The following is a 258,284-nucleotide window of genomic DNA, read 5'->3' on the forward strand; positions in this document are numbered from 1 at the left end:
TTTTGTGTTTTTAGAATTGAAATAAAGCGATCTGGGTATAGCCACAGTCTACTTCTATGCATGGCGGAAGGGGGGAAGGGAGGGGCGGGCGAGCAGGTAGAAGGCGTGGGCGAGTGTTATCTCCACCCTTCCCTTCCGATGGAGCTTTTGCCTTTTTGAGGGTGAAATTTCGGAATATAAGTGCTAAGTCTTGTGCACTCAGAATTATTCATAATTTTGTGTAAATCTAAAAAGTGTACTAAGCCAGGGAAAGAGGCACAGAGGGGGAGGGTTTGGGAGGGGTTATCCTTCTCCCACTGGGAGCACGAGAGATTTTGCATATTTTGAATTGAAATTCAACGATCTGGTGCACACTTTGAGTGAAATATTCAAAAACATATCTTATTTGATGAAAGGTTGCAAAGGAGACCCGCTTCATGTGCATGCATACAGTATACACGCATTTTTTTTTCCGCCTCCCAAATCCCCAGTCCAAATCTTGGGTGGGGGGGGGGGGGGGGGGCGACCGCCCCCATCACCCCCCCCCCCGGCTACGCCAGTGTGAAAGGGTGATCAAGAAATAAGATATTTTTCTATGATTTCTTTTAACCATAATTAAATAGGTATATTATAGTGTGAAACATTGTTCAATAAGCCCGGAGCCGACAAAAGATTGTGATTCAGCGTGATTCCTGGTTGGCACGCTGCACATAAGCAGGATGTGCGCAGTGTACTGAGGACATCCGAACGGCAAAAAGAGTCGCTACAATGTGCGCAATGTGATGTAGAATGTACACCTTTGTACCTTACGCTTCGTTATATCAAAGCTAGATCACTGATTTTGCAGTGTTGCTTTAAATACTATAGTCTATATAAAAATGTCTTGCATTGACAATAAAAAGACTTGACCTGCACTCCTAACTTTTCCATGTATATAATACACACACACAAACAAACACGCACACATCTTTCCCCCGCTTGGTCACTTCGACGCCACCTCGATGGTCATACCTCCCCCAGTCATGAACATAAACCGACACCCTTGACTACCAGTGGCGGATCCAGGGGGAGGGGCGCACTGGGCGTCCCCCCCCCACCCTCCCCTCTTAATTTCCAAAGCGAAAATGTATCGTATCAGGACAACTCCCCCGGAGGACTACTCCCCCGGGGACTACTCCCACCTGACAGCTCCCCCGGAGGACCACTTCCCCAGAGGACGTCTCCCCCGGAGGACTACTCCCCCGGAGGACGTTTCCCCCGGGGGACAACTCCCCCGGGGGACAACTCCCCCGGGGGACAACTTCCCCGGGGGACTACTCCCCCGGGGGACAACTCCCCCGGGGGTCAACTCCCCCGGAGGACCACTCCCCCGGAGGACCACTCCCCCGGAGGACCACTCCCCCGGAGGACCACTCCCCCAGAGGACCACTCCCCCGGGGGGCAACTCCCCCGGGAGGACAACTCCCCCGGGGGACAACTCCCCCGGAGGACAACTCCCCCGGAGGACAACTCCCACCTGACAACTGCCCCGGGGACGTCTCCTGGGGGACAATCCCATAACTGAACAGAGATGTTTCTTTTTCATGTCCTAGAAATTAAAATTAAATTCATCTGTGTAAAAACAGTATTCTTTTTATATAAAATTTAAATTAAAGTTAGCGTTACCTAAGACACGTCCATCTTTATAACAAAGTTTTTGAAATCTCAGCACAAAGTTTTTACCATTGTACACACTACATGTAATGTCGAAAAAAAGTAAAAACGCAGGTCCATTTTATCACTGAAAGTTGGTCAAGAGATAAACACATTGACGGAAACACGCTTTTGAGGGGAGAGTTCATTCCTTAGCATGTACCTGTTTTTCTTCATTATTTTATAATATTTTAAGAAGTCCATTCTTTGATGATTTTCTTTTTCTTTTTGCAATTCATGATTATGATAAGGAATATGTTAAATGAAAGAAATATATTATTCAGACGGGTGAAGGCTCAAGTTTTTGAGTTTCTTCAGTTTGTCTCCCTCTACAAAGGAATATGTTGTTAGAAATACCCTTTTAATGGGGTTATGATTTTTATCTTACATTCTTATGATAGTTACTATCCTTTATGTCACTGTCAGTAATACTTTATTGTGCAATTTTCGTTTGTTATGTTGACTGAGAATTTATCTGAACATCATTACAATTCTTAATGTCGGAGAAATAATTGACAGAAAAAAAACATGAATATTCTGTGCCTGAAAAGACTTGAACGTGTAAAAAGGTAATATCTTCCAACAACCCTGGGAAAGCACACCCGCACGACCAACACAAATCCCTCAACCACAAAGATGGGATGATTCGAGTTTCATTTAATTGAAAATTGAGTTTTGTTTCACACAATTTTATTTGATAACGTTTGAACATGGAAAAAAAAATGTCTAGCGTATGAGTACTTGAAGTATGCAAACAACACTTTTGCACGTAATGGTATACCGGAGATTGTGGTATCAGATAACGGTACACAGTTTACAAGTGACCAGTTCAAAGAGTTTGCTTGTCAGTACCAATTCAAGCATGTCACGTCTTCATCACTTTCTACATAGCAATGGGAAAGCTGAAAAGACAGTACAAATCGCAATGTCTAATGGAAAAGGCAATGAGAGATGGAACAGATCCAGATTTGGCATTTCTTGACTATCGGAACACACCGATCGATGGGCTAGATGCTAGTCCTGCACAATTGTTGATGCAGAGGAGGACAAGGACCACCCTGCCAACAGCTAGCCAGATGCTGAAACCAAAATTAATAAAAAAAATGTGCAAACAAAGCTGACCAAGAAACAAAAGTGCAGTAAAATTAGTTTGATCGAAGCGAAAAAAAGCTCTCTCCACTCAAAGAAGGAGAACAAGTGAAGATGCGAATGTAAAACAATCTCTGGAAAGATGCTGTTGTTGTTTAAAAGACAAAGTTTCCAAGAAGTTGCATAGTGGAATGTGAAGGAAAAATGCTCCTGTCAAAACAGAATTGACATCAGAAGAGGTACAGCTGAAAACAATCCTTAATGCAACAAAGCTAGATGACTCAACATAATATCGTATCACAAGATCAGGTCAAAAATATGGACCAGTGTACAAACTGATCTGTTTTATAGGATAGATACCGGAATTTGACGGGAAATGAAATGACAATGATCACGGGATTGTGATAATGTTCTAGATGTTGAACTATGGAGAGTAGAGTTGGTTACATTTTGAGTCCAATAAAAGTGTTTCATCTAACTTATCCAAAGTAACAGCTCTGTTGATTATTATAAGAGAAACAATGATTAACGTTTCTTCAAAGACAAAAATAACACATTTCTAAAAGTGAACAAAAGTACAGTTTACAAAACAATCACTAGTATTCCTCCAAGTGTGAAGAACGAGATTAAACTTACGTCGTTACAAGAGTGCGTTGTAATGTGTCATGCAAAGCCGTGATATCTCAACATTGAAGTGAAGTGTTACTCACTTTACAAGTAGTAATGTTTGTGTTTATAAGATGTGTTGCTATGATTACACATGTAGTAAAGTTGAATGTAAGATATAAGATATGGCAAGTCAAACACGCCCATACATGTAAAGTATTTCCATTATTACTCAAATAGGACAAGTATATTGTGTGAACAACGTATCAAATAATTGCCATGATAATCCTAAAAAGACAATGCCTTATTAATTCAGTTTCAGTGGTAGTTGATAAATGAAAAAATCTGTGTGAAAAAGAGAAACTTTACTTTTCTAAAGAAAGGGAGATGCCAAATGTTTGAAATTAGTACAGTTTGAACGCACAGACTAGTGCCTAGCTGTGCAGCACCAACCAATCCCCATAGAGATGATGCTGTTGCTATGCTCTATAGTTACCCCTCTCGAGAAACCCCGGAGGTAGATGTACTACCTCAGCAAACTTCCTTACTTGCACCCAAGACCTAGAAGAATAAAAACATACCAACCTACCACCTGCGTGTTAACAAAGTGTGCACATATACTTTTTGACCAGTGTCCGTTTCTTCCCTTGGGCATCCGATGCAATCGATATCGCAAAAGCATTTGCATTGTTCAAACTCGTCATGATTGTAATACAACAAATTACTGCCAAGATCGTGTGCTTATTCTGACTGATTAAAGGAACAACTAACTCTCTAAATAACAGCCTAGATATTACAGTCGTCATCCTTTGATATCTCTTAGAGATGGGCTAAAGAGGGTGAAATTTTCAGAACATGCTCATCACACCTTAGTTTGATGACTTTGTGCCTACTGACACCATTTTTGAAAAAAAGAACGAAAAATGCGAAATCCAGGGTGCCCCGGCCAAAATCGTAAAAAATCCAAGCTGGTCGCCGTTTCGGCTTTAAAAAGACATTTCTGGTTATAACTCGGCTATTTTTTGGTCAATTGTGATGGTTTTGGTGTCTAACCCTAAGTTTTTGTGGTCAAGGAAATGGATTATAATGATAATTTTAGTGTAAAACCTAATCTTCCACATGATACTAACCTTTTGCCCATATTTAGGCATAAATTTCCTTGCCCTTTACCCCTTCCCCAACTGCCATTTTTTGCACTTTTTTTCTGTATTTTTTCAAGTAGTATTGACTACCATACTCTTAATAACAAGTTCTATCTATCAATCTGGTGTTTTCTGCCAACAATAGTACAGCAAGGGTTGTGTCATGCAGATACCGGTATGGGGCTGGTGCATTCAGGATGCATGGTAACTGTGCAACCAGTGCTAAGACCAAGAAATTTGGTTGGTAGGATTAAGATATAATGAAGACTTCATGGACCAAATTTGGCCTTCATATCTTAATCCTTTGTATGTTAGGCTCAAAACTTTTCAGTCGCCCCTCGTACTGTTTCTGCATTTTAGTGCCCAATGCCTGTTGGAAGATATTACCTTTTTACATGTTCAAGTCTTTTCATTAACAGAATATTCATATTTTTTTTCTGTCAATTATTTCTCCGACTTTAAGAATTGTAATGATGTTCAGATAAATTCTCAGTCAACATAACAAACGAAAATTGCACAATAAAGTATTACTGACAGTGACATACAGGATAATAACTATCATAAGAATCTAAGATAAAAATCATAACCCCCATTAAAAGGGTATTTCTAACAACATATTCCTTTGTAGAGGGAGACAAACTGAAGAAACTCAAAAACTTGAGCCTTCACCCCTCTGAATGATATCTTTCTTTCATTTAACATATTCCTTATCATAATCATGAATTGCAAAAAGAAAAAGAAAATCATCAAAGAATGGACTTCTTAAAATATTATAAAATAATGAAGAATAACAGGTACATGCTAAGGAATGAACTCTCCCCTCAAAAGCGTGTTTCCGTCAATGTGTTTATCTCTTGACCAATTTTCAGTAATAAAATGGACCATGCGTTTCTACTTTTTTCGACATTACATGTAGCGTGTACAATGGTAAAAACTTTGTGCTGAGATTTCAAAAACTTTGTTATAAAGATGGACGTGTCTTAGGTAACGCCAACTTTAATTTAAATTTTATATAAAAAGAATACTGTTTTTACACAGATGAATTTAATTTTAATTTCTAGGACACACACACACAAAAAAAAAACCATCTCTGTTCAGTATGGGATTGTCCCCCAGGGGACGTCCCCGGGGCAGTTGTCAGGTGGGAGTTGTCCTCCGGGGGAGTTGTCCTCCGGGGGAGTTGTCCTCCGGGGGAGTGGTCCTCCGGGGGAGTGGTCCCCCGGGGGAGTGGTCCCCCGGGGCAGTGGTCCCCCGGGGGAGTGGTCCCCCGGGGGAGTTGCCCCCCGGGGCAGTTGTCCCCGGGGGAGTTGCCCCCCGGGGCAGTTGTCCCCCGGGGCAGTCGTCCTCTGGGGGAGACATCCCCCGGGGCAGTCGTCCTCTGGGGGAGACATCCTCCGGGGGAGTAGTCCTCCGGAGGAGACGTCCTCCGGGGGAGTTGTCAGGTGGGAGTAGTCCCCGGGGGAGTTGTCCTCCGGGGGACAAGTCCTAGACCCAAAATGTATAGTTTCAAATGGCAGTTTTTGGACTGTAAAGTGTCAAAATTTTCAAGCTCGCTCGCTCCGCTCGCTCGCATTTAGTCGTAATGCCATTCTCCTGAAATTGCTGCCAGTAATTGCCAGCAGTTGCGCCCGGTGCGCCCCCCTTAATTTCCAAAGCGAAAAAATATAGCTACAAACGGCAGTTTTTGGACTGTAAAATGGCAATTTTCAAGCTCGCTCGCATTTAATCTTTATGCAATTCTCCTGATGTTACTGCCAGTAATACTTGTCAGCAGTTGCGCCCGGTGCGCCCCCCTCCCTTAATTTCCAAAGCGAAAAAATATAGCTACAAACGGCAGTTTTTTTTACTGTAAAATGTCAAAATTTTCAAGCTCGCTCGCATTTAATCTTTGTGCAATTCTCCTGATGTTACTGCCAGTAATTGTCAGCAGTTGCGCCCGGTGCGCCCCCCTTAATTTCCAAAGCGAAAAAATATAGCTACAAACGGCAATTTTTTTACTGTAATAGTCAAAATTTTCAAGCTCGCTCTCTTCGCTCGCTCGCATTGAATCGTTATGCAATTCATTTTACTGCCAGTAATTGCCAGCAGTTGCTCCCGGTGCGCGCCCCCGCCCTTAATTTCCAAAGCGAAAAAATATGGCTAAGAACGGCAGTTTTTGGACTGTAAAATGTAAAATTGTCAAGCTCGCTCTCTTCGCTCGCTCGCATTTAATCGTTATGCAATTTACCTGATGTTGCTGCCAGTAATTGCCAGCAGTTGCCCCCGGAGCGCCCCCTTAATTTCCAAAGCAAAAAAATACGGCTGTATACAAACGGCAGTTTTGGGACTGTAAAATGACAAAATTTTCAAGCTCGCTCGCTCCGCTCGCTTGCATGTAATTGTTATGCCATTCTCCTGATATTGCTGCAAGTAATTTGTCGTTTCACACCGTCATTCCTTAATCCATTCATAGGGGGGACAACCCCCTCCCACAACCTCCCCCCCCCCCCTTGCTCGTTCCGCTTGCTCGGGCTCGGTCGCGTTCATGACATCAGTGTGAGAATTATTACTAGAAGTTTATTTGAATTATACCATTTATAGGCAAATTGTTAAATAACAATTTACTTCAAAATGTACTGATACCTTAAACAAGTGGGACTGTTTCAAGTCGATAAAACACGCAAAAAACCTGCATCAAATTGCACCATTTAAAACATCAAAATGCAAAAAATGCTCACCGTGGGAGGGGGACACTCCCTCCCACATCCTCCCCCTCGCTCACCTTTCTCGCTCTTACTTGGCCGCGTTCATGATATTCAGTGAAAAGAATTGATACAAGAAGTGTATTTAACTTATACCATTATAGGCAAATTGTTCAATAATAATCTACACTAAAATATACTGCTATACCTTTTACGTCGATAAAACGCGCAAAAACATGCATCAAATTGCACCATTTACAACATCAAAATGCAAAAAGTTCTAATACCGTGGGAGTGGGGTGTCCTACCGTAGGAGGGGGACACCCCACTCCCACACCCTCCCCTCCCCCCCTCGCACGCTCCGCTCGCTCGGGTTCAGTCGCGTTCATGATATTCAGTGAAAAGAATTGATACAAGAAGTGTATTTAACTTATACCATTTTATAGGCACATTGTTCAATAATAATCTACATCAAAATAGACTGCTATACGTTAAACAAGCGGGACTGTTTCACGTCGATAAAACGCGCAAAAACATGCATCAAATTGCACCATTTACAACATCAAAATGCAAAAAGTTCTTACCGTGGGAGGGGGGACACCCCCTCCCACAACCCCCCCCCTAAGATGGAATCCTGGCTACGCCGTTGCCCTTTCATTCAAAAGCAGTTTACTAACCCTTGAATTACTATTTTGGTAAGTCTTCTTTTCTTTTACCAGCGGATGGGGGGGGGGGGGGGGGGGCACCCCCCCTCCGTAGTTACGCCACTGCTTTTGGGTGAAATAGTTGGACAGATTTCTATCAAAAAAGCAAGAAAATCTTTTCATCGCGGGAATAATGATTATGTGGGGTGGGGCAAATGGTGCGCTTGCCTTCCAATATTTTTATGGAGTCATTTTTGTTTTCTTTCAAAAACAAGAAAATCTTCTCGTCTCTGGAATTATGGAGGGGGGGGGGGTGTGCAAAATGATGTGCTTGCCCCTCCATTTTTTTTCTTTTTTTTAATGAGGCTGAGGCTCGCACTTGGGCTGGCAATATGGATTGGTCCGAAGTAACGTACATAGACCTTACATACTTGTAAGTAGCACACGTACATGCAAACGTGTGCGTGCTCCGTACCGTACGGATGTACAGTACGGTCGATGAATAGTAAACACTGCATAGAATACTAGTAGATATGTATAAAATCAGTGCTGCCAGAACTAGGGGTACAAATTGTTTCTGCCCACGATTTTTTTTTTTTGTCCCTGGTGCAAAATAAAAAAAAAAGAATGAAAAGAATAATTATTTAGCGTCCGGCGTTGAGGTCGCTCGCAGACTGAAGTTTTTTTGTTTTTTTTTTTCAAGGATCTGAAGGGGGGTGCGTTCGCACCAAACGCACCCCCCCCCCCCCCCCCCCCCCCCTGGTGACGCCCATGAATCATCGCGTGGCAGCCTCCGGCGGTTCGCCCGAGGGTACCCCGCGTCTACCCTGGTCGATCGAAGGGTAAGGTTTCGCCCGAGGTTACCCCGCTGCTACCCCGAGGCTGTCCACTGTGTTGCGTCTTAACAGACACAGGGGAAGATTCTTCACCCGAGGCTACCCCGAGGCTTCCCTGTGTTTTTAAGACTTCGCCCGAGGCTACACCGCGGCTACCCCAAGCCTGTCCACTGTGTTGCGTCTTAACAGGCACAATCTTCCCAGGGGAAGATTCTTCACTCGAGGCTACCCCAAGGCTACCCTGCGTTTTGTGGCCTGTTAACGGGGTATTAGTTGATCTGTCACTTTACACATGTATACAATTGTGACGGACTGAATGATTGATTGATTGATTAAATGAATGATTAATTGATTGATTTGATTTGATTGATTTGATTGATTGGATTGATTGAATGATCTGAGGATACATTAATTTTCTACTTTTCTTCTTGACTGAGTGACTGGCATGTGGGTTCGATATGTCTGTGCATGATTTCTGATAACTGTGCTTAAAAGATCTTGATATTGTTAATCAACCTTCCATAACACAATGGAATCATTTAAAACGTGACAGAAAATCGCCAGAAAATTCCTAAACAATCATAACACAATCAATTGAAACTGTGAGCAAAAGAGCAATTTGTTTGAATGAGAACACTTATTTGGACTGCTGGCTGAATTTTCCATCTTCTTTCAATTTGGTGCAAGCCATTTTTCACACTCTCGACAAAGAGTGTCAGTGTTCAGCCAAGCGTGAACAAAATTTGTTTTGTTGATTGCACTTGATAGATGAGACTATTGGGTATCTACAAATATGAAAAAATCTTCCAAATATTTTGAAATGTAATTTAGACAATTTTTTCATCGAAGTGTAACGTTTTTTTGATACGCCCTGTACCAAGCATTGTGCATCTTCTTGGGTGAACACAGACTGGAAGTAGGCATTTAATGCCTCTGCCTTGTCAGGGGCTGTTGCACATAAATTTGTAGCAGACATAATAGGGATGGTATGCCTATGTGTTCTGAACAACGACAGCTCTTGATGTACGACCAGAATGTTTGGGGTCATCCCACTAGACCGACACCCACGAGTCATACAGCCCACGCGTTCGACATTGAAAACAGGTCCATGAGTCATACAGCTCACGAGTCATACAGCCCATGAGTTCAACACTAGGCAAATAAGGCCCATGAGTTCGACACTAGGTAAAAACGGTCCACGAGTTCGACAGGTACAACATGGCGCGCAATGTGTCAGTCTCGTGGGCCTTGTTGGCTTAGTGTCGAACTCATGGGCTGTATGACTTGTGAGCTGTATGACTCGTGGGCTGTATGACTTGTTGTGAACTGTACGACTCGTGGGCTGTATGACTTGTGAACTGTATGACTTGTGGGCTGTATGACTCGTGGGTGTCGGTCTCGTGACGTGCACCCGAATGTTTATGGGTTTTTGGTAATGTTTGGTCCCATGTTGTTGATGTATGTATCATGGGTCTTATGTACGACTTTAGCAACTTGATTATGAAAGCGTTTGTAGGTGTCCCAAGCAGATGTGGTGGCTTGGCGACGTGCTTTCTTGAAAAGGCGATCTCGCTTTCTCATCTGCCACTTGATATCTCGAGTAATCCATGGAAGGTATCTCCTTCCCTTGCTCAGTTTTGAAGGAACAAGTTCACTCAAACATCTGGTCAGAAAATTAGAGATCATCCTCCAATTCGCCTCTTCAGATCGTTTTTCTGGATCAAACTTGAGGAAATCAGCAGAAAAGTCATGGGTGGCTTTCCTAAGTTGATCGACAGCAGCCTTGTTAAATAAATGTATCTTTCTCACTGGTTTGGGTTGGTGTTTTGAGTTTAGTGTTGATTTCAAAAGTCAGCAGGTAATGATCCGATATTCCTGGGTGGACATCAACTTTTTCAATCAATCCTGGATTTGATGTGCAGATCAGGTCGAGGATATTCCCAGATGAAAGACGGGTTACTCCTTGGACCTTCTGTATCAAGGAATTTTGTCGTAGTATGTCCAAAAGCTTTTGGTGGGTGGGTGCACTTGAGCTAGTAGTTGACTGACTATTCCAGTTGATATCCGGATGGTTGAAGTCACCAGCAAGGATAACATTTCGATGGTTCCTTCGGTTCCCCATCAATGAATTTAGTGACTCCTCAAGACTGGATAAACTTGCTTGGCGGTTGTTTGGAGGACAGTAGTATGACCCAAGGAAGATTGGTTTACTGTGAATTGTTGTTATTTTGTTAATTGTGTTTTTGTGTAATACAGGTGTTTGTAAGACTTTTTGCCATCTGTTTCCAATATAGTATTAGGTACTGTACAATGTGTAAATGTCCAACATTGTACGTGTCATGAAACAGATACATTGTATCTCTAAGTTCACATGTATATTGTACCTACATGTACGTGCAATTGCATCAAACCTGTGTCTGGGTACGTTAGGCCTCCACAGTTCGTTTTTGTAAGTTTATAAGATAAAATTGCCAGTTTAGATTTTGAACACATGCATTTGTCGGTGCATCTTTTAGATATCTGTGTAAAGAGGGAAAAAGAAAAAGGCAGCCACGCCAGTATATATATATATATATATATATATATATATATATACATTATTGAATGTTGTATCTGTTGATGTTAACGCCATCTAACGGTAGTGGTCATTGAGCTGACTTGAGCTCGGTAATAAAAACCTCACCACTAAAGGGGCGATCACACATTGCCGGTTTAGATGGCGATTCATGACGGTTCTCAAACCACCGTGAATGGTGTCCCAACGATGGCGGAAAGCACTTAAACGTGACGTGACTACGTTCTCAACACATTATGAACACGTCGCTAACGCGGATTGGCACGGTAGTAACACGGATCTCCCCGAAAGGTGGAGGAGTCCATACCAAGTCCCTATAGTTGGATGCAATCAGAGTCCTTTCACTCGTCTTCAATGGGTTACAACAAGGAGCGTATTGCTTTCTTATGTATTTATAAACACAATCTAAAAGAAATGGCGAAACATTGTAACCCCCTGTGTATTTACATATTGATATTAGTGATGCAATAAGCAATTGTCTTCAAGTTTCAACATGCTTTTTTTCTCTCTCTCTTTTAACTTTTAAAATATCTGCATTAACTGTCATAAAAAAAGACATGTCAAAGCAGAATCCATCATAGTTTACAAACTTTCCTTTTCATTTGCAGGTTTACATATCAAGTGATGTACAAGTAGGGCCTACTTGTTTGTTTCAACATCTCTTTATTTTTCTCTTTATTAGTTAAGTTTACATACACTTGTATATCTCTAATAACAGTCAATGAAAATACTAGGTGTTTCAAAAAACATTTCCCACTTTTGATCATAAATATTTCAAAAACTATTCATTTGATAAAACTGTCATTGACATGAGTAACAGCTGGATAGTGTACAATTTGGTTGGAGGTGATTTGCACGTGAAAGCATAAATCAGTTTCATTAAATCTAAGATTGATTTTGAAGTAAGGTTTCAGATTTTGGTCAAATTTTAACCCTCTGTACAAAAATTGAACTTCGCACAGGAACCAATGATGTGTATGTGAGTGTGTGCTGACAATGGCCCTGAACAATGGACATGCCTGAACCATCTGTTGACTAGGCGTCAGTCTGGCGCTCCCTGGCACATGAATGCTTGATCAATAATTCATGTGGATTGCCCTGGGCACTGCTAGTCTGAATTCATGCACGGTAAAGTGCTTGCAAACACCACATTTCATTCCAGCTGGCAATCATTTTCAAATTTTGCTTCTGACATATCACCAAATTTGGGATATAGATAAGCATAAATGATCTAAAGTTCCTCATTTCAATACAACTGTCTACTAATTGGTAATAGTCTGACAAAATTTTCGCTTTTTCAATAAAAAGAGATCATTTTTGGTAAAGAGTTCAGCAGCATTTATCATTGGGGCGATTTGTTTCAGAGTAGATTTATTTAAGGCTCCATATACACAAGTCTATACTCTAATTGATTTGTTTCTTTACTTCCTGTCACCACGTTTACGATAGCACAGAAGGTATTCATTGTAATTTTGTTTTTCAGAAGTAGGGAGAGCACTGACGCGACTTAACGACAGTATCGACAGGCGTTTGACTTTACACAGATACTGCCAGAGGCTGAATAAAGACTAGCTGTGATAGTGGAATTTCTCATGAATGAATAATGAAGCATTCAAACCCTGGCCATTGTTCAGGACCATTGTCAGGGTGTTAACCACACACTCCCATACACACCCATTGACCCCTGTGCAAAGTGAAATTTTGTACAGAGGGTTGAAAATAGAGCAAAGTCTGGAACCTAACTGTGAAATTAATCATGGATTTCATGAAACTTATTTATGCTTTCATATTTAAACCACCTTCAACCAAATTGTACACTATTCAGCTATCACTCATATCAATGACAGTGTTATCCGATATATAGTTTTTGAATTATTAAGAATCAAAAGTGGGAAATGTTTTTTGAAACACCTAGTACATACATATCAAAGAAGTATACAGTATATCTACATAGTATCCTGTTTATTTACAGGTTCACGTAACATAATAATGGTGTTTTTTTCTCAGGTTTCAACACGGTTTTTCCCTCTTATACTCTCTTCAGTTTCAACATATCTGTATCAACATGCAGTCTTACAAAAAGGCATACATTAAGAAAGCAGAACCCAACATATTATTTACATATGTATTCTGTGTATAATTTACAGGTTCACGTAGCTGTTAAGCTTTAACAAAACCATGAACACACCTGTTAAAGTAACTGATGTACTATTCAAAATACCAACTTTTTGAACATTACACTTTCTTTGTTACTCCATGCGTTATATAAAAAAAAAAGAATAATGAAACTTTAGCATTTAATACATTTATCCGATCTTGTATAATGGGTTCGCTTTTTCCCCCATTTTTATTGCTCCGCCACGAAGTGTCGCCGGAGGCATTATTCTCTTTTAAGTTCAACATTTGTTTTTGCATGAAAAGTTATGGCGGTGTTAACATGGTATCATCACGGATCTTGCGATGCAAACACGGAGGATGCCGTTCTTTACACGGTGAACAGCGTTTTAAACACGGTCCATTTCAAGCCGCCAAGATCGCCACGAAAAATTAAACATGTTTAATTTCTGTGGCGGTTCCCCGCGTTTCTCGGGGTTTACGGCGGATGAGTGACGGATGACCAAATAGACTCGACAAATGCATGTTTCGTATAGATTATGATCATGCCAAATGTCATTTTATTTTCATCTCAATTGTTGCTATTTCACTTGTTTTCTTTTGCCTCTTTTTAAAATTTCTATAATGATCTTCAAACAATAGAAAGACAATGCTCTCCTTTATAAATGCCATTGGAATTGAACTGTATAAATTCCAGTTGTATACATTTTTGTAATTAGTTTCATTCCTGACAAATATTTAGAATAATTTTGATTGTTGTGTAATTGAATTGTACTGTAGTCCTTCTCAAAGTATATTTTTTTTAAAACTCTGAATTAACCTTTCAGCACCAACCCCTTGCGAGATATGTGCCACAACAGCAGCTTCTTGCCAAAGGTGTTCATGAAGACACCAACCCTACCAGCTCCTGCCCAAGCCAACAATGCCCCACCAAGCCAGCCACTGCGGGGACACCAACCCAGTCAGCTCCTGCTCTACGCCAAGAGTGCTCAAGAGACAGAACATCCAAGCGTGTGACCCTTCCGCAGGAACTGGTAAATTGAATACCAGGGGTACACGATTGCATATGTAAATTATAATTCTTGCTCTTTTCAACTTGCACTCCAGTTCCTCAAGCAGGAATTAATTGATTGAAATTTTAGTTGATACAGTTGTATTGTAAATTTTTGTTAATGATTACAGAGCAGTAGAAAAAAATGTAATGTTCCATTTTAAGATGCCACTGAACGCCTTATAAGTCAAGAAATTTAATTGTACACATTTTAAGAGTACAGTAGTCAAATGAATTATGGGCAGTATCTTGAATGACTGCAATCCTTCTCTGGCTGTCATATAATTTTAGTTCTTCTTGAAAAATATTTTTTAAACTCTGATTTACCTTTCAGCACCAACCCCTTGCCAGATATGTGCCACAAAAGTAGCTTCTTGCCAAAGGTGTATGAAGACACCAACCCTACCAGCTCCTGCCCCACCTAGCTGGCCACTGCAGGGACCCCAACCCAGTCAGCTCTTGCTCAAGTGCTCAAGAGATGGAACATGCTGGAAATGCTCCATTACAGCTTGTTTGTATGGCCCTGCCGCAGGAACTGGTAAATTGAATGCTGTACAGAATTGCATCTGTAAATTATTATTCTAGTTAAACCCATTTTGTTTGGTCAGTATAACACTCAAGGTTTATCCCCTAAGTCAATAGAATGCTCATGGAGATCAACTGATGCCCCCTCATTCTGCTCTTAGGTTTCACTGGTTGTAATCATGCTGGGTGAGAACTGTCTGGGCAAATGCCCCAGACATGTCCCACTATTCATGTATCGAGACATTACTCAATATGGCTGCTTTTCAGTTATTCAGGAAAAAGATTCTACTTTTGTTGACTTTTTTGGGATTCACAAGTGACATTGAACAAAGAAGAAGTGATGTTGCATATTTAACAAGACAATGTTGATGTAAGAAAAATAAGTGTGTGAATAAGAATTGCAAATGTAAAAAACGGGCAAATTGTGGTCTTGGTTGTACAATTGTACATGCAGGAATTTTACAAATTTAGATAACCATGTAATTATGGAAAGTGAAGGTAGTGATAGTGACAATGTAAAATCTAGACACTGCAGATTTGTCTAAAAATGGTATAGCCTTGCTTGCATTGTGATCAAAGTTGCACAGACCAAGCATATGTGCATTTATACCTGTTTACAGAAAAAATGATTATGAAGATGTGTCCGTCAGTTTTGATAAGTTATTTTGTCTAGTGCAGTGTGTGAAGAATGTGCATGAATAATGAACATGTATTCATCTATTAGAGCCGTCCTACCTCTGCATACTATACTGATTCTTTGTTTTAGTTTTCTTGTATAAAGCCTGTATTGTAGTTTAAATACATTTATGAGTTATGATATTTGCCCTAGGTTTGTGTGGCAAACTAAAGTTTTGATGGGCAGAATGTGACCAAATACCTACCCTAATCAAATTTGAAGTCCCACATACCAGTAATCATTCTCTTACAAAGCTTTTATGTATGTGAAAAGGATAGTACAAATACAGATGTATCACTGAAAGTAGCTGTGTATGACAAAGGAGGTACTTAGCCTCCTTGGTATGGTATTATATTGTATGTATAATAGAAACCAGGCATGCAGCCAAACTTTTAAAGACACTTATGAGATTGGGAGAAAACTGGAATAACGAAATGTTGACCATCAGATACCTCAGTCTATGAAAATGTGAGTTATACATTGTATACATACAGCTGACTTATTACACTTCTATCTATAAGCGTGTTGTCAGAATCATTCCTATGACTACCACTTATGTATGATACACTTACATGCATTGATGATCTGCTTGGTTACGCATATGTACATATTCATGTGGTTGTGCAATAATTACTGCTATTATTATTACATCATAATAATACAAATTGATCTTGACTGCAAGTCAGCATGCTCATACGAAACGCACAATGCCTCTACTCAGATACCTCACATGGACATTGCAATAAGCATTCCCCATGACTACCACTTATGTATTATTATAAAGTGAATATTCATTTTGTCTATTTTCATAATTGTTATTGTGGACCCTGAGGAAGACATGTGTATTCGTCGAAAATTTGGCCTGAATAAATAGCGCTGTTGGACTGAAATGCATTACTACTCTACTTCGCCATCTTTAATATACTGTGTATAATATATATATATATGTATGTATATATATATATATATGTATATATATATATATATATATATATATATGTATATATATATACATATATAGAGTGTACTAGTATATCAATCTGTTCTTGCCAAATACATGTAGTACTAGTGGTACATGTGCAACCAACCATGCCAACATAATGTTTACCTTCAATTCAGTACTTTCCCAGGGATGTCTACTCTTAACTTAAAGAAATGGCATGCCTTTCAAGTTCTTGTAAGTTTATGACACAGATGAAGACAAGTTTGAATTTATTATTTGCCTTTTAAACATTTAGGAAAGTAGACTTTGTTACATATATTATACCGTGTAAATATAATATGTACAGATGTGAAATATACAAATTGTTTGTGTGTGTGTATGTATACATATATATATATATGTATATATATATATATGTATATATATATATATATATATATGTATATACATATATATATATATATATATATATATATATATATATATATATAGATAATGTATATTGCATTTCATTGGAAATACTGCACAGAATTCTTTTTTTTTTTTTTGCATCACATGCTGTTTAACAAAAAGAAGTAATGCTTACAGTATTTTGTTAGTTTGTTATGAACTTCAGGGTAATACGTATGATAATGAAAAGTTTTTTCCTGTCATCCTATTCTGGCAAGTGCTTGAAAAGAAAATGCAGAATAACTGAAGAGCTATTGTGGAAACTGGGTAGACTAGAGGAGAGAGAAAGAAAGAGAGAAATGTCCAGTTTAAGGAGGGGAAAGCAAGCAAGAGTGTGAAAGTTGTCTCTTGTGGAATTTGAATGTGGATTTCAAATCAGCGTAAATTAATGAATGCTACACTGATAATTCTTTTTTTCTGTTTTGGTAAAAAGGCTCGAGTACACATCAATCTGTACAATCCATAGTACATTTGCAGCTTTTGTTCTGTTGTCTTGCTGGCAGCTTGCTTCCATCCACCAGAGACAAAAGATGAAATGTAAAAAAAATAAAAAAATAATAATAAATAAAACATATACAGTGTACATTTAAATATATAAGAACGTAACAGATCCGCAAAGAAGCCAGCTTGTTTTGATTATTGTCATTCTCTTGAGTCCCATCAGTGATTAGTTAGCCTATGTACCGTCTTGTCATCTGGACACTACAATGATCAATGCACCCATTCACACAAGTGTCCAGAGAAATACAAGTACACCTATGCTGGACTACGTACGGGCTGCTGCTGCTGCTATGGTATTACTAGTAGTAGTAGTACTACTACTACTAGTACTAGTACTACTACTACTACTAGTACTAGTACTACTACTACTACTAGTACTAGTACTACTACTACTACTAGTACTAGTACTACTACTACTACTACTATAGCTACTACAGTGTACTACTACTAGTTCATGACAATCTCGGAAATACCTGCTTCTGTCGTTCACCGGAGCGAGTGTTCGGTGCAGTGACCGTTTTTGCTGCAATCGCAACACTGCAAAACGAATACTTGGGACTACACTGACGGGTTCGTGTTTGCACTCTGTATATATTCACATTCTTACTATCTGTCAATTCTTTTATTTATTTTGATCGATTGGACTCATTAACAGACGAGATACATACTGAAATTTGATAATAAGTGTTCAAATCAACTTCAAAATGGTTTGATGTTAGTCTATAAACAGTTAGTTTTACGTCGGGCCCGGCAAAAGCAGAAGCCGTAAGTGGAGACTCACTATGACATCATACAGGTCAGCCTCAGCAGACAGTAATAATCGACCAATCACAGCACAAGAAAATCGGATTGTCTTCATTAGGGCTAGTTGACGGTGTATTTGCTCTAGATTTTGCTGGATCCTGACCCATCTACACGAAATGACCCATAAAGAGTTACATTTTTCTATTGATTGATACATTTCTCCCCATTTCGTGTAAATTTTTTATGGGCTCATTCTCTAGAAAAGTGAAATTTAACGGATGATTTTGAATTGAATTATTTTTTTTCAACACGTTTTTTGTCGTGAAATTAGAATATGTTATCGCAGTCTTTTCCACTTGACATTATGATTTCTGAAAAATTCAAAATTTCGCTGATCATCTGCAAAAAACCTGGTTTTAATATCATGCAAATGAAGTGAAATATCGAAGATTGAAAACCAGTTTTCGCGCACGGCACGAGACGTCATTTCAAGGTTACACTGCTGCGCTGTAGAATGATTTAGACACATTTTCGCGACGCTGCCGGCTGGCTGGTCTCACTGATGCTGTGGCTGATCTTTTCTGTGAGGTTATCTTCACGGGTGCACGTCACGAGACCGACACCCACGAGTCATACAGCCCACAAGTCATACAGCTCACAAGTCATACAGCCCCGAGTTATACAGCTCACAAGTCATACAGCCCACCAGTTATACAGCCCACGAGTTCGACACCGAGTAAATCAAGTCCATGAGTTCGACATCAAGTAAAATAAGCCCACGAGTTATACAGCCCATGAGTTCGACATTATGCACAAAAGGCTCACGAGACCAACACTAAGCAAAGAAAGCCCACGAGACCGACACTGCACTTAAAAGGCTCACGAGACCGACACTAGGCAAAAGAGGTTCACGAGACCGACACTAGGCAAAAGAGGCTCACGAGACCGACACTAGGCAAAGAAGGCCCACGAGACCGACAGGATGAACAGTGCCCCCTATAGATCAAGTAATTGTATAGGGTGTCCAGATAATGGCATAAAGGAGGTATAAGAGATGGAAAAGGAGAGTTGCTAGGGTATTACCCCGTCAATTGCCCTCCCTCACCCCCTGAACGGTTCAAGATCTTTAATTGTGTTTGCATATGTGAGCGTTTGTGAAAAAAATAAACAAAATTCAGTAAAAGTGCATGAGATGTTTCAACATTACTTTCGAAAATGAAAAAACACCCTCGTTTCCCTATCTGCAAAGAACATACCGGTACGTGTATATACCTACTTAGAAAAAAAAATAATGAAATGATATAGACATTCAAATCAAACAACTCGAAAAATACCCAGGTATGAAATGAATTTCACTACAAGAAAATTATTCACAAAATGGTCAATGTACTGCAAGGTTGTTGAAATAACGAAAAATCACAGAAGATAATGTAATTGTCAATTAAGGCAGCATTAAGAATTCGGAAAAAGAAGATGCATCCATGAAAGTAACTTTTCTATTTCATGAAAAATGTACTGTTTTCAGAAGAATAATTTTACAAACACAAGCTACTGAAATCGAGATGAATCGCTGCGGTAAAAAAAAAAAGAAAGTTTTCATCCATTGAATTTCATACATCAAAGTTAGAGAGAAACTTACAAATTGAACTCTAAGGAGGGTAAAAGCAGGCAGAAAGGTTATCTAATAAGGCCTATTGACTGGTGAAGCGAGAAAGAAAAGGGCGAAAAAAAACCCCTCAGATCCTGTCCACCGTCTAAGTAGAAATTAGGAAAGCCTACTAAATATAGCATGATGACATGGGGGCCTATGAAGAGGACAATTCTATTAAAAAAAAAGAAAAAATGGTAACAATGTCGCTCCCCGTAGGGTGACAGAACTGCCCCCTAAAAGCCACACGTGTAGAAATACATACTTAATGTCGTTGATATTTAGATGGTGCTGTTATTAGTTAGTAACAATCTCTCGCTCGACAGCGTAACAAAATTGCACCCGCCAGTATGTAATTTTCCCCTTAATTGAACGCCCTGTACAGGTACATATTTGTTATTGACATGTAGATGGCGCTGTTCATCCTGTCGGTCTTGTGAGCCTTCTTTGCCTAGTGTCGGTCTCGTGAGCCTTCTTTGCCTAGTGTCGGTCTTGTGGGCCTTCTTTGCCTAGTGTCGGTCTCGTGAGCCTCTTTTGCGTACTGTTGGTCTCGTGAGCCTTAATTGTGTAGTGTCGGTCTCGTGGGCTTTCTTTGTTTAGTGTCGGTCTCGTGAGCCTTTTGTGCCTAGTGTCGAACTCATGGGCTGTATGACTTGTGAGCCGTATAACTCACAGGCTGTATGACTCATGGACCTATTTTTGATGTCGGTCTTGTGGACTGTATGACTCGTGGGTGTCGGTCTCGTGGGATGACCGCATCTTCACTTTTGACGGCAGTTTGTGTGTGAATATTGTTGGAATGATGCCATTATTCAGTATTTTCCCGGGATTCATGCCCAACAGCCAGATACACATGTCTTCTTCAAAGTCACTTGCAACAAAGTGGTTCCTGCAAATTACGTAATTTCTGTTGAATATGGCTGCTATTTCATTACTATTGGATAGCAGCGAAACACTTTGTGCATCATGCTCATTGCTTTTCTGGCTGTGTTATGGGCTGAAAACCTTTCTCCCAAGATTTTTCAATGCTATTCCACTTCCACAACACTATGTATAGCACCACGATGAAGGCATGGGTAAGCCGAACAAGAGCTTGTTTATGTTCAAAAATATGTCATATATATGCAGGGGGCTACACCATACAGAGTAAACATGCATCTCCAATGTTTGCAAACAGTGTCACCAATTTCTATTAAATACAGACACTTCGCAAGTTCTATAGGGCTACTTAGGGGGCCAATTTTGGCCATCTATGTATCAACTGAAACTCCAGGGGAACAAAATATATATTTACTGTTGAAATTCTATTAAGTACTCTCTTGAAAACAGAATGAGCCAATACTTAGCTAAGTCATATATTAAGGAAAATGAATAGCCTACTTATTTTATGTATTGAATCAAATACAAGCCTTGGTATTCTGTCAACTGAACCCATTCATAACATATATCTTTAGCTTCGGGAAATCTGAAAAAAACAAACAAACAAACTTGTAATGTGGATATTTCTTAGATGTGCAATGACACTTAAAAACAATACACATAGACATGACTGATGTGCTCAAGGTACAGTGATAAAGAATGAATGATGAAATACAAAAATCATCACAGGCACATGTACATGTATATGAAAGTAAGTAAAAGAATGTAATAATAAGAAAATACATAATATACATATAAATCCACTGGAAAACGGTTTTAAACGAATGAGTCTAAAGGCTAACTGTAACACAGTCAACAATAAAAATGTAATGGATAACTTGATGCAACTGATTTCACAGGTAAGGGTGTGATTTCACGGAGCACGCGAACGATTTGCGAAGGACGCGAATGGAAAAATCCAATATTCGGAAAGGTTTTTCTCCGAATGTGTTGCGACAATGAAGCTGAAAACCATTCTTGCGCAATTTGTGTGAAGTTCTCACGACGTATGTGCGAATGTCGTGTGTGTCATTGCTAAAGTACAGCATGTTACGTACACAGAGAACACACGACGGAGATGCGAACGCAATCTTTTTAGTATCATGGGAGAAAATGTACCCACGGAGAGGTGGGAGCTGTCTTGAATTGAAGTTTTTTTTCTTTCCTGTATTTCTCCTTTCTTTTTCTCTCTTTTCTCTATTGTGTGCGTGCCTTGAGTTTTTCTTAGGACCTATCTCCACTAGTAAAGCATTATTATTATTATTTTTTTGCAGTTTCTCTAACACATAATCTCGAGTTTCAAATGTAACTTTGGCATACTTTAGATTCATTTTAAGTGTATTCTTGTTTTTTTTTGTACATCAAACATTTCTTTCTCTTTGCTAGTATTTAATTTGTTTTTTACTATATAGTTGTTAATAATTGTCTGATGTTTAGATGTATGCTACGATTTTGATTTGTAGAAGACGTAGGTCATACATCCCAAAACATGCGCTAAATGTTCGTGAGAATGTCTCAAAAGGTACGCGAACAGTTTGCGGTTACGTCGTAAAATGATCGGAAAAACTTCGCAGATTTCGCGAAATATACGCGAGACATTCTCCAAAGTTTGGGGATCTGTTTGGGGTTTCACGAACATTTTGTGAACATCGCGTGTGTTTTGTGAAGGTCTTGCGCATATGATGAGGCTTTAAAGACACTTTCGAGAACAAATCATGAGCAAATCACGACCAAGTGTGCAGAAAAAATTCACAGAAATTCTCGCCGAAGTAAAAACGACATTCGCGAACAATTGACGACGCTTGCGAAGCCTCACGTTCGTTTGGCGATCTTTTGCAGACTAAAATATGTATGTTGGATTTTGCCATTTGCGTCTTTCGCAAATCATTCGCGTGCTCCATGAAATCACATCTTAAGGACCAGTATGTTTGAATGACCAATCCCCCCACGATTTCCTTGGAGTTTGGAACAACAAGCAATCTACAATCGGATGATCTTAACATCTGGGAGGACTATAAAGTGTCACCAACTAAACGTCCTCATTGGCAAATCTGCATATGTAATTAAAAGCAAACAATGATGACTCCAATACTTTGTAATACTGATCAGGTAACCAATGCAGTGAGGACAGAACAGGGGTAATGTGAGTATTTCATCTGGTAAGGGTAACAATATGGGCTGATGTATTTTGCAATTTTTGTACTGTGAAAGTTGAGATTGTGGCAGCTGAAACAGAAGTGCATTACCAGTCAAGTCTATGGGATATGAGGGCATTATCATTATCATTATATAAGTTATTTTTATCTTTTTTATGAGTTTTTTTTTTTTTGCGGCTGAATGAGTTAAATACTTGCAAATAATCCCTAAATCACATAACTGACACCACATGGATTTAGAAATGGCAGAGATCTTCGGTCAATTCCATGACATGACATTCAGACATTTAAAAAAATAATAATTAAAACCATCACACAGTGGAATTGGCAGTCTCCAAAAGATCTTAATTGAGTTTATCAGCCACATTTAAGTATCAGTAATGTAAACATAAAATGTTATTGGAATCAAGTGGTTGTTGAGAAATTGCATTTTTTGCTAGCATAACAGACACGACACTAAATGGACAAGGCATTTTACTCTTCTTATGATTATGAAAATTCCTCTCAAGTTTGGGATAAAATGCACCTAGTTTTGGTCTTGATTAAACCTTTAGGTCACACTTTATGCATAAAGTCATATTTTTGAATAGTTTTACTGTTTATTCTTTTTTAACCCCTTGAGGATGAGTGCCGAGTATACTTGGGCAGGTGCCTATGGGAAATGCGTGTTGTAGCAAAATCAAATTGTCCTCGATGGGTTAATAGTTTAAAATAGTGTATAACGGACATGACACTTTCAGTGCAACTGACATAACAGTTTTGTCCACTTTTTGTAAGCTACATTGTAACAGATCTTTTTTTTTAAAATTACAAGGTATGGCGATATTTATACATTGACATAGTTAGGTTAGAATATAGGGACACACATTATAACTGCAATTATATAATATCTCAATTATATTTCTACCATTTTGCAGGGGTTGTTCTTTTTAGATATTTACAAAACAAAAAATATAAAAACAAATTTGCTCCTGCACCAGCTACCTACAGTTAATGAGAAATTTCCAGTTTATACCACCCACCATAAAAAACAGGACATATAACTATCTTATACTATGACCTTTTTTCCTCATGTGGCCTAATATTTGACGCTTAGTATTCATACACTATCATAATGGACATGACACCCTTGCAAAAAAACCTAAAAACAACCCATATTTTCTTTCTGTTGTTTCAAAATAAAAAGATTTAAACACCTGCACACTACTACTTCATTATATTCTTGGCACAAAACATAAAAACGTTCTTTTGCAGGCTTCAGAGATCAAACAGCTACTCTAAAGCACATGGAATACAATGCCCAGAGTACCACAATGGCATACAACACATAAGACCATGTCTCCATCTCTGAGGCAAAGAAAACTGAACAAACCAGATAAAACTAGAAATCTCGCTATGGCGACGGTATGCCTCCACTACAATGCATGGTTCTCCTAATAGGTGTATAGTGCATGGTCGTCACAATGTGTGATGGCAGTTTCACAGAACTGGCAAATATTAAAATGACAGGCTTGTCGCAAATGTGTTGAATGTTCCCTGAACAAGGTTTGCTATATTGTCTAAGAGTGCAGGTACATGTATTTGGGAAATTGAGGATTTTTGCTTGACTTTTGACCCACTTATAAGTTAATGCATTGAGTGATTTTCAAGGTATGAAGAAAAAGTGTAATTACAGTATAAAATAGATTTTTTTTTTTGCATTTTAGCCTGGCCTTTGACCCTTAACCTTCCACCTTTCACCTTCTGCCAGGAAATTTCCCAGAAATTCTCCATTATGTAACACACGTATATATTAAGTTTTAAGAAAAATCCTGCAAGCATTGCATCCATACATGAGGAAAATAGTGCAATTTTGAGGAGTTGACCTTGACCCACGACCCCTAAATTTCTTATATAATCCCTGTCAGTCAGTACCTGCATATGTACCAAGTTCCATGAAGATAGCTTGAACCATTTGCAAGAAAAGTGAAATTTTAACATTTTCACCTGACCTTTGGCCTCACGACATGAAACTCTCTCTGGTGAATCTCTAATATGCAGTAGTACATGTCTACACTAAGTTTCAAGAAAATACCTTTAGGCATTGCATAGATATGGGGGATATAGCAAAATTTTTAACATTTGACCTTGACCTTTGACCTCTTACCAATCTCACTAAAAAAAAAAACTTCATTAATTGCCCCATCAGACGTCATCCTTGGACCAAGTGTGGTGGAAGTTGCTTCCTCCAGTCTTGAGTTATTGTGTAAACAGATATAATTTCATGATTTGACCTTTGACCTTTGACTGATTTCACCCAAAATCTAATCAAGTAATTGCCCCGATCATACTTTATACTTGGACCATGTTTGGTAAAATTCCAGTCAATATTACCCAAGTTATCACGTAAACGAATGGGGATGGATGTACAGACAGACGTACGGATGGACAACCCGAAAACATGATGCCTCTGGCACCCTTCGGGCGGAGGCATAATAAAGAGTTTGAAAACATCACTAAAATGCACTTTTATGCAATGAAACAGGACCACAAAACTGTTTGGTATCATTATCAAATTAGTGTTATCATCTGAAGGAAAAATGGTATGTTCTTTTCATTTCCGTAAAGTTCTTTCATCTAGTATTAAAGGGACTGGACAGTACTGGTTGAGGTGGGGATTCATGTTTTGCACATTCCTAAGTGAGATAATGAGAAACCTCTTATGAAATATGAAAGAGCATGTAATTTTAAGAAGGGTTCAACGTTTATTTGATGAAAATTGGTTTTCAAATGGCTGAGATATCCAAAAAAGTGATAATAATAAAAGGCGACAGGCCACAACTTTATTAGGATCTCTTTGTTTCACCTTGTTTTTGGATATCTCAGCCATTTAAAAACCGATTTTCATCAAATAAACTTTTGATACCCCATGGAATTGCATGCTCTTTGACATTTCATAGAGTGGTTTCTGAATATCTTGCAAAACGTTAAAAGCTAAATCATCACCTCAACCAGAACTGTACACACCCTTTAATGCCATCCTTGGAGTAGAATCATCCTCTGTTATCCACTCTTGGATAGTCTAAAACTTCCACTGCTAGTAGCCTATCATTTTCAACAAATGCTTCCTTCGATTCTTATCTGGAAGTGAATAATCAAGCCCCTTGTTTTCTGAGAATTTTAACAACATATACAGTTGGCAGCAAAATTATTCACCCCCCCCACGCATTTTCGACACATTGGCGAAAAGAATAATATCGCAACTGCAGACTGTTACTAAATCATTCACGTAGTCAACAGATAGTTTATCACAATTGAATACCGAAACATAAGTCAAGATTTACTTCATAATCCATCCAAAATTGCAATTTTTACACAAAAACCATGTTGCAAAATTATTCAACCCCCTGTATAAATACACATGGATGAATACACAAATAATGACAAATTAAAAGCCATATGCACATGTTCTGAGGTGAAAGCCAGATTTTATTTATCGTCCATCCAAAATTGGAACATTTACATGCACAAACTAGAAATGTCGCTTCAGCGACTGGTTATACCCCCACCAAACAACATTTCATAAGCTTTGGTCAAAACAACATTTGATAAGCTTTGGTCAAAAAACTGAGGAAGTAGTTAAATCCGCAAGATCTTTCCTTGATCTTCTGCCATTAATATGCCGTTACCATGGCAACGTACTTTCGGGTACTGTCGAAAAATGCGTCTTGCACATCTACAACCAAAGGCACACATCTGTACCAAGTTTCACGGAAATTGGGTAAAAACTGAGGAAGTAGTTTGCAACACAAAATTTTCCATCATTTTGGCTCATAATATGTGAGCTGTTACCATGGCAACATACTTTTTGTCACTGTCAAGAAATGTGTCATGCTGACCTATATCCTAAGACAAACATTCAATATGAATTCCATGAGAATTGGAAGAACACTGATGAAGCAGTTTTGCCATGAAGCATTTTGCCCTATATTTTACCAATAACATGCCGTTACCATGGCAACGCACTTTTTGCCACTCCGGAAATATGTGTCTTGCACATTAATATATTCAGATGAACATCTGTACCTAATTTCATAAAAATTGATCAAAAACTGTGGGAGGAGTTCGCGACGCAAGATTTGTACCCATTTTTGCCCATAATATGCCGTTACCATGGCAACATACTTTTGGGTACTGTCAAAAAATACGTCTTGCACATCTACAACCCAAAGCACACATCTGTGCCAAGTTTTATGGGAATCGGTTGAAAACTGAGGAAGTAGTTCGCGACGCAAGATTTGTACCCATTTTTGCCCATAATATGCCGTTACCATGGCAACGTACTTTTGGGTACTGTCAAAAAATACGTCTTGCACATCTACAACCCAAGGCACACATCTGTGCCAAGTTTATGGGAATCGGTTGAAAAACTGAGGAAGTAGTTCGCGACGCAAGATTTGCAACCGACCGCTCCGACCGCCCCGACCGCTCCGACCGCCCGACCGCCCGACCGCCCGATCCGACCGCTCCGACCGACCCGCCCGACCGACCGTCCGCTGATTCCTATATACCCCCTTCAAACTTCGTTTGGCGGGGGTATAAAAAACAGGTTGTAACATTACTCAACCCACTAGGGTGTGTCTTTAGTACTTAGTACCTGCTGTAGATGAGAGGTACAGTCTCTCACTTCTGGTAGCGCTCCATGGGGATTTTGTCCCATCCCTCATGGGCAATGGTCTCCAGGGGGGCATTTCATGAAGCGCTTTGGCTGGATATTTTTCTGACAAACTGTTAAAAGCTGCTGAAATCCTTGCATCTGATTGGCTGAGAGCAAAATTGTCTGACAACTTTGTCGGCCCAAATGCTTCATGAAATGCCCCCCCCCCCCACGTCAGCAATGCTTGTAGGTCTACGTGCTGTAACGTTACAACCTGTTTTTTGTGCATGTAAACGTTCAAATTTTGGATGGACGATAAATAAAATACGGCATTTACGTCAGAACATGTGCATGTGGCTTTTAATTTGTCATTATTTGTGTATTCATCCATGTGTATTTACATATACATGGGCTTGAATAATTTTGCAACATGGTTTTTGTGTGAAAATTGCAATTTTGGATGGACTATGAAGAAAATCTTGATTTTTGTTTATGTATTCAATTGTGATAAACTATCTGTCGACTACGTGAATGATTTAGTAACAGTCTGCAGTTGCAATGTTATTCTTTTCGCTAAAATGTCAAAAATGCGTGGGGGGTTGAATAATTTTGCTGCCAACTGTAGAGTGGTTCCCTGGGCAACAAATAATTTCATGTTTTCTTCATGGCAAATTCAACTGGTACAAATTGTTCCCATGTTAACATGATTACGATGGAATAATAACCACATCATTGTCAACCTTTAGAGAAGACTGACCTTGTCTAGGAGAAAATATAGAGCCAATAAACAACAATTCTTACTTGTACCTGGCATGATGACGGTAGATGTTGACAACATTTAATAATTTTGCAATCTACGTAAAACTTAGAAAGATAATAACTACTCCCTCCTGGACCTAGTCCAATCCCAATGGTGGTACCGTACTGCAGAGCCAGTGCAGTGCATGCATATTAAGTAGGCACTTGAAAAAGTATCACGGGCTTAGCCAAAGTGCTGGCTTAACACAAGTTCCTTTTCTCTGCACAAATTGCAAGTGGACAACAAGCAGTAAAAGTATTGATTTTTCCCCCCAAATGAAGTATATCTCGGTTAAACAATGAAACTAGAGCAGGGGTCTGAAAAGCTACAAAGTTTACACAAAATGAAAATTGCTCAGAAATGAACACTTCAAATGTTCGATTAAATCAGGAACCATTCTGTGTGGGTTTTTTTTTTTTTCTTCATCAAGGCAAAGACTAAGGAGACAAGAATATGAGCAACTCACATTTTGTTTAATTTGTAAGCTTTTTAACATGATGGAGTAAGATAAAAAAACCCCCAAAACAAATACCCACTATTCAGGTACACTGCTTGATTTAAGAATACAGTGAAAAAAAATTGATTAGATAAGACACATATCAAAATCTTATAGAGGAACTTGATAATAATATTGGCTAAAATTTCTTCAATAACGCCATTAATATCAAAGACATGCATAAACACAAAGTGTTTGAGAAGTGCCACCAATATCCTGCAACAGCTGTCCCCCAACAAAAAAGAAAATGGAGAATCAGTATATTTATACAATGGAAATCTTAAAAAATTCTCTGAACAAAGAAATCCTGACAATGTGACCTACATATTACTATCCCAAAGTGTCAAACATGTGGTCAATTGATGTATACAGGCATCTCGCTTGCATTTGACTCTAAACTGAAGATAACTATATAGATTCATTTCAAATGATGGGATAGTATGAAAGATGAAATGGGTTTCTGGAGAATGGCACTACATCTTGATAACAGACTTCCCCTGTTCTTCTTCAGCCTTGGATATCAAGTCTGCTGCTGCCTTGTCCATGTCCTGTTTACGCACATAAGTATAAACAGCAGAACCGCCCAGAACCATGATGTTGCTGCCCCACCACAGTGATGTCTTGATTTGATGGAAGTAAGACACTGCTAGGATTGTCTGTGCACAAGCCTTGGCTGTCCCACTGATATTGTGTGTGAGTGGGCTGGTCACTTTGATCTGTAGTCCAGTAACATAACCTATGGCAAAGCCAAAGAGACCACTTATTGACATCATGATCCAGAAGTGGAGGCTGCCCAGATGTTCGAAGTGGTGTACAATGGTGAACTCACCATTAAGAAGCATTAGTGGGATGAAGAGAACAACGGCATTGAGATTGTTGTAGAACATGAGGCGCCAGATGTTGTTCTCAACTACATTGAGCATCTTCTTGGTGTAGATGGAGTTGAGGGAGACACAGAGGCTGGCCAGAACACCAAACAGGACTCCTACGTATGACAGGGTTCCTGTTATGAAAGGGACACAAAACTAAACATGACAACAAAATTTTGAGATGCATGAACATATGTACAACCCCCCAGCAAACAAACAAAAACATGCTATACCTTGCCATTTCTGGTCAGTGAATTTGCTGAAAATAAAAATAGGTGATCTGTGAAAGCTCTTTCTTTATATCTTTTTTTTTCAGTACAAAAACTAACTGCTTATCTCTACCAGCACAAGCTCTTGAAACTTGTAGCACAAAGGTCTCAGATGCCGTAACTTTGTTATCTATGCGATCGCTCAACCTTGACATAATTTTGACATTTTCTGAATCACATTAAGGGCGGTGAGTTGGCTCAGTCGGTAGCGCATCTGCCTCACGATCCTAAGGACCCACGTTCAAACTCGAGTCTGGACTGAGCAATGCTGTGTGTAATCATATCGTCCCCTCTAGCAAGAGGCAAAAAACTCTGTCCCTTGGAAAGTACATATAATGGAGGTCCCGTGTATGAGAGAGTCACAACTCATGCACGTAAAAGATCCCACCTCATTCATTCATCGCAAAGAGCAGGGTGTTTAACCTGGCGAAGTGGTCCCACCTCAAAACCAACTGGACCCCATGAAAGACCAGCTTAGTGTAGCTGAATACGGGCTATCCAGCCATCTTCTCAGATGGAAATGAACAAACAAACAAACAAATAATTATCTCTTCTCCATTTGTAAACATAATTTTGCAATGAAAATTGGCAAATATATAATATGTATGTAATGCTCTATATCTTAGTTTAAACTAGAAATGTCACTATGGCGACTGGTATGCCTCCGCCATGATGTATGATTCTCCCAATAGGTACATGTGGACAATGTGTGATGACAGTTTCACACAAGTGGCAAAATATTAAAATGACAAGTTTGTCACAAATGTGTTGAATGTTCACCTTGCTTGACCTGCAATGTAGGTTTAACTGGATGAATGGGAGAGCATGTATTTAGGGATTTGAGGACTTTTACTTGACTTTGACCCTTTTACAAGTTTATACATTTAGTACTCAGCAGCTCCAAAATTCATATTTTTCCATCAGAATTCGTATTTTTTTCAATCTCCTTATTTTCACTATTTTGAATAAAACTCGCCAACTTATGAGGCCTACAGGCTCTAAACATAACATTACGACACATGCCAAAGTACCGAGCTGCTCACCAGCACCATAAAGATTCCAAACTATGCAATGTTCAGCGTTGATTGCTTACTTGCAATGAATGTGTACTAGTGCAGCTATGTACCTCCAAAAACTTGCTGGGCTGGTTATGGAAACCTCCACTACCTAGCAGGGGTGGAGGAATGCTTTCATCTTCTCAAGAGAGCTTTTGTGTGAGCCAATGCAAAATTCTGTTAGGTGTTTCCAATTATTGTTTACTATAAAACATAATCATGCATTGTTTTCAGGCTTTTTCATTTCATTGGATTTTGAACATCATCATTTTCCCAAGTATTCCAGTTTGGAATTATTCGAATTTGAAAGGAATGCGCCATGTGCTCCTGCCTAAGAGGTTACTGCAAGTTCGATGGATCGAATGCGCCATAGCTCAGCTTAAAGGAGACCTCCGGATGATTTTCAAATTTTCACATTTGAACATGTATAAATTAGTTATACTTGGTACAGAGTTTCAGGATTTATAATGATTGGGATGAAAAATAAGAATGTTTTCGAAGTTTCTAACAAATTGCTATGAACAAGGATGATGACATGGCAGCCTCACCATGAGAATGCATGAGATGTGGCTCAAGGAAGCAGAACAAAAGAGGAAGGCATGCATAGATTACACACAGGTGAGCTTGCAAGCATGCGGTATTGTAATGGAATGACACTGCTACATTTCTGAGATATGTGAGGCTCTATGTCATCATCTTTGTTCAGTGTAATTTGTTTAAGGTTTTTGAAAGTACTGTTTCTCTGCTCAAGAACCACAATAAATTCTACAAATCTATACATGAAGCTGTTGATTTATGTACTACATGATGTGAAATTATGAAAATCGTCCGGAATGCCCCTTTAATGGCTTGGTTATAGTAAACATGCAGTTTACGCTCGATACAAAGAAATTATTACGTCTTTCACGAGGGGAAAAACACACAAAACAAACAAATAAAAAGCACCCAAGGAAGTATGTTAATAGCCAAATCTTTGAAAAGTAATAAGCAGTTTTGATGAGCGTAAAATTAATTGTCATAATTTTGCTGTCTAACCAGGTGATGACTACATATCAGAGGACCTACTCGTAGTGAATTTGTCTGGGCATACGAGACCTTTCATGTATTTCTATGATTGCATTTTTACTCAACTGAATAATCAATCTTTTTTTTTTTATTGTATAGGGAACATACAAGATATTTGATCAAGTACACTATAATTGACTGTTCGATGTTTCCTGATGCCCCAAAAGAAAGGGTATAGAATAATGATATCTTTGCAATGATTCCTTTAATTCAACTCATTGAGCTAGTTCTTTGATCGATATTTCCAGGATATTAACATGCTGTTTATTCCAGTGCGTGCATTCTTTTGTGTGGCACGCACCTGGGTCTGGCACCTGGTTTTGTGGAAATTTCCACAAGGGTAGCGGGGTGGGGTGTCAAGTTTCTTCGAGCTGAAGAGACTGCATATACAATCTCTTCACTTCTATTTACTGTCATTCATGTTTTCCCCTTATTCTTTGCTGGCAATGAACATTTAGATTTAACTTTATGAAGGTTGATAGCAAATGCTTCTTTCTGTTGTGAGGTGTATGTATTTTCTTTTTTATCATTCTTGGGAGGGGAAAGAAGAGTAAGAGGGAAAATGAAACAAAAAGAAGGGCACGTACACTCAGCATTCACAGGAAGTCATCTTTTACACCAGTATCGTTAATTATCATCACCATCAGGCATCACTCAGCTCATTTTGTCCTTTTCCTATCAACATTTAGAAACACGATCACCATCATCACTCGAGATAAACACCTAGGAAAGTAAATCACAAATACAAAGTATCAACACCTTCCGACAACAACACAACCATTACAAAAGACAACACACAGCACACCGAAGCGGCTGAGATCAAACTCGCTTCGAAATACATAGTATTGCAGCAAAGCGGAGAAATCATCATCACGAAAATGCATATACAGTGCGAGACACTTGAAAGAATTACTTTTATTAAATACTTCAAAGTATAAAGGGAACGTGATATCAAACAGAAGAAATCGTACCAAACGACGCATGAGAAACGACAGAAATAAAACGATAAGTTTAGTAGGCCCTAGCAGAAGTTTGCAGCACTGAAAACTACGCGAAAATAAATACACAGTGGAAACTTGGTATTGCGACGAGATCCTTGGGATCAAGTCAACGATACAAAACATAGGAAATCAATTCATTTGGACCGGAAAAATAGTTTGTTATAAACTTTCTGTTACATGAGATCTCCTTTAAATAGGCCTAGAAATACATCAAATTTCCACGATACACGGGAAAGAAAGTTCGAACGTTTTTCACCTGCACTACTGCAGTGCACATCAACACATGAAGAGAAACTCACCTCGTGCTTGCAGAAAAATGATGCAATAAGGTTGTAAAAAAAACCACACAACACACTATAAATCATTTCGTACTTGGGAGGCAAGGGAAAAGTGGATAAAGAAGAAGAGAAAAAGAAGCAGACAACAGAATGCCTTCGGAACGCCTTCTACCCCGCCTCAAAACAAAATAGGGTATGTGGCTGCAAGCTGGCTACAGTGTGTAGCTACTTGCGCTCTCCCAGCCGGCCACACATGGGGATACCACGCCGATCGATGTAAACATCCAGGGTCCGTGGCAGGGATTCACACGCGCGAAGTTCTGTTCGGTGTACACAGTACGCAAGCAGTGATTTGCGTGTGCGCACACTTTTCTATTCAGCGCTTTCCATATACAGTGCGTATGCATTGCATTAATATCCCAGCCGAGTACAGACAAAATGGCACATAATGCGATGCGCATTTGTCATTTTTTTACCCATTTTTTTTTTCCCACTGTGAATTCGTATTTTTTAAGGACATTTTCATATTTTCATATTCCCTTCAATTTTTCGTAACAAATACGAATTTTTCGGAAAGGATGGCAGCTCTGTAAGACCCTAAAGTTCATAAGAGATCACTGTCAGGCAGAACATGCATAAATATGTACTAAGTTTTAAGACATCTTGAGCCACTTCCAAGATGGAGGAAGAAGTAAAGTTCAGCACTTTCACTTGATCTTTGACCTGACATTTGACCTTTTTGGCAAAGACTTCCCAGAGAATCTCTATTGGGTAATACATATATACACCAAGTTCAAAGAAGAAAAGCCTGCAGGCATTGCATAACTATGAGGGAAATAGTCAAATTTTGAAGATTTGACCTTGACCTTTGACCCAATGACCCCCAAATTCCCTAAATAATCACTGCCAGTCAATACATGCATATATACTATGTTCCATGAAGTAACCTTGAACCATTTACACGATATGGAGAAAAAAGTCAAATTTTAACATTTTCACTTAACCTTTGACCTCATGATCTGAAACTCTGACCAGTGAATCTTAATTGGGTAGTACATGTATACACTACACTAAGTTCCAATACAATATCTTCAGGCATTGCATAGATATGGGGGAAATAGTGAAATTTTGACCTGTTGACCTTTGACCTTAAGCATGTGCACCCAAAAGTTGATAGGCACAACTTCACCCCCTCATACACATACATGCCAAGTTTCATTAGGATACCTTAACCCTATAAAGCCCGAGGGGGGGGGGGGGCACATTGTGCCCCCCTACCAGATTTTCATTTGCCACTCCTTCGCCCTTTATCCGATTTCAACCAAATTTGGTGACTTTTCCTAAAATCCTATTACGAACATTTTGATATATAATTTAGCTATATTTGATGTTTCTGGTTGCCATGGCAACCATAAACTGACAACCATGTCAGTCAGATTTTGCATCTTTTTTCTGTTCCCATTTCATTTAACAGCATTACAGTGTATGAAATGGGTGTTTCTTGGCTGAAATTTGTTGAAGGAGCAAAATTCGAAGTAATTATGGTCCTGGAAAGTTTTTCTTATTATTTCCCTTGTTTTTATGTGACAAAGGCATAAAACAAAAGATATAATAGAGATAATTGAAAACAATGATATTTTCTAAAGATTGCCCTTATATTTTGAGTTATTTTGATTCCTTCACCAAAGTTATGCCTCTGATATCATTAGTTTATCATATTATCAATTTGCAATCTCAAAATTCCAGTATTATGCAAATATGAAATGTCATAACTATACATGTACCCATCCCAAACATTTCATCTCAAGTCTCATAATGTATCACTATGTTGATATGAATAGCGCCCCCATGTGGTGACCTTGAGAAATTTCAACCATAACAAATAATGAAATTCCACTTGCTTATCATTTGTGGCAAATATGAAAATGACTGGTCTATAATAAGACATATATAATGGGGATAAAGAAATTATACAGAAAAATCATGTTTTCAGCATATTTCCTATGTATTTCTTCATATTTTGGTAAATAGCGCCCTCCATGGGTGACCTTGTGAAAATTCAAATGTACGGTAATGTAGAGTATGAGTTACTCTACCCACGTGCCAAATATGACGATGATACATCAAATAATAAAAAAGTTATATAGGGGGGCACAATGTGCCCCCCCTTGGGCCTGCGAGGGGTCAAAATAGCTTGGGCTTAATAGGGTTAAAAGGTTTTTTAGTTACGCTGTCCACAAAATTGATTACGGATGGACGGAAGGATGGAAGGATGGACAGACCGACGGACAACCCAAAAACATAATGCCTCCGGCACCACATCATGGCAGAGGCATAAAAAGTGCCCTTATTCCCATGTACATATGCGTTTGCGCAAAATTTGAAAATGCTCCAATCAACAAATAATTTTACATACCTTTCAAACCTTTTTGAGCATTTTCAAATTTTGTGCAGTCATTCGCGCGTATATGGAGTTGGTAAGGCAGAAATTATAATATTGCATGGAAACAGTTTTTAATTTGACAGATGTTTCTACCAAATTTCAATTCTATTCCAGTTGATATAACATCATAAGGGCCTGTCAAAATTGAAATCTCAAGCATGTGTCAATGGTAATACACAGTGTAAAAATACAAGACATGCGCCAAAATGTGTCTCACCCATTTGCGCAGAAGAAATTGTTTTTTTTTCTAAATCCTGGAAGGTCATTGACCCCGCCTATGACCTTTGACCTTGCAGTGACCTTCAACTCCCCTAGGGACATTTACTAGCCAAATTTGGTTACAAACAGACATGGATAAAAATTAATGAGCCACGATAAAAATGTGCCGTAAAAACTTAAAGTGAAAACTAAGTTTCGGTAAGTGCTTGAGAACCCGTCTAGCACCAATTCATTTTTTCTTGCAATATATCGAAAGAGTCCACTAAGAAACTTACCTGGCTGACGCGGTTTGCCGGAATGATGAGTCGGTTTGGAGTATTTTGGGAAAAATAATAATAGTAGGAAAACCGACTTTTATTCCAGAAGGCTCCAGACTAACTCGGTCTCGGGGAAAAATTCGACCCTACTTCAGACAATTCACACGCAGTTCGTGATCGCCACATTCTACTGGCCACACTGGACTGCATAATACCAAATGAGGCCTAACTGAATGGACAGGAAAGTGCGTGCTATTGTATTACGTAAATCCTGTACAAAACAAAACAAAAATGACAGCGCGCGGTCCTCAGTTGCTGAGACGCGCGGTCTTTGGAGTTTTTGTTGTTGTTTATCAAGCGCCTTCGATTGTTTTAGAGGTGCTTAATAGGCGCACACTAATTTTGCATGCGCGCAAAAGAGGTTTTTGATGCGCGCGTTGTAACAACTCGGACCATTACTGCGAGTAGCCAGAACACGAAGCGCTAGTTTATACAGGCCGCTCCCATAGGACAACACTGTACACAGAGGGACAACCATTACAACTCATCCCGCCGTCATCAAAGCGAAGCCGAGTTATCCCCGAGTCCGAGTTTAGCCTGACCCCGTTCGGGTAAGTAGGGTTGACTGAACCTTTTTGGTTAATATTTCGCATTTTCGTTGTTACCCATCGAATATTTTGTTATAACATCGTTATCCTGCACATTTCCTAAGCATACGTTCACATTTGGGAGCGAAATTTGACAACTTTTGTAGTCGTACCAGAACTTTGTTTGGGCTTTAACATTGGGTCCTAAAAGTCCATTGACCCATCTGTGACCTTTGACCTTGTGATGACCTTCATCTCCCCAAGGGACATCTACCATCCAAGTTTGGTCACAAATGGACAAAGGAGATCAAAAGTTATGAGCCGTAGTTGAAATGCACCATAAAAACTTAAAGGACAAGTTCACCTTCATAAACATAAGGATGGAGAAAATGCAACAATATTAGTAGAACACATCAGTGAAAGTTTGAGGAAAATTGGACAATCGATGCAAAAGTTATGAATTTTTTAAATTTTTGTGTTGGAACCGCTGGATGAGGAGACTACTACAGCTTGTGAGTCATATGCGTACAACAGTATAAAGAAAATATAAAAGAAAATTCAACATACTTTCACTTTTATCGCATAATAAAAGAGCAATTGACTTGCCTCTTTCTAAAGGCAGGGGGAATAATATTACCCATAACATTTATCGGTAACGAGTCAGGGGAATGTGTACTTTTTTCAAAAGATGGAATTTTGTGAAATTCTCTTTATATTTTCCTTATATTGTTGTACGCATGTGACATCTAAGTTATTCATACACTGCAGTAGTCTTCTCATCCAGCGGGTACTGCACAAAAACTTCAAAAATTCATAACTTTTGAACGGATTGTCTGATTTTCCTCAAACTTTCAATGATGTGTTCTACTAATATTGCTACATTCTCTCAATCCTTGTTTATGAAGGTGAACTTGTCCTTTAACATTGGGCCCTAAAAGTTCATTGACCCCTGTCTGTGACCTTTGACCTTGTGATGACCTTCATCTCCCCACGGGACATCTACCAAGTTTAGTCACAAACGGACATAGGGATCAAAAGTTTTGAGCCATAATGAAAACACAACTTGAAAACTTAACCTGTTCCTTACGGGAACCTGGTTTACCAGGTTCCCGTAGGACCAACTGATATACGGGAACCTGGTTTACCAGGTTCCCAAAATGAAGGCAAGGGTGCCTGCTTCAGTGGCCTAAATTCATGTTTCTTTGTGTTAAAATGCTCAGAAAAGTGGGTTTGATAAAAAGATCAGAGTTTATTCTATCAGGATTTGTTCTCCTGCTGTTTAAAAAAAGGGGGGATTTACAGTATTATGTACCTTTTCCTGATTTAGTTTTTTGCTTGTTCTGCTGTAAACTCGTAAGAACATGTACATAAAGATCAAGGCTGAGATCAGTTAGAAATGCGGGTTCGCTGACCCCAGTCACCTCATTCAGGTACCTGGTTTTTATGTAGAACAAAAGATTCTGAGAGCTCATCAGCGCATGCTCTATTCATACCTCGCACCCGATCGATATTTCCATTGTTCACGGGCACATGTAGTTGACCGTAGAAAGGGGGACACAATGAACCGCTTGACTGCCTTCACACAGCTGGATTACCAACCTGTGTGCCTCTCTGTTGACGGGCGAAAAGAATCTCGTTTGGGGGCATTAAAGGCACTCAGAGAATTGCGGAAGGAACCGGGCCTTAAAGTTCATTGACCCCTGTCTGTGTTTGTGACCTTTGCCCTTATGGTGACCTTCAACTTCTCAAGGGACATCTACTTTCCAAGTTTCGTCACAGACGGACATATACAAAAAAAGTTATGAGCCATAATCAAAATGCGACATGAAAACTAAAAACTGGGCCCTAAAGTTCATTGACCCCTGCCTGTGACCTTTCACCTTGAGGTGACTTTCATGTCTGGTAAAATGTGTAACTTTGTATAGCCACTCTTCCCTCTAAGTTTAATTGAAGTTCTTAGTAGCGAGTTATTCAAGTTTTTGTAGCGTTACGAACAGACGACAGACGGACATACGCCGCAGGCGATCCCTTAGTCTCCCGCACCTCCGGTGGGCTCAACAAAAATGGGGAAAAAAGGCATGTAAAATTATAATTGGGATGGACAATGAGTCCTATTTTTTGTTAGATTTTCTGAAAGATGATGAGTTGTAGAATGGTCGTCTGATGGGTCCTCAAGGCTACCAAATTTATTTAAAGTAATCAAATTTCTGCACAGAATTAAATATACACAATTTCATAATGACATCAGATTTAAATTTTTTTAAAGCAAATCTCATCTATCCTTGATAACTTTGTTCCCACATTTCAGTGTTGTAGCTTACTTTATTGTCTATCGAATTCATATTTACATTTTTTTTTAAAATTCAGTGATGTCATCAACATGAAAATAATGAGTGAAGTTACCCTTGTAGAATTTTACCATTGTTTGTATCATCTCTATAGCAGTCAATTTTTTTGCAATGTGACAACTGACATGACTGTGTTCATTGAGCAATAACTCTCTATCCTTCAGTGAATTTCTTCCATATTTCAATATGTTGCAGCTGACACTTTGGGTCATTGGACAATGTCTCTGATCTTTGGATTGAATGTCAAATTCATGTCTACAATTCAGCTGATTGATATGAAAAAGTGATATCCAAAAATAACATCATTAAATTCCAAAACTTGTTGAGCATATCTCACCTATTGTTGACCAATTTTTACACAGATTTTGGTATGTTGTAGCTTACAAAATTCTCCATCAACCGTATAATAAAAGTTTTCAATTTGATGACATTATCAGTGTGAAAGCATCAACTGAATTCTACCCTGTAAAATTTTACCATTTTACTTGGTGTGATCAAACATCATACTTATTTGAGCATATCTCACTTACAGTTGAACCTCTCATATCCGGACAAGTCGGGACCGGGGCTCATCCGGATAAGGGATTTGGCCGGATACGGGAGACTCAATGCTTTATACATGTACATACATACACATGTACTGATGAAGCCCATTGTAGTACCACATGTAGTAATGTGTATACTGCAACCTTTTTTTCCATTGTTACACTCAGTAACAGAACCCAAAATAGAGGTTCGTGTTTGCAAGAATGAAATCATTGTCTTTTATAAATTCTTAGGATGATTTACCTAAATAACTATTAAGAAATGTCTCAAGTAGATCTTGAAAATAAACAGTACGAGTCGACGAAACTACGCTTCAAAATTCGATCATCACGGCTCGGCAAAGTCGACTGTAGGTCGCCATTGTTAGATGGTCTCCCTCTCTCTCTTTGTGTGTGTACTGTGTGTGAACAATTTTTGAGTGTTCAATATCATTCGTTGCTCAGCCAATGACTCGAAACAATGCATGTCTATCTAGTCATATCGACGGCTGTGTGTGGACCTATATGTGGCAATGCGATATGAGAGGACTCGAGCGCATAATCTGTCCATGTTCTTGCGATGATTTGGGGATGTTTGGGGATGTAAAAATGTCTAAAGATAAACAATTTGGAAGGAAATATGTAATTCATGTGTGTTTGTGTAGGAGTTCTCGAGGAGTTGGGAGTCCCCCTTTCCTCCCGTAATTATTATCAAAAAAAAATCACGGCGAGATTGCATCCGTATAATAGAGAGATCCGGATAAAGGGAGGCCGGATAAGAGAGGTTCAACTGTATTATTGATTTAATTCAAAAGAGATTTCCATATGGTATAGCTTGTAAAATTCTCCATCCTAATTTACAATGACAGCTATTTAATTTGATGATGTCAGAGTGAGAACAACAATCAAAGTAAAGCATGTAAAATGTGACCATTGTATGTGATCATGACATCAAATGTCATACTTTTTATGCATATCTCATACATTGCAGACTAATTTTTGGCTAGATTTCAGTATGTTGTAGCTCACTCCTTTTTCTATTGAAGTGCTTTAAATGGATGTCATCACTGTAGAAAAATTGATTAAAGTTAATCATGTAAAATCTATTACAAACCATTTGACTCATCTCTGTGGCAGTCCACTTTTTGAAGTAACAATTCACATGACTTTAATCAGTGAGCAGTAACTCACTTATCCTTTGACAAATATCTTCCAGATTTTGGTGAGTTGTAGCTGATATCTAAGGCTTTTGTAACATGCCCTTTGTGTATTGATGACATGTTGGGATTATGTATAAAATTGGGATTGAAACTGAAGCTTAGGCTTCAAATTAGCAAGGTTTTGTGCAACACTTATTGTGAATAACCAAAACCTGTAGCTTATTGTCTGCAAGATGCCAAGTTTGAATACCATAAAATTCTGTGTGTATGGGGCATCTGTCCATCAGTCACGCCCACACTCTGGGACTTGTCACATGTTACTGTATGGGTATTCCCTTGTATGAAAACTGATTTGTTGGTGATCAGTTCTCAGCAAAATGCATAAAAGCAGGACGTTGTAGGAAGGGATGCTCTAGCATGGAAACTGATTCACCTGTGATCAGTTATCACTAAAGAGTACAGAACCGCACTCATCCGTGTGTTAGCATATGATGGTGTTACTAGCATGTCGATGAGCTGGTACCAGCAGCTTTGAAAGGGCAACTGACCTTCTGGTGCTGTGCTAGAAAGCAAATGCCACGTTGCACAATAACGCTGCAGACATTTAGTGAAAGCTTGAGCTATGTAGTTTTCGAGACAATTACCATTTATTAACCTGTGCAAACTCACATGCACATATTCTCAATTCAATTCAAATGAATCTATTTGGAATTTTCTGCACTGAATATATATTACAAATGAATTACAGTCATTTCTTATTGTTTCAAGACAACAGAACATACAGTGTGCACATCCAAACATAACTGAGATATACGTGTACAGATTAAAGAAAAGAATAAGAGAACACATCAATTGGAAACCACTCGGGATAAAGTGAATCATTATGATCTGACTAAATTATGACACATGTATTGGGAGAGTGAATGCCAAAGACTGTAGTCAAATAAGCATATTAAAAGCTTGAAGATACGACAGCCTTGAAAGAGAAGAAAAAAAGAAAATGGACAAACTATTCATCATGTATATTTATCAGAAAAAAAAAGAAAAGAAAAAAAATAGACACTCTGGCATTACATTGTGAAACCAGTAGTTTTGGAGTTCTGTTTTTATTGTTTAAACTGCGAAGTTAATCTGTATAAGTTGGGTGTAGCAGTATGTTATGTTGTATAAGATGAATGATAGGGTGAATTGGATCATGCCACTAAGTTATAAATCAGGTGTGTGTACAAACCTGAGTGAAAATACACAGAATCATTACTACTGATATTAATAAATTTTGCAGTTGTCTGGTTTGGTTCTCAACCAGTCAGGGCCTGCCACATACAGAATCCACAAGTACAGGATAGACACACACTCCATTGGTCAAGGACCACAAGGAACGTCTGGCCAGACTCCCACGAGTCGTTATCGTCTTGTGTCACCTGGAGACCTGAGCTGTGACAAACCAGCATTGCTCATGAGCGTGCTCAGTTTGCCAGCTCATCTCTTCAGCCTGTCTGAACAGCGTTGCCTTGGGTAATGACAGATAAGAACCCTTGCATGGGTTTAAAAGACAAGGCTTGCCCGAAAGTCAGCCGGCTTAGGGTGGACGTCCACTTGGTCGCGGACAAGCCTACAAAGGGTTGCGGAAGCAAATTCCGTCATTTTAGCATCCTGTCCGTGTCACACGCGGAATAAGTGTGTGAATTGGCTTGTCCTGGGACATTCCTAGGAATGTCCACGGAATGTCCACGGACTGACTGCGGACATTCCTAGGAATGTCCTAGGAATCACTCCGGAAGAGCGCGGAATATGCTAATCGTAGCCAGGTAGCGTGGAAACATCTAGGATTTCACCAGGAATGATTAAGTCATGAACGAGGACAACCAGGATGACTTGCGGACAACAAGAGTTAGATATGCGGACGGTATGCGGAAATAGGGCAAGGTTGTAAATCGGGAGCCGACTTTCGATTTTTCTCATTTGACTGCTAGCCGTCATGGAGGTCACACCAGCAGAAATGCCTTTACCCAACTCCCTAAAAACATGAACATCTGTTTTCTTTCAAGGTTAGTTTAAAGAAATATATTTTAACTCAATATATTTCGTAAACTAAAGTATAATAATTGATATGATTTTGTTTATGTTTTGGTCTCCATTAATTAGTATTATTGTACTGATATACATAAGAACAACACAAACATTCAACTCACCCATAGTACTCGCACAACACTCACTCACATCTTTTTTTCCCTCTAAAGCATACTATTGTAATGTAAAACAAACTAGAAATGTCGCTATGGCGACTTATATGCCTCCGACATAATGCATGATTCTCCAAATAGGAGTATAGTACAATGTCTTCACAATGTGCAATGACAGTTTCACATAACTGTTAAATCCCCATAATTATTACAAAATCCCCTTTATTTTCTCCAAATTTGCAAGAATTGCAGAAAAAGGTACCAAAAAGGAGTTAAGGTTTTAAAGTTGGGGTTTACATTCTCATTCTTGAGCAAGCAGCGCCCTCACGCGACACAAACCACCGAAATCTCTCAAATCCTTGTCAGGAACGTTTTCTGTTAGGAGTGGGATATAGGAGAAGGTTGATAATACAACTTATGCTGTACATTCAAAACCCATGTCATTTTTATGAAACTTGACCAAATTGTAGAAGAAGGATTACTAAATGCAGAAAAGTTGTAAAAACAGGTGGTTCATGTACTCGTTTCTGTGCTAGCAGCACCCCCATGCGGCAGAAATCATCGTAATACCTCAAAATTTGGTCATAAACTTAACCAGGGATACCTTAATGGGTGGGTGCAAGAATCTCATGCTATGCATTCAAAACCCATGTCATTTTCATGAAACTTTCATTAAACTGCAGGAAATGATAAAAATGGTGTTTTTTAATGCTTGTTTTTGTGCTTGCAGCACTCCCATATGTCAGAAATCATTATATGACCCCAAAATCTGGTTAATAACATTTCCTGGATGCCCTGATCAGTTGGGGTTCATGAATCTCATGCTGTACATTCAAAACCCATGTCATTTTCCCAAAACTTTACAAAAATGTAGAAGAAGGGTTACTCAATGCAGAAAAACAATGAAAATAGTTTATGTGCTAGTAGCGTCCCCATGCTACAGAAATCATCGAAAGACCACAAAATTTTTGAAGGAAGGTGTTTTCATGGTGGTGTACATAGCATGTGCTCGGTTTTTCGGTTTACCATGTGTGAGTCCTTAAAAGGACTGTTAGAATGATAGGAGGAAAGAAAAGGTAGGATAAGAGGCCAGAAATTGATTGAGAGTATTCTTTCTGGAGTGTGTGCAGTCCTGAAAAGGACTGTGAACTGGAGAAGGATAGAAGAGCTTAGGAGAAGGACTCGACGTTTCGGATAGTTGACTGTCCGTCCTCAGGAGTGAGAGAAGACAGGAGATGCAGGGGATTAAGTAGGTACGATGCGGACATGGGTGAAGCCGGCGTGGCGGTGGCGGTGTAGATGCGGACGTGGGGGTAGTACGTGTCACGGTCGACGTGTGAGTGGGTGGAGGTTGTAGCGGGAGGTAGTGATGCGTGTCGGGAGAGTTGCGGCCCAGGTCTCAGGTGAATTGGTGCTGCCCTGCCAGCTACTAAGGACACCGTCATCAACCTCAGCCAGCATCTCACCGATACCGAACGCAACGTCCTATCTCTGGGCCCGAATTTCACCGTGGCTCCGAAGAAAGTCCCTTTCTCGGAGATCACCCAACAAGTCTAACCGAAACTCCGATTCCTCACGAAGGCAGCCGCCGACAACATCCGACTCAAAGTCACCCAAGCTCTCTGCGACGCAAACCACCCAAGCCCAACATTACTAAAGAAGAACGCTCAGCCATTAAAGACCTTCGCCACAACAAGTCCATCCACATCCTACAAGCCGACAAAGGCAACGCCACTGTCGTCATGGACAAACAAGACTACGACGACAAGATCCAAGACCTACCTGATGACCTCAACACCTACTCCAAACTCATGAGGGACCCCACTGCCGCTGCCGAAAGAAGAATCAACCAGAAACTTCTCTCTCTTCACAGATTTGACGTACTACCAAAACCTCTCTACTTAACTTCGCTCTCTTCCTCCGCAACCTGCCCCATCCTCTTTGGCCAACTCAAGATCCACAAGCCTCTCACTCCACCCCGCCCCATCATTGCCACCCAAGGTTCCCCTTGCTACAATACAGCCAGACACCTCGCCACCTTACTGCAACCTCTCGTAGGACTCTCCACCCACCACATGACCAATTCCCAGCACTTCGTCGACATCATCTCCAAGACCCAAATTCAGCCATCCAACCTTCTTGTCAGCTTTGATGTAGTCTTCCTCTTCACCAGCGTTCCCGTCAACGAAGCCTGCGAGATCATCAAGCGACGACTCATCTCCGACCCAAACCTGCCAGAACCAAACTCACGATCTGCTGCTAACATGCCTGAACTCCTTCAAATGGCGCACGGACTACTACAAGCAACTACAAGGAGCAGCTATGGGATCCCCCTCTCTCCAACCATCGCCAACATCTTAATGGAATACTTCGAAACTGAAGCACTCCGATCCTCTCCCACTCATCCTTCCTTGTGGCTCCGCTACATCGACAACACCTTCGTCATCTGGCCCCACAGCAGATCCGAACTCGACCTCTTCCTGAACCACCTAAACCAACAGCACCCCAAGATCCAGTTCACCATAGAGATAGAACAAGACAGCTCAATCCTCTTCCTAGATGTCCTTGTCAAGAAGACTCCTTCCGGCTTCCCATCCCACCAAGTCTACCGCAAGCCCACACACACTGACCGTTACCTCCATTACCGCTCCCACCACCATCCATCCGTTGGCAATCAGTGCCCAACACCCTCATCAGACGAGCCTACCAACTCAGCGACCAGGAACATCTACACAAGGAACTCAAGCATGTCACCCACGCCCTCACCACCATCAACCAATACCCAAGACGGAAGATCCCCACACAACCACTAACCAAGAAGACCAATGACAGCGCCCCCATCGACCAAACTCTTGTCACCAACCTGCCAACAACTGTTGTACTACCCTACATCGGAAAGACATCTCACCAACTTCAACGCATCCTCGGAACAGCCGACATCAAAGTCAGACATCGCTCCTCCCACAAGCTGCACTCCATCCTCCACTCTCACAAAGACAAGAATCCAGCAAACAAGCAACCAGGCGTCTACAGCATACCGTGCGAGTACGGCAAAGTATACATCAGGGAAAAAGGCTGCAACTTCGACATCAGACTAAAAGAACACGAGACCTGCCAACAACTCTGTGACTGGGAGAAATTAGCCATCTTAAAGCACGCAAATCAAGAAGACCACCGCATCGACTGGAACAACAGCCAACTCATCTCTTCCATCCCACAATGGCACTTAAGAAGAATCAGAGAGCCCATAGAAATCCACAGACACAACACCGTTCCTCAAGACACTGGCCTCCACATCAACAACATCTGGTTCCCGATTCTACACAAGACCCATCTCAACACACCCGCCACCCAACATAGCTCCCAGCAGCACCAATTGACCCGAGACCTGGCCCACAACTCTCCCGACACGCATCACTACCTCCCGCTACAACCTCCACCCACTCACACGTCAACCATGACACGTACTACCCCCACGTCCCCATCTCAAATGTCCAACTCAAATGTCTATGAAGGTGAACTTGTCCTTTAAAGGACAAGTTCACCTTCATGGACATGTGGGTTGAGTGAATGCAGTAATATTAGTAGAACACATCAGTGAGAGTTTGAGGAAAATCAGACAATCTGTTTAAAAGTTATGAATTTTGAAGTTTCTGCTCAGTTACGGCTGGATGAGAAGACTACTATAGCTTGTGATGTCACATGAGTACAACCATACAAAGAAAGATTAAAGAAAATTCAACATATTTTCACTTTTCTTGCACAACAAAAGAACACTTGACTTCTCTCTTTCAGAAGGCAGGGGGTATAAATATTACCCTTAACATATGTCAGTAACAAGTCGAAGAAATGTGTACTCTTTTCAAAAAGTAAAGTTCTGTGAAATTCTCTTATTTTCTTTATGTCGTTGTACGCATATGACATCATACACTGTAGTACGGTAGTCTTCTCATCCAGCAGTGACTGTGCAGATACTTAAAATATTGTAACTTTTGAACGGATTGTCCGATCTGCCCCAAACTTTCACTAATGTGTTCTACTGATATTGCTGCATTCACTCAATCCACACGTATATGAAGGTGGACTTGTCCTTTAAATGAACGGTAGCGGCGGCGTGAACACACTCCCCGACCCGACTGCCTACGTTCCTGCGTGGTGCACAATGCATGCAGTGCCGATGTTTAAGCTCGGGCTGATGAAGACGCATTAAGGTTAGTACTCTATTTTGCATATTAGCTGGCTATTCTGCAAATAAGTCCAAGATTTCTTTGGCTTATTTTCCGATAGGAATAGTGTGCTTTTTCGGTCTTCATTGCAAAATTAGCGTGCTATTTTCTGATCGGGCAAATTCTTTGGATCAGAAATAGCAGGCTACTCTTCAAGCTCGAGCTGATGAAGACCCACCTCCTGACATATTCTTGTTTTTGTTTCCCTTTCTTGCAGTTGCAGGTGAAAGTGATAGTGGAGGAAGAAAAGTAATGAAATGGGAGTGATAGGCCCATGTACACTTGCTTGGAAAAATTGTGATTTTACTAAAATCGCGACATTTGGGTGCAAGTTGCTAAGCAACTCCACCCAAACGCCCTCGAAACATTGCAAGAAAAATCACCAGCTGGAGTGCGATTTTTTGAAACATCGCAATGTTTGAGGCGAAGTTAGTGAGTGTAAACCCAAGATGCAGAAATATCACGATTTTTCATCACGTGACTTTCGGTATCGGATTGCACCGGGAGTTTACGTGCGCTCCCAATCCCTCTTTGGAACGTGGAGAGAGGACGTCGGTCAGACGTCATTGGCCAGAGTATGAGAGTACAGGATTAAACGGCCGATTCTCGGCTCGTGGTCTCTCACCTCCCTCACTCTGATAAAACTAGTACATGTACGTGAAAACTAGTAGCAAACCTATGTTAGTTCTCCAACCACGTATCATCACCCCATGACGACTTAACAAAATAATGTTCTCCCAGAAATACGTTGATTGTGGGAGTGCCCATACTGCTCTCGGTATGATACGTTGTTTGTGGAATACAGGAGTACGTAACAAGTGTCGGTTTGTCTCACCTCCCTGGTTAAACAATGGTGAGTTCTTGCTGTCGCCTGATAAAATACCAGTCCTAACTTCCAAGTCCTACTTCTCACTTTCGTCATATCGGCGAAATTTCATGATCATCCTGAATGCTGCTTTCATCAACTTTTCCATACTTCAATGAAGTTTTACACACCTACTACGTATGTGATCTAGTATAGCAAGCTATATAGTCTTACCATAAGTAAACACTCCCGAGAAACACAAATTTATGTGTGCATTGTACTGATAAAAAGCCCTGGCTCAACGTTCCAACCAGCTAGCTGTGAACAAAATATACTGCACTGCAGTGAAAACGAACAGAATAGCCCGCGCTTCCACTCAGCTACCGTGTTGAAGAGAGGTAAATTACACAAGCGCACTACCGACCAAAAATTAGTGATGTTTCATGAAGCTCAAACTTCGCATGCTTTTGCGCAAGTGTAAATGGTGGAACCAAAATGTCGTGATTTTAAAAATCGCGATGTTAGTAGGTGTAAATGCGGCTATTGACATTAGTCTGTCCTCCATAGGAAAACTAAAATCTTGACATGATAGCATTGATTGTAGTTTGCATTTGTTGGTTGTTGCAGTGGTTGGTATGTTGTCAACTGTGGCGATGTACCTCGAGTACCCTACCCCCGAAAAAGGAAGCAAAAACAAAACACTAACTAGAGCACTCGCACAGGAGACCCGTTCGAGCACATGTATCCCCCGAACCCGTCTCCCATACCCCATCCGGATTACTTTTTAGGCCAGAATGTTGTATAATATGGCAACTTTCGCAGGATACAATAAAATCCGACGAGAAATGAGGCTAGTACATAGCACATACAAGGAATATGACATGTCATCCTATAAAAGTTTGAACAATGAGAGCAATGAAAACTTTTGTTACCTAGAATAACTCACCACAAACCTCAATAGCAAGTTCGAGTAAAATCCGACAAGAAATGTGGCTGATAGAGCATGCACAAGGAATGTGACTGGCATCCAAGTTGGAGCACTGAGGGCACCACCACCACAAACTGTTGTGTCCTACATGTACATGTAAAATGACCATCCGTTCACCGATCCTTAGCAAGACTGAATAAAATTGAACATAATACTTATTTAAGACATTGAAGTTATATAACCTAGGTGATAATTTAATCAAATGGATTAAAACCTTTTATAATGCAAGGTGCAGCTGTATTATCAATAATGATTTCATGACAAAACGTTTCTCCTTATCTAGAGGAATATTTCAAGGATGCCCAATCTCGCCATTACTTTTTCTCTTAGCTATTGAGCCTTTAGCTATCTCCATACGAAACAACCCACTGATTAAGGGTATCTCAGTAGGAGACTCGCACAAAAAACTAAGTATATTTGCAGATGATACAATATGTTTTCTAGATGGTACACTATAAAGTTTTGTGAATCTTTTTCACACATTGGAAGTTTTTTCGAAATTCTCAGGATGCTAAGTCCATATGAGTAAATGCGAAGCAATTCATGTTGGAAATAAAGAAAATGTTAAACACGAGCCATTCTGCGAGGAAGGTCTGTTTTGGCGCACTCAAACATTCAAGGCCTTGGGCGTCAACTTTTCTTCGAAACGTAAATCTCTATACGATCTTAATTTTGTGCCGAAATTACAAAAGTTGGAACAGACTTTACACTGCTGGGGTCATAGAGGTCTGTCTCTGATAGGTAAAATAGCAGTGATTAAGGCTCTGATTCTGCCTCAACTGTTACATTTATTTTCAGTCCTGTGTATCTCAATACCTAAGTCTTTTTTTCAAGAAACTCAATACGATGTTATTTAAATTTATCTGGAATAACGGTAACGATAGGGTTAAGCAGGAATTTCTGCTTAACAGTTTTGAGGATTGTGGTTTGTGTATGACCGACCAAGAAACTTATGCCTGTGCACAAAAAATGACTTGGGTTAAGCTGTTACTTGACCCAGAACATAACAGTTTTTGGAAAGCAATAGAGTTGGAATTTCTACTCTCTCTTAATAATGACCCTGGCACTCTATGGGTGGCAAACCCTCCAGAATGTGTCCTCAATAAATTATTGAACTGTCAAGTGAAGGAGTCATTAGTAACCTGGTATAAATACAGATCAAATGTTCTGATCGACCTCGGTTTGAACAGTTTCCACTTGCAAGAATTTTTATGGTGGAACAAGAAAATCCGGCTGAAACATCGACCATACTTTTATTACCCAGTCTGGTTTGAAAGAGGTGTTTGTCGTATTTCAGACTTATTTCAAGGTAGTCGTGTGAAATATTTGAAGAGCTGGTTATAGAATTCGATTTACCAATTCGTGACAGAAGAAAGTATGAAAGCCTTTTGAATGGCATTGAGTTGTGTTGGTTTGATGATAACTGTGAAGTTGATGAAAGTATTTACAATAAGATTGTTAGAGATTTATTGAAGGTTAAAAAGATTCCACGGCACTCTTACAAAATTTTGCTACAGAAGATTATACCTTCAAAAACGGAACTAAAATGGAATGAAAGATTAAATGAGAAGTTAGAAGAATCAGACTGGTCAAAGTATCATGTTGAAAATTTTAGATGTTTTATTGAAACACAAATTTGATCTTTTTATTTTAAGATCTTTCATAATGCTATTGGCATCAATGATTTTATGTTTAGAATTAAAAAGATAGAATCCCCGAACTGTTATTACTGTAAGGAGTCACCAGAGACGTTACTTCAGCTTTTCGGTACATGTCCAGAGATTCTGCCACTCTGGCAAGAACTGATATCCCTCATAAGAAAGAAAACAGGTTCTCACGACCTCTCTTTGACCAATAAGATGTTTGGAATTCATAACGACGAGATCCATGATCAGGGGATAAACTGTTTGTTTTTGTATTTGAAATTTTACATTTATAGATGTAGATTTCAGAAAAATCAACCAAATTTTCATGCCTTTATTGTGTTTATGAAATATAAAATAAAGATCGAGTATAAAAAAGCACAGAAACGAAATAAGTTAAATGCCCACTTCAAGAAGTGGTCCTTCTCAATACACGATGTAAATCAAGTCTGACCTCAACCTTCTTGTTCAGTTCTCACATGTTAAGATTTCAGAAAAATCAACCAAATTTTCATGCCTTTATTGTGTTTATGAAATATAAAATAAAGATCGAGTATAAAAAAGCACAGAAACGAAATAAGTTAAATGCCCACTTCAAGAAGTGGTCCTTCTCAATACACGATGTAAATCAAGTCTGACCTCAACCTTCTTGTTCAGTTCTCACATGTTAATACTATATAGCAACTAAACTACATATGTTTCATTTTACAATTCTCTTGTGTTACTAGTCTTGTGCTTCAATCCTTTCGTTAGAAACTGTGCACTATTTTTGTTAATATGTTACTTATCATTCTTCTCGTATCATTCTATGTTATACACTGTATATACGTTAATAAAAACAAAAAGATTAAAAAAAAAGTCAGAATAAAATCCCATGAGAAATGAGGTTACATGTAGTATAGCACATACAAGAAGTATGACATGGCATCCTTAAAAGACGGAACAATGAGGGTGCTGTCAATGGAAACTTTTGTTACCTAGAATAACCCCCCACAAACCTCCATAGCAAGTTTGAATAAAATCCGACAAGAAATGTGGCTTATAGAGCATATATACAAGAAATGTGACATGGCCTCCAAGTCGGAACACTGAGGGCGCCGTCACCACAAACTGTTGTGTCCTTCATGCATAAAGGATGGAACAAGCGAGGGCGCCACCACTAAAAACAATAGAGGCATCTTCATTTCACTATAATGCACGTTTTTGCCAAATTTGAAGAAAACGTGATAAGAAATGTGGCTGATAGAGCGCAACACTGAGGGCGCCATCACCACAAACTGCTGTCCTTCATGTAGAATGACTACCCATACACCTCCTTAGCAAGTCTGAATAAAATCCATTGAGTAACAATAAAATTATTGCATAAATAAGCACTTTTGCAAATTTTGACATGATCAGTATGACCTTTGACCCTGTAAAAGGTGGAACAGTGAAGGCAGCATTATCAATAGGTGTAGGTGTATAGATTTGACTATGATACATTTACATACCAAAGTTGAAAAAAAAATCGGTCAAGAAACAAGGCCAGTATCGCACACACAAGCAGACCCTGTTAAATTTACCTTTTCATGTATATAGACAGAACAAGTGAGGGCGCCACCACCAAAAAATATAGGCATCTCCATTTCACTATAATGCACGTTTTTGCCAAATTTGAAGAAAATCTGATATGAAATGTGGCTGATAGAGCGCAACACTGAGGGCCCCATCACCACAAACCTTTGTCCTTCATGTAGAATGACCACCCATACACCTCCTTAGCAAGTCTGAATAAAATCCATTGAGTAACAATCAAGTTATTGCATAAGCACTTTTGCAAATTTTGACATGATCGGTGTGACCTTTGACCCTGTAAACTTAGGTGGAATAGTGAGGGCAGCATTATCAATAAGCATAGGTGTATAGATTTGACTATGATACATTTACATACCAAATTTACAAAAATCAGTCAAGAAACAAGGCCAGCGTTGCACACACAAGCAGAACGTGTTAAATTTACCTTTTCATGTATAATGACGGAACAAGAGAGGGCGCCATCACCAAAAAGCGCTCACAAGAAAATCTCTGCAGCGGACGCGGACGCTGCGCAACGAGGCCAAATCCATAGTATCCTCCGAACTCTGTTCGGGGGATACAATAATGCCTCCGGCACTCTTCGGGCGGAGGCATAAAAAGAAAACCATGAAACAGCTGTTATCAACATTTGATGACAGGGTTTCAGAGTGGAGCAGAATAAGATTAATTTTTGAAAAAAAAAATCATTTGTGTCATGAACATTTGGAAAAGGATAACTAGAAATGTCGCTTTGGCGACTGGTATGCCTCCGCCATAATGCATGATTTTCCCAATAGGTCTAGATACAAATTGTAGTACATGTGGACAATGTGTGATTACATTTTCACAAAATTGGCAAAATATTGAAATGACAAGTTTGTCACAAATGTGTGGAATGTTCACCTTCCTTGACCTAGGTTTAATTGGATGAATAGGAGAGCATGTATCTAGGGATTTAAGGACTTTAACTTGACTTTGACCCATTCATACATTTAGGCATTGAGTAATTTTCAAGGTACAGGTGTGGAGAAAAAGTGCAATTTCTGAATTGAATAGTAAATTGTTACCATTTTCATCTGGCCCTTGACCCTAAAATTCATAAGATAATCACTTTCAGGTAGAACATGCATAATATGTACTAAGTTTCAAGATAACTTGAGCCACTTCCGAGATATGGAGGAAAAAGTTAGTTCAGCACTTTCACTCGATCTTTGACCTTTTGACCTTTGAGGCAAAAAAAGAAGAAAAAAAAAACTTTCCAGAGAATTTCTATTAGGTTACACATGCATACACTAAGTGTAAAAAAAAAAATAACCCTGCTGGCATTGCATAAATATGAGGGAAATAGTAAAATTTTGAAGTGTTGCACTTGACCTTTGACCCCATGAACCCTACATTCTCTAGATAATCACTTCCAGTCAGTACGTATATACTATGTTCCATGAAGATACCTTGAACAATTTTCCAAGGTACGGAGAAAAAAAAAGTTTTACCCAAAAGTTGATAGGCACAACTTCACCCCCTAATACACATACATGCCAAGTTTCATTAGGATACCTCAACAGGTTTTGATAGTTACCTTGTCCACAAAATTCATTACGGACGGACGGAAGGACGGACGGACGGACAACCCGAAAACATAATGCCTCCGGCACCACTTCGTGGCGGAGGCATAAAAACAAGAGACCCGGGGGTCATGCACTCACCTGAGCATCGAAATTTCACCTTCCATGCATTCTTGCACACTCTTACCTGAGAACATTGGAAATTTAGGTCTGCATATGGATTCCCCCCCCCCCCCAATTCCAGGGTGGGGGGCAGGCAGCCCTGGATCTGCAATGAACAAACTTGGAACTAGAGTCATCAATGTACAAACTCATGGTATTAACTTTGCTTTATCATTTCTGGTTCTAGAGTAGATTTTAAATATTCCTTAATGTGTGTGTGTGTCCCACGAGGGACATGGTGCCCATTTGAAGGAATTGAGATTCTATCCCCCTAGGGATGCTACCTGCTAAGTTTGGTCAAAATTCATCTTGAGGTTTTCAAGAAGAAGATACATGTACAATTCAGGCCCCATTACAACTGTAGGACTTCTCCCTATCCCATCTCCTGGGTTCCAAGGGAGGGGGGGGGGGGGGGGGGGAGGGGGCACCCCTCATTCCGCAAACCCAATGAACAAATTTGAAACTACAGTCATCAATGTACTAACTCATAGTATTATCTAAGCCCTATCACTTTTGGTTCTAGAGAAGATTTTTTTTTTTAAATTCCTTAATTTTAGGGGGTTTGGGCCCCCTGGGGGCCCCCAGGTGGACCATGGTGCCCATTTGAACAAATTGAGATTCTATCCCCCTAGGGATGCTACCTGCCAAGTTTGGTGAAAATCGGTCATGGGGTTCTCAAGAAGAAGATGAAAGTGTAAAAAGTTTATGCACGACGGATGAAGAGCAAAAGAACAAATTGAGATCCTATTCCCCTAGAGATGGTACCTACCAAGTTTGGTGAAAATCAGATACGGCGATCTCAAAGTGAAGATGAAAATGTACAATTTAGGCCCCATTAGGACCCCTCCCCACCCCCTGGGTCCCAAGGGGGGCACCCTTGATTCCCCCATGAACAAACTTGAAACTACAGTCATCAATGTACTTACTCATAGTATCAACTAAGCCCTATCACTTCTGGTTCTAGAGAAGAAGATTTTGAAATATTCCTTAATTTTAGGGTGTTTGGGCCCCCTTGGGGCCCCCCAGGTGGGCCATGGTGCCCATTTGAACACATTGAGATTCTATCCCCCTAGGGATGCTACCTGCCAAGTTTGGTGAAAATCGGTCATGGGGTTCTCAAGAAGAAGATGAAAGTGTAAAAAGTTTATGCACGACAGACGCCGGATGAAGAGCGATCGCAATAGCTCACTTGAGCCTTCGGCTCAGGTGAGCTAAAAACCAACATATCTTCACAATTTGTATGTATGCAAAAAATGGATCAGTTGAAGTTGTTTACTGAGTGACAAAATACTTGCTTGTAAGCGCACTTGTCATTGTTAAGTGCGTGCGGCAAATGCTTGTTTATTGTGACATCACTGACCAATTTGTGCAGCTACGATGCACACAAACATAACTGAGGAACGTCTTTAACTTGTTGTAGACAGTATGTACACACATCAGTTTTAGGATCGGAGCTCCAAGGTTAATATATAAGTCATAGGCATTTAACTAAGAGGCTGCTATTAATAAATTAAAAGAGATGTTTTTTCTCTTATAATCTGTGAATCTACGCAAATTCGCGTTTTTTCCTTTTCCATTGAGTTTGATATCAATAAATGATTGGTTGACACATGGACTGCCTGGTTAATTCTGTACCGAAGTGCCCCAGTTCTTATAGACATGTAGGTAAGCTCCATTTACAGTGGGGAATGGTGCCATTCGCACAGATATATCATATTCGACCACCCTAGCAATTATCCCTGCCAATTTGAGTGAAAATCTGACCATACCTTTTCAAGAAGATAAAAATATAAAAATTGGCCCCATTTTGGTTCCCCCTTCAGCCTATCCCCTAATCTAACACAAACAAACTTGAAAGTACAGTCACTAATCACTAAGGAATCAGTGAAAACCTGTCATGTGTTTTCAAGAAGATGAAAATGTAAAAACTTCATAGCTCACTTGAGCCTTTGGCTCAGGTGACCTAAAAAAAGAAAGAAAGAAAAAAGAGAACTCTCATAATCTGATTTGCCACTAGCCTGAAAATAGCATTTTGAGACGATTCAGCTAATTTGGGGTTTTAATTGTGTTCTGACAGAATTATCCCTTCACATCTATACCGGGTGTCCCAAAACAAGCGGAACGGTGGATTTTCAGTACCTTTCGTTCTAAAAGTGATATATTTTTTGACATCATTAGAAAGAGCATCGTCAGCAGAAGACCATGATACCAAAATCATTAAATTTGGTTCAGTACTTTTTATTCTACGCCAATTCATGTAAATGCAGTCATTTTCAATTTTTTGCGACTTATGAGATAATAATTTGGGTGCGACACGCGTTCCATACGGTGAATTGTGTGAGCTCGTTGATCCATGCGAACAAAAGATAACGCTTTCATACTGGGCGCGCACACACACACACAGACACACACAAGCACTGTTTTTTCCAGGCCCGCGCCCAATGTGAAAGTTGTATCTTTTGTTGACGTAGATCACCGAGCTTACACAATATTCACCGTATGGATCGCGTGTTGCACTCAATGTATTATCTCATAAGTCCCAACACGAGACCCGCAGGTCTAGCGCTCACCTGAGTATCGCAAGTTCACCTTTCACGCAGTCACTAATCTAAATAATTCACAGCTCTACTAAAATTTGACCAGGCATTCTCAAGTAGAAGATGAAAATGTACAATAAGGGCCCAATTTTTTAAAGATTCCTTAAGTTGGGGGGATTGGGGCCCCCTGGGGCCCTCTGGGTGTGGCATGGTGCCCATTTTGATAAACTGAGATCCTGACCCCCTAAGGATGCTACCTGCCAAGTTCGACGAAAATCCATCATGAGGTTTTCAGGAAGAAGATGAAAATGTACAATTCAGGCCCCTATTTGGACCTTCCCACCCCACCCCCTGCCCCCAAGAGGGGCACCCCTGGATCTGCTATGAACAAACTTGAAACTACAGTCATTAATGTACTCAATCATAGTATTATCTTAGCTCTATAACTTCTGATTCTAGAGAAGATTTTAAAGATTCCTTCATTTTTTTTTTTTTTTTTGGGGGGGGGGGGTTTGGGCCCCCCTGAGGGCCCCCTGGGTGGGGCATGGTGCCCATTTTAAAAATTGAGATCCTAACCCCCTAGGGATGCTACCTGTCAAGTTTGGTGAAATTGGGTCAAGGGGTTCTCAAGAAGAAGATGAAAATGTACAATTTAGGCCCCATTAGAACCCCTCCCCACCCCCCTCCCCTGGGTCCCAAGGGGGGCACCCCAGATTCTGCCATGAACAAACTTGAAACTACAGTCATCAATGTACTAACTTATAGTATTAACTTAGCTCTATCACGTCTTGTTCTAGAGAAGAAGATTTTTACAGATTCCTTAATTTTGGAGGGTTTGGGCCCCCTGGGGGCCCCCTGGGTGGGGCATGATGTCCATTTTAACAAATTGAGTTCCTAACCCCCGAGGGATGCTACCTGCCAAGTTTGATGAAAATCAGTCTTGGGGTTTTCAAGAAGAAGATGAAAATGTAAAAAGTTTACGCACGACGGACGACGCACGACGGACGACGCACGATGGACGCCGGACGAAGGGCGATCGCAATAGCTCACTTGAGCCTTTGGCTCAGGTGAGCTAAAAATCCGGCGAAATTTGAAAATGACTGCATTTTCAGAAATTGGCGTGAAAAAAAAGTACTGAACCAAATATAATGATTTTAGTATCATGGCCATTTGGCATCATTCTGCAGAAGATGCTCTTTCTAGTGATGTCAAAAAATATATCACTTTTAGAACGCAAGTTACTGAAAATCCACCGTTCCACTTTTTTTGGGACACCCGGTATTTCAAGATTAGAAGCACAAAATCCAACATGGGCAGTGTTATAAAGGCTTTTTACACTTTTTTTACAATTTTTGCTTAGTCCCGTACCAACGGTGGGGCTAAGGGGGGGTCTTAGCCCCACTGTTGGTACCGGACTTTCCTTAGCCCACTTTCTGTTTACACTCGTTTTTGCCAAAGTGGGCTAGTCCCATCAATAGTCCCGTACTATCTGGCCCTGGCTGGTTCCAAATGAATGAGTGTAAACGGAACGAAAAAATAATCTGGGGCTAAGCGACGGAGACGAAGTCCGACCCCCACTGACCAATCAGAAACGAGATAATCAAGTGCCTATCTCAGTGAATTTAAAAACCAACATGCTCTGCTGGTACGATTAACCTTTTTCTGCTCATGCTCAAAGTGGAACCCCAAACTGGCTTATTGCACCTCATCTTCTCTGATCATCCTGACAGAGGTTGCAATGGCGTTTAAAATTCCAGTTCTGTTTCACACACAATATAGGGTGACTCAGTGCACTTGAACAGACCCTGGAGCAGAATGAAAAACCTTGCATTTCTCAAAAGTAGCCTAGTGGTATGTTTATTTTCTGTCATTATTTTGGTAGATAAGGAACATCAATTAAAGCCACAAATCTGCTATTTCAGAGTTTGATGTGAACTAAGAATCCTACCTGGCATCTTTTTGAGGGCTTTGTGATGCAGGGTCACAGTTGGATAGCTCCCAGTTTTCAGAACATAACCATAAGGATGTCACCCAAATATCTCATTTCCACAACCACATAAGGCCTCTAACGTGAGAAGTGAAATATGACATTGCAATGGGGACCCCATTTCCAATAAACCTATTTTTCAATTTTGTAGCCGCGCACACTTCGTATCATCAAAGTATCATGCACACATCCTCTTTCTTTGCAGAATCTCCTCCTTTGTCAATAGATTGATACGGTAATTCTTGAAATAATTATTACTTGTAGATATGATTAAAACTAGAGTGAATCAAAAATAATTCTATGTAGTTTTACATTTTCTAATTTTCTAAGGGAGCATTTATCTATATCATGGGTTTGTAAGTCTATTTTGCAGAGGGGCAATTCTGCAAAAAATGTCACTTTTCCTAAAAATCCTAAATCTGCTATGATTTGAAAATATATGAGCTACAGGGTCAAATTTAGTATCATATGCTAGAACTTGTCAAGTCCTTTCATTTGAGTGGTACTTTGATACAATTAAAGTGCATTTAGGGAAGGGATATTTATTCTCACTAGCATTCTACCGCGGGATCCCGCAAAGTTGCGGTAGGACGATTTGCCGAACGCGTAATACACGCTGAACGTTTTTTTCCTCGCGCAGCTTCAAGGGAAAAAAATGAATTGCCATCGTGCGGAGGAACGCCGTAGGACGCTGATCGTCCTGCCGTGGTAGCAACGGGCATGATTTATTCTTTGTGTGCACGCAACTACGGACAGATACTGAAGTGGTGCGCGCACATCCTTTCCCCGTCGGCTCTGTGGAACAACGTGACGTTTGAACGACTTGCTGGCCAAGCAGGGAATGCATGCACGATACACTTGTACACTAGCGCTGAAAATCTAGTACATGTGTCATGTTGCAGTGTGTATTTGGGCGGCTCATATGTCTCAGGGATAGAAACAGTGTGCTTCAATTTCTGAGTTCTCACGATCGTGAACATACACACTTTCTTTCGATCTCAACATCAGCAAAACTGTGTTTGACTTTTTTGCACTTCACAAATTCTCTGAGCTCTGTCCAGCACGATTATGACAAAGTTTTGTCAAAACTTTCTTTCAAATCACGCTCAGCAAAACTGTGTGTGATTTGTCTACAATCTAGCAAATTCTTTGGGGTCTCTCCAGCACGATCATGACATTTTTATTTTATTTTATCTTTCTTTTTTGTTCGATCACACGTTCAGGAAAACTGCGTGTTAATTTTTTTTTCTTTGAGTTTTGTACAGCACGATCAGGACATGTGAAGTAAACTTCATTCTATCACACACTTTCTCATACTAGTAGTAAGTTGGGGAAGCGTTTTGGAACAAGGAGAAAAAAATGCTTGACCGAATCGGGCAAGCAAATTATTTTGCAGCCATCCTTTTTCCCCACATTTTCCCTTCAACAAACCCATAAAATTAAGCATACAGAAGCTCAAACTAATGACTGTTTAGTGCTGCCACGTAGTTTCAACAACTTTCTAACACTTACTTTTTGATGCAACACCAACACTTGAGAGATCGCTATCGGAAGCACAAGGAAGTTGTACTTGAATATTCCATTGCAATTTGTGTGTGAATAATACTCTGTAGTGACAAAGCCCAATATTTTGGGAGTTAAAGTACTGGCAGTAAAAGTAGCCACAGCAGAGGAAACCTCATAAACAGCCATACAGTAACTGTTTGTGCACGTGTCCGTAGAGCACGCAGTGAGGAATTCGGAGAAACAAAACAGAATGCAGTCACGTAGACAAAGTTGTGAACACCAACTTGACCAAGAAGGAAAACATGAAAAATCCCAAGGTGGCAATGTGCCAGACTTGGGGAAGGGTGGGGCGGGTAGAATATAGAGCATTCAACAAAAGGAAACTGCGCGCACTGGTGCATTCCTGGAGGTTATAAACAGTCTGGGGCCTGGGGATGGACAGGTAGGGAAAGCAAGTCGAACACCGAGGGCGAAGACCAAGGATGTCAAACATTTTATACGATTCCTTATCACAGGTTATTTTTCTTTTTCCTCTCATTTCTTATCTGTATGATCTTTCATTTATCGGTAAAAAAAATAGTAATTGATGTCAGGATTTTAATAACTTTCTGTTCGTTTCTCACAGTTTACAATCCGAAGGTTTTTTTTTTAATAAAGAAAAAAAAATGAAAGAGAGAAAAAAGTTTTGGTTTTCCAAAGGTTCGCTTTACCAAATATCAAAAAAGAAGAAGAAAAGTTTATTATGAAGGTTTGTTGATTCGAAAGCGAAACACAATGTGTAATTCTGAAGATTCCTCAATCCCGAAACCAATAGGCCCTAAGTTTCGTACCATGCAGACCTTCACATGATAATTCGTTTTAAGATCAACAAACTTTTTTTCAGATTTACAAACCCTGGGAATAATGCCACATTAATATTTGTATTAACGAACCCTTACATTTTCTTTAACATAGATCTAGAGATTTTGCGTGTTTTAGATTCGAAATAATGGGGTCATCCCACGAGACCGACATCCACGACTCATACAGCCAACGAGTTCGACATTGAAAACTGGTCCATGAGTCATACAGGTCACGAGTCATACAGCCCATGCGTTCAACGCTAGGCAAATGAAGTTCACGAGTTCGACACTCGGTTAAAACGGCTCACGCGTTTGACACAAAATAAAAACAGCCCACAAGTTCGACGGATACAACACGGGATTTAATGTGTCGGTCTTGTGGGCCTTGTTTCCTTATGTTAAATGGGTTATTCAAATACTGGTTATTGATTGGCTAAACACAGTCATGTGATGGAGGCGCATTGGTTATGTTCGCCCATGGGTAGAACATTTTTGTAATGTTCTCCCATGGGGAAAACATTTTCACGTAACAAATGATAAACGATACCAAACGATTGAACGATCATATTTTCACACAAACGATAGGATAAATTTGCCTATTCCAAAATGTGAAAAAGCAGATGACCGATAACTGTAATGCGTGCGAAAGTGTGATGATTTGACTAACCCATAGGCCTAATATAACAGATGATGACTTTTGTTGTCGGGAACATCTACCAAACATTTCACCATCAGGGTTTGAAATGCTATTTCGGGAGGCTGTAAGTTCGACTTCGTCTCGGGACTTATAACCTCCCTCAATAGCATTTCAAACCCTTCGGGTGGAGCATTCGGTATTTTCCCTCCCCCGCCAGTGGACACCATTTTATGTCAAACTCACGGGCTGTATGACTCGTGAGCTGTATGACTCCTGGACTGTATATATGACTCGTGGGTGTCGATCTCGTGACGTGCACCTGAAATAACGAAACATTAGATTTCCCTTTCAACGGAATAATGAATACCGTGCAAAGAAATCAACCATTTTAAACTAAAAGATATACTTATACTTCTTACGATTAATATTTCAACGTTTTCTATACCTCCTTGTACAAGGTATCACTCACTGCTATATGAATAATCATCGATAAAAAGTAAACAATGTCGAACCATGTGGTTAACTTGTCTTGTCTTAAAGATTTTGTCTTTTCTTGATTATCCCTAATATTCCACAGGTTCGATAATGATAAAATAAAAAATTAGAGGAAGAAAGATCAAAGATTCCTTCATTTAATAACGAAAATTGACTCGGCATACTGCAAGTTCATTTATCCGAAAAAGTTTCGTATGACGAATCTTATTTCATTGCCAGAGAAACGAACCTTCGGAATAATGCCACAAGTGGGATAAACGAACCTTGTTGATATTTTCGGATTGACAAACTTCTAGTTGGCACTGGGAATCTGGGTGTATCGGATTTGCAATAACGAACCATCAGCATAACGAACCTTCTTTTTTTTGTGATGTCGAAAAAGAATGAAACTGATTTCTTACCTCAAAGATTATTCTTTTCTGAACTTTCTCCCAATGCCCGAGTAAAAAGAATGATTAGAGCATGTTACTCTGAAAGTGCTTTATTCCAAAGGTTCGTGAATCCGAAAATGAATCATATTCACACGGCCTATTAAATTCTCCGAAGGTTTTTTCAATTTTCTGATGGTTTGATAGTTCATCAAATATATATATACACTGAATATCATAATTATAATCATACAGGCCAATTATATGGATGCTGTCCATTATTCTAAAGGTTCGTTATTCTGAAGGTTCGTTAATCCGAAACACACAAATTCCCTATACCTAGAGGTTCGTTAATCCGAAAATGAAATTGGGTTTGTACAGGGTTAAATCATAAATTCCCTATATCGAGAGGTTCGTTAATCCGAAAATGAAAAAGGGTTCGTTAATCCTAACATTTGTGGCATTATTTTGAAGGTTCGTTAATCCGAAAATGAAATCGGGTTCGTTATTCCAAAGGTTCGTTAATCCGAAAATAAAACAGGGTTCGTTATTTTGAAGGTTCGTTGATCCGAAAATGAAATACGGTCCGTAACGAACCTTCGGAATAACAAGCTTTGTTTCATTTTCGGATTAACGAACCTTCGGAATAACGAATCTTCGGACTAAAGAACCTCCGGAATAACGAATTGTAGCCATATATATAAATATATATATATACATATATATATATATATATATTTTTTTTTTTTTTTTTTGGGGGGGGGAGGTATTGTATTTCGTTTCTACTGAACTGTGTATAAATGTAGTTATGTGAGTATAATCCGAAAATGAAAAGGGTCTGCTATTCCGAAGGCTCGCGTATCTGAAAATAAAATCGGGTTCGTACCGGGTAAACGCATAAATTCCCTAAACTGAGAGGTTCGTTAATCCGAAAATGAAATAGGGTCCGTAAGGAACCTTCGGAATAACGAGCTTTGTTTCGTTTTCGGATTAATGAACCTTCGGAATGATGAATCTTCGGACTAAAGAACCTTCGGAATGACGAATCTTCGGACTAAAGAACCTTCGGAATAACGAATTGTAACCATATATATATATATATATATATATATATACATATATATATATATATATATATATATATATATATATATTTGGGGAGGTATTGTATTTCGTTTCTACTGAACTGTGTATAAATGTAGTTATGTGAGTATCCATTGGTGATGGCCGTGCTTTTTTAGTGTTATTTCATGATGTGCATGTAACTCTGTATTACGTGTTAAGTCGACAACAGTTAATTATTCCGAAGGTTATAGGTAGTCCGAAAATAAATAAAGTTTGTTGTTATGACAGTTCGTTTATCCGAAAATAAAATTGGGTCTGCTAATCCAAACACGAGTGAGGTTCGTCATTCTGAAATTTCGTTTACAATCAAAGATCCTACATAGGTATCTGTGTTAAAATCCGAAGTGAAATAAGGGTCACCATTCTAAAGGTTCGTCGATCCGAGAATAAAAGAAGGTTTATGATTCTGAAAAAGAAATAAAATTCATTTTGTTGAAAAAAAAATGGTGCTATGAAGAGTCGCATGTAAGGCGTGACAGATTTATTATCACGAGCGTTCGCCCACGTCCGGCATGCCTTCTTATCTGTTAAGTAGCCAGCTTGGCTCGAGCTTGGCATGCACCCATGCCGTCCGCATTCGGGAACGCCAGCTTATAAGTCTTTTGTTTAGTGCCTTTGTTTCGAACACAATAGCGTCAACTTCACTGCGCCCAATCGACCACGAAGCCATCGCTCCATGTAGCCAGCGTTCGGGAACGCCCGGATCAAGTCTTCCCTTTGTCTTGTGCTTAACACTTACACAGTTGATTTCACGGAAGCTTAAAAAACGGACAAACTAGCAAACAAATGAAACCACCAAAGGCATTGCACTATTACGCGTTAGTAACGCTGTGATTACCTTAATTTGCGTCGATGAGAGGCGTAATCAAAAAGTATCCGAAATAGTATCCGAAATAGTATTTATGCCCCTTACATGAGCGTGAGACCACACTTGTAAGCAGCTTCTCAGGTGAAGCAAAATGTGTGTATTGAAGTGACAAGTGTATAAGAAAAACATTCACAATAGCTAGGGAGATTGACGGAAACTTGACACCCATGGCCGTGCCAGCCAGGCAACAAGCTGGTGGAAATTTCCAGGAACTTCAAAGCAGGTTTGCCGCCAGGCAAAACTGCAGGGTAAAGGAATTTGCGTACGCGCTGAATGGGTCGTAACCATCGTGTCAATTGCATGGGGCCTGGGAACAGGGGCTATGTATAGTACATGACAGTAACCCTGTGCTGTATAATACGTGCATGCTGATGGAGACACGTGCTGTAGTTGGCGAGAGCTAGCTGATGAGAGCTCCCTGCCTGAAACCAAGGGGTACTAGGCGAGCTCGCCTAGTACCTCCTTGCTGAAACCAGGGAGGTACATACGCATCTGGCATCTGGCTCTGCTGAAACTATGGAGCTATAGTACAGTAAACCTCGCTTAAGTCGACATCGCTTAAGTAGACACGATAAAAACATGTTGAATATGGCTAGAACTGCAACATTGCTGAGCCAACCACTCTTTTTGACCTTTATAATTCAAATTAATTCGTAAAACAGAATTATTATTATTATTATTATTACTATTATTACTATTTCGTTTTATTTATACAGGGAGGCCCCATTATCAGTAATCAAGTACTGTTTTCCAGTATCAAAACAAACACACTTCATAAGCGTTTTTATAACAACATAGGACTAAGATGCATGGCATGTGTCAATTTTTTTTTCTAAATAAAAATCTGCTATGCCTATCACACTCTATTTATTGAAAATAATTTTTCAAGAGCTATCAGTTATCCTGCATCATGATGTGATTCCGATAACTTCAATTGCGTAACATGTGGCTTCATGAATACATAAAGGGTATACCGAATTAATGTTGGTGTGAAAATCACATGCGGTTTGACCATTGCATGCATCCAGACTGACGTAGAAATGAGTGAAAATGTACTTCTGATAATAATAATATAGATGATACAATGTATATGTTGTGTCTATCGCGTGTCTCCGCATATCAATTACTTTATATTTTGTTGAAAAGTATATGTTCGACCGCTGTTCTGTTTCTCTCTGTAGTAAACAAATCAATCCAGCGAGAGTAGTAAATACTTCAAGAAATTACAAGTGACATAAGCACTGCTTCTGGTTAATTTCTTCCCCTCATTAATTTTGTATGTTTGTACGTAAGGTGTGCTTTCGTTGTTTTGTGTCTTTATCTAAAATATGATCTGTGCATAATCTGACTTGACCATGAACATTCTTTGGCGACGACGGTTATGCGGATTCGGTAAAGTTTTGGGTAAAACCTAATGTCTCCTGAGAAAAGACTAACTAATTTACCCGCGCTTGGAACGGATAAGTCTACCGACTCTCACCAGGGCCCTGTTTTATGCGAAGAGTTAAAATTGATTATATCGTCGATTTCAACTGTAAGTCTATGGCAGCCTGTGTGGTAACGAAATTTAAAATCGATTTTATCTTTTGATAAAACGGGGCCCAGGAAAAATGTCTTCAGTACTACATACAGTGCCTGCTACATGTAATGGACACAATATTCTTTAGCCGTATATAGTGTATGATAGGTTATCTTATAACATGCGGGAAGGACGGTACATCTTCTACAAATGGTTTGTCTCTCGTGGAAGAAAACCCGTCTCTCTTGCGTGAATTTTAGCTTCTTTTTCAAGCTTGCGTGAAAATGGATGGACCCATCGTAATCACAAAGTGAGGAACATCGTTGTGAACATAAATACTGAAAAATATGCAAGAAACAGTAACGGTCATTTTCATCTCTCTCTGCAATTAATTATTCCGAAATTTCGTTAATCATATAGAATGCAATTAAGTTTGTTTTGATGAATGCTCAAGTTATTCCGAAAGTACGTGAACTAGAAAACGAAATGCCTTGATCTTATTATGATATCTTGCTAGGATAGTATATATATTCCACTGCTCAAAACGCAGTGAAGGGGAGGGGGGTTCATAAAGCTGTTCGTAAAGATACGACCGACTTACGAGTGACTGGTGATCAGTTCTTGTGCTGAATTATGGAAATTCTGATAAGTATAGCACATCAGAACTGATCACCAGTCGCTCGTAAGTTGTTCGTAACTTTACGAACAGCTTTATTAACCCCCCCCCCCCCCCGTAACACGAATGTGATACTATGCTTCAATGTCATGTTGAGTTAACTAACCAAGTCAGTGGTAATTTATGTTTTAAAGTGACAGAGTATGAGAAAGATATGTATCAATGTTATATTCGTGTGTATACATTAATTTTGATGGTTTATAGTACATGCAAATACCATGATCTCGGCAGACGACTGACCAGCATCAATTGGCTCAACTGGTTTTCCTATGCTTTTTTACGTCGCCTACAGAATGGGTGTCCTCTGGTCCTTTGAAGGTATTCATACTTGCTTATAAAGCACCCTCTTTAGTTTTTACAATGGGAGGGGAGTAGCAGCAAGAAACACCCTCGTTTAAAAGAGGCTTTTCGTAATAGCAGGTATGCCCTTTTTCTTCTGCTTCCCTTGTTTTGGGGCAGCAATAATTATTCAGCCATGGAGCTACAAGCAACAAAACTTGTAGCTCCTTGCTTAAGATGCACCCGACACACAAAAGCGCACCGACGCATTCATTTTGCGGCACGGACACAAACACACCGAAGTTCACATCAGGCTGCCGTATTGGTCGATGATAGATACCGTCTTATGATTGAATGATTTTCTTTGACACCTCATAGGAGAATGCTTTCGCCTTATTAAGGTGATGAGGAGCGTAAACGCCGCCGTGCGTCGCTATAAAGAACGACTGCTCTATTGTTTCGTTTAGAGAAAGAATCAGGTTGTGAGCTTGAACGGAAACAGAACCTGAATTTTAAGAGATTGTCAGGGTTTTGTTTGTTTTTTGTTTGTTGTTTGTTTACTTGTTCGTTCGTTTGTTTGGTTGTTTGTTTGTTTTTGCTTTTTAGAAAGCGAACTACCGACAATGGCGTATAAATATTCGTATTTAAGATTTAAAGGGATGTGGAATTGGGTTGTGTAAAGTTAAAAGCCGCGTTTACACCATGTTCCCGGCAACCACGGCAGTCACATTTCAGGCCATCACGGACAAAACGGGACGGACGTGAAACAACGCTGTGAGACGAGATAGGCAAATGTGACAGGCCATGATTGCCGTGGATGCCGTGTCACATTCTTAAACTGTTAAAAAAATTGCCAAGGCAGTCCCGGTGCTAATGAGGAATTTTGTATGCCGTGATAAAATGCAATGAAACACGACGGCACGTAATAGACCCTAACAAAACTTGAAGGCGGTCCGTAGCGGGACGGGACGGAAAATATTGATAGTCTATAGCCTCATCAGACGCCGTGAGAACAGCGTGTGATAGCTAGAAGTTCGCCGGGGCGAGGATTGGAACGATCCGAACAAGACTTAGAATGCGATGGAGGGGGACGAGTGGGGGGTTGGGGAACAGGAGAATGTCTCAACTGCATGTACTAGTATACCCACAGCGCACTGCATCTCAGGCAAATGTCAAATGAGGCTGCCGTGGCCGCCGGGAACATGGTGTATACAAACACAGCTTTAGAGTCTGTAGAATCCACATTTATATCTTAAGGCATAACTAAAACTTGATTTCTTGTGACTCTGACACACTTTGATAGACTGCGTCATTTCTGTGCACACCATGTACATCTAATATTCAATTCCACAAAAAAGACCTTCGACTTCCAAGACCATTCTCCCGCCCATCATTCTCTCTCTGCATCTTTTTCTGTTGTTATTTTGTTCCACCTATGGGGATGTATTCTATGTTCGGCAATAATAGCGTGTTTCATCGTGTGTTTTGTTTTGTTTTGTTTTATTTCATTTTTAGATTTAAATCGGAAAAGCAATATGGACGGGAGGTAAAATTCTTGAAGCAACTTTACAGTTTAATTTTTAGTTTGACATCGTTCTTATATTGATGTTCGTTGCACCTGTAAGGTTCTTGTAATGTGAAAGTTAAATAAGATTCGCTATATATTCTCGCAAATTCCCTCTGCCTTATTGATATTCGTTAATGTAAAAAATGAATATGATTCATTAATCCGAAACCGCACGGATTTTGTGATTCTAAACGTGAATTTATCGGGATATGAAATTAATTACGTTACTCAGAAAACAAATAACATAACGTGTTCCTTTTAATTTCTGGGATTAACAAAACATCAGAAAGCAAAGCTTATTTAATTTTTCGGATTTTTAGTCTGGCATTGGGGGTTAGTAGTTCGGAAAATAAGTATGGAAAATCTTTGAGGCAAGAAAATAAGTTGAATTTTTATTATGGCATCGTTATTTCCTTTGCCTTATGTTCATTATTCCGAAAGAAGAATAAGGTTCGTAAATCCGATGGTTCTTTTTGCTGAACCCACAAAACATGCAAATTTGATATGCCTTAACTAATGTGTTAATCCAAAATTGTATTAGGGCTCATTAATACCATTTGTGGCATTATTCTGAAGGTTCGTAAATGTGAGAATGAATTACGTGCATGGTACGAAACTTATATAATTTTTGGCTAAAAGAAAATTAAAAACGCCGAATCTTTTCCTGTGACGGGAATATATGGGTTATTTCTGAACGTGACAACGTTTACTTCTTTGCACGATATTCATCATTCCGGAAAAAAAAATATTCAGATGGTTGATTCATCCGAAAATGGAAAAAAGGTGGGTCGTTTATCTGTAAAGAAATTATCATATTCGTGGTAAGAAACTTCATTTTCGAATCAGCTATATAATGTCCGAAATTTCGAAACTTATATAAAAAAGAAAAGCGAACCTTCAGCATAATAACAAACTTTAGCAAATCGTAACAGTTTTTTTTTTTAAATCGAGCAGTGTGGAATAACAAATATCCGACATTTGTTTTAGCATGGTATGGAGCAGAATGTTACTGCTATTCACTTCCAAAAGTAAAAGCAATCATCTGACATTTATTCTGGCATCTTCTGGAGCCGAATGTTATTGCTATTTACTTTCGAAAGTAAAGCAAATATCCGACATTTATTTAATCACCGTACGGAATTGAATATTACTCTGATTCATTTCAGAACGTCAGAGGAAACATTCGACATTTATTTTAGCATCTTCCGGAGCTGAATGTTATTGCTATTTACTTTCGAACATAAAAGCAAACATCAGAAATTTATCTTATCATCATACGGAGTTGAAAATCATTATTATTCATTTCCGAACGTCAAAGCAAACATTCGACATTTATTTCAGCATCTTCCGGAGCCGAATGTTATCCTTATTCATTTCCGAATGCAAAATCAATTATCTGACATTAATTCAAGCACTGTACGGAGCTGACTCTTACCGTTATTCATTTCCAAAAGTATACGCAAACATTCGACATTCATTTTAGTATCATACGGAGTCGAATATTACCGTTATTCATTTCAAAAATTAAGAGTAAACATCTGACATTCATTTTAGCATCTTACGGAGCCGATTGTTACCGCTGTTCATTTTCGAAAGTAAAGGCAAACATCCGACTTTTTTGGTGGCCCGATCGGGCCACCAAAATCTTCATTTCTGAAATTTGGGTGGTCTGACGTGCGTTTTTGGTGGCCCCGGGCCACCGTAAGTGTCGAACCTTGACTAATGTCATCGAAAAGTAAACCAGAATGCAACTTCTTCTCGCTTGTGAATTATTGCTTGTGAATAATCGCAAAACTTTTGGAAAACCAGTCCTGTTCATGACGCTTGGAAACTGCGAGTCGTGAGAATTTTGCGAACTCGTGCAATGTTACTCCGTAGCGTATGCGACTGTACTTGACGATTAAAAATGCATGTGGGGTCGCAATCGTTTGTAAACTGTCTGAAGTGCGCGATTTCTCTCACTCGTTTTTGCCACGCGATTTATTTTTAACTGGCAAGAACGATGTGGAATTCTGGCGTCCACCATGAATTGCGCACTTGCTGGCGCAAATTGTTCTTTTCATAGGTGAAGCCGTGCGCGGAAAGCACATGGTTGGGATAATCCTTGCGTTCCTAAAAAGCGGAGAGGAACGCCATGAATGCGACTTGTGAGCAAGCCCGTTCTGTTGCGTCCAAGGAACGCCCTCATTAGGCTGATGAATAGAGGGATTAAGCCCCCCCATTCTGCACGCAGGAGGAACAGGGGCGTCCCCTAACAAAAGGAGGAACGCGAGCATTCCCCATGCGGCCGAACGCTCGCGATAGTAAATCTGTCACGCCTTATGTCAACGTTGCATAATTATTATGCGTCCCTGTGAAGTAGAAATTCATCAACGATCTGGTGCATATTTTGGGTGGACCACTCGGAAAATATAGTGAGAAGATACGAAGGTGCAAAAATAAAGGAAGCCTTTAGTATTGTTGCGTGATTTAAGTTCACATGTTGATGTGTACTGAAGGTGAAAGGCTATTGAATTTTTTTTCCCCATGTATCGTGGAAACTCAATATAGATCGTCTAGATCTGGGCCTAAGGAGATCTGATATAACAAAATACTTGATATAACAAGCTATTTTCTCAGGTCCCAATGAATTCATTTCCTTTGTTTTGTATCATTTATTGACTACTGATAAAAAGAACAAGTTGTCTTCATCACAAGGGTCTCGTCACACCAAGTTTCACTGTATTCATTTTCACGTGGCATTTGGTGCTGCGAACTTTGGCTTACTGCTTTATTTTTGTTGTTTCTCATACCCTCTCATTTGGTACGATTTCTATCCATTAATATTACTTTATTTGTTCCCTTTATATTTTGTAAGTATCTAAAATTAATTCACACTGTACACATTTTCGTAATGGCGATTTCACCGCTTTGCTGCAGTATTTTCGAAGGAAGGTTGATCCCAGTCACTTTGGTGTGCTGCGTTTCATCTTTCGTAGTGTTTGTGTTGTTGTCGAGGAGGTTGTTGGGACTTCGTGATTTGTTTGCTAGCCTTAGGTGTTTATCTTGAAGTGATGATGGTAGTCATGTTTCCAAATGTTAATAGGAATAGGACAAAATGATCCTGAGTGGTGGTGATGATAATTAGGGCCTACCAATGCTGGTATAAAAGACAGCTTGCTGTAAATGCTGAGCATACGTGTTAAGTCCTTTGTCTTATTTCATGTCTCCCTCTTTTACTCTTTTTTCCCCTGTCATGAATGATGAAAATAAAAATTACTTCATGTCTACCTAACAGCAAAAAGAACCATGTGCTAGCAACCTTCATAAAGTTTAATCTAATTGTTCATTGCCAGCAAAGAATAAGGGAGAAACAACAATAAATAGAAGCGAAGAGATTGGTATGCAGTCTGTTCAGATCGAAGACACCTGACATCCCCCCCCCTCAACCCCTCCCGGAAATTTCCATAAAACCAGGTGCCAGATGAAAAAATGGGCGCACTAGAATTGTGAATAAACAGCTCTAGTGTAAATAGTTTGGAAATATAGATCAAAGAACTAGCTCGAGTTGAGTTAAGAAATCATTGCAAGCATCATGATTCTTTAGCCTTTCTTTTGGCCCATAGTAGAAACATTGAACAGTTGATCATAGTCTGGGATTATAGTGTATACTTGATTATTCTAGCTGTTCCCTGAACTATAAAAAGGGATCGATTAATCTTTCAATTTATGGAATCACAGAAAGATATGAAAGGTTTCGTTTGGCGACACAAATTCATGAGTATGTAATGCAGCCACTACTTGGTTAGACAACAAAATCACAATTTCACGCTCATTAAAACTGTGTATTCCTTTTCAGTTTGAAGGAACTAACTTCACCTATAGATGAACTATGACGTTCCACTACATACGAAGATGATTTGGCTGTCAACATTTGTTTGTTTTTGTTTGTTTGTTTTTTGTTATGTTTTGTCTGGGTTTTTTCCCTCGTAAAAAACATGATGATTTCTTCGTACCGAATGTAAACTGTTTACCGTAGTCAACCCATTAAGCGCAGCAGCGGCGCATTCGATCCATCCAACTTGCAATAGCCCATCAAACAAGGCATCACTGGAGCACAACTTGAAAGTGAAACCATGTGTTTTGAACATCGGCACATCCACACACACACAATGTGGCATTTAGCGATCATCGTTATGGAGGACTTTCTGATTTCAGTCAGGGGAACAGAAGCTGGAAAATTTATGAAAATGATGTTTAAAATCCAATAAAATGAAAAAACCTAAAACAACACATGGCTATGTTTTATAGTAAATAATAATTGAAAATGCCGAACAAAAATATACATTCCCTCACACAAAAGCTCTCTTGAGAAGATGAAAGTATTCCCCTTCTCACTTAACTCTTAACGTGCCATGGTCGCCGAACGGCGACCTTAGTCCTAACGTGCCATGGTCGCCAATCGGCGACTAAGAACAGCGAGAAAAGCGTTGATCATTTAAGTTCTTGTGGTACCGTAATGTGTTACACCAAGCAACTGCCAATGATATGTACTGATAGCTGATAAGCATAGCCATCGTTTCCACTAAAAATATGAGCATGCTTACATTGGAAAATTTTGAGTAAATACACGATTTTTCAGCTAGATGTATTTTTTTCACATCGGGAAAATCCGTAGCGGTCGCACCCTATGCGAGATGTGTATGGATCAAAAGTCTCATAGGTAAACCACGCGTGTGTATGCTATTGACTCTGCGTGTATTGTCTATGCGGTTCCACTCGCATTGTTCCGCTTGGACGCTGTCCTGCGGGAAGCTGCTGATTTTGTCCCTCAAAGAGGGTCAGCTTTCGTTCGTCGGTCAAGTCTTTCATCCTTTTGTTTTGGTGAATGTCACTAATCGTCCCCACGCTAGCATAGGAATTGCGCGTGGACAAAGGCCTGCCGATTTCAATAGAGTACACCCGCCCGCGGTTTGCGTAGACAAAAGGAGGATTAGCAGGCCCTTCCTTCTCAGGTGGACAAAAGACACTATTCCAGGGCCCAGGACAATTACTTTAGTTTCAAATATAGGATCTGGGACTAAAGGACTCAGATTTGGGAATGAATTACTGAGGCAGAAAGAGAAATTGCTAGGACAAAATAAACTGCTAGTGTCCTTGGAATCATACAATTCTAGAAGGCAATGTTATATCATTTGAAAGAGGAAATGTTGCTCTAAAACTTTCTCACAGAGTCAAGGGAGCGTTCCATTGAAGAAAAAACAAGACTGACTCTCTTTTTCCATACTACACAAAAATTTTTGATAATTTCTTTAATGTATCAAATATTTCTGCAATAATTCAGATTCAGATAGATATTGTGGCAAACTGACTGCATGACACGAAAGAGCAAACATTTCTTGATATATGTTGTGTAGAACTTAATTCAAAACAGTCAATAGTTTCGGAGATATGGCGGTTTTAAATTTCATTGTCAGTCCAGTTTCGAAACGTTCTGGCGTTAGGTAAAAACCTCTGGCACGTTAGGGGTTTTGGGCCTGGCACATTAAGAGTTAAGGTACCAATAGTGGAAGCTTTCATAATAACCGCAGCAAGCTTTTGGAGGTTCATGTACCAGTACTTATTTATTTTTTTTTAAAGTGTAAGTATTCATCAATCAACACTGAACATTGCGTAGTTTGGAATTTTTTTTCGTGCTGGTGACCAGCTCGATACTGTCTTCGCCACATGTCATGACGTTTTTGTTTTTTGTGTTCTTTTAAGAGCCTCTTGGCCTCATATGTCGGCAAACAGCTAGAAGAAGGAGATTGAAAAATACGAATTCTGATGAAAAAAAAAAATGAATTTTAGAACTGCTGAGTAGGCCTTCTACCATAGTTTTAATTTGTGCTTCCAAAGGTTGGCAGCTTTGGCTACTGGATCACTCACACATGGCTCGCTTTGCGATCTGCTGGTCCAGGGATTGGGCGCATACAGTAACAGTGGCAACTCTCAGTGATTGGAGAGAAGTGCATGTAAAGTTTGTGTGGCGGAATCTCGGTGAAAGAGGTATAATATGGCAAGTAAAGTGGAATGGGTAACAGCCCGCGTGCGATGCAGGTACGTCGCACGCGAATGATGATCTAGCCGAAATACAGTTGCCTAAACAAGAGACCCGCGGGTCTAGCGCTCACCTGAGTATCGCAAGTTCACCTTTCACGCAGTCACTTATCTAAATTATTCACAGCTCTACCAAAATTTGACCAGGCATTCTCAAGTAGAAGATGAAAATGTACAATAAGGGCCCAAATTTTTACAGATTCCTTTATTTGGGGAAATTGGGGCCCCCTGGGGCCCTCTGGGTGGGGCATGGTGCCCATTTTGATAAATTGAGATCCTGACCCCCTAGGGATGCTACCTGCCAAGTTTGACGAAAATCCATCATGACGTTTTCATTAATGTATTCACTCATAGTATTATCTTAGCTCTATAATTTCTGATTCTAGAGAAGATTTTTAAAGATTCCTTCATTTTGGGGGTTTGGGCTCTCCTGGGGGCCCCCTGGGTGGGGCATGGTGCCCATTTTAATAAATTGAGATCCTAACCCCTTAGGGATGCTACCTGCCAAGTTTTGTGAAAATGGGTCATGGTGTTCTAAAGAAGAAGATAAAAATGTACAATTTAGGCCCCATTAGGACCCCTCCTGGCCCCCCTCCCCTGGGTCCCAAGGGGGGTACCCCTGATTCTGCCATGAACAAACTTGAAACTACAGTCCTCAATGTACTAACTCATAGTATTAACTTAGCTCTATCACTTCTGGTTCTAGAGAAGAAGATTTTTACAGATTCCTTAATTTTTGGGGGTTTGGGCCCCCCTGGGGGCCCCCTGGGTGGGGCATGGTGCCCATTTTAACAAATTGAGTTCCTAACCCCCAAGGGATGCTACCTGCCAAGTTTGATGAAAATCGGTCACGGGGTTTTCATAAAGAAGATGAAAATGTAAAAATTTTACGCACGCCGGACGCCGGACGAAGGATCGCAATAGCTCATCTGAGACTTTGGCTCAGGTGAGCTAAAAACCGCATACCTCGAGCGCCCAGCAAGCCACTGTCGATAACGCGTTCGAAGGAAGCCGCAAAAAATATTTTTTAAGGGGGAAGAAACAAAAAACTGAGGCATGGCGCAAAATTGGCAGCTACAATTTACACCCCGCCTTGAGTAAAACGCCTGGTGAGGATGGTGCTCATCGCAGAGTAATTGCACCCTAATGCTGAGTCTGATACCTGTAACATCATGGGCATGGATTGAGGGTGAGAGGTATGGCAATTTCTCCGCTAGATTTACTAGCCTGAACTATCCATCATAAGATAGTATCTGGGAAAGTTGCCCCGTAAGGAGAGCTGACACCGAGTAATAATTGGTCAGAGCTGAATAAAATAAAATATATTAAAATTGCAAAAGAAAGTTATTCGTATATGTGCAAATGCTGGTTATAATGATCACACGGATCCCCTTTTCTTCTGCTTTAAGATCTTAAAGGTGAACGACATCCACACTTTACAAAATGCACTTTTGATGTTCCGCTTTAATACTGACTTATTACCCTCTTCATTTATTGATATGTTCCAGCTGAACTCAGAAATCCATTCTTATCCTACAAGGCAAGCAATGGATGTACACTTGAGTAACCCTAAAACACTCCTAGCACACAAATCAGTAAGACATACTGGCCCAGATATCTGGAATAGACTTCCACTTGAATTACGTAACATTAAGTCTATTCATTCATTTAAAAAAGCAGTAAAGAAAATGTTGATTTCACAGTACCGGTGATACCTTCTGTAGAAACACTTGATGACTCATTCTTTGTTCATTGTTGTATCTATTATGTTTCTTTCTCTCCGAGTCTCTGCACGTGCGGATGCACCTGCAGTATACTGTCCTCCTCTGATCCACTGGGATTCATTCCCTCTCTGTTGTTCATAATTCATGTTATGTCGGGCGAATCATGGTTCACTATAACGTCATGCCCTGAAAGGGCACGTAGAAATTTATGCTGTGTATGTAGATGATTGCTTTTTGTCTTCTTCTCTTTTTCTCTCTTTCTCATTCAATGTAACTTTTACAAGACAAAAGCAACACTTATTATGTGAATACATCACTGTAATTTATTAGTATAAATACAGTATGTGCATGTATGTATGTGTCTAGGTATAGAGGTATGTCGAGTTGATCTGGCGATAGACTAGTATCCGGAGGTTTTTATCATCTCCTCCCCTTCCTTTCTTCTTCTTCTTCTCTCTCTCTCTCTCTCTCTCTCTCCCTCTCCCTAACCCGTATTCCACGAGCATCATGTTGGACCCTCTTGTTTTTCTTCACTATAATGTTATTTGTTATCGGTTGCCAAACAGTCAAGCGTTGTGCTTATTATTGGCAATCGTTCTGTATGCAAATTATTAACATGTTACTCATGTAATTATACTACAGATGTATTGCATAATTGATGAAAATGATGAAAATTGTATAAAGTATACTACCGGTATTTTGTACTTTGTTAATGAAATTGCAGAAAATTGATGTATTTGAAAAAAATGGCATACAGAGAATAAATAAATCAAATCAAATCAAATCAAAGCCTCAGATTTGTGTATGTACCATTTTAGAAATCTTACTGGACACCACAATTTGCCATACTCTACAGACAAAGAGTTTAAAGTGATGGAATAAAAACTTATCCAGCAGCTCAAACTACTATGAACTAGAAATGTCGCTATGGCGACTGGTATGCCTCCGCAATAATGCATGATTCTCCTAATAGGTCTAGATAGTACAGGTGGACAATGTGTGACTACATCTTCACAAAACTGGCAAAATATTGAAATGACAAGGTTGTCACAAATGTGTTGAATGTTCACCTTCCTTGACCTTGGTTTAATTGGATGAATAGGAGAGCATGTATTTGGGGATTTAAGGACTTTAACTTGACTTTGACCCATTCATACATTTATGCATTAAGTAATTTTCATGGTACGGGCATGGAGAAAAAGTGCAATTTCTGTACTGAATAGTAAATTGTTGCCATGTTCATCTGGCCTTTGACCCTAAAATTCATAAGATAATCACTTTCAGGTAGAACATGCATAAATATGCAGTAAGTTTCATGATAAATTGAGCCACTTCCGAGATATGGAGGAAAAAGTTGTTCAGCACTTTCACTTGATCTTTGACCTTTTGACCTTTGAGGCAAAAAAAGAAAAGGAAAAAAAGAACTCTCCAGAGAATTTCTATTAGGTTACACATGCATACACCAGGCCTCGAAATAGGATTTTGGAGGGGCAAGGCCATTTAGAAAAGGGCACTTTTTCCAAGAGGCCAGGGCACTTAAGTCAGTCAGAGGGGCACCAAGGCCACATTGGAAAGGGCATGTTTGGTGTTTATGAAAAAAGAAAGAAGAAAAACAAACCGAGAAAAACAAACACACACACACACACACACACACACACACACACACACAAAGTGCAACACACAACAAAAACCTCTTCCCTACAGCTGTAACACATTCCCTATCTCCGCGTTTCTATCAGGTGAAACGACATTTTTTAAAACAGGAATAAAACAACAGTAGGTATTGATTGAAATTCGACACCCTTTCAGGCCAGCCAGGCTGCCATGAAACTTCAAAGCACATTCTGACAGCTGGCTGGCAAAACCACAAAGGCAAAGGAATTTGCGCGCATGTAGATTGCTATGATTTATAGTCTGTGACAGACAGTTCATGACCTCCAAGAATGTGCCAGTACGCGCGGTTTCTTCTGTTGATTGGTCTCTCTCTCTCCACCCCTCCCCATTCCCCAGTCTGGCACCCTGGCATCGTGGGATTTTTCTTTTTTCTTGGTGAACTTGGAGTTCACTCTTTACTACTCTATCTGAATATGCGCTGCCTAGCTAGTACATACTCGCGGCCGCTGCGCTGCGGAGGCAGTCGGGACGGTAAAAGCTGGTCGGGCGTACATGTACGTACACGTCGTCTCGTATCTCGGAAAGATACTTGAGTTTGAATCAGATATATCGGGACGCGAGTGAACTGAAGGTATGATATTTGAGATCAGGAAAGTTGTTCAAGCTTATTAAAGAGACTTTGAGAAAGGGCATATCATACGTCATAAACAATAACTTTCATTCTAAAAGGGCACCACGGCCCCAAGAAAAAGGGCACATTTTTTTTGGCCGTAACTTTGATCAAAAAACAAAAGGCATTGCGGCCAACGAGAGGGGCACCGACGGCCATGGCCGTCGGTGGCCGTCGGTTAATTCGAGGCCTGATACACCAAGTGTAAAAAAAAAAAAAAAATCCTGCTGGCATTGCATGAACATGAGGGAAATGGTAAAATTTTGAAGTGTTGCACTTGACCTTTGACCCCATGAACCCTACATTCTCTAGATAATCACTGCCAGTCAGTACATGTATATACTATGTTCCATGAAGATACCTTGAACAATTTTCCAATTTACAGAGAAAAAAAGAAGTTTTAATACTTTTACTCGACCTTTTGACCTTTGACCTTTGACCTCATGACCCAAACTTTCACCAGAGAATCTAAATTGGGTAATACATGTATACACTAAGTTTCAAGAAAATATCTTCAGGCATTGCATAGATATGGTGGAAATAGTGAAATTTAATGTATTTGACCTTGACCTTTGACCTTGAGCACGTGCACCCAAAAGTTGATAGGCACAACTTCACCCCCTAATACACATACAAGCCAAGTTTCATTAGGATACCTCAACAGGTTTTGATAGTTACCTTGTCCACAAAATTCATTACGGACGGACGGAAGGACGGACAACAAGAAAACATAATGCCTCCGGCACCACTTTGTGGCGGAGGCATAACAAGAAAACATAATGCCTCCGGCACCACTTTGTGGCGGAGGCATAAAAAGAATTGAATCAGGTCAGGGCCTGTGGTCTCGTCTCTGGCTACGACTGTGTAGGTGGGAGTTTTGCCCTCTGCTTCATGCACTGTGGTATTCTCTTTGGACTTGGTCATTATGGATTTTGAAGTGTCGGCAGGAGCTTTACTGCTCTTCGCACTCTTTTGGGGCATGTTTTTGCCATTTTGTTGGGAAGACATTTGGATATTTCGGACTCATTCAGACTTTTCTTTCCATCCCCTTTAGCGCTAGTACTTATCTCCCACTCCAGAACGGAATGAATGGGTGAGACTTGCTTGATTTGCTATCTTGTTTAGGTGGCAGGACTACCAATCATGGAGCCTTTATATAGTGGACTCCCGTTACAACGAAGTCCTCGGGACCGGCAGTTTTCTCTCGTTATATCGAAATTTTGATATAGCTGAACAAATTAACAATAAAAACACATAAAGTGGATAATGTTACAGCCCGAATTTTTACTTCGTTATAACCGTGTTCGCTATAAAGGGAGTGCAGTGTAATTCCTAGTCAGCAAATTCGAGAAAGAATACAGACAACAGGAATTTCAAGGGTATGAATAGGCTTAATTAGACCTATTACTGAATGTGATTAATACCTCCACCTAGACCTGAGGGAGTTAGTTCATTCCTTAGTCTTTTTGTGTATGTTTTTTATTGACTGGAAAAAAAATCACTCTGCTAAAAAAATGAGAAAGCAGTTTGAGCCACAAGTTTTGCAACCGACCAACCGACCAACCGACCACCTGGCCACCTGACCTCAGAGTAATTCTTATTTTCCTCCATACACACTATGTGTGGGTGGGGGTATAATAATAATTTCAAAAGCAACAGTGTAATTGGGTCAAATAAGGATATTTATATTATGTTGTTGTTGGAGATACAAAATGCATAGCCCTTGCAGAAAAAAAAAAAAGACGAAGCATATGTACATGCATGGTCTTATACACAGTGCAGGAACAGGGCTCCCTGGGCAGTTGCCTGGTCACTAGGGTTGGTTCTGATTGGCATAAGAATGGCAAATGTTAGATGATAGTCAAGTAAAGCGATATGAAGTAGATACAAGTTGTACTTTCGGCTTGGCTTACCTAGGGATCCTTCCTCATTAACACCCACAAGGAATCCTGCTATGATGATGACACAGCACAGAATGGCACGGAATGAGGTTGTCTGCTTTAACATGAAGTACGACAGGCTCTAAAAGGGAAGAGTATGATAACAACAGGCAATAGTACATCAACAAAATGGTAGAAAAGGGTTGAACATCAGAGTCAAAACTGTTCATAAACTTTCAGATGTCACCATCTTTCTATTTCAGATGTGACAGATTTAAAAGATTTAGACAAGAAATTTCAGACCTGATGCAGATATTCCCACGTTCAGCTACTTACTAATGGGGAGCCTGAGTGAGAAATCATGACTAAGATAGGCAAAAATGTGGGTCACTGAATGGTCACCTACTTTCATCAAAATATTGGCCTGTTTTCGACGATGTCATAAGTAGCCTAATTATGCTCTCTGCCAACCAACCACAGGCACCTTGCTCCCTACACAGTTCGAGCTGTGTAGCTTGATCCCAAACTATTGCTTGATGGAAAATGGAAGACAATATTCTTAATCTGAGTTCAGAAGTGGAAACCAGTGAAGAGGAGGAAAGAGGAGACGATACTGAGTCATGATCCTCAAATTCAAACAGTGATGATGGATACTTAGGTGATTTTAGACCATGAAACAACCAAGACTCCGCTGCTGATGCCATTGTTGTGGCTGGAGAGCCGGCTGCAGTTACACGTACAGGGGCAAGCTGAGACAGCTACATGATTGTGATGACAATGATGAACAGTTTTGCAAGGAGAAATGTGACTGTCCAGCTAAAAACCCACAAAAAGTCGCAAACTTGGATCGCCGTAATACACCAAAATACAGTCAAACCTGTCTATAGCGGCCACCCAAGGGAGACGGAAAAAGTGGCCGTTATAGACAGGTGGCCGCTTTAGACAGGTAATCCAACTTCGTGTGCATTGCTTACATGTACATGTATCATCGTTGTATCCTTACATGTACATGTATGTGTGTACGTATGCACACACTGTGTGTTTCATGCATTTGACCATGCCAGTGTATATGAAATTGTTGCACAGTAGTATGTGTTTTTGTCGTGAAGAAAGCTTTACACTGGTGCATTTTTATGACTAAATGAGGGATGAATGCAGCGGTGGTGATCACTAAACGTTGCCCGCGAGGCTGCAAAGCAGAACAAGAGACCCGCGGGTCACGCGCTCACCTGAGTATCGCAATTTCCCTTTCCATGCATTCTTGCACACTCTTACCTGAGAACATTGGAAACTTAGGTCTGCATATGGACCCCCCCCCCCAACTCCAGGGCGGGGGGGGGGGGGGGGGGGGAAACAGCCCTGGATCTACAATGAACAAACTTGGAACTAAAGTCATCAATGTACAAACTCATGGTATTAACTATGCTTTATCATTTCTGGTTCTAGAGTAGAAGATTTTAAATATTCCTTAATGTGGGGGGGGGGGGATGGGAGGTGGGCCCCCTAGGGGCCCCCAAGAGGGACATGGTGCCCATTTGAAGGAATTGAGATTCTATCCCCTAGGGATGCTACCTGCTAAGTTTGGTCAAAATTCATCATGAGGTTTTCAAGAAGTAGATGAACATGTACAATTCAGGCCCTATTACAACTGTAGTGTAGGACTTCTCTCCATCCCCTCTCCTGGGTCCCAAGGGGGGGGGGGGGTACCCCTGATTCCGCCAATCCCATGAATAAACTTGAAACTACAGTCATCAATGTACTAACTCATAGTGTTATCTAAGCCCTATCACTTCTGGTTCTAGAAGATTTTTAAAGATTCCTTAATTTTAGGGGTTTGGGTCCCCCTGGGGGCCCTCCAGGTGGGCCATGGTGCCCATTTGAACAAAATTGAGATCCTATCCCCCTTGGGATGCTACCTACCAAGTTTGGTGAAAATCAGACATGGGATATCAAAGTGAAGATGAAAATGTACAATTTAGACCCCATTAGGGCCTCTTCGTTAGTGTATACGGAATTCGGTACCAAAGATGGCAGGTCTGACTCCCTTTTCTATGAGAATTCAAACATCACACGGCCAATGTCCCGTCAACACAGATGAAACCCGTATGGTCATGCCTATTTGGATCAGGACTCAAATCATTGATTTCGGAACATTTCGGAACAGATCGGATCACCTAATTTGTCAGTGTTGACAAATTCCAAGTCTAGTGTTAAACTTCCCGTTGTCACAAAAAGTTCTTTCTCCTCAAATGTTGTGTAGAGGTTAGCTCAGAAAGTCCTCTTCCTATCAATGTCAACATTATACCATACATGTATCATGTCCCAAAGACGACAGATCTAATAAAATCATAGTGATTAGTCGACCGTGACGTCACTATGACGTCATTATATGAAAACACATTCTCATTCATATCTCATTAATGGAATTGAATTTTTCAATGAAATTTACTTCACATATATTTCAAGTCAAGCACATTCTACCCATGTTCTCCAAATTCAGATCTACCCTTAGGACACGCACGTACGCGCGCGTTAAAATATTTAAATACTTCAATGGAGCTCAAATTTTTTTGCACACGTTTCAGACCATTTGGAGCATTTTTTGAAACATTGAAAAAATTGGACGGACGCGTACGCGCGCACGCATATACGCATGCACAGCTCATATGCCATAGAAATTTCCCGTTTTTTCACACAGATCGGATGTCTGAAATTTAAAGGAATATTTCTACCAAGTTTCAAGTCAATCCGACTCAATATGACGTCATACGGGCCCGTCAAAGTTGAAATTCCGCGCGCGCGCGTCAATGGCGATATACAGTGCAACTATGCCAAAAAACCGCCAATTTTTAATCCGATTTTACTCGTCAGGATGGACGGTGACCCCCTATTTTCTTTACATATTCTGAAAGCTGATGAGTTGTACATGTCATTTCATGGGTTGGCAATGCTGGAAAAGTGATTAAAAGATATCAAATTTCTTAATAAGATAAAAAAAGTAAATTTTCAAAATGACGTCATCAAATTTCAAGGTCACTCAAGCGTATCTCACTTATCCTTTGCCGATTTTCACCCAAATTTCAGTATGTTGTAGCTTATGAAATGCTCTTTCAGTCGTGTGTACCAACATTTTGATTAGATGACGGCATCACCTCGTAAAAATGGATTAAATGTAACCTTGTCAAATTTCACCAGTTTACGTGTTATCTCTATGGGAGTGCAGTTTTTCTGGAAATGAGAAATGACATGACTATCTTTATCCAGCACTAGCTCACTTATGCTTCGGTGAATTTCTCCCAGATTTTAATATGTTGTAGCTGAGCCTTTGGACTATCATATATGAGCCCTCCGTTTTTTCATGCGATGTCGGGATCACGTCAAAAAACTTGGTTGAAATTAAAGCTTATCTTCGATATATTGAGATATTTCTTTCTTTCTGCAACTTTCTTTGCAATAACTCAAGTAAAACATACCCTATCACCACCATATTTTGCAAATATTTAGTTCATGTCACGTACATTATTTCATAAAATAACAACTACTTGATCAGACGCCATCTTGGGTATGTAAATTAGGGTCAAAGGTCATAAATGTATCATGTATCTAGGTGAATACACGTCCTATCTTTCCCATATTTTGCACACGTAAAGACCATATTACAAGGATCATTTCACAAAATAACCACTTTTTGCTCAGATGCCATCTTGTCTATGCAAAATGGGGTCAAAAGTCATATGTATTTTTTCTCTATGTCTCTATGTCTGTGGAAAGCGGGGTCAAAGGTCAAATATACTTCATTCTGTATCTTCGTTAGTGTATACGGAATTGTGTACCATAGATGGCAGGTCTGACTCCCTTTTCTAAATGAGAATCCAAACATCACACGGCCAATGTCTCTAAACACAGATGAAACCTGTATGGTCATGCCTATTGCGATCAGGACTCGAATCATCGATAAAAAAAAATCGGATCACCTAATTTGTCAGTGTTGACAAATTCCAAGTCTAGTTTGTTATTTGAATTTAGTCAAGGGTACTTAGAGTAGGTTTTGACACATTTGTGTTCTCATCTTAGGGACATCAAATAGCTAAAAACAGACTCTAAGTCCTTCCGTTACCAGCTTCGGTAACAGAAGGACATTTTTCATTTATTTATAATTATTCAAAGAGGAGGGGTTTCGTGGATGGATGGGAGCCAAGTTATAGGCCTATCTAAACTTGCTTTGCACTGAAAATTTTATGGTTTTTATATCACTCTTTTTGATAAAATATTAAAAAGACCTCTTTTTTTGTGGTAACAGAAGGACAAAATACAAGGTTGCCTTTAGGAAGTCACTGAAGCGTAACAAATCATGGAAACCGTAAAAATATTAAATGAACTGTTTCTTTCATATTTACTAAGTTCTAAATATAACAATTCATAACATTTATTTCTCAAATATTGAATACAGGCCATGCTACATTTGTATTATAATTTATGCATTTTTGAAAATTAATAAGGTTAGTTAAACAATTGAAAAATTGACCCCGAAGATGTTATAAAACTAAACATTTTTACTCAAATCCATAAAATTCAAACTTTAAGCTTTCATTTGATACCAAAATTGCGTGGGGAAATATGAATTTGAAATTTTAGATGTCATGTCCACTTTGGCGTGGAATTGCCCCTAAATTCTGTTAATAAGGTCTGAGGCATATAGACAGAAGGACAACATACTGCTGCAGGCATCCTCTCAGTGCAGAGGAATAAATCAAACATGAAAGAATTCTGAATGGACACATGAAGCTGACTTGTGATCATTATAGATTACATTTAACTGACAGCATTTCAAATGGCACTAACCTTAAAGGGTATGGCTAGTAACTGATCAGTGGGAACCAGTGGGAATGCTGGGGGATGATTGTTCTACAATTCTTGTGGGATTCATTTAAGAGTACATTATACATCTACTGTTGTGTGAAAATTGTTTGCTTCAGAATGGTCTCATATTCAAGTAATGTGCAGTTTAATGCCCCGTCACTGTACAGGCATGCTAACCTGGAAACATGAAACTGCACATTACTTGAATATGAGACCATTCTGAAGCAAACAATTTTCACACAACAATAGATATATAATGTACTCTTAAATGAATCCCACAAGAATTGGAACAATCATCCCCCAGCATTCCCACTGATCAGTTGCTAGCCATCCCTTTAAAGAGAACGAAAACAAATCCAGTACACTTACCACATTGAAGACAGTTGTTAATGACCGGCCAACATTGTAGAATGCGACTCCCACATTCTTCAGACACAGGTTGTTGAAGGTGATCATACCAACAAAGACTAATGACAGTGGCAATACCTTTGTCAAGAGAATGAAGACATAAATGTATTTACCATGTGATACTATGTGTGATTGCTACCAACAAAAAGAGAACAAATGAGACAGGAAAATGCTTATATTACAAGTAACTGGAGAAATATTCTTCAGTAACAGGCACACACACACACACAGAACAGTTAAGAGTACCTAAACAACTATCTACAATCAGCAAAATCTGGTAATCCACATAATTTATACAAGGCTCAACACAAACTTTTTCTTTTGGTGGCCCGACAATGAAATCTGGTGGCCTGATCGGGACAATATATATTTCCATTAAAGATGGCCCTTCCCTTTTGCATTCCATCCCAAATAGCACAGAACATGATATATTCCACCAAAATGACAAGACTATTGTAAATCTATAACATTTCTGTGATATTTGAAGGTTGTTAGCCGTTAAAATTCAAATAATGCACCAAACGCTCACCGTAACGTATTCTGTGTACTAGGTACAGCTGCAGCACGATGTACAAAACACATGGTAGCACAGCAGCGAACACCGCAATTGATCTGAATGTAGCTACAGTTGAACCTCTCTTATCCGGCCTCCCTTTATCCGGATCTCTCTATTATACGGACGCAATCTCGCTGTGATTTTTTAAAATAATTATGGGAGGAAAGGGGGATTCCCAACTCCTTTAGAACTCATACACAAACGAACATGAATTACATATTACTTCCAACACGATTAACATTCATTACATCAAATTTCCTTCCAAATGGCTTACCTTCAGACATTTTAACATCCCCAAACTCCCCAAATCATCGCAAGAACATGGACAGATTATGCGCTCGAGCCCTCTCATATCGCATTGCCACATATAGGTCCATACACAGCCGTCGATATGACTAGATAGACATGCATTGTTTCGAGTCATTGGCTGAGCAACGAATGATATTGAACACTCAAAAATTGTTCACACACAGTACACACCCAAAGAGAGAGAGGGAGACCATCTAACAATGGCGACCTACAGTCGACTTTGCCGAGCCGTGATGATCGAATTTTGAAGCGTAGTTTCGTCGACTCATACTGTTTATTTTCAAGATCTACTTGATACATTTCTTAATAACTATTTAGGTAAATCATCCCAAGAATTTATAAAAGAAAATGATTTCATTCTTGCAAACACGGACCTCTATTTTGGGGTCTGTTACTGAGTGTAAAAATGAGAAGGTTGCAGTATACACATTACTACATGTGATACTACAATGGGCTACATCAGTACATGTGTATCAGAGCTACCGAGTCTCACGCATTCTGCGTGAGACTCAAGTATTTAGGGGCCATCTCACGATCTCACGCATGGCACCCATTTTTCTCACGCATCGGGTGAAGTCTGCAACTTGGGACTATAATAATGAGCATAGCTCAAAAGATTAAAGTGATAGTTGCAAATGAAGGTATATTTCCCTTTTGTCTTTCAAAATAAGTAAAAAATAGTCACTGAAGTATGCATCTGATTGCACCATTAAGAGCTAAAAATTGAAAAAGCTCCCTACAGTGGGAGGCCACAGAGGGAAAACCCCTCCCACACCCTCACTCGCGCGCACATTCGCACGCCGAGATGCCGAGTCATGAAAATCTCACTCATATTTTTTTTTTAACTTGGCATATATGGTGTATGTATATGTACATGTATACAGCATTGAGTCTCCCGTATCCGGCCAAATCCCTTATCCGGATGAGCCCCGGTCCCGACTTGTCCGGATACGAGAGGTTCAACTGTATCTCACAGTGACCTGTGGTTGTAATATGATACTTATTGTGATGCGCCTTGAACAAGGCTAATACCAATAAAGAGGTCCGCAGCAAGTTATCGCTCTCTGATCAAGACATGGCTTCCCAATCGTGGTCTTTTGCAACATTGTTGTGATGGTTTGGGTGCGATCTGCCAGGAATGGAGCGGAACATTTTGATTGTCATGATGTGGTGATTGGGTTGAGTCGTGACAAATTGGGACTTTGTCCGGGAAAATGAACAGACAAGCCGTTTTCTTTCGCATGTTCCATGCGGATTGTGGTGAGGACTCTCACGTCTGGTTGTACACGTGTGCTGTAAGTACGTAGTGTATAGCGTCGATGGTGTATAGGCTCATGTCGTATCGGGCCTATGTACCTGCTTGCATGTAGGTTCTGTTAGGCCTCATGCGTTTTGGTGAGGACTCTCACGTTTGGCTGTACACGTTTGTTTTTAGTATGTAGACAAGTGTATAGCGTCGATGACAGGCTTATGTATTGGGCCTGCATTGTTTGCATGTTGGTTTTGACAGGCCACATGCGTTTTGGTGAAGATTTTCACGTTTGGTTGTGCACGTTGTGTACGTATAACATTTATGCTGCGTAGGCTTTGGCAGTCATTGACTGTGTTAGTAGTTGTATAGGCTACATTTTGTGTGAAGGCCTAGTGCAGATTTTGGTGAGGATTCTCACGTTTTGAACGTTTGTCGTTTTTGCATGAAGGTCTTGTGTAGACCGATTTGGGTGAGGATTCTCACGTTCAGTTGTGTGCGTATATAGTGCATAGCGTGGGTATTGCGCATTGGGCTCGCACGTGTTTTGTAGTCGCAGACGGTCGGTCTAGCGCGTCGTGTGTAGGGCTAGTGCAGTTTGTGAGTGTGCGTATGCTGGATGTGTATGTGTGGGGGCTTGCGTACACATTGGCTACGGGTCACGCCGAATTTTCTGGAAGATTAGCCTCGGTTAAAGGCTTTAATATATTTTCCTTGGTTTGCACAATCGTGCTATGTGGTCGTTTGTAGTGAGTGTGTATACTCATTTTATGACCTTAGATCACATGCTAATGTCATGTCGTGGTGTTCTGATTGTATGCCTGATTCGAAGGCTTAGGGATTTTGATGTTTTCTGCTTATCGTAGAAAATTTTTGCCTGTTCTGCTTGTATGACTGGGTTCATGCGTACATGTGTACTCATATGCAGTGCATTTCTTTGGTTAAGGCTTTGTAGTTTTGTGAGGATTTGTGACTTCTTGCAAGTTTTGATTTTGATATTCCCACAATGGCTGATGTCGTGCAGAGCTTTGTTGATGAACCCACTCAGGAAGGTTTTAATAACCTGAGGAAGGCAGAACTGGTGGAAGTTGCTCAAATTTTAGAAATCCCGATCAAAACATCGGATCGAAAAGCAGAGATCAAGGACACAATTTCTGAGTTTTTTACCAATACTGGTATTTGGCCTGCCTCTTTGTCAGAGGATGAAGCAGGGACAGATGATAATGAAATTATCACACCTTTGGTAACCCCTGCAGAAAGTGAATTGAAGAAAATTGAGATCCAGCTTCGGATGAAGCAGCTGGAAGTCGAGGCAAAGAAAATAGAACTCGAAATCAAGTTAATCGATGCAAAATCGAATGAACCTTCTTCCGGCAGTTCAGCTAAGTCATCAAAATTTGATGCATTAAGGCAATCTCAATTGGTGCCGAAATTTCGTGAAGACCGGGTAGAAGAGTTTTTCCAGCACTTTGAAAAAGTGGCTGTGAGTTTAGAATGGCCCAAGGAAGTGTGGCCGACATTGATACAGAGCTCGCTGGTAGGGAAGGCCCAAGAGGTCTATGCGTCTCTCACTATCCAAGAGTGTTCTGACTATGAGAATTTGAAGAGTTCCGTGTTAAGGGCGTACGAGTTGGTGCCGGAAGCCCACAGGCAACTGTTTCGGAATTATAGGAGACGGGATGATCAGACATTTGTTGATTTTGTGCAACACAAGCAGACCCATTTTGAACATTGGTTAAGGTCGTCTGGTGTTGATGATTTCCACAAACTGAAAGAGTTGGTATTGTTAGAGGAGGTGAAGAGGTGTGTTCAGCCAGATCAGCGGCAGTACCTGGAGGAAAGGGAAGTGAATGGTGCCAGGAGAGCTGCTGTCCTCCTTGATGAGTATGTGCTTACCCACAAGGGTACTTTCAAACTTTCTTCAAGCAAGAAAGGAGGCCAGGGTGTGCCAAGAAAAGGAGCTGTTGCTCCGAGCATTCCCAAGCCCGATCTAGATCAAAAGCCGAACAAGGCTTGCTTCTATTGCAAGAAGGATGGACATGTGATGTCAGCTTGCTGGAAGTTGAAGAAGAAGCGAGAAAAAGAGGGGATTAGCAACCCCAAAGCATTGCCAGATGCTTTTGCTATCACTCGCACAGAACATCTGCCATCATTTGAACGGGTGGCAGAGAATTACAAACCTTTCATATCTTCAGGGTGTGTTAGTTTGACGCCTGATAGTGAGCAGGTTCAGGTTCACATTTTGAGGGATACAGGAGCATCACAGAGTCTCCTGTGTGCAAATACATTGCCATTTTCGGTTGAATCTTCTGTGGATTCAGAAGTGTTTGTGAGGGGAGTTGAAGGTGGGAGTGTCCGAGTGCCTCTTCATAATATCGAATTGAAGAGCGATCTTGTCAGTGGCTCAGTTGTAGTAGGTATTTTGCCTACATTGCCAGTCGAAGGTGTCACCTTATTGCTCGGCAATGATATCGCTGGAGAGAAGGTTTTGCCTCACTTTCTCCCAAGTAAGACACCCGTGGTTGACGAAGCCACAGAGAAATTGGTTCAGGATATGCCTGACGTGTTTCCCTCATGTGCTGTTACCAGGTCAATGGCTCGTGAATTGGAGAAAGAGGAGCAAGAGGATATCTTGGCTGATACTTTCTTCTCTAGACTTGAAGAGTCTAGCAGCAGTGATGATGCACATATGGACTATGGTCAAATGTCAGAGATTTCTCGTCAGAGTCTGGTTGAATTGCAGGGCAAAGACCCTGAAATAGTGCGTCTTGCACAGTCACTTGTACCTGAGGATGAGGAAGTGAATGAAACAGTGAAGTTTTACAAGAGGGATGGTATCTTGATGAGGAGGTGGCGCCCTCCTGATGCCACAAGTGATGAGGATTTTCGAGATGTTCATCAAGTAGTGGTACCAAAGATGTACCGGAAGGAGATTATATCTCTTGCCCATGAAGCACCATTGGCAGGTCATTTGGGGATCAACAAAACCCAAGAGAAGGTGCTTCGATATTTCTTCTGGCCAGGTTTGCGACATGACGTTGCAGAGTTTTGTCGGTCTTGCCATGTGTGTCAGGTAGTTGGCAAGCCAAACCAGAAGATTCCCCCTGCCCCTTTAAGGCCAATTCCAGCCTTCGAAGAACCGTTTAGTCGGGTCATTGTGGATTGTGTCGGTCCTCTTCCAAGGACAAAGTCGGGTAATCAGTATTTGCTGACGATGATGTGTGCATCTACCCGCTTCCCCGAGGCAATTCCATTACGGACGATTACTGCCAAGAATGTCAGTAAAGCTCTTGTGAAGTTCTTCACAATGGTAGGACTTCCAAAGTGTGTGCAGTCAGACCAAGGGTCTAATTTCACATCCAAAATCTTCCAACAGGTGATGAGTGAGTTAGGTGTAGAATGTAAGAACTCAAGTGCTTACCATCCACAGAGCCAGGGAGCTCTTGAACGCTTTCACCAAACCTTGAAGAATATGATGCGTGTGTACTGCAGTGAGCACGAGAAAGAGTGGGATGAGGGTATTCCTCTCCTCTTGTTTGCAGTTCGAGAATCGGTCCAGGAATCTCTTGGATTCAGTCCTTTCGAGCTGGTCTTTGGGCACTCAGTTCGTGGTCCCTTGAAGATCTTGCAAGAAAAGATCTTGGTTGAGCCGGAGTCCAACCTATTGGACTATGTGTGTCAGTTCAAGGATAGACTTTCTTGTACTCGTGAACTAGCTGCAGGTCATTTGAAGGCAGCTCAGTCTAACATGAAGAGACTGTTTGATCGGAAGGTGAAAGAAAGGCATTTTGAGCCTGGTTCTAAGGTTCTTGTGTTGCTCCCTCTTCAAGGAGATGCCTTGAAGGCTAGATATGCAGGGCCGTATGTGGTTGAGAAAAGGGTGAGTGATGTCAATTACATCATCCTGACACCTGATAGGAGGAAGAAGAGAAGACTCTGTCATGTCAACATGCTAAAGGAGTATGTTGAAAATGTAGAAGAGGCTAAAGAAAAGCCTGTTGCCACAGTTGGAATCGGTTGTGAAGTGGATGGTGAAGACAGTGAGAGTGATGATGTGGAAATTCCGCAGTTGATGTTGAAGAATTCTGAGGTGTTAGCAAATCTATCTGACACATTATCTCATCTTCCAGGAGTAGAGAGAGCTCAGGTGATGGATGTAGTCCATGAGTATGAACACCTCTTCAGTGATGTACCAGGTCGTACCAGTGTGGTGGTGCATGATGTTGATGTGGGGGACTCCTCCCCTGTCAAGCAACACCCATATCGTGTGAATCCATTGAAAATGGATGTTCTGAGGAAGGAAGTTCAATATATGCTTGAACATGACCTTATTGAGCCCAGTAAGAGTGGATGGAGTTCTCCCTGTGTGTTGGTTCCAAAGCAGGATGGTTCTTTGCGTTTTTGTACGGATTACAGGTTGCTCAATTCGAAAACAAAGTCAGACTCGTACCCTTTGCCCCGCATCGATGATTGTATTGATCGCGTAGGGAATGCCAAATACGTCAGTAAGTTTGACCTTTTGAAGGGGTACTGGCAGGTTCCCCTTAGTGAAAGAGCGAAAGAACTGTCTGCATTCGTGACTCCTGATGGATTCTTCCAATACAAAGTGATGCCGTTTGGGATGAAGAACGCGCCCGCTACATTCCAGAGACTCATCAACACCGTCACGTCTGGCTTGGTGGGATGCGAGGCGTATCTCGACGACATCATAGTGTACAGCCATACATGGGAGGACCACCTTCTGAGAGTCAGAGCACTGTTTGACCGCTTGACCAGTGCCAACCTTACTGTGAACTTGAGGAAATGTGAGTTCGCCCGAGCAAAAGTCGTGTTCCTGGGTCATATTGTGGGACATGGTTCCGTCAAGCCTGTTGAAGCAAAGGTGGAGACGATCCTGAACTTTCCCCGCCCACAGAGTAAGCGAGAACTGAGACGATTTCTGGGCATGACTGGCTATTATCAGAAGTTCTGCCATAATTTCGCTGATGCTGCAACACCGCTCACCAACATGTTGCGGAAAGACTCGCAGTTCGACTGGTCAGATGACTGTCAAGTCGCTTTCAACCGGCTGAAGGCAATGCTAGCGAGTTCTCCAGTTCTTGCAGCGCCGAACTTCGACAAGCAGTTCATTCTTATGGTGGACGCGAGTGACACAGGAGGAGGAGGAGCCCTGATGCAGAAGGACGACAACGGAGTTGACCATCCCGTCGCGTACATGTCCAGAAAATTCAACAAACATCAGCGACGGTACTCCACTGTCGAGAAGGAGACGTTAGCGCTCGTCATGGCTCTTCGTCATTTTGACGTGTACCTGAACACTACAAAGTATCCAGTGCTGGTGTACACAGACCACAATCCGCTTGTGTTCCTGTCGCGAATGAGGAACAAAAATGGACGCCTAACCAGATGGGCGCTAGTGCTACAGGAGTACAACCTCGTGATACAGCACGTACGCGGAAAAGACAATGTCATTGCAGACGCTTTGTCCCGTGGATAAGATAGAAGTACGCGTATTTCCACGGATGGGACAAAAGGACACAGATGTGCTTAATGTCCAGAGATAACAGACTGGTGATGACTTGGAAGCACGAACAATACCAGACAAAAGAAATGTGTTTCCATGTTATTGTAAGAGAAGGATATTTCTCATGTCAAAGAAAGAGTGTTTTTGTTTTGAAATGATGACACAAACATTGTGTACACTGTTTTAATTTGTATTCATAATTTGTTCTTGTCTGCATGGGAAAAGCAGCATGTTTTTCAAATTGTCATGATTTTTGCACCAAAACAGGGCAAAATCATTTCCAGTGATATAGCATGAGTTTTGCTATGTTTTATGCTTTATGTGCTGAAGAAAAGGGTTTTCAGTAATACAGCATATTTTGATACAGTGTATAATGTAGACATGGTATTAATTGGAACTGCAAATTAAGTTGCATTGCTGTTTGCAGAAAGCACACACAAACACACAAAAGCTGTTGTTGCATCTTTTCAAATGCTTAATTTGCAAGAGTTGAAATATTTGTGGTATCACAGAGTTGACCAATTATACACATTTTCCATAGCATAGATATCGATTGAGTGAAATTATGACACTATGAATGATATTCATGATGTTGTGAATGTGTAAGGTTCATGAGACCATTCAGGTGTACAGACATAACCAGGTTATATTCATGTGATATCTTGTTTCAGAAACAGAGAGTATTGCAGGTGTTCATAATTGCATTGTTTTGCTGTACTCTAGTGTACTTACTGTACATGCATTTATTGTCTTGACGAACAAGGCTTTACAGTACTTGAACAGAAGTGTCAAGAAATTAGAAATGTAAAGATGTTTGTTAGACCAAACAGTTGAGCTGAACGCATTGTTATGTCAGTTTTCATCAAAGGTCAGATTGCTATAAGCTCACCATGTAAAAATGGTTAATAAGTATAGTGAATGGAAGATTACTTCTATTATCGGTGACATACACAATAATCACAACAAAAATGTGTGAAGTTCATTATGCAAACTGCATGATTATTAGCTAGTGTATGCAGGTTATTCAGTGATATGTGTAGCAGTTTTTTTTTTCAAGCATATGCACATCAAGCTAAGATAGAAGTTTGATCTGTTCATACTTATGGCATATTGTTTAATGTTACAAGTACAGTGTACATATACAGTGTATTTTGTTTTGAACCAGCAGCATTTCTTAGACTTCGACTAGGTGTTGAAATGTTTGGCCATTTGATATTCAAAAGCATTTCAGGAAAGCTAAAGAGAATACATGCTTCATGATTTATGACCAAGCAGAAAAAAGAAGAAGAAAAGAAAACAAGGAATGTTGTGGTTATAAAGTTTTGCGCGTATACGCACATGCTTGTTCCGAGCAGGTAGTGGGTCTATATTTAGACAGTTAGCCTACGCTCAAGAAAGGTTTTAATAAGGCTCATAAGTCTGAGCTTGTTTATGTGAAGAATCCACTTTAGTGTATGAACACACAACTGTGCATTTTTATGTATTGTGTCTCGGAACATGTTTGTAACGACTGTTTGCAGTTTGACTGGAAAGTTCTTCCATAACTTCCCGTCTTAAGGGGGGAGATGTGATGCGCCTTGAACAAGGCTAATACCAATAAAGAGGTCCGCAGCAAGTTATCGCTCTCAGATCAAGACGTGGCTTCCCAATCGTGGTCTTTTGCAACATTGTTGTGATGGTTTGGGTGCAATCTGCCAGGAATGGAGCGGAACATTTTGATTGTCATGATGTGGTGATTGGGTTGAGTCGTGACATTATACTTCGAACAACAGGAAGAATTAACGGCGCCTGCGTCCTCGCCAGGCGTTTTACGCATGGCGGGCGCGACACACGTAAATTGTGGCAACCAATTTTGTGCCAAGCGTAAATTTCCCATTAAAAAAAACCAAACATATATATATATTTTTTGCTGTTTCCTTTGAACGCATTCTCGACAGTAACTTGCTCGGTGCTTGCTTTTAACGGCAAGATCATCGATCGTGTGCGACGTACCCGCATCGCACGCTGTCTATTACTGAGTATATTACCGATTCCACGGCGGAGCAGCAGACCGCAGATCGAGCCATGTGCGAGTGATCCAGTATGCAAAGCTGCCAATGTTTGGAAGCACAAATTAGTACTGTACACAGCAGCTCTAAAATTCGTATTTTTTTGTTATTTCGTACGTTCTAACCTCCTTTTTTTTCGGATGTTTGCCTTTACTTTTGGAAATGAACAGCGGTAACAATCGGCTCTGTAAGATGCTAAAATAAATGTCGGATGACCTCTTTGACATTCAGAAATGAATAACAATAATATTCAACTCCGTACGATGATGAAATAAATGCCGGATGTTTGCTTTTATGTTCGAAAGTATAAATAGCAATAACATTCAGCTCCGGAAGAGGCTAAAATAAATGTAGAATGATCCCTTTGATGTTCGGAAATGAATAACAATAATATCTAACTCCGTACGATGATTAAATAAATGTCGGATGTTTGCTTCACTTTCGAAAGTAAATAGCAATAAGATTCGGCTCCGGAAGATGCCAAAATAGATGTCAGATGACTGCTTTAACGTTTGGAAGTGAATAGCAGTAACATTTGGCTCTGTACGATGCTAAAATAATTGTCAGATGATTCATTTCACTTTCGGAAGCGGGCAGCAGTAACATTTGGCTCCATATGATAATAAAATAAAATAATGTCGGATGTCTGCTTTTAAATTTGAAAATGAATAATGGTGATATTCTGCTCCGTATGCTGAAATGAATAACAGATTGTTGCTTTTACGTTTGGAAATGATTAATGGTATCAATCAGCTCAGACGCTAAAATAAATAATGGATGTTTGCTTTCACATTCGGAACTGAATAAGGATAGCATTCTGCTCTGTAAGATGCTAAAATGAATGTCGGTTGTTTGCTTTTACATTCGAAAATGATTAATGCGGGTATAACATTCGGCTCCGTAAGGTGCTAAAATACTTGGTAAATGTTGGATGATTGCTTCTACTGAAATGAATAACGGTGACTTTCGGCTCTTTACAATGCTAAAACAAATGTCGGATGATTCCATAAAAAGAGTGATTAATCAATCCCTTTCTAAAGTTCAGGAACATCTAAAATAATCAAGCATACACTATTATCCCGGACTATGATCGACTGTTTGATGTTTCTACTATGGGCCAAAAGAAAGACTAAATTAATAGAATCATGATCCTTGTAATGATTCCTTTAATTCTACTCTCGTGCTAGTTCTTCGATCGATATTTCCAGGGTATTTACATTCTATTTATCAACAGAATTCTATATAGTGTGCGCATTCTTTCGTCTGGAACCTGCGTCTGGCACCTGGTTTTGTGGAAATTTCCGCAAGGGGGGAAGATTGTCAAGCGCCTTCGATCCGAAGAAACTGCATACAATCTTTTTGCTTCTATTTGTTGTCGATTTCCCCTTATTCTTTGCTGTCAATCAACAATTAGATCTAACTTTACGAAGGTTGCTAGCACGTGGTTCTTTTGTTGTGATGTAGACGTGTATATAATTTTCATTTTCATCATTCATTGGAGGGGAAATAGAGTAAAAGAGGGAGACATGAAATAAGACGAAGGACTTCTATACACGTATGCTCAGCATTCGCAGCATGTTGTCTTTTACACCAGCATCAGTAGGCCCTAATTATAATCACCATCACTCAGAATCATTTAGCCCTATTCCTATTACATTGAGAAACACGACAACCATTATCACTTCAAGATAAACACCTAAGGCTAGCGAACAAATTACGAAATCCCAACAACCTCCCTGACACCACAATAACTACAAAAATAACACACAGCACACCGAAGTGGGTGCGATCAAACTTCCTTCGAAAATATGGCAGCGAAGCGGTGAAATCACTGTTACGAAAATGTGAAAAGTTTGAATACTTTTAGATACTTACAAAATATAAAGAGAAGGAATAAAGTAATATCAATCAAAGAAATCCTACCAAATGAGAGGTATGAAGAACGACGAAAATAAGGCAGTAAACCGAAGTTCGCAGCACCGAACGCCACGCGAAAATAAATACAGTGAAACTCGGTATGACGAGATCCTTGCGAAGAAGACAATTTGTTCTTTTTATTAGTAGTTAATAAACGATACAACACAACTGAAACTAGAACTATCACTCATTGTGATTAATATACCCCCACCCACAACTGAGGGAATTAGCTCAACCAGGATTTTTTTTTTTACTTTTCAATGAAAAAAAATACCATGGCAATGCACTATTCAACAGTGAATAAATGTATTGCTCACTGTTAGTCAAATGTCTCATATCTCAAGGCAAGTGCTCAAAAACTGAGTGAGCAAGATAAATAAGCTGACGATTTCTATGGTTTTTATCAAAACTTGTGTAACCATGGCAACACAATGTTGGACATTAAGAAAAAAATGAAGTTTGCACAACTATATATCATAGCCGTCACATGTGCCAAATTTCAAGCAAAGTGCTAAAAGGATGAGGGGCTTAGTTGAATTCACAATATTAGTGTATCATTTTCATTCAAAATATACATTGTACTGTTACCATGGCAACACATTTCCCACAGTGACAAAAGATTTTTTGCACATCTAGGTAATGTAGAGGTAACATGTGCCAAATTTGAAGCCAAAATGCTCTAAAGAGAAAGAGTTAGGATCTAATTGAAATGTTTGTATGCTTTTCATCCAAAATGCACTGTTACCATGGCAACACATTGTTCAACAATGATGAAATATGATGTTTGCATACCTCTGTACTATAATGGTTGCATGTGCCAAATTTCAAGCCAAATGCTCAAAGACTGAGGGAGTTACCTGAATCCACAATATTTTTATATGATTTTCATTCAAACTATGCTGTTACCATGGCAACACAATGATAAACAATGACAAAAGGTTAAGTTTGCACATCTACATACCATAGTGGTCAGGTGTGCCAAATTTCAAGCTAAATGCTCAAAGACTGAGGGAGTTGGCTGAATCCACATGCTTTTTGGTGAAAAAATGTTGTTACCATGGCAACGCATTGGTCAACAATAATGACAGATTAAGTTTGAACATCTATATGCTATAGTGGTTGCATGTGCCAAATTTCAAGCCAAATGCTCAAAGACTGAGGGAGCTAACTGAATCCACAATATTTTTGCATGATTTTCATTCAAAATATACTGTTACCATGGCAACACATTGATCAACAATGACGAAAGACTATGTATGCTCATCTACGTACTATAGTGGTCACATGTGCCAAATTTCAAGCCAAATGCTCAAAGACTGAGGTAGTTACCTGAATCCACAATATTTTTGTATGCATTTTAGAGAAAAGATGCTGTTACCATGGCAACGCATTGTTCATCACTGACAAAAGATTAAGTTTGCACATCTATATGCTATAGTGGTTGCATGTGCCAAATTTCAAGCCAAATGCTCAAAGAGTGAGGGAGTTAACTGCATCCCAAATATTTTTGTATGATTTTCATTCAAAATATGCCATTACCATGGCAACACATTGATCAACACTGACGAAAGATTACGTTTACACATCTATGTACCACAGTGGTCATGTGTGCCAAATTTCTAGCTAAATGCTCGAAGACTAAAGGAAGTTAGCTGAATCCACAATATTTTTGTATGTTTTTTGGTTAAAAAAAGGTGTTACCATGGCAACGCATTGCTCACCACTGACGAAGATTAAGTTTGTACATCTATATACTATAGTGGTCATGTGTGCCAAATTTCAAGTCAAATGCTCTAAGACTGAGGGAGTTAACTGAATCCACAATATTTTCGTACGATTTTCATTCAAACTATGCTGTTACCATGGCAATGCATTGATCAACAATGACGAAAGAGTAAGTATGCACATCTACGTACCATAGTGGTCAAATGTGTTAATTTTTAAGCGAAATACTTGAAAACTGAAGGAGTTAGCAGTCAGTCCGCAGTGCGTGCGATAATGAGGCACGAACGACAATTTTATTCAGAATCACGTTTGCGCAGTTTGTGCCCTTGAGACTGACGAAATTTCGCGATACTTTGCAAGAGTTTTTGCAGAGGTCGCAATAACAGCTTTCATAGCTTTCGCAGTGCATTGTTTGACCCAGGATGGTTGGGTAGGTTATAGAGCTGATTATGCTCATTAATTTGATACCTAATTTCCCTATTTTTGATCTCAATATAGTAGTCCATTTTAGCATCAAAGTAAACGATTATTTTGCCAGTGTTCAAGAAGCTTTTAGATCATAGTTTGATGTTTTGCTAGTTCCTGACTGGTATTGAAAATATATCTCCGTAATTTCTTCGATTTCACAATCGTGAAACTTGAGCGAGTATGATCAATTAAAAAACGAAGAGGGGCACCATTATTAAGGTTGTGAATTTTGCTGTTGAAAACAAGGCAAATTATGTTTTCTTACTGGAAGTGGGGTAGTGAATGAACACGCGTGGAGTGTGTTGTTGATACCCAGACAATGGTCGTGGACAATGACCAGGATTGGAATGCTTCATGAGGAATTCCACTATCGCAGCTAGTCTTTGTTCATTCTGAAATGTGGTGTGTGCAAGCACATGGAAACATGTGCTTACTTCTTTCATGTGCATGCATTTCACCCTGTGTCAAGAATTCAGACTAGCAGTGCTCAGGGCAATCCACATGAATAATTGATAAAGCATTCATGTGCCTTGCAGCAGAGCTCGGGACAGGTGGTAGCCAGGTCCATTGTTCAGGGTCATTGTAAGTGCACACTCACATACACATCATTGGTTTCTGTGTAAAGTTCAAGTTTTGTATAGAGAGTGAAAATTCGATCACAATCTGGAACCTAACATTTAAAAAAATCATGGATTTCATGAAACTAATATAGGCTTTCATTTTCAAATTACCTCCAACTCAATTGTACACTATTCAGCTATTACTCATATCAATGACACTTCTATCTGATACATAGTTTTTGAACTCACAGCATTGAGTCAGCAGCCAATGGATACTACGCGATGCGACACGCCGCGTCTTGCGACAGATTTCGACCAATCACAGACCCAGAATTCCGGTGGGAACGCGAGGATAATCTTCTTAAACTCGACGCTAGACATGTCTCTGAATTTTGCTAGTTCCTGACCCGTATTGAAATGAAGATGAGAAAACTTGCCCTTATTGTGATACTATATACTTTAGCGGACATAGTCTTCACCATATTTTAGAGGGGCATGAAAGATTTCAGGTTAGTTTTTTAGCGTCAAACGTGAAGGAATATTTTTGAATACAATACCGAATTCGACAGAGATTTTGATATTCTATATTCTTCTTTTCCGTTTTATTTTGATCATGAGCATATTTGCTAATGTTTTCTCTTTCAGTCGATATTAAAAGTGTCGAAAACTGACAAGAAATACTCGTTCTACACAGATTTATTCATGACCATGTATCTGCTCATTACGTATGCAAGCATCGCTCAGCCGTGTATATGACTTGAATAAATATGTGCGTTTTCGCTCACGCTGCGGACTGACTGTTAGGCTAATCCACACATTTTTGTATGATTGGTAAAAAAAATGCTGTTGCCATGGCAACAGATTTATTAACACACACATCAAAGGTGTTTTGCACAAATATACATTACATTGATCGCACATCCCAAATTCAAATTGAATTGCTACAAAACTAAGAGAGTAGTGCAATCCACAACATTTTGCAAGATTTTTATGAAAATCTTCTGTTGCCATGGCAACGCATTACGAAATACTCATGAAAAAGGTGTCTTGCACATCTGCCTGTGATAGCAGTCACACATGCCAAATTTGAAGTTAATTGCTCAAAAAACTAGAAAGTAGTTCGATCCACAAGTTTTTATGAAAATATGCCGTTGCCATGGCAACGCATTATGCAATACTACCAAAAAAGGTGTCTTGCACATCTACCTTTGATAGCGGTCACACATGCCAAATTTGGGGTCAATTGCTCAAAAAATGAGAGAGGAGTTCGATCCACAACATTTTGTAAGATTTTTTTAAAATTTGCCACTGCCATGGCAACTCATTATGCAATACTAACGAAAAAGGTGTCTTGCACATCTCCCTTTGATAGCAGTCACATATGCTAAATTTGGGGATAATTGCTCAAAAAATGACAGAGTAGTTTGATTCACAAGTTTTTACGAAAATATGCCGTTGCCATGGCAACGCATTATGCGATACTAACGAAAAAGGTGTCTTGCACATCAATCTTTGATAGTGGTCTCACATGCCAAATTTGGGGTCAATTGCTCAAAAAATGAGAGAGGAGTTCGACCCACAAGATTTTGCAACGGACCGACCGCCCGACCGCCCGACCACCCGACCGACCAACCGACCGGCCACCCGACCTCAGAGTGATTCCTATATACCCCCCCCCTACACACTATGTGTGGGTGGGGGTATAATTAATTAATTGGTACCTGAGAAAATAGTTTGTTATAATCTATCAAGTATTTTGTTCTACAACGGTGTATCAGATCTCCTTACAGTCCTATACTAGACCATCTATATTGAGTTTCCACGATGGACGGGAAACAAAGTTCAAAAGCCTTTTCACCTGCAGTGCACATCGACACATGAACATAAATCACGCAACAGTAATAAAGACTTCCTTTATTTTTGCACCGACGTGTCTTCCTACTTATTTCATTGAATATTTTCCGAATGTCCCACCCAAAATATGCACCAGACCGTTGATGAATTTCTACTTCACAGCGACGCATAATACTGTATACGCTATAATTTTCGCGTACATAAATTTTCGCGAATTGCCGATGTCACACATTTTCGCAAGTGGTTAAATTCGCGATTGGGTGGCCAGAGAAAATATGAAGTGGCAAAGAAAGTGTGAATTTTCAACTTACTGGCATATAAGAATGATACTAGTTATACACTGCATGAAAAAGACTTGCCAAACTCTGCGAACTAGTAAGTTAGAATTCAACATTTTTGAAGTGGTTAAGTCCATCGCGCTAAATTTCTGACGAGTGGTCCCCTTGCGATAATGGATTGGCTCTCTACAGTAATCGTAAGTAGACGTGGACGTGCATAAACAAGCTTAGCCAGTATGGTCTGTTCGGTAAGCCGTGACATGGTATTCTAGTACTGAAATGTTCGTATCAAGGCAAGGGATTCATTTTGGAAGGTAATATTTTCGCGTGTTGTTAATTTCGCGAATAGCTCCGGACTCGCGAAATTTGCGAAAATAAAACCCCCGCGAAATATATAGCGTATACAGTATACAGCGTTATAGTTGCAGATGCCGCTTCGTGATAGTTGCACTATTTTTTTTTACATGTAGGCTAGGCCTACCTCTTCTTCCTTTTCTTTCCATGTTCTCCTAAATTGTGTGATGTTTGAAGTATACTATAAGGGAAAATAGACAATAGGATAAAATGTGATGCAAACCTACACTTTATTACTTGATAAGTACTAACGATTATAAACGAAATGATAATTTCGGACTCTAATGCCACATTTTAGTGACATAAAGCATTGATAGTGTGATGTCACTGACTCTGCGATCAGTTCGTTCCACTCATACTTTCTTCTTTTAATTATTTTTTAGGTGATACGCTATCAGCGTATCACCTATTGTGATTGTCAAAATTTCTCTTTTTTTTTATTCTTCTTTCTTTCTGCCACATTTTGTGTCGTCAATATCTCAACAATGACATTACGGAATAACATGACATTTTCAGTCAACATGTCTCATAACAATATCTAGCCACAATAAGGTTTTCATGACAGTAACATATCTATGACGTCATCTAGGCGCCATTTTGTGATTTTCGGACCTTGTCACATGATCGATCATAACTTCATAACTAGATATCATTTCTGTATCATTTTCGTTGGACATAAAGTTCAGGTCAAGCTCTATCTTACATTTTAACGCTAGTTACCCAGGTCATCATTACGCGCGTCAAAATTTTAAAAGGCTCAAAACGACTTCCCAATGGGAAATCTCGAAGTTTCAGACAATTTTAAGCATTTCAAACATTTTCTCGCGTGCGCGTCCGTCCGCGCAATTTCGCGCGCAGAGGGCGTAACTAACATGAAAATGCAATTTTTTTGACTGATTTGGATTTCTGATACTTTGAGTAACAATAATCATTGATTTCCGATCGATTTTGACCTATAACAAAGGAATGCACTGGCGTCAAAGTTGAAATTCCGCGCGTGCGTCTTTCTGCAAATATAGTGAAAAAACATGTCTTTGTTTATTTCGCCATAGCTCTTTAAATCGTCCTTTGACCCTATATTTCTATTGCATATTACAAAAGCATATGAATTGGAAATAACGTTTCAAGTACCGATTTTGCCAGGAAAACTCATGACGTCATCATATCATCATCTGAAATCAAAAAAGTGGAATTAATTTTTTTGAGGTACTGTTTCTGACATTCATTTGCTCGTATCTCTATCGTTTAAGCTTAATATTACCCCAAATTGAGATATGTTTTGCTTTGAACATTTGCCTTTCAAGTCCATGTCATGGTTTTGAAATTTGATGACGTCATCATACTTTAAATTGTGATTAAAAGTAAAGACACAAAATCGGACAAGTTTACGTGTTATGTCTATGGGAGGTGATTTTTTTTTAAACCATGCATTGACTTAACAACGTTTAAGCACCTTTATCTCAGCTGATTTTGCTTCATTTCCTCTGAAACTTTAGTATGTTGTAGCTGAGACAATAAGCTGCAGTAATCATGCATTTTATCCTTTGAAATCTCCTCATCAGATTGACAATTTTGCAGTTTAAAACTGAAAATGAAAATGGAATGTGGACAAAACGATTCCTCATGTATCTTTCACATACATAAGTTTACGTTCCCCATATTTTCTCGTCGAGACGTATGGCCGAGTGGCTAAAGGCGACGTCTCAGAGACGTAAGGTTGCGGGTTCGAACCCCACAAGATCACGAAACAAAATACTTAGCTATTTTACTTTTTTTTCTTCAATTTTGTATTACATATTCGTCCATGTAGAAATCACGTTCGTATATAAACGCACCTATACACACACACAGACACACACACACGCCATATCCCTCTTTTTTGTTTGTTGGAGACCACATTGCTTCGACTGCAGCAATATTTTGCAGGTTGACTTTGTCAAACCGATCATAGTATGTAATGATGACGACTGAGGTGTTGTACTTTGAACAATTGTCTTTCAAGACAATGTCATTGTTTTGTAATTTGATGACGTCATTACACTGAAAATTGTGATTAAAGGCAAGGTATGAAAACCAGCCGATTATAGGTTTTATGTCTGTGGGACGTATTTTTCCCAAGTTGCCAGAAATGGCATAGCGACCTCAGTCGTTACAAGGCCGCTTTTCCGTCTAGCAATGCAATAGATGTTCACACACGGCCACGTTGGTTGAGTGGGCATTCACTTTCCCCCTGTTATATCTATACATTGTTGTTTTTTTTTTTGTCTTACCATTTCCGTGGATGACCCGTGGCCGAGTGGTTACAGAAACGGTTTCACATGCACGCTCAATATAACTTCAAGGTGCCTATATCACATTCTTTTCTTTGTCGATCACAGATGACTGTCATCTGATGACCACAAGCGTATCACCTAACTCGTCCTCAATGTGACGAGTTTTCATGTCTCGTTTGCTTTTTCTTTTTTGTTAAATTTCGCGATTCTTGAATGATAAAATGAAATAAACCCTAGATAAGTCACATTCTCAGCAATGCTAGGAAGCTGAAATGCAACTTTCATATAGCTTCTATTATCTTGTTGCACTGATATTTTCTTCTTTTTCCCTTTTTCTTCAAATCAGTGTAACCCTTGAAATAAAAAAAAAAGAAACGCAAAAGAAAGTATATGAAAGTGATGCAAACCCTCACTTTATCAAGTGATAAGTATCCACAATATTGTCACAAAAGAAAAGATAATTTCGGAGAAATATTTAAGTCACATTTAGTGCGAGGCCGCTGACTCTGCGTTTAGTTCGTTCCACTAATACTTTCTTCTTTTAATCTTTTCTTGCTCTTATTTTTTCTTCTCAAAAAATTGCGTGACTCTTGACATAAAAAACGCAAAGGAAATTATATAAATGCGATTGAAATATATGCTTTAGTTACCTGATAAATATCAACAATCATGTCATGAAAGAAAGAATTTCGGACACGTAAGTCACTTCAGAGACGTTTAGTTAAACTAAATGCACCCTTGATAGAGCATGGATGCTGCTTCGTTACGATGGTTGCACTATTTTTTTCTTCTTCATCATCTTTGTTTTCTTTCCACATTCTAAATAGCATGATTTTTGAAGAGAACAAAACAATGAGACGAAAGGAAATAGTGCAAAGATGCAAACCTTCACTTTAGTTACATGATGAATAACAACAATTATGTCATTGTATGATGAAAGAAAATATAATTTTGGACACTGGAAGTCACATTTTCAGCACCGCAAAGTTAAGCTATAAATGCAGCTTTGATACTACGCTGCCGTTTTGTTATAGTTGCATCAATATTTTCTTCTTTTTCTTTTCTTTTTCAAAACTTCTTCCTTTGCTCATTTTTTCTTCTTAATCGTGTAAGACTTGAAATAGAGAAAGAAATGCACAAAAATAAAGGATGAAAGCGATGCAAAGTTGCACTTTATTACGTGACAAGTATCAGCAATATTTCATTGAAGGAAAGATAATTGCGAAGACTTTTAGTCACATTTTCAGCAACGCAAAGTTGTAAACACAGCTTTTATGGTGGGTTGACGCTTCGTTATAGTCGGACCAATATTTTCTTCCTTTTTCTTCTTTTTCTTCAAATCAGTGCAATCCTTGAAATAACAAAAAGAAATGCAAAAGAAAGTGTAAAAAGTGATGCAAACCGGTACTTTATTAAGTGATAGGTATCCACTATTGTCATAAAAGAAAAGATGATTTCGCAGACTTCAAGTAACATTTTCATCAACGCAGAGCTAAGCTAAACGCAGCGTTGCAGTGCGATACCCGTCCATTAGAAAAACAAAAAGAAAGTATTACTGAAGTGATACAGGTACCCATGTCTAAAACAAATGAATAGAAAATTCAATCATCTTACAGTTATTCTGAGTTCTAAGATTTAACAAATAGGCTTATAATTATAAAAGTTGATGCCTATTTAGGTAATCAAAACTTACATTTGAAATGAGAAAGTGGGAGCATTTGCAGACATTTGTTAACATCAGACATTTGTTTTAGCATTGTAAAGAGCCGAAAGTTACCGTTATTCATTTCTGATTGTAAAAGCAATCATCCAACATTAGTATTTTAGCACCGTACGGAGCCGATATACCGTTAATGATTTTTAAATTTAAAAGCAAACAACCGACATTCGTTTTAGCATCTTACGGAGCTGAATGTTATCCTTATTCAGTTCCGAACGTGAAAGCAAACATCCGCTATTTATTTTAGCATCTAACTGAGCCAATTGATACCGTTAATCATTTCCAAATGTACAAGCAACAATCTGTTATTCATTTTAGCATCGTACGGAGTAGAATATTACTGTTATTCATTTCCAAATTTAAAAGCAAACACCCGACATTTATTTTATCGTTCGGAGCCGAATGTTACTGCTGTCCACTTCCGAAAAAGAAATTAATCATCTGACAATTATTTTAGCATCATACGGAGCCGACTGTTATACTGTTTTCATTTTTGAACGTCAAGGCAGACATCAGATATTTACTTTATCATCAAACGCAGCTGAACGTTACTGTTACTCATTTCGAAATTTACAAGCAAACATCCGACAGTTATTTTAGCATCGTATATATACGGAGTGGAATAGTATTGTTATTCATTTCCGAACGTCAAAGGGATCATTAGACATTTATTTTAGCATCTTCCGGAGCAAAATTTTTATTGTTATTTACTTTTGAACGTAAAAACAAACTTCTGGCATTCATTTTATCATCGTATGGAGTTGAGTACTATTGTTATTCATTTCTGAACGTCAAAGCAAACATTAAACATTAGTTTTACCATCGAACACAACTAAATGTTACTGTAATTCATTTCGAAATTTAAAAGCAAACATCCGACAGTTATCTTAGCATCGTATGGAGCCGATTGTTACCGATGTTTATTTCCAAAAGCAAAGGCAAACATCCAACTTTTTTGGTGGCCTGACGTGCTTTTTTGGTGGCCCCAGGCCACCGTTAGTGTCGAGCCGTGCATATAAGATCTGTTACAAATGGAGGGATAATTTCAGACACTTTTAGTAACATTTTTTAGCTACAAAGCTGTAACGTTATAACGCAGCGTCGACAGCGCGATGTCGCACCAATTTTGTCCCTTTCTCTCTCTTTTTTCTTTTTTGCATGCTTCTCGCGCACACGCATATCGGTGTGTACCGTAAGCGCCGTTTCTTCCCCCGACGACCCGACCACGTGTTCAGTTTGAGCCACCACGCGTAAATATTTCAAACTACCTGACGGCACTTTTCTGCCAGGCGTACTTCATTTTTTGGCGTGGACTTTTCCGCCACGCGTACTTCATTTTTTGGCATGGACGCTGCACGGCGCTAGTGTACTTTCGCACCTGTTTGTCAAACGACCTCCAAACAACCACAAACTCACCCTGGTTTTTCAGTAACCTAAAATACTTCCATATGCGTCTCCAAAGTCCACTTTTAGCATTTACAAGTGTCGGAAAATCGTTGGAAAATCTTGATCGCTATCGCTGGAATTGCTGCTCAGTGCACGAGCACAATTACGAATTGGTCTGAATGTAGCGACACAGCAGCTTTTTCTATGGTGTCGTTGACAAGCTAAAATTTGTTTTTTCCTTGTAATCGGCCAAGTTTTCCGTTAGCGGTTGTGGCAAAGTCTTCCTTTAGCAGTTGTAGATTAACGGCAGCGGTTGAGCATGCGCAAGTGTACGCTGCCACTTATATCATTCTCTTTCTTTTCTTCTTTTATTTTCAGGTAGAATCTATTCCCCCTTCCTAGTTCCTTCCAAGCAATCATTTCTTTGTGATTTCTCTCTTCTCTATCTTTCTCAATTTCCTTATAGATCTACTTTCTGCGCGTTTTTTGTTTCCTTCATGGGTGGTTTTTCCCTCTAATTACAAGAGTCTTTCTTTTCTGTCCTCTCCAATCTTTTTCTTACATGTCGTTCTAATGATTCTTTTTTCTCCTTTATTTCCTCTTCAATCTGTACAATTCTTTCTTGCCTTCATATTCATCTTTGCTTTCATTTAGGTTTGATTCATCTTTTTTGTTTTCAGTTTGTATATCTTTATAGTAATTGCTTTCCTCTTTTCTTTTCAAAGTTATCCATCTCTCTCTTGTTTTCCTTTATGATGCATGTTTCTCTTCTTTCTTCCCTTCCATCATCTTCTATTGAACGCTGTTTTTTTTAAACCTTTTGTTTCATTTTTTGTTTTGTGGGGTTTAACTTTTTGAATACAGTGTATCTTTTCTTTCATTTCCTTTCCCCCTTTTCTTAGCCTTTCCCTTATATTCTTCACCCTTGTCTTTACTCACATTTTCACAATCTTCTTTCATTCACACCAATTAACATATACATGCACACACACACGCACTTTAACTGTCTTTGTTAATCTTTTATTTTTCTTTCTTTTTCATAGAAACAATAATATACAAATTATTTCATTGCAAAATAACACTAATAATTATGCTAATTTATATCAACATAAATCATACATTGTCAATATCAAATACAAAATTTTTGATTTACCTTGATTCAACATCACAGTAAATTAACCTAAATCAAGAATTGTGTACACTTGTATATAACACAACACACACACACAAACACACACACAATATGACCAACCCCAATCCTAAATCGCTACTAATATTCCGCGACTCGGTAGAAGCCAAGAGAAAGGTGGAAATGGTATTTTCTTTTTAAAGACACCATAGAAGAACTTGCCATGGTCACTCTGAGTTAGCTACATTCAGATCAATCACAGTGCTCGCTGCTGTGTTTTGTACATCGTGCTGCGCTGTCTGCTCCTGTGCAACGCAGTTATCACTGAGTAGCTGCGATCGAGATTATTCCGAGAAGTAGATAAATGACAAAATGGTGAAAATTCCATTTCTACTGGACTTGAATCTCGCTCAGATGAAAGTATTTAGGTTACTGAATAACTAAGGCGAGTTTGTGCATGTTTGGAGGTCATTTGACAAACAGGTGCGAAAGTACACTAGCGCTGAATTCACTAGCTTCTCTTACTTTGTTATCAATGGCAAATAACACACCACTTACATAAACCATATCGTGTAGGTGTTTCTGTTTATCCGAATATTCTAACGTTAATTATTCCGAAGCGTTAATAGAAACCTGGGCCCGTTTTTAGAAAATTAATCAAATGCAACTACATGTAATTAAATGCAGCTGAAAATTAAATGCAGGTGTATCAAATCACGAGCAACTTTGCACATAAACGCAAGTGCGTTGCTGCCAAAAGGCTTGCGTTTGATATAGTATGAAACTAGAAAATAGTTGTATGAACCTGAAACTCAATTGCGTTGAAACGCAACTCTAAAAATCAAATGAAGTCCATCAATCACGCGCAACGCTGTATTCAAACGCAAGAGCGTTGCAGGGAAGACTTGAGGTTTTCATAAGAAACTATAGAGAAACTGCGTTTAAAAGCATCTCTTAACATCTACGGAGGTGCGTTATTGTTGAAAAGTCTTGCATTATTTTGGTTTTTTTTTCGTATGCAAAATTAAAAATTAAACGCAGCTCTGAAAATCAAATGCAATTGTAAGTCCATGTCATCACGCGGAACGCTGAATAGACTTGCGTTTGATATACGAAACTTGAAAATTGTAGGGAACTTCTTTAAAACTCAGTTGCGTTTCAACGCGATTCTAAAAATCCAATGCAAGTCCATCAAAATAATCACACGCGACGCTGTATTTAAACGCAAGAGCATTGCAGAAAAGACATACTTTTTGTACGAAATTATAAGAAACTGCGTTTAAACGCATCTCTAAACATCTACGGAAGTGAGTTATTGTTGAAAAGACCTGCATTATTTTTTACTTCTTACGCAAAATCAAGAATTAAACGCAACCCCCAAAATCAAATGCAAGTCCATCAAACACGGAACGCTGAAAAGACTTGCATTTCATAATCATCCGACACTAGAAAATTGTAAGAAACTTAAACTCAATTGCGTTTAAACACTAATTCTAATAGTCAAATGCAAGTCCATCAAATCACAAGCAACGCTGTATCTAAAACGCAAGAGCGTTGCAGAAAAGACTTGCGGTTTTTGTACGAAACTAAAAACTGCGTTTAAACGCATAAAAACTATAAACCGAAGCGTGTTATTGTTGAAAAGACTTGAATCATTTTTTATTTCGTAACGGAACTTTCGCCATGATTGAACTTAGTCTGCACTAGCAGGGGAAAGACATCGCAACATTAACACGTTTCAAACTACCGAAACGCATCGTGCTTCACGAAATGTCGATGAAAAAAATAGTAGCAAATTATTGTTACTGTAGTTCGCTATTCCGAAGGTTTAAATCTCAGTCCAAAGTTAAATAAGTTTGACGATGGAAAGATGTTTATCTTTACGAAGGTTAGTAATCCGAAAGATGTCGTTTCCGGATTAACAATTTTTCTTGTTTTTATTTCAGACTGGCCCGCGCCGTACATCACAGAGCGGTAATGTTGCGAATCGGAGCGCGAGAACAATTCATTTTCAGAGTATGGCAATAGAAATGTAAGCAAAACAAATAAAAATATGGCGACTTAGGGAAGGAAAATCACACATCCTCTTTCAACTCAGTCGGCACTGAAAAATTATCTCGACAGAATCATACGAATTCACACGCATATCTTCACAGCAACGCACTTCAATTTAAATCGCAAATTTGCATGCACTTTGGGGAATATGCGTTTGTTTTTTTCATATCAAATTTAAAACGTACAGTGTCTAGAAACGGGTCCATGTTTCGGATCCCGCTCTTTCAAAAGCTCTCAAGATTTTTGTGTTTTGTGCATTGCCGTTACTAACTTCGCGTATATGTGCTTCTTTCGCAATAAAACTCGAATTAAGATGTATACACAGCGATAGAGGCTCAGCTCAGTAGATACTTGCCTCCAGTGACAATATTCTTGTGTACAACAAAAGAGTTTGTGAGCCCATTAGCGCAATGTCTATTCATACCTATACCTGGTGCCCGATCGATACTTTCATTGTTTGATGGCACATGGTATTGTAGTTGACCATGGAAAGGGGATACTGTCATAATAGGCCTATACAGCTTGACTGTTTCCGCACAGGAGGAATACCAACCTGTCCATTCTCAAGTCGACCTGCAAAGAGAATCTCGCTTTTGAGCATTTCTGGCTCTTGGAGAATAATTATGGGAGGAACGGGTTAAGAAAACTCATTTAAACTATGAATGTAATTATCCCTCTTCCCTGGTTATGTAATGGGCTGTTTAGAGCGCATCAGTGAAGATTGAAAGTAAGCCTACTTTTTGCAAAGCGTATTATAATGACAACTTGTGCAACAATAATTAACCTGGCTATTTGTTAACTGGCAAAATGTAATGTTTGGGCTTATTTTCTTATAGGTCAGCAAGACGATATGCGGATTCCGTAAAGTTCTGGGTAAAACCTAATGTCCTGAGAGAAGACTTACTAATTTACCCGCGCTTGGAACGGATAAGTCTACCGACTCTCAACAGGAAAAATTTCTTCAGTACTACATACAGTGCTAGCCGTATATAGTGTATGATAGGTTATCTTTATAACAGGCGGGAAGGACGGTGCATCTTCTACAAATGATTGTCTCTCGTGGAAGAAAACCCGTCTCCTTGCGTGAATTTTAGCTCCTTTTTCAAGCTTGCGGGAAACGCGATGGATGGACCAAACGTAATCACAAAGCGAGGAACATCGTTGTGAACATAAAAACTGAGAAATATGCAAGAAACAGTAACGGTCATTTTCATCTCTGTCTGCAATTAATTATTCCAAAATTTCGTTAATCACATAGAATGCAATTAAGTTCGTTTTGATGAATATTCAAGAACACACACACACACAAAATAAAAAAGTTATTCCGAAAGTTCGTGAACTAGAAAACGAAATGCCTTAATCTTATTATATTTTGTTAGGATATTCCACTGCTTGAAACGCAGTGAAGGGGGGTCATAAAGCTGTTCGTAAAGATACGAACGACTTACGAGTGACTGATGATAAGTTCTTGTGCTGAATTATGGAAATTCTGATAAGTATAGCACATCAGAACTGATCACCAGTCGCTCGTAAGTTGTTCGTAACTGTACAAACAGATTTATTAAACGCCCCCCCCCCCCCCCCCCGTAACACAATAATGTGATACTAGACAGCTTTAATGTCATGCTGAGTTGAGTAACCAAGTCAGTGGTACTTCATATTTTATGCAGTGTTTCAAAGTGACAGATTATGAGAAAGATATGTATCAATGTTACATTCGTGTGTATACATTAATTTTGATGGTTTACAGTACTGTTGTACATGCAATTACCATGATCTCGGCAGACGACTGACCAGCACCAATTGTCTCAATTGGCTTTCCTATGCTTTTTACGTAGCCTACAGAATGGGTATCCTCTGGTCCTTTCAATTCAGGTATTCATAATTGCTTATAAAGCACCCTCTTTAGTTTTTACAATCGGAAGGGAATAGCAGCAAGAAACATCCTCGTTTAAAAGAGGCTTTTCTTAATAGCAGGTATGCCCTTTTTCTTCTGCTTCCCTTGTTTTGGGGCAGCAATAACAGCCATGGAGCTACAAGCAACAAAACTTGTAGCTCCTTGCTAAAGATGCACCCGACACACAAAAGCGCACCGACGTATTCATTTTGCGGCACGGACACAAACACACCGAAGTTCACATCAGGCTGCCGTATTGGTCGATGATAGATACCGTCTTATAATTGGATGATTTTCTTTGACTCCTCATATAGAATGCTTTCGCCTTATGAAGTGACAGAGGAGGAGCGTAAACGCCGTCGTGCGTCGCTATAAAGAACGACTGCTGTATTGTTTCGTTTAGGGAAAGAATCAGGTTGTGAGCTTGAACGGAAACAGAACCTGAATTTTAAGAGATTGTCATGGTTTTGTTTGTGTACTTGTTCGTTCGTTTGTTTGGTTGTTCGTTTGTTTTTGCTTTTTAGAAAGTGAACTACTGACAATAGCGTACAAATATTCGTATTTAAGGTTTAAAGGGATGTGGAATTGGATTATGTAAAGCTAAAAGCCGCGTTTACACATGTTCACGGCAACCACGGCAGTCACATTTCAGGCCATCACGGACAAAATGGGACGGACGTGAAACAACGCTGTGAGACGAGATAGGCAAATGTGACAGGCCGTGATTGCCGTGGATGCAGTGTCACATTCTTAAACTGTTAAAAAAAAATTGCCACGGCAGTCCCGGTGCTAATGAGGAATTTTGTATGCCTTGATAAAATGGGATGAATGCAATGAAACACGACGGCACGTAATAGACCCTAACAAAACTTGGAGGCGGTCCGCAGCGGGACGGGACGGAAAATATTGATAGTCTATAGCCTGATCAGACGCCGTGAGAACAGCGTGTGATAGCTATAGAAGTTCGCCGGGGCGAGGACTGGAACGATCCGAACAAGACTTAGAATGCGAAGGTGGGGGGGGGGGGGAACAGGAGAATGTCTCAACTGCATTAGTATACCCACAGCGCACTGCATCTCAGGCAAATACAACGTGGCCACCGGGAACATGGTGTAAACGTAGCTTTAGAGTCTGTAGAATCCACATTTATATCTATAGGCATAACTAAAACTTGATTTCTCGTGACTCTGACACACTTTGACAGACTTTGACAGATTTCTGTGCACAACATGTACATGTAATATTCAATTCCACACACATACACACACACAAAAGATCTTCGACCTCCTAGACCATTCTCCCGCCCATCATTCTCTCTCTGCATCTTTTTCTGTTGTTATTTTGTTCCACCTATGGGGATGTATTCTATGTTCGGCAATAATAGCGCGTTTCATCGTGTTTTGTTTTGTTTTGTTTTATTTCATTTTTAGATTTAGATCGGAAAAGCAATATAGACGGGAGGTAAAATTCTTGAAGCAACTATACAGTTTCAATTTTTAGTTTGACATCGTTCTTATATTTTGATGTTCGTTGCACCTGTAAGGTTCTTGTAATGCGAAAGTTAAATAAGATTCGCTATAATATTCTCGAAAATTCCCTCTGCCGTATTGATATTCGTTAATGTGAAAAATAAATACGATTCATTAATCCGAAACCGCACGAATTTTGTGATTCTAAGGGTGCATTTATCGGGATATTAAATTAATTACGTTACTCTGAAAACGAATAACACAACTTGTTCCTTTTAATTTCTGGGATTAACAAAACATCAGAAAGCAGAGCTTATTTAATTTTCGGATTTTTAGTCTGGCATTGGGGGTTAGTAGTTCGGAAAATAAGTATGGAAAATCTTTGAGGCAAGAAAATAATTTGAATTCCTATTATGGCATCGTTATTTCCTTTGCCTTATGTTCATTATTCCGAAAGAAGAATAAGGTTCGTAAATCCGATGGTTCTTTTTGCTGAACCCGCAAAACACGCAAATTTGATATCCCTTATGTAATGTGTTAGTCCAAAATTGTATTAGGGCTCGTTAATACCATTTGTGGCATTATTCCGAAGGTTCGTAAATGTGAGAATGAATTACGTGCATGGTACGAAACTTATGTCATTTTTGGCTAAAAGGAAATTAAAAACGCCGAATCTTTTCCTGTGACGGAATATATGGGTTTATTTCTGAACGTGACATCGTTTACTTCTTTGCACGATATTCATCATTCCGGAAAAAAAAAATATTCAGATGGTTCATTCATCCGAAAATGGAAAAAAAGGTGGGTCGTTTATCTGTAAAGAAATTATCATATTCGTGGTAAGAAACTTCGTTTTCGTATCAGCTATATAACGTCCGAAATTTCGAAACTTATATAAAAAAGAAAAGCGAACCTTCAGCATAATAACAAACTTTAGTGAATCGTAAGAGTTTTTTTTTATCAATCGAGCAGTGTGGAATAACACATCCGACATTTGTTTTAGCATGGTATTGAGCAGAATGTTACTGCTATTCACTTCCAAAAGTAAAAGCAATTATCTGACATTTATTCTGGCATCTTCTGGAGCCGAATGTGATTGCTATTTACTTTCGAAAGTAAAGCAAATATCCGACATTTATTTAATCACCATACGGAATTGAATATTACTCTGATTCATTTCCGAACGTCAAAGGAAACATTCGACATTTATTTTAGCATCTTCCGGAGCTGAATGTTATTGCTATTTACTTTCGAACATAAAAGCAAACATCAGAAATTTATTTTATCATCATACAGAGTTGAATATCATTATTATTCATTTCTGAACGTCAAAGCAAACATTCGACAATTATTTCACCATCTTCCGGAGCCGAATGTTATCCTTATTCATTTCCGAAGGCAAAATCAATTATCTGACATTAATTTAAGCACCGTACGGAGCTGACTCTTACCGTTATTAATTTCCCAAAGTATAAGCAAACATCCGACATTTATTTTAGTATCATACGGAGTCGAATATTACCGTTATTCATTTCCAAAATTAAGAGTAAACATCTGACATCTATTTTAGCATCTTACGGAGCCGATTGTTACCGCTGTTCATTTTCGAAAGTAAAGGCAAACATCCGACTTTTTTGGTGGCCCGATCGTACCAAAATCTTCATTTCTGAAATTTCGGTGGCCCGACGCGCGTTTTTGGTGGCCCCGTAAGTGTCGAGCCTTGACTAATGTCATCGAAAAGTAAACCAGAATGCAACTTCTCGCTTGTGAATTATTGCTTGTGAATAATCGTAAAACTTTGGCAAAACTTTTGGAATACCAATCCTGTTCATGACGCTTGGAAACTGCGAGTCGTGAGAATTTTGCGAACTCGTGCAATGTTACTCCGTAGCGTATGCGAGCATGTGGAGTCGCAATCGTTTAACTGTCTGAAGTGCGCGATTTCTCTCACTCGTTTTTGCCACGCGATTTATTTTAACTTGCAAGAACGATGTGGAATTCTGGCGTCCACCGTGAATTGTGCACTTGCCGGCGCAAATTGTTCTTTTCAAAGGTGAAGCTGTGCGCGGAAAGCACGTGGTTGGGATAATCCTTGCGTTCCTAAAGCGGAGAGGAACGCCATGAATGCGACTTGTGAGCAAGCCCGTTCTGTTGCGTCCAAGGAACGCCCTCATTAGGGTGATGAATAGAGGGATTAAACCCCCCATTCTGCACGCAGGAGGAATAGGGGCGTCCCCTAACAAAAGGAGGAACGCGAGCATTCCCCACGCGGCCGAACGCTCGCTAAATTAAATCTGTCACGCCTTACTAGCCATCCCCTTTACGGCACATACCTGCTAAAATCTCCAACAAACTGTCACCCTGAATTCTGTATCATTCTGAATTAATTTTAGTAGGTTTAGCGATTATCACTTGGCACATTTCGATCTGACTGGATATGATTCATGCATAACATTCATTCACCATAAATACATCGTGTGCATAAGCTGAGACTGAGAGAATGCATGGCGCGCTTGCGGTGCAAGCACGTGTTTTGCACATCGTTACAGCAATATTTCCCCTCTCAATCCGTGTGGCAGACTGTCAGATTTACGGGAGAATGTGTCCTTGAAATTAAGTTGCAAATCACGGAAAATCAGTTGGATCATACTTAATGCATTATTGTACACTTAAAAATCAATAATGTTACTTAGCAAAGACAAACATTCCCTTTACAGGAAAGTCATTTGCCCAAAATATGATTTATCACTCTCGCCGTAACGAATCCGACTGGTCGTAATTTTGTGTACTTGACAGCACCGACAGGTTTTGGGTGCGTCTACTTGCAAGGATGTACACAGGATGTGAAATATTTTCTAATACAATTTGATTACTTAACGGATAAATCGGCAGATTAAAAAAAAAATGAATATAGTTGTGTAATAAAATGCAGAAAGTTTCGTAAAATTTCATAATTTTACTTTCAAAGATAGGTAAACACAACGATAATGATGACATTGACATTGATATGGACATTGATCATTATGAACGACGTTTTCCCATATGGATGATACACGATGCCCGTTATTGCAAATGTTCGTGAAAGGGGAATTTCAGACCAGTTATATGTTAGTCTGAAAAGGAAAGTATTTATGATAAGCACAACAGTGAAAAATAATCGGTCAAAATCGTATTAAAAGTAAGCCGGCAAATCAATTGTGAGGGTATGACATCAATCCACTACTTGCACATCATATCCGTATGACTGTTCCATTATTGTTTAGTGAAATTTAGACAAACTTTATAGTTATGTCACTCCTTTCATTTTCACCCGATATTGATCAAACTTTAACTGTTGTGTAGTACGTAATAAATTTCTCTTCTTTTCAGACTAAACTTTTGTCACGGATATCCTCTTTGATCTGAAACTGAAATACACAAATTCCCTATACCTCTATATGTTCGTTGATTTGAAAATGAAATCATGTTCATTCATCCAAACATGTGGGATGTTATTCTGAAAGTTTGTTATAATATATCAAAGTACATAAATTCCGTAAACCGATATGTTTGTTTATCCCCCCCCCCAAAAAAAGTAATGTTTTTTAATCCCTGTGTCTCCCGAGAGGACATAAAATGAAGGTCCCGTGTTAATCTGGAAATGAAATGATGTTCATTCAGCAAAGGGTCGTGCTTAACTTTTTGCGCACCAGTTAAATTCAATTTTGACTAGTCCGCAATATTTTTGACTGGCCAACAAATATTTTTGACTAGTCCATCTTGTTTTTTAATCGCATGACTTAATGTCAAATTTGGGAGGGCCCCAAGTACTTTTCAATTATTAAATTACAACCAGATATCGTACCCAACATGAATATAACTCCATGGTCTCTCCCCCGGCCCCCCCCCCCCCCCCCCCCCCCCACATGATGTTAACTTATCAACAAATGTCATGGAATTTTGCATTGAGTGACAATCAACAAATCTTATTTATTAACTTGCTGTTATAGTTGTTATACATTTTTGCCATTGTATTTTTATCATATTCATTATCATTACTTCATGATCATTCGTCATCACTATGTTTTGTAACTGTTTTGTGACAGGTTAAATTGTCTTGCAGGAAAGGGGCAAGACATTCAGCCTACTGGTCTTCTCGGAAATGTTAATGTGTTTATTTAAGAACGCACGCACGCTGTAATCACACAAACACATTAACAAGAAGTGACAACAGGTCGACTATTCATTTTTTTTCCAAACGTTTCAGTAGTGAAAAATACAGGCCTAACTAATGGTCGATTCGTTTTAAGCAAAGCATCTTTTTTAAAGGCATAAACGTCATAATATGGTCACATGGGAAACTGGAAAAATATAAAGTAGTAGCAACTATTTATCAAAATTCACAATCTTTGGTATACAGAGCTGCCAACCTCTGGAAGCACAAATTAGTACTCGGCAGTTCCAAAATTTGTATTGTTGCATTAGAATTCATATTTTTTCAATCTCCTTCTTTTTACAATTTTAAAACCTAAAATAAACTCACCGACGTATGAGGCCTAGGGGCCCTAAATAAACATTACGACACATGCTAAAGCAACGTCGAGCTGATCACCAGCAGCACAATTATATAAAGATTCCAAACTACATGATGTTCAGCATTGATTGATTGCTTACGCTAACTTGTTCTAGTGCATGTGTACCGTCTCCAAAAGCTTGCAGGGATGGTTATGGAAACTTTCACGGCCTCACAGGGGAGGGGGAATGATTTCATCTTCTCAAGAGAGCTTTTGTGTGAGTGAATGCAAAACTTTGTTGGGTGTTTTTAATTATTGTGTAATATAAAATATAGTCATGCGTTTTCAGGCTTTTTCCTTTCATTTATTGGATTTTAAACATCATCATTTTCCTAACTATTCCACTTTCTTTTCTCCTGTCTGAAATCAGAAAGTCTGCCATAACGATGATTGCTAATGCCACACTGTGTGTGGATGCGCCAATGTGCGAAACACATGGTTTTACTTTCAAGTTCAAAGGAATGCGCCATGTGTGTTTGGCTTGGGTGAGGTTACTGCGAGTTCGATGGAATGAATGTGCCGTAAAATAGCTGTGCTTAATGGTGTGATTACGGTAAACAGTTTACGTTTGATACGAAGAAATCATCATGTCTTTTACGAGAAAAAACAAACTAACAAACAAAAACAAATAAAACAAAGCAAAAACAAAAACGAACGAAAGTTGATAGCCTATATCTGTAGGTGAAGTTCCTTCACACTTTGACAAGTAATACACTTTGTACACAGTTGTTGTGGTTACTGTTTTAATACATCGTTTAACCCTATCTCTGTCATATAGACGAAGCCAGAATGCTCAGACATTTTGCAGTGCGCAGACATGGGATTGTTGTTGGCTAGTTCTTATTGTTATTATTGACGTAAATGTATCATGTTATACATCATTTGAAAGCTTATGGTCTATACTTTCATATTACATAATAATCTGAGTGAGGGCACCCTCAAATTTTAAGTAGGACGCCCTCTTATGTCATATAATTATCTTTGCAGACTTACTTCTGCATGTTACCACCTCATTTTCTCACACAACATGCTCTTATATCCCAAAAAGGTCTACACAAATGTTGTAGAGAATTTATTCAGCTTTCAGATGATGTGATTCTTTCATCAGTAGCATAAGTACTTTTCATTTTATGAACAAAAGTGTGTGGCAAGTACAACCTACATTTTACACACTTCACACAATTTCTGATTTTATGAATGAAATGTTGGCATGAAAGTAGATAAAGCGTGCTTACATTGTACATCTAGTCAGGATGAAAATATTAATTGATTATACGGCTTTTACTTGTAGTTTAGATTATTCTTGTCCTATAATATTGCCATTAATGATAAGATAATCTAAGGGTAAAAATTGTCACTGAAAATATTCAGTCTTCAGAATGTCCATTCCTGTCGAGTATGCTAGACTTCTATTTGCACTCTCCTCATTGAAACAGAATTGAACTATCACTGTAGTCATTTGCTTTATGATAAACCTTCATTGAAATGAAAGTTTCATAAAGTGACGGTTTATTAGATAATAATGATCGACAGTCAAACATACCTCAGCTTCAAGACCGAGACTGTGCAGCTTCAGGTAGGAGGCTACTGTACCCTTATTGCTCCTAGCACCCTGCCCCGCTAGCCCCGGCAAACTAGAGACCCATTGCACCGCTGTCAGTGCTGAGTAAACAGCTACAACTGCTGCACGGAATGTGCAGTGTTCATTTATTCTACAGTTCATTTATGAGGCTGATATCACTGGAACTATACCCCTTCACAGAATTCAAAGATGTTGAAATCCCTATCCTAAATGTTTTCACTTCATATTTTACTATATTGACTTAGATAAAATGGATGAAAATTGACCCATGTGTACGATCTTTTTATCGCACACGGCGATCCTATCACAGTCCCACATATACAGATCGTGTAAGTTCTCCACACAAGAAACCTATAGCAAAACTGTACACAATACATTGCAGTCTGAATGCAAATAAACATGGGCGGGGCCACAACAATTTCTTGGACTTTGAGAAGGCTTTCCTGATTGGTTGAAGGTGGAGCAGCTTTTTTTCACACTGGATATCGTTTCCTTACACTGTCAGCCATGTGAGTTTATAGAGTGGTAGTGTCATAGCCTTTGAAGTAATCTGTCAATCAAAATAGGGCCGGTGAAATCGGCCGAAGCATTTACATGGCAGGTTTTGGGCCAATTTAATCGGCCCGTGACACAGATAGGGTTAAGTCTGAATCAAGACTATATTATGCTCTGGAAATGCCTGGAATAAGGCTAGGGGGAGTTGCAAAATGGATCGTGATTAAACTACATCGAACATACGACATGCCTCCAGTTTTTCTAAATTCGTGTCTCTTTCGGAAGTAGACATAACATTTTGGCGACGAGATGGCGCATTTACAGCCTCCGCCACCATTCCTACCGAATCCTGGCCCTCCTTCTATGCCATGGACGCAATGGCAAGGACTTTTCAAAACTTCCTTGCTCGCAAGTGGGGCGAACAAATTTGCAGACGATTGCTGTAGGGCTTTGCTGTTACACCGCCTTGGGCCTGAGGGGCAGCGCATCTACAATACACTCCCGCCCAGTGTTTCTCCGGGTTCGTCAGGTAGCGGAGATGTCGAAGCACATGCATCTACCGCAACTGCGGTCGAAACGTACGACGGGACATTGGCTCGACTTACGGCACATTTCACGCCTACGGTCAATGTAGTAGCTGAACGCTATAAATTCCGGCAGAGAGCTCAACTTCCAAATGAAACTGTGGACGACATGTAAGTGCTCTCAGGATACTTGCTGTACCGTGCAACTTTGGAACAATGAGGGATGAATTCATCAGAGACCAGCTGATTGAGAAGACCAATTCTGAGCGTGTTCGGGAGCGATTACTGACTGAACCATCGCTAACTCTTTCAAACGCTTGTGTGCTTGCACGGCAAATTGAATCTGCCGTTCGCGATGCCCGTGCATTGCAGTTGGACTCTACTTCTAGTGATGTTTGTGCTATGGGATTCAGGCCAAAAGCTCAACAAAAACGTCAACAAAAACACAAGCAGGACATTTCACATCAGAAAGCTGGTAAGTCCGCATCTTCACCAGTTTGTTATTCGCTGTGGTCTCAACGGTCATAAGGCTAATGATCCTCACTGTAAAGCCGGGAATGTACACTGTTCTTCTTGTCACAAACTTGGACATTTTGCTCGTGTGTGTAAATCATCCGTCAATCAGATTTCTGCTAGTGAACAATCAGATCACATGAATACAGATGAACTTGCACGCAATGACAGTGATCCTGATAGTGGTGGTGCACATTTACAGGTCCTTTCCATTTCCGATCCAGACATTACGTGCACTGTATCTGTCAATGGGGCTACAGTTCACATGATATTTGACACTGGCTCGCCTGTTTCACTCCTTCCGTTGGACATTTTCGACAAACATTTTCTTCGCGAGGCTTTGTTACCTCCAAAGTCGGGCGTGACATTGACTACGTACCTCCATGAGCCCATTCCCATTGTTGGTATGTTTCCAGCTACAGTTTCACATGGACAACACACAACTGAATGCCTGCTGTATGTCGTCGCTCGTGGCAACAACATTTTGGGGCGCGATTTGATTTCTTCATTACATCTTGCGCTACAGGACAACATTGTGATGCATGTTTCATGCAATGAGTTCCCAAAACTCTTCAGCAATGATGTAGGACTTGCAAAGGGCTACGTTCACCGTGTCAAAATAAGGCCTGCTGTGCAGCCAGAGCAGCATAAACTTCGCCGTCTTCCCTTTGCAATGCGGGACAGGGTATCTGCAGAATTGAAACGACTTGAACAGGCAGATATCATTGAGCGAGTGGATGCCAGTGAATGGATTTCTTCACTTGTGGTGGTCCACAAGAAAAATGGTGCCATTCGCATTTGTGTAGATCTTCGTGATGTGAACAAGGCTGTTGTGGAGGACAAATACCCACTTCCTAACATACAAGAATTGCTCGCTGAACTGAGAGGTGCGACAGTATTCAGTACTTTAGACCTTGCATCAGCGTACCACCAGTTGCTTTTGCATGAAGAATCACGTGATCTCACTACGTTCATCATGCATGACGGACTGTTCAGATTCAAACGTGTGTGTTTTGGACTGTCATCAGCACCTTCAGCCTTTCAAAAACTCATGGCTTCAGTTCTCTGTGGCCTGGAAGGTGTACAGTGTTACCTTGACGACGTGGTTGTCTATGGTGATATTCAAGCTGTGCATGATGCAAACCTACGTGCAGTACTTCAGCGGTTGCAGGATGTTGGGATGACACTCAGTGCTCAAAAGTGTCATTTCAGTCTACATGAGATCCACTACTTGGGGCATGTGATATCCAGCAAGGGACTACAACTGGATGAATCACATGTTGATGCCATTCGGGATGCCCCAGTTCCTACTGATGTTTCCTCACTGCGCTTGTTCATCGGTTTGGCATCATATTACTCTCGCTTCTTGCCAAACTTTTCAAGCGTGACTGAACCACTCCGAGCGTTAACACGAAAAGGAGTTCCCTTTGTGTGGACCGCTGACACAGATCGAGCGGTTCACGAAATCAAGGATCTCACCGCAAACAGTACAACATTGCAGTTGTTCAACCCCGACTTCCCAGTGATTGTTGCAACAGACGCATCTGCGTATGGTCTTGGAGCGGTCCTGCTTCAAGTGCGCGATGGAAAGGAAGTTCCTGTCGCGTTTGCCTCACGCATGCTCACTCACGCAGAACGAAATTATTCGGTTGGAGAGAAAGAAGCCCTTGCTTGGGTATGGGCTTGTGAGAAGTGGTTTCAATACATCTAGGGTCGCCACTTCATCCTACGTACCGACCATCAGTCTCTTACGACTCTACTATCAAGTAAGGGAACCGGACGACAGACCATGCGAATCGCACGATGGGCAACACGACTTATGCGATTCAACTACACAGTTGAGTACAGTCCTGGAGTACACAACACGACAGCTGACGCACTTTCGCGACTTCCGCGGCCAACCACTGATCCCGTCATCGATGACGATGAAGTTGTCATTCAGCATGTTAACACGATGTTCACTAGTGCTACGATGACACAGTCTGAGCTTCAAAAAGCGACCGCAACCGATACAGTGCTACAGAGTGTTATTTCATACATAGTGAATGGGTGGTCTAAGGAAGCATGCAGGGATGACGCGATGAAACCATTCTACATGGTTCGCGATGAGTTGTCAGTGATAGATCAGTGTCTTTTCAGGGGTGACAGAGTTGTCATTCCTTCTACATGTCAATCCATTTAGATTGCAGCTGCACACTCTGCTCATCAAGGGATCATTCACACAAAACGATTGCGCGAAACGTATTGGTGGCCAAAGATGGATGGCATGGTGGAAGAATCCATTCGATACTGCATTTCATGCCAGACGAGCGATAAAGTGGCACGTCCTCGCAATACGCCACTTCAAAGCGTTCCACTTCCTTGTGGCCCATGGAAAAAGCTTGGAATTGATATCACAGGGCCATTCAACTCATGTGAATGCAAGTATGCCATTGTGGCAATTGATTATTACTCCAAATGGCCAGAAGTAGCGTTCATTCGTGAAGTGACATCGCGCACAGTCATTGGTTTCCTTAGCCAGCTGTTCGCGAGGGAAGGTTTGCCATCGGAAATTGTCACCGACAAGGGTGTTCAGTTCGTTTCTACAGAGTTTGAGGAGTTTCTGAAACCGCTCAACATTCAACATCACAAATCTTCATTGTACTATCAGCGTGCCAATGGAGAAGTTGAGAGGTGGAGTAGAGTGCTAAAGCAAACCGTGCAGATCGCTTCCATGGAAAGGAAACCATGGAAAGATGCAGCGCTCGAATTGCTGATGGTGTATCGCTCAACACCGCACCAAACGCCCATTAAATCTCCTGCTGAGTTACTCCATGGCCGATGGATGGTAACACCTGTCAGCATTCGCAAAGATCACAATAGTGAGCGAAGTACCACGCGCAATGACACAGTTGTTCGCGAACGCATGGAGAAAATGCAAGCAAAATCGCGTGAATACGCAAACAAAACTAGGGGTGCAACCGTCCCTATGTTCAAAGTAGGGGATTTGGTCAGAGCAAAGCGTGCTGTTAAAGTGCGCAATTCAAAATACTACCCACCACAGCGCATTGTAGGCAAGAAGGGCCCCTACACATACATTCTTCAGGACAATCGTATTTGGAATGCATCAAAATTAACAAAATGCCAAAACAAAGAAAATTAGTAAACACTTGAACATCAAAAACTGAGAACTATGTTCATATATTCACCATGTGTTGCATGACAATGCATATGGAAGTTTTGTAGTGTTGTTGCCTGAATAAACATGTTATATTTTGTGCAGAGAGTAAAGGTATTGGCACTCATTTGCAACCATCTTATAGATGACTTCTTACAATGAAAAAACAAAAACAAAACAAAACAAAACAAATGTGGGAAGCTCTAGGTCCAAATGTTTCCTGAATTGTTATTGGGAAATTTATGTTGTTTAAAGTCACATTTAGTTTGGTTTATGTCTGTCAATTCAGTTGACGATTTGCTAAAGTGGTTCTCTTCAGGACTCCACATGTGTGCTAATGAGTGATACCACCTTTAAAGAATATTTGAAGTATTGGCTTTAATAGATGTATGCGTGTATATGGTTTCATACATTGGAAACAGAGAGAAATTAAGGATAGACATTTATGTGTAAATTATTTCCACACAGGTTTTATTGGCTTAAAAAAGAAAGTGAGATGCATACAGTCAAATTTAGCCGATAAATAGATAGATTTGAGAAATTTCATTTTAATTCAGTTTTAGGAAAGTCAAACAAAGAAATATATATGTGATTTGTACAATATCATTATGGGAGTTAAATTACACTTTATACGCATGCAAGTTAAATGAGTATTAAGGTAGTGGAAAACATATAGACAAGATGATACAGGTTTGATTTTAAAGATAATACGGCATTTGGTTATAATGACAGGCATGCAAAATGTGTACCTGGTGAACTGTTGTTTGGAGTTTATTATACATATTCAAACCATTATAATTACTGACAAGTTATTGGTTATAAAAGTATCAGGTACACATTATGAAGGATATTCCTTTTAAGGAGAGGGGAAATGTTGTGGTTACTGTTTTAATACATCGTCTAAGTCTGAATCAAGACTATTTTATGTTATGGAAATGCCTGGAATAAGGCTAGGGGGAGTTGCAAAATGGATTGTGATTAAACTACATCGAACCTACGACATGCCTCCAGTTTTTCTAAATTCGTGTCTCTTTCGGAAGTAGACATAACAGCAGTTTTCATGCGTGTGAAATTGACAGGATTTTGCTGGCTAATGGGTATAGTGGCTGCATCACATACTCGTAGTGAATTTGTCTCGGCACACGAGACCTTTCATAATATATTTCTGTGAGATGTCGACATGCCTCGTCGATTACCAAACTGATGGTGGTCAAGGGATGATTTCATGTTCTCTAGGGTCCATTTTGCGATGAAGCCTTCTGCTAGTTTGGCAAAGTGGTCTGTGACAGAGATCGGTCTAATAGTGTTGTGTTTTCAGCACAGGAGTAATGATTGCTCTCTTCCAGATGTCAGGAAATATCCCTTTGCTAAAAGAGCTGTTGAGAATCTTGGTCAAGGGACAACTCAGTTCGTAAGCAAATTCTTTGATGAGACGGGCCGAAATACCATCTGGTCCGTCGGATAATGATTGTTTGATTGATTTGATTTCGCAATACACCTCCCACGGTTGTATGAGTGGAACGGGGTGACGAGATGGTAGATACGCTGGGAGTCAGCTGCGGTTAATTGGCATGAGGTCTGCAGAATATGAGGCAAAGCCGTCATTGATGCATTGAGAGATCTCGATATAGTTCTCTGGGCCAACATCAGGTAAGGCGATTCGCGTTGGCTGGATTTTACCTGACGTCATCGAAAGTATACCACGATACTACGCAGCTAGGTTGCTAGTTTTCAAGTTCTGAATTTTTGTTGAGTAGAATGAGCGTTTCGCAGTGGCTATTTCTCGGGATACTTTATTTCTGTAGTGTTTGTAGACAGCAGTGTTCCCACGGCTGAAAGCTCTATGTCTGAACTTAATCATCGCTTTGATATTAGGTGTCATCCAGTCTTTGTCTGTTGGGCGCAACTTCACTCTGCGTATGGGAAAGTATTCCTCTATGGCAGTGTGCAGTGTACCATAGAAATTGGCACATTGGTCAGATACGCTGTCATAAGTGTTTATCTCCTCCTAGTCATGGTTAGAAATCCGTTGACTGAAAGCTCTGATGCTGCTGTCTTTCATTGGATGCGTCATCCGTGTTTGTGAGCTGTTTGAGGGAGGGGTTGGCTCATGGGAGGTCCATCAAACGCTTGAGTGTCCAAGGGGTGCGAGAATGTGCGGGTCATTGTACCTGGCGTGAACATTTGTGACGATCTTGTCAAGAATGCGCTCACCCCTTGTTGGTTTATCAACAACTTGTCGAAAGTTCACGTCGCAGAGAAATGGGTTCAAATCCAGTTGATTAAAATCCCCAAGCATGACAATAGCTGCATCTGGATGTTTGGTCAGTATTTGATCCACTGCGATTTGCATATGATCGATCAACTGGGCAGCTATTTCTGTCTGGTTGTGGGTGATGATGGTGACAAATATGGAAGATATTTGTCGCGGTAGACGGCAGGGCTTAATTTGTGATCACAGCACTTCCAGGTGTTCGGGGGGGGGGGGGGGGGGGGGGTGGGGGTGGATGAACAAAACAGCCACGGGGTACAGTTCATCTTTGATGCAAAGGACCACACCACCGCTTGGTTGAGCATGTCTACATTTTGAAAATAATTCATACTCCGGTAATGAAAAATTCTGATGGCAAATTGACGGCTAGGACGTCTGCACGTAGGGTAGAAGTAGTGATATATAGGTCATCAAGTTTGTTAAGCAATGATTGAGTGTTACATAGATAGAAAGATGGAAGAGTGTGACCAACAGTCGTCGTACTGCACTGGCGAACATGTGTGAGATTTCTTGTCCGATGAAGGGATAATTTTGGCCGGTGAGCACGGTGACAATTGTTGTTCAGAACACACATTTTTCGTCTGGTGTGAGTAGCTCCACGTCTTCCACGCCGTCTAAATGCCACATTCATGCGCAGCAAAGTAGAAATCTCTTGGCAGATGTAAATTGGCTGCTCAGTTTCTTAGTCTTAAGAGTTCCGCAACTGTGTATTTGTAAGTACTCTGGGCTGTTGAACTTACTCTTTGTGAGTGCTCCATCATGGCTGCTACCATGTGATGGCTGTGGCTCACCAGTGGTTGCAGTGAAGCATTGGGCAAGTGGTTTAGTGTACTCCCGCACAACAGTGACATGAGAGTTGTGATGGCAAGCAGTTGGCAAGAAGACATTTGGAACATGAGATAATGTACATCAAATGTGGCACAGTTTATACACAAAGTCTAATAAATTCTGTTACTTCAGTGCAGCAAACTAAAATCGTGAAACAAATGGGTGGAATAGGGTGAACTAGAATTATTACTGAAGGTGATTAATACCCCCACCCCTAGTGTTGCTTTATAGTATGTGATGTCATGAGGGCAATGACGTTAATACCAAGTTTGTGCATCTTTCGAATTGGAAACAGAATGATTTTAGTTTACTGTACAATTACAGAGTTGAAACTGAGTACAAAACTTACAGCAAATGGAAACATGCTTTCCCCCAGCATCACTACACTTAAAGACCATCATACACACCAAATTCGACCTTTATAGCTTGAATGGTTTGTTTTGATACAAAAATGAGTGGTTACCATGGCAACACATTTTCCTTAAACTAACACATTAGTATCTTGCAAAACTACACTTCTAGATCATGATACATACTAAATTTGACTTTAATTGCTTGAATGATGGAAAAGTTATTCGTTTTGGTTGTGGTAAAATTGTGGTTACCATGGCAACGGTTTGTGCGACAAACACAAAAATTATGTGTTCCACATCTATACCTCAGGGCCATAATGCCTACCAAATTTGGTTTCAATTACTTGAAAACTGTGGAAGAAGTTCACTCTACAGGATAGAAAAACCAAACATGCGGTTACCATGGTAACGCATACAATTTTCCGATACAAATACAAAGGACATTTTGCTAAACTACACTTACAGGCCAAGTTCACCTTCATAGACATGTGGGTTGAGTGAATGCAGTAATATTAGTAGAACACATAAGTGACAGTGTTCTGTATTCTATCAATCCTTATGTATATGAAGGTGGACTTGTCCTTTAAAGAGCATCATACACACCAAATTTCACCTTCATAGAGTAAATGGTTCGATTTGATAAAAATTACCATGGCAACACATTTTTCTTATATTAACATATTGGTGTCTTGCATAACTACACCTCCCGATCATCAAACATACTAAATTTGACCTTAATTGCGTGAATGATATGGAAGTTATTCAACCCACAAGGTTTAAAAGGTTGGTAAAATTATGGTTACCACGGCAACGCTTTGTCCAACAAACACAAAAATTATGTGTTTGACATCTATGCCTCAAGGCCATAATGCCTACCAAATTTGATTTCAATTGCTTCAAAACTGTGGAAGTTGTTCCCTCCACAAGATTTCGAAGAAAACATGCTGTTACCATGGCAACGCTTTGTCAAGTACAAACACAAAGAGTGTCTTGCATTAACTACACCTATAGATCATCATAGATACCAATTTGAAATTGATTGCTTAAAGATAATAAAAAGTTTTGGTACCTCAAAAGCTTCCCTGAATTTCCTTGTCTTGGTTTGTGTTTCAGGTTAAGTACGTTGTCTGTGAGAATTACTTGCCCCAAAGTGCTCTCATGTCTTAGTAATCATGCAATAATGGTTTCGTACCAGAGCCATCGCGGTACCGCGTCGATAACTATTGTACGAAACCACTGACTGCGACCAGCAGCGTGCAGCCCATTGTACGCATAGCTAACTGCGACCAGCAGCCCCATACGCATAGCGTAATGGGGCTTCGCATTGTAGCATTCAGGATCATGACAGAATTAGTATCGCGGGTAAATGTCAACTTAAAATCCAAAAATTTCTTCGATTTGAAGACTTACCAATTAAGTTGAAGTATTGAAAACAGGCTTCGAACAACGTTTGGTTCTGCCAATAGTCCCTTTCTGTTCGAATTGATGACTGAATGTGACTCGGTCGAGAGGACCTTGGGAGAGCTACATACACTGAATACTATGGCCAGCGCATGCGCACACAAACATCTTATCCGTTCATGGATTTGAAATTTGTGCGCATGTGATGTGTTCGCATTCCATGGCAACGCATTGTCTGACAAACACAAAAAACATGTCTTTCACATCTATACCTCAATATCATCGTTTACCCTAAGTTTCACTTAAATTGCTTCAAAACTGTAGGAGTTCGCGACGCAAGATTTTGCAACAGACCGACCGACCGCCCGACCAACATCACGGTGATTCCTATATACCCCCTTCACACTATGTGTGGCGGGGTATGAAAAAGACCAAAATCTCTCACGGAGCGATGACGGCGTCAGCTCATGACAGCACCCTCAAAGTAACTTTTGACACTAGTCGGGCTAGGAGGTATTTCGTCGTGACAGCGTGCACTTATACCGGCAAAACTATTCACAGTCCAAGAAAGTCACACTCATGTGGGTGACACGCTGCCAATTATATATTTAAAGGGAACGCAAACCCAAAGAGCAATGTGGATTGAATGAAAGCAGCAACATTAGTAGAACACATCAGTGAAAGTTTGAGGAAAATCGGACAATCGATGCAAAAGTTATGAATTTTTAAAGTTTTGGTGCTGGAACCGCTGGATGAGGAGACTACAAGAGGTTATGACGTATGGTATGAGTGGACAACAATATAAAGAAAATATAAGGAAAATTCCACAAAAATCCTTTTTTCATGAAAATTAAAAATTTCATCAACTTGATGCTGACATATGTTAAGGGTAGCAATTATTCCCCCTGCTTTCTGAAAACGGTTAGTCAAGTGCTCTTTCATAATGCTAGAAAAGTGAATTTTTGTTGAATTATCTTTATATTTTCTTTGTATTGTTGTCCATTCATACGTCATAACTTCTAGTAGTCTCCTCATCCAGTGGTTCCAACAGCAAAACTTTAAAAATTCAGAACTTTTGTATCGATTGTCCGATTTTCCTCAAACTTTCACTGATGTGTTCTACTAATGTTGCTGCTTTCACTCAATCCACATTGCATTTTGGGTTTGCGTTCCCTTTAAGGTGGATTTGTGGAGCGAAATTTACTCTGAAAGGGAGAGTTTCTCTTCCATTACTAATGCACCATGGTCCAAGGTGGCTTGACCCAAGTCTGCAGACTCTAATTCGGGTTTAATCTGAACCCGAAATATACTTGCGTTAACTAAACCCCGCTAGCAGAATACAAAATTAAATGTCAGGTCTAGCTACACCATCGGTGGGTTTAACATGTGTTTAAACTTTGGTCTACAGTACAACACGGGCCTCAGTCACCGACAGTCACAGTCAGTATTAAGTGCAGGGCTCGACTTTAGCGGTGGCCCGGGTGCCATTGGCCACTAAAAATCGCTCCGGGCCACCAAAAACTGATCATTCTGTGGCCTGGTTGGCCACTAAAAAATCTTAAGGCCATTAATAATCATGACACACCGACTGGGTAGCCTTTTTCCCCATATTTTCCCTCCAACAAATCCATGAAATCACGCAAACGCAAGCCTAAAACTAACGACTGTCTAGCGATGTCACGATTTCAGAAACTGTCAAACACTTTCCGTGCAGCACCAATATTCATACAGAAGAAAATCCATTTATATTCCAATACACAGTGTGTGTCTCGCCGTGTAATGTGTGGTGATAAGGCCAGTATTTCGGCAGTAAAAAGTAACGGCAACAGAAGAAACTGTCTGCCATTTTCTGCTCGCGGTAAGCGGCCAGTAGGCGAGTCGAGTGGTGCGTGCTCCACATGTGGTAGAGCATAGCACAGTGCATATTCAGATAGACAGAGTAGTAAAGAGTGGTGAACAGCAAGTTCACCCAGAAAAAAAAAAATCCCACGATGCCAAGGTGCCAGACTGGGATATGGGGAGGGGTGGAGAGACAGAGAGACCAATCAACAGAAGAAACTGCGCGTACTGGTGCATTCTTGGAGGTCATGAACTGTCTGGGGTCCAAAGAGATTTTCCCCAGTTAGAAAAATCTCTTTGCTGGGATCTTGGAGATGAACAGGGAAAGAATGTTTAATCATCAAAGATAGCTCAAAAGTCAAAGCCCCAGGGCGAAGACCCAGGATTACAAACGTAATGATTCTTTATTTCTTATCACTCTCCTGCGATTTTGAGGTGTTAGTAGAGTGTCAAATTTTTTGTGAAAACACAGATTTGACTACCAGTGACAATAAAAGAATTGTATTTGTTTTGTGCAGAGATTTTTTTTTTTGTCTTTATCCTGACTAATATTCAAGTTCATATGAAATTTCTGACATCTTTACTGCTGCATCAACAGCCTAAAATAAATTACTGAAAGATTTTTAATGCATTTGAAATGTCAAATTTTGAGGATGCAAATATGTGGATGATCATTGGATGTAGATGATCATCATCCACATTGATTTGTACCCTCTAAATTTGCCATTTCAAATGAATATAGTAGGCAATGTTTCAGAAATTTCTGAAGCTTTGTGAATATGAAATTTTTGGCAACCTTCCATTAGAGGAGCGCGGTACTAGTCCTCCTAAAAAATGAAGCCCCGATACTAGTAATTGGCCTCAAATATCATATTTCTTTCTTTTTATCAACTCTTTATCAACTTCACTTTCTTTTTTTTTTCATTAAAACCTTGACATGCAAGTGATTTTTTTGCATTATTTATATTTCCTGATTTTTTTTTTTTTCGGGCAAATGAAATTCCTGTTTGGGCAAATGTTTTGCAATAATTTGCAAATCTGCTTGCCCGATACTAATCAACAAACTTTAACATTTTGCATACTATAGAAATAAACCCATGAACTGAGAGTGAGAGTTGAATTCTGATGAAATGTGTATCTATATATACTTTTTGTTTACTTTGGTAATGACATTTAATCGTCTGCATAAAGGGTATTAATAATATTTTGTCCGTTGAGATCATAACCATGTTTACATTGAAAAAAAAATTATATATTCCAGGAGAGGGTTAAAACAATAAAGAAATATAACTGGGGATGGATGGTCGCCTTAAAAAAAAAAAAATGTTCCCACAAAGGGCCTGACACACATCTCTGAAGCATGCTCTACAATCAATTGATGTAATCTACCAGGAGGGTGCCCTGAATCTACTAAGCAACTGGGTACATTGTAGCAAAGAAAAAAAAAAGGCAATGAGATCGAACTTTCTGCCGCAAAATACTGTACATATAACCCGTTTTCATTTTATATTTCTACATTTCACCTCACAGAATAATTTCATCTGCCAAAATTTAATAAAATATCTCACTTATACAAAATGTGAGGGAAATCGATCAAATTTTTTTTTTTTCCAAACAAACTTAAATCACCAGATTTATGTATCAATACAACTTTTGAATTTGACCATGTGTTGGACGGATTTGACTTTCCAACATCATATGTGTAGGTGGTGTGTGCAAATACTACTAATGTTGCCAAAAATGATAATATCACACAGTCAGAAAACGTTTCAATATATCAAACATACAATTCAGTTTCAAATAATTTACGTGTGTATACAATATATTAACACATAACATTTTCAACAATAACATAATATCAGCAATATGTTAATCTTGATAACATATTGAATTGGGATTTGGTACTGTATACAAAACCTGATTATACCGACATATACGGTGCATCAGACCATGTTTGTTCGTGTCTGCTGTAAAATATGACAAAAGAAGCTAGAAGTGCAGCCTTGCTTAGGTCATTGTACAGCTCCTTTGGTTTCTTGTTACAGTTACACTTGGCGAGGATTTGCTTTATTCGAGTTTTATTTTCAGCATCAATGAATCCCCTTTGTCCTACCTCAATCGCTTCAAATGAGGTGTCGTAATCGGTTTCATTCAGATCTCGAACCAGGTCTTTGTACCTCTCTATCTTCCTTTTGTGAGCGTCTTTTATGTTGCTCTCAAAAGGAACTGTTAACTCTACTAACATAATCTGTTTGGGATCGTGCCATACGACAACAAGATCTCGGCGTTGGTTAGTTACCAGGATGTGCGGGGGTACTGTGCCTCCTGCAATCGTGTGGCCCCCTACGTCACAATAAACATCGAAATTATTAATTTCTGTGCTCATTAATGGTCTGGATAACCTTAAAAACATTATTGTGTCGCCAAGTATAGATTTATTTAATCGTCTCAAGGTAACTGAACCTTCGAAATAACCAACCTTTCTCATTTCTTTTTTAATTAACTATCTTCGGAATAATGAACCTTATTTCATTTTCGGATTAAAACTGGTCTGCAAAAGTTAAGCGCGACTCTATGCTGAATGAACATAATCTCTTTTCCAGATTAACACGGGACTTTCATTTTATGTCCTCTCAGGGGACACATGGATTAACAAACATTACTCTTTTTTTCTGGATGAACAAACATATCGGTTCATGGAATTTATGTGCTTCGATATAACAAACTTTAAGAATAACATCACAGATGTTTGGATGAATGAACATGATTTTTCTTTCAAATCAACGAACATATAGAGGTATAGAGAATTTGTGTATTTCGGTTTCGGATCAAAGAGGAAATCCGTGACAAAAGTTTAGTCTGAAAAGGAGAGAAATTTATTACGTACACAACAGTTAAAGTTTGATCAATATCAGATGAAAATCAAGGGAGTGACATAATTATAAAGTTTGTCTAAATTTCGCAAAACAATAACTGAACAGTAATACGGATATGATGTCCAAATAGTGGTTTGATTTCATGCCTTCACAAATATTTGCAGTCTTTTAATCTGATTTTGACCGATTATTTTTCACTGTTGTGCTTGTCATAAATGCTTTCTTTTCAGACTAACATAAGTGGTCTGAAATTTCCCTTTCACGAACATTCGCAATAACGGGCATCGTATAATCATTCATATAAGAAAACACGCATCATATCGATCAATATCCATATCGATGTCAATGTCTTCATTATCATTGTTTTTACCTATCTTTTACGGAACTTTGTGCGTTTTATTACGCAAGTATATTGATATTTTCTTTAATCTGCCGATTTATCCGTGAAGTAATCAAACTGTATCACAAAGTATTTCACATCCTGTACAGCCTTGCAAGTAAAATGCATCCAAAACCTGTCGGTGCTGTCAAGTACTAGTACACAAAATTACGACCAGTCAGATCCATTACGGCGAGAGTGATAAAATATCTTTTGGGCAAATGACTTTTCTGTAGAGTGAATGTTTGTCTTTACTAAGTAACATTATTGATTTCTAAGTGTACAATTATGCATTAAGTATGATCCAACTGATTTTCAGCGATTTGCAACTTAATTCAAAGGACACGTTCTGTCGTAAATCTGACAGTTTGCCACACGAATTGAGAGGGGGAATATCGCTGTAACGATGTGCGAAACACGTGCTCGAGAGTCATGCTTGCACCGCAAGCGCACCATGCGTTCTCTCAGTCTCAGCTTACACACATGTACAATGTACATGATGTACGAGTGTATGTTTTTACGGTGAATGCATGTTACCCATTAATCGTATCCATTCAGATCGAAATGTGCCAAGTGATGAGCGCTAAACCTACTAAAATGTATTCAGAATAATACAGAATTCAGGGTGACTGATCGTTTGAGATTTTAGCAGGTACGTGCCTTATCTTAAGAACTAGAGTTGTGTGATTTGTGATAGTGTTTTGATGGGACAGCCATTACGATCGTCCGATGTGTTGAACACCACCTTTCTGATACTGGTACAATACGCCAGTACTGGTGTTGCACAAGAACAAAAGCCGATTGTGTAACCGGTAGCCCAACACGATGGATTATAGACTATCAGTGTCTCTTGATTGTGTCAGCTTATGGCTTACACAATCGCCATGAGCGTGTCGGTTCAGCGATTATCGTGTAAGCCGTCATGAAGACTTAATGGCGGTACTGTAGCAATAGTAGCACTAGCTACAGGCTAGGCGCATGCACCGTTAGCGTTGCAGGCATGCAGCAGCTGCCGTGCTCACTGTTTAACTGCAGGTGCTGTGCGCTGCATGATATACCATAATTCATTCTGTTTTTACTGTAAAAGTGCGCTGCTATTAAACGTCAACTTCATTTGCTAAAACGGTCAATCTCGAAGTTAGACTGTTTCACCATGTAAATTCGGCTTTGTTTTACAAAAGGTTTTCATAGACCGTTTTTACGTGAGAGCACAGTGGCACTTGACGTTCATTTCACATAGTAAAACGGTCTATCTTGAAGATAGCCACTTTTTACCATGGAATCTCATCAGTGATTTTGATCGCATACAAGGTAAAAGGCTATTTGTATAAATTTTCAATTCTGGATTAATATAAGCATTTGAACCCATTTTTTTACGAAGTAACATTTTTTACCATGTGACGGCCAAATTTAAAGCAGCGTCCTTCCTTTTATGATACACTATTGACACTTATCAAGTAACTACAGTGCTTGTTTACATCACCTTTCATGTCTTTCTTTTCTTTCTCCTTCCTTAAAAAAGAAACTGTGCCTGATGGTTGCAGATTCAGGATTCAAATTGTTGCTTGTGGCACTTACTATATGTCTTGCTTAAATGGCCTCGGAATCACAGGAGAAAAATATCGCGTCAAAAATTGCAATCTGCCACAGAAACACTTGCATTGAATTGATTGATTTGGGGAATATTGGTTTAACAGACAGATGATCAATTGGGTCAATCCCAATCAGAGCACACTGACTTGTTTTCCATCAACAGGTTGTCAACACATCAACGCATGGTATCCTTCACACATGCTACCAAATTTCTGATGTAGGGCCTATATCAAACAAGTTGGCAACAGGTATGGTAAATGTGCGATGTACAGCATGCATAAGCAAATGTAGATCTTTGTTTAACAACTTCATTCATATCCAAGAGTATAATCATGCATGATGATCCTCTTTACATGTCATGGATTCCAAATTCTGAAGACATTCTATTGGTAAGGCCTACTCCCATTTCCTAAACAGAAATCCAAACGTTTGCAGCAACCAATAATGGCTATTGCTGTATGCAGTGTGACTGTAGTCTTGGGAAACATGCCCAAACTGTCAATCACATTCCATGTGCCAACCAAGGCATACACCTGTATGCCTTGCCAGATTACTCCGGTAGGTCCTACTGTGCAAGCACATGGACAGGTACCAATTTCTGTCTTAATTACAGAGGAACGATTCATGCTTTGGGGGGTTAAAGAGGACTCTTTGGCCAGTGCGCTGGATGAAAATATCCAAGAGCTGTCGCAGGCTATGAAAAGTTTGGAAGTCCGAGGAAGTCAATAAATTCAGAGTAAAAGTGTGCCAAACAAGGTGCAGGCTGGCACATCTGCCCCTCGGCTCCAGCAGCTAACCAGCAGGTTGCCGTCAGCGGGAGCAGCCACCCCACGCAAAGTTGATGTGCAAGCCGATTTTGTGGTTATCCGCTACTTATTCCAAGGGGTGAAGGTGCATCAGAGATTCTCTACTAGGGAGATATCTTTACGATGACATGTGACAAAATATCATTGCTAATCCTGACGATCCAAATTTTTGGCCTAATGTGCTCATTACTTTGTTCTTTTTTGCTCATTGAAAATTTCAATAGATGGTTCCAACATGTCAGATCAAAGACCCTCCCCCAATCCCTCTAGGAATTTTACTTGCCAAGTTTGGTGAAAATCCATTACGTTGTTTTCAGCAAGAAGATGAAAATGTACAATTTAGGTCCGTATTTGGACCCCCCCCCCCCCCCCGGCCCGACCTCGGGGGGGGGGGGCAGCCCTGGATCTGAAATGAACAAACTTGGAACTAAAGTCATCAATGTACAAACTCATGGTATTAAAGGACAAGTCCACCTTCATATACATTAGGATTGAGAGAATGCAGCAATGTTAGTAGAACACATCAGTGAAAATAAGCCAGTTCGGAGTTCCACTCTGCACATGAGCAGAAAAAAGGTCATTCGGACCAACAGGCACGTTGGTTTTTAAAGTCACTGGGATAAGCGTCTGTGATGTATTATTATGTATAATGATTATTCATGTAATCCTTATAAATGCTGCTTGCCAGCACATCCACCTGACAGCAAAAGTGGTATTTGGCAATATCGATAGAAAGAGGTTGTTCTTACATTCAATGTAAGATAATGAAATGGATGCTTTCCCAAGTGTTAACTGACGGATCATTCTGGCCATCTGGTCTACGCGAGTTCATTCTTTGTTTAAGCAGGATTGATGAATACTAGTACCATAAATCGTTGCGTAAAGCTTATACATTATGTGGCTCTGAAAACGAGTGAAGAGCCCCTTAACCGACTGAGAAAAAAGAAAGGTCATTCGGACCAATGTGCCCATGAGCTAACTCCGAACTGGCTTATTTTAGGACGTATCTGCGCAGTCACTGCTAGATGAGAAGATTACTACAGTGTATGATGTCACATGCGCACAACTATATAGGGAAAATAAAAAGAGAATTTCACAAAACTTTACTTTTTGAATAAAGTGCACATTTCTTCGACTTGCTACTGAAGTATGTTAAAGGACAAGTTCACCTTCATAAACATAAGGATTGAGAAAATGCAACAATATTAGTAGAACACATCAGTGAAAGTTTGAGGAAAATTGGACAATCGATGCAAAAGTTATGAATTTTTTAAATTTTTGTGTTGGAACCGCTGGATGAGGAGACTACTACAGCTTGTGAGTCATATGCGTACAACAGTATAAAGAAAATATAAAAGAAAATTCAACATATTTTCACTTTTTTCGCATAATAAAAGAGCAATTGACTTGCCTCTTTCTAAAGGCAGGGGGAATAATATTACCCATAACATTTATCGGTAACGAGTCAGTGGAATGTGTACTTTTTTCAAAAGATGGAATTTTGTGAAATTCTCTTTATATTTTCCTTATATTGTTGTACGCATGTGGCATCTAAGTTATTCATACACTGCAGTAGTCTTCTCATCCAGCGGGTACTGCACAAAAACTTCAAAAATTCATAACTTTTGAACAGATTGTCTGATTTTCCTCAAACTTTCAATGATGTGTTCTACTAATATTGCTACATTCTCTCAATCCTTATGTTTATGAAGGTGAACTTGTCCTTTAAGGATAATATCATTCCCCCTGCCTTCTGAAAGAGAGAAGTCGAGTGTGCTTTTGTTATGCGAGAAAAATGGAAATATGTTGAATTTTCTTTATTTTTTCTTTATATCGTTGTACTCATGTGACATCACAAGCTTACTTAGTCTTTTCATCTAGCCGTGACTGAGCAGAAACTTCATAAATCCATAACTTTTGAACGGATTGTCCGATTTTCCTCAAACTCTCACTGATGTGTTCTACTAATATTGCTGCATTCACTCAACCCACATGTCTATGAAGGTGAACTTGTCCTTTAACTTTGCTTCATCGCTTCTGGTTCTAGAGAAGAAGATTTGTTAATATTCCTAGATGTATGCCCTTTGGAGGATATGAAGAAAATAATGGGGGGGGGGGGCAGTCCTGGATCTGGAACTTGGAACAAGTGATCAATTGACAAACTCGTAGTAACTTTGCTTTATCTCTTCTGGTTCTAGAGAAGAAGAATTGTAAATATTTCTTAATGGGGGGGGGGGGGCGTGGATTGGGCCCCCTACAGATCCCCAAGGGGAGCATGGTGCCCTGTTGAACAAATTGAGATCTTAACCCTCTGGCATGCTACCTGCCAAGTTTGGTGAATAATCATCAAGCAAGGGACTTTCAAGAAAAATCTGACATACAATTTAAATCCCCATTTGGACCCATCATACCCCACTCCCCTGGGTTCCAAGGAGGTGGGGGGGGGGGGGGGGGGTGGGCACCCCTTATTCTGTCATGAATAAACTTGAAACAACAGAAATGAATATACTGACTCATTGTATTAACTTGTGTGTGTGTATGTACATGCACACACAGCCCACCAATGCACGCAGCATGAGCAATTTACAATGCGCATTGGTTCACACACGCAACACAACCATCGCAATTAGTGCGCAATACATGCAAAGCGCATAAATTCATATCTCTGACAACTAGATTAGTTTAGCAATAGGCTCCAACCCCTGGGAGGTGAAATGATCAATTAGAAACATTGTAAAATAGGACCCCGTTTACAGTGCGGGGCTGGGCCGAGCCGCGGCCGAGCCCAGCCTCAATTGCGAGGCCGGGCCCCGCAATTTTGTCCGTTTACACTGCAGGGCTCGGCCGCGCTTTTGATTCAAACCTTTCAATATTCCGTCGTAGTGGCGCTCTGCTTGTAAACAAATGCAATTTGGTGTTGTCTGGTTTTCAGACCCTTTGCCAAATGAATTCCGTGGCGACGAAGTCGCCGTTCGGGCAAAGGCCTTTGCCAAAGGAAAGAATCCTTTGCAGGACAAAACCACCTTAAACTACACTAGTTTTCGACGTTGAGGGGGTTAATATCCTGAATAGCGAAAGATACAGGCAGAGGATTTGGAAGCCAGACTAAAATTGGCCACGCAATTGGCCGCGCATTTGGCCCAGTTTGCGTTTACACCAAGAAAAGGCCAGGCTCGGCCGCGGCTCGGCCACGGCCGAGACCACCTCCACAGCGAGGCCAAATGCGAGGCCAATTTTGGCCTCGCATTTGGCCTTTTGCGCGTTTACACTGAAGCGGGGCTGGGCACGGCCGCGGCCGAGCCGCAGCCGAGCCTCGCACTGTAAACGGGCTCTAGGTAATTTGATTTGAAAATTTGCTGAGTCTCAGTAAGAGGCTCCATGATTGGCTGGATTATTTCTCCATGTATGTGCAGGTGGACTCTCGGGTCTCGGGGTGTCCTAGTTTTCATGTAGATGCAGCCCACAAAACATGGAATTGAGAGCATGCCAATGGTGTACAACACGCAGTCTCTATGATCTAAAATGGTGATTTAGAGCCGATATTCTCAGTCCTGTCTGATACAACTCTTTAAATAAAATTTGATTCAAATAAACACCCTACACAATTCAAAATTTTCAAGTCAAACGGTCAAAACAATACAAATTTATACATTTTCATAACTTTTCCATGACATACTTCAAATTTTTCACTTGCCATGACTTTTCAAGGCCTGGAAAAACAAATCCCGAATTCCATGACTTTTCCATGTTTTCCATGACTAAGGGACCTTGTCTGAAAGACTGATCCACAAAAGTTTGTAACAGATCAACCACCTACCTGCCCAACCAACCATTTGGCCACCAGACCTCCAGAGTAATTCTTATTTACCACCTAACCCAGTATGTGTGGGTGGGGGTATAATGACAATTGAATTTGCTACTCATCCTTGAACTCAAACTGGTTATTTGTCACTGTAAATAACATGTTACACATCACAAAATGATTGTTACAGGAACATGTCTACAAATAATCTCATCTAAAATACTACTATTCAAATGAATTTAGAATTGATCTGGCTATTACTGCTTTTGAAGATATACAAACTCCCTAGTGGCAGGGATATAACAGAAACAAAGTGGTGGAGTTACAGTTAAAATATGATTTTGGGGAAAGTGTAAAGAAAAGTCAACATATAACTCGCATAATAATACACCACATGACTTGCCTCTTTCAGAAGGCAGGGAGAATAATGATCACCCCTATAATTTGCCAGTAGTGAGTCCAGGGAATGTGTACTTCTTTTTTTTTTTTAGAAATGAAATTTTGTGGCAGTCTCTATATATTGGAAATCTTCATGTAGACCAATTAAACAACAGTCTCTTTTCTGTACACTTACCTCACGCGTGACTTTGTAATCAAACTTCATGAGTGGGAAGCTGACAAAGCTTGGGATAACCTTGCCAAGATAGCTGAGCAGCACACAGAGGATGACAGTGACGACACACTGGTAGAAAGTGACAAATAAGGGAGCATCCAGCTATTCGGAAACAAGGAAATCATTGAAAATGAACAAATGGTGAGAAGCTGCAGAAAATAACTATTCACATGACATCAAAGCTTTTAGGAGATCAGAAAAAAAAAGCGCAAGAAGTGTTAACCATTGGTAAATGTTGGAAGTTTATGTACAAACTAGAACTATCACTCAATGTGATTAAATACCCCCACCTGAAGGAGTTAGCTCAAGCAGCAATGATTTTGTATGCTTTTTCTAGAAATAATATTGTTACCATGGCAATGCATTGTAGGACATTCATGTGTTTTGCTCATTGTTAGTCACATGTGCTATATTTCAAGTCAAGTGCTCAACAACCGAGTTAGTTAGATAAATAAACAGGTAATTTCTATGATTTTCATTACACGCAACCTGGGGGGTATCTCAATTTCACCTTCTATGCATTCTTGCAGACTCTTACCTGAGAACATTGGTTACAGGGGGGGGGGGGCATCTTTGAGAGCTGGGGGGCATGATGTCCATTTGCATATTCCATCACACTGGTAAAAACAATTGCCAAGTACACTGCACTTAGAAAGTTGGACTATGCAGTTTAGAAAAAAAAGGCTTGACGCTCTATCACTTCTCATTCTAGAGAAGAATTGAATATTCCTTAATTTAGAAGGTTTGGGCCCCCTGGGGGCCCCCAAGGGGAGTACGGTGCCCATTCGATCACATTGAGATCCTATCCCCTTAGGAATGCTACTTCCCACGTTTGGTGAAAATCAACTGCATTGTTTTTAAGAAGAAGGTGAAAATGTTCAATTAAGACCCACATTTGGGTCTGCAATGAACAAACTTGGAACTACAGTCATCAGTGTACTAACTCATGGTATTAATGGTATTAAGTTTGCTTCATCACTTCTAGTTTTAGAGAAGACGATTTGTAAATATTCTTTAATGGGGGGGGGGGGAGGGATTTGGGCCCCCTAAGGACCCCAAGGGGAGCGTGGTGCCCAGGTGAAAAAATTGAGATCCTAACCCTCTAGGCATGCTACCAAGATTCATGAAAATTCATCACAGGGTTTTCAAGAAGAATATGAACATGTACAATGTAGGTCCCTATTTGGACCCATCCCACCTCCTCCCCTGGGTCCCAAGGGGGCATCCCTGATTCCACCATGAACAAACTTGAAACAACAGTCATCAATGTACTAACTCATAGTAATAAAAGTATTAACTTAAAGGGGAAATCTAGTCAAAATATGTTAGTCTGACAAAAAAGAGTAAAATCTTACTAGTTCAACGGTAAAAATTTGAATGTAAAGTCGGATGAAAGATATAGTCTGGGAGCTAGCGACCACTCAATTTACCCCATCAAGCCCAAAAGGTTTGACCCCTCAGAGTTGTTGGGGCCACCCTCCTCATTTACAAAATGCGCGTCAGCCTGATCCCTGAGGGTGGGTTCGGCCCCCAGGGACCCCCGTAAAAGGGCCCTTGGCAGGTGTAATTTACCCCATGGAGCCCATGGACCAAACTTGGTGTAAAAGAATGTCCTATGGGTGTACATCATAAAAATATAAAAACTGACAACATATCTGGGGGGCATTTCATGAAGCATTTTTGTCCGACAACTTGTCGGACAAATTTGCTCTCAACCAATCAGATGCAAGGATTTCAGTAGCTTTTAACATTTTGTCAGACGAAATATCTGACAAAATGCTTCATGAAATGCCCCCCTGGTTGGGAAAGGGGTTGCCAGACCGCTAGTTTGAAGGCACAAACCCTTGTTGGTGGTGAATGAGTCTGCGCCAAGACTACACTTTCCCATAGGTCCTGTACTGTAGCGTCTCCCAACAGTCCGAGGGACAGTGCCAGTTTAGTGCATGTAGTAGTCTTGGCACAGACCCCTATACTCTTAACAAGGGTTTGGCCTATATCCTGGGACCCAGGGTAGTTTGCAGGCACGAATTGACCAGGCACAATAGAACACACATACACACACACACACACACACACACACACACATACACACACACACACACACACACCCACACACACACACACACACACGCACATACGTTCACATATTTCAATTTCAATTTATTTTCATATTTCTCGATGAAAAATTACATCAAATATAACAAAATTAAATGAAATACATGACATACATAGAATATTGCAAATATGTAAAACATAATAGTGGTCGATCTGTTCAGTTTGGAATCTGTGAATGAATGCTAAAGAAATATGAAGGAACCTACTTAAAAAGCGAGCTTGTTGAGCGTAGGTCCCGGTTAAAAACGAGTTTAAGATTGAGAAGGGGAGCACGGGTACAACAATGACCGGAACATAAGAGAAAAACAAAAAAAAAATAAAAAAGTACAAATATACAGTTATATAACAAAATTCTTCTCTAGTGCAGGTTAGGGATCGGAAAAGCCACATGCTGTATATAGGCGGATGAACCATTGTCGTTCTGGCAATACAATATGACTTAATATAGTTATAATAACAATGATACCGTTCAGACAGTATTAGAAATGTGTACATTGCGTGTATTAAGAAGGGAACACATGCACCTGCAAATCCATTAAAAAAGACATCGAACAACCAGTTGCAGTGCAGTGAGAATGTGAAATACCAGCTGTTTTCTCGTCCCAGCTATCTTTAAAGAAGGAAAAATATACATAAACACAGTGATAGAATTTAAGGGCGCAAACAGCTGGGCTCTTAAAGTCTGGTTTTACATGACAACAACCCTGGAGTACAGTATAACGGGATAGTCCTGGACAGCACAAAACAGCATTTCAATGAGCTGATGTAGCGTAATTATTCAATAAATACTGTCTTAATTTGCATTTGAAGGATGATAGTGATAAACAACCTTTGAGTTCAGGGGGGAGGTCATTCCAGTATTTCGGTCCCGCATACATAATTGTTTTCATCGCGAAAATTGTGCGAGTACGTGGATACGTGGACATATTTCTTCATGTACCTACATACCTTTACACAAAACACATCTAGGGAAGTTATGACATTTTGAAGTTTTGCTAATTTCTGCAAAACACTTCTTGTGAAGTGGATTATATGCAAATGAGTGAATTAACCATGTCATACCCTTACAATTCTCCATTGATCGTGTACAAAAAAAAATGAGGAAAATTCAATGTTTCTGTCATTGAAGTTGAAAACATGATGTTATTCTTGGTTGAATAACTTTAGAATAGTGATCAGTTAGATATAAGAGGATTTGAACCTCGGGCATAATTGCGTTTGAATGAAAAACTGGAAATTTCAAAATTTAATGTACATACTACAGTGGAAACTCGATATAACGAGATGGTCGGGACCGAGTCATTTTCCTCGTTATAGCCGATATCTTGTTATATCAGTAGGCATAAAAGAAGGCATAAAATAAAGACATTAATTTGCACATGTGGGACTACCCATCATATTTCAATCAATACTGATAACTTGATATTGTGTGTGAGGGAATTACTAACCTTTATGGGTAAGAAGATGTTTTTCGCCAAGGAAATCCAATATCAAGAATGTGTTTCTTATTAATTGTAGATGTTTGAATTATTTGTAAATTTATATAGCTTGCGATTGTATCAAGATCGTCTGTGGATTGGTATGTGGTTATCGTATGGGTGTGTGTTGTGTGGAAAGCTTGAATATGGTCTGCACAATGCTGTGTGTATGTGACACATTCTGTATGTACATTATGTCTGCGTGTGTGTGTGAAGACGGGGAATTCCTTAATAAGTAGAAGGCCAATCACAGCATCAGATTGCCTCACACCTGCTAAACGTCATGATGATGTCATGAATACATATGGCCGTCCCACCACATTTTCTGCATGTATCAGTGTGCGTGCACACACACACTTCACACGTACAACATGCAGTGCTAGCTGGAGTGCACTGAAGAAAATGATTATACAGTAAACCTCGCATGAGTCGAAGCTCTCGGGACTGACGAAAATGCGTCGACTTAAGTGAAATTCGACTCTCGCGAGAGTCGATTTTTTTTTCGACTCACAGTTATGTACATGTATTATAGTACATTTGCAGGCTTATGTGTGTGTGTGTGTGTGTGTGCGTGCGTGCCTATGTGTGTTTGCATTCAAATTTGTCTGTTCTTGAAGATAATGCTCCTTTTTTATTCTAAATTGAACATGGAATTTGTATCAATACTAGTAGTTAAACGTAGTTCCGAGAATGTCTGCGCTGTAATCTGGCAATGTGCATGTGCTATGTCTATGGTGCAACATCTCTGTCAACCTACCTTGAGACAAACACTCTCCCAGGCCCATCCCACCTCCATTGAACAAAACTATTCAGCCAGCCAGGCACGCACAAACAAGCTCCGCCCACTTGGCCTGTCACTAAAATATTAAAGCAGCGATTGGTTGACCAAGGAGTTCTGGCTTGACATGGATAAAGTATGGATGTGCTGTGTGTATGGATAAAGTATATGGATCGATGTGCTGTGTGTATACATGTATACATGTGTATGTATTCGACATGCGTGCAGAGCGGTACGGTGAGTGTGCATGCTTACCTGCAGCAGGCCAGGGACGGGGTTCTGCGACATGCCGATTTTTTTTGTTCTCCTCTAAATGTAATGAGAATGCCAGACAAATCTTCTTCGGCTCAAGTGATGTAAACTACGTGTATTTTGTACAAAAGGGACTGAATGTTTTACTTCGACACAGCCGAAATTCGACTCTCGTACTTCGGCTTATCCAAATATTTCTTAAAGAAAATACATAGGGAAAAATCGGGACTTTTTATTTTGCTTCGAGTTAAGTGATTTTCGACTCACTCGACGTCGACTTATCCGAGGTTTACTGTATGTGTAAAAGACTGTTTTTGGCGCATCAAGCTTTACAATCTCGGAAGATGATAGCACATGCGAAGTAAAGCTTTACCGAAGGCATTTTGCTTTACCTCGCTATAGCAGGTTTGATTTACTATGTTTTTCTTTGTTTGGAAGTCACAAAATTTATCTCTTTATAGCAGTTATTTCGTTATAGCCGATCTCGCTATAAGAGTAGCATTTTACATAGACTTGTGTGGAATTAAATTTGGGACCGAGAAAATTTCCTCGTTATAACCGATATCTCGTTATAGCAGTGTTCGTTATATACCGAGTTTCCCCTGTATATGGTAAGTTGTGAGGGGATGACATGCTCACTTTGCCATCTGCATGTGATAATGACTGTTCAAGAACTGTTTCCCCCCAAAATAGTGAAACTTCAAAAAATCATAACTTCTGATTTTGATCAAAATTATACTGTTGAACTCATAATATCTTACTATTTCTTATGAGACTAACTTACATTTGGACTGGATTCCCCTTTAACTCTATCACTTCTGGTTCTAAAGAGGAAGATTTTTTTTTTTTTTAAAGATTCCTTAATTTTGGGGGTTTAGGCCCCCTTGGGGCCCCCAGGTGGGAAAGGGTGCCCATTTGAAGGAATGGAGATCCTATCCCCCATGGCATGCTACCTGCCAAGTTTGGTGAAAATTCATTGTGGGGTTTTCAAGAAGAAAATGAAAATGTACAATTTAGGCCCCCAGTAGGACTCAATCCTCCAACCCCGTCCCCTGGGTCCCAAGGGGGGGCGCTGATTCAGCCATGAAACTACAGTCATCAATGTACTAACTCAGAGTACTTACTTAGCTCTATCTCTTCTGCATTAGAGAAGAAGATTTTTTAGATTCATTAATCTTGGGGGATTTGGGTCCCCTTGGTAGGGCATGATGCCCATTTGGATAAATTGATATCCTATCCCTCTAGGGATGCTACTAGCAAAGTTTGGTGAAAATTGGTCATGGAGTTTTCAAGAAGAAGATGAAAATGTATTTTAAAAAATGATGCACGACAGACGATGCACAATGGACGCTGGACGAAGAGTGATCACAATAGCTCACTTGAGCCTTTGGCTCTGGTGAACTAAACAAATGCTGTTACCTTGGCAGCAGAATGTTTGCATTAGGGTAATTCCATGGGGTTGGGACTGAAATTGTGACATACAAGTTGAAAATTCAAGTTGGGTAAATTGAAATTTCCTTTTTCCCCCTGATTTGTTACTCCCATTCTTCAACTTATTCCACTAGAAATCTGTTCATTACTTTGCACACTTTCAGTCAGCATGGGTAAACAGGTGACAAATACCTATGTTGCATGGACTTCATTTTTTGACATCCTCAATAATTTTGTGTTCTGAAATGATAACAATGAACACATCCAAGTTTTCTTCCACCATAACACATCAACATGTTATCTGACAGGCACATGAGATCATTATTAGTAAGATTGTCCGTTCTGATATCAACTGCAAGACACTTTTATTGACATGTTTTTTCTACAAACCATTTACAATTTTAACCAAAGGTTTAACTTTTTCCTCAAGAGTGACACAATAACAATATTCTTAAAGCAAGTGAGTTGTGACTTGTATGGACATTCAAGTGAAAACATGATTTTATTGTTATCATCAGGGGTTTTCATACTACAACCTTGTCCACAGTATACTACCTACATTACACGGACAGTATGTACATAGGTACACTACAACATATTAACTGATTTCCTTTGTTGTGGTGTCAGATGTTAAAACCTACACACATAGACTTTATGTATGTTCCCACGAATAACACTAACGTAACAGTTCTTTGGAATTATACCTGCTGTATACCTTTGGAACAATACCTATGTTACACAGACTTCAATTCTCTGTAACTCTGGTATGAAAGAAGGAAGACTTAATAATAATAATAAGAAGAAAGTCTAGCCTTATACAATTTGACCTTATATACACTAACTAACAACATCATCAACTGTCAACTCAACTAAGAAAACTAATCAAGAGAAATCATACAAGTTTTCTTGTCTTCTCCATGTTCTTTGTTTGAAGTTAATTTCTGCTCTTTTCTACAATGTCCATTTTCCCTCTGTGCAGTATTTTCTTTTTGTCTAGTTTGTTACGTTCGCTCTTCTTGGGTGTTGCTTTGTCAGCTTCCTCTCTCTGTTTGTGGAGTGCTGTGGATGTGCCCTTTTCACTCTTTCACGTAGTTTAACACGTAGCGATGGCAGAAGAGGAGCCATGGCAGATTCACCGACAAACTGGACAAAAGGTGTAAAGAGAAATAAAATAAAAGAATTAACAGAAAATTTGTGTCTGGGTAGACTTCATATTCCTGTTGATGTATCTGTGTTTTATTTATGAATGGAATTAAATATTTTGGACAATTTTGCTTACCTTTCTACCTCTTGGCATACCAATTGGCTAGAGTTCCATGTGTACCATCCACCAAAATTAAAAAAAAAAAAATATGGGTTACGCTTAAAATGATGTACAGCTGTAATGTTAATAATAATAATAATATAGCATGTAAAACATGGGAAAATATCATTTTCATATTCTACGCTAAAAAACTTGTTTTCAGATGTAAGCTAGCAAGGGCAGGGCGCTGCCCCCAGTGTCATAAATAGCTAGGGTTAGGGATAGGGTTAGGTTTACGGTTATGGTCCTAAATAGACCCCAAACAAAATACTAGGCCCCCTTTTTTTTTACTCAATTCCCATCAAATTCAAAATTGTTGCCCTCTTTAAGAATGATAGGATAGAGCAATAATATGCCAATTTTGATTGGGGTACATATGAAACTATTTCCTACCAATTACCCACCGAAAATGAATACGAAACTTGCATTTTAGCTTTGAGACTTTACAGTGGGTGAACGTGGAATGGATACAGTGAACCCATGTGAAATGTTAATGCTTCATCAGAGCATCGTAAAGCCATCTAACACTATAAACAGGTCAGTGAAATCTTGAAAGGAAAACATTGACATTGTAAATCTGTTCAAGAGAAAGAATTTAACAGCTCTTAATTCCCGAAATATCAACAACAAAATTGGGCAAACTCTTTCTTAAGCTCAGACACAGTCTAGACGTCTACGTATTCCAACTTCAGAGTACCGTACCAACATTTAGCAAGTCTACTTGGTAGATACCAATGACAAAAAGTAGGTCCAAAATTTACAATAATCGGGAGGTAAATTAATGTTATATTGCCGTGAAGATACACTGGACATACTTTTGTACGGTTTTCTAAGAGAGGAACACATGCTCCTTTTGCAGAGACGGGCATGGAAGGGAAAATTTGGCGATCAAAATTACGAACATGAACAAGTAACAAATATCTCAGTATGTGGGACTACAGCGTGTTAACAGCATCATCGTCCGCCGTATATTTGGCCAGTTCAGTGGTTTTAATATCGTTTTTTCCCTCCAATAAAGTTCACAGAATATGCAAAATGTTATTTACTTCACAAAATAGCGTACAAGCTTACTGATTGACATCGAAAACATTGAAATTCCCAATCGGAAACATCGAAATTCACGTTCCGATGTTACATGGACGTCAGTAGAAAAACAGGTCTTGCACCGTCCAGGTAGGTGTAAACAGGCTGTAAGTGGTCTTCCTGCAGTTGGGGAAGTACTGCCAGTGACGTAAATACGATTGCTGTAGTAGCTCTTCTTTTTGTCGCGAGACGCGACTTTCTTATCCGATGTTACACCAAGAGGCCGGACTTCGGACGGAAGTACGGTTATGTGTTCCGTGTTTTCTCTTTTATGAGGAGGATTTTGATGCTAATTTTTGGATAATAATACTCCTGAAATATGATTCTAATTATAGAAATTAAGTTTCTGTTCATATTATGATTGGAGGTGTATGTAAAACCATGCAATACCGATGTTACAACAAAAATTGCCGCGGACTTCGTTTGTAACGTCGGTATGAGGTTGCTTTAAGATGCTCTGGTGTTCTTATTTTGTGACACATGTTTATGTGCCTTATAGTCTTTGTAGAAGTCACCTTGCCTCTCTTAATTATGATAGGCGTAATGCTGAAAGGTTGTATATTTCTGTATCACATTGCCATGAAAATGGCACATATTTTTGTCACAACTGGTACCACAAAAAAACCATGAGACATCAACAGTGAAACAGTCACAGACAAAACAAATTTGTACACAGGCTTGTTTTTTATTCATCAAATAATTCTTCACACTTCTCTCTCCAAGAATAACCACAAACCACAAACAATTATTTGATAAAATTTTCAGAATATATGACTTTTATCCCCTGCACAACATGAAAATTTAGAGAAGACCCAACCCCATGGAATGACCCATTAACAGATGATGAAGTTTGCACAACGACATATCATAGCGCGAAATTTCAAGCTAAATGCTCAAAAACTGAGGGAGTTAGGTAAATTCACAATATTTTTATATGAGTTTCATTCAAAATATACTGTCACTACATGGCAACACATTGTTCAACAATGACGTAAGATGAGTTTGTCCATCCTTGTACAATAGCAGTCACATGTACCAGATTTCAAGTCAAATAATAAAAAACTGAAGGAGTTAGCTGAATCCACAATATTTGTGTACGATATTCAAAGTATGCTGTTACCATGGCAACACATTATTCAGCACATCTCTGTACTAAAGCGGTCACATGTGCCAAATTTCAAGTTAAATGCTGAAAGACTGAGGGAATAAACTGAATCCTTAGTATTTTCGTATGATTTTCATTCAAAATATGCTCTTACCGTGGTAACGTATTGTTCAACAATGATGAAAAACTAAGTTTGCACATCTATGTGCCATAGCGGTCACGTGAGCCAAATTTGAAGCTAAATGCTCAGAATGAGGGAGTCAGCTGAATCTATAATATTTCATATGCTTTTTAGAGGAAAAATGCTGTTATCATTGTTCAACAATGATGAAAGATGAAGTTTGCACACGTATCTACAGCTGTTGCATGTGCCAATTTTCAAGCTAAATGCTCAGACTGAGGGAGCTAGCAGAATCCACAATATTTTTGTATGCTTTTAACCCATTGAGGACAAGTCCCAAGTATACTAGGAAATGCGAGTTGTAGCAAAATCAGTCCGTCCTTAACACTGACAGAAGATGTGTTCTATACTTCTACATTCTGTAACAGTCACATGTGCCGAAATTCAAGTCAAATACTACAAAACATGATATTTTATCGGCATGAAATTTTTGCGAAGTGCCTCTGGCAATCAATGCATTTACAGTGTAGACAAGAGCTTTCATGTGCATTTTAATTTCGCGAATCTTAGCTCTCGCAAATTAAAATGCATGCAAATATTCCTCTTTTTACAGTACTCAAAAACTCAGGGAGTTAGGTCAATCCACATATTTTTGTATGATTGGTATTAAAAAAATGCTGTTGTCATGGCAACAGATTTATTCACACACACACACACACACACACACACAAAAAGCATCTTGCATAACTACAGATTACATTGATCATGTATGCTTAATTTCAACTGAATTCCTTTAACCCGTTGAAGACGGTTTAATTTTGTTACAACACTTATTTCCCATGGACACCTACCCGAGTATACTCAGTACTCGTCCTCAACGGGTCAAAACTGAATGAGTAGTTTGATCCACAACATAATGTAGGTTTTTATGAAAATTTGCCATTGCCATCATGGCAATGCATTATGCAATGCTAACGAAAAAGGTGTCTTACACATCTACCTTTGATAGTGGTCACAGAAGCCATACTAGGGGTTAAAAGCTCAAAAAATGAGAAAGTATTTCCATCCACAAGATTATTATGAAAATTTGCTGTTGAGATGACAATGCATCATGAGATACTGACGAAAAAGGTGTCTTGCACTTCTACATTAGATAGCTGACACACATGCCAAATTTTAGGTCAATTGCTCAAAAAATGAGAGAGAAGTTTGAGCCACAAGTTTTACGACCAACTGATTGATCAACTGTCTGATTGCCCGCCCGGCCACCCAACCTCAGAGTGATTCCTATACACCCCCATGCACACCTTTTGGGTGGGGGTATGGTAAATATACTGGAAAGTAACAGTCTTTAATCAATAAAAGCACAAAGATCAGTATAGAGTGCATGTGGCCAAGGTACCTAAAAGAGCAAACTTCTGTTTGTCTGCACAATTGACTTGCTACATGCCAATTACAATGTACAGGGTCCTGTTGCATACAACTTTTACCATCAAAAAAAGATGGTAAGTTACTATCATTTCTCTTGACATCGATGGTAGCCTACCATTGTTCCAGAAATAAACCCGCAAAAAAGGTTCATCATCCATGAAATAATATCATTGGCATTTTGAATATTCTTGAACAAGCCTCACATGGGTGAAAATGCAAAAAAAAAGAAATCCCGCCGATCACACAATTTTGCTCCTGGATGGACTGGACCGGCTGGAAAGGGGTCTCTCTTGCACCTCCCAGCCCCGGGGTGGACCGGCCAAGATCAGGTGCTGCTCGCATATTGCACCTGGGTGTCTTGGGGTACATACAGACTTTCTTTTGCGTTACGAGATTTGAAGTTACCATAGGAAATTCCTCCTCCAATTCTGTTTTGTTTTTGTTTTTCCTCCCAATTCTGTGCATACATTGTAATTTGACACTGCCAGCCACCAGACAGACCGTGAGACAGACACATACCAGTGGTGCAATGTGATTCGTGCTGGCAAGAGGGCTGCATGCATGCTGTGTGAACGGTTGTAGCTTGCACTTTCTTTAGTCGAGGAGTTTTGAAGCTACTTGCTTTAGTACAGCTCAAACATACATTGGACACATCCCTGGCTGGAACATGAAACTGAATGCTAACCCCATAGATGCCAAGTTCAAAAAATTTTTATGAGTGAGATTTTCATGACTCAGAATCTCGGCGCGCGAGCATGTGCGTGAGCGAGGGAGCGAAGCGACTGAGCGAGGGGAGGATGTGGGAGGGGGATGTCGGCCCTCCCATGGTAGGGAGCTTTTTCAATTTTTAGCTCTTAATGGTGCAAGCTGGTGCATACTTAAGTGACTATTTTTTACTTACTTTGAAAGACAAAAACAAAGACAAAGAAACACAAAAAAAGACAAATATGCCTTCAAATGCAACTCTAACTTTAAAGGACAAGTCCACCTTCATATACATAAGGATTGAAAGAATGCAGCAATATTAGTAGAACACATCAGTGAAAGTTTGAGGAAAATTGGACAATCCGTTCAAAAGTTACGAATATTTTAAGTATCTGCACAGTCACTGCTGGAAGAGAAGACTACTACAGTGTATGATGTCACATGCGTACAACTACATAAGGAAAATAAAAAGAGAATTTCACAAAACTTTACTTTTTGAATAAAGTGCACATTTCTTTGACTTGCTACTGACGTATATTAAGGGTAATATTATTCCCCCTGCCTTCTGAAAGAGAGAAGTCGAGTGTTCTTTTGTTATGCGAGAAAAAGGGAAATATGTTGAATTTTCTTTATTCTTTCTTTATATCGTTGAACTCATGTGACATTACAAGCTATAGTAGTCTTTTCATCCAGCCGTGACTGAGCACAAACTTCAAAAATTCACAACTTTTTAACGGATTGTCCGATTTTCCTCAAACTCTCACTGATGTTTTTTACTAATATTGCTGCATTCACTCACCCCACATGTCTATGAAGGTGAACTTGTTCTTTAATCCTTGAAGCTATGCTCCCAATGCATGAGAAAAATGGGTGTCATGCGTGAGATCGTGAGACAGACCCTAAATGCTTGAGTCTCACTCACAATGCCTGAGACTTGGTAGCTCTGTAACCCGTCTGTCTCATACGAGTTAGTATAGATCTACAAGATAATGTTATGAAAGCATGACATTAGGCAGAGGGGTGAAGGCTGAGGTGTGAGTTTTCTTCAATTTGTCTCCTTCTTCAAATGAAATTTGTAAAATTGCAACTGCTGATCTAAAATTTAACATGTCGGAAACAAAGAACCAGTGGGATTCGAACCTGTCATTTACTGCTTTCCAGGCAGCAACACTACCACCAGGCTATCCCTGGTTGCTGGCAGTGATACAATGAACTTGGTTCTTTATTTTCCAACATGTTTGTTAAATCAGCAGTTGCCATCTTACAAATTTCATTTTAAGAGGGAGACAAATGGAAGAAAACTCACACCTCAAGATAATGTTATGTTATGCTTCTAAAGCAAAGAAATGATGAGTCCTCTGTCTACTTTGTATTTGACTAGAGAGTCATACTCATCAAGCATCGCAATGAGCCAGCTCTGTTGAACTCATGTTGTGCCTACACTATGCACTATTGTGCAATCAGGATGGCAGAGGCAGGGCAAATGTTAAGACCCACACAGATTCACACAAAATCCATCTTGCATCCAAGCCCTGCACATAAAACCACCATGATATTTCATGTCAACAGGAAAGAAGCAACTGAGTGTCAACTTTGCTTGCTGTTACAGAAAGTCATATTTCACTATCATACATAGATATTTTTCCTCTGAAGATCTAGGGTGGTATTCTGAAAATCTTCCTAAGTTTCTTCGTAAGTCGGAAAGTTGGGAAGTACCTAGGAAAGACATGATTGGTATTCTGAAATTTCTTCCTAGTACGAATCCTAGGTTCTCCTTGATGCAAATTCCACCATCCTTACCCTCACCCACTGTTATGATATAAAATTCCGTATGATAAGGAACCAACCAACCAACCAATGACAATCGCATATCATTATGATGTAGGGTTAAATACATGTGTGCGCGGCATGTCCCATTTTTCATGCCCATTTCGCACATCAAACAACATGATGTGCGCAGTGAATGACAAGAGCCAGTCACAATGTTTTGCAACTTGCTATATCTTAACAACGTACTTAGGACAGGGGTGGGGCTTTCCTAATCTTCCTAAAATTCTTTCCTAAGTGCATTCTAGAATACCAACTTCTTCCTCAGTCAGAAATTTGCATATTGTCCTAGGATTCATCCTCATTTGCATTTTTTCCTATGTTTCTTCCTAAGTTTAAGAAGTTAGGAAGACACTTTAATAGGAAGAAACTTAGGAAGATTTTAAGAATACCATTTAGGAAAAAATCCTGACTTAGGAAGAAATTTCTTCCTAGGAAGGATTTCAGAATAACATCCCTAGTCACAAGCTATTCACTCCATCTGTACATTTCAATGACTGGAATTCAGTTTGCATGTAACTATTTGTTGCTAAGTCAAAGAAGCTGTGGGCAAGCTGTCTGGTTGCAACTGATTGACAAATTGCCCTACATCAACATGAATAAGCACTGAATTGATCACTGTTTTAGTAGTAGTCATGATAAAAGAAATCTTGGGCGTACGTACTCTAGCAAGACTCGAATCTAGAACCTCCTGATCTCTGGACAGGCATCCTCTCCAAAGTGCTGGCTCTAATCCTTATAGCATGCAGCGGGTACTGTGTAATTATTCAAATTCATGAAATTCTTCCGTTGAGATGTTTTCATGCAACTGATTGACAAATTGCCCTACATTGAAGAATCCTGCTCTAGCATGATCACGGTTACAGTGAAACCCTGTTATAACGAGGTCTGTGGGACCAGCGACATTACCTCGTTACAACCGGTACTTCGTTGTAAGGCGTGACAGATTTTATCTCACGAGCGTTCGCCCGCGTCCGGCATGCCTTCTTATCTGTTAAGTAGCCAGCTTGGCACGAGCTTGGCATGCGCCCATGCCGTCCGCGTTCCGGGAACGCCAGCTTAAAAGTCTTTTGTTTAGTGCCTTTGTTTCGAACACAATAGCGTCAACTTCACTGCACCCAATCGACCACGAAGCCATAGCTCCATGTAGCCAGCGTTCGGGAACGCCCGGATTAAGTCTTCCCTTTGTCTTGTGCTTAACACTTACACAGTTGATTTCATGGAAGCTTAAAAAAACGGACAAACTAGCAAACAAATGAAACACGAAAGGCATTGCACTATTACGCGTTAGTAACGCTGTGATTACCTTAATTTGCGTCGATGAGAGGCGTAATCAAGAAGTATCTGAAATAGTATCCGAAATATAGTATTTGTTCCCCTTACATATGAGCGTGAGACCACTCTTGTAAGCAGCTTCTCAGGTGAAGCAAAATGTGTGTAATGAAGTGACAAGTGTATAAGAAAAACATTCACAATAGCTAGGTAGATTGACGGAAACTTGACACCCATGGCCGTGCCAGCCAGGCAACAAGCTGGTGGAAATTTCCAGGAACTTCAAAGCAGGTTTGCCGCCAGGCAAAAACCGCAGGGTAAAGGAATTTGCGTACGCGCTGAATGGGTCGTAAACATCGTGTCAATTGCATGGGGCCTGGGAGGGAAGAGGGTCTATGTATATAGTACATGTATTAGTAACCCTGTGCTGTGTGATACGTGCATGCTGTTGGAGACACGTGCTGTAGTTGGCGAGAGCTAGCTGATGAGAGCTCCCTGCACCTGAAACCAAGGAGGTACCAGGCGAGCTCGCCTATTACCTCCTTCCTGAAACCAGGGAGGTACATACACATCTGGCTCTGCTGAAACTATGGAGCTTTAGTACAGTAAACCTCGACATTGCTTAAGTCGACACGATAAAAAAGTTCCGATTGTTGTCTTGTTATTCCTTGAAAATTTCTTCGTCTTAGTCGACATTTATAAGTCCACAACTCGCGTAAGTCGACCTGATTTTTTAGTGCCAACTGAGCTGAAATACGTGTTTTTTCCCTCGTCTAAGTCGACATAATTTTTCGCTCAAAATCTTATCGCCATTCTCTTAAAAAAGAATAAATTGTTTTCCCGCTCTGATTCGCTGCATTTCTAATCGGTAATTCCCTAGTGTATGGCGTGGTAGCGTTCGCGCCATGCGTCCATATTAGGGAGCTTTAGATTTTGACGCGCGGACGTTTGAGCCGACGCTTGCGCTGGACGTTCTCCTCTCCCTGCGTCGTGTGGAAAAGTAGCTTTAGATTACGCTGGGACGCAACGTACAAAAAATAAAATCGCGCCCCCATATGATCAGTGCATGAAGAAGCTCTCTGCGTCGCAAACTGTGCGGACGTGAAAATAGCCCAGTACGCGTAGTAAACAACTCTGGCGACGCAAGCTAAAAATAGATTGACTTTACGCGCGCTACTGCGCAAGCTCAGATCATGTTTTTTTCCTTTGAACGTCCGCGCGCCGAAAATCTAAAGCTCCCTATTGTCTTGTACGCCAGAAATGAAAGGGCATACATTCATTTACATTGGAGAATTACATGTAGTTGGCTACCCAAAGCAGTTCACTTTCCCCCTTTTCTGCTCGTTATTCTCAAAACGCAAAAACTTTGTACACATAAAGGTCCTAGTAGAAAATCATTATCAGAACATGAAATACACGTGTAGGTGTTTCTGTTTATCCGAATATTCTAACGTTAATTATTCCGAAGCGTTAATAGAAACCTGGGCCCGTTTTTAGAAAATTAATCAAATGCAACTACATGTAATTAAATGCAGCTGAAAGTTAAATGCAGGTGTATCAAATCACGAGCAACTTTGCACATAAACGCAAGTGCGTTGCTGCCAAAAGGCTTGCGTTTGATATAGTATGAAACTAGAAAATAGTTGTATGAACCTGAAACTCAATTGCGTTGAAACGCAACTCTAAAAATCAAATGAAGTCCATCAATCACGCGCAACGCTGTATTCAAACGCAAGAGCGTTGCAGGGAAGACTTGAGGTTTTCGTAAGAAACTATAGAGAAACTGCATTTAAAAGCATCTCTTAACATCTACGGAGGTGCGTTATTGTTGAAAAGTCTTGCATTATTTTGTTTGTTTTTTCGTATGCAAAATTAAAAATTAAACGCAGCTCTGAAAATCAAATGCAATTGTAAGTCCATGTCATCACGTGGAACGCTGAATAGACTTGCGTTTGATATACGAAACTTGAAAATTGTAGGGAACTTCTTTAAAACTCAGTTGCGTTTCAACGCGATTCTAAAAATCCAATGCAAGTCCATCAAATCACACGCGACGCTGTATTTAAACGCAAGAGCATTGCAGAAAAGACATACTTTTTGTACGAAATTATAAGAAACTGCGTTTAAACGCATCTCTAAACATCTACGGAAGTGAGTTATTGTTGAAAAGACCTGCATTATTTTTTACTTCTTACGCAAAATTAAGAATTAAACGCAACCCCCAAAATCAAATGCAAGTCCATCAAACACGGAACGCTGAAAAGACTTGCATTTCATAATCATCCGACACTAGAAAATTGTAAGAAACTTAAACTCAATTGCGTTTAAACACTAATTCTAATAGTCAAATGCAAGTCCATCAAATCACAAGCAACGCTGTATCTAAAACGCAAGAGCGTTGCAGAATGACTTGCGGTTTTTGTACGAAACTAAAAACTGCGTTTAAACGCATAAAAACTATAAACCGAAGCGTGTTATTGTTGAAAAGACTTGAATCATTTTTTTATTTCGTAACGGAACTTTCGCCATGATTGAACTTAGTCTGCACTAGCAGGGGAAAGACATCGCAACATTAACACGTTTCAAACTACCGAAACGCATCGTGCTTCACGAAATGTCGATGAAAAAAATAGTAACAAATTATTGTTACTGTAGTTCGCTATTCCGAAGGTTTAAATCTCAGTCCAAAGTTAAATAAGTTCGACGATGGAAAGATGTTTATCTTTACGAAGGTTGGTAATCCGAAAGATGTCGTTTCCGGATTAACAATTTTTCTTGTTTTTATTTCAGACTGGCCCGCGCCGTACATCACAGAGCGGTAATGTTGCGAATCGGAGCGCGAGAACAATTCATTTTCAGAGTATGGCAATAGAAATGTAAGCAAAACAAATAAAAATATGGCGACTTAGGGAAGGAAAATCACACATCCTCTTTCAACTCAGTCGGCACTGAAAAATTATCTCGACAGAATCATACGAATTCACACGCATATCTTCACAGCAACGCACTTCAATTTAAATCGCAAATTTGCATGCACTTTGGGGAATATGCGTTTGTTTTTTTCATATCAAATTTAAAACGTACAGTGTCTAGAAACGGGTCCATGTTTCGGATCCCGCTCTTTCAAAAGCTCTCAAGATTTTTGTGTTTTGTGCATTGCCGTTACTAACTTCGCGTATATGTGCTTCTTTCGCAATAAAACTCGAATTAAGATGTACACAGCGATAGAGGCTCAGCTCAGTAGATACTTGCCTCCAGTGACAATATTCTTGTGTACAACAAAAGAGTTTGTGAGCCCATTAGCGCAATGTCTATTCATACCTATACCTGGTGCCCGATCGATACTTTCATTGTTTGATGGCACATGGTATTGTAGTTGACCATGGAAAGGGGATACTGTCATAATAGGCCTACAGCTTGACTGTTTCCGCACAGGAGGAATACCAACCTGTCCATTCTCAAGTCGACCTGTAATCTCGCTTTTGAGCATTTCAGGCTCTTGGAGAATTATGGGAGGAACGGGTTAAGAAAACTCATTTAAACTATGAATGTAATTATCCCTCTTCCCTGGTTATGTAATGGGCTGTTTAGAGCTCATCAGTGAAGATTGAAAGTAAGCCTACTTTTTGCAAAGCGTATTATAATGACAACTTGTGCAACAATAATTAACCTGGCTATTTGTTAACTGGCAAAATGTAATGTTTGGGCTTATTTTCTTATAGGTCAGCAAGACGATATGCGGATTCCGTAAAGTTCTGGGTAAAACCTAATGTCCTGAGAGAAGACTTACTAATTTACCCGCGCTTGGAACGGATAAGTCTACCGACTCTCACCAGGAAAAATTTCTTCAGTACTACATACAGTGCTAGCCGTATATAGTGTATGATAGGTTATCTTTATAACAGGCGGGAAGGACGGTGCATCTTCTAATGATTTGTCTCTCGTGGAAGAAAACCCGTCTCCTTGCGTGAATTTTAGCTCCTTTTTCAAGCTTGCGGGAAACGCGATGGATGGACCAAACGTAATCACAAAGCGAGGAACATCGTTGTGAACATAAAAACTGAGAAATATGCAAGAAACAGTAACGGTCATTTTCATCTCTGTCTGCAATTAATTATTCCAAAATTTCGTTAGTCACATAGAATGCAATTAAGTTCGTTTTGATGAATATTCAAGAACACACACACACACACAAAATAAAAAAGTTATTCCGAAAGTTCGTGAACTAGAAAACGAAATGCCTTAATCTTATTATATTTTGTTAGGATATAATTATAGTCCACTGCTTGAAACGCAGTGAAGGGGGGGGGGGGGTCATAAAGCTGTTCGTAAAGATACGAACGACTTACGAGTGACTGATGATAAGTTCTTGTGCTGAATTATGGAAATTCTGATAAGTATAGCACATCAGAACTGATCACCAGTCGCTCGTAAGTTGTTCGTAACTGTACAAACAGATTTATTAAACGCCCCCCCCCCCGTAACACAATAATGTGATACTAGAAAGCTTTAATGTCATGCTGAGTTGAGTAACCAAGTCAGTGGTACTTCATATTTTATGCAGTGTTTCAAAGTGACAGATTATGAGAAAGATATGTATCAATGTTACATTCGTGTGTGTACATTAATTTTGATGGTTTATAGTACTGTTGTACATGCAATTACCATGATCTCGGCAGACGACTGACCAGCACCAATTGTCTCAATTGGCTTTCCTATGCTTTTTACGTCGCCTACAGAATGGGTATCCTCTGGTCCTTTCAATTCAGGTATTCATAATTGCTGGGTAAAGCACCCTCTTTAGTTTTTACAATCGGAAGGGAATAGCAGCAAGAAACATCCTCGTTTAAAAGAGGCTTTTCTTAATAGCAGGTATGCCCTTTTTTTCTGCTTCCCTTGTTTTGGGGCAGCAATAACAGCCATGGAGCTACAAGCAACAAAACTTGTAGCTCCTTGCTAAAGATGCACCCGACACACAAAAGCGCACCGACGTATTCATTTTGCGGCACGGACACAAACACACCGAAGTTCACATCAGGCTGCCGTATTGGTCGATGATAGATACCGTCTTATAATTGGATGATTTTCTTTGACTCCTCATATAGAATGCTTTCGCCTTATGAAGTGACAGAGGAGGAGCGTAAACGCCGTCGTGCGTCGCTATAAAGAACGACTGCTGTATTGTTTCGTTTAGGGAAAGAATCAGGTTGTGAGCTTGAACGGAAACAGAACCTGAATTTTAAGAGATTGTCATGGTTTTGTTTGTTTACTTGTTCGTTCGTTTGTTTGGTTGTTCGTTTGTTTTTGCTTTTTAGAAAGTGAACTACTGACAATAGCGTACAAATATTCGTATTTAAGGTTTAAAGGGATGTGGAATTGGATTATGTAAAGCTAAAAGCCGCGTTTACACATGTTCACGGCAACCACGGCAGTCACATTTCAGGCCATCACGGACAAAATGGGACGGACGTGAAACAACGCTGTGAGACGAGATAGGCAAATGTGACAGGCCGTGATTGCCGTGGATGCCGTGTCACATTCTTAAACTGTTAAAAAAAAATTGCCACGGCAGTCCCGGTGCTAATGAGGAATTTTGTATGCCTTGATAAAATGGGATGAATGCAATGAAACACGACGGCACGTAATAGACCCTAACAAAACTTGGAGGCGGTCCGCAGCGGGACGGGACGGAAAATATTGATAGTCTATAGCCTGATCAGACGCCGTGAGAACAGCGTGTGATAGCTATAGAAGTTCGCCAGGGCGAGGACTGGAACGATCCGAACAAGACTTAGAATGCGAAGGTGGGGGGGGGGGGGGGGGGAACAGGAGAATGTCTCAACTGCATATACTAGTATACCCACAGCGCACTGCATCTCAGGCAAATACAACGTGGCCGCCGGGAACATGGTGTAAACGTAGCTTTAGAGTCTGTAGAATCCACATTTATATCTATAGGCATAACTAAAACTTGATTTCTCGTGACTCTGACAGACTTTGACAGACTTTGACAGATTTCTGTGCACAACATGTACATGTAATATTCAATTCCACACACATACACACACACACAAAAGATCTTCGACCTCCTAGACCATGCTCCCGCCCATCATTCTCTCTCTGCATCTTTTTCTGTTGTTATTTTGTTCCACCTATGGGGATGTATTCTATGTTCGGCAATAATAGCGCGTTTCATCGTGTTTTGTTTTGTTTTGTTTTATTTCATTTTTAGATTTAGATCGGAAAAGCAATATAGACGGGAGGTAAAATTCTTGAAGCAACTATACAGTTTCAATTTTTAGTTTGACATCGTTCTTATATTTTGATGTTCGTTGCACCTGTAAGGTTCTTGTAATGCGAAAGTTAAATAAGATTCGCTATAATATTCTCGAAAATTCCCTCTGCCGTATTGATATTCGTTAATGTGAAAAATAAATACGATTCATTAATCCGAAATTGCACGAATTTTGTGATTCTAAGGGTGCATTTATCGGGATATTAAATTAATTACGTTACTCTGAAAACGAATAACACAACTTGTTCCTTTTAATTTCTGGGATTAACAAAACATCAGAAAGCAGAGCTTATTTAATTTTCGGATTTTTAGTCTGGCATTGGGGGTTAGCAGTTCGGAAAATAAGTATGGAAAATCTTTGAGGCAAGAAAATAATTTGAATTCCTATTATGGCATCGTTATTTCCTTTGCCTTATGTTCATTATTCCGAAAGAAGAATAAGGTTCGTAAATCCGATGGTTCTTTTTGCTGAACCCGCAAAACACGCAAATTTGATATGCCTTATGTAATGTGTTAATCCAAAATTGTATTAGGGCTCGTTAATACCATTTGTGGCATTATTCCGAAGGTTCGTAAATGTGAGAATGAATTACGTGCATGGTACGAAACTTATGTCATTTTTGGCTAAAAGAAAATTAAAAACGCCGAATCTTTTCCTGTGACGGGAATATATGGGTTTATTTCTGAACGTGACATCGTTTACTTCTTTGCACGATATTCATCATTCCGGGAAAAAAAAATATTCAGATGGTTCATTCATCCGAAAATGGAAAAAAAGGTGGGTCGTTTATCTGTAAAGAAATTATCATATTCGTGGTAAGAAACTTCGTTTTCGTATCAGCTATATAACGTCCGAAATTTCGAAACTTATATAAAAAAAGAAAAGCGAACCTTCAGCATAATAACAAACTTTAGCAAATCGTAACAGTTTTTTTTTTAATCAATCGAGCAGTGTGGAGTAACAAATCCGACATTTGTTTTAGCATGGTATTGAGCAGAATGTTACTGCTATTCACTTCCAAAAGTAAAAGCAATTATCTGACATTTATTCTGGCATCTTCTGGAGCCGAATGTGATTGCTATTTACTTTCGAAAGTAAAGCAAATATCCGACATTCATTTAATCACCATATGGAATTGAATATTACTCTGATTCATTTCCGAACGTCAAAGGAAACATTCGACATTTATTTTAGCATCTTCCGGAGCTGAATGTTATTGCTATTTACTTTCGAACATAAAAGCAAACATCAGAAATTTATTTTATCATCATACAGAGTTGAATATCATTATTATTCATTTCTGAACGTCAAAGCAAACATTCGACAATTATTTCACCATCTTCCGGAGCCGAATGTTATCCTTATTCATTTCCGAAGGCAAAATCAATTATCTGACATTAATTTAAGCACCGTACGGAGCTGACTCTTACCGTTATTAATTTCCCAAAGTATAAGCAAACATCCGACATTTATTTTAGTATCATACGGAGTCGAATATTACCGTTATTCATTTCCAAAATTAAGAGTAAACATCTGACATCTATTTCAGCATCTTACGGAGCCGATTGTTACCGCTGTTCATTTTCGAAAGTAAAGGCAAACATCCGACTTTTTTGGTGGCCCGATCGTACCAAAATCTTCATTTCTGAAATTTCGGTGGCCCGACGCGCGTTTTTGGTGGCCCCGTAAGTGTCGAGCCTTGACTAATGTCATCGAAAAGTAAACCAGAATGCAACTTCTCGCTTGTGAATTATTGCTTGTGAATAATCGCAAAACTTTGGCAAAACTTTTGGAATACCAATCCTGTTCATGACGCTTGGAAACTGCGAGTCGTGAGAATTTTGCGAACTCGTGCAATGTTACTCCGTAGCGTATGCGAGCATGTGGAGTCGCAATCGTTTAACTGTCTGAAGTGCGCGATTTCTCTCACTCGTTTTTGCCACGCGATTTATTTTAACTTGCAAGAACGATGTGGAATTCTGGCGTCCACCGTGAATTGTGCACTTGCCGGCGCAAATTGTTCTTTTCAAAGGTGAAGCCGTGCGCGGAAAGCACGTGGTTGGGATAATCCTTGCGTTCCTAAAGCGGAGAGGAACGCCATGAATGCGACTTGTGAGCAAGCCCGTTCTGTTGCGTCCAAGGAACGCCCTCATTAGGCTGATGAATAGAGGGATTAAACCCCCCATTCTGCACGCAGGAGGAATAGGGGCGTCCCCTAACAAAAGGAGGAACGCGAGCATTCCCCACGCGGCCGAACGCTCGCTATATTAAATCTGTCACGCCTAACCGCACGCATCAAAAACAAAGAAAAACATAAGCACGACATCATATACCCATCAATGAAACTTCAGAACATCCTTTGCATTGTTATTAGACAATTATGGATCATTATCATTGAGAGAATAAAGGGAAATTATTTGTGAACTAGACCAAAAAGTAGGGGTTGAAATTAGTTAATTCTTTATTTTTCTTTCAAAAATCTCTTCGCAATATAGTTGCACATTATGTTCTTGAGAAGTAAAGGCTTATATTTGTGATTCTTTCTACACCTATCTCTTCCTCTTGTGTTGAACCATTCTGAAAGAATGATATTTTTTCGTTCGTGAAATACAGCGTAAAATTAAAATGAACAAAATCAGATTGTATAAAATGCGTTTGTTAACTTTTTTTAAACACCAGCGCAAACAGAATGACATACATGGCTGTTTACCGTAACTTGCAAGGTATTTTTATGCTGTTGGTTTCATGAATCATTTCGGCTGTAATCTTATACAATGTATAATTGTTGTGCACAAAGGGATTAAAATTGCGTTCTTTATTTTTTCCCAAAAATCTCTTCGTGTTTTGTATATCCGTTCTTAAAAACTATGCGACAGGATTGAATTTGGAAGGTTGTGATCCTTTTTACGCAAATCTGTACCTTGAAGACCATTCTGAAATAAAGAAAAATCTTTATCATGAAATGTAGTGTTTAAATTGTGATAATGTACAAATCCAGAGCTATTCAAATTAATAAACGCGTTTGTTTCTTTTTTTTCTGAACACTGATTAAGTAGCTTAACATGCGTTATTCAACTATTTTTACGCTACTGTCAACCACCGAGATTGTGATGATTTCAGAGTAACATACATACGTTGTTTACCGTAACTTGCGCGGTATTTTACGCAGTTGGTGCCCAGCGGGAATGCAATTATTATTTTCATGAATCATTTTGGCTATAATCTTATACAATGTATGATCATTGCGCCGAAGGGATTAAAATTGCGTTATTTTCTTCCGAAAATCTCTTCATGTTTTGTACATCCGTTCTTGAAAAATATGTGACAGGATTGAATTTGGAAAGTTGTGATCCTTTTTAAGCAAATCTGTACCTCATAGACCATTCTGTGATAATGAACAAACTAGATCTATTCAAATTGTAAAATGCGTTTGTTTCTTTTTTTGAACACTGATTAAGCAGCTTAACATCTGTTTCTTTTTTTGAACACTGATTAAGCAGCTTAACATCTGTTTCTTTTTTTGAACACTGATTAAGCAGCTTAACATGCGTTTCTTTTTTTGAACACTGATTAAGCAGCTTAACATGCGTTATTCAACTATTCTTACGCTACTGTCACCCAGCGAGATCACGATTTCATTAATTATTTCGGCTATAATCATACATGCTCCTATTTGCTAATCAGAAGAAGTGGAAGTCGGAACTAAAGATGGAAAGGATATACAGTTGAACCTCTCTTATCCGGCCTCCCTTTATCCGGATTTCTCTATTATACGGACGCAATCTCGCCGTGATTTTTTTTTTTTATAATTACGGGAGGAAAGGGGGATTCCCAACTCCTTGAGATCTCCTACACAAACACAATGAATTACATAAGATACTTGATACATTTCTTAATTATTATTTAGGTAAATCATCCCAAGAATTTATAAAAGAAAATGATTTCATTCTTGCAAACACGAACCTCTATTTTGGGGTCTGTTACTGATTGTAACAAGAGACCCGTGGGTCTAGCGCTCACCTGAGTATCGCAAGTTCACCTTTCACGCAGTCACTAATCTAAATTATTCACAGCTCTACCAAAATTTGACCAGGCATTCTCAAGTAGAAGATGAAAATGTACAATAAGGGCCCAAGTTTTTTAAGATTCCTTAATTTGGGGGGATTGGGGCCCTCTGGGGCCCTCTGGGTGGGGCATGGTGCCCATTTTGATAAATTGAGATCCTGACCCCCTAGGGATGCTACCTGCCAAGTTTGACGAAAATCCATCATGAGGTTTTCAGGAAGAAGATAAAAATGTACAATTCAGGCCCCCATTTGGACCTTCCTAACCCCCCCCCCCCCCCGCCCCCAAGAGGGGCACCCCTGGATATGCTGTGAACAAACTTGAAACTACAGTCATTAATGTACTCACTCATAGTATTATCTTAGCTCTATAACTTCTGATTCTAGAGAAGATTTTTAAGGATTCCGTCATTTTGGGGGATTTGGGCCCCCTGGGGGGCTCCTGGGTGGGGCATGGTGCCCATTTTAACAAATTGAGATCCTAACCCCCTAGGGATGCTACCTGCCAAGTTTGGTGAAAATGGGTCATGAGGTTCTCAAGAAGAAGATAAAAATGTACAATTTAGGCCCCATTAGGACCCCTCCCCTGGGTCCCAAGGGAAGCACCCCTGATTCTGCCATGAAGAAACTTGACACTACAGTCATTAATGTACTAACTCATAGCATTAACTTAGCTCTATCACTTATGGTTCTAGAGAAGAAGATTTTTACAGATTCCTTAATTTTGGGGGGTTTGAGCCCCCCTAGGGCCCCCCTGGGTGGGGCATGGTGCCCATTTTCACAAATTGAGTTCCTAACCCCCTAGGGATGCTACTTGCCAAGTTTGGTGAAAATGGGTCATGGGGTTCTTAAGAAGAAGATGAAAATGTACAATTTAGGCCCCATTAGAACCCCTCCCCATCCCCCTCCCCTGGGTCCCAAGGGGGGCACCCCTGATTTTGCCATGAACAAACTTGAAACTACAGTCATCAATGTACTAACTCATAGTATTAACTTAGCTCTATCACTTCTGGTTCTAGAGAAGAAAATTTTTACAGATTCTTTAATTTTGGGGGGTTTGGGGCCCCTCTGGGGGCCCCCTGGGTGGGGCATAGTGCCCATTTTAACAAATTGAGTTCCTTACCCCCTAGGGATGCTACCTCCCAAGTTTGATGAAAATTGGTATTGGGGTTTTCAAGAAGAAGATGAAAATGACGATGGACGCCGGACGCCAGACGACGCACAACGGACGCCGGACGAAGGGCGATCGCAATAGCTCACTTGAGCCTTTGGCTCAGGTGAGCTAACAATGAAAAGGTTGCAGTATACACATTACTACATGTGGTACTACAATGGGCTACATCAGTACATGTGTATGTATATGTACATGTATAAAGCATTGAGTCTCCCGTATCCGGCCAAATCCCTTATCCGGATGAGCCCCGGTCCCGACTTGTCCGGATACGAGAGGGTTCAACTGTAATGATGAGTTGCACACGCATTCCAATTTTCCATTTTTGGCCACGAGTGTCGCTACATGAAAAGCTTTTGAATGCATTATCTTTTTCTTTTTTCTTGTTGCACTGTGGTCTGACCTAATATCATGCACGCTGAACTCGTGAAAATGAAAATTGAATGATTATGTTCAATAATTTAGTAGGAACATCGGTATTCCTGTGTCTTATCACGTGGTTTAGAAGAAAACATGGAAGGAACGGTTCTCTGCAAAATGAGAAAAAGACATGGATAGCATGAATTCGGTTTTCAATGTTTTGTTTGTCGCGTGTTTGAAAGCGGGAAGTCAAGAAATGGAACCTCGTTATATCCGATCAAATTGCTATGTTTTTCTTTATCATGATGCACAGAGATTGTCCTTGTTATAACCAGAATCTCGTTATAACCGATTAGTTCTGCCATAGGTTTACACGCAAAGGAACACGGGACCAACGCGATCACTTCGTTATAATGTTACACCCGTGGACGTGCAGGTGTTTTAGACTGTTACCATGGATACAACTGACACAAATGATGAGGAGAGACACAAGAGTTGTATAGTTGAGATGATGGTGGCAAACGGTGTAATGATCTTTATTTCTCTCTTTTCATTGTTTATCACAATGTCATTAATCGTAACATGAATAATCCACATGACAAAGCAATTGTGAAGATCACAATTCAACAATGAATTTGTACCTTGGTCTTTACTTTGAATTACAACACTTAAAAATTACATGAACGATCACTGTCTAGATACACTATGATACAGAACCTTGAAATACAACTCACTTATCCACAGTATATCAGAGTTAAGTTTGATCGCTTCCAGCTAATCCTGTTTCAAAACATTCATTCATTGTATAAACACGACCACCATGATTGTGCCTAATATTTGTAACACTAACAATCACCATCATGAATCACGTTTATATTGATGATTTACCTTCCATATCAAACATATTTTCTAATCTGAGAATGATGTAGCATTGCGCTTCATGCTTCGATTAAGATATCTGAGCTGATGGTAGTCTGGTTTATTAAAGGAGTAATGAAATTGATACATCTGTATATGCCAAAATATCTCCCTAAAAATAAGATATGTGTCTTATTGATTAATCAATTATGAGCTAGCTATAAACTCCTCTTAACTCACATAATATCACAAGAGTGTAATTGACAACACTCAAAAATATCAATTATCAAAGTGAACAATTATCTAAAATGAAGTTAGATAATAACACAAATTATCTATCCATGCTTTATCTCACTGGAATATGACATCACTGAATTGAGCAATGTTTTAGTGTTTTGTATTCGACTACCATCCAACCTCATCATCTTACTGGTTAAATGTCTTGCGTCAAAGTACTGGTCCCTTTAAAAACTATCTCAGATCTCACCCACTAAGTAAAGGGGGGGGGGTTTGGCCTTTAAATAACACAACTGTTCTCTCTTGTGCCTACATTGGAGCCAAATCTTGAAGCTCACATAAGGAACTGCTTTTTTCCAAGGGAAAAGAGAAAACTAAAACTGCAAGCAGTGGTATAATGTACTGCCAATGTTATCTTGAATGGGGTTACTACCGGCCCTGTTATCTAAACATAGAGCGTGTTTCTACTGAGAGCACCTCACATCCCTGGCATCGCCACGAATTTTGTCCAACGCAGCACCTCGTATTTTACGACCACTCGAGCTGTTTCTACTAAGCAATAAAATACGAGGTGATGCAAAGGTGACGTGCAAATGCGGCGATTCCGGAAGTCAGGTATTTTTAAGTCACAGATTTGGGTCACGCGCGCACCGCCTGTTAATACGATCCGAACCCTGCCTGCTTTGCTACAACTGCGTCGGCTATTTTTTGATAAGCCATTTCTCTTCGTCTTCCCATCCAATATACCCCGAACTATACTGATATCCTGCCACTGACTGATGAGAAATCTTTGGAGATCGAGGGTCCAGTTGAGATTTTCTCAAGGCTGCGACATACTAATGTGGTACTCTCGCGATTCGAGACAATATAAAATGAAACGAGACACGAAAACTCGTCACATTGAGGACGAGTTAGGTGATACGCTTGAGGTCATCAGATGACAGTCATCTGTGATCGACAAAGAAAAGAATGTGATATAGGCACCTTGAAGTTATATTGAACCTGCATGCGAAACCGTTTCTCTAACCACTCGGCCACGGGACATCCACGAAAATGTTAAGACAAAAAACTCCCCAAAAACAATGTATAGATATAACAGGGGAAGAGTCAATGACCACTCAACAAACGTGGCCGCGTGAACATGTATTGCATTGCTAGATGGAAATGCGGCCTTGTAACGATTGATGTCGCTAGGCCATTTCTGGCAACTCGGGAAAAATACGTCCCGCAGACATACAACCTATAATCGGCTGGCTTTGATACCTTGCCTTTAATCACAATTTTCAGTGTGATGACGTCATCAAAGTACAAAACAATGACATGGACTTGAAAGACAATTGTTCAAAGTACAACACCTCCATCGTCATCATTACATACTACAAACTGTATGATCGGTTTGAAAAACCCAGCCTGCAGAATTTTGTAGCAGTCTAAGCAATGTGGTCTCCAACACAAAACAGAGTGATTGTCTGTGTGTGGGTGTGTGGCTGTGTATAGGTGCGTTTATATACGAACTTGATTTCTACATGGACGAATGTGTAATACACCATTGAAGAAAAAAAGTAAAATAGATGAGTATTTTGTTTCGTGCTCTTATGGGGTTCGAACCCGCACATGTGCAACCTTACGTCTCTGAGACGTCGCCTTTAACCTCTCAGTCATACGTCTCGACGAGAAAATATGAGGAACGTAAGCTTATATGTGAAAGATGACTCAGGAATCGTTTCGTCCACCTTCCATTCTCATTTTCAGTTTTATGCTGCAAAATTCTCAACCTGGTGAGAAGATAAAAAAAAAAGTGTATGATTACTGCAGCTTATTGTCTCAGCTACAACATACTTAAGTTTCAGAGGAAATGTAGCAAAATCAAGTGAGGTAAAGGTGCTTGAGCGTTATCGAGTCAATGCATGGTTAAAAAACAAAAATCCCCTCCCGTAGACATAACATATAATCTTCGCTGATTTTGGTATCTTGCCTTTAATCACGACCTCTAGCATGATGACGTCATCAAATTAGAAAACATCAATTATGGACTTGAAAGACAATTGTCCAATGTATAACATATTCATCATACGTTGTCAGTTTGCTATTGACATGCCGATCAGTCAGCAGAACATGAGGCAGCTATTAGTACCTGTATGAAACTATTATAGGCATGGTTATCAAATTCCCCTAAAATTTTCTTATAATTGCTTTACTTTCACACACAGTTAAGCTATCCCTTTAAACTCGTCACAATTTAATTAGAATCATTAACATCATACATCAATACCATATTCAGTTTCATAGCTGATCACGTTGGCTAATTAATTAAGATTAATTGTCTAGAATGTGTCATATGGCCAACCTGTATACACACGTATACACACACACACAATGTTAAATGTATGTATCAAACCTCTGTAAGTGTAACACAACTTTGAACTAGGGCTATTTCACATTAAGTGTACACTTTTGTAAAAACTGATTTTTCCCTATTTTGGCCCATTTTTAGAATTTCCATTATTGTACTGGCGGTATTGTTTGATGGACCTTATCAACACCAACCTATTAGTTGCAATTTCAGGACAGTTCAAGTATTATTTCTCTTAAATTTTGGATTTTTTGTGTATTTTTAACGGAAAATGGATTCTCATTCGACATTTTTGATAAAGTTCATTGATATCTTAAATGAATTTAATGAAAGTTGTGCTGAATATTCCTCTTATTATATAAGTACAACCATTATTCAGCATTTTGAAGCTTATTTGATGAAATTTGACCCATAAATGTGGAACTTATGAATGTTTTTGTAAAAGGTATCTTTTCCGTTAAACAAAAAAATTGTGTCCTCTCCAGAACATATAAGTCACTAGCAGTGAATGAAAGCGATAAAGATGTGCCAAACTGCTGCTGATTTAATCTTCAGAATGTTTGTAAGTGAAAACATATGACACATCAATGAACATAATGTGTTGGATTTATTTTACTGCTTGGCTATTTTGATATATAAATTTTCCGTTAAAAGTGTGTCCTCTCCAGAACAGGTACATTTTTCATTTTTTGAAGCACTAAGGATTTTGATATCTATTATTGTGGTATAGAAATAATTGTGTACTTCAATTCAACATAATGAAATATGATTTTCTTTCTAAATTCTTATAGATGATCAGTATCTTACATTAATGCAGCGTTAAACAGCATGTCCTCTCCAGAACAAAGGTAGTTCATCTTTTAACAATGTACAGAAACAAAAATTTTAACAGTAAAACTCCTTCTTTTATGTAAGAAAATAATGGTCTGTTGTTGCATACTGTAACAGAAATCATAAACTAACATTTCAACTGCTAGAATTTTATTCTAGAATTGATTTTCATTAGTTCATCTATGTAATTGAGCAATATCGGAAGTCAGTGGCGGCAATACTCTCACACCATATTTTGATAGTCAAGAAAAATTAATGTGATACTGTTTGTAACTGTGTAACTGACAAAATCTACTGATCATGGCAATTATTTACTAGCCTGGAAAACAATATACTGCATGCCTTCATGTTGTTCTGGAGAGGACACATATTTTAACACATGATTGCATTTACAATTTGGTCACTTTAATCAAGAGATAAATGATTTTTGTGCAGGTAATCGAATCCGGAACACTATACATCACTGTTTCACTCCCCATTTTCATGTTGTGTACAAAATAAGTCGGCCTATTCATTCTTTTTTTTTAATATGCTGTACTCCACTTAGAAGTATGCTCCCTTAAGAGAGTTTTGCAACAAATTGATGGGGTATTCATCATTTAAAGACCATTTTCTGCCAGTGTTATTGTAGGATGAGACAGTATGTATTTCCTTGATGGCTCTCCTCCATGCTACCCTGCTACCCATGCTACCCCTGCTACCCATGCTTTCCTGATTTGCACCTTCGGTTTGATTTCCTTTCCTTTCTCTTAAAGGCCTTTATGTGCAGGTATATATAATTATGCAAGTACATGGTGATTCCCCGTGGCATGAATTTCTTGGTCCATCAATTGCACGCCATGTGTGTCATTCAAAATTTGTTGTTTAAAGTGTCATATCACTTGAAACATTCTAATTCACAATATCATGTACATAATGGTTTAAAGCATTCTGCTACATTTGTGAAATTTGAAAATCTCAGCTTCGAATTTGTCTTTTTCATTTGTGATTTGACAGAGAACTCTAATCAGTATAACCTCTTATTACAGGCTACCCAGTCTAGTGTTTCATGTTTGTTTTCAATGGGTTAATATTCTTGGATGCTATCTATGCTACCAGCATTAGTTCTGAAATGTATTGACTGAGTTTTAAACAACAGCAGAAAAAGCAGAGCCAGATTTGTCTTGCCTAATAATAACTTTACATGAAAATCGAAAGTCAAGACTGCCATTAGCCCCTGTTCCACAGAATGGAAACCATTGAAAGACCACTGAAAGACTGAAAATTGCCAAGCTGTTTCAGTAGTGCTTCAGGATCAGTGAAATTTGCTGTCTCTTTGGAGTGGTTCCTGAAACCCCTGCAAGACCATCAAAAGACCAAAAACAACTTTTCCAGCAAGATCCCTGCTCCGATCTTGCAGACAGCTAAAAGTTTATCAAGACCAATAAGACTATTGAGAGATCTCTTACAGTGCCAGAGATCTTTGAAAGATCAATCAAGATATCTAAAGCACTGCCGCAGACCACGGAGAGAATTCTAATAGAAAGACTGAGACTACTGCAAGAATTGTGAAAGAACAAGATAACAAATCCCTGTAATATGAATCGGAATATTGCAGTGCAGTTATGTTTATGATGATATTTGTTGTCTTGCGGAACTTACACTAGTCCTACAACAGTCTTTAAACAGTCTTTAAGGGATCTTGGATTAAAAAAAGATCTTTTCGCAATCTCCATGCATGTCTATCACTGGTTTCTATGGACTTTCACTGGTCTTCCAATGATTTCTCAATGATCTCTCAGCAGTCTTTCAATGATCTCAACAACAAAACAAAAACTAGAAATGTCGCTATGGCGACTGGTATGCCTCCGCCATAATGCATGATTCTCCTAATAGGTCTATAGTACATGTGGACAATGTGTGATTACATTTTCACAAAATTGGCAAAATATTAAAATGACATGTTTGTCACAAATGTATTGAATGTTTACCTTCCTTGACCTATGTTTAATTGGATGAATTGGAGAGCATGTACTTGGGGATTTAAGAACTTTAACTTGACTTTGACCATTTCATAAGTTTATGCACTGAGTAATTTTCAAGGTATGGAGAAAAAGTGCAATTTCTGTATTGAACAGTAATTTGTTATCATTTTCATCTGGCCTTTGATTTATAAGAGAAGCACTGTCAGGCAGAACATACATAAATTCAGCATGTACTAAGTTTCAAGATAACTTGAGCCACTTCCGAGATATGGAGAAAAAAGTAAGTTCAGCACTTTCACTTGATCTTTGACCTTTTGACCTTTGACCTTCTTGGCAAAAAAAAAAATCCCAGAGAATCTCTATTGGGTTAGACATGCATACATCAAGTTTAAAAAAAAAAATATCCTGCTGGCATTGCATAAATATAAGGAAAATAGTAAGATTTTGAAGTATTGCCCTTGACCTTTGACCCCTGACCTTTGACCCCATGAACCCTAAATTCCCTAGATAACCACTGCCAGTCAGTAGATGCATATACACTATGTTCCATGAAGATACCTTGAACAATTTCCAAGATACAGAGAAAAAAGTGAAATTTTAACATTTTACTTGACCTTTTGACCTTTGACCTTTGGACCTCATGACCCCAAACTTTCACCAGAGAATCTTAATTGGGTAGTACATGTATACACTAAGTTTCAAGAAAATATCTTCAGGCATTGCATAGATATGGGGGAAATTATAAAATTTTAAGCATTTGACCTTGACCTTTTGACCTTTGACCTTGAGCATGTGCACCCAAAAGTTGATAGGCACAACTTCACCCCCTAATACACATACATGCCAAGTTTCATTAGGATACCTCAAAAGGTTTTGGTAGTTACCCTGTCCACAAAATTCATTACGGACGGACGGAAGGACGGACGGAAGGACGGACGGACGGACGGACGGAAGGACGGACGGACGGACGGACGGACAACCCGAAAACATAATGTCTCCGGCACCACTTCGTGGCGGAGGCATAAAAAAGAAAAGAAAAGAGAGACTGTCACAAGATCATGGAGAGACAATAATAACACCTTTGCAATTTAATTGAGAGATCCCTGACAGATCACCAGCAGACCATTTTCGTGAATGACTACTAAAAGACTGCTTTGAACCATTTCAAGAAGTTTTGGAGACCACAAAGACCCCTGACAGATCAATCAGGAATTGTGAAAGACCTCAGAGAAGTGCACTGAAAGACCATAGAGAGATCAAACAAGTTTCATGGTCTTTCAGCAGTCTTGCTTCCAAATTTTAGTGTTAAACAAAATGTCCTCTCCAGAACTTATCAGTTATTCATTCTTTGAGAGTTCCCATTGGGTAGATAATAAGACCACAATATTAACAATGATGTATCAATGAACAACAACAGCATTCCTTTTATAGTAAAACATTGCTTAATAAACGTGTTATTGTGCGTTAACTTCAAAATTTTCAGGCAATATTTTCTTATAAGTAATTGGAGCTGTACTTGGGTGTCCACTCTGAAGTTTTTTACTGTTTAATGTGATTTGGCTCTTGAGCATTGCAATAACATCTGGAGTATTTATGCAGAAATGTTAAAACTAATTGATGCATCATATAAATTCACATATTAGCTCATATAGTTGGTGTTCATAATTGTAGAGGTTGTTGTTAAATAATTGTCCTCTCCAACACCCCTGAATATACTAAGGTTTATAAGCTCACAGCTGATTGGTTCTTGCAATTACTTAATCATTATACACAACAACAAATAATTTAGACTTAAATAAAACACTGTGCATCAAATTTGAAGTTATATACGAAGAAAAATTATAATTTTTTTATGTCACTAAATACAATTTACCCCTCCATATCTCAGTTTGCCACATGATGCATCAATTTTGTGGCAAAATATGGCTAGACTGAAGTTTAAATGAGTACATTGACATTGGATCAGTAATACAGATACATATAGATACACAGAGAACCATTTTTGTAGCAGTTACAGGCTTGATAAAGCTGATGTGTTTCTTGTTAAACAAAATGTCCTCTCCAGACGCCTGTTTTTGTGACTATATTTTAGGAAACTATTTAAAGATGTAAACATGGACTTGACGCTCTTTAATTTTAGATATAGATGGAATATACCCTAAGGTTTTAGAATCTGTATGTTTTTTCCCCGAACAAAAACTTTCATTTTTGACCCCCCGTGAGAAAAAAAGTGTACACTTAACGTGAAATGACCCACTAACTGTAGGAATTATCGATGCACTTATCATCCATACTTTTTATCACTATCTGAAACTCCACAAAAACCACTAATTGACAAATAATCATCAATACAGAAGACTGACTTAAAGGAACAATTCAAATACGTTTTTTACAATGTATAGCTTGTTACATGTATAAATCAGCACAAAGTAACCACGACTACATTGTGTTACTGAATTGATATGAACAAATTTCATTTTGCTACAATATAACATGATCAGTTTGAAAAGCCCAGCCTGCAAAATTTTGCAGCAGTCGAAGTAATGCAGTCTCCAACGCAAAACAAAGGGATACTGTGTGAGTGTGTGCGTATAGGTGTGCCTACATGCGAACGTGATTTCTACATGGGCGAAGGTGTAGTACTCCATTGAAGAAAAAAAGTAAAAAAAAAATTATTATTTTCTTTAGTGCTCTTGTGAGGTTCGAACCCGTATGTGTGCAGCCTCACATTTCTGAGACGACGTCTCTAACCACTCGGCCATACGTCTCGACAAGAAAATTAGAGGAACGTAAACTTATGTACGTGAAAGATGAATCAGGAATCGTTTCGTCCGCATTCCATTCTCATTTTCAGTTTTAAATTGCAAAATTGTCAACCTCATGACGAGATTTCAAAGAATAAAATGTATGATTACTGCAGCTTATTGTCACAGCTACAACATACTTAAGTTTCAGAGGAAATGAAGCAAAATCAGCTGAGATAAAGGTGCTTAAACGTTGTCAAGTCAATGCATGGTTTCTAAAAAAAAATCACCTCCCATAGACATAACACGTAAACTTGTCCGATTTTGCGTCTTTACCTTTAAACACAATTTAAAGCATGATGACGTCATCAAATTTCAAAACTATGACATCGACTTGAAAGGCAAATGTTCAAAGTACAACATATCTGAATTTGGGATAATATTGAGCTTAAACAACAGAGATACGAGCAAATGAATGTCAGAAACAGTACCTTAAAAAAATTAATTCCACTTTTTTGATTTCAGATGATGATATGATGACGTCATAATGTATTCATGGAGATATTGATACTTGACACGTTATTTCCAATTCATATGCTTTTGTAATATGCAATAAAAACATAGGGTAACCAGACGTTTTAAAGAGCTATGGCGAAATAAACAAAGACATGTTTTTCGCTATATTTCCACATACACGCGCACACGAAATTTCAACTTTGACGCCAGCGCATTCCTTTGTTATAGGTCAAAACTGATCGGAAATCAAGGGATATTGTTGCTTAATGTATCAGGAATCCAAATCTGTCAAAAAATGTGCATTTTCATTTTGCTTACGCGCACTACGCGCGAAAATGTGTGGACGGACGCGAACGCGCGAAACGCTTAAAATTGTCTGAAACTTCGAGATTTCCCATTGGTAAGTTGTTTTGAGCCTTTTAAAAGTTTGACGCGCTCGTACGCGCGCGTAATAATGTCCTAGGTAATTAGCATTAAAATGTAAGATAGAGCGTGACCTGAACTTAATGTCCATCGGAAATGATACAGAAATGACCTTTAGTTATGAAGTTATGATCGATCATGTAACATGCTCCGAAAATCACAAAATGGCGCCTAGATGACGTCATAGATATGTTACTGTCATGAAAACCTTATTGTGGCTAGATATTGTCATGAGACATGTTCCCTGAAAATATCATGTTATTCCGTAATGTCATTCTTGAGATATTGATGACACAAAATTGTCCAGAAGGAAAGAAGAATAAAAAGAAATAAAGAGAGATTTTGACAATCACAATAGGTGATACGCTGATAGCGTATCACCTAATAACGCGGTGTAAAATCAAGTAAGTGATGAGGGCTTAGTAATGCAATAAGTTAGGCCGTTAATCACGCCAACAATAGACGATGAATGCCACAATTCAAATGTAACCTAATGTATAGGGCCTGTAACACATACACAAGCGAGTTGGTACAAACAAAGCGTGATGCGAACACGGTCGCTGTGTGTACACACGTATTTTGTATACATGTGTCGAAGGAGTGTGTGCGATGAACCGATTGAAAAGCGCGGGGAGAAATTCTAGACGTCCGATACACCACGAATTTCGCTACCCGGTGTGTTTCTACTGAGAATCGTCCTTCGCGTCACCACGCATCGACCACCTCAATAGATGGACGACGGTGCACCTCGCATCAGCCGGCATCGGCCACTACCCGATCTGTTTCTGCTGAGGAAAAATTCGAGGTGTCACCACGCATCGGCCGGTATCGGCCGGCATCAGCCGGTATCACCACACATCGGCTGGCATCACCTCGAATTTTCGTCGCTCAGTAGAAACACGCTCTTTAATGGACAAGCCTCTCCCCCTGCCTGGATGCTGTATCTCATCGCCAGTCTTTGTAGTCTACATCACACAGACCCACTACAGGTAACATCACCCGGGCATGGATATACATGTAGGCATACTCACACTCGAATCTATGCTGTAAATTCACAGTCACATATTATTTTTTATTTCTTATTAAGATTAATACACAGTTTCATTATTCATTTATATTCTCTTGCTTAATCATTATAAGCTCGGGCAAGGATACACCAATTGTTCCTATACAAAATAGTGTATTTACAAGACATGAGCAGACCCCCTCTAAGAGTCTGCGTGATGAGACTAATCGTAACCCAAAAGCTGGAAGATGTCTCCTGGCTTGCCATCGCCCTCAGCCTAGTGGTCAGGAGTTACTCTCTATTTGTGAACTGATAAGAAAGACCCTGTTCACATCTTGGCTATATACATGTATGTTACAGTGCCTCTTTGGGTCATCACTTTCTACAGTAGGGGCTATACTAGACTGTATTCACACAAGCGTCAGACTGAACAGGCCTACTCAGTTAGCTACACATTAATACGCCTGGTGTACACTTTCGCATGAGAGAAATAATCTCTTGGACTACATCTATCTGTGTAAATAACACTACAGAATATCCTTTTATAAGTTCCTCAACAAGTGATGACATTATGTATTCTCCTGACAGAATCACTTTTGCACAAATTATCAGTTTAGTAACCTCCAAGTCTTCATTGAACCTCTTTCGGTGCAATATCAAATCACAAAACTCACTTTCCATTAAATCTAGACACGTAAAGGCAACAATACTCGGTCATTGCCGGTTCTCCTGTCCTTTATACAAGGTGAGACATTCAATTAATGTCAAACAACAATGAATATGTCATATAATAAGAAATTTGCTTACCTGATACAAATGATGAGGAGAGACACAAGAGTTCTATAGTTGAAATGATGATGGCAAATGATGATGGTGTAATGATAACGTGGCCACTACCACCCAATCCATCTCTCCTCTTATCTCTTGGCCCACTCCATTTCTTAAATGGGGTGGGTTGCTTTCACTTTTCAGAGGTGCAAATATTCTTAATTCCTAGTAACTGAACAAAGTGTCTCATAAGAGCATCAGACTGTACTGCCTCATGTCAAATATAGTTCCTTCTTGACAAAATTTACAATTCTGACAGGGTGGACATTTTCTACAGCAACTAGAAATGTCGCTACAGCGACTGGTTATACCCCCACCAAACAACATTTCATAAGCTTTGGTCAAAAAACTGAGGAAGTAGTTAAATCCGCAAGATCTTTCCTTGATCTTCTGCCATTAATATGCCGTTACCATGGCAACGTACTTTCGGGTACTGTCGAAAAATGCGTCTTGCACATCTACAACCAAAGGCACACATCTGTACCAAGTTTCATGGAAATTGGGCAAAAACTGAGGAAGTAGTTTGCAACACAAAATTTTCCATCATTTTGGCTCATAATATGTGAGCTGTTACCATGGCAACATACTTTTTGTCACTATCAAGAAATGTGTCATGCTGACCTATATCCTAAGACAAACATTCAATATGAATTCCATGAGAATTGGAAGAACACTGATGAAGCAGTTTTGCCATGAAGCATTTTGCCCTATATTTTACCAATAACATGCCGTTACCATGGCAACGCACTTTTTGCCACTGCGGAAATATGTGTCTTGCACATTAACATATTCAGATGAACATCTGTACCTAATTTCATAAAAATTGATCAAAAACTGTGGGAGGAGTTCGCGACGCAAGATTTGTACCCATTTTTACCCATAATATGCCGTTACCATGGCAACGTACTTTTGGGTACTGTCAAAAAATACGTCTTGCACATCTACAACCCAAGGCACACATCTGTGCCAAGTTTTATGGGAATCGGTTGAAAACTGAGGAAGTAGTTCGCGACGCAAGATTTGCAACGGACCGACCGCCCGACCGAACCGCCCGACCGACCGCTCCGACCGCTCCGACCGACCGACCGACGACCGCCCGACCGACCGTCCGCTGATTCCTATATACATTGTACCCCCTTCAAACTTCGTTTGGCAGGGGTATAAATATGGGGTAGTGATCAATCAAAAGAAAGACACATAAACTGTTGTATGTGAACTTAACCAAGGGGCATAACACCAAGCGGTTCCTTGTTATAACCGAACTCGTTATAACGGAGTTTCACTGTATTCCTCAAACACTGATCAATTCTCCCTATCGCATATAGCCGATATTATTAGTTACCCCCTGCTTGTTCACGAAATAAGGGCAAATATCTACGGTCTGGTGCCACATTCCACGAGGCCGGAGGCTGAATGGAATATGGCACCAGACCGTACATATTTCCCGTATGTCGTAAGAACAAGCAGGGGGTAACGATTTTATCTTTTAGTGTATGTGCTAACCTTCTTCTCGCTGATTTCCCCTCGTGAATGATGCTGAAATCGCCGGCTGTCAGCCATGACCATGTTGACTAAGGCCTACGTCTCGCGAGCTGATTACTGTATGCGCGCATACAAATACGTACACGTACACGCCATAAGATACTGCAGTGCAGTAGCCAGATAGACATAAGTTGCTGTTGTTTATCAAGCGTCTAGTGGTCTCAGGTTATGTGCGTAATACGCTTGAGGACCGCGCGCTGTCCATTTGTTTTGTACAGGATTAGCGTGCAATTTCCTATTTCGAGGCGTCTTTGGTGCACGTGCAGCTGGCTGTGTAATACAGTATCATGACGTCATATCACAGAATACGGGATATATTCAGTGGTTGATTGACCAATGAGATTACAGAATTCACGATCACTAAAAGATAACAAACAATATCACCTCGTGATACCGACGTCTGGTCGATCGCTTTTGGGGTGTATACTTCTGGTTTTGCAGTTCTGGAAAATCATACCAAAGATCCTATGTAGTGTAGGATATTTGATCGTATTCCTTTCTGGAAATGTCTCGAACACATACTAGAGTTTTACTTCAGGTCGAAGTGGTCTTTCCTGCAAAGCAGATTTTTCCACGCTCTCCGCTGAACTTTGCCTGTTGGGAATTTCACCCATGTCCATCAATTATGGAGGGTGCTGTTCCTGCTGCCACATAGCAAAGTTTGCTCCCTGTATGTCATTTCCATAATGGAGTTTTGTATATGGGTATGTTCAAAAAGTTGGGACCCCAAGAGGTGTCATAAAGGTGAAAATTCAAGATGTGCCATTTAACAAGAATCACGTAAAAAGTAAGACCTACCTATGTAGTTTTTATTTGCATAAGGATCACAAGATGTCATACTAAATAACAAATTTTATGTGGTGTAGCATACCCCACGAAATACCGATGTTACATGGACACCATTTAGGAGGACCCAGTATAAGTTTCCTATTAATTTGAAAGAAGTCAGCACCTTATTTGAAAATATTGTAAATACTGTGATGTGTACTTGATGGCTGCTCTATTGTACCCAGTAACTATTCTCATCACTCTTTCATTTTTAGAAAATTTTAACTACAGTTGTATTTCTTAGTTCTGGGGACTATGTGAAAAGCTATATTCCTAATGAATAACTAAACTTTTTACTTTATGGCATTTACGATCATACTTCAGCTTTATTAGTAAAAAAAAAAAATGTCCATTTATTGCTTTCAAGATGAGGTATACAGTACCGATGTTACATGGACACCGTGTCAGGCGTAGAGTGTAACATACAATGTAGGTATGAGATTGACAATTTGGGATTTAATTTTAGCACTATTTACTTTAATTTCTTTTGCATAAAATATGAATTCGGTTGGAAAGGAAATACCAATATGCCCACCAGACATTTAATATACCAGTATTTCTGAAATCAATGCCGACATTACCTATGCTACCAAGACACGGTGTCCATGTAATGCGGTATGCAATGTCACACATAACTACAGTACTTGTAAATGATGCATGTACGACGTAGTTGAATGTATGATCATTGTGTGCAAAAATGAAAACTCAAGGAAATGACAAGACACTTGAAAACTGTGATAAACTTCATTTGAACATCAATTTCAAATTCAAATGCTGAATATCAATTCATTTAAAGATTGAATTTTGGTGAAGACTTGTGAAATCACAATCAACATCACAACAGCTGTAAAACTTCAGAAGGGTGACATTTTGTTAGAAATGTAATATGTAAAAAAAAAAAAAAAAAACAGTACAGATCCTAGAAACAGTAAGACCTATCTATTTTCTTTTTTTTTTCCTGGGAAGGATTATGACATCCCCTACTTACATGCTATGTGTAACAAGTACTATAAGGTATTGCAGTATATGTTACATGGACACTGTGTCCTGTGTAACACAGGTAAAAGATTCAGAATTTATGGCCAATCTTTTTTATACTATTTACTTTGTTTTGCATGAAATATGAAATCTAGTTGGAAAGGAAACAAAAATATGCCAACCAGACATTTTCTGAAGTATTATTCTTAAAGGGGAAGGCTAGTAACTGATCAGTGGGAATCAGTGGAAATGCTGGGAGATGATTGTTCCAATCCTTATGGGATTCATTCAAGAGTTCATTGTATATCTATTGTAGTGTGAAAATGATTTGCTTCAGAATGGTCTCATATTCAAGTAATGTGCAGATTAATGCTCCGTCACTGACCAGGGACGCTAACCTGGAAGCATTAAACTGCACATTACTTGAATATTTTCACACAACAATAGATATACAATGAACTACAGTGAAATACCCTTGGAAATTTATTTCTACGATAAATTGCTATATTCCACTGTGCATATTTCCATATCTTTTGCCGAGCAAGAACTAACAATTTAAGGTTGTTTTCATACAGTTTTATAGCCAATTCAAGGGCTACATCTGGATGAGTGACTATTGTATCAATGAATACTTAAGACATAGCTTAATCTAGGCTTACATATTATTATGATAAGATAAGTGATAATAAATTTCCTGTTTGAAAGAACAATGAAAATTGGAATAGTGGAGTATTCACAATAAAGATGGCAGTTAAAAATGACAAGATTATACAGAGCGGAAGAGAGTACTGATGTAAATTCCATTACTGTAAAACAAGGAATTTTCGTGTGCACTTTAATTTCGCATATTTTGCTAGCGCCAAGATTCGCGAAATTAAAATGCATGCGAATGTCCTTGTTTACACTATATGCACTGAACGCCAGTGGCACTTCGCGAAAATTTCATGCCACGAAAAAGGCTGTCAGCTCCAATTCGCGAAAAATTCATGCCGCGAATATATCATGTTTTACAGTATATATTAAGTTAGATAACAGCGTCAAACAAGGTATTTACAGATCTTGATACCAGCAAATGACCGCGGTCGTACCCGAAGGGTTGTATACAGCAAAAGAATTGGAGGGTTTTGCCAATTTCCATTCCTAGACTTTTACCCCCAAACCAGATTTTTTTGTTTTTACTTGGACATCACATTTTCAAATGAATTATCAGATATTGAGTAAGTCATTCAACAATAGTAATAATCCCTTTTTGTGGGGGAGGGGTTGTTAATTGTGCTTCTCGCAACTTGGTTATTCTAGCATGACGCATGGCAAGGAGAAAAGTAATTTCGATTTAGCAATTCTATTTGTTTCTCGGTATCTACTTGGATTTTTTTTTTTATAGCTGTGTCAGAGGGGATCGCTATAATAATTCTTCCCTGTTCCAGACTTATGAAACTCCACCAAAATGCAATTGCTCTGAAAATTCTGACAAATATGATACTCTGCAACAAACACGAATTTGCTCCGTCGACATAGGTCTGTTTGCATTTGCGGACATTTGCTACTCTCCAGTTATATCGAGGCTTGCTGACTTTCTGAAGTTGCATGGCAGTGACCAATAAAAACAAAACAGAAGAACCAAGCCGCTCCAAACTCTCTCTTTTCGATTAACGCCCATAATATACATCTGCGTGCCTATTTTGTGCTTGCTCATTAGTTTGTTTGAATTGGAATTAATGTTCGTTGTTCGTATATCTTTTGGTATGACTATCATGGCACTATCTATCATATTTCCTGACACTTTATCATTTCCATTAAGTGTCGAAGTAAATTTGCTCTGAAGAGTGTTTCGTATATTTAGTAACATTAACTCACCCGTTTTGCAGAATTATCAGTATTAAGAAGGATGTTTTGCTATATCTCTCTTTGCGCTCTTAATTTTGCTAAATATTTAGATATCTCGCTATTGGCGTGTTGGTACTTGGGAGTTGTTTGTTGAGGTGTCTATGTCAAAATGATATCGAAATGTTGGTGATGATAGTGGCTCTGATTATTTGGAGTAGTACAGAATTATTTGATTACGAATTTAGTGATCATGATTTTAACAAAAGGTGACAGACACAATTTCCCATTGATAGTGTTTTTTCACTCTTTTCCCCTAAACATTCCCCAAAGTGTTGATCGCATAGTTGAATAACAACTCTAAGAACACGAAGAATGCAACAGCTCGCATGTGTGGAATGAGGATGCCCTCGCATTTGTTTATGTGATAGTGGATGAATTGTTATTATCTCCAAAATAGCAAAAATTTGGAGAGGGAGGTGCTCCGCTGATACTGAAAATTAGATTTTGCTCACTATAAGTTTGATATCTTGTCTGATCACCTCCAAATTTGATGTCGTTTCCCGAAACTTATTACGCATGCATACGTTGTATAAGATATGTTTAATTAGTGTTAAAGTATTTTGGTTACCATGGCAACAAATAAACATAAGCAAGTTCCGTTTCACATTTTCACCCTTTTCAGCTTCTTGTTACTTATTATTTTATGTATTCACAACATAAAATAATATATATAATAAAGTATTTAATTATGTTTGAAAAAAGCTACAGCGCCCTCTTGTGTTTTGTCTTAATTTTTTTTTCTGTGGTAAACACCATTTTCTTAAGATTTGGACCTGTAAATGCTCCGAAAAGGTTAAAATGAAGTTCAAATGTGTCTTAATATGTCTAGATAGAAGTCATCAGCAAAAACTAGTTGCAATTTCGCCTAAACTGCCCGACATATGTCTTAAAATTAGTTAATTTAATATCATTTAATGGAATTCTCTTTGTTTTCTTTGTATTTTGACAAATTGCTCCCTCTTTGTGGTTTCCAAGAAAAGTTTTGATGCTGCCATTTTGTAGAGTATGTCTTGATTTACATTTCTTCCACATTTCAGAGCAATTGATAAAAGATATTTAAATTATATTTAGGGGGACGGATTGTGCCCTCCATGGTTTACCGAGCTTAAAAAAGGTATTTGGAGTTATGAGGGTTAACGGCTGATACTGAGACTAAGCTACTTCTCTGGAATTGCTATCATAGCAAAATATCATCTACAGATACATACCATTTCAAAATGCATAAGCAGAATTTGTCCCTTTAAATGGTACCAATATCGTTGAAATCTGGTCTTGGCCCATGGACTATTCGGCACGTTATGTTTAGAGCCTGTAGGCCTCATAAGTCAGCGAGTTTGATTCAAAATAGCAAAAAGCACTCTCAGACTGTGAGATCTGTTCTTGAATCCTTGTTATTTCATCATTGCAGACAACCACATCTAAGATTACATAGCATTGGAAGGTCACTATTTCTTTCATCTCAGTATCTGAGCTGCTTGTAATGTTACATATCCAGGTAGAAACTTGAGCTTCAAGATCTAAAAATGCAAAGTGAAATATGGCTACAAACGCCAAGATTGGAACATAGCAGCTGTAAAGGGTCATATCCCCTTTCATTACAAGAGACTGTAGATTGCACCATTTGCAGTCCAAGCCCTCTAAAAATGCATTTTTTTTTTCTTACAGAAAGGGGGAGCCTTTCAGTACTATATACCCTTTCTCTGTGGACATAATGTGCACCATCTCCACACAGTGCACTATAATACGTATGCTGTCACGAAACCGCAAATTTGGCGCTGTCGCGAAACCGCAAATTTGACTTCGGAGGCCGACGAACACAAGAGCCCCCGGGTAACATATAGACCAGTGGAGAACCCTGACATGGTACTGTATGCAATGTTAAACATGATTACATGTCCTCCGTCCCAATAGTAAAATGATACACATGTACAAAATTGTACTTGCATGTGTTATCAAGGGGTGTACAAAAGTGTAAACTATAGTAAACACTTAATGCACATGTACTCAATAACTTTGATTGAATGTTTTATTCAAATACTGAACGTTAATTAATTTCAATATTACATTCCAAAAACACTGGCAATTTCACAATAGAAATAACAAGAGCATCAATTTCTGAAGAATTTCATATTAAGTAAAAACTAGAAATGTCGCAATGGCGACTGGCATGCCTCCGCCATAATGCATGATTCTCCTAATAGGTCTAGATAGTACATGTGGACAATGTGTGATTACATTTTCAAGTTCAAGTTCAATAGTTTATTTATTTCCATCATCACAAAGAAAAGAAAAGAAAAAGTTGACATAATCCAAAGTGATACAAATTTTTTTTTTCATTTCTCTTACACTCGTCCGATAAAGGATTTTTTTTCAATACAATATAAATTATACACGAATGTCGTAAAAAAGAAACAATGCACTTTGTCATGGCAACAAAAATAGTAAATAATCACAATGATGGAAAACAGTGTTCCACTAAAAAAGCCACGCTTGTAAAACGTGGAACAAAATTTTCACAAAATTGGCAACATATTGAAATGACAAGTTTGTCACAAATGTGTTGAATGTTCACCTTCCTTGACCTAGATTTAATTGGATGAATAGGAGAGCATGTATTTGGGATTTAAGGACTTTAACTTGACTTTGACCCATTCATACATTTATGCATTAAGTAATTTTCAAGGTACCGGTATGGAGAAAAAGTACAATTTCTGTATTGAATAGTAAATTGTTACCATTTTCATCTGGCCTTTGACCCTATAATTCATAAGATTATCACTTTCAGGTAGAACATGCATAAATATGTAGTAAGTTTCAAGGTAACTTGAGCCACTTCCGAGATATGGAGGAAAAAGTTAGTTCAGCACTTTCACTTGATCTTTGACCTTTTGACCTTCGAGGCAAAAAAAAAAAAAAAAAAAAAACTTTCCAGAGAATTTCTATTAGGTTACACATGCATACACCACGTGTAAAAAAAAAAAAATCATCCTGCTGGCATTGCATAAACATAAGGGAAATAGTAAAATTTTGAAGTGTTGCACTTGACCTTTGACCCCTGACCTTTGACCCCATGAACCCTACATTCTCTACATAATCACTGCCAGTCAGTACATGTATATACTATGTTCCATGAAGATACCTTGAACAATTTTCCAAGGTACGGAGAAAAAAAAGTTTTAATATTTTTACTTGACTGCTTGACCTTTGACCTCATGACCCAAACTTTCACCAGAGAATCTTAATTGGGTAATACATGTATACACTAAGTTTCAAGAAAATATCTTCAGGCATTGTATAGATATGGTGGAAATAGTGAAATTTTATGTATTTGACCTTGACCTTTGACCTTGAGCAAGTGCACCCAAAAGTTGATAGGCATAACTTCACCCCCTAATACACATACATGCCAAGTTTCATTAGGATACCTCAACAGGATTTGATAGTTACCTTGTCCACAAAATTCATTACGGACGGACGGACGGACAACCAGAAAACATAATGCCTCCGGCACCACTTCGTGGCGGAGGCATTTTAAGTTTAAAAAAACAAACTACACCCAGTGCTTTTTTCTGTACCATACTACACTGATATTATGAGGTTTCGTGTATTCAATTTGTAGTGAATTAGATTACCACTTTTTTACCAGTGTTAATGGACACCACATCATCGTAACAGTGGTATCATAAGTCATACAATATGAAAACAGTAATGATTTGAGGATAAAGCATCCTATAATGAAATAGTACAGAACTAGAAATGTCGCTATGGCGACTGTTATGCCTCTGCCATAATGCATGATTCTCCTACTAGGTCTATAGTACATGTGGACAATGTGTGATTACATTTTCACAAAATTGGCAAAATATTAAAATGACATGTTTGCCACAAATGTATCGAACGTTCACCTTCCTTGACCTATGTTTAATTGGATGAATAGGAGAGCATGTATTTGGGGATTTAAGAACTTTAACTTCAACTTTGACCCTTTCATAAGTTTACACACTTGAGTAATTTTCAAGGTATGGAGAAAAAGTGCAATTTCTGTATTGAACAGTAGATTGTTATCATTTTCATCTGGCCTTTGATTCATAAGAGAATCACTGTCAGGCAGAACATACATAAATATGTACTAAGTTTAAAGATAACTTGAGCCACTTCCAAGATATGGAGAAAGAAGTAAGTTCAGCACTTTCACTTGATCTTTGACCTTTGACCTTCTTGGGAAAAAAAAAATCCCAGAGATTCTCTAGTGGGTTATACATGCATACATCAAGTTTAAAAAAAAATAATCCTGCTGGCATTGCACAAATATAAGGAAAATAGTAGAAGTATTGCCCTTGACCTTTGACCCCTGACCTTCGACCCCATGAACCCCAAATTCCCTAGATAACCACTGCCAGTCAGTACATGCATATATACTTTGTTCCATAAAGATACCTTGAACAATTTCCAAGATACAGAGAAAAAAGTGAAATTTTCACATTTTACCTGACCTTTTGACCTTCGACCTTTTGACCTCATGACCCCAAACTTTCACCAGAGAATCTTAATTGGGTATACATGTATACACTACGTTTCAAAAAAATATCTTCAGGCATTGCATAGATATGGGGGAAATAGTTAAATTTTAAGCATTTGACCTTGACCTTTTGACCTTGAGCATGTGCACCCAAAAGTTGATAGGCACAACTTCAGCCCCTAATACACATACATGCCAAGTTTCATTAGGATACCTCAAAAGGTTTTGATAGTTACCCTGTCCACAAAATTCATTACGGACGGACGGACGGACGGACGGACAACCCGAAAACATAATGCCTCCGGCACCACTTTGTGGCAGGGGCATAAAAACAACACAATTAAAATCATAATAGCTATTAAAACAAATACCTTTCAGCTATTTATGACATAATTTTCAGGAAAAATTTCCATCGGGAATTACATCAAATTTCCCGCAAAACAGCCAATTGTTCAGATGTTGTCGTGCACGTGTTTGGTAATGTCGGTTTACGTTTTAGCTTGTCCTCGACGCATACAAGCTCAGGTTGGGTCAACTCCTTTTGCTGATCAATGTCAATCAGACATCGCCAAGTAAGGCTATATCGGAGAGGTGGCTATCGGGGACCATCGATTTTGACCATACACTTAAATCAGTAGTGTCATAATACGAGATAGTAATGCTGGGATTATGACTTCGACTGCGCAAAAATGGCAGTCACATTTCTGAAAGGATAATGTAATATCACGCCAATCGTAAACTTTCATTTAACGATTGTATTCATTCTTATTTCAAACATTGAATATCAATTTCATCAAGTTATTTTACTCTAAATTCGCAGTTTTAGATGATTGATCAGACGACTCGTGCATGATTTTTCAGACGATCCGTTTGTTTGTCCCACATACTAAAGAAAATGTACCAGGAACTTTTGATGCAGCATGTTTTTGAAGGAGTTGAAATGTAGGGATTCTGGGTGATTAAAAATATGTAGACCTATATGAATACAAGTAACTTAGTTTTTAAAAAAAGCCTAGTTTTACGCTGGAAAGAGTGCATGGTTGTGCTTACCCCCACTCAAAAAAAAAAAAAAAAATTGTAATCACCACCCTCTCCCCCTTAAGGTCAGGTTGGGTCAACTCCTTTTGCATTGGTCGAAGCCACCGTACTCATTATCTCAGCATTACCATCTTATGACGCCACAGATTTAAGTGTGTGGTTGAAATCGATGGTCCCCGATAGCCACCTCTTACTCGATATAGCCTTACTTGCCGATATCTGATTTACATCGGTGAAAGGAGTTGACCCGACCTGAGCTCATATGCGTCGAGGACAATCCAAAACGTAAACCGACGTTACCAAACGCGTGCACGACACCATCTGAACAATTGGCTATTTTGCGGGAAATTTTATGTGGTTCCCGATGGAAATTCATCCTGGAAAATATGTCATATATAATAGCTGAAAGGTATTATTTTTGATAGCTATTATGATTTTAATTGTATTGTTTTTCTGTACTAATATTATTTGGGCAATACCATTGTTACTCCATCCTTATGTAACATTGTGGTTTTTGCTAAAACAAAAGGAAAGAAAGATTTTTTGAGAATCAAAGCTAAAACAAAAAGTAACATAGAAATACATTTTTTTTTGGAAAATGAGTCACCCTGCGTCATTCAGGAAGTCCAATCCTTCCGGTCACATTCTCCACTTTTACTTGCCAAATTTGGGCATAATGTCCACTCTCTGCCCTCCTTGGGTCAAGCTATGACCTCATAGCCAGCTATGACCTCATAGCCAGTTATAGCCCTCAATCCAAACAAAGTGGCAGTAAAAGTGATGTAGAACTGTGCATCAGTGGATTGGATTTTAGAGTTAAAATATATCTTTGGGAAGAGTCCTAAACCCAATAAATAGAGAAGTTTTCCTCTCCTCACTTCATATTGGAATCTTTGACAACAAGGAAACATCAAGATATTGTGAAGCAGAGCAAGTGATCAGGAGTCAGCTATCTTTGTCTCCGGCAGGGGTAAGTTATCTTCTTTGTCAAACTTAAACTGTGAAGTCTAGTTTGAGTCTAGAATGTTGTCCAGATAGTGTTAGGATTATCTATGAGCTGCTACTTGCGCTATAGATCAGTGATAACATGTTGCTATTTCAAATTGAGTGGAAATAGGTATCCTCTGTTATGTTGAACAGAGTGATGCGAATGTGCATGGGCACATCATGAGATTTCATTGTCGTTCATATTCTGACTTCTGAAATGTATGGCTCAAACCTGCCTCAGACTCAGATTGGTTGATATGACATTGTTTATCAGTTATCGAGCTCCTACATTATGTTAGTGGACATTAAGTTGAGTTGAGTTGATAAATAGGAAGAACTTGTTAGAAAGCTGGTTAAAAGATAGACTTGACAATTTGAAGATGTATGTTCATTCCTGCTTTCACAACATCTTGTTCGCTGACATTGTGTGTGATTACGTGGAGTAAACACTTGTGAGCGTATGATTATTCTAGTCATATTGGTGTATGCACTAGGAGAACCCCCCCCTCTCTCTCTCTTCTTCCTCTTCTTCTTCTTCACTCTTCTTCACTCTTTTATTTCCATATCTTGCCTATTGAAGATGATATGAGCGTTTAGCAGTATAAGTCCATACAGTGAACTTATAAGGCCCAGTATTATGCATACTGTTGGTACTTTGAGCAAATTGAATATTGCTTTATTATGTTAAGTCGTATAAGAGAACTTGAGATGTCAAACTCTTCTTTGCTGGATTGAGTTGCAATCATGCTAACTTCTTTACATGTGATATCCGCTAATTACATTCGCTAATATAGCCTGCTTTAGATGCATTATTCTAATAATGTGACTATACTTGTTCAGTCAGTTGTTATAGCAAGACATTTATGAATTCAAGAGCATTGTAGAACAATTCATTCGAGCAAGAAACACATTGACGTCAAGATTCTAGAAAACAGAGCAAATTCACTTTAACCTAGTGAACGGACTTTGGACCTAAGGTCATTCAATCCTCTCTGGTCAGTGAGAGAGCATTCTTGACACATTTACGACCTAGGAGCTTTCACACGGAACACCTGTTATAGAACACTAGCGCTACAGTTAAGCCGATGCAAACGCTTTCACATTGGAGTCTGTACCAGAACCCTTCTGACATAAAGTTAAATCATTGAGAGAAACCTAATGCGAATTAGATATTTGCTACTACAGTCAACCTCGCCTAAGTCGACCTCGCATAAATCGAAAACTCGGTAAGTCGAAGCTCCAGAAAAGTCCCGATTTTCTCTTTACTTATTTCTTTAAAATAATCTTGCACAAGTCAAAGTTTTACAAGTCGAATTTCGCCTATGTCGAAGATAATTTCAAGTCCAGATTTGTGTAAATACATGTAATTTTCATCGCATAAGTCAAAGTTTTTTTTCCCCCCCGTACGTCTTTCAAACATGGATATGAAGCATTCTTTCATTCTTTGATAAATAAACGAAGGAAAAAACACACCACTTCTGTAATAAAATACTCCCAAGGGTCGAATACAAGTTAATCCTAATATCCCTTGTATCCTTGATGTCCAGCTGAGAAAAACATAAATCACATGAACCAGAATAGAGGCGAGCCATGTGCGGGCGGCGCAGCAGGGTTTTAGGGGAAAAAAGGACGAAAAGGTCCTCACAATCCGGTACATGTACAAGCCACCAACCTCTGTTTGCGAGCGTCTTTGGGACAACAAAAACCGTTTCCGACAATAAAAACAGTGTTAGAGTTTGACTGCAATTGTTTACGAATTTGATTGCAACTGCTGAAGAATTTTGAAATTCCTTATAGTAGATGCCTATTCGCCATGCTCGCAAACATTTGCATCTCAGTGAGACTTCGATGAGCACGCGAACGATTTGCATAGGACGCGAATGACAAAATCCAACATACAGAAGTTTTTAACCGAATGTGTTCCGACAATGAAGCAAAAAAAACAAAAACAAAACAAAACAAAACACCACGCATTCTTGCGCAGTTTGTGCCAAGTTTCCATGATGTAGGCCTAGGTGTAAATGTCGCGTGTATACTTTTGCTAGTTACGTAAACGAAAAACACCCGACAGAAATGCAACCACTCAATTTTTTCATTAATCATTGGAGAATGTTTTCAAGGAGATTGATAGCTGTCTTGAGTTTAGGATTTTCTCTTTCCTGTATTTCACCTTTCTTTCCCTTTCATTTCTCCGTTGCGTATGTGTTAGTGTGCAGACCGTGTGTGCTACCCCACAATTCACAATCACCTTTTTTTTTTTAGGTTCCCCACACATTATCTTAAGTTTCAAATATAATTTCCACGTGCATTGGAGTAATCTAAAGTGTATTTTGGGACTTTAAAAAAAAGTGCGTTTTCATACAGGCCTACAGTGTTTATGCATGGCTCGACACAAACGGTGGCCCGGGGCCACCAAAATTTCAGAAATGAAGAATTGGTGGCTCGCGAAAAAGGTTGGATGTTTGCCATTACTTTTGGAAATGAACAGCGGTAACAATCGGCTTCGTAAGATGCTAAATTATGTAGATGTTTGCTTTTAATTTTGGAAATGAATAACGGTAATATTCGACTCCGTATATGATACTAAAATGAATGTCGGATCTTTGCTCGTACTTTTGGAAATAATAACGGTAAGATTAAGCTCCGTATACAATGCTGAAATTAATGTCAGATATTTGATTTTGTGTTTGGAAATGAATAAGGATAACATTCGGCTCCGGAAGATGCTAAAATGAATGTCGAATGTTTGCTTTGACGCACGGAAATGATTGATAAAAACATTCAAGTCCATACAATGACAAAATTAACGCCGGATGTTTGCTTTTACGTTCGAAAGTAAACTAAAATAACAATAACATTTTGCTCCGGAAGATGCTAAAGTAAATGTCGAATGGTCACTTTGACGTTTGGAGATGAATAACAATAATGATCAACTTCGTACGATGATGAGTAATGTCGGATGTTTGCTTTTACTTTTGAAAGTTAATAGCGATGACATTTGGCTCCGGAAGACGCTGAAATAAATATCAGATGATCGCTTTTACGTTCGGAAGTGAATAGCAGTAATATTCTACTCCATACGATGCTAAAATAACTGTCGGATGCTTGCTTTTAAATTTCAAAATGAATAACAGTAACATTAAGATGCGTTCGATGGTAAAATTAATGTTTGATGTTTGCTTCTACGTTCGGAAATGAATAATAATAAATATTCATGTCCGTACGATGCTAAAATTAACGCCCTTTTTTTTTTCCTTTTACGCTCAAAAGTAACAATAACAATCTGCTCCGGAAGATGCCAAAATAAATGTTGAATGGTCACTTTGACGTTCGGAGATGAATAACAATAATATTCAACTCCGTATTTGTACCATGATTAAATAATGTTGGATGCTTGTTTTACTTTCGAAAGTAAATAGCAATAACATTCGGCTCCGAAAGATGCTGAAATAAATGTCAGATGATTGCTTTTACGTTCGGAAGTAAATATAAGCAGTAACATTCTGCTCCATACGATGCTAAAATAACCGTCGGATGTTTGCTTTTAAATTTGAAATGAATAACAGTAACATTTAGATGCGTTAGATGGTAAGATTAACGTTTGATGTTTGCTTTGACGTTTGGAAATTAATAACAATAGTATTCAACTCCGCACGATGATAACATGAATGCCGGATGTTTGCTTTTACATTAAAAAATAAATAGCAATAACATTCAGCTCCGGAAGATGCCAAAACAAATGTCGAATGATCCCTTTGACGTTCGGAAATGAATAACAATAATGTTCAACTGTGTACATGAAACGCATTTCGATTATTACAGTCCAATAACTAAGTTTCTCAATTTTTTTTAAACTCAAAAAAACAAAAACAAAAGCACTCAATACTATTCGTATTGCTCTCGTCTACTGTATTTCAACTGCCAATAACGACATAAAAGACACTGCATTATAAAAATTTATCGGAGAATATCGCGAAACATGCGCGAGACATTCTCCGAAGAAGCTTTGGGGTCTGTTCGAGGTTTCACGAAGATTTTGCCAACATCGCGCACATCTGGCGATGGTCAAGCGCTATGACGAGACAGTAAAGACATTTTCAAAAACAAATCACGACCAGATCATGACACATTGTGCGGAAAAGTTCATTGAAAAAACAAAATATCCAATTGTTTTGAAATTCTTACCGAAGTTAAAAGATCCCCAAACAAATAACGGCACCCCGAACTCCCTCGTTCGTTTCGCGATCTTTTGCAGAAATTACGTGCAACGCATTTCGAATATCACAGTCCAATAATTGTGCTCCAGGGCCCTGTTTCATAAAGCTGTTCGTAAAGTTACGAACGACTTACGAGCAACTGGTGATCAGTTCTTGTGCTAAATTGTGAAAATTCTGATAAGTATAGCACATCAGAACTGATCACCAGTCGCTCGTAAGTTGTTCGTAACTTTACGAGCAGCTTTATGAAACAGGGCCCAGGATTCTTTTTAAAACTTAAATAAAACAAAAATACTAATTACAACATAATACTACTGTCTATTGTAATTTCACGGCCACTAAACACATAATAAGACACTGGATTATGAAAATTCGTCTTGAAATACAAGTCCAAGAAAAATTTGACTTCCGTGGAAGTCGAATTTCGCGTAAGTCGAAGTGTTTTCGCCGGGTCCCAATAGATTAGACTTAGACGAGGTTGACTGTATATATGTATCTGTAATAGAATAGCTATAATCATGCAATTGAAACGAGACTCAAGGAGCATAGCGTGAACTATCAGAATTAACCATTCACTCTTGAAATGTCAATATAATCAATGACTATGTGCCAATTACATGTTGCAGAAATTATACTACTGAATGTCGATATGATATATAGCACGATGCAACAAAGATTAAGAATGAACACAACTGAATACTCTGTATTAATGAACCTCGTTGACAAAATAATGTCAAATGTATTCAATGATGATACAATGTACTCATTATCCCTTGTACATAATGTTTACATCTTTCAGGGCTTGGGTTTGGTTTTGACGATCAGAACCTACGAATAAAAACGAACACCAGTAACCAACATTGCGAGTCCCGGCTCCATTTGTTGTTGTTACACTTATTTTAAGGACACCGTGTGTAACGTTGGTAGAGTCATTTTGTAAACTTTTTAAAAGATTTATCCTTTCAATACAACTTTTATTTTACTGTCAGTTTAAAACATGACCTGACATTCTTTTGTCAAGTTATAATCATTTTGTATGAGTAACTATATTCATGATTGTATTACCATGGTAAAGTGAACCTCATCTGATTTCACACAAGTGACCTGAGAATGAGTAAGAGACACCAGTAAAAAAAAAACCAGATAATGGCTAAAAATTATTCTTGACATGACATTATCTTTTATCAATCAACATCATGAAAAATGAACAATCACCCAATGTTACATCTGTAAAAGATACATTAGGGAACAAGTTGTACACATTGCATGCGTCCAGACTGTCCTAACTTTTTGAACACACCAATGTTACATTTACCAGTGCTAGTGTACAGTGCAGCGATCCCCCCCGGACAAGTTTCAGCATTTTTTATCATTCTGCCAGCATGGATTTTAGTAGTAGGATGTTGACCTGGTTTACCTTGTCTATGCTCTATATGTCTACAGCTGTACGTGTGGTGTAACTGTAAGTCAATTTTTTTTCGACTTACGCACAAGTCGAAAATCGCCTAAGTCGATGTGTTTTGCTCAGTCCCGAGAAGATTGACTTATGCGAGTTTAACTGTACTTACAAAAATCCATGGTAAGAGGAAAACTCATCAAATCTTACAGTATTCACCATTCACCTTCAAAACAAACAAACAAATGCGCTAGCCTTTTGACCTGCACTCACATTACACAAGTTATCTAATCAGTCTTTCTCTCTTCTTCTTCTTCTTCATCTTCTACTTCTTAAGCGGGGTTCCCACTATCACGATTGCCGCCATGATTGAAATCGTGGTCTTAATCATGAAGCAATCGTAGTGATCTTATCAGATTGTATCAGGTCTTGAGGTCAATCATAGCAACTTCAAAAATTTTTGGACGGTTCAAATATTTTCTACGACTAACATGATTCATTTTTGATCGTGATCATCGCATCACATTGTCTTGGATTGTATCAAAATGCAGCAAATCTTAACTTATTGTGCTTCTTAATCGTGTTAATCGGGATGGACTTTTTTACTTTCCTTGTGCTTTTTTTTTTGCACATATATTTTGCCCCTTATTTTACCTGCAAATCGTATATATTTTGTATTCCTCGAGGTTGAATAAGGGAGGGGTGGGACAATGAAATATAGAATAACGACATCACTGAAACATCCACAGGAAGTAGAATGTTACACATACCCCACAAAGGTGGGGCATGGTACACATTTGATGGGAATTAGATTCTTTCCCCCTAGGGATGCTACTTGCCAAATTTTGTAAAAAATTCATAATGGTATTTTCAAGAAAAACATGAAAATGTACAATTTGGGCCCTATAAGGACCCCTCCCCACCCCCTCCCCTGGGTCCCAAGGGGGGCACCCCTGATTCCGCCATGAACAAACTTGAAACTACAGTCATCAATGTACAAATTTATAGTATTAACTTAGCTCTTTAATTTCTGGTTCTAGAGAAGAATTTTTTTTAAAGATTCCTTAATTTTGGGGGGTTTTGGCCCCTCTTGGGGCCCCCCAGGTGGGGTATGGTGCCCACATAAACAAATTGAGATCCTATCTCCCTCGGGATGCTACCTGCCAAGTTTGGTGAAAATCGGTCAAGGGGTTCTCAAGAAGAAGATGAAAATGTAAAAGCTTACGCACGACGGATGCCGGACGCCGGACGAAGAGCGATCGCAGTAGCTCACTTGAGCCTTTGGCTCAGGTGAGCTAAAAATGCATGCGATACATACTATGAGAATATGAAATCAGACACACAAGTAATACTATCAGTTCGGCCAACTTTCTTATATTTAGCGGATATAACACATATGTTATATCATATTTTCTTCATGTATTTCAAAGGAAGGTAAAAACATTTTGTCTAGATCTTTTTTTTTTCTGGGAAAGAGGGAGCAATGTTCTGATCATGTGTAATGTTTTTTATGTTTTTTTTTTGGGGGGGGGGAGGGGAGGGGAAGGGTGACCAGGTCGATTCAATAATTAGAATTTCTTCAGGTTAAATTAGAGGAGGGACTATCTGAGGTTTTTGCTGGCCTATCCCAATAGGTGATGCTTCCTCTCTGATAACATCGTAATTGTCATTTGCAATACTGCAAAGGTCACGTTGTCATCATTATCAACCTGTCAACCACTGCCATCATCAATGATTGTGGATAGTAGGCCTAATCACTCTGCAGAAGTTAAGAAAACGATGAAATCCATTGTCAGCCGGACTATAATTTCCCATTCGGGTCCAATCGCACCTTAAATGTTTTTTTTTTTAAATCCCGATCGTGAAAAATATCGTATCTTATCTCAACAGCCCGCCTTGTTTCGCGGTATTCGTATTGGAACGTATCAGAACGTAGCTGCACGCACCAAGTCGGGGATACCGATCATAATGATCGTGGTAGATCGGAACCAATCATGGACTCAATCGGGACAATCATATCGAATCGTATCTGAACAGGAGATCAGATCATGACAGATCGTATTGCTTGAAACAGACCAATCATGACCATATCGCACCTAAGCGAACCAACACGTATCGACTCGCATAACCTCGTATCCAAACGTGAAATTTCGATCGAGTTCAACGAATCTTCCACGATCAGTTACAAATGTCCAATCGTGGCATTCGCAATAGATTGCACGATAGTGGGAACCCCGCTTTACTGCCATGATTTTAGTATCATCATAATAACTTTGTACCTAGAACCTCTATAATTTTCTTTTGGACAAGCGAAAAACTTTTTTCTCTTTCTTTCCTCTGCATGAGCACCAAGTGTTTTCACTATTCAAGAGAAAAACAAACAAAATCACAAGCGTTGCACTCGATCTAATCTCTTGGCAGGGTATTTGTTATGGCCAGTTTTGGTCCTGCATCACTAGGTAGTAATGAACAGGGAACCATTTTCTTCCACAAACCCACGAGCTAGAGATCTTAGACTTGAAGCAGGGAGGCGGAACTGCTTGAATTAACGTACTATAATGTACAGGTACGGTTATTTGAGAAACTTCAGTATAGCAACGACTGCACTACAAATGCATATCATCATCAAAGCATGCCTATTTTCTATCATTTCTGGAGTTACAATAATCTCGCATTCATCCCTTAAGACTAAACCAGAGGAGGAGAGATTACGGGTAATTTCAAAGTTCGCGCTCTCTATTCAGTGGAGTGCATGCGCTTCTGCTGTAAACGCGGGAGCACTAATCTCTCACCAGTCTCGTGATGTTCAAAGGAAGTTGAGGGAATATGCGGGAGGTACAAAAGCTTGCATCCCTTACGTGTTCATTGGAGCGAACATGGCAATCGCGGGAGCTACAAATCTCGACTCCTCCCGTGTTCACAGGAGGTTCAGTGTGAATACAAGCATACACAAATCCATCCCAGAATTTTATATTTTGTTACATTGGTCCTGCATGGCCACATTTTCCGGATTGTGGTACCGGAAATTTTATACTGTACTTTTTCCCATCCACAAGCTTTGGTTCTTACAATCATTTTTTTCCCCCGGAAACTTTGTTTTTATAGTACATGTAATATAACATGGCAAATAAATCCATCAGCACATTACAAGTGATTTTTGTATTGTTCATTTTGATAACAGTAGTTACAAAAATCCATGGTACGAGGGAAACTTGTCAAATCATATAGTATTCAGCATTCACCTTAAAACAAACAATTGCGTTTACCTGTTGAATCGTATATACTCACATATTTACAGCTGTTATCTACAATGTAATCAGTCTTTTTCTGTTCTTCTTCTTCTACTACTTATTACTGTCATTATTAGTATCATCAAGGTGGATGGAGCTTGAAAGCCTTGGCAGGCAATCCATCTAGGACAAGGAAAGTCTGATGTAAAACCTACAACAGGACCTCACTGTCACCGTCCCAGCTTGCTAGGCTATGACAGATGAACCACGGGTGTAAAGGGTGGGAACAGTTTGCGCACACCGTCTCTCACCTAAAAAAGCCTTTTGCGCAGGCCCTAGGGACAAATCCATGTCCCCCACTCCTACTATCCCAACTCTTCCAAGTCCTGTAGCGATGGGAAAGGGGCAAAAACGGTAGGTGAAAGATGTCACTGGGAGCCACAGTCCCAATCCCACATACAGGCGGTTCAGGATATTGGTCATCTGATAGTTGACCTGAAGATGACAACATCGTTCGGCAGCATCCTGGATGACCAAGCAGCCCTCTTTAGGGACAGCACTGCTTGCTCCACATGGAGACAGGCCTAGAAAAGGTGGCCTAAACAAAGCTCATCTTCATATCACCCAGCTGGCTAGCCGCGGCCAACGGGCATCTTCTCAAGCGGTAGAACTTCGAAGAGTAGTGGCTCCGCACCTGCCCCTAAAGGTGCAACTAGACTCAATTTGGCATGCTGGAACATCAGAACCATGCTAGATACAGCGAAGAGCAACCGCCCTCAAAGACGCTCTGCCTTAATTGCGCATGAACTCTCCCGCCTGAACATTGACATTGCTGCCCTCAGCAAAGTCCGCTTCTCAGATACAGGCAGCCTGAAAGAGCACGGTGCAGGCTACACCCTCTTCTGGTCAGGCAAGCCGAAGGGAGAACGACGCCTCTCAGGTGTGGGCTTCATGATCAGGAACACCATAGTCTCAAAGCTGGAGAACTTCCCATCAGGTCACTCCGACCGCATCATCTCCTTGCGGCTACCACTGAGAAAGAAGCAGTTTGTTACCCTTCTTAGTGTGTATGCTCCAACTCTTCAAGCAGAACCTGCGGACAAAGACAGATTCTATACAGACCTGCGCAATTTAGTGCGGGACATCCCTGCAGATGACAAGATTGTAATCCTCGGTGACTTTAATGCCAGAGTGGGCCGAGATTCGGAAGCCTGGAAAGGTGTTCTTGGCAGACATGGCATTGGGAACTGTAATGACAATGGACATCTCCTGTTGGAATTCTGCTCAGAGCTGCAGTTCACAATCACCAACACCACTTTCCAGCAGAAAGACAGCCTCAAGACAACCTGGATGCATCCCAGGTCCAAACATTGGCTTCTCTTAGACTATGTCCTTGTGCGCCAATGTGACCTCAGAGATGTTGTGCAAACCAGAGTGATGCCCAGTGCAGAATGTCACACAGACCACTGCCTCGTGCGATGTAAGCTCAGCCTTCACTTCAAGCCAAAGCCAAAATGAGGAGGTCCGCCCAGGAAGAAAATCCAGATTGGTAGCCTGAAGTCAGCCGATGTGAGAGCCAACTTCCAGTCAAATCTTCAGTTGAAGTTAGAAGGTTCAGACTCTCTCACAGATCCCTGTCCTGAAATGCTTTGGGCACACCTGAAAACTGCCATTCTGCAGTCCTCTAGAGAAGTCTTAGGGTTCTCCAAAGACTGGTTTGACGAAAATGACAAAGAAATCCATCAACTACTGGAGAAGAAGAGGTCTGCCCATCAGGCCCACCTTGCAAAACCATCAAGCCCTGTAAAGAAAACTGCCTTCCGCTCTGCCTGCAGCAATCTCCAGCGCAAGCTGCGATTCATTCAGAATGAGTGGTGGACCAACCTCGCCTTGAAAGTTCAGCTTTGTGCCGACAGCGGTGACTACGGGGGCTTCTATGAAGCTCTAAAGGCAATCTACGGCCCCTCGCACCAAGTGGTCAGCCCCCTGCACAGTTCAGATGGCCAGGTACTACTGACAAAACATCCATCTTGAATCGCTGGGCAGAACATTTCCAGACCCTCTTCAGCGCCGACCGCTCTGTCGACAAATCTACAATTCAACAGATCCCTCAGCAATCTGTGAAAGAAGAGCTAGACGAAGTTCCCACCCTCGAAGAGGTCATCAAGGCCACAAACCAGATGAAGTGTGGCAAGGCTGCAGGCATCGACGGCATCCCGCCAGAAATTTGGAAGCATGGAGGAGCTGCATTGCTTTCAAAACTTCATGAACTCTTCCTATGCTGCTGGGAACAGGGTAAGCTACCGCAAGACCTCCGAGATGCTGTCATCATCACCCTCTACAAACACAAAGGTGAAAAGTCTGACTGTTCAAACTACCGAGGGATAACTCTCCTCTCCATCGCCGGCAAAATTCTAGCAAGAATCCTTCTCAACAGGCTAGTACCTGCTGTGGCAGAACTCCACCTTCCAGAGAGCCAGTGCGGCTTCAGATCGAACAGAGGTACTACTGACATGGTATTCGTGCTCAGGCAGCTCCAAGAAAAATGCCATGAACAAAACAAGGGCCTATATGTCACCTTCGTAGACCTGACAAAGGCTTTCGATACTGTGAGCAGGAAAGGCCTTTGGCAGATCCTGGAGCGTCTTGGCTGTCCACCCAAGTTTCTTAACATGGTCATGCAGCTTCACGAAGATCAGTGTGGCCAGGTCAGAAACAGAAATGAACTCTCGGAACCTTTCCAAATCACAAACGGTGTGAAGCAGGGCTGCGTCCTCGCACCAACTCTCTTCACTATCTTCTTCAGCATGATGCTTAAACGGACCACGGATGACCTCGGTGACGAGGACGGCATTTACATTCGATACTGCACCGATGGTAGCCAGTTCAACTTACGACGTCTACAGGCCCACACCAAGACCGTAGAGCAACTGATTCAAGAGCTACTTTTTGCCGATGATGCTGCCCTTGTAACCCATACAGAGGCTGCCCTGCAACGTGTAACATCCTGCTTTGCAGAGACATCTCAGCTCTTTGGTCTCGAAGTCAACCTGAAGAAGACAGAGGTTCTCCACCAGCCCGCCCCCCAGGAAGCGTATTGCCCACCCCACATTACAATCTGTGAGAAAGAATTGAAGGCAGTCAAACAGTTCACCTACCTGCGATGTATGATCTCCTCTGATGCCAAAATCGACAAGGAAGTGGATAATAGAGTGGCAAAGGCTAATAGTGCTTTTGGCAGACTCCACAGACGTGTCTGGAAAAACAAGCACCTCAAGAAAGCCGCAAAGATCAGTGTTTACAGAGCTGTGGTACTTACCACCCTCCTGTATGGCTTTGAGTCCTGGGTCACTTACAGACACCACCTACGACTCCTGGAACGTTTCCACCAACGATGTCTGTGCTCTATCCTCAACATCCATTGGAGCGACTACATCACAAACGTGGATGTGCTTCAACAAGCAGGGATCACCAGTGTCGAGGCCATGTTGTTGAAAACGCAGTTGCGATGGGCAGGGCACGTCACGAGAATGGAGGATCACCGCCTACCCAAGATCACTCTCTATGGTGAACTCTCCACTGGGCACCGTAACAGAGGAGCACCAAAGAAGAGGTACAAAGACTCTCTGAAAAAGTCTCTATCTACCTGCAACATCGACTATCAGCAGTGGTCATCCCTTGCCGCTGACCGAGGGTCCTGGCGACACACAGTTCACCAATCAGTGTCCTCCTTTGAGAACAACCGTAGGGTTACTCTCAAAGAAAAGCGAAGAAGGAGGAAGAACCGTGTTGCCACAGCACAAAACCCGGACTTGTCATTCCCCTGCAGCCGCTGTGGTCGTTTGTGCCTGTCACGAATTGGCCTCTTCAGCCACCAGCGAGCTTGCGCCAGACGTGGACGTCAATGCCCCTAAATCTTCGTTTACGAAGCAAAGCCAAGAGAGTATCATCACAACAACTTTGTAACTATAATTTTCTTTTGGACAAGCGACAAACTAACTGTTTTTCTCTATCTTTCGTCTGCATGAGCACCATGTCTTTTCTTTATTCAAGAGAAAAAGAAAAAAAATCACAAGCGTTGCACTCAATCTATACTCGTACTTTCTTACGATTATTATTTGAGAAACGTCAGTATACTATAGCAACGACTGTACTAGAAATGCATATCAGCATCAAAGTAGGCCTATTTTCTATTATTTCTTGAGTTACAATAATCTCGCATCCTTCCCTTGTTAACTCTATACCAGAGGAGGGATTACGGGGTAATTTCAAAGTTCGCACTCTCAATTTAGTGGAAAGCGCTTTTGTGGTAAACGCGGGAGCACTAATCTCTCACCCTTCTCGTGATGTTCAGAGGAAGTTGAGGGAATACGCGGTAGGTACAAAAGCTTGCATCCCTTATGTGTTCATTGGAGCGAACGCGGGAATCGCAGGAGCTACAAAACTCGACTCCTCTTGTGTTCACAGCAGGTTCAGCGTGAATACAAGCATACTCTACACAAATCCATTCCAGATTTTTTTTGTTTTGTTTTGTTACATCGGTCCTGCACAGCCACATTTTTCGGGATACCGGAAATTTTATACTGTATTCCTTCAAATCCACAAGCTCCGGTTCTTAATAGAATATAATCAAATGAATAAATATAATGTATATATTTTTTCGGAAACGTTGTTTATAGTAATAAAAGATGGCAAATAAACCCTTCCAAACATCACAAGTCTTTATTTGTATTTTTTTTTTCATTTTGATAACAGTATAGTAACACAAATCCATGGTGAGAAGGAAACTTATCAAATCTCTCAGCAATATTATTCAGCATTCACCCAATAAACAATCAAAAGGCATTCACCTTCTGAACTTATTCACATATTATTTACACCCGTTATCTAATCAATCTCTTTCTGTTCTTCTTCTTCTACTTATTACTGTCATTATTCGTATTATCACAACAACTATAACCTCTATAATTTTCTTTTGGACAAGCAACAAACTAACTGTCTTTTTCTATCTTTCCTCTGCATGAGCACCATGTGTTTTCATTATTCAAGAGAAAAAAAAAATCACAAGCGTTGCACTGAATCAATACTTTCCTGACAGAGTATTTGTTATGGCCGATTTTGGTCCCGGTCATCAGTAATGAACATGCAGGGAGGCGAAACTGCTTGAATTAACGCACTATAATCGATGGGTTTGAGAAACTTCAGTATATAGCAACGACTGTACTAGACATGCATATCAGCATCAAAGTATAGGCCTATTTTCTATCATTTATGGAGTTACAATAATCTCGCATCTTTCGAGATAATGGAGTAATTCAAGTTCGCACTCTCTATTAGTGGAAAGCGCTTCTGCGGTAAACGCGGGAGCACTATAAAGCTTGTATTCGCTCAGAACCTACTGTGGACACAGGAGGAGTCGAGATTTGTAGCTCCTGCGATTCCCGCGTTCGCTCCAATGAACATGGAAGGGATGCAAGCTTTTGAGCATCACGAGAAGGGTGAGAGATAATACGCAAATCCATTCCAGAATTTTGTTTTCTTGTATGTTGGTCCTGTATGGTTCTTAAAATCATTTTTCCCCGGAAGCCTTTTATTATAGTACACGTAATATAACATAGCAAATAAATCTCCAAAAACAGGACAAGTATAGCATTTTGTATTGTTCATTTTGATAACAGTAGTTACAAAAATCCATGGTAAGAGGAAAACTCGTCAAATCTTACAGTATTCAGCATTCACCTTCAAAACAAACAAACAAATGCCCTAGTCTTTTGAACCGTACTCACATTACACAAGTTATCTAATCAGTCTCTTTCTATTCTTCTTCTTCTCCTTCTTACTGTCATTATTAGTATCATCATAATAACTTTGTTCTATAACCTCTATAATTTTCTTTTGGACAAGTGAAAAACTTTTTTTCTCTTTCTTTCCTCTACATGAGCACCAAGTGTTTATTATTCAAGAGAAAAAAAATAATCCCGGGAGTGACACGGACCCCCACAGGTTACTCGAGCAGGACTGTATTTCGCAGTCCCCGTATGCGGCTAAATTAATGACATTCTGTGGTACTTCTGCCATTCCTTCAGAGGCATTCCTTCACTGAGTTGTCAGCCTCACGCACCTAGCACGCAGGTCACACAGCATACCCGCACGCAAAGCAATCGCAATAGCTTACTCGAGCCTTCAGCTCGGGTGAGCTAAATAAGTGTCTTGCCTGTCTTTACTGTAGGACCATATCACTTTAACCCCTTGACCGTATTATAAATCTCAAGCCCATCCATGGGTTTTTAGTTCTGCGATCAGTTACCAAAATGTGCAGATTGTCCAAAATGTGCAGGCAAATCCACTTCGCATAACTGCACATTTTGGTAACAGTTGATCCCGTCAGGTATAGGTGCACTATCGGCACATTTTGGTAAATTACCAAAATGTGCAGTTACCAAAATGTGCCGTGACATAGTGACGGCACATTTTGGTAATTTACCAAAATGTGCCGTAACACCCTTCCCCATCCCCTCTAATGGGTCCCAAGGAGGGCACCCCTGATTCCGCTATTAACAAATCATCAATGTACTAACTCATAGTATTAACTTAGCCCTTTCACTTCTGGTTCTAGAGAAGATTTTCTAAGATTCCTTAGTTTAGGTGTTCTTTTTTTGCCCCCCCGGTGAAGCATGGTGCCCATTTGAACAAACTGAGATCCTATCCCCCCTAGGGATGCTACCTGTCAAGTTTGGTGAAAATCGGTCAAGGGGTTCTCAAGAAGAAGATGAAAATGTAAAAACTTAACGCATGACGGATGTCGGACGAAGAGCAATCGCAACAGCTCACTTGAGGCTCTGGCTCAGGTGAGCTAAAAATCACCTAGCATCCAGCTGACAATCATGCACCAAGAAGTTTACCATTTAACAAGAGCATGTAGAAAGTTTTTTTTTCACTGTACTGCACCAATCAAACATAAAGCTTAAGCACCCGGATGAGCTACTCTATCCCTCTTTTCCACTTCATCATAAATACGTCAATAATGGGATAGTTAGCTGGGCAGGAAGTGTCTTAATTTACAGTTACATACAAACACATTTATCTCACCTTAAGTTTGGGGCTGCTTAGCAGATACTTATTGATGAACACCAAGGAGATGGAAATGAACCTGCAGAATGATACGAAACATGTCCACATTACCAGGTTTGTCAAATTACAATGACATTATAAGCAACTTCAATCAAAACTGGCACAAATTTCACAATGGTAAGCAAAATTCATAAGTTTTATCCTTTGGGGCAATATCTCAAACACCTTATATTTTATACTTAAAGACCTAATAAAATGCTTGCAAAATGTTTTAATATGCAAAAGAAATGTAAAATATATGTCATGATTATCAATGTAAACATGTTGTCAGTGTCGTTCCGGTTTCTATCGCTTCAAGAAACTCCCCCAAATATCACATTTTTGGAGGACCTCGCTGCAGCTTTTGCGAAAAAGATAGTCACGTGACCAACACCCCTGAACCGATTGATGACGTACTGTATAAGGACGGAGTTGTGCTCAGTTAGCAGACGCCGCTCAGCACAAGCACTTAGATTACTAGCTTGGTACACGCGTGTACACATTAGCTAGCCCGGCCAGGCCCGGGCCCCGCTGGATGTGCGCTCCCGGTCGACCCACTGACTGTCGACATGTACGCATTAGTACTAAGTACATTATCACTAAGTTAGCTTGCACAAATACCTGGTACCTCGAGCATAATGTCTTCCCCTATAATACGGGTAAACTTCGACATTGATGATGATGATGATGATGAAGACTGCAGCTCTGACGATAGCGGAGAAGAAGAGGAGGCACATGAAGTTGAAGGGGAAGATGGGGAGGGAGAGGCAGCTGATGAACCAGAACGTTATCATGGGGCTGCACCTTACCGATATGAACCAGCTGCATCTCACCCGCTGCCAGTGCAAGAGCGTATGAACATGGCACCAAGTCCGAGAATAGACCTCACGGAAACGATCGCCTGGGAAATACAGAGTGGTATGTCTGGTATGCCCCCATATAGTTTAACGTTAGAAAGGATATACTGTATTCTACATGATTGACATTGTAAGTTGTAACTGTTTGTCTAGTAAGTAGTAGAAGAACAGACCCAGCTCGCTCACAAAGTGAGCAGCTACTCCGGCCGCAGCAAGCGGGAGCGTCCCGGCCGTGGTCTGGCCCGTCGGCTGGCGCTAACAAGTTAAACTACTAGTAGTAGTCTAGTAGTAGAAGTCTACAGTACTAGTAGTAGTAGTCTACTAGTACTACTACTAGTAGTAGTACTATTACCACTAGGTATAGTAGACTAGTAAGTAGTAATAGCAGAATCTTTGGTACCACTAGTACAGAGGCTATACTCTGGAGTCTAGGGGGATATGTGACAGGGTGGGTCGTGGGTAAAAAAAAAAAGGCCTAACCAGTTTCCCATGGTCAGTTTCTGCAATATTTGTTATCAGTAATTTAGATGCGCCATTTTCTATAAGAAAAATGATACCAGTACCAAGAATGATCGTCAATTTTGGTCGAGTAGTTTTTCTTTTATGCTACAAATCATACTGTGGAAGGAAGCCCCAACGCCGTGCTTATCTACCGATGAACGCCACGGTGGGGCTGAATTCACGAGTAGGTCTTGGCCTATAAAGCAGGCGAGTCGCCGTAGTATTAGTACAGACACGCAGTGGTGGTGGGGCTATCGTGAAATAGGCCCCACCGCAGTGCGCGTGCACCGTACCCGTGCGCTTAGAGCAAGCAAGGGTAGGTCCTCCTAGGGTTTAGGGTTAGGTAGGGTTGTATTTATGGTTAAATTGGCCGTTAAATTAGTTGAGGGACATATTAGGAAGTCATTTTCGCCGCATTCACGAGTATTGACTGTGGAAGGCAGCCCCACCGCCGTGCTTACCTACCGATGAACGCCACACGGTGGGGCTGAATTCACGAGTATTTAAACAGGCGAGTCGCTGTAGTATTAGTACAGACACGCAGTGGTGGGGCCCATTTCACGAGTTTGCCGAAATATTGGATATCCAAGCGTACCACAGTTGTAATCTGTATTATTGGCTGTATTAAATCTGATACAATTCATTAAATATTCTTTTGTCTAAAGGCTTAGCCAATGACAATAGTGCAGCACAGCAACTGCTATGCGCTCGCTAGCTCGCTCCCCCGCCAGCGCTAGCCGCCGGCCGGCGGCTGTCGCTGCGCCGCGCTAGCATAGCCTTGCCAGCTCGCTTGCGCCGCGCTAGCATAGCCTTGCCAGCTCGCTGGCGCCGCTATGGCTAGGCTGGTCGGACAATCAATATCGACGACTCCATTCTTAGACGTCATCACAATTTAGAAGTGATAGTGCGCTGCATGCGGCGAAAGTATAGAAAGTTTTCCAAAACAGAGGAAATTGCATCCATTATGTTAACAAATATAGAACAAAATTCAGAACAGTAAAAAAACCCCGTACAACCATAGAATTACTTAGAATTTAACATTTGTTATTGTTACATCATTGAGAAAACTAGAAATGTCGCTACAGCGACTGGTTATACCCCCGCCAAACAACATTTCATAAGCTTTGGTCAAAAAACTGAGGAAGTAGTTAAATCCGCAAGATCTTTCCTTGATCTTCTGCCATTAATATGCCGTTACCATGGCAACGTACTTTCGGGTACTGTCGAAAAATGCGTCTTGCACATCTACAACCAAAGGCACACATCTGTACCAAGTTTCATGGAAATTGGGCAAAAACTGAGGATAAGTAGTTTGCAACACAAAATTTTCCATCATTTTGGCTCATAATATGTGAGCTGTTACCATGGCAACATACTTTTTGTCACTGTCAAGAAATGTGTCATGCTGACCTATATCCTAAGACAAACATTCAATATGAATTCCATGAGAATTGGAAGAACACTGATGAAGCAGTTTTGCCATGAAGCATTTTGCCCTATATTTTACCAATAACATGCCGTTACCATAGCAACGCACTTTTTGCCACTGCGGAAATATGTGTCTTGCACATTAACATATTCCGATGAACATCTGTACCTAATTTAATAAAAATTGATCAAAAACTGTGGGAGGAGTTCGCGACGCAAGATTTGTACCCATTTTTGCCCATAATATGCCGTTACCATGGCAACGTACTTTTTCGGTACTGTCAAAAAATACGTCTTGCACATCTACAACCCAAGGCACACATCTGTGCCAAGTTTTATGGGAATCGGTTGAAAACTGAGGAAGTAGTTCGCGACGCAAGATTTGCAACGGACCGACCGCCCGACTGCCCGACCGTCCGCTGATTCCTATATACCCCCTTCAAACTTCGTTTGGCGGGGGTATAAAAATGTCTAAAACATTTTATTAGGTCTTTAAAGAGTATCTAAAGACTTAGCTGTACTCGTCTGGTTCTGCAGAAACAGTTCTTTGAAATTTTCACCCTTTTCAGCCTCTTGGGCCCTCCCCAAGATCACCCATGGGGGACATGTCTTTGCACAACCCTGTATCCCTACCCCTAAGAATGATTCCCATAAAATATATGGAAAAAATCTGACACAGAACATTCTTAGAGAGAAATGTTAACTTTGTTATCCATGTCTCCTAAGTGTCTCAACAGGGAGATGTTACTGAAGGAGAAGACACAAGAAACTCTCCTTTGTACCCTTGCTCTGTGCTGTGCAGAAGTGTTAATGCTCTCTATCACAGGTATTGGTAAATTGCTGTGACAAAAAACAACACTTGTTTTAAGTATGCATCCCTGTTCTATCACAACAAACCTTGTGAGCAACTGTTCGCTGTCCCTTTCAATATGTTGGCAGTAATTACTCAGTGTGCAGATCAGTACAAGTGAACAAAAATAAGTAAAACATGTACCGGTACTTCTTTACCTTAATCAGAAAGATTTAACATTGAAGTGCTTAATCTGGCAGGGGAAATCCTACGAGACTGGCACCCACAAGTCATATGGCCCACAAGTCATATGGCCCACAAGTCATATGGCCCACAAGTTCGACATGGCAAAAAGGTCCATAGTCATACAGCCCATAAGTCATAGAGCTCACTAGTTTGACACTAAGAGTAAACAGGCTTACAAGTTCGCAAATGGGCAAAAACGGCGGAGTTTGACCTTACATCACAGGCTTAATGTGTTATGCTTCAAAACTGATAAGTAACGCCACATATTGTAGCCATAGTCAACCACTGTCTATCAAATTTTGCCATTACATGAACTTGTCAGTTTGAATAGTCTTATTTCTATGTTAACTAGAACTATAACTCAATGTGATTAATACCCCAACCTAACACTGAGGGAGTTAGCTCAACTAGCAATGATTACTTTGTATGTTTTTGTATTAAAAAAAAAAAGTTACTATGACAATGTATTGTTCAACACTGAACTATAGCACTCGCACAGGAGACCTGTTCGAGCACATGTATCCCCCGAACCCATCTCCCATACCCCATCTGGATTACTGTTTAGGCCAGAATGTTGTATAATATGGCAACTGTCGCAGGATACAATAAAATCTGATGAGAAATGAGGCTGGTACATAGCACATACAAGGAATATGACATGTCATCCTATAAAAATTTGAACAATGAGAGCGTTGGCAATGAAAACTTTTGTTACCTTGAATAACTCCCCATAAACCTCAATAGCAAGTTTGAATAAAATCTGACAAGAAATGTGGCTGATAGAGCATGCACAACAATGTGACTAGCATTCAAGTTGGAGCACTGAGGGCACCACCACCACAAACTGTTGTGTCCTACATGCTCATTTAGAATGACCGATCCTTGGCAAGTCTGAATAAAATCCCATGAGAAATGAGATTAGATGTAGTATAGCACAAACAGTGCTTACCGCTTAATCGCAAGGGGTCGGGAGACAAGTTTTTCTCCCGTTTAAGCGGTGCTCCCGCTTAAGCGATGACCGGTATTGGCCTGTGCAAACCACACAACATGAAGTCAAGTATGTGGGCATTACATTAAAACATGCACAGTCATCACACCCAACGCTAATCACAGCGTCAAATACCCGCACGATACGACACGCAGGTCCTACCCAAAACGGAGATAAGAAAGGACACAGCATGGCAGTCTTACAATTTTGGCAAATGCATTATCGGAACAAACCTCCATTTATTTGATCCACAAAATAAACCTCTTATAGAATTGAAAATACAGATACTGTTAAGTTCGGTGTTTAGATGCACCTGTGTATAAGACGCAACCTGACTTTGGGACTTAAGAAAAACAAAATGATTAGCGATCATATGATGATTAATTTTGATGGTATGGTGCAAGAGACACCTTGGCTTGAGCAGACTTCCTTCTTCTGATATCCCTCGCCCTGGCCCAATCCCATGAATGACAGAGAAAAATAAAACACACTGTCACTGATTAAACAACAAACAACTTGCAAGCAGCCGTGCAGGTGTTTCATGTAACGTGAAGAATAAGAAAAAAATGATGGTAGATAGAGGGAAACTGACAGTCTGACACCCAACAAGCATGCCAGTCACCTAAAGGCTGAACGCCATGGTAGAAAGGAATTTGCGTACGCACGCTTGTAGATTGCAGGGATGGGGCTCTAGACCTGCATACAGTGGACGACTGTGTGTGTTATCTCAAAGCTAAAGTTTCACATAGTGCACTGCATGTGTTGGTGTGGCACACACACAGTCACACATGAGTTGGTGAGAGCATGATATGTAACATGCAGGAGGGCTGAAGTAGGAAGAGAGCTCAGTCTCTCAACTACGTGTGTAGCTGGCTGGCTGGTGAGATTAGTGGACTCAATTACAGTGTAAGTGCTTGAGCAGAAACTGACAACGCACGGAAAGATGACGCACAATAAGACCCCCACTACTGCCCTACATCTCATTGCCTAATGGTAAATGTTTATAGACTGCAGTCGGCATAATCTATTGGCAACTAGTTAGAAAATAATCCTTCTGGTAAGGAAATGAAGTCCCTGCAATTTTTTCTAAGTATTAACTTATTATTTTTAGACATTAATACATGGACAATAGAAATGTTTCTGCCAGATTTGTCCCGATAAAGCGGTTCAAGGTTCCGATTAAGCGATGGAAATAACATGTGAAAATTTTGTTGCATCAAGTTTTGTTGCACATAAGCGGGGTTCCCGCTAAAGCGGTTCCCGATTAGCGGGTGAGCACTGTACGAGAAATATGACATGGCGTCCTTAAAAGTCGGGACAATGAGGGCGCTGTCAATGGAAACTTTTGTTTATAATACCTAGAATAACCCCCTGACAAACCTCCATAGCAAGTTTGAATAAAATCCGACAAGAAATGTGGCTTATAGAGCATAAGAAATGTGACATGGCCTCCAAGTTGGAACACCGAGGGCGCCGTCACCTCAAACTGTTGTGTCCTTCACGTAGAATGTCCATCCATACACCTCCTTAGAAAGTCTGAGTAAAATACAGTAACAATCAAGTTATTGCACAAATAAGCATTTTCGCAAATTTCGCCCTGATCGGGGTGACCTTTGACCCTGTAAAAGGTGGAACAGTGGGGGCAGCAGTATCAATATGTAAAGGTGTCTAGATTTGCCTATAATATGTTTACATACCAAATTTGAAAAAAAAAAATCAGTCACGAAACACAGCCAGGATCGTACACACAAGCAGATCCTGAAATATTTACCGCTTCGTGTATAAAGACGAAACAAACAAGGGCACCACCACCAAAAACAATAGGCATCTTCAATTTACTATAATGCATCTTTTTGTCGAATTTGAAGAAAATCTGATGAGAAATGTGGCTGATACAGTGCACACAAGAAATGTGACATGGCATCCAAGTCGGAACACTGAGGTCGCCGTCACCACAAACTGTTGTGTCCTTCACGTAGAATGACTACCCATACACCTCCTCCGCAAGTCTGAATAAAATCCGTTGGGTAACAATCAAGTTATTGCATAAATAAGCACTTTTGCAAATTTTGACATGATCAGGGTGACCTTTGATCCTGTAAAAGGTGGAACAGTGAGGGCAGCATTATCAATAGGTATAGGTGTATAGATTTGACTATGATACATTTACATACCAAATTTGAAATGTTCTAGAAATGTCGCTATGGCGACTGGTATGCCTCCGCCATAATGCATGGTTCTCCTAATAGGTCTATAGTACAACAACTTGACAATGTGTGATGACAGTTTCACATCTAGGCTTAATTGGCAAAATATTAGAATGACAAGTTTGTCACAAATGTGTTGAATATTCACTTTCCTTGAACTATAACTAAGTTTAATTGGATGGATGGCTATACTGTCTAAGAGCGCAGGTATTTTGGGATTTGAGGATCTTTACTTGACTTTTGACCCTTTATAAGTCTATGCATTGGGTAACTTTCAAGGTATGGAGAAAAAGTGTAATTTCAGTATCAAATAGTAAAATGTTTGCATTTTCACTTGGCCTTTGACCCTGGACCTTTAACCTTATGACCCTAAAATTCCCGAGAGGATAACTGTCAGGTAGAACATGCATTTTATAAATATGTACCGGTACTAAGTCTCATGATGATACCTTGAGTCACTTTCAAGATAAATATGGAAAAAAGAAGGGAAATTTAGCACTTTCACTTGATCTTTGACCTTTGGGCAACAAACTCCCCAGAGAATCTCCATTGGGTAATACATGTATACTGTATATCAAGTTTCAAGAAAAATCTGGCAAGTACTGCATAAATATGGGGGAAAAAGTGAAATTTTGAGGAGTTGACCTTGACCTTTGACCCTGATCTTTGACCCATGACCACTACATTCCCTAGATAATCACTGCTAGTCAGTACATGCATATGTACTAAGTTCCATGAAGATACCTTGAACCATATCCAAGATATGGAGAAAAAGTGAAATTTTAACATTTTAACTTGACCTTTGACCCCATGACTCGAAACTCTCTCTGGAGAATATTTATTTGGTATTACATGTATACGCGGGGGCCACTGAAGGAGCGTTCACGTCGCGGTCCCTGTCAGGTGTTTTACACTTGCGAATCCTTCAACCACACTACGCTGTCAACAATTATCACACATTATCATGACTCAACTAGGCCTTAGAACTGTTGATGCCCAAGGTCGCAAGCACGGGCCCTTGTCAGGGCCGGCCTTGAGTATAATATCATCGAACATCAAAGGTCTAACTGGCGCCAAACAAGATCTTTTGGCAGATCTGTGCACCAAGCATAGTTGTGATATCCTCTGTCTCCAAGAGACTCATCGCGGACCTTCACGGGTACGTCCTTGCATCTCGGGTATGACCCTCATTGCTGAGAGGCCACATGACCAGTATGGAAGTGCAGTATTCTTACGTAATGGGCTGTCTGCTGACAAGATATCTATTTCTGATACGGATGACACTGAAATCATTACCATCAACACCAAGGGAGTATCTGTCAGTTCGGTGTATAAATCTCCTTCCATATTTTCCCCCTGATGTCACCAGCGGTCGCATCAATGTTGTCATAGGAGACTTTAACAGCCATCATGTCAATTGGGGTTATGCTGAAACTAATGAAGATGGTGAGCTAGTCGAGAGCTGGGCAGACTCCAACCAACTGTTTCTCATTCATGATGCCAAGCTCCCTCCTTCTTTCAACAGCTCAAGATGGAGGCGGGGGTACAACCCAGATCTGATTTTCACATCCAGTATTGTTGCCAATCAGTGTGAGAAGAATGTTCTGGATCCCATTCCCCACACACAACATCGGCCAATAGGTCTCAAGATCACTGCAGTCATCTCTCCCCGTGCTGTTCCCTTCAGGCGACGTTTCAATCTCAAGAAAGCCGACTGGAAGGGCTTCTCTGATGACCTAGACTCTGCTATTCTAGATCTTCCCGCTACCCCTAACAATTATGATGCTTTTGTAGAATCAGTTAAATCATCATCGTGCCGTAACATTCCTCGTGGCTGCTGCACAAGGTACATCCAGGGCTTGACTGATGACTCTAAAGCATTATATGATGACTACATCTTGCGTTTTGAGGATGACCTTTTAGTGATGACACCATTGAGCTTGGTGAAGCCTTAGCTAATTCCATCACTGAAGAAAGGCGGAAGAAATGGCAAGAGCTCATTGAAAGCACAGATATGACTCATAGTAGCAGGAAAGCCTGGAAGACCATCCGCATCCTAGGAAATGACTACACAAAGCCGCAGCCAAGGCCGCAAGTCACCGCTGACCAGGTTGCCCACCAACTCCTCTTGAATAGCCGCGGAAATCCAAATCACCGTCCTCAGAGGGCTAAACTTCCCAGAGCTGCTAATGCATCCTCACAAGACGCCACAAGTTTCACAAGGCCATTCACAATGAGTGAACTGGAATCTGCAATGAAGTCTATGAAAAACAACAAGGCTGCAGGTCTTGATGATGTCCTAGTGGAACAGATCAAACACTTTGGGTCAGGTGCACACAGATGGCTTCTTGATATGGTCAACGAATGTGTTAAGTCCAACAAGATCCCAAAGATGTGGAGGAAAGCAAAAGTCATTGCTCTACTGAAACCTGGTAAAGACCCTGCCATCCCTAAGAGCTATAGGCCGATATCCCTACTCTGCCACATGTACAAGCTGTTTGAACGCCTCCTCCTGAACCGCATAGCATCGTCCGTCGATGATCACCTTATCCCGGAGCAGGCGAGCTTCAGACCGGGAAAATCATGTACAGGACAACTACTGAACCTCACGCAGTATATATCGAGGATGGTTTTGAGAACAGAAAAATTACTGGTGCTGCCTTTGTCGATCTTTCTGCAGCATACGACACAGTCAATCACCGTATCCTTACCAAGAAACTGTATGAGATGACCTCAGATGTTAGACTCACAAAGTTGATCTGCAACATGCTATCAAACCGCAGATTCTTCGTAGACCTCGGTGGTAGAAAGAGTAAATGGAGGACACAGAAGAACGGACTTCCTCAAGGGAGTGTGCTTGCCCCTTTGCTGTTTAACATCTACACAAACGATCAACCTACTCAACCAGACACTTCCTCTATGCTGATGACCTTTGCATTGCATCTCAAAAGGACACCTTCGATGAAGTAGAGGACTCCCTCTCCAGTGCACTGGACTTACTCATTCCCTACTATGCCAACAACCATCTAAGAGCTAACCCAGACAAAACACAAATCAGTGTGTTTCATCTTAAGAATAGGGAAGCCAGCCATCAACTATGGATTAGTTGGTATGGGAAACGCCTGCAACATGTATCCAAGCCAGTCTACCTGGGGGTGACACTTGACAGGTCCCTCACTTTCAAGGATCACATCATTGAAACCAAGGCAAAGGTGGTATCAAGGAATAGTATTCTTCGAAAGCTCACTAATTAATACGAAGTGGGGTGCTGATGCGAAGACGGTACGTACAACAGCACTGGCTTTATGCTACTCTACAGCTGAGTATGCGTCACCTGTCTGGAGTAGATTAGCTCATGCCACTAAGATTGACACTGGTCTAAATTCTTCATGTCGTGCTATTACTGGTTGCCTAAAGCCCACAAAGGTTGAAGACCTCTACCTACTGAGTAGGATTGCTCCTCCAAGCAGCCGTAGGACCGTAGCATCCCAGAAGGAAAAGCTGAAGCAAGAAAATGACCCTCGCCACCCTCTCTTCAATCATGATCATTCAAGAAAGAGGCTAAAATCCAGGCGCAGCTTCACGCATTCTGTAAAGGCTCTGAACAAAAGCCCTGACAAGCAGCGTGTATCCATGTGGATTGAACGTCTTACCCATACACCGCATACAGTGTCTACTACCGGTCCTAAGGAAACTACACCATCAGGTGCCAGTGAGGCATGGAATTTCTGGTCTTGCTGCAATCGCCTAAGAAGTGCTGTCAGCCGCTGCAAATCTAACCTAGCAAAGTGGGGGTATAGTGAGAATGATGACACCACCTGCCTGTGTGGAGAGGAGCAGACTATGCAACATTTCCTGGTCTGTCCACTTCTACCAGACCCTTGCACAAAAGAAGATCTGGCAGCTCTAACGCCCTGTGCCAGGCAGTGCATCCAACATTGGACTGGACGAATCTAACGTTCCATTCTGCGTAGTGACTCGAGAAGAAGAAGACATTTTCATTTCATTTCATTTCATTTCAATTTATTTTCATATTTCTCACATATATCACAATAAAGTATATAAATAAGAAAATTATACAAAACATAATTCAGATGAGACTTCATCAGAATGTACAGAAGTTTGATTTGGTATAAACATGAGGTCTGTATGCATGCGAATTACACTGTGGTCATAATGCGAAAAGAAATATGATGGGGCCTGCGTAAAAGCATTAGCTTGTACAGCCGCAGGTCCCGTGAGTAATCAGATTAGGGGAAGTTTAAAGTACGGATGTTTTTTAAGACCAACTATATCTGGGGAAACCGATTAAAACAAACAAAACAAAAAATCCAATTAAATATATATCACTAAATAAAAATACAGAAAAACAGAAAGCTGAAAGGTCACATGTTGCAGCAGTGAGCAACAACTGCAGAGATTCAAGGGGTGTGTTGCAGAGTATAGAAAATGGCGTAACTGTATGTCATAAATACATAAGTAGAAGGTGGGATAATGAGATTTGTCGTGAATGTAAACAATACCGAAAGCTCAGGAGTAACATTCCAGCATGGGTCCTAAAACCAAGCATTCCGTGTGACCATAGTAACCGACAGCTGTCACGCGCGAGAGTTTCGATAACCGAGTGGAACAATAGGTGCATGAACTGCGCAATAGGCAGACTGTTCAAAAATAGTGTTCATGGTTAGGATCCCGCCGGACTAAGGTGGGATAGACAAGGGGTAACATGTAAAGAGTAACAAGAACTATACACTATGCATGCCGTACAATGTAGCTGCTAAGAAGATATTGCTTCAGTTTTCGTTTGAATGAGGTTACAGTGGTACAACTTACAAGTTCCATAGGGAGTTCGTTCCAATATTTGGGCCCAGCGAACATAATGGTTTTTTTCGCGAAAATTGTTCGGGTACGTGGAAGGTGATATGCGTAACGTTGACGAGTTGGATAATCATGAACTGTATAATTTCTTGTAAACATTTGGGAAAATACGTCTGGTAATTGGCCAGTTGAAAATTGAAACATAAACAGTATACACCAAGTTTCAAGGAAAAAACATCAGGCATATAATGGGGAAAATAGTGAAATTTTGAGCATTTGACCTTGACCTTCTGACCTTTGACCTTGAGCATGAGCACCCAAAAGTTCGTCCACTCATGCATATACATACCAAGTCTCATCGAGATATCTCTAAACGTTTTCTTATAATATATGTCCCTTGGACGAGTTCACGAATAGTTCACGAATGCGTGCCCATCAGTGTCCACATTGACACGAACTGGCACGAGTTCATGCATAGTTTGCGCATAGTTTGCTCATAGTTTACGCACTTCCTGCATTGGCACGACGAGTTTGCGCAATTCGGACGGCGTCATGCCGACTTGGGCACGCCATATAAAAAGGGGGCCTCCCCAACCCCTGGTCATTTTTGGATTGGCTGTGGAAGAGACAACATGCTGAATACTGTATAAGCCAATATTTTCGCGTACAGATATTTTCGCGAATCACGGCATCAGTGACATTTTCGCGTGTAGTTAAATTCGCGATTGATACTACTAGTAGTATTAGTAAGGTCTACTGCCAAGCCCGAGAAACACGTTCAAAGACTTGCCAACGTACGTGTACTCATTTTTCCATTTGCATTGTGACTTCCCAAACATGACAATAGAAAAGACATAGTAGAAGATTTATAAAATGAAACAATTACGGGAACTTGCAGTGAGACACTCACACACGGCATTCACAAGTACCTACCAAATGTTGCAACAAATAGATGCTGACGACAAAGTTTCAGAGCTGCGCTCGTGCTACCCAAAGTTTCACATGCATCCCTTGGCCTCACCGGTGCTCGGAGCCGGTGTTCGTTCGCGTAGGGTAACATAGCATGTAACTGCGACCAGTAGCCCCATACGCATAGCGTATAATGGGGCTGTGGACTGTAGCATTCAGTATCATGACAGTGTAGTATCGCGGAAAAATATCAACTTGAAATCAAAAAATTTCTTCAATTTGAAGACATACCAGTAAAGTTGAAGTATTGACAACAGAGTTCGTGCAACGTTTGGTTCTGCCAATAGTCCCTTTCTGTTTGAATTGATAACTTAATGTGACTCGGTCCAGAGGAACCTGCGAGAGCTACACTGAATTAACAGCCAGCACATGCTCACACAGACATCTTATCCAGTCAATGGATTTGAAATTTGTGCGCATGTGATGTGTGCACATGCGTTGGCTGTCAATTCAGTGCGGCTCTCAAGCACTCCCAGGTTCCTCTCGACTGAGTCACATTAAGTCATCAATTCGAACAGAAAAGGACTATTGGCAGAACCAAACGTTGCATGAACCCTGTTGTCAATACTTGAACTTCACTGATAAGTCTTCAAATTGAACAAATTTTTCAATTTTAAGTTGATATTTGTCCGCGATACTACTCTGTCATGATCCTTAATGCTACAGTCCGCAGCCCCATTACGCTATTGGTATGGGGCTGCTGCACTGGTCGCAGTTACGTAGCACTGAGATTGCACATGTTTAGCATCGTACTGCACTTCCACAATCGGTCGCACTGTAGCGTACGTAATAGGTAGAATAGTATGTGTACGTACTGGCCGGTGTAACAGCCGCGTTGGTCTGGCCAGCGTTGGATGCATTTTGTCATCAATTTGTACATAAGGTATGACGGGGTAATATTTTCGCATGTTTTTAATTTCGCTATCAGCCCGAAACTCCCAAAATTTGCGAAAATAACAGCCTATACAGTACCTGTACATATTTGTTGTTTGCTGTTTTCATGTTAATAAATTGTTATCTTATTTCAAAACACTTGTTTTTCATTTTAACCTTAAAATAAAGTTAAAGGACAAGTTCACCTTCATAAACATAAGGATTGAGAGAATGCAACAGTATTAGTAGAACACATCAGTGAAAGTTTGAGGAAAATTGGACAATCGATGCAAAAGTTATGAATTTTTAAAATTTTTGTGTTGGAACCGCTGGATGAGGAGACTACTACAGCTTGTGAGTCATATGCGTACAACAGTATAAAGAAAATGTAAAGAAAATTCAACATATTTTCACTTTTTGCGCATAATAAAAGAGCACTTGACTTGCCTCTTTCTAAAGGCACGGGAAATAATATTACCCATAACATATGTTGGTAACGAGTCAGGGGAATGTGTACTTTTTTCAAAAGATGAAATTTTGTGAAATTCTCTTTATATTTTCCTTATATTGTTGTACGCATGTGGCATCTAAGTTATTCATACACTGCAGTAGTCTTCTCATCCAGCGGTTACTGCACAAAAACTTCAAAAATTCATAACTTTTGAACGGATTGTCCGATTTTCCTCAAACTTTCAATGATGTGTTCTTCTAATATTGCTACATTCTCTCAATCCTTATGTTTATGAAGGTGAACTTGTCCTTTAAAGAGAAACGGAAAATGAAACGAAAAAGAAATGAAAAATAAAGGACAACAAAAAAACAACAACAAAACTCCACTCCCCCACTCCCCATCCCCCAAAAGAAAACAAAAACAAAAAACAAAAAAGAAACGAAAACAAAAGAAAAAAAGAAAAAGAAACGTAAAAAGAGAAAAAGAAACAAAAAAACAAAACAAAAAAAGACACGAAAAAAGAAACGGAAAAGGAAAAAAGAAAAAGAAAAGGAGAAGTGCAAACGAATAATAAAAGAAAAGAAGTCCCCTCACCCCCCAAAAAGAACAAAGAAACGAAGAAATGGAAGTAAACGAAAAGAGAAACGAAAAGAAAGAGAAACAGAAAACGAAAGATTACTTTTTTGGGGGGTAGGTGAGGGGACTTTCTCGCATTTCTTGCCCTATACCCCTGCACCGACGTGAACTGGTCGTGAACTCGTTGTGAACTGCTCGAGCCATGCGCAAACTGTTCGTAAAGTGTGTAAACTAGTTGTGAATTGCTCGAGCCATGCGCAAACTGTTCGTAAAGTGCGTAAACTAGTTGTGAATTGCTCGTGCCATTAATGCGTGAAGTACATGTGACCGTGTCAGTGGGAAGGCACGGCCACGCTGCGACGCGCACCAATTCATGAACATGTGAACTACTCGTCAACTCGACGTGAGCTGTTCGTGAACTATTCGTGGCAGTTTGTGACAGTCGTGGCATGGCACGCACTGCCACGCACTGCCACGCATCCTCCCGCATCATCCCAACAAGTTAACGACGAGTTCACAAACAGTTTGCGCATAGTTCACGACCTGGTCGTGAAATTTTGTCATGACCAAAATTTTGAACACTTCAAAATTCTCGTCCTGACATGGCACGCAGTCACGAGTTTACACACACTTCACGCCAGTTTATGACTAGTTTGCGCACTGGCACGACTCGAGCCGTGCCAATGCGTGCCACAGAATCGTGCAAGTGTCAGCCTGGCTTTAGGTCCTATGTGGGACCCCTGTAGGACCTGTGTGGGTATAGAAACCATATAAAGTCGCAACAAGTGTAACTGGTATCAAATTTTCCAGTTTGATCAATGATAGAGCCAGGTCTATCAATTGGTTTAAGTAGCAACCAACTGTATGGGCCCTATACACACACACACACTCACAATCGCACATGCACACACATTCAACAAAAAAAAAAAAGGGCAGGGCTTGCCCTACAAAATCCCATCATGCTCCCTGCTTACCAGGTTTGTACCCGTGTGAAACCCAAGTAGCAAGCTCATAGAAACCCATGTGACCAGCTTTTCCAATCTCTATCTCTGCCCTTGGCTAGCCCACAGTAGCCCCTTGAAGGCTGATCCTCGAGTAGCCCTTATTAGTGGGGTAGCTTAGTAAAATTATCGTGACACGGTGGACAAAAGCATGAGTTTTTTCACCAAAGCTACTTCATGCTATGCCTTCTCAAAAAATAGGGTGCTCCAAAAAAATTTATGGTGGGAAGGAGGTCAGAGGTCAAAGGTCAATGACCTTTGTCTGCGAAATAGGTTTTTTGGCTATTTTTCAAGTCAGGAATATCCAATATGGATAAAACTTGGCAGGAAGAATATTGAGAACAAGTAAAATATTTTGATTGAATTTGGAGTGAATTTTCCGAAGGTCAAAGGTCAAAGAACTTTTGTCTAAAAATCATGTTTTTGCTTATTTCTCCAGGTAGGAAGATTCAATTTTCACAAAATTCGATATGAAAGTTACATAGAAGGTACCAAGAGTATAAAGCAGGGGTCAAATATAATTGTTGATTTTTACGTTGCCATGGCAACCTAAAACTACGGTTTTTGGTTGAAGTTTGTTACAGAAGGCTATTTTCCAGTTTGGAAGAGATTCCATTTGAATAGGTACAACTGATTGACGGGATGTACAGAGGTTTGAAATACTCTTGATTAAGTGGTATGTTGCCATGGCAACTACACAGTTAGATTTTGGTAAAACTTAAAGGAGACTTTAGAACTTCCTTGAATTTGAAGATATTTCCATCAGGATTGGTATGATTGATCAACAAAAAGTCGCCAGACATAGATTTTTTCACCTTCATAGACATGTGGGTTGAGTAAATGCAGCAACAATTAGTAGAACACATCAGTGAGAGTTTGAGGAAAATTCGAAAATCCGTTCTAATGTTATGAATTTTGGAAGTTTCTGCTCAGTCGAGGCTGCATGAGAAGACTACTATACCGTACTTTGTGATCTCACATGTGTACAATGATATAAAGAAAGAATAAAGAAAATTCAACATATTTTCACTTTTCTCGCATAACAAAAGGATACTCGACTTCTCGAGCTTTCAGAAGGCATGGGGAAGAATATTACCCTTACCTCAGTAGCAAGTCGAAGAAATGTGAACTTTATTCAAAAAGTGTGGTTTTGTGAAATTCTCTTTTTATTTTCCTTAGAATGTGCACATGTGACATCATACACTGTGGTAGTCTTTTCATTCAGCAGTGACTGTGCAGATATTTTTATTTTTAAAAAGTCATAACTTTTGAACTGATTGTACGATTTTTTCCAAACTTTCTGTGATGTGTCTTACTAATATTGTTGCATTCACTCAATCCACATGTGCATGAAGGTGGACTTGTCCCTTAATTACAGATTCTGAAAGAACAGACTCTAAGCTTTAAAATGATGTATCGCTCAATTCAAATGGACTCCCCTAACCTATCTATAAATAAATATACTGGAAAGAAAGGACACACTCTGGATAAGTATGAACCGAGAAAAGAGGCTACAGGGTCTATTTAAGCGTTTAATCTTTACCAAGCTGTATAGCTGTACGATGAAAGTGACAAAATACAGGATGTAAACCACTGGTGCAGCAACAATGAAAGGGTTATTGAGTGTGTTTTATTAACACATTCTGTCCATGATTAATGCCAACTTTTAAAGCAGTAGCATTATTCTACTCATTCTATCCATTATTATCATATAGTGAAGAGTGTGCAGAGGATTTCAAGAAATGAACAGGTGGCTCTAAGACATACCTGATCATTCTACTCTCCCCCTCCCCCCCCCCCAAAAAAAAAAAAATGTTTGTAGAAAAACTGTTGAAAATACACTTTCCCATTTATTTTATGATCCAAAACTAAACTATAATAAACTATAATGAAACTATAACTCTTTCAGAAAATATGAAAACTCAAGATTGAATCGGTTGAATTAAAATAAATATACTGAAATTCAAAACTACAAATACCGATAACTTACTTCATTCTTCTCTCCCCTCCCTACCCCTTCTTTTTGGTTTCTTGATATAGATCTAGCTGACTTTAATAATTGTCATCATGTAACATCATCTTCAATTGACAAGGCAATAAAACTTATTAATCATTTCATTATGCTGCTGGACTAATGGGGTTAGTTGAACTATTGTTGTTTTTAATGTACTATACTTTGGCAATCACACATATTTTGGGTGGAATGTATTTTGACATAAAGCATCATAAATATTTGAATCAACCGCCTTTGGGGTCGGGAATTTTATCATATTATAATCAATTATTGTGATTTAGATTCTGCTCTATGCCGATTTTGTTTTATTTCTATCGACTTTGTAAACTTCCCCATAGACTTTGTTCACCAGCCAACTACATCCCACTCCCTTTGGATAATGTGAACCAATCAAACATTGCTTTTACTTTTGAATAACATGTATATATATATAGCTATCAGACCCAAAATATTCAAACCACTTGGGAGTCTTTATGAATGAAATTATAAATATAAATATATTCGTAAAAATATTCAAATTGTCTAAATTTCACTGCATCTGTGAAAACAAAATGTTACCCTTTTTAAACATTTGAATAACCCCCATAAGAAATAAGAAACACATAGAGAGCGGAAGTGAAGCCTATCAAACTTGCTTACGGGAACCGGGTGGTCCCTGCGCTAAACCTATGGAATTCACACAATCTTGGAGGAAACGGGTTGAATTTGTTGGAAATATGTAGGGCAATACCCAAAACCTTAAGTTCTCAATGCAATATGCTGCTCTTCTACTGGTAAACTAGTGGTACTGGGAGAAAAAATGAGCTGTGACAAATTTGTCCTACACCTGGTTCAGTCATTGCCCAAGATTTACAGTATCTGAGCCAGAATCACACGTCACTCTTTGCCATTTCTCTATATAATATACAGGAGGTAGACAGTACTAAAAAAATCCTTTACCAGTAATAAGATCAAATCATTTAATGAAAAGGTGCTTAAGAAAACTGGACTGTTAAAACAAACCCTCCTCAGGTCTGCAACACACACTAACCACCTGTTACCATAGGAAAACCAGTTAAAAATGGTGTATTATTGTAATCTGATGTCTCTGATGAGAAACCAACGAGGTCATCCCAATATTGTTCTTGCTGGTGATTTCAACCACCCGGACATAGACTGGGAAACCCAGGCTCCAACCAATCATGCCACTGCAACCTACCATCAGAAACTATTGGATTTATTTCTCCTGAATTCTTTGTCCCAGTTCGTCAGAGATATCACCCGCCCATCTTCAGGGAACATCCTCAGGGACCTAATCGCCACTTCAAACCCCGCACTCGTTGATGATGTAGAAGTCCATCCAGGGATTTCTGACCATCATATCCTGACTTTCAATATCACTGCAAATCCTAGATTCAAACCCAAACCTTCATGCAAGGTGTACCAGTTTAACAAGGCTGATCCATTGCAACTTAAAGAAGCTGCTGAAGCTTTCTCTGAGGATTTTCTTCAATCTGATCCCGAATCTAGATCTGTGGAATCAAATTGGTCCATGATTGCTGACTTCTTGAACAGGTGCATGTCTGACCTTGTCCCTTCTAAGCTGACCAAGGGCAAAAAGCACCTACCCTGGATCTCCGTCTACATTAAACGTCAAATGAGGAAAAGAGATCGGCTCTTCAAGAAAGCCCGACACTTGTCAAATCCCACTGCTTGGGAAACCTACAGAGAATTCAGGAACCAAGTTGCCAAACTTGTGCATAAAGCACACTTGGACTATGTCAACAACATCATCGAAGGTAGTCTCTCAACAAACCCCAAATCGTTCTGGTCATACATCAGATGCTGCCGCTCAGAGTATACGGGCATTTCATCACTACGCACAGCAACTAAGCTTTGTGCTACAGCTATAGACAAGGCTGAGAGTTTGAATGATTTCTTCCAATCTACGTTCACTCATGAAAACCTGCACCAAGTTCCACAGAAAGGTCCATCACCATACCCATCAATAGGACACCTACATATCCACAGGACAGGAGTAGCAAAGCAACTACTCCAACTTGACCCTTCCAAGGCAAGTGGTCCAGACCAGATTCCTCCCCAGCTCCTAAAGATCATTGCCCATGAGATCGCCCCTGCTCTCTCCTTTGTCTTCCAGCAGAGCTACAACTGTGGCATAGTCCCACCCCAGTGGAAAGAGGCATTAGTTACCCCAGTCTACAAATCAGGTGACCGGAGCGATCCTTCCAACTACCGCCCCATTTCACTCACCTGTATATGCTGTAAAGTCATGGAGCACATTGTACTCAGTCATGTATCGAAGCATCTAGCAAGAAATGACATCCTTACTGATGCTCAACATGGCTTTCGCCAAGGGCTTTCTACAACCACCCAACTCTCGTCAGCAGTACATGATTGGTCCTCTACCTTACAAAAACGCAGCCAGATTGATGTAGTCTTCTTGGACTTCCAGAAGGCATTCGATCATGTGCCACACCAACGCCTGCGTACAAAACTCCAGTACTATGGAATTTCAGGAGACTCTCTCAACTGGGTCATGTCCTTTCTCAGTGAAAGGAAGCAAGCCGTAGTAATTGATGGTACACAATCCTCATGGAGAGCTGTACCATCAGGAGTCCCCCAGGGATCTGTGATTGGCCCGACTCTCTTCCTATTGTACACAAATGACATACAAGATGATATTCAATCCTCCATCCGGTTGTTTGCGGACGACTGTGTTGTCTACCGTGAGATTGTGACTGACGATGACTTTCACTTGCTACAGCAAGACCTTCAACTACTATCGGCCTGGTCCCAAAACTGGCTCATGAACTTCAACGTGAAGAAACGCGGCATCCTCTCAATAACCCGCAAATGCACTCCCAGTATTTATCAGTACCTCCTTTCCAGTCAAGTAATTCCCACAGTCAACGAGTACAAGTATCTAGGTGTGACGGTTACGGCTGACCTTCGGTGGAACAAGCACTGCCAGACCATCAGGCACAAGGCAAGCCAAACCCTGGGACTCATCCGCAGAACCCTGTCTCCATGTACTAAAGAAGTAAAGGCCAGAGCCTACACTGCACTAGTCCGTCCACAACTAGAATACGCCTCTGCAGTGTGGAATCCTTTTACTTTTATTAATATCAACTCACTCGAGCAAGTACAAAAGTCTGCAGCCCGTTTTGTCCTATGTGATTACAGCCCAACATCATCTTCCACAGCCCTAGTAACAGCACTCGGATGGGATAGCCTTCACTCTTGCCGCCTTCTTGCTCAATGCACACTTTTTCACAAAATCCAACATCACCTGGTTGCCATGCCCCTCCCACCCGATATCACCCCAGCTAACTACATTGGAAGACAAGATCACCAACTCAAATACACAATCCCTAGATCCACCATTGACTCCCACAAGTATTCATTCTACCCAAGAGCCGTAAGACTATGGAATCGCCTGCCGGGACCCGTAGTAAGCACCGCCAACCCAACATTATTCCAAGGAGCTGCTTTGCCCATCCTCAGGGCAATGCAGCCTCCTGCTGGATCAGCCACTGTGTAAGAGGATCGACGCTGTTTTTACTCGCACTGAGCACCTATACTCACATTTTATTGTATGATAGTGAGACATCTATACACTGAATGACACCCCCTCATGACACACAGTTCGAGTTCATCCCAGTATAGCTTCATGTACAAGCTGCTTCAAGGGATTACCACATCAAGGTATCAAGGTAAACATGCATACAATATATTGTATTGTGGGTCTGAATTTTAAGACTAGCAACCTTGTACATTGCATTGCAATTGCAATGTACAGACACCTGGGGGGCATTTCATGAAGCATTTTTGTCTGACAACTTGTCGGACAAATTAGCTCCCAGCCAATCAGACGCAAGGATTCCAGTAGCTTTTAACACTTGGTCAGACGAAATATCTGACAAAACGCTTCATGAAATGCCCCCCTGTGGTGAATGCCCCATGTATAGTCTTTGAATTCAGACATTATTATGTACATATTAAGGGTATTTTCTCATTTTTTCTGTTAGTGGATTTCTTGGAGCACCCCCTAATCTTGATCCTCATACATATAATACAAATGTCTGGGGAAAAAAATTACACTTTTGTCCGGCGTGTCACGATTATCAGTATATTTGTCACTAAGCTACTCCACTATATTGCCCAACTCAAACCAGGCTTACCCACCTTTTACCCATGTTTGCCCATGTGGACCCCACATGGGGTTGTTGGCAGGGACATAGTCTCGCCCATTACATTTTCTGTCTGTATACATTTTCTGCATCAAGATAATTTGTAATAAAAGTCCTGTGAAAATTGGAATTGGAATTCAGACTTTTCTATCTGACATATCAAGGTCTCGTAAATGCACGCACAGCTTTGTGGAGTAATAGTCAATAAACTACAATGTAGACCCAAAATTATGCAATATGGGTTCTCTATTGTTGGATCCATTGTCAAGTTTTACTTCAGTACAAAACAGAGGACAGCAAAAATATATCACACTCCTGAAGCATGTGGCAAGTCTGCGACAAGCATGTCATGTGAAAATGATGAAAATCTGGCAAGCATGTCATGTGAAAATGATGAAAATCTGGCTTACATCCAATGGCCTTAAACTAAATGATGATAAATCTGAGTTTCTGTTATTGGGATCAAAGCATATGTTAAGCAAAGTTGATTATCAGTTATGTCATGTCAACATCGGTAGCACTTGCATTACTCCGTCGAAAACAGCCCGTAATTTAGGTGTCATATTTGATCAGGAAATGTCATTTCGAAGTCATGTAACTCATATTCAGCGGAATGTTCGATATCAGTTGCGTAATTTAAGTTTCATAAGGAAATATTTGTCTATATCTGCAGCTGAGATACTTATTCATGCTTTGATTTCTTCTCGGTTGGATTTTTCGAATTCATTGTTGTGTAATCTTTCAAAAAAAGATGTCACAAAACTTCAACGGTTGCAAAATTCTGCTGCCCGATTGTTAACTTTTACTAATAAGTTTGATTCCATGTCACCAGTTCTCCGTTCCTTACATTGGTTACCTGTAGAAAAAAGGATTATTTTCAAGATTCTGTTATTAGTACATCATTCAGTTCATTCTTTTTCCCCATTATACATAAGTAATTCTGTTCAAAGATACAGTCCGACACGAAGGCTACGTTCATCATCAGATGCCTTCTTACTCCAAACACCCAGAGTAAAACATGGGTATGGTGATCGTGCTTTTTCCGTTATGGGACCAAAATTGTGGAATCAGTTACCTCTTCAGTTAAGGGAACTGTCATCGACAGAGTCATTCAAATCCAAACTTAAAACTTATCTGTTCCTTCCATACTGAGGACTGTAATTGCTGTATGTCATTAATATTGGATCAATATTGTATTTTTAATTGGTATATGTTGTATTCTTTATTTGGTATATATTTGTTTTTGTTTACCATTTTCTTATTTGTTGAAATGTTTGAATATGTATATGCATGTAAATATATTATATCTTTTTCATTTTTGAAGCGCTATGAGCACTGAAAAGTGGACCTGTGCGCTATACAAGTAGCCACTATTATTATTATTATTATTATGTGGCAGTTCTGTCGCCGCAGCAAATTTCATTTCTTGAAGACAGGAATATATTCTGCCGCAGACTCTTTGTCACACTGAAAGAATATGCGGCAAGGCTGTGTCAAGTCTGTGGCAAAGCTAATTTGCATGTGAAAATGATGACTGTCTGTGGCAGGTCTGCCGCAGGAGTCTGCAGCACGCCAAAAACTTTCCTATGGGATTGGGATTATCTTCTGAAGGATGCCATAGAAATACAAACTGTGATCAATATGAGATCACTACAAAGTGTGTACAGTCAGATTCAACCATTGACTGAATCGCAAGAAACATGTAACGTCTGTGTTAATTGATTTTAACGTGAAAAATTCATCATTTCGAGGATTCAGAGACAACAAGCTCAGTCAGAGAGAGGCCGCGGCAAGACTTCCATATACCCCCCGCTATGTGTTATGTATAAGTAACATGAAGAAGTTTAAGTAACTTTGGGATTAGGATTAGAGTTTACTCACTTTAGGATTAGGGTTAGGATTAGGATTAGGGTTAGTTTTATATCTAGGTAACATTGATATCGGTGTCCAAGGGTAATGCAGAATTCAGAGGAAGTTCATACTATTAATGTGTATAATAGTGGGGGTACATATGGAAGTCTTTCCGAGGACGGAAAATGTGTTCGCATACCGCTTTGAGCTGAAGATTGACTTTTATGCCATATAACTGGAAATCAGGCACCCGATGCACCATAGCGCCAGACATTTGCGAGTTACAGCGCTATACTAGTGCACCTGTATAGTGTTAGTGTTATAAAAACATCATGAAAACTTGTGATAATTAAATGTCAGATGTGAGATTGATGAGAAGTGAAGAGCCTCATCTTGAGGACCCCGAGGAGAGTCCCTCATGAGGACACCGCAGCGGAGCTTGGACATTGTAACAGTTACATGCTTATGACTATGTGGGGCGACTTCCGTACTGAGTGGGTTTCCCCGTCTGGACAGAGTTGTGAACATTTCAGTGGAACTGTTGGGGAAAGATCAGAATCCATGGCATGACAAGTCCCACAAGACCTAGACTAGAAGGTACGTTAATGTAAAAGAGAGAGAGGGGGAGAGAGAGAGAGAGAGGGAGAAATGGGGAGAGACTTGCGTAGCACGGAATTGGGCGAAATTGTAACATCAAATTTATACAGAATTTAGGTTAATTATTTAATCGGCATTTAGCACGAGGATTTTGATTTAAGAAAAACATTCGACATTGGATGACTTTCCTTACCAGTAGGCACAGACGACTAAAAATATTTTCGAGTATTTCTTTGCGCTACTGAGAGACGCTTGCTGTGCACCTGCTGCGAGTGCTGGAACACTCCCGACACTGCTAGCTTTGCTAGAATCCCGCATACCGACAGCGACGGCAGCACCTTTGGTACTGTCAGCCATAGTTCCACGAGAGTACGTACTGGTCATTCCCAACGCAACCACGAAAGCAGTCGTCGACGTTCTGTCCGCAAAGCTTTTGCACCTAAGTACAGGTATCTCTCGGCTGTGTCACAAAAGGGCTGCAGAATTTGAAGACGTAGTGACGTGGTATGGTTATACGAATTGAATCTTTTTGATTTCCATGAATGCTTCACGTCACACATCACGTAATCGCAAACAATGCCGCTGTATGTTAGTATATCGTACGGTCCGATCCGCGGTGCGGTACACATTTAACGTACACATCAAATGAAAGTGTACAATGAAAGAATAATAAAAGCGCACTGCGCGTGCGCTTTTTCAGCTCACTATTTTTGTACTCGTGTAGGTGTCAGCATACAGGCCATACGACTTCAGTAAACTACTTAGCCAAGTAAAATCCTAAGCTCAATAACAGACTTAACTTAAGTATGGATTTGAATACCGGCCCAGTGTCTCACCTCCCTGTGTGGTGTGTATACCTGAGCTAGAGAAATTATGTGAAGGTGCGTGCACGTGTATACCACGGTGAGATTCAGGGGCGGATCCAGGAATTCCGTAAAGAGGGGGCGCGTTTACAAAATTAAAGGGGGGGGGGGGGGGGGGGGGGCGCACGCACCCCTCCCCCATTTTTTTCTTTTTATTTCTTTTGTTTCAACAAAAAATAACGGGGGGCGTGCGCCGGTTGCGGTCCTCCCTGGATCCGCCCCTGGATTTGGTTTTACATGTACCTCCGCCAAGGCAGGTCGAGGTTATTCATACCGTTGGTTTGTTCGTCCGTGTGAAAAATACAACTCAAAAAGTAGTGAACACATTTGGATGAAACTTTCAGGAAAGGCTCAGAATGACACAAGGAACAGGTGATTGAAATAATTTTTAGAAGTGATCCGGTAATTTTTATGGATTTTATGAAGGAATTTCGATTTTTTTTTTTTTTTTTTTTGCCGGTATATAGGGTCAATGAACTTGGGAGTTCAAGCTGCGTATTTCTGAGGTTTTATTTCCTACGCGCAGTGGCGTATCTAGGGAAAACGGCGCCCGGGGCAAGCGCGAAAATTGCGCCCCTAATTTCTGAAAAAGTGTTCAACCCCAACCCCATCCCGGTAGGCCGAGTCCACATGATATGCTTTTTCAAGCGCTATAAAGGGGTCTTTTGAGGGTGATTTAAATGTAATGAATTTTGATAAATTTTGGCGAGCGAGCGCAGCGAGCGAGCCGAAAATTTTGGTATTTCAGCTTACAAAACATGGAATTCTTGTCATTTTTTGCTAACCAAATCTTACAATTCCAATCAAGATATTGTGACGGCCTTATAGATAACGATTTACACCAACAAACTGCATGAGGAATTTCAAAAGTACTCTAAACTAGTACGCGCGAGTTAGCCGAAATTTGTATATTTCCACGTCATCATCACGTTTTGTTCTTATCTCTTTTTTCTTTCTTTTTTTATAAATTTTGGCGAGCGAGCGCAGCGAGCGAGCCGAAAATTTTTGTATTTCAGCTTTCAAAACATGGAATTCTTGTCATTTTTTGCTTATCAAATCTTACAATTCTAATCAAGATATAATGACGACCTTATAGATAACGATTTATACCAACAAACTGAGGACTTATAATATTAGTACTCTAAATTAATACGAGCGAGTGAGCCGAAATTTGCATATTTCCGCGTCATCATTACGTTTTGTTCTTAACTTTTTTGATTTGTTTTTTTTTTTTGCGCCCCCCCATATGTTCGAAACCATTGGTGTCCTCTCTTGATCCAATCGACGATCGCTTCAGAACGAATGAAATTGCAGCCGCTGCTCCTTGTAACATTTTTCCTGCTTAATATAAAATGACATGTGTGAACACAATAGACATTGTCATTTTGTGCGCGTCATGGTCACGTTTTGTTCTTATCTTCTTCTTTTCTTTCTTTTTTTGATAAATTTTGGCGAGCGAGCGCAGCGAGCGTGCCGAAAATTTTTGTATTTCAGCTTACAAGACATTGAATTCTTGTCATTTTTTGCTTATTTAATCTTACAATCCTAATCAAGATAATAGTGACGGCCTTATAGATAACGATTTATACCAACAAACTGTGGAATTGAAAAAAATACTCTAAATTAATACGAGCGAGTGAGCCGAAATTTGCATATTTCCGCGTCATCATTACGTTTTGTTCTTAACTTTTTTGATTTGTTTTTTTTTTTGCGCCCCCCCATATGTTCGAAACCATTGGTGTCCTCTCTTGATCCAATCGACGATCGCTTCAGAACGAATGAAATTGCAGCCGCTGCTCCTTGTAACATTTTTCCTGCTTAATATAAAATGACATGTGTGAACACAATAGACATTGTCATTTTGTGCGCGTCATGGTCACGTTTTGTTCTTATCTTCTTCTTTTCTTTCTTTTTTTGATAAATTTTGGCGAGCGAGCGCAGCGAGCGTGCCGAAAATTTTTGTATTTCAGCTTACAAGACATTGAATTCTTGTCATTTTTTGCTTATTTAATCTTACAATCCTAATCAAGATAATAGTGACGGCCTTATAGATAACGATTTATACCAACAAACTGTGGAATTGAAAAAAATACTCTAAATTGTACGAGCGAGTGAGCCGAAATTTGCATATTTCCTCGTCATCATTACGTTTTGTTCTTATCTTGCTTGATTTGTTTGCGCCCCCCCCCCCCCGTATGTTCGAAACCGTTGGCGCGTTCTTTTGATCCAATTGGCGATCGCTTCAGAACGAAAGAAATTGCAGCCGCTGCTCCGTGAAACATTTTGCTTGCTAAATATAAAATGACATGTGTGAACACAATAGACATTGTCGTTTTGTCCCCGTCATCATCACGTTTTGTTCTTACCCTCCTTATTTATTTATATAAATTTTGGCGAGCGAACGCAGCGAGCGAGCCGAAAATTGTTGTATTTCAGCTGACAGAACATGGAATTTTTGTGTGAACACAATAAACATTGTCATTTTGTCCGCGTCATCATCATGTTTTGTTTTTATCTTGTTTGATTTGGTTTTCTGCCCCCCCCCCCCACCATTCTCCCTCCCCCCCTTTTCCGGGCGAGTTTTTTCTTTTTCTTTTTCTTCTTCTTTTTTTTCTTTTTTCTTTTTTCTTCTTCTTCGTTTTTTTTTTTCTTCTTCTTTTTTTTTCGTTTTTTTTCGTTTTTTGCGCCCCCAAGGAGTGGCGCCCGGGGCACGTGCCCCCCTTGCCCCCCCCCCTAGATACGCCACTGCCTACGCGCACTATCAATCTAGTTGTTTTTTAGGGGGTAACCCACCAATAACTGCAACAGCAGGAATTCAACTGCAGTGCAAGTCCTGGAGGCCTCCTGAACACCATAGGCCTGCTAAAAAGCCCCTCAAAATCCGGCGGAGCAAAATAGTAACATTTCATTAATATGCAAATTATTTACTGAGAGAAAATTCATTTATCTCGGCTTCCCGTTATCCGATTAAATGTAAGATTTAAATGCATAGACTTACATTTGCTAGGTCAGTGAACACGATGTATGCCTTTTCGAATGGGTCATACAAATAAAATCTGCATAAAATGCAAATTAGCGGTAACTGTAAGACTACGCGTAGAACAGCAGTAATCATTCATTCATTCATTCATTCATCATCGGCTGTTTTTCAGTCAGTCCGGCATAATGCATGTTTTCCATGTTTTCCATTCCATTATATGGGGACGAGGGGTTGAGTGGGTAACTTTTGGCACCTCGCAAGGGGCTTTGTAGGCCTCTATATACTTTAAAGTGCGATGTCTCCTCTATTAATTACATTGCAATTCTTGAAAACAAATTGCCCTTTGCAATAGATTGACTGATTCATTGAAAAGTGCCCTTATATACGGCACGATCAATTTTGAAAACATGTACGCTTGGAACATATTTCGCGTTATAGAATATTTTGTTTTCTATAGTGCCACATGAGGGACGGTTATTTTTTGGCACATCCCAAAGGGTTGTCATTCAATCAGTGCACCTTCTTCATTACGTAGATCTTGTAAAGCAATGCTTTTTCTATTGTTCCGATAACTTTTCATTTACATAAAAGTGTTGTATTCCCGGTACTACTTTAAAACCATGCAAGCTAGAATAACTGTATTTCATGCGTTGATAATATTCGTGATTTTTAATAAGGGGACGCGAGCGAAGGTGTATGAATTTGGATACTTGCCATGGCATCGCTTTCATGAATGTTCACCCTTTTGACAATATTATGATGTTATATAAAGAGCACTGTCTCCTCTATTGATTACATTGGATTTCTTGAAAACGAAAGTGCCCTTCCCATACAGCACGTTCGAATTTTGAAAACATGTACGTTTGGAACATATTCGTAAAGCAATGCTTCTTCTATTTTCTATGATTTTTCATTTATATAAAAGTGTATTTGCTTTATTGAAGGAGCTATACCTTTATAAAACCATGCACGCTAGAACAACATGTATTTGCGTTGATAATGATACACATGTTTTTTAATAAGGGGGTGTGAGCGTATAATTTTGGATATTTCCCATTGCATTGTCTTGCAATGTTCACCCTTTTGACAATATGGATATTGTAGAGCAATGTCTTTTATATAAATTACATTGCATTTCTTTAAAAAAAAGTGCCCCTGCTATACGGCACATTCGAAATTTGACAACATTGAACGTATACGTTTTGAACCGTATATCTGATCAGGGCAATTACCCCCCAGGGCAATTTATTCCCCCCGGCTAAAAATGTTAGAGTAAAGATTAGGGTTATAGGGTTACGTTAGGATTAGGTTCGGGCTTAGGATTAGGGTTGGGGTCAGGGGAATGGTGCGGGGTAATTGCCCTTATAGACCCGTTCGGAACATATTTTCGCGTTATTTATGTTTAACGTTTTCTATGTTGCCATGCGCATGAGGGTGGGGATTTTTTTTTGGCACATCCCAAAGGGGTTGCCATTTAATCTAATGGGCATCACGGGGGGGGGGGGGGGATGCGCTGGTTGCGAACACTCTGAAAACACAAATGTTGAATTAGCATTTAAAAGGGCCGAGGAGTGACAACATTTTCAAAGTGTTGGTTTTCCTGCTAGATTCAACATTTAAAATGTTATTTTAAAAGTTGGATGCAACACTTCAAAAATGCTGTCACTCCTCGCAGCCCTTTTAAATGTTGATTCAACATTTGCGTTTTTAGAGTGAACCCACCTCCCTTTCAGACCCTTTAAAAAATACCCGTTCAGTCTGCGAGCGACCTCAAAGCTGGACGCTAAATAATTATTCTTTTTTTTTCTTTTCTTTTTTACAACAGGGACAAAAAAAAAATTGGAAAAAAAAACCGCACCCCGGGCTCTGGCAGCACTGATTTCATACATATCAATTAACAGTAAGCAAATAATCAACGTTGGTGAAGGTGATGGGACAAACTATGCATATCACTTCCGAGGCGATCTGGATGTATATAGCTATCTTTCCGAAGCGCAGCTGAGGAAAGATAGCGTACACATTCAGATCGAAATGGAGGAGGGGGGATGGCCTGTACAATCACCCCCCCCCCCCTGAAATTTGAGGGAAAAATGGAGGAAGCAGAAATGTAATTGTATCAATTTTGGTATATTGCATGACGTTTGTACGCCCGCCTCCAGACAGGTAACAGAGCTGAACAGTTACCTATAGGATAATGTATACATGATTTTCGCTCGCTCGCAAAGACAGTATAATATCGACATTATATGGCCCAGACGTTGACAACGTCAAATAGTGTAGGCCTACATGTAAAACATGTAAATTTCACCAAAAGTGCGCACCAGATCGCTTAATTTCAGGTCTGAAAATGCAAAATCTTCCTCGTCTGAGAGGGGGGTATCCCCCCTCCCACACCCTCCCCCCACTCAGTCGCTCCGCTCCCTCGCACAGATATTCCAACTCCAAGTCCCTCCCCCACTCACCATCATTAAAACAGAACGATGCAACTGGGATGATTGCTTTATCGACTTAAATCAAGAAAATAGAAAAATACAATACCTACAGGAAGATAATGCCGGTATGCTATTACATACAAAGAAATGGACATCCATATTATTACCATTTTATTGAATATATTTGGACATTATTCAGGGCTATATACGTCTTTAAAAGGGGGGGGGGGTCAAAATCACCTGTAAGTCAAGAAGAAAGAATATCTAAAGATAAGAGAAACAACGACAAAAATTCTTCGTTCTTTCAAGGTCTGATTTTCCGCCAAAAGTCGGCTGACAAGCAAAACAAAAACAAAAACAACCCCCCAAAAAGTCTTCATATTTTTGCTGCCATTCCCTTCATACTTTATATTTCATGCAAAGAGTGGTACATTCGATCCCTGTTAAGTGTGTGTGTGGGGGGGGGGGGGGCAAGCTTCCCCCACCTCATCCGCTGGTAAAACATAGAATAAAAAACTTACCAAAATGGTAATTCAAGGGCTATAGTAAACTGCTTTTGAAATCGACATGAAAGGGGGATCAAGAAATAAGATATTTTTCTAAGATTTCTTTTAACCATAATTAAAGAGGTATATAGCGTTAAACATTGTTCAAAAAGTCCGGAGCCGACAAAATATTGCGATTCAGCGTGATTCCTGGTTGGCATTCTGAATTAAGCAGGATGTGCGCTGTGTACTCAGAACATCCGAACGGCAAAAAGAGTCGCTGCAATGTTGCGCAATGTGATGAAGAATGTACACCTTTGTATACCTTACGCTTCGTTATATCAAAGCTAGATCATTTATGATTTTGCAGTGTTGCTTTACATACTAGTCTATATCAAAATGCCTTGCATTGCCAATAATAAGACTTGACCTGGGCTATTTCCTAACTTTTTCATGTATATAAAACACACACACACAAACACAAACAATAATATTAAAGGATGTTCGAAAGTGCAGATTTTGGATAATTATTCTTCCCCCCATTTGTCACTTCGACGCCCCCTCGCTGGTCATACCTCCCCAAATCATGAACATAAACCGACACCCTTGACTACCAGTGGCGGATCCGTCCCCCCCCCCCTCTTAATTTCCAAAACGAAAAAATATAGCTACAAAAGGCAGTTTTTGGACTACAAAAATGTCAAAATTTTCAAGCTCGCTCGCTCCGCTCGATCGCATTTAATTGCTATGCCATTCTCCTGATGTTGCTGCCAGTAATTGCCAGCAGTTGCGCCCGGTGCGCCCCCTTATTCCAAAGTATATAGCTACAAACGGCAGGTTTGAGACTGGAGTCAAAATTTTCAAGCTCGCTCGCTCCGCTCGATCGCATTTAATCGTTATGCTATATTCTCCTGATGTCACTGCCAGTAATTGACAGCAGTTGCGCCCGTTGCACCCCCCTTAATTTCCAAGGCCAACAAAGTAAAGCTATAAAACGGCAGTTTTTGGACTGTAAAATGTCAAAATTGTCAAGCTCACTCGCATTTAATCGCTAAGCCATTCTCCTGATGTTGGTACCAGTAATTGCCAGCAGTTGCGCCCGGTGCGCCCCCCCCCCCCCTTTATATCCAAAGTGAAAAAATACAGCTACACAAACGGCAGTTTTGTGACTGTAAAATGTCAAAATTTTCAAGCTCACTCGCTGCGCTCGCTCGCATATAATCGTCATGTCATTCTCCTAATGTTGCTGCCTCTAATTGCCAGCAGTTGCACCCGGTGCGCCCCCCTTAATTTTCAAAGCGAAAAAATATAGCTACCACCGGCAGTTTGGGGACTGTAACATGTCAAAATTTTCAAGCTCGCCCGCTTCGCTCGCTCGCATATAATCGTTATGTCATTCTCTTGATCAGTCAGTCCGCAGCGCGAGCGAAAACGCACGTATTTATTCAAGTCGTATGCACGGCTGAGCGGTGCTTGCATACGTAATGAGCAGATACATGGTCATGAATAAATCCGTGTAGAACGAGTATTTCTTGTCAGTTTTCGACACTTTTGATATGGACTGAAAGAGAAAACGGAAAAGAAGAATATAGAATATCAAAATCTCTCTCGAATTCGGTAGGCCTATTGCATTCAAAAATATTCCTTCACGTTTGACGCCAAAAAACTAACCTGAAATCTTTCATGCCCCTCTAAAATAATATGGTGAAGACTATGTCCGCTAAAGTATATAGTATTGTAACGGGTTGGTAGTCTGCTGCCGCCTACGTTAGGAGAGCTGCTGGGTGACAAACTAGGACAGGCAATCGAGACAGAGATTGAGCTGTGATAATCGGTATAAATCTACACGAATCTGGTTTGTATGACAAGTCGATTGTAATTATTTGATTATTTGATGACATGTGAGACTGCTGATCAATAAAGCATTGAGATATTGACGTTAAACTGATCTGAATTCAAGAATCTTTGTGTGTCAGTCCGATGAACGCTTGTGGACGGCGTGGCTTTGCATGTGTTGAGTGGTGAAGTACGGGGAAGTGCCGCGTGGTGTGGGCGGTCGTTACATTGGCGGCAGCTGCGGAATTGAGTTTTGATTGATAACGAGCTCGATTGAACCCAGGTACATAACTAGCCCACAATGGCTTCTCCGTTAGGCCGTTTGGAATATGTTGCCATAGATATAGAAGAAGGGGATTGTTTGACTCAATTGGCAGGGGATATTCCTGCTCAAGTTGTGTATCATTACAGTGATATCGATGAGTCACTAATTACCGTGGATGAATACGTAAGCATGAGCATCCCATATGTGAATGGAAGGAATGGACTACCCACTAGCCCAAATCCTCGCATTTATAGGCCTGGAGAATATCGGTACTCGCTTGACATGCTACCTCCAAGCACAATGTTGAACAAGGTTGAGCATGGCGAAGGATTTTCAAGGCAGAATTCGTTCACCAGTGCTGATGCGCAAGGAAGCATTGGGACGCACGAGAGGGAGACAACACAAGCACAGGAGCCAGTCGGTATGCGTGCACATGCATATGCGCACGAGGAGATCACCCCTACATTTGAACAGCGCACACGAAGACCTACGCACAATGTATTTATAGCGAACCATACGCCTAGGCCGACGCACGATGCATTTCCCGAGAGCGCTACGGGAAGATCCACACACGATGCGTTCATCCAGAAGAACGCTACACCAAGACCAATGCATGATGCGTTCAGCCACATCCCTAAGCAAAGACGGACGCACGAGACATCAAACGAGACCGCTACGCAAGGACCAGCGAATGATGCGTTTCATACGAGCATTGCGCAAAGACCAACGCATGATGTGTTCATCCACATCCCTACGCAAAGACGGACGCACGAGACATCAAACGAGACCGCTACGCAAGGACCGGCGAATGATGCGTTCCTCACGAGCACTGCGCAAAGACAAACGCATGATGCGTTCATCCACATCCCTACGCAAAGACGGACGCACGAGACATCAAACGAGACCGCTACGCAAGGACCGGCGAATGATGCGTTCCTCACGAGCATTGCGCAAAGACCAACGCATGATGCGTTCATCCACATCCCTACGCAAAGACGGACGCACGAGACATCAAACGAGACCGCTACGCAAGGACCGGCGAATGATGCGTTCCTCACGAGCATTGCGCAAAGATCAACGCATGATGCGTTCATCCACATCCCCACGCAAAGACCAGCGCACGGGACGTCAACTGAGACCGCTACGCGAGGACTGAGGCATGATGCGTTACCCACGAGCATTGAGCAAAGACCAACGCATGATGCGTTGCTCGCGAGTGTTGCGCGAAGACCGATACGTGGTGCGTCACTGGAGAGTGTTGCGCCAGGGCCAACGCACGATGCGTTCCTCCGGAAACGCGCTACGTCTAGACTAACGGACGAGATATTACGCGAGAATGCCACGCCAAGACCAACGCACAATGCGTTACTCGAGAGCGCTACGCAAAAACCAATGGAAAAAGCGTTCTCAACGCACGGTGCGCAAAGCTCGACGCTTAAGGCGTTCCTCACTCACGATGCCTCAAACTCGACGCACAGAGCGCTTCATGAAAACGATGCGCACGATCCAACGCAAGGGAAACTTTTGGACTCAACGCCCGATACATTCTCTCATTATGATGTGCAGCAACCCAACGCTACACAAGAAGAACAAGGACAGGCCCTGACTCACGATGGAGCCTGTTTCCAGCGTGGATGCATGACGCACGGTGCGTCATCTCTTTCTTCCGGTGAGAAATTCACGCTTTGCGTCTTCCGGTCATAGAGGCATCACGATGCAAGAAGAAAGGGAGTCGACTCCAAGGATTAATTTGTCAATGGGACATGCACGAGACGAACGGACACCCTACCTCTCCCTGAGAAAACTCTAACGGCTGGTGCTTGTAACAGATCTGTGTACAAGCCAGGCAATTTCACTGGACAGGAACCACTTGAATCTTACCTCCATCATTTCGAAGTGGCGGCCGAGATTAATGCATGGAATGCTCGGGAAAAGGTCCTGTTTCTGGCCGCTAGTTTGAGGGGTGAGGCCCAAAGCGTTCTCAGTGAACTTTCTGATGTTTAGCGCAATGACTTTGTGGAACTGGTCTCTGCCCTGAGAGCACGGTTTGATCCTGACAAACAGCTTGAAGTGCTTCGCCTGCAGGTTAAGAACAGGCGCCAAAGGAAAGGAGAATCCTTAGTGGAACTGACGCACAGCATTAAGCGCCTAGCAAGACAGGCTTTTCCGAAGGAACAAGAGAGTCTTCAAAGTGTTGTTGCAAGGGATTGTTTTGTTGATGCCCTATCCGACCCAGATATAAGGTTTGAAGTTCTCAAAGCACAACCCGAGACGATTGACCGCCTTAAAAGTAGCCGCTCGATGACCTGCATTTCATGAAGCATTTTCGTCCGACAACTTGTCGGACAAAAATGCTCTCAACCAATCAGATGCAAGGATTTCAGTAGCTTTTAACATTTTGTCAGACGATCTGACAAAACGCTTCATGATGCCCCCCTGAAAGTTGCTGAGAGGCTGAGGAGTGGTCCGGGTCACGTAATGAGGGCCATTCACAAAGAGGAATGCCCTTCGATTGTCCGGGATGCTGGCATACAAGATGTTTTGCAGCAGCTGACCCAAATGATGCATGATATCCGAGAGAACCTCACTGACTTAAAGAAAAAATCAAGTCAGTAGCCAAACAGCAATGAACAAGAACGCCGACAGGCGGCGAGGAAAGAAGAGGGCTCCACAGATCACAGACTGATCACATGTTGGGCATGTGGAGTTGAGGGCCACATCAGGCGGCAATGCCCATCCAAAGGAGAAAAAGTGACAAATCAGGGACCCGACCAGGAAAACTAAGTGGTACTAGTCCTGTGGGTCAGGGGCTAGTAGGGAAAAAGGAAGGACCCAATATCACTGAGCAGGTTCGAGATTTTACTGTGGGAACATCAACAACCAAAGATAATGGCCTCTATGTTCAAGCAACGATTGGCGGATGTCAGATAACGATGCTAGTAGATAGTGGAGCATCTGTAACGGTTGTCAATAGTCGTTTCATTGATAAGATGAATGGTCACAAGCTCATGACCGATGTTGTCATTGAAATGACGACAGCTGATGGACATGCTGTACCCTTCAGAGGGCAGGGAGAGCTTGAAGTTTGCATCGGAAATACAGTGGACAAACAGATAGTATGGTTTGCTGATGTTACCACAGAAGGGATACTTGGAGGCGATTTCCTAGAGAAGTGGAAGTGCCAAATTGACTTCTCCAGGACCGGAATGGTAGTGAAAGGGCACTTTGTGCGATGTCAGGGATTGCCATCTTTTCCCCTTTGTTGCAGAGTGAATCTGAGCGAAACTGTGATATTGCCTCCACTGAGCGCAATGGTTGTCAAAGGAGAGATGGAAAGTGAGTTGCCTGACACAAACCTCATGTTAGAACCGTCTAACACATGGAAGGGTGACGGCAAACTTGTGGTTGATCCAGTTTTTGAAAAATCAGCTGGTAGAGACTTTCCTGTCCGTCTTCTGAATTTGTCTAGTAGTTCAGTGAAACTTTACAAAGGGATGAAGCTAGGAAATTGTGAAGGAGTTGGCGATGTCCAATTGTGCAGGGATGAGTCAGATGAAGGAAGCAGCGTCGGGAGTCACGTCGAGAAAGAAGTATTTAAAGTACCTAGGCATCTGGAGGACGTGTGGAACAAGACTATCACACATCTCAATCAAGAGGAGAAGCATTTACTCGCGGAATTATTGAATAAGCACGCAGATGTGTTTTCTAGTTCCAAAAGTGATCTTGGAAGAACGAACGTGGTTCAGCATCAAATCAACACTGGACCTTCTCCGCCCATTCGTCAACGAGCAAGAAGGCTTCCAGTACACCAACACGAGGAGGAGTCAAGGCAGATTGAAGACATGACAGGACGTGGTGCCATTGAGCCGTCGGAGAGCCCATGGGCATCACCAATAGTGTTGGAAAAAAAGAAAGACGGTTTTACCAGGTTCTGTGTGGACGTCAGGAAATTAAATGCAGTAACAACAAAAGATGCCTTTCCCCTTCCACGTATTGATGACTCATTGGATAGCTTGTCCGGGTCCAAGTGGTTTTCGACTCTTGACTTGCAAAGTGGATACTGGCAGGTAGAGATGACAGCAAAAGATCGTGAAAAGACTGCATTTGCTACAGCATATGGTCTCTATCAATTTCGAGTGATGCCATTCGGACTGTGCAATGCGCCGGCCACCTTCGAGCGTTTGATGACCAAAGTACTGGATGATCAGATAGGAAACATTTGCCTGGTGTACCTCGACGATGTGATAGTGTACAGCACAAGCATTGCTGACCAGCTCAGCAGACTCGACACGATTTTCGAGAGACTCCACCACGCCGGTTTGAAACTCAACCCAACGAAGTGCATCCTCCTACAAAAACAGGTCCCTTTCTTGGGCCATGTAGTCTCAGCAGATGGTGTGGCAACAGACCCTGGCAAAGTCGACTCTGTCGCCAGGTGGCCTACTCCCAAGAGTGTACATGATGTCAGGTGTTTCCTAGGTCTGTGTTCATATTACAGGAAGTTTGTGAAGGGTTTTGGAGACATTGCTCGTCCTCTCCACCGACTAACAGAGAAAGACAAGTCCTTCGTTTGGACTGAGGAGTGCGAGGAATCTTTCACAAGATTGAAACACGTACTGACAAGTGCCCCCATATTGTCCTACCCTACGATGGATGATCCATTCATCCTAGACACTGACGCCAGTGCTAATGGCCTTGGAGCAGTTCTCTACTACAGTTCCTACTACAGTAAATCAATGACTAAGGTGGAGAGGCGATATTGTGTTACTCGCAAAGAACTGCTGGCGGTAGTGAGTGGTGTCAAGCATTTTCATTATTACCTCTATGGGCGGAAATTCACCATTCGGTCTGATCATGGAGCACTCCGATGGCTGACTAATTTTCGGAACCCCGAAGGCCAAGTTGCACGATGGTTGGAAATTTTGGGAACCTATGACTTCGTAATTGAACACAGAGCTGGTCAGGTCGATTGTAATGCCGACAGTCTTTCTAGAAGACCTTGCGGTGATTGTGCAGGCTGTCAGCACCTTGAGGAGAAAGATGTTGCCCAGACCTCCTTCGTATCAGTTGGTACTAATACAGAAGACTGATGGAATGTAGTCAATGACAGGGTCCGTGTTGCTGCCATCGATTGCGAAGCGGTGGGAGGAGAAGAGGTTGACATCAGTCCGGCCAAGGCACTAGAGGAAGAGGAGCAAGAGTGGACACCTTCATATCTCAGAACTACACAGAGTCAGGACCCTGAGCTGAGAATTGTGTTGAAGTGGAAAGAAGACGGAAGACGTCCCTCATGGAATGATGGTATGGCGTGCCATAGTCCCAGGGTGAAGTCCCTCTGGAGTCAGTGGAATAGAATTGAAGTGAGAATGGGTGTCCTCTACCGCCGCTGGGAATCGGACAGTGGCAGAGAAACACTCTTTCAACTGATCTTGCCCGAGGCTCTGCGCAAGAAGGTGTTTCAGGAAGCACATGATACCAAGTTTGCTGCTCACATGGGGGCAAAGAGGACTTTGGATAGAATTAGACGACGATGTTATTGGCCACACATGCAGAGTGATGTGGAACTGTGGTGCCGTCTATGTGTTGTTTGTGAAGCAAGAAAGAATCCCCCCAAGCACCCTAGGGCACCACTTCAAATCTACAATGTCGGCGCTCCCATGGAACGGGTCGCCCTTGATGTCATGGGTCCCCTACCGGAATCATCTCGGGGCAATAAGTACGTGTTAGTCGTGGCAGACTATTTCACGAAATGGGTGGAGGCCTATGCCCTCCCAAATCAGGAAGCTATGACAGTCGCAAGGGTATTCGTGGAGGAATTTGTGTGCAGGTATGGGGTTCCCCTTCAAGTGCACACTGACCAGGGCAGAAATTTTGAGGCTGCATTGTTCCAGAGCATGTGCAAAGTCATGGGTTCCTCAAAGACGAGGACGACCCCATTCCATCCCCAAAGTGATGGAATGGTGGAGCGCTTCAACTGAACACTTGAGGACCTCCTGGCAAAAACAGTTGCTGATAACCAGCGTGACTGGGATGAATGCCTTCCATTTGTATTGATGGCTTACCGTTCTTCACTACATGAGTCAACCGGATACCCACCCTGTGAACTGATGATGGGCAGGCAAGTGCTGCTCCCTTTGGATTTGCTGATGGGCCGTACAACCACTCCTGATGAAGCCACCTATCCAGAGTATACCGAACGTCTACTCGACCACATGGCATATACTCATGAACTCACGCGGAGTCATTTGAAAGGAGGTGCTGAAAAGAACAAGCGTGGCTATGATGCACGTGTAACTGGCAAGACCCACAAAGTAGGTGATGCCGTATGGCTGCACACCAAACGACGGAAGAAAGGAATGTCGCCAAAACTACAGAAGAGTTGGCATGGCCCATTTTACATTGTCAACGTACTATGTGACGCCGTATATCGCATACAAGAGGGTCCCAGGTCGAAGCCCAGAGTGGTCCACTTCAACAGACTAAAGCCCTTTCATGGCTCTCAACCGCCTGACTGGATCTCTAAGAAAACTGAGAACCATAACAGCACAACGGAAATCGTGAGAGATGCGGCTCAAGATGAGACTACATTGACTGCCAATGAAGACGATGGTACATCTCGGCAGTTCAGCCAGGGCAACCAAACAGAGGAATGCAGCGGAACCATGAGTGGAGCTAGTGAGACAATGACAGAAGACACAACCACATCGACTGCCAATAAGGATTATGATATATCTCGGCAGTTCAACCAGGAGAACCAGTCATTGACCGGGAGTCCAAAAAGACCGTACGCGGAAGTGGTGGCTCGTTCCGATTCTAAGAACACTAGAGAATCTCACACTGCCATGGCTAAACCGCAACGCACAGATGATGAATTACTTCCCCAGCGTAGTAAACGCATCCGACGTCCTCCGAATCACTTTATCTCATGAAAAAGCAAGAACGTATTTTTTCCATTACGTTCATCATGTCACTTCATTTTTGTTTTTTGTTTTTTTGAATAGTGCACTCGAGGACGAGTTTGTTCTTAAGAGGGGGGTAGTGTAACGGGTTGGTAGTCTGCTGCCGCCTACGTTAGGAGAGCTGCTGGGTGACAAATTAGGACAGGCAATCGAGACAGAGATTGAGCTGTGATAATCGGTATAAATCTACACGAATCTGGTTTGTATGACAAGTCGATTGTAATTATTTGATTATTTGATGACATGTGAGACTGCTGATCAATAAAGCATTAGAGGGCTGGTACTGCACGCAGCTGTGCAAGGATTTAATGGCTATTACATAATAATCCACGTAATCTATTATGCAATAATGAAGTCAGTAATCGAAAGATTGGTGGATGGATGATGAACCCTGAGGTTGATGAGATCTAACTAATAAGGAAATATATCAAAGAAGATTTAACAGAAATGATTTCAACTTGCGCTTAAAAGAATGCAAAGAAGGGGAATTTTTTATTTCACAGCTTAATAAATTCCAAAATCTAGGGCCGGTGTATATAATAGTTGGGACCCTAAGGGCTCAAAATGGGCTGTTTGGTTCAGATTATTCCAAAAGCACAAAATTTGGCTCATAGGTCTATTGTGCCATACTCTTTCAATTTTTGATGGGCGCCAAGACTAAAAACCCTTGGGGCCGCCATATTGGTGAAATCCAATATGGCCGCCATCCGGGTTAAAGGTCAAGTGCAGTTACAATTTGAAAAGCTTGATTGATGTTATGAATCTCATGTGGAAGATTTTACGGGGTTAGAGAATGTGATTCTAAATATCATTTCTGCAATACAAGGTCACGATCACCTCCAAAGGTCACTTTAAAGGTCAAATAAGGGTCAAATCAGGCATTTTGTGCATTTTTCGAAATGGCGTCTGTGGGCATTCAACTGCAATTCACTGGTACCCCTATTTGTCCCATTTGTCATCTCTTCCATACTCCTTAAAGGGGAAGGCTAGTAACTGATCAGTGGGAATCAGTGGAAATGCTGGGAGATGATTGTTCCAATCCTAATGGGATTCATTCAAGAGTTCATTGTATATCTATTGTTGTGTGAAAATGATTTACTTCAGAACGGTCACATATTCAAGTAATGTGCAGATTAATGCTCCGTCACTGACCAGGGACGCTAACCTGGAAGCATTAAACTGCACATTACTTGAATATGAGACCATTCTGAAGCAAATCATTTTCACACAACAATAGATATACAATGAACTCTTGAATGAATCCCATAAGGATTGGAACAATCATCTCCCAGCATTTCCACTGATTCCCACTGATCAGTTACTAGCCTTCCCCTTTAAATGGTCAATTGGGGCCAAGAGTGGTTCCATCCCAATACATATCAATAATGATTATGACAAATAAATGAAAAAAAATCATGTTAGTCATCACTGAGTCATGGCTTTCAGGTGACCAGAGGGATGAGCCTACCCTTGCTGAATTGAAATTATCCCTTCCAAATTTCAATATTATCAATCATCCCAGAAAGACATCTAGAGGAGGTGGTATCTGTGTCCTGTATAGGTCTGCTGCGCGTTGTGTTGTCAATGACACACACAAATTTTTGTCTTTTGAACTGCTAGATCTCACGATTCATCTCACTTCTTCATCTACTGTTCGGGTTTATTGCATTTATCGCCCACCCCATTCCTCTCGTCACACCTTTACCAGCAACGACTTTCTTGATGAGTTTTTAACTCTCCTCGAGGGTGCTGCTGTTGATGCTCATCCAACCATTCTTCTTGGTGACTTTAATATACATGTAGATGATTCTGCTGATAGTTTCGCTCAGTCTTTTCTCAATGCCGTTGAAGCCTTTGGGTTTCATCAACATGTTAAGGGTGCCACTCACCAAGCAGGCCACACACTTGATTTAGTCTTTAGTAGGAAATCTGAAGATATTATTTCCCATATCACTGTATTGCCATCTTTGCCATCTGATCACTCCGCCATTCTTTCCGCCATTAATCTTAAAAGCCCACCAAACCCTAGAAGGAAAGTTAGCTTTAGGAAGCTTCGCAATATTGACACCAACTCTTTTCGCCATGATATTAAACAGACTTTGTTGACTTCCCAGTGTACATCTTGTCCTACAGAAGCAATTTCAATGTATAATGACATGCTGAGTAATCTGTTGGACAAGCATGCCCCTGTTAAAACCGTGACTGTGACAATTAGACCCAATGCCCCTTGGTTCTCTGATGAGATTAGGGAGGCCAGGAGGCGTCGGCGTCGTGCTGAACGTCGCATGTTGAAGTCCGGCACGCAGTCTGACATGGACCTGTATCGTCAAGAATGTGAGCTGTACTACAGTCTGATTACCGATGCAAAGTCCCAGTACCTGAGAAAAGAGATCGCGAATGCTGACTCTAAACGACTATTCAACTTCGTGAAGAAACTGTCCACCCCTTCTGACTCTTCTATTTATCCTGAACACTCATCTGATTCAGAACTGGCGCACAGGATCAGTATGTTCTTCATGAAGAAAATCGATGATATTGTGTCTTCCTTTGTATCTGACGTGAACCATTTGGAGTTATCCGTCCAGGCTCCTGAGAACTCTTTGAACTGCAACCTGAGCGAGTTTAATCCAGTCACTGATGAACAGCTTCGACGTCTCATCATCATGCTATCTCCACCAAAATCTTGCACTCTGGACCCTCTTCCAACTTGGCTGCTCAAAGAGTGCCTTGATGAGCTGCTTCCGGTTCTTAAAAACATCATTAACACATCATTGTCATCGGGTATAGTTCCAATACCTTTCAAGACATCTCTTGTTTCCCCTCTGTTGAAGAAACCGAACATAGATCCCGATGTCCTGAGCAATTACCGACCAATTGCCAATCTGCCATTTGTGAGTAAGCTTCTTGAAAGGATTGTGTCTACACAGTTAATGTCTTATGTTGACAGTAATCATCTGCTTCCTACAAACCAGTCAGCATACCGCAACCTCCACTCAACAGAAACTGCCTTGTTGAAAGTGCTCAACGATCTCCTTCTTGCTGTCGACAAGGGCAATGAGGCTGCTCTTCTTCTTCTTGACTATTCGGCTGCGTTTGACACGCTCGACCACACGTTGCTACTACAACGACTTAGTAATGACTACTCCATCACAGGCACTGCCATCCAATGGATCAAGTCATATCTTCAAGATCGCACACAGAGGGTGATAATCAATGGGACCTGTTCACGTCCTAGTCCTATCAGCTGCGGAGTTCCGCAAGGATCCGTTGCCGGCCCCCTTCTTTTTCTCCTCTATACAGGTCCACTCACCAGAATCATCAATTGTCATCATGGAGTCAACTACGCTATGTATGCTGACGACACTCAAATTTACATAACTATGTCACCTGGCGATAGGATTGCTGCTGTTAATTCACTGAGAGAATGTCTCAACGACATCAAAGCCTGGTCCACTGCCAACAGACTCCGTCTGAACGAAGACAAGTCTGAACTCATCCATTTCTCATCACAGTTTAGGAGCACAGTTCCTCTACCAGATCTAACTACTTGGGATGGGATTATTAAGGTCTCTGACTGTGTTAGAGACCTTGGCTTTACTTTGGACAAACACTTAACTCTTAAACACCATATCACAAACATTTGTAAGTCTGCATCATGGGGTATTTTCAAAATAGGGAAGATCAGGCGTCTGCTTGATCAATCATCAGCTGAGCGGCTCGTCCATGCCTTCGTCCTATCTGGACTACTGCAACTCCCTCCTTGCCGGCCTCCCTCTTTCTCACTTATCCCCTCTCCAACGTATCCAAAATTCAGCCGCTAGATTAGTCTCCCTTAGTAGGAGACATGACCATATATCTCCTGTTCTCCGCTCACTACATTGGCTTCCAGTCCATTCCCGTATTACTTTCAAAATCCTACTTCTGACGTACAAAATCACACGTAATCTTGCACCCATATATCTTCAAAACCTAGTCTCTCTCCGCTCCTCCTCTTCTGCCAGACCCCTCCGTTCATCTTCCTCTCTCCAATTACTTCATGGCCCACGTACAAAAACCCGTTATGGTGACCGAGCCTTCTCTTCCATTGCTCCCACTCTTTGGAATAAACTCCCTCTGTATATTCAGAATGCCTCATCTGTCGAATCATTTAAAATTCTTCTTAAAACTCACCTGTTTAATCAGTTGTAATTTTTTTTTCTCCTGGAGGCGCACACAGTTATCAATTATTGTACCATTGTATCACATGTATTTTTCTTTTCTTTTCTTTTCTTTCTTCTTCTTTTGGACTGTTAATGCTGATTTTGTTAATGTTATTGTGTTTTCTAACCTATTTGTATGAGTAGCAAAGTGCGCTTAGAAACGTCAGTATGAAGCGCCATATAAATGCAATTATTGTTATTATTATTATTATATTCAAGATATATATACATATAAGTATTATACATTGAGATCTTTGAGCACAGAAAACGGGCTTCCATCGGTTTCGTTTTCTTTTCTCATTTTCTTTGCTCAAAGTTTTCACTATTTATCAATTGTTTCTGGTCAGTTTTACCTTTCTTTGTTTCAATATATATATATATATATATATATATATATATATATATATATACATGCTTAAATACGGCCACCATCCTATTCCAAGGTGCCGAATCAGGGTGCAGTGGCAAAGAGGGTAATAAACACGCCTAATCTTATTTTGTCTTCGTTTTTCCTTCTGACGAGATAGCTGGATAGCCGGTATGCAATTAGCTGGTCAGTTGTATGTACTTGGGGTGGACCACTTTACCGGTTTGTGCACCTTGAGTTTTCCGAAAGTGGAATGCCGATTCGGGATCTTTTCATGTGTCTGGGTTTGTGATTCTTTCACACAAGGGGCTTCCACTTGATTTGCAAAGTGTTGTGCCTCTACTTGAGGGGACGGTATGACAACACACACACCATTGCTCAGCTAGACCCGAGATAAGTGAGATTCGAACCCGCGCCGGAACACAAGTCTTTAGACCGCAAGCCATACGCTACCGACTTAGCCACCTCGTCACCTTTCATCGTCAATTATATAACTTTTCAGCTGGCAGGCGATATGATTCTCCGCCTACTGAAATTGGTGTATGCCTGCTCTCCCTTGACAAGACAGCGTCTGCTTCTTCAGTGAAGGAAGCAATGGCCGAAGCTTCCAGGGATGGTGATGGCACCACTCAAATCTCAAATTATGATTGGGGGAGCGTAGCGGCTTCCTGAAAATTTAGATTGAAAAACAAAGAACTGCCCTCATTTATCAGCGCACAGATATCAAAAAATAAATGGGTCTGACAACTCATCCTGAGCATCTGATTCGAGACGGAAATATCCAACAGGAATTGTGATCGCACAACCTTTCAGCTTTCCAACAACTTAGATGCGAACTACGCAAAGATATCCTTACGAAGGATGACACAATGTTTTCTGAAAGCATTTTCTGAAAACAGTATACAATCGCACGGATGAGCATAACATCAAATTTTCGGTAGTGTGCTTTTTTTGATCCCTTTGATCTGAGGGAGTTACGGGTGGGTCGTGGTGTTGAAAAGATAAAGGCCTTTTCAGCTCTTTCCTGTACAGCATACCTCTCTTCCAGAGCCCAACATCAGGCACTGACAGGGTACGACATTACTTCAGACTTTGCAAAATGCCTAAGTAGTATGGGTCAGCAAACCAGAGCTCACTGATACATTAACTACTTTGATAATCGTGCTCATGTCCAGCAAAGACTGATGAGCAACAAGGTTTATGGGCAGCCAGCCTCAACGAGGGTAGGCATCATCTCGTCGTAACGTGGGAGCAAATCATCAGAAACCACCCTATCTGCTCAAGCGGCGCTGCATCAACATTTCGAAGATGAGTGTTGCTGCAAGTGAGTTTCTACTGGAATCATGACAGCATGGGTCATGATGTGATCCCTGACTTCAGGGAGTGGAGTTGGAGGAATTAAAGATGGCACTAGAGGTAAATGGAAATTACTAGTAATATCAGTCACTCTCCGCAATGCTTCAGTACCAAACTTCATTCTTCTGCACCAAAGCTGTTTCAAGACATGCATTGGGAGGTGGAAAACATGGAAATGAAAAAAAAAGTAATGAAATGAATGAATGAATGAATGAATGTATGAATGAACGAATGAATAAATGATGCACAATGTAGAGCAGGTGTCAGACGAGCCATGGTCAGTATAACATAGTTTGATATTGCTGCAATATTAAAGTGGGGGGGGGGGGGAGGAGATTGAGGGCCTATCTGACGGGAGGAGACATTGTCGCAATGCCAGCGTCTCGAAGAAATTATTTTCGCTGTCACAACTAACACGATTTCCAGGGCGATGTCCAAGACGTCTTCGAACAAAGGGAAAACTTATTTGCTTGGAAGTCACGGGGATATTGGCACGGCTTTTGCAGTCGCATGGACTTATCAGAGACGTCTTTTCTCTGCGATTTCTCCCTTTCGTCGCCATTGTAATTACGGTCTCCACAAGATACGCGGGACGCGATTTTTTTTTCCGTAACCCTAACGCGTCGAAATTGCCCATTGTGTCACTTGAGCAAAGACTACCAGTGTACAAGTTGGTTTTTGTACGCATGTGCGTGGACTTCGCAGTTAGGCGTTGAGTTCGTACTGTTACACAGTATACAGAGTACCATTAATTGGCATGGTCGTCTGCTAACCATTGAGTTCGTGCTGTTACACAGTTATACAGAGTACCATTGGCATGGTCGTCTGCTAACCATTGAATTCGTACTGTTACTTACACAGCATACAGAGTACCATTGGCATGGTCTTCTGCTAACCATTGAGTTCGTACTGTTACACAGTATACAGAGTACCATTGGCATGGTCGTCTGCTAACCATTGAGTTCGTACTGTTACACAGTATACAGAGTACCATTGGCATGGTCGTCTGCTAACCATTGAGTTCGTACTGTTACACAGTATACAGAGTACCATTGGCACGGTCGTCTGCTAACCACAGAATCAGATTACAATTTGAGAATGGGACGCCGCACTTCAAGCAGAAACATAACAACGGGTGTGTGTGTATGGGTATGTGTATGCGCGTGTGTGAGTGTTTGTGTGTGTGTGTGTGTGTGTGTTTCCACTTCACATGTCATCGCCAGGTCGCGTTCGGCTTTGCCTTATAGTCTGGGTGCCAAAGCCACTTTTTGGGCCTAACCTTGTTTTACCGTCCACCAAATATGTTTTTGGGGGTTTTTACCCTATTTCGAGGGTGGTGAAAACGAATCTGGATGATGCAACTCTTGCATCCTTGAGGGTTTTGAGATATTCAAGATGGCCGCCAAAATGGCCGCCCAAACCGGAAATTCCCATCTATTTCCTTCTAAATGGCGAGAAATTGAAAACGATTCATGTTTTTACCCTATTTCGATGGTGCTGAATCCGAATCTGGATGATGCAACTCTTGCATCCTTGAGGGTTTTGAGATATTCAAGATGGCCGCCAAAGTGGCCGCCGCCGAAATGACCGCCAATTAAAACTAGAAATTCTGATGTATTTCCTTCTAAATGGTGAGAAATTGAAAACAATTGATGGTTTTACCCTGTTTGAAGGGTGCTGAATCCGAATCTGGATGATGTAACTCCTTCATCCTTGAGGTTTCTGGGATATTCAAGATGGCCGCAAAAATGGCCGCCCAAACCGGAAATTCTCATGTATTTCATCTCAATGGTAAGAAATTGAAAACACTTCATGGTTGTACCCTATATCGATGGTGCTGAATCCGAATCTAGATGATGCAACTCTTGCATCCTTAAGGATTTTGAGATATTCAAGATGGCCGCCAAAATGGCCGCCCAAACCGGAAATTCCCATGTATTTCCTTTTAAATGGTGAGAAATTGAAAACAATTGGTGGTTTTACCCTATTTCGATAGTGCTGAATTCGAATCTGGATGATGCAACTCTTGCATCCTTGACGGCTTTTGAGATATTCAAGATGGCCGCCAAAGTGACCACCGAAATAACCGCCAATTAAAACCCAAAATTCCAATGTATTTCCTTCTAAATGGTGAGAAATTGAAAACAATTGATGGTTTTACCCTGTTTGGAGGGTACTGAATCCGAATCTGGATGATGCAACTCCTGCATCCTTGAGGATTTTGAGATATTCACGATGGCCGCCAAAATGGCCACCAAAACCGGAAATTCTCACGTATTTCATTCTCAATTTTTCAAAATTGAGAACAATAATGATGGTTCTATCCTATTCCGATTTCAAAATGGCCGCCAAAACCGGAAATTTCCACGTAATTCAACTTTAATGTTTCGCAAATGAGAACAATTTTATTGATGATTCTACCCTATTTCGATCACTGTGCTAAATGCGAATCTGGACGAAACCACCCTTGCATCACTGAAAGTTTGGAGATATTCAAGATAGCCGCCAAAATGCTCGCCAGAATGGTGAGAATTGATAACAATTGATGTTTTTTACCCTATTTCAGGTTATCGTCAATGGCAAAATCTAAACCCAACCATACTCTGCTGATAAACGAACGCATATTGTCCATCCTAGTTTGAACTTGCTGTACGGTGAAACCAGCTTTACCGGATATCTTGAGTTTGTAAGATACAGCTGTGCCAGGAATGAATCCTGCAAGACTACAGATGCGGTTGAATATTTGAAAGATTACACTGTTTCATCTACATATCATGGATATGTTTTAAACACTAACAATCAGTGGACAAGACATACCCATCTCGATCATATTGTGATAGTGATGAAGAGAAGTTTACTGAGATTCCCAATGTTACCTGTTTTATTCCATGAACAGTTTTAATCGTTTCATCCATGTACACTCACGTTAGTTGGACATTTTTATAGTTCTGCTTCAAATTTTTCTTCAATATGATGTAATATCAATATATATATATATATATATATATATATATATATATATATAATATGTATATATACATATATGGGGCGACAAACCTCGTATCTACAAAATGTCACAGGAGAGAAAAACAAAAACAAAAAGCGAACAAAAATGGCAGCCAAAGCACTATTAATGAGAGAACCTTTCCTTTGACATGCCATGGTAGCTTCATTTTTGGGGTAAGACAGCTAAGGTTTGGACAGGACATCATTAACTTTTTCCTTCAATGCGCATAGAGACATTAATCTATTTTGTGATATGCGCCATATAAATATGGTTTATTATTATTATTATTATTAACTGATTATCGTTTATTCCAAAAAGTCACTTTCACTAAAATTTCAGATACAGGGTCTTGTCCCCCAAGCGACGATATCATACACACGAGGGGATGGAAAAATCACAGGTAACGCGCAGTAAAAAAACCAAACAAACAAACAATCCTAACAAACAAGCAAACAACAACATGTAAGGTAATAGTTGATAGTCCAGTACTTACGAATATCATAATCACGCAGAGTGCTTTTGAAATTACCCTTATATTGATATCTACTATAGTGGTCATGGATGCAACCATTTCTAGTGACGTAATCAGAATATGCCACAAGTTTCATAAGAGTACGCGGCGAGACTCATAAGAATACAAGACAAATTTCAACACCAAATACCAGCAGGCCATAATTTAATATTACTCATATAGCCAAAAAATATTAACTTCACATCAGTCTGCGGAGCCCTTATTGGCTACCACAGGCATTACTTTATAACAATGATTGTGCATAAAGACATTTTCAGTCTTA

General features: G+C 40.1%; 1 protein-coding gene across 1 annotated transcript; it reads right to left on the minus strand.

Moving 5' to 3' along the window:
- Positions 1-28,424: 28,424 nt before the first annotated feature.
- LOC139713977 (GDP-fucose transporter 1-like) lies at positions 28,425-233,098 on the minus strand. The gene is made up of 6 exons (XM_071625703.1): positions 232,935-233,098; positions 208,364-208,424; positions 142,062-142,202; positions 85,705-85,821; positions 80,509-80,617; positions 28,425-29,905 (listed from the first exon to the last, which is right to left on the minus strand). The coding sequence occupies exons 1-6, from the start codon at positions 233,096-233,098 to the stop codon at positions 29,376-29,378; spliced, it is 1,122 nt and encodes a 373-aa protein (XP_071481804.1). The 3' UTR covers positions 28,425-29,375.
- Between the last annotated feature and the right edge of the window lie 25,186 nt (positions 233,099-258,284).

This window comes from Diadema antillarum, unplaced genomic scaffold (assembly GCF_040938485.1).
Source record: "Diadema antillarum isolate AM-2024a unplaced genomic scaffold, OU_Dant_1.0 seq00002115_RagTag, whole genome shotgun sequence".
In the NCBI taxonomy this organism is placed as follows: domain Eukaryota; kingdom Metazoa; phylum Echinodermata; class Echinoidea; order Diadematoida; family Diadematidae; genus Diadema; species Diadema antillarum.

Excerpts from the sequence above, each read along its gene's own strand:
- LOC139713977 (XM_071625703.1), bottom strand. The coding sequence starts at position 233,098 with ATGGCTGACAGTACCAAAGGTGCTGCCGTCGCTGTCGGTATGCGGGAT. Across the intron at positions 142,203-208,363 it reads TAAGCAGCCCCAAACTTAAG|CTGGATGCTCCCTTATTTGT; the intron begins GTGAGATAAATG and ends GTTTCCGAATAG. Across the intron at positions 29,906-80,508 it reads TAATGAGGAAGGATCCCTAG|GAACCCTGTCATACGTAGGA; the intron begins GTAAGCCAAGCC and ends CTTTCATAACAG.